The 286,994-nt window shown below is 46.8% G+C and overlaps 4 protein-coding genes and 1 long non-coding RNA gene across 17 annotated transcripts; 3 read left to right on the forward strand and 2 right to left on the reverse strand.

Annotated features, from left to right (window-relative positions):
* Positions 1-1,987: 1,987 nt before the first annotated feature.
* GPX2 (glutathione peroxidase 2) lies at positions 1,988-5,207 on the forward strand. The gene is made up of 2 exons (XM_047079508.1): positions 1,988-2,220; positions 4,521-5,207. The coding sequence occupies exons 1-2, from the start codon at positions 1,999-2,001 to the stop codon at positions 4,869-4,871; spliced, it is 573 nt and encodes a 190-aa protein (XP_046935464.1). The 5' UTR covers positions 1,988-1,998; the 3' UTR covers positions 4,872-5,207.
* A 3,871-nt stretch (positions 5,208-9,078) lies between these two features.
* On the reverse strand, positions 9,079-24,474 carry CHURC1 (churchill domain containing 1). The gene is made up of 4 exons (XM_047079509.1): positions 24,367-24,474; positions 19,227-19,362; positions 17,590-17,660; positions 9,079-11,510 (listed from the first exon to the last, which is right to left on the reverse strand). The coding sequence occupies exons 1-4, from the start codon at positions 24,403-24,405 to the stop codon at positions 11,418-11,420; spliced, it is 339 nt and encodes a 112-aa protein (XP_046935465.1). The 5' UTR covers positions 24,406-24,474; the 3' UTR covers positions 9,079-11,417.
* Positions 24,475-52,221: 27,747 nt separating this feature from the next.
* On the forward strand, positions 52,222-180,555 carry SPTB (spectrin beta, erythrocytic). Of its 2 annotated transcripts, none has more exons than XM_047079510.1 (36): positions 52,222-52,323; positions 111,362-111,560; positions 129,917-130,068; positions 131,306-131,479; positions 132,467-132,558; positions 132,954-133,034; positions 133,355-133,470; positions 133,918-134,030; positions 134,845-135,032; positions 136,669-136,786; positions 137,410-137,568; positions 138,305-138,607; positions 139,345-139,495; positions 140,097-140,967; positions 142,062-142,199; positions 147,642-148,398; positions 148,825-149,027; positions 149,140-149,230; positions 150,616-150,762; positions 151,990-152,253; positions 152,618-152,824; positions 153,448-153,537; positions 156,877-157,155; positions 157,620-157,750; positions 158,655-158,859; positions 159,115-159,489; positions 160,969-161,213; positions 162,280-162,418; positions 162,890-162,974; positions 163,810-164,006; positions 164,314-164,363; positions 164,852-164,930; positions 174,128-174,378; positions 176,930-177,103; positions 177,345-177,387; positions 177,501-180,555. In XM_047079510.1, exons 2-36 carry the CDS (start codon positions 111,413-111,415, stop codon positions 177,666-177,668), a joined length of 6,984 nt encoding a protein of 2,327 aa, XP_046935466.1. In that variant the 5' UTR covers positions 52,222-52,323; positions 111,362-111,412; the 3' UTR covers positions 177,669-180,555. The 2 variants fall into 2 exon arrangements, with proteins under 2 accessions (XP_046935466.1, XP_046935467.1); XM_047079511.1 differs by lacking the exon at positions 52,222-52,323 and adding an exon at positions 110,579-110,704.
* A 1,457-nt stretch (positions 180,556-182,012) lies between these two features.
* On the reverse strand, positions 182,013-224,371 carry PLEKHG3 (pleckstrin homology and RhoGEF domain containing G3). 11 transcript variants are annotated; one of them, XM_047079517.1, is made up of 19 exons: positions 223,970-224,371; positions 197,268-197,654; positions 196,094-196,191; positions 194,769-194,838; positions 194,412-194,458; positions 194,151-194,301; positions 193,931-194,062; positions 193,479-193,661; positions 192,799-192,891; positions 192,457-192,543; positions 192,174-192,207; positions 191,742-191,840; positions 188,949-189,038; positions 188,498-188,536; positions 188,035-188,057; positions 187,167-187,550; positions 186,555-186,668; positions 183,868-185,275; positions 182,013-183,393 (listed from the first exon to the last, which is right to left on the reverse strand). In XM_047079517.1, the coding sequence occupies exons 2-19, from the start codon at positions 197,613-197,615 to the stop codon at positions 182,660-182,662; spliced, it is 4,134 nt and encodes a 1,377-aa protein (XP_046935473.1). In that variant the 5' UTR covers positions 197,616-197,654; positions 223,970-224,371; the 3' UTR covers positions 182,013-182,659. The 11 variants fall into 11 exon arrangements, with proteins under 11 accessions (XP_046935473.1, XP_046935469.1, XP_046935470.1 ...); XM_047079513.1 differs by having other exon boundaries at positions 188,035-188,054; positions 223,970-224,046; XM_047079514.1 differs by having other exon boundaries at positions 187,254-187,550; positions 223,970-224,046.
* A 5,260-nt stretch (positions 224,372-229,631) lies between these two features.
* LOC124512122 (uncharacterized) lies at positions 229,632-242,732 on the forward strand. 2 transcript variants are annotated; one of them, XR_006962067.1, is made up of 4 exons: positions 229,632-229,740; positions 230,253-230,302; positions 231,807-232,229; positions 242,280-242,732. It is a non-coding gene; the product is annotated as an uncharacterized LOC124512122 (long non-coding RNA). The 2 variants fall into 2 exon arrangements; XR_006962068.1 differs by lacking the exon at positions 242,280-242,732 and adding an exon at positions 237,850-238,211.
* Positions 242,733-286,994: the final 44,262 nt, after the last annotated feature.

A 286,994-nucleotide genomic window follows, 5' to 3' on the forward strand; every position in this document is an offset into this window, starting at 1 on the left:
GGGAATCACACACTTGTTAGTGCATGTCCAAAGTAATAAGCTTCTTGAGTTTACCTCCAACTCAAGCCAGTTTGAGGTAAAGTTGGAAACTTTGAGGTAAAGTTGGAAAGTATTTTAGGAGAGTCTCATCAGTTTTATCCAATCATGAAAGGTGAGAGCCTGCATGACAAAGGGTCCTAAATTGTACTTGGAGAAAAGGGATTGCGTGTCCCTAAGGAAGAGGGAGCCCCCACTCAGCTCAGGAACTTCCATGGTCTTCCTGGACAGAGGACCAGAGGGGCAGCCAATAAGAGATGTCCACATGCCTAGAGAATACTGGGAAAGCTCCAGGCATGCAGATAAGCCTGGCAAGTTCATGTTGAAGTTCAGCCCACTGTCAAGGCCAAGTTCTTCTGACTCCGTGGCCTGGTAGGAACATTTATTGGGCTGTTTCTAGGAACTCTACCCAGTCTCGGGGCTGGGGCGGGGGGGGGGGGGGGTCGGGCGGGGAGAGACACACTTCACTCTGCATTTCCTGCCTCCTTTAATGGCCAAAGATTCCATTCCCACTCAAGTAATGGAGGCTTGTTTTTAGGGAGCAGCCAGTAGAGACACAGGTTCCCATGGGCTCTAAAGACCTATGGAACAGGCCACAAAAGCCAGAAAAGCTGGACACTCCCTGGTGACTAATTCCTCCATCTTCTCAGCAAATCAGATTCTCAATACCAGCTGCTCCCAAGCCTTGCTTATTTGTTCTCGAAGACAGTTCCCAATGGACATGTACCTGTGAAAACACTCTCTAGTAAACATTTGCATTGTTATTGAAATAACACTCTAAAAATCCCAAAGCCAGGTAGAGTCTAATTGCCAGTTTTACTGGTAGAGAAATCCAGACATTAAAAAAAAAAACAAAAACAAAACACGAATTTGTTGAGCTGGTAGGTGCTTGGAAGAATGAAGCACACTAGCTCTTCCCTTAGGTCCTCACATGTCCTGCAGTACACTGCATATCTGGGGCTGAAAACATCACAGGTGGCCCGACTCGGTCTAGAACCATGGAAGCTTTGGCTCCCTGCACACTTCCTTCCGTGGGGGAATGACCAGCACCAGCCTGCTGTGAGCAGTCTTTGGGACTGAGTGTCTGAGAGAAGGCAGGTGCAGCTCATGCCCTTGGAGCAACTGACCTGCTCTGCGACTCCTCACCATTACCCCGACCATGACTGATGTCAGCCGCATGACCCTGTGGAGGCAGAGTGGAAGGCAGAGGTATAGCAGGTAGTGCCATGCAGGGGGGCAAGGGCGCAGGCAGTCTCCAGCACCAGTAGTATCACTCACTGAAAGACTTTCCAAGACAAACTTCATCTCTTCTGCCTGGTGCAAGCTGAGCCACTGAAAGCCATTATTTCTAGAAAATCACACTGTCCTCCAAAGGGTCCCTTTGATTTTGTGCCCGTGGAAGGCAACAGCCAAAGAAAAACACATGCACAGTAATATATAGGTTTCAGTTGTAGTCTGAGTTGAGGGAACATGTATCCCAATTCTCTTCCTCATCTTTCAGATCTAGGCAGACCCTGACCTCTCAGTGGCACAGTTCAGAGCCTGGCCCTCCGCAGACAATAAACGTCTGTGCCAAGTGAGAACTTGCTGGGGCAGGTCGGAGTCAATCCTGCATCCCTCCCTCCCTTTTTTCCTCCCCATTTGACCTTTGGGGCTCTAGTTTCCTGCAAGTAGTGAATTATTCATGTTTGCACATAGATATCAAATTGGCCCTTCCCAGGTTGCCAGCAGGGTGGGGCAGGTAGGTGGCTTTGTTCAGAGTCTGTAAATAGGAGGAGCAACCTCCTTGTTGAAACAGCACTTACAGGTGGGTGACTGTTTTTGCTAAGTCATCCTGGGGATGCTCAAAGCCCCATTGTGAAATCCTTCCTGTCCGGCCAGGCTCCTCCTTCCTCCCCACCCCTTTAACAGACCCTTAAGCGGGCTCACACCATTCTGCAGGTCTCAGTCTGCACCTTCACCATGGCTTACATAGCCAAGTCTTTCTACGACCTCAGCGCTATCAGCCTGGATGGGGAGAAGGTAGATTTCAATACGTTCCGAGGCAGGGCAGTGCTGATTGAGAATGTGGCCTCGCTCTGAGGCACAACCACTCGGGACTTCACCCAGCTCAACGAGCTGCAATGCCGCTTTCCCAGGCGCCTGGTGGTTCTTGGCTTCCCTTGCAATCAATTTGGACATCAGGTGAGGGGTCCCTTGCATTGTACCCAAGGAGGTGGGATGGTGAAGCTTTGGTAGGCTAAGGGGAGGGGGAGGATGACCGTGTGTTGGAGTGTCTGGAATCACAGGTATGTTTTGTTAATCTAGGTCTTTAGGTACATGTGAATACCAAGGGGAAGTGTATGTGGTTCTAACTATGCTTAAACACTGTTTATTGTCTTTCCGTTACACTCCATGAGAGCTGGTACCAGGTCCGTTTTTCTCTCCACTGTAGAGAGGGCACTCATTAAATATCCGCTGAATGGATGAGTGGAGGACATAGATCAACAGTCAAACTAGGATTGGACTGACCCAGGGGACCTTAGTTCCAGCTAGACATGGTTTTGCTATTTAGTGGCTCTGTGCCCTACAAAGAGTCACTTGATTTTTCTGTTTTAGTTTCCTCATCTGTAAATGGGGGATAGTATCATTTATCTCACAGGATGCCTGGGAGGTTCAGAGGATAAGATACACAAAAATACCTTGAAAAATACAAGGTAATATGCAAGTGTAAGCAACTGTATTATTTAGATTAAAGGATTTTGTTTTAAATCGGCCAAGTGGAGGGTGATTTTGGTGGAAAGCTAAGGGTTTACAATATGCACGTGTTTCCTCTGGGCATCACATGCACCTCTCTGGCTCTGATTTGTGTGTGTGCGTGTGTGTGTGTGTCCCATTTGGATCGAATCTCTGTTTCTGATTACTGGGTCAAGTTATAGATCTTCAGCCCACACACTTCAAGTTCTTTTCTATTTTCACTTATTATTTTAACAGCAAAAGCAGGCAGAGTGTCCTCAAGTGAACCCTCTAATTATAACCCCCTTAGTTCGATTCACAGCGGCGTGAAGGCAAGGAAGAGATTAGCAGGGATACAAGCAGGAAGGCTGAAGTGTCTTTGGCTAGTGACAAATGTGAGCTCGAACCATCACAGCTTTCACTGTTCCTTCCCTGTCTCCATCTGTTTCTAGGCTTGGCCAGGGCAGGCGAGAGAAAGGGCAAAACCTCTTTAAGAGTATCTCTTTGGCCTGAGAGGTGCCTCCACCCTTTACACCATCACCTCAGGCTAGCCAGTGGCTGGAGGGAATCCATAACCTACCCTGTAGCCAGTCAGCCATTTGCACGAAGAGATAAGAAGTCTAATAGAGATCACCCCTGGGCTCAAGATGTCATGATGGCCTGGAACTGACTGTACTGATTGGTTCTAGCAGGTCAGAGGCAAGAACTTTCTCCCACAGGGAGATATCTGACTCCTAGACTCAGGGGGAGGGGTGGAAAATAAGGGTTTCTAAGGGCGTTTGGAGTTGTCAGGGGCGGGGAATGCCCAGTGGGAATAGGACAGGGATGGCCCTGGGGAGGGAAAGACGGGTAGCAGGTTCAGAGCTAAAGCATTCACAGCTGAGTACAGTGAGTGTGGGGGGCAGGAGTCTTGGGATAGCAGTCTAGAAGCAAAAGGAATGATAACTACACATTCACAACCTTTAGCCCTCAAGCACTTATTTCCTTAACTTCCCTTCCCCTGGCCTATTCAGAACCCTAAACACTCTATCCTATTTAATTCATCCCTGTTTGTCACTGAGCAATTCCATTTAGAGTATGTTCATTGTTATCTCTAACTCACTTCGCCTTTGTGGCACCTGAAAGCCAGATTTCCTCAGATGGCATCTTCACCAAAGCTTCCTCCTACTTACACTTCAGATCTAGGACAAAGCAAGATGAAAGCAAGAAGCTATAAATCCCATTTATATGAGCAGGATGGAGGCAGAGGCTATCACACTCACATATAACTAGAAGCCATGGAGGCAAATCAGGGCAGAGGGAAAGGGAAGGTGGTGGCAGGACGTGTGTGTGAGTGCCTGTGTGTAGGTAGTGGATGGGAGAGTTCTAGGTGGTAGGACTTGAGCCTTCTTTCCCTTTCTGTCTCCTGCTCTGAACTCAAGGTTCCTTGAAGTTTCAGACAGATACCCTAAAAACTGTCCAGGGTAGTTTGGAGAGAGAAAGAATCATTCAAAGTGCTAAATCATTGACTTTAAGAACAGCCAAGCTAGGAACCGCAAGGACTTTCAGGAATGGCCTAGCAAACCATCAAACAACAGCTGTGAGTGGGAAAACTCCAAGTCAAGAGTAGGACAAAGCCAGTTAAGAAGGAAAGAGGAAGAACAGAGGAAAAAAACGCTACATAGAAAAGAATAGTCCTGGGAACGGCGTATAGGAGGGTGAAAGATTTTTTGTGGATCCTTCATTTCCCCCTTCCCTCTTCCATGCTCTTTGTCTTTTTCCTCCCCCAGGAGAACTGTCAGAATGAGGAGATCCTGAACAGTCTCAAGTATGTGCGCCCTGGGGGTGGATTCCAGCCCACCTTTACCCTTGTCCAAAAGTGTGAGGTGAATGGTCAGAACGAGCATCCCGTCTTCGCCTACCTGAAGGACAAGCTCCCCTACCCGTATGATGACCCATTTTCCCTCATGACCGATCCCAAGTTCATCATTTGGAGCCCGGTACGCCGCTCAGATGTGGCCTGGAACTTTGAGAAGTTCCTTATTGGGCCGGAAGGGGAGCCCTTCCGCCGCTACAGTCGCACCTTCCCTACCATCAACATTGAGCCTGACATCAAGCGCCTCCTCAAAGTTGCCATATAGACACAAGCTTCTCAGCACACAGACCTATTCCATCCAGCCCTTAGGTATCTTTCCTTAGGATTCAGAATGCCCTCAGGAGATACTGCTGGACCAAAGCTTTCCCTTGGGATCAGCCCCTTTCATTGAAGAGCCTTGCCTTTCCGGTCTGCCTATCTCCCTTCCCTCCCCCCCAACCTTCTGGTTGGTGATTCTACTTGGAGCTCAAGACTTGGGTGGATCTGGGCCTTCACAGAATGATGGCATCTTCCTAAACTGTATGGGCGGTGTCTGAGGAGTGTGAAGGGCTCGGAGCCAACCTGCTAGATGAGTCCAATAAAGGGCAGGTGTGGAAATGGCCGGGCTCTCTGTGTCTTCTTCCCGGACAAAGGGTAGAGGGATGGTACAAAACCACAGGTGGGCCAGACAGCTGGCAGCACACAAAGGCTTGATAGAGGGAGGCTCTCCCATCAGGGGGACACCGTAATAACTGTCTGGTCAGGTCAGGGTCTGCGGTGGCAAGTGGAGTTGCAGGAAATCTGAATTATACTATTACTCTATGGCTCCTCCAGAACTGGGCAAAGGGTGGTGATGAGAGGTAAAGCAAAGGAAAAGTCAGTGGTCCTTCCGTGCGGTATACTGGGAGGTTCGTTAGAGGACTCCAATCAGGAAGCTGTTGCTATCAGTGTAGGTTCTGGGCCAACTATGCATGACCTGCACTTTGAGATGTTGCTGGGACATTAATTTGGTCAACTTTAACTGACAGCAAGGGTATGGAGGGTGCAGTTACTGGGAACACAAAGAACACCTACCCTTTTCCCCTGGCCTTGCTGAGTAACATTTGCTTTTGATCCTTTGCTCCTTAAAAAAAATTTTTTTTTAATCTTTTTTTTTTTGAGAGAGAGAGAGAGAGTGCGTGCAGGGGAGGAACAGAGACAGAGGGAGACACAGAATCGGAAGCAGGCTCTAGGCTCTGAGCTGTCAGCACAGAGTCCGACAAGGAGCTCGAACCCACGAACCACAAGATCATGACCTGAGCTGAAGTCGGACACTTAACTGACTGAGCCACCCAGGCACCCGATCCTTTGCTCCTTTTTAAAGTTCACAGTCCACCCTTGTCTTTCTCAAACTCACATGTTCACAAATTCAGGCATAAGACAAACTGGTTTAGATATGAATGATTTCATTCTGAATTCCATGAGGGTGGGAATGGAAGAGGGCCTCCCTTCAGACAGTCAGACTGTTCATAACCTGCCAACATGAGAGCTATTCTCTGTGAGAACAGGGGTCTGCCAAATGGCTTTGTAAGGATGGTGCCCCAGATTCCTCAGTTAGCACAGGCATACTCAAAAGGCACCAACACCTCCAAGGCCAGGTCCTATCATGTTCTAGAAAAGACACCTGCTGAAAGGCCACTGCCCTGTCACTTTGCCTTACAAACGTCTTCCTGGAAATTTCTCACGTTACCTTTCCTTCTTTGACCACTAGATGGAACATTTTACTTTTTTCACTGAAGCCCTGAAGGGACAGTTCTCCAAACTGGACACACTGCTTAAAAACCCCAATACTGAGGGGGAAACCCCTTTCCTGTTATGTTCCCTACACTATTTTCTAAGCATCTGCATCATCTGAGAAGTAAATGTGAAATACAGGCTAAAGATCCTCCCTGTCTGACCTTCAGTTAAAGCTATGTCATCTGCGGTGCTTTATTTCAAAAAGGGTAACCTGAGCATTACAGTGGGAATCCCCTGGCATGCTTTTCAGGGCCTTCTGCTAAATTAAGGCTACCCTTACACTGACTCTTGGAAACGCAAGCCTTTCAAGATTCCTGTTCTTAAAGCCAACAGCTGGGGTATGGGTTTTTTGAGGGCAGGACGAGGCACTGATTTTAGAGGAATAACTGCAGGGATACATCACTTCTCTGAAGAAGTACAGAATACATATTGGAGGCTAGCATGATTTGTGCATCATCTCGATAGTGCTATAGCTTATTGCTATGTCTAGTAACAGAGCAACTATCCTGGATGTTGGCATTATGCCACAGGCAATTTAGGGCCTGATATGCCTGATATGTGTTAGGTCTTTTCCTTGAGGCTCAAGTTGAAGGAATTATCTAAAGATTCCCAAAGGATTAGGAATTACAGAAATGATTTTGCAGAGAAAGTCAGTAAGGGCCATAATGCTAGGAAAAGGGCTCCTCATTTGGGCAGGGGAAATGCTCCCTGCTTCAGAAGGGACCTGACCAGTTTGGCCCAGGAGGGAACAGGGAGGGCTGGACTGGGGGAACTTGTCTTACAAGGACATTTCATTTTTACTAAATCTTTAGTTGTGCTGTTGTTAAAATGAATATAAGTGAGAAATTGTTTCCTTTATTCCTCATCTTGCTTGTCTCCTTTTACAGCCTCAGCAGTATCAGCTTATGGTCATAAACAGACATGGCAAAGCTTAATATAATCAACCACTTTCAATCTTTTAATCAAATTTCCCTAGAGGCACTCAGGAGGCAGGGAGGTGTGTCATAAACAAGCTTTCCCAAAGAGCTGAGGTAATGCCACTCCATTTAGAGGAGGGATAGAGACAATCGCTTCTCTGAGGACTTGAACAAAAAAATAAAGCTTGGAGTAAATGATTTTAGGGAACCAAGGGACAAAGACTAAAATTTATTATTTCTATGACTATGTTCCCACAGCTATGTCTCCTTAGTTTAAGAAACACTGAGCCAAACTCTAATTGGTGACATCAAATCTGATTTCTCATAATCACCATTACAACTGTCATCCAAACTATCATTTATTGAATATTTACTATATTCACACACTGCACTGAGTCCTTTGTATATCTTAGGTTACTTAATTCTCATACTGATTTTATGAGGAATTTTTGTCTCTATTTAAAGAGAAGGTAATTGAGCAAGACACCTGCCAAGGACAAAGGGCTCTAAGTAGAAGAGTTGAAAAGTTAAACCCAGGTCAGTCTGACTATAAAGGCTGTACCCTTTATTTCTGAGTGAGAGAGAGAGAGAGAGAGAAACAGAGTGCGAGTGGGGGAGGGGTAGAGACAGAGGGAGACACAGAATCCCAAGCAGGCTCTGAGCTATCAGCACAAAGCCTGATGCAGGGCTCAAACTCATGAACAGCTAATCATGACCTGAGCCAAAGTCAGACACTTAACCAACTGAGCCACCCAGGCGCCCCTAAAGCCTGTATTCTTAATCACAACATGATAGTGTTTCCCTCCATCTCAAAGTTCCTTCATAAAGACCACTGATAGTTGCCTATAACAGCATTGCACAACTTAAAATCATTTTCATCATTTTCACTTACATTATATCATTTGATTTAAAACTCTCTGGAGAGGGGCGCCTGGGTGGCGCAGTCGGTTAAGCGTCCGACTTCAGCCAGGTCACGATCTCACGGTCCGTGAGTTCGAGCCCCGCGTCGGGCTCTGGGCTGATGGCTCAGAGCCTGGAGCCTGTTTCCGATTCTGTGTCTCCCTCTCTCTCTGCCCGTCCCCCGTTCATGCTCTGTCTCTCTCTGTCCCAAAAATAAATAAACGTTGAAAAAAAAAAAATTAAAAAAAAAAAAACTCTCTGGAGAAAGCATGATTATTTCTATTTTTCCATCGAAGAAGCAATGTACACTCAGTGACTTGCCCAGTGTCCCAACGTGAGCAGGTGGCAAAGCTAATTTTAGACCTAAGTCTCCTGGTTTCCTTTGATCCAAACACACTGTATCTACCATAGAGACTGTACTACAGTCAAGAAACACACAGCCTAAAATTGAGAGGCTCAAATTCAGTGAAGTAACTTAACCTTGCTCACAAAAAAGAATAAAATGGAAAGAATTCTTGATACCTTGATAAAAAGCACTAAACATATAACTCTTAGTAATTACTTATAAGTAATGAATCATATCTGGTTGTGCCCAGAATATATCATATATGAATTAATTAGTATTGTCAGAGCCCAAGACCATTGGAGAAAGACTTGGCCAGCTAAAACAACACAACAAACATGTTGAGCTTTGAACTCCAAGAGCCTAAGTAGGCAGACTCCAGATCTAAACATCATGGAACAAGTAGACCAAGAACGAGGGGCCAGAACAAGCCCACTTTCCCAGTTACATCTATAGGTGATTTCTTTTCTTTCTTGTATCTCAGGAAGGAAAGTAAAGACTGATGTTTTTGCCTGGCTCCCCTTTATTTGAACAGAAAAATACAGATTCAGTGGAACTGGGTTGAAGAGGTCTTTATTTGATTAGACCCATAAAAGAATTCTAGAAGATAAAGAAAGTATCACAAAACACAGCACAAGGTTGGATTAATAATGACATATGTGGATAGGACCTTATGTTTTAAATTTTGTAGGATATAGTCCAAAACAGATAGGATAATTATACAGTCTGTAATAGACAAGGATATCAGTAGGGGCTTATAAAGTCATACCCTTGAACTCCAAATGACTAAGTTGGAAGCATTAGCAAACTCCAAGAAGGGACAATTCAGAGGCTATAATGGGCTTAGTGCTGCTATTTAAAGTAATGAAGCATTTTCTCTGCTTTCTGGATCCATTTCACCAAACGATTTCCTCAGCAGGTCAGATATAGATTTGCAGAAAAGTGGAAAACATCTTCCAGGAATAACACAACTGATTCCTGAGGAGCAGATGACTTAACTTTTCTGAATAACAAATCTTGGTCTGATGTGCCTAGATTCCGCAGAGTGCTGTCACTGACAGTCTCAACTTGTTCCTAACCTTGCCAGACCCTTAGACTTCATGTGTGCCGAGCAGAAGTGTTGACAGGGAGCCACTGTACTAGTTGTGTTACCTTAAGCTCCTTTAACTTCTTTGTGCTTTAGTTTCTTTGGCTCTAAAATTGGGATAACAATAGTACCTACTTCATGGAATTGTTAATGAGGATGAAGTAAGTGTTTAAAAAGGCCCTGGCATACAGTAAGTGCTCAATAAACCTCAGCATTAGCGTTCCTGTTATACAACAAAACTTCTCTGGTATCAACAATGAACACCTTGCTCACCTCACTTTAGCAAAGCTTTAGTTCAGAATTTCCAAATTTCTTGGATATGAAGAGGAAATAATTTTGTTTCTAATGCCTGACCCTTTAAGTTTTGGTCTCAGACTGAGAAGAATCAACCAAAGTCATCTCATTGCATCTAGTACTTGATATGCTTTCCAACACATTTTATATTCATTATTCATTTGGATCTTCTAACAATACTGTGAAGGAAGTAAAATATCAATTTTTATTAGCCTAATCTAATAGAAATGGGACAATAAAGACCAGAGTAACACTTTGCTTAATGGTTATACTGTTACCAATGGCAGAGAGGCCTAAATTCCAGGGTTTATAACACCCAAGCCAGTGTTCTTTCAACTACACAAGGTGAGATATTCTAAGATCTCTTTGGAGCAGCTGAAATCATTCTATTTACTTATGTTAATTAAAGTCTACACTTTATTCAGGTTTTGCTAGTTTTAACCAAATGCACTTTTTCTGCCCCAGGATCCCATCCAGGATACCTCATTACATTTAGTTGTCATGTCTCTTTAGTGAGAGTTTCCCAGACTTGTCTTTAACGGCCTTGACAATTTTGAGGAGTAAAGGTCAGGTATTTTGCAGAATGGCTCTCAAGTGGGATTTGTCTGATGTTTTTCCCATGAATAGACTGGAGTTATGGGTTTTTGGGAGGAAGACCACAAAGGCAAAGTGCCCTCCCATCATATCATATCAAGGGTACATGTTATTATCAACAGGATGATCACTGAGGATGTTAATCTTGGTCACTTGGCTGAGCTAGTGTTTGTCAGGTTTTCCCACTGTTACTTTTCTCGTTTTGCATGCTCAACTCTACCCAATTCTGCTCTACAGTCGGGAGTTGCTATTTATAACTCACACTTAAGGAGTAGGGAACATCTACGTAACATTATTTGAAATTCTTCTGCATGGGCAATTTGTCTACTCTTCCAATTCATGTATTTACTTATTCAATCATTCATTTATATCAGTAAGGACTCATAGATATTTATAGTTTGGATTATAATCCAATACTACTTTATTCTGTTGCTCAAACTGTTCCAACTTTGGTCACAGGGAGCTCCTTGAGTTGGCTTTTTTGCCCCTTTGACATACTCCCAATCATTGTGTTTTGTGAGGGTTTTTTTTGAGCACTTTCTTTGTGACACAAAATGCTCCAAGCTCGTCTTGTATATTTACTGCCCTCGTCCTAGAATCAATCACTTTTCCAAGGAGTCCTGGTTCCTTTTATTGGAACCAAGATGTGGGCATTAGGTATACTCCCATTCTAGTTATATCTTCCAGCCATATAACTTCTAACAGAGATTTTTCATTCTGGCTTCATTCTGATGTGAACTGGGAACTTTAGCAGAGGAGCTCAGCATAATCCCCTAAATTACTTTTTCTTTCTAAGGATAGTTAAGTCTAAGCAGAAAAAAATATGCAACTAATTTCCATTATAAACTAAGTAAGACAAACCATCAGGCTTGCTATATTGTAAACCAACACAACATAGTTACTGAAGAACTGCAGGGATCCTCAGAATAACAGAGTCATTTGTCGAGGGTCATCAGGGAGAATACTGATAGTATCTTCAGCTTTGCCACATAACAGACACAGCATGGTATACTCCTAGAACAAGATAAAGTGCATAATTACATTGAGGAACAGGGAGAAAGACACTCCATAACTTACTCTGGTAAAGCTATTCTCTACAAATTGGAGTGGATATTCCTTCTGTACATTATATCAGTTTCTTCAACCCCTACCAGGGATGTCTTAGGTTTATTCTGTGTATCCTGAAGTCTTTTGTTTATATAAATTGAATACAAGCTGATGCTCTATTTACTACATATACAGGAATGTCATCTTGGAAATGCATGGCTATATCTTGGATTTAAAACACATATTGGGCTTGGTTAGAAGTGCTGCTATTTAAAGTAGTAGTGAAGCAATTTGATTCCCTAAAGACAAATTCCTGTTTTTAGAGTTGTTCCTTTCTAGATTACTTAAGACTACTAAGCAACAAAAACAATTTTTAAAGTGAAAGAAAGGTCCCAAACTGAAAAAACTATTTTTATCAACTCTAAGAAAATAAATAATTATGTTATATCCACTAGTATGTCATGCCTCATATTTAGATTCCTGTCTGGAATTTGATCTATTTAAGAAGTTTATGTTTCTTGGGCTTAACAAATGTCCAGGCTGATAAAAAAGAATGAAATCTTGCCAACTGCAATGACATGGATGGAGCCAGAGAGTATAATGCCAAGTGAAATAAGTCAGTCACAGAAAGACAAATACCATATAGTTAATTTCACTCACATGTGAAATTTAAGAAACAAAGCAAATGAGCAAAGGAAAAAACAGAGAGAAATCAAGAAACAGACTCTTAACTACACAGAATAAACTGATGGGTTACCAGAGGGGAGGTGGTGGGGGATGGTGAAATAGGTGATGGGGATTAAGGAGGGCACTTGTTGCGATGAACAGTGGGTGATGTGTAGAAGTGTTGAATCACTATATTGTACACCTAAAACTAATGTAACACTGTATGTTAACTTATACTTGGATTAAAATTTTTAAAAATATCCAGCCTGGTGACAGAAGGGATTTTGTTTTAGGCAAAACTCTTAGGGCAAAGTCCTGTTTTTATAGTTATCTCTTTCTAGAATAAACTATATAAACATATTTCTTTTCAAACCTTTGCTTAAAAACCTCTTTATCTTCTTTAAGAAAACAAATATTAATGCTAAATCTATTAGTATTTCCACACTTCCAACTGAGATTGTTAAGCTGTCTGGGAATTGATCAGACAAGGCAGTTTGTGTTTCATGGGTCTAGACAGTCACTAGAGGGTCACAGAGATAAACAATGACGGTGGTTCAGACACTCAGACCTAGACAACTGGATTTCCATTTCCTATGAGTGAGTTCAGCAGGGAGCTTAGTTGTGGCAATGGAAAGATTGTTTCTTAAAGACCACACTTAATTTTGAGGTCTACTCCACACACACAATAGAGACAGAGGCCAGAGCTTAGAGAACAAATACAGGTCTCATAAATTAAAAAATGAAATAAAAATCCACCCTCTACAAGGTCTTTTACTGCTTTCAAATACTTCTGCTTTCACCTGCCAGACATTACTAGTAGTAGGATGTCAACCTATCACTGGAAACGAAGAAGAAAACAATAATAAAGTCAAAATGGGAAAATGGGCAAAGCTAGACAAACATCTGAATTTTCAACCAACGTATCCATTGACAAGTTTTTATTTAGTGCTTAAATGTTTTGCAATGTGTTAGGTGCACTGGCAGACATGAGAGAAAACAAGGACAAGATCTGACCTTGCAAAATTTACAATCTAACTTGGGAACAAGAAAAAACCTAGCACGTGGTATAATCTGGAAAGATTATTAAATAAGTAACACTGATTACACCTATAATCTTTAATTTATAGGTAGTCTGGAATCCAAATTTCACCATAGGTCAATTATTTGGAATTCAAAAGCAGTTTCCCATAGAAGTAAATGTTGTACATAGCAGTTAGGTTCCCAGGAAATTCCAAGGAGTCTTTTAAATTCGTATTGCACAAGACTACAGAATCTAACCATACAGAGCAGTGCTTCGGTGGGAAAATACGTCTAGAATTCTAGCTTGGAATGCCAGGAACACATCCCCCTGTGCTGCCAGGGTCAGGACACCTTTTATCAAAACTGGCCAAGTTGGGAGAGTAAGAATTCCTCCCAGTCATTCATGGAGACCCTCAAAGGCTCCACCTGGGCAAAGCATAGAGGTAGAGATTCGGAAAAAGGGTGGATTGTGGGGAATTACCTTTGGGTAAAATCAGATCCTTTGTTTTATTCTGAGGGTCCCATGGCTCTTTTTTTCTATTACTACCTGCTATTTCTGACCCCAAGTCCTCCCATTCCCTGGTCCAAAGAGGAACAGAAGGCAATCTCACAGGTGCCCTTTTGTTTCCTGAGGCAAACACACAGTCCTTTTAGTGGTTTTTAGGGTGATATAAAAAAACAAAGGATACCTGTAATCATTTACAATGTAGTTTCTGTTTTAAACTCTGTACTTCTGTCTCTACTTTCTCCTACTACTTGTGCCATCAGAAATCACTTTAACAATGATATTATGGTTATTTTAAAAACAGAATCCTTGGGGCGCCTGGGTGGCGCAGTCGGTTAAGCATCCGACTTCAGCCAGGTCACGATCTCGCGGTCCGTGAGTTCGAGCCCCGCGTCAGGGGGCTGATGGCTCGGAGCCTGGAGCCTGTTTCCGATTCTGTGTCTCCCTCTCTCTCTGCCCCTCCCCCGTTCATGCTCTGTCTCTCTCTGTCCCAAAAATAAATAAAAAACGTTGAAAAAAAAAAAAAATAAATAAATAAATAAATAAATAAAACCAGAATCCTTATCTTTTAGAGATATGTACTGAAATATTTAGGAAGTAGTGATATATTTGGGATTTGATTCAAAATAATCCTGTAGGGATGTGGGAATGGTGAGATACAAGCAAAGCAAACTGAAGCTGGGTAGTGGAGGTTAAAATACTATCCTACCTACTTTTGCCCATAAGACATTTAAAACAAAGCAAAACAAACAGAACATTACCAATGGTGGGAATCCCACCTTGAACCTGAACTATTGCTTGGGTAAAATGGGGGCTGGCGTAGGGTGGGGACAAGGAAGTAGGTTACTAAAGCAGAGAACAAAGAGTTCTTGTGCCAGGCAGGCTAAGAAGGAAGTTCCCAAGTGGCTATTCACATGAGTCAGTCCCCGTACAAGGAAAGGGAGAAAGCAGTATGGGCTGGACTATCATGAACAAGGAGGAGAGAGAATTTAAGTTCTGCTTGAAAGAGGTAAGATTTAGTTGATGTGAAGGTAGAGAAACGGACTAGTCAAATCAAGGAAAAAGCATGAATAAGGACAGTGATAGGGAAAGAGCAAGCATATCCCATACGGAGCAGCAGGAGTGACAAGACGGTATGTGTAAGCAAGATTAACTTGAGGGCAGTGTGTAGAACTACAGTTTGGGGGCTGCTGCAGTAACTTAGGTTTGAGCGGGTATGGTCCTTGACATGAGGTATGGCAGCAGGGCCAAAAGGCAAGAGAAACAAAGGAAGAAAGGAGGGTAGGCAGGGTGTTAGGGTTACAGAAGGACATTTGGGAGACAGCTGATGGGTTTCAAGTGAGCCTGAGTGTGCGTGTGCTCACTATTTGAGAAAGTAAAGAGAAGGTTCCAGATAAGAGACCAAAATTCAGGGGGAAATCAGGGAACAATAGGAAAGGAAACCAGGGGAAAAGCAAGAGGATTCAAAATTTTTTACATTTTTCTTTCTTTTTAAATCTTTTTTAAAAAATTTAAAAAGAAAAAAAAAATCTGGCACCATGAACCTGAAGGGAAGAAATCCTTCAAACACAACAATGGTTGACAAAACCAGACCCACAAGAGATGTCAAAAGAGCTAAGGACTGACGTAAGGTCACATGATTTGGCTACATGATAAGAGACCTCTGAGAGAACGGTTTTAGTGAAGTGAACATAAAAACCCATTTGTAGGTGATTACGAGGAACACAGGGAAATAAGGAAAACAGGTTAAAGACCTACTCTAGTAGGTCAAAGATGTAGGTATGGGAAATGAAAACATTTTAAATTTATTTTTAATAAGTGAAGAATCAAGTACATTTAGTGTAAGAAATGGTTTAAATCCCAGGAAGACAAAGATGATGCTAGACAAAGAGCAGATTGATGAAGACATGTGGGAAGGGTAGCGCTTAGAGAGGAGTAAATAAGAATCTTCCTCTCTAATGGGACAGAAGGAAGAGTGTGAATTAGGGCAATGATGTGTGTGGTAAGCCAGAGACCAGGGGAAATAAGGGAAGGGAGCATGGGCCAGCCCCATGAGAACCTTGAAACAAGGAGCTTAGATATTACACTGTAGCTAAAATGAACTATGGAAAGGCCAAAGAGGTGGTCTCAAGCATTGTTTTCAGAAAACTAATCTGTAGGACACAGAATACAGGTGGAAGGAAGCAGATGTTGAGAGAAGATGAGGTAGCCTAGTTTGAGTTGAGTTTTTTTATAAGAGAATTTCACCCTGTCCAGGCATTGTGAATACAAGCCATCTTCCTCTATCTTCTTCTTCCTACCCCAGAGTAATTTCTGGGGCAGCTTTGAAAATGGCTGTGTTCAGTCATAAAGGAAAATCAGGTAGAGCAAAGTCTAGCTATGATAGATAATATCTCAGTCAGGGCAATCTTCATATTCATTTAGGGCTCTAAAAAGCTCACAGGGACTCCAGGAGCCCTCTTTTCTTCTCATGAAAGACAGAGCTTCTCCTTTAAACCCAAGATATGCTCCTTCCCCTATTTGGCCACTATGCATTCATTGAGATCTTGATTTTGCCCTATGTTACATATACCATATAAATATTTTTTGAGGCATAATTTTTGGATGCTGAGGAGACGTGGTCAAGATGTTGTACAGATTAAGCAAACATATGAGACCAGATTCTGACAGGTGAATAAGTGAATTAAAAAAAAAAAAAAGAATGAGAGTGGTTATACTGTAAGATTCTATTATGGAAGATTATTATTTTTTTCTAATTAAAATACTACCCAAATTTGAAGCACTTAAAATTCCCTTGCCTGGGGCACCTGGGTGGCTCAGTTGGTTAAGCGTCCGACTTCAGCTCAGGTCACGATCTCGCGGTCCGCGAGTTCGAGCCCCGCGTCGGGCTCTGGGCTGATGGCTCAGAGCCTGGAGCCTGCTTCCGATTCTGTGTTTCCCTCTCTCTCTGCCCCTCCCCCGTTCATGCTGTGTCTCTCTCTGTCTCAAAAATAAATAAACGTTAAAAAAAAAAAATTCCCTTGCCTGTTAAAAGGTCTAACCTGATATTTATATCTGATAGATGAATATGTAGTTCACTTTAAATAAGTAACTCAACCTGAAGGCTTGAAAAAGGAGGCAGTAAGGGACAGACACAGGTTCGTGTGTCTTCATGATTTCCCATTTACCCTTGGTTTTTCCCCACTGTCTAGCTTTTCTTCCTGACCCTCAGATCTGTGAATCTTTAGCAGCTCAGGCATTCAGAAGCCTTCTGTACTATTCTTTGTGTGCTCTCACAACTGTACAAGGCATCATATTTATTATAAATACTTATTCTCTACCTTTATAGTGGTCCAGGTTCTTTCTTCCAACCTTGATACATCCATCCTATCATTTTACGATGAATAATATTAAAATGTCTTACCACAATTGAGAGTACAGAGTTGCTCAACTCTACATGCCTATTGGGGAAGACAAAGATAACCTCCTTATCAGAATTTCCATGCTCAGCAAGTATGGTGGCAATGGGCAGGCTAACACTCATAAAGCCAACAATTGTGCAATTACATAACTGGACAGAAAAAAACAGACACAATAGTAACCTCAAAAGAAGCCACAATGTGCTGTTCTTTATACACATAAATGACAGGCCTGAGATATCATTTGTAAGGCACGCATTTTGATTAGACTCTTGCGAAGACAGGTTTGAACAGATATACTCACATCTAAAGGGTCTCTCTTAACATACACAAGTAGAAGACAGGGATGGTCTCCTTTAATACCCGCTAATACTTCATTTATTAAAACTATCTAGATTTATAAAAGTGCTTTCATTATCCCCTCCCCCACAATAACACACTACATTTATACATTTACCTGAAATTCATCCATGATACTGAACGTGTACTCATGCCTGGCTACTACGTGATGACAATTCTTACACAGATCTGCCAAAACAGAGAGAGACTTAAATAATTAAGTCTTGGAAGATGTCTTAAGACAGTAAAATTTCTATTCTCTGCATGGTATTACTTTAAAATATAAGTGATATATTTAACAGAGCAGCTAGAAACCCATTATAATATCTACCTTGATAAGAAATCCAAAATCTGTCACATAGCAATACTACATAATGAAGGGCCTCAACTCAGAGGTTTAACAAGCATATATTAATTCCCATTCTCAGAACCTATAGAAACTGCTAGTAAAACCAATCATAAATAAAAAAGTCCATGCTAGACATTATAAAGTGAATTTAATGGCAACGAAAGACTCTACTAGAAACATGATAATAATAATAACCATGATTTTTTGAGTGCTTACTGTGTGCCAGAAACTGTTTTAAATACTTTTTATCTGTTTATTTAATCTTCTCAAAACCCAAAGAAGTAGATACTTGTTATCACCTTTTTAAGGATTAGGAAACAAAGACACACCGTGGTTAAGTAATTATTAGCAAGACTGCCGAGCTAGGAAGTATTGGCAATAGAATTCAAACCCATGCATTCTGGCTCCAGGGCCCTTGCTCTTACCTACTATGTCCTACTACCTGGTACAAAATAGAGTTTAAAGGGTTATGTCTAAAAGAAAGAAAAAGATTTTTCTACTTTAGAACACTTTTGATAGTCTGATTCAATTCTAAAGGCTTAGTGTCTTTCATAACCTGTTTTCAAAATATCATTATTTGTACATTTATTCCTCATATTCAGAACATACCAAAGCACCAAGAGAGAAGCAAAACGAGGATGTGAACAGTTTAAATTCTTGTCACTATACCCTAAAATGTATATGGGCTTCCTTTACTAAATTAAATGGCCCTAAAATGTATATGCACTTAATTTACTCATAGAAATTCTTAGTGCCAACCTCAGAATTGATTCACGTTCATTATACATAGTTGATTGATTTGGTTTCCCAGTATTGAGGATGTGGAGTGGCATATGAAGGTAGCACAGCAAAAGAAATAACCAACTGACAATGAGATGGGAGACAAAAAAAAAAAAAACAACAAAAAAAACCCCACGAGAAAGAAACAAGACAAAAAACCCCATTACATCCAGGGTCATTTAGTACAGCAGCAAATAGCCCTAAACACTTTAGTGGCTGTTGGAGGACATCACTGTATTAGACTACAGTAAAAAAAAAAAAAAAAAAAAAAAGAAAGAAAGAAAGAAAGAAAGAAAGAAAAAGAAAACACACCAATGACCCTAAGGTTAAAAAAAGTCTCTATATCTTGTTTCAGAAGGCATAAAGGCTTTAAAAACAAACAAACAAACAAACAAAAAATGGTACCTGAGTCATAGGCTTCATTTATCTGCAAAAATCACTCAGGCAGAGTATCTGATGATGCTATTATCATCTGTATTTTCCTCTTAAAAGACTAGCATCTCTATGTTACAATACAATATTGAAATAGGCCTCATAAAATAAAATATATCAATAGGCACAACGTATCAGCTTTTAAAAGCTGGTATCTCCTATCAGACTTGCATGAAAATAAAGAATCTACTTACGATCATAGGTAACTATTTCTTCTCCATCCTCCTCCTTCAAAGATTTGTTTGTGATCAGCATAAAATCCCGCTTATTGCACACTGCACAGCCTGTAAAGTTCAGCAAGAAAGATCCATTCTCCAGGCAGATGTTACCCTAAAATATTAAAAATAGGAATTTAATTTTCTTCTATTTCAAAACCCTTGGTGAAAATAATTAATAGACTAAAAATTTCTAAAGGCAAAAAAACATGGCTAGAATTTACTTGCTTGAAATCTGTACCAAGTAATTTTTGAAATTACTAGCTTTCCTCTAGAAGGGCTATTTATGGCAAATAAAACTGAAGCAGTGTTAAAGCTGTTAAGTCTCTGAGGACAGCAACTGTATCCGAGAGGACTAAATGCATATGGATTTTTAGAAACACACCGAAGCTTTAATAATATAAAATATGAAAAAGAAAAATTAGAAAAATCCAATAGCCAACAATATTTAAATGAGGCAGATCCTAAAACTAGAATTAAAATTGAATGATAAAAAATGATCTTATACAATGTGTTGCTCAGTTGATTGTTGAAATAACATTTTCTGATGCCTTAAAAATAACACAAAATAAGCAAACAAGAATAAACCCTCAGCTCTATAGATGTCAATCCTTAAGGGTATGTGTGATTCAGGCAGTGAAGATAAGCTCTCAACTCATCAGCCTGACACCATGGCATTCAAGGGAGAAAGGGTTTTGCTTCATCACTAAGAAACTGTTAACAACTTATGCTCCTGGCTCAAGGGAGTTCTTTTCTAGAGGCTTACCAGTAATTGTTCAGAAAGTCATTTTATAAATAATCTAATTCAACCTCATTCTGACCAATAGGGTATTTTTAACAGTTGATGTGACTAAAAACCAGTCAAATCAATATTTCTCCAATGCAGCTATGTGCCCGATACTGTGCAAAGCACAGGGAAGGATTAGAGGGTGAGTCATATCTTTCCACCTTTGAGGAGCTTATGAACTCTCAGGAAGACCAACTTTAAGCGATGCCACAAGTGAAGCCTTCCTGGATTCCCAGCACCACAGTTAACCTCTCCCTTTTGAGTGGCTCCTTGAGGCTATGTACTAAGAAAGAGATTTACTCTGTTGGGGCAAGGGGGGTGAAGAAGTGAGGAAATCAATCTAACTATGTAGTCGGGACACAGCAACTTAATTACTAAAGGTGGAAAAAAAGGCCTTGAGGTTAAAGTATAAATTTCCAGCTATTAAAAACAGGTGCTTTGCTTTTTTAAAAAATAAACTTCACTGAAGTATAATTTATATACAATAAAATCCACACATTGTAAGGGTATACGTGAACGACTTATATACCAATATATATAGGCATACATTTCAACGTAACCACTACCTCAATCAAGATATAAAAAGTTTTATCTTCCCAGGAAGTTCTTTTATGCTTTGCAGTCTATCTCCAACCCCTTCTCAGGTACCCCTTGATCCAATTTCTATCTCTAGTTATTAGTTTTGGTTGTTATAAAATTTTATATAAATAGAATCATGCAGTATACTCTTCTGCATCTAGTTTCTTTTGTTCAACATAAAGTCCATGTTAATCATTTATGTTGTTGTATGCATTGGTAATTTATTGCTTTTTATTGCCAAATCTATTGCATGGATTCATCTGTCAATAGACTTTCAGGTCCTTTTCAGTTTGGGGCTATTATGAATAAAGCAGCTACAAAGATTCATTAAGTCTTAGGTAGACATATGCCCTTCTCTTGAGTAAACATCTAGGAGTGGAATTGCTGAGTCATATGGTAAAAATATGGTCCATACAAACTTTAGAACTGCCGTTTAGTTTTCCAAAGTTTCTCATTTTCCATTCCCACCAGAATTGTGTGAGTTCCAGTTGCTCCATATCCTCACCAACCCTAGATACTGTGTCTTTTCTTATTTTAGCCATCCTAGTCATGTAGAGGTATCTCATAGTAGTTTTTATTTGGCATTTCCCTCATGACTAACAACGTTAAGTATGTTCTCAGGGTGCCTACACATGTGCCTTCTTTTGTGGAGTGTCTATTCAAGTCTTGTCCATTTTTGTTTATCTTATTATTTAGTTATAAGAATTATTGAGTTATAAAAGAGTTTTTTTTTTTTTTAAGTTCACTTATTTATTGTAAGAGAGAGCACAAGTGGGGATGGGGCAGAGAGAGAGAGGGAGAGAGAGAATCCCAAGCAGGCTCTGTGCTGTGAGTGCAGAGCCCAACACCAGGCTCGATATCATGACTTGAGCTGAAATCAAGAGGCAGATGCTCAATTGAGCCACCCAGTGCCCCATAAGAGTTCTTTATATATCTTAGATACAAATCCTCAGATCGGTATTACAAATATTTTGTTACCGATGTGCTGTTTTTTAAATAATGTCTTTTGAAGAACAGTTGATTTTTATGAAGTCTAATTTATCAAAGCTTTTCTTTCACTATTTGTATTTGTCTTCTAAGTCTAGTATTTTTCATCTGTGAAAAATATCTACAAGTCTCCAGAAAAATTTATGAAACCCAAATAAATAATTAAATATTTAGGGGTGCCTGGGTGGCTCCGTCGGTTAAGCGTCCAACTTAGAGCTTCTCAACATGCTAATCCATTATTTTTCTCTGCCACGGGTAGACTATTCTTGCTACCACTACCTTATTGTCCCTTTGCTAAGTTCAAAGTGACTTCTGTTCTTACTCCCCTCAGAAATATCTCATGACTTCGATAACCCCCAGAGTTGGAAGGACCTTTGAGATTTCAAATGGTCAAGTTAGCTTCTCTTGAACAACAGAAGAGAGTTCAATTCCTCTCAGGGTTGCCCATTCCATTTTGAAAATCTGTTAAAGTTCTTTATTCTGATTCAAAGCCTAAACCCAATAACATCCACCCACTATTTCTAAATCTGCCTTCTGAAATTCCAAAAAGTTTAATTCTTCCTCATGACAGCCCTTTAATTATTTTAGAACAGAATAAAGTCAGAAAAAAGTGCTTATGAAAGGCACCTTCCTGGTTTTCCAATCGCCTCATTCCTTTTCTCTACTCTTTTTCTTATACTTTATTTTCATTTTCTAAATTAATTTATTCCTTGAAGCCCAGTCTTTGATTCTACTTGATTCTCCAGTCTTCTTCTAAGAAAACAGATCATTTCTATTTTGACACTTTTATTTGGCTAACTCATCTGTTTGAACCTTGCACCTATACTGCAATCTTTTATTTTCACTTGACTCCTCGGGTGTTACATTCTCAATCTTGGATGAAACATGATAAAAACAATCTGACCATGTGCCCCCCAATGTTGGTTCTCTCTCACACATGCCACCAATTTCTGTAATGATACTTCCAATTTCCCAATTGCCTAGATTGAAAACCTAAGATCACCTGTAGGTCTTCCCTCCATTAAATTGGTTGAGTCCTATTAATTCTTTCTTCGAAATGAGGCTTTCATTATCTCATGCCTACCCTACTGTTTTCATGACTCCCCAAAAACTCTGTAGGGCTCTCCTTTTTACATTCCCCCCATCCCATAACCTCAACATACAGCCATAGACTCATTTCCCTAAATAACAGATTTCAGAATTATTTTCCTATTCACTTTTTTTGATGGGTGCTCAATGCCTAAAGTGTAAAACCTAAATTTCTTCATAGAATTTTAAAATCTTTTGATTAGCTCAATTCTTAAGAGCCCAACCTAATCTCTTTAATACTCTTCACTACAAACACCTCCTTCACATGGTCTCTGAAAAGTGCAGTGTTCATTACTGGATTCATAAAAATTTATTTTTAAACTTTAAAAAAAGTATGAAATAGAATGCAATACAGAAAAGCGTATGAAACAGCACAATGCCTCTAGCTAGTAGTCAGTAGTACCCCCAGTTGTGACAACTAAAACTGTCTACAGATAGTGCCAAACGTCCCCTGGGAGGCAAAAGTCACACCTAGTTGAGAACCACCGCTCTAATTCATTCCATTATTCATTCATGGTGTTCCATTCTATGGCTATATCCCACTTTTCCAGTCTACTCCTGCAAGTGATGCTCTTATGAACATTCTTACACAAGTTTCCAAGAACATATGTACATGCATTTATTTCTCTAGAATGAGAATTGCTGGGTCTTTCAGTATGCAAATCTTTGATAATACTAAACCTTTTTCCCAGGAGGCTGTACCATGACTGTTCATGTTACACCTCCTTCCCCAAAGCGTAAGTATTACTCAAAATATTAAGAGGCAGAAGCAGCTATAGATCTTCTGCCGCCCAACCATCACAAGAATCCTTGTTCTTATAGTCTCCAAGCCTCTGGCTCCTCCGTGCCTTCTTTTCTACCCTAGTCACAACTAGCCTCCAAGTCCCAAATGAAGTCTACCTTTCTTTTGGGAGAACAGCGCTATTGCTCTCCCCCTTCTCTAAAGTTGAATATCACTTATGAACTGTACTACTCATTTTTTGTTGTTAAATCACATACTCTAAACTGTAAGCTCTCAGGAGGCAATGAAGCTGCTTTTTATTTCATCTTTGGTATCTCTTTCTGGTCTAGCTACACGCATAAATGTTCAATAAGTATACCTTGAATAAATGAGAGTAAACAAGCTTCGGCAACCTCCGGAGATTGAGAGGAACAGGTATTTTTTTAAATACTCAGGAAATCTGATTTCTGGCCTTGACTCTCAGGTTAACAGAATATGAAATTTATTTCCCCTCTCTGGGCATTAGTTTCATCTGCAAAACCGTGTTAACGACAGATGACCTCAGAGGTCCCTTCCAGCGCTAGACTTCAGTAAGAAAAGTGAATTTCACCAAATCAAGCTTGACAATGTCATCAGCGGTGGCGGGAGGGTGTCCCTTTGTCGTCGACTGGATTGTTGGTGGTGTGGGGTTTCCTTTGTTGTACCCTGGAACTTAAGAGAAGTGGGGCGACGGCTGAGATCAGCCCCCAGGGCGTGGACCGGCGGGCAGAACCGACGGCCACCGGCCGCCCCCGCCGTCAAGTGCCTAAATACAGCTACCGGGTCACCGGAATGGGCAGAGCGGCAGGGTCGTCCCGCGCTCGGCCTCTCAGGGAAGGCCGGCCCGGGGTATGAGGAGCCTCGGGGGCTGGCCACCGGCCAACAGGGCGAGAAGTTCTCGGCGCCCACTCGCTCACCCGGTTGGGATACTCCTTCTCCACACAGCCCCCACACATCCCGACGCCGTTCACAAGGGCCGTCCTCCAGTGCTTCCGGAAAGACGAAGCCTCGCGAGAGCAAAGGCACGGTTGCCGCATGCGCCCCAAGTACTCTACCCTGGAGTGTTTGCTTTCGGGAATCTACTCGAAGTCTCCGCCCCTTAGCCCCTGTTGTGAGGGCAGGGCCTGGTCTCCCAGGCAACAACGGCCGGCCAAGAGTGGGACTTCGGAAACCTTCGGAGAAAGGGGGCGGGTCCGTGGACCCTGTGGCGGGAACCCGGAAAGGAACGCGGAAGAAACAAAGTTCTGATGTAGGCTCCCTCCTAAGCCTAGGCTAGGCTGACAGAAAGGCGAGTCACGATACACACGAAAGGGAATTGTTTCTCGCTGCCTCGGCTTACCCCATACAGAAAGCTGAAATTATAGTAATTTAAATACCTTTCCATACCAGTGAGACAGGTGAATAAGCAATAACCGAAGCTTTGGCCAAGAGGCACTTAGAGCTCTGCAGAGAATCTCCTAAAACTGCTAAAAAAAAAAAAAAAAAAAAAAAAAACCCCACAAACATTTGAAATGTTAATAATAAATGACCACTATTTATCCCATTAGCGATGGGAAACGCGTCGCCGAAGCACCTCAGAGGCTTGCACACACTGTGCAAATAGAAAATGGCGAGGTCCAGCCTATGGAGCTCAAAATGCTTGTGGTTGGTGTCCTGCCTTTTCCCTTTCCTCCGTATTGAAAGCATCTTACTTTTCATAGTGATGTAATTAACTTGAATACGAATATCCAAAAATCTGTCTTTGTGCTTCTGAACAACCTGTCATCCTACCCAACTACACCAATAGAGATATTTAATAGGAGCATCAGCCTCCTTCCTTAACCCTGCCTATCGCAGTCAAGTCAGTGAGGAAATCAGGGAGCATATGAGACTCTGGGATCCAGGTTCTTTTTTGTTTTTTTAAGTTTATTTATTTATTGGGGGGGGGTGGCACGGAGAGAAGCAGGCCTCGCAGCCAGAGCAGAGCCTGATGTGGGGCTCCATCCCACCAACCCCTAAGATCAACACCTGAGTTGAAATCAAGAGTCAGATGCTGAACTGACTGGGTCACCCAGGCGCTCTTGGGATCCAGGTTCTTTAAAGAAGAGATTAATAACCATTTCAAAGTTCACTCTATTCTTGGAATAATTGCAATGCCTTCCATTCTGTATGACATTTTCAACGTTTCAAAGTGTCATCATTTCAGTTTCTAATTTTATGCCTTTACAATCCTATAAGAATGGTAAAAAAAAAAATGTGTCTCCCCTTTTCAGATGAGGAAACAAGGAAATAAGTGGTTAAAGGTCTTATCTGTGGTAACAAAGCTGCTGGTAGTCGCCCAGGACTCGGACTCAGTTCCTACCCTGGACTCAACTTCTTTTTAATACAGTAGGTAGTAGCCACATGTGGCTATAAAGCACTTATACATGTGGCAAATTTGATTTGAGATGTATTGTAAGTACATTCTACAAACTAGACTTAGAAGACAGTATGAAAAAAAAGTAAAATATTTCATCAGTAATTTTTATATTGATTACATGTTAAAATAATTGCGCTAAGGGGCGCCTGGGTGGCGCAGTCGGTTAAGCGTCCGACTTCAGCCAGGTCACGATCTCGCGGCCCGTGAGTTCGAGCCCCGCGTCGGGCTCTGGGCTGATGGCTCAGAGCCTGGAGCCTGTTTCCGGTTCTGTGTCTCCCTCTCTCTCTCTGCCCCTCCCCCGTTCATGCTCTGTCTCTCTCTGTCCCAAAAATAAATAAACGTTGAAAAAAAAAAATTAAAAAAATAAAATAATTGCGCTAAATAAAAACATATTATTAAAGTTAATATCATCTGTGTTTTAAATCTGGCTACCAGAAAATTTTTAATTAACACTGGTAGCTTGTAATTATATTTCTGCTTGACAGGGCTGGTCTATACAATTCTCTCTCTTTTTAAAAGTTTTTTTTATAGACAGAGTGTATAAGCGGGGGAGAGAGGGAGAGAGAGAATTCTTTTTTTTAATGGAACACTTTGTTGCTTATTTTCATTTTTTTTAGAGATAGCAGGGTACAGGGACAGAGAGAGAGAGAGAGAGAGAGAGAGAGAGAGAGAGAAAGAATCTTAAGCAGACTCCATGCTCAGCACACAGCCCCATGGGGGTCTTGATCCCATGACTCTGGGATCATGACCTGAGCCAAATCAAGAGCCAGACGCTTAACCAACTGAGTCACCCAGGTGTCCCTCTTGAAACATTTTTAAATGTGTCCTCTGTTTTTAAAGCCTAATGCTGACTTTTAATCTTACTAACCACTGTATTTTATTCAATTCTATAGACATTTGTTGAGGACTTCGCCTTCAAGGAATTGTGTGGACAACAGGAAGATGAAAAAGACATTGTCCCTTCCTGTTCTCCAGAGACTCACGATAGAGTGGGAGAGATAAGATGAGCATAAATACCTACAGTTACTGGCAGATTGTGATTTAAGAGCACAAAATGAAGAGACTTCTTCTAGGTAGGGATTGGGAATGAGGAATTTGGGCCCTGAAGAATGTATAGGAGTTCAAAAAGCAGAGAATTTTAGTATAGGAATTTCAAGTGGACCATGCCAAGAAGTTTGGATTTTATCTCGCAGGTGATAGTGAGCCACTGGGCATTTGAACAGGAGAGTGATATCAGAGTCGTGGTTTTGGAAGATCATTTTAACAGTATTTTATTGGGAATGATTGGAACTGGAAGAGATTGGACAAGGAAAGGCATACACTAACAGAAACCACAAGGGGGAGATGTATAGCTTTCTGCCTCATCACTAATAGAGAACAATAATGATTTTAAAAATCAAATAAATAAAAAATTACACTGCAGTCAAAGATCTCAAACAGTTCTTTGGCATGGAAAACAATCTACATATTTACCAGTGTTTTTTTTTTTTTTTTAACTTCCCAGAGTGAGATGGTATCTTGTTATTAAAATGAGCAAGTGAATAAAAAGGTCATCTTCTTAGGTGTAAACTTTGAAGAGCTGATGGCTATCCACCCAATGAAGTCCTCTATTCAAATCTAACTGTATCCAGGGCAGAAAGGCAGCAAATGAGATGGGAAGAAGTCTGCAGCACCAGAAATTGAAGCATGATTATTCCTTAAAGGAATACTAAGTTTTCCAAGGTTGACAGGTAGAAGAAAGGAAAATAGAGGCTACAAAGAAGGATATTAGCACTGGAAAAGAATGACCAAGCAGTGGTGTAAAATAAGTAAAATAAGCAAAAAAAAAAAAATTACCAAAAAAGTCTATTTTCTTTTCTCTTATAGGTAATTATTTAAAACAAAGTTTGCAGGAATTGTTTAAAGATTACCTTCCAATAGAATTTTCTCTGGGACAGTACCCATAGGAACCATTAGTAAACATATGATGTCAATAACATATATTAAGTATGCCCATGTGTTACAGTTTATGCATGAGGTTATTTCTTGGTAAAAAGAATCCATTTAAGAAACTCTAGATGTTAAAAATCGTTCAATTACATATGCTAAACTACCTCCCTGGGGCAAGATTAAAGTTTTCCCTTAAAAGTGCAATTTGAATCTTCTTTAACACCCTCTTTCTAGTACCTTTTTTTCTTTTGCCTTTTATGATGCCTGAAGCCAAGAGGCCGGAAGGATGCAGTGCTGAGCATACCTATCATTTTCATCCTTTGTTTAAAGGAATAAGAAGCACCCCGGAGCCTTTATGGTACCGCTGCCAGCCCAATTTCACAGATGGAGAGAAGCTCATCTCTAAAGAGAAGTTCATCTGCTTGGTGAAGGTATATGTGATTCTTTCCATTATCTCAAGGGAAGTGTGAAATAGGGGTGGTTTGTCTTTACCTGGGGTCACCTGCCTGGGGTAAATGAATTAGCAGCAATTCTGGCTTACTACTGTGAACCCAGGTGAGTCTGTTCTGGCTGGGGTCAAGTATAACAAAGCTCCTAAAAGCTCAGAGCCGGTCTTTCTTTGCACTTTCTTTTATTTAGAGTTCTCATGATTATTCAGATTATAAACTCCAGTTTCCAAACACATTATACTTTAAGACAAGGGAATTGCTACTGTTGCCCTTGACTTTGTTTTCTCCAGTGCTCCCCACTCTCTTTTCATATACAGATGACTATTTCCACATACAGTTTTCCTAACATATGTCAAAATCTATGATTTTCTTTGGGGAAATATTATCCTTCAAATCTTACATGGATTGGGATAGATCTAATAATCAAAATATAACTGTGTTTTAGATATGCTTTAATTTTATTTTATTCCATTTCTAATGTGTGCCCTAAGGATATAGTAAAACTCAGAGCAGAATTTTGTTCTCTGTCACCTATATCAACTCCGAGAGGTGAAGGAGGTTGGAATTTTCAGAGAAGCCAGTGGAGTGAGGAAATGGAGTCAAAAAGCTCCTGTTTTGTCCTGGAGAATGGCCAGCAGAGGGAGGGTTTACTTCAAGGAAATTCAGGCACAAAATCCAGGAATCAAGAAGCTTGGGTGGTTTTGAAAAGAGTACTTTTGACTTAGAATGGAGAAAGGGTACATAGAAGCTGCAAGGAGTATTTAGGAAATAGTATGGTGATTTAAAGTCAAAATTTTTAATTTTTTTTTATTAAATTTTTTTTTCAACGTTTATTTATTTTTAGGACAGAGAGAGACAGAGCATGAACGGGGGAGGGGCAGAGAGAGAGGGAGACACAGAATCGGAAACAGGCTCCAGGCTCTGAGCCATCAGCCCAGAGCCCGACGCGGGGCTCGAACTCACGGACCGCGAGATCGTGACCTGGCTGAAGTCGGACGCTTAACCGACTGCGCCACCCAGGCGCCCCAAAATTTTTAATTTTTAAAAAAAAATTTAATGTTTATTATTGAGAGAGAAAGAGACAAGAGTCTCTTGAGCGGGGGAGGGGCAGAGAGCCGGAGAGGGAGACACAGAATGAGAAGCAGGCTCCAGGCTCTGAGCTGCCAGCGCAGAGCCTGGCACGGGGCTCGAACTCACAAACTGTGAGATCATGACGTGAAGTCAGATGCTTAACCGAATGAGCCACCCAGGCGCTCCCCCTAATTGTATCTTAATAACAGGAGGAGGACCATAAGCAAGTCACCTATTAGCTGTGCTTCAACTTTCTCCTCTGTAAAATAATGACAATAATAAATACACCTACCTCTCAGGGTTGGTTTAAAAAATAATACACAAATGTTTTAGATACAGGGGTATATGCATATAACTCAAGGATGCTAAGAAAAATAATTCTGGCTATAAGCATGAGGTGATAGAAGGGAGGGTAATAAATTAGGAAAAGGGGATTGGTAACAATGGCTAACAGCCTGCCTCAGGTGGGAAGCTGTGTCTAGCTGAATTGGATAATAGGAGACTGTGTTCCTTAATTTGTATAAGGTGGCTTTGTGCATTTGAAAAGACTGAGTGAGCATGCTGTGGTAGAGACAACGCTGTCAGGGAAGAGTTGTGTTAGGGAGGGAAACCATGAGGGAGAGAGAGAAGCCAGGTGCTTCTAGGAAGTAGACTTGGAAGTTCCCCAAAGGCACAAAGAGGCAGGAAGCCCTACTTTGGGCTCCTACCGAATTACAGGTTCCCAGTCCTTCTTCTGGTTCCTTGTACTTCTTTCTCTTGACAACATCTTCTTCGAGAACTAAGGAGAAAGTCCTCACCAAAGTTTGAGAAAACTGATGCATATTATAAAACAACTACAGAAGACAGTGCCAAGAATGCAACAGTTATAATACATCGCCTTATGTCACTGCTTTATTTTTTTTTTAATTTTTTTTTTTATTTTTGAGAGAGAGAGAGAGAGAGAGACAGAATGTGAGCAGGGGAGGGGCAGACAGAGAGGGACACACAGAATCGGAAGCAGGCTCCAGGCTCTGAGCTGCCAGCACAGAGCCCGATGTGGGGCTCAAATCCACAAAGGGCAAGATCATGACTTGAGCCAAAGTCAGATGCTTAACTGGCTGAGTCACCCAGGCACCTCTATGTCACTGCTTTAATAGCTCCATGATGGGGGCACTGGGGTGGCTCAGTCGGTTAGGCCTCTGACTCTCGGTTTCAGCTCAGGTAGGTCCTGATCTTGCAGTTTCATGGGTTTGAGCCCCTCATCAGGTTCTGCACTGGCAGTGAGGAGCCTGCTTGGGATTCTTTCTCTCTCTCTCTCTCTCTCTCTCTCTCTCTCTCTCTCTCTTTCTCCCCCACTCCTCGACTCAAACTGTCTCTGTGTCTCTCAAAATAAATAAACTTTAAAAAGAAAAAAAAAACCTCCATGTTTCCATATTGCCTTCAGGAAAAAAACCCAGCTCCTTACTACAGCATTCAAAGCCTTTTAAAATATGGCTCCAGTATACTTGTCTCACCTTGTGTCTTGCTGCTCCCATCTCTCCTTCTGCTACTTTTCCTTGTAATCACACATTATCTATTTGTAGCCTCACCAAACTACTCATGGCCCTAATCTCACCAAGTTCTTCCAAGTTTTCTTTCTAGCTTTTTGTGTGCTGTTCCATCTGCCCAGAATGACCCATTCTCTGCCTGTTGAGATCATATTCAGTCTCTCAGACATGGTTCCAATATCCCTGCTTCCATGAACACCAAATATTAGTTTCCTACTTGAACCTCCTGTAATAACACTGTATTCATTCCCCTATTGTGGAATGTAGTCACTATTTGAATGCAAACTCCTTTAACATGATGCTTGTTTCCCAGCTTCTAACATTATGTTCGACACATAGTGGCTGCTAGTAATGATTGTGATTGATTCCAAAAGCTGAACATGCAGTTTCACTCATCCCTCCACCCTACCCCTAATTCCATACACCATTTCCATGAACTATTCACCCCAGGTTGTTGCTTTCAAGGGTTTTAATATCTGAGAAGGAAAACAAAACAAAGAAAAAGTTTTTTAGGAGAAGAGTTTTGGTTTAAAAAATTGTTTTAAGCCAAGTATCTTCTTCTTTATGCATGAATAATTTATTGCTTAGTCATGTCTTCATGCTGTGCCCACCAAAAGGAAGATTCTACCTGAGGCGTGGATGACTCAGCAAGAACAAGTACCCTAATGTCATTCAATTTAACACCTCACTGCTCTCCAGGAAATGATCTGTAAACCTAAGAGTTCAGTTTATCACCTTATTCCTGGAAGTTTAGCAACAACTTCCTAACTTCAATTGGTTGTATACACTGCTTTGTCTTTTTCTTTCATAGATTAATTGAATCTATAATGATTTGTTAATTTGGATTCAAGTGGGATAGATGACTCTTCTACCAGTTTGGTTTTTTAGTCTGCTCCAACTCAGTTAACACTTGAGATGCCTTTCATTACAGAATTTAAAATAGTGCCCCAAATGTAAATATAGCTCAGGAATTCCATTTGATTCAATCCATACAATGTTTGGAGTACCCATCCATGCCTGCCTTCGAGTTGCTTACAATACAGGGGGAAAGAAAAACCAGTGATCACAACATAATATAATAATTATGTTTAGGGATGCTATTGGGACCCAGAGAAAGGGCAGGCCTCTAGCCTACAAAAGGTTGGAGAAAGGATGTTGGAGAGATCTCAGCAAAGGTTTTCCAAAAGAGTTGACATTTCAGCAGACTTTAAGAATTGATGGACATTAGAAAATATTTGGAAGGGTATTCCCTGAACAGGGATACAATGTGGGCAAAAGTACAAAGACACACGGAAACAAGTTTGGAAGGCTGGCGGGTAAAGTAGGTAGCATAGAGCTAAGTAATGTCCAGTCTTTTCATGAGAAGGATAAAGTTTTAACCCTTATGTCCAGGAGGCTGACTTCATAATTATACCCAGCCCTGGTAGCAGTTACCATGTAATGAACTAAAAAATTGCTCAGTCTTCTTCCTACTATATATCAGCATCACATTTTCCACCACAGTGGTTGTGTGGAGACCTATAGATATGGATTCACATCCCAGCTTTGTCACTTGTTAGCTGTGACATATTGGGCAAGTTGTTTAGCTTCTCTATGCCTTTTCCTTCATTTGCAAAGTGGGAATACACCTACCTCACTGAGTTGCTGTGAGAATTAAAGGAGATAATCCACTTAGCATAGGATCTGATATCTGTTAAATATGCCATAAATGTTAGCTATGTTAATGAAATTGAGTCCAGAGAATCTAATAAAAATATAAGCGTAAGTGTTTGATGATCAAGGTGTGGTAAATAACTGCAGCCCCAGAGGATCTCAGAAGTAGAAGAACTCTCAAGAAGTTATCTAATATACACCTATGCATCTAAGATCAGTGCTTAAATCAACAGCATTTGGCCCTGCCTGCCACCAAGGAGCCTAAATATATATGACAAAAGATGGAGTTGGGAGAGAGAACAAAATAAAATCACAAGCAGAAAGAAGGGAATGAGAGATAAAGGGAAAAGGAAGCAGAATGATGGGACAAAGAGGATAAAAAATATACTTCAGTGGGCACATCTACCATTAGTTGCCAATTCCTGGCTTACATTTCCAAAGCAGATGGTGACTTTAGTTAAGATATAAAGAACCAAATGAAAGGTTTGGGAACTCTAAGAGGTCATATATTCAACTATCCCAGGGGCATTTGGGTGGCTCAGTCAGTTAAGCACCCAAACTTTGGCTCAGGTCATGATCTCACAGTTTTTGAGTTCAAGCCCCGCATCAGGCTCTGTGCTGACAGCTAGGAGCCTGGAGCCTGCTTCTGATTCTGTGTCTCCCTCTCTCTCTCTGCCCCTCCCCTGCTTGTGCGCTCTCTCTCTCTCTCTCTTTCTCAAAAAATAAATAAACATTAAAAAAATTATCCCAGAGAGGCATAGGTATAAAAAGATCTCAAGCAGAAGGAAGAAGGGCATCTCTGGGAATGTTTGGAAGTCATTTTTTCTAAGGAGTTCTTTATCAAACTTGGGAGAATATTTAGAAAATCTCTAGATAGGTTTTTGTGTTTATTAAGACGGCTGATGTCATGAGGGGCTCACAGACTGCTGAGAGACTTGCTTAAGCAAAAACATCAGGCCAAAGGTTTATAGATGAACTCTGTCTGAGAGCCAAATTTTCGACAAGTAGTTCAAAGGCAAATTTCCCTATATCATTCCGTGTAAAAATAGATGACTGCTGCTTAACTCTAGTCACCAGCTTGGTAGAAGGAGTTTTAGGAAGGCCTACCCCATTAGCAGTTTGAACAAGCCAGTTTTCCTACCAGGAGCTTTCCCACATCCACTCATACCCCCATTTGATTTTGACTTGGTGCTCTTTGGTAGCATGGCTCTCTGTTAAGTATTTACTCCCGAGAGATGATTCTGTCCTAATTCTTTCTTTCCCACATGTCTTTCATTTTTTGGTTTGTGTTCTAGTTTATTTTTGGAGCCTAAGTTATCATGACTGTTTGCTGTCTTTTTCTGTTTTTAGGCTTTCTTCCTTCTCCTTTGGTTACTGGTAGTTTAGCAGGGATAATGCTAAGTTGGGGCCAGATGTTAATTAAGCAAAATAAGTCAAGCAAATCAAAACTTCCAAATATTTGGTTTCAGGTTACTTAGTCACAGCAGCATTTTTGAAGATGTAATTTTATTTTGATGTGAGTTACATAAACCCTCTGGTTGGGTTGTCAGCTTTCTTCTGTGTGGTGTCGTAGCAGAGCAATGCTATGCTGTCAAGATAGAGAGCGAGGACATTAATAAGTAACGAGGCAGAGCCATGTGCCAGAGACTATGACCCAGCCCTCACCAAAAACTTGAGGAGATTGTGTGATAACAATATCTCTTTCTAGGGACATAGAAAATGTTGTCTTCCGGCCACAATGACAATTGGGTGAGTTTACTGCTCTTGGAAGTTTACTCCTAACCTAAGTTTCATTCCTACATAACAGTAAAAATATCATCATGATGAATAAATAATTTTTAGTGTCTATTATGTGTAGGACACTGGCCAGGCACCTGGTGAACAAAGAGGGAGAAGGCATGATTTGTTCTCAGAGGATTTACTGTGTTGAGAAGATAAAGCATGTACATTTAAATACATTTAACAAACAAAAACTACCACATAACACATACTGGATGTCAAACGAGTAATATATAGGTAGCTGATTATACACTCCAGGTTGTCCTAGATAATACAAGTTTATACCTTGTTCCAATGTACTTATGCCCCCTGTAACTCTCAAACATCATAGTTTGGATGATAAATTATATGTTCAGCTTATATACACACTGTGGTCTAGGAATTAAGGGGAGAGAGTTTTTATCAATGGCTAGGATAGGTGGTAGGGAGTTCATGGAGCTGGTAGAACTTGAGCTGGGTCTTGAAGGAAGAGGTAGGACAGAGGCAAGAGAAGAGCATTCTACAGGAGAATATCAAGAACAAAAAGACCAAAATGGATGCGGGAAAAAAGACAGCCATAGCACAACTCCAGGGCACCCTGTCCATGTCATGTTCTCTGTGAATGGTGCCCTCTGGACTGTGTAACTGTTGGCTCTAAGTGTGTCATATTTGGGGAGCAATGGGAAGAACACTTTAGCCGGAGAAGAGAATTTGTGGAGAGGATTTATGTGAGAATCGAAGCAAGCATGGAATGGATATTGGAGGCTATCAAATACCAGAATAAGATGTTTAAACTTTATCCCATAGTGGATTTGAATGTAACTGAAGAGTTTTGAGCAGACAATGATACTTACAACAAAATGGTTTTGGAAAATTAATATTCCCAACTAAAGTATTCAATGTATGGAAAGGAGAAGAAAGAGGAAGGGAGAAGAGCTAGTTCTAAAAGTGTTGCAAATACCCAAGAGAGAGGTGATAAGAGTCTGCAGTAGTGGCAGTAGTAAGGGGTATGAAGAGACAGACTAGAGAGAGTTTGCAAAGCCAGGACTGATAGTGGGTAACTGGCTAACTATGTGAGGAGAGGGAACAATTAAGAATGACTTGAGATTTAGAAACTGAGTACCAAGAAAATGATGGTATCTTTGATAAATGTGGGGGAGTTGAGAGAAGTTAGCTTTGGGGGGGATAGATGAGCTCTCCTCCAGACATGATGGATTTGAGACATCATTTGGAAATGTTCAAAAGGAAAAATTAAATTGGAGCTGAGACAGGTGGTAATGGCTAGAGATGTAGATTTAGGAATTCTGTGTGGTACTAAATGATCATAAATACCATAAGATCACAAATAGCAGATAACCCACAATTATGGCTTAGGTTGCAATTGCATTTTGTAAAGTAGGAAGGAATACAATTTGCAAAGATAGCAAAAGAGAGATTCCAGAGGTGAAGGGAGATAGGACAGACAGTGTATACTCAAGAGAATCAAAGGAACAGAAAGTTTCAAGCTTGAGAAGTTGATCTGTGGAGCCAAATCTTGGAAAGCAGTCAAGGAGGACTAAAACTGAAAAAATTCATAGCTTTTGATGGTGACATCGGTTCTTTGGAAGGTACGATTTTATGTAGTTGTAGAGGTGGGCTCTATATTATAGGAGTTAAGGGATGAAAGATTGTGATTCAAGGGATATAATGAATGAAGATTGATCTTATAAGAATTTTGTCAGTAAAGGGAAGGGAAAAATATGATGAAAGTCAAGGAATATCCAGCATTAAGGAAGAATTTTTTTTTAAGGATATGATAAAGAATTTATATTCTGTGTTAGACTGTAGATAGATGGCACTTTATTTGCTTAAAATAAATCTTGATTTTTCAAATTGCTCATAGTACCTTTCTTCTTCTGAATTCCAAGCAAGAGGCTTACTAGAACAAAGGAGGAAGAAAATAAAGACAGGAAAATAACTGATAAAGGATTCAACAGTTAGTCATCAACAGGTGATTAAAATACACCTAATCTCTTCCACATAGATGGGGACCCTTTTGTTTCAGGCAGAAATTATATGCATTTATAGCTGGGACAGACATTTTGATTAGGAGAGGACATCTCTAAAATACTGAACTTTTTTTTTAGGGTTCTCTAATCTCCCTATTAACCCCCCAGTTAAAAAAAAACCTTTGGTGGCCTACAGATGTTCCAGCCTGACATCCATCCTGCTTTCCACTTCTTTGACCACCATTCTAGTTCAGGCCCCAATTACTTCTTATTCTGACTACAGTAATAGCCTGTCTCCCATCTCTCTCCACTCCAGCTATCCTACACACTGCCACCAGATTAATTTTCCCAAAGCACAGTTCTGATCCTATCTTGCCTTACTTAAAAGCCTTCGACAAATTCCCATTGTGAACTGAATTAGGTACAGGCTCCTCACTTTGGCTTTTGAAAGCTGGCCACAATATAGCTTTGGCTTACGCTTTCTGTCTTAATTCTCACAATTCCCTTATATTCAAACTGATTTACGGGCATGAAAAAGAGACCGTCACTTGGTCCTTCTATCTGGAGTGGCCACATGAAATTTCCCTGTGAAAACAACAAGGGATTCACATATAAAGGAAGGTAGAAGAAGGTATGGGAGTCATTTTCACATCCTATTAAATATGATCTTGCTGTCTGAACCCTTCCCCCAAATATTTTGTTTGTAATTTTTACATGGCATTTGCCAAATCCACTGTATTAGAGTCCTTTGTGTGCTATCTCTACCCTATTGGAGTGAAAACAGTTTGAAAACAAAGACCTTATGGTCCTCATTTATTATTTTCTTTAATGTTTATTTTTGAGACAGAGCATGAACAGGGGAGGGGCAGAGAGAGGGGACAGAAGATCTGAAGAGGGCTCTGCTCTGACAGCAGAGAGCGATAAGCTCGATGTGTGGCTTAGACTCATGAGCTGTGAGATCACAACCAGAGCTAAAGTCAAACCCTCAACCCACTGAGCCACCCAGGTGCCCCTTAGTCCTCATCTTTAATCCCCTTTGGGGCATAGTAGTATACCTTGTACTGAGAGCATTCAATACATTTTTAAAAATTCCCTGACAATATTGAAAAGAAATCATGGACTCTTAAGTAACTCTGCTTTTGCCTACCACCTCTCAACATGTCCTTACCCCTTCCTATGAAGATGCGAATGTTTTTATTTTTCAGTGTAGCAACTGCATGTCCTTTACACGGCTATGATGACATTATATGTTGGATTATAAGTAGCTAGAAGACAGGAACTTCTTGTTGTTTAACCTAACATGTATGTAATGCTTAAAGATTTTTGTACATAAGCTCTTAATAAATGTTTATAATAATTTATATATTATTAAATGTTTATAATAATGTATATAATAATTAGCTAATGCTTAATAAATGTTTATAATAATGTATATAATAATTAGCTAATGTGAATATAATAATTAGCATTAGCTAATCCATTTGCAGAAGGTTATTTTATAAGTCAAAGTTTTTTTTTAATTGGTATAATTGACATATAGCCTTATATTAGTTTCAGGTATACAACATGATTCAATATTTGTATATATTGTGAAATGATCACCCCATAAGTCTAGTTAACATCCATCACCACACATAGTTACATAATTTCTTTGTCTTACGATGAGAATATTTAAAATTTACTCTTTTAGCAACTTTCAAATATGCAATACAGTATTATTAGCTATAGTCACCATGCTGTGCATTACATTTCCATGACTTATTTATTTTATAAGTAGAAATTTGTATCTTTTAGTTCCCTTGGCCCATTTCACCCCCACCTTCCCGCCTCTGGCAACCACCAATCTGTTCTCTGTATCTATGAGCTTGTTTTTGTTTCTTTATTTGTTTGTTTTTAGGTTCTACATATAAGTGAGATCATATTGTATTTTTCTCTGACTTATTTCACTTAGCATAATACCCTGAAGGTCCACCTATGCTGTCATTTTTCTAATGACTGGATAATATTCTATTGTATATATATATACACATATATACATATATATACATATATACATATACATACATATATATACATATATACATATACATACATATATATACTACATTTTCTTTATGTATTCATTTAGGTTGTTTCCATATATTGGGTATTGTAAGTAATGCTGTAATGAACATAGGAGTGCATATCTTTTTGAATTCTTCCTTTCATTTTCTTTAGATAGACAGCCAGACATGGAATTACTGGATCATATGGTATTTCTATTTTTATTTTTTTGAGGAAACTCCATACTATATTCCAAAGTGATTGCACCAATTTATGTTCCCACCAACAATGCACAAGGATTCCTTTTTCCCCACATCCTCGCCAACACTTGTTATTTCTTGTCTTTTTGATAGTAGCCATTCAAACAGGTGTGAAGTAATACGTCTTTGTGGTTTTGATTTGCATTTCCCTGATGATTACTGATGTTGAGTCCCTTTTCATGTACTATTGGCCATCTGTATGTCTAGTGTTTTCAAACTAGGATGGAACTATATGAAAAGTTATGTATTAAAATATCAGTTTTTTTCTGGGGAGAGGGCCTATAGGCTTTATCAGATACTCACAGGGGTCTGCTGTCCAGGAAAGAGTAAGAACTAGCCTTATGAAATAATAAATTTGGAATTATTAACAATTCATATATACATATGGATAATACATATGGAATTATGAAATGGAAACATTTTTACTTTGTCTCTATTCATTTCTTTCAAAAGAATTTTTTAAAGTACCAGTAGATGTTCCATGGACAACAAAACCAGCACAGATAGAATCACTTAGAATAATTCCTGATGCCGCTTCCAGACCTCTACTTTGTCCCTACTTAAGCTAAGAGTATTGCCTTTGGCCGGGTTGAAGAACTGAATGATGCAATCCCAGATGTGGTGTATAAGGACATCACCATCTGTCACATGCATCTTCCTCTCCCCTCCTTTTATTATTTTTTTTTTAATTTTTTTTAACGTTTATTTATTTTTGAGACAGAGAGAGACAGAGCATGAATGGGGGAGGGGCAGAGAGAGAGGGAGACACAGAATCAGAAGCAGGCTCCAGGCTCCGAGCCATCAGCCCAGAGCCCGATGCGGGGCTCGAACTCACGGACCGCGAGATCGTGACCTGGCTGAAGTCGGACGCTCAACCGACTGAGCCACCCAGGCGCCCCTCTCCCCTCCTTTTAGTATTAGAAGGCCTCCACTGTTTTCACAGGGGATTTTTACCCTCATGTTCACTATCAAAATTCCCAAATGATCCCTTGTTTCTCATGCCAGCACTCTGGCTGATCCCACAGTTTTGGTTAAAAGGTTTTGTTTTGTTTTGTTTTGAAAGAGAGAGAAAGAGCATGCCCATGTGGGAGCTAGGGAAAGGGGCAGAGGTGGGGAGAAAGAGAGAGAATCTTAAGTAGGCTCCATGATAATCGTGGAGCCCAACATGGGGCTTGATCGCATGACTCTAGGATCATGACCTGAGCCAAAATCAAGAGTTGGACACTCAACCAACTGAGCCACCCAGGCATCCCAAATTTGTCTTAAGAAGAATAAAATCTCTTTTAACAGGACCAGTTTCAGACATGAGATCCATTATCTTTTCCTGGTAAACTTTAGAAAAGGGGAATGGGAAGTAAACTTTTCGCTTATTATTAAAACCTGCTACTTAGTTAATTTTCTGTAAATTCTTTCTCTTGCTGATTATTGATTTTTCTGTATCTTTTTTCCTTTCTCTGTTATTCCCTTTGGGATTCGCTCCCCCCCTCCACCCCCAGTGACTTAATTTAGTTAATGTTCTAATTAGTGCAGCTTCTATTCCAGCCGATTTCCTGGGCTTTCACATCAGTGCTTTTCCATATGATAAACTCCATTAACAAGTCTCTGAACATTCACAAAAAAGGAAGCAGTCTTTTAATGCAATGGGCTCTACCTCATTTGCCCCTATCTTCTGGTCCAACTTTCTTGGCTATCTTAGAGCTTCTTCAGCACATAATTCCATCAACAGAGAATTAGGGTTGAGCTGTGGCATCAAAACTGATGGCCTAACAGACTCATTTCTGAGTAAGTACTGTCCATGTCATCACTATAATTAAAAATATATTTTTATACCCAAGGAAGAGACCATCCATTAGAGTGGGGTTTTTTTTAATGCCATTTTTTCAGTAGTGATGTAGATTTGTCCTGATGCACTCTTCCTTTTCAATTCTAATTTCCAAGGCTTCTCCAGATATGATTAGAGTATAGTATAATCCAGGCTATGGAATAAAAAAACAAGTGAACCACAACAGACTGTTTGATCTGACATTCTAAGCAATGGTTTTCAACCTTTGCTATACATTGGTAGCGACTGGGGACATTAAAAAAAATGTCACTTGGGTATCATCCTCAGAGATTCTGACTTAGTTGATCAGGGGTACAACATAGGCAGTAGAGATTTTTAAAAGCTAATATAGAAGTTCAAGTTTGAGGACCAGTTTAAAATAATCAACAGGGAGGAGGGCACCTTTTGGGATGAGCACTGGGTGTTGTATGGAAACCAATTTGTCAATAAATTTCATATTAAAAAATAAAATAAAATAAAATAAAATAATCAACAGGACCAATACAGTCAGTTTCAATCAATGAAGGTGAAACATGTCATAATACTGTCATAAGACAGTAGAGGGCAGAGTTGACTTAAACTTATATAAACTGTCTTAGGAAATAGCAAGTAGTTAATAATGTAACCTTAACTTTGTACTTTGTGGTCGTCTTTTGCCACAAAGCTTTCATTTACTGCTAAAGCCAAATTACTTTTTGTATATTGGAATTTATTAGGAGGCCCCTTAGTGATGCCTCATCAATAGGATCGTTGTGTAATGTGCGCACTTTTGAGAGCACAAGGGAATTAATGATTCTGCCAGGATGACAGGTGTAAACCAGGATAGCCTGAGGTAAACTGTGACATATGGTCACCCTATGATCACCATGTCCTTTGTGGGATCCAGAAGAGCTAGAATCTGTAACATGGCTTTACTAATTAAACTAACCAGTAGTAACTATGTACTTCTGCTCATTGCCAAAGTCTTCGGTATTATTTTTGTGCATGCCCGTCTGTCATTGTTCAACATTATACCAGGCACCATGAACAATAGAACAGAAACTGAAGACATGCTGTTAAGTGCCAGGCATTATACAACCTAGTTGGGAAGAGAAAACTAATGCATGAAGCTGCTCTGGTAAATAAAATTCAAGAACCTCCTCCAAATCCTTTCAGGAAGCAGAATATAAAATAGGTGATAAATAAACTCATAAATAATACTAACCCTAATTATGTATAGGCCGTCCTTGACTTAAAGTGATTCCACTTACAGTTTCCCATTGTGGTCCTTAAACACCTCCAGGAGGCAGACCAGTTGACTTCCTGAGCTGCTGTGGGAGAGAACTTTAGAAATGCTCTTCCGTGTGAGCACAGCTCCTGTCCCAGGTGCCTAGCTCCTGAATAGTTAACCCATATAGCCATTGACACCCAAATTGAGAATTAAGGCATTTAACTTTAGCATATAAGGCATGACACAATTGGTGGCAAGCAAAGACTACAGAACCAGTAATTTCAGTTGGCAGCAGAAGGCTCCCTCAGGCAGAGCACATCCGAGGCTTAACTTGCTTGGACTCACAGATCTCTCATCACACGCCGAGATCTCTGCTGGCTCTTGTAGTCATGCCCCACGCTTTTTGAATGACAACAACTGCAGTGTTGGCCTGTATTTAATTTATGATCTCTTGCAACATTTTGTTTTCCTACCAATTTTCAACTTGGGTCAAAACTGTCATTTGCTGTTCTGTATTTAGAAACCTTATTCTTCCTCCTTTGCTGAATTATGTATGATCCCCTCTTTAGTGGTTTTTTAAAAAAAATTTTTTTAACATTTATTCACCCTTGAGGGACAGAGAGAGACAGAGCACGAGCAGGGGGAGGGGGAGCAGAGAGAGAGGGAGACAGAGAATCTGAAGCAGGCTCCAGACTCTGAGCTGTCAGCACAGAGCCTGATGTGGGGCTCAAACTCACAGACCATGAGATCATGACCTGAGCCGAAGTCGGATGTTTAACTGACTCAGCCACCCAGTCGGATGTTTAACTGACTGAGGCACCCAGGTGCCCCTTTACAATTTTTTTAAAGTAAGCTTCATGGCCAAGGTGGGGCTTGAAGTCATGACCCTAAGATCAAGATCACATGCTCGACCAACTAAGCCAGGCAGGTGTCCCTGATTCCCTATTTGGTTTGATTTAATCCATCTTCAAATACTTCTGCATTTTTTCAAATTTGAGTGATAAGTGATAATTATCAAGATTGATTAGGCAACATTAGGAAACTCAAATAGTTAAAGCACGGTAGTAAAGTACCCAAAGTTATGAGACTAATCCTGTCATAAGATGGTTAGCTTTGAATTAGATCCAATGGCCAGTCTGATGGCTTGACACATCTTCTCATTGCACATGGGATAAATTGGTGAGGGGGTGATCACAGGTCAGGCAAATCCACTTCCCAACACTGGTGATAACTGAGATGACTGAGAAAAACAGATGAGCTGGGCTCAATTCGTGTAACAGGAATAGTTCTTTACTTTCATGGCGCATATTTATTTCATTATCTGAGTGTTGATGAAAATATTTAGGCATTGTTTTTCTTTAGGTCATTGTTATTTTGTTCTTGTCTTGGCCCTCTCCTTTATCAAAACTGGCTCGCAGAGAAGAGTATAATATTTGCTATTTACATTTTACTGTATTTTTTGCAAATTGAAATATTATGAAAATATTTCCTAGTTACAGAGAGGGAAGGAGGCAAACCATAAGAGACTCTTAAATACTGAGAACAAACTGAGGGTTGATGTGGGGTGGGGGAGAGGCGAAAGTGGGTGATGGGCATCGAGGAGGGCACCTGTTGGGATGAGCACTTGGTGTTGTATGGAAACCAATCTGGTAATAAATTATATTTAGTATTAAAAAAAAGAAAATATTTCCTGCTTATAAAATATCCAAACATTATAGAAAAATAGAGAAGGAAGTAAGAATTACTCTTTTTTTTTAAAGGGCTTGATAAGCACCTGGAATTTTTTTAATGTTTATTTATTTAATTTTGAGAGAGCCAGGGAGCTGGGGAGTGGCAGAGAGAGCGGCGCAGAGACAGAGGAGGACAGAGGATCTGAAGCGGGCTCTGGGCTGACAGCAGAGAGCCTGATGTAGGGCTCAAACCCACAAACTGAGATCACGACCTGAGCTGAAGTCAGACACTTAACCGACTGAGCCACCCAGGTGCCCCAAGAATTACTCTTAATCCTACCATCTAGAAATAACATTTTTAGGAGTATCCTTTCTGATATAAAATACCATATTTCTTAGTCAAATAGAGATGATGTGATGCCTACGTTTATAAAAAGTTCAGCAGTATGTCATGACATCTTTCCCTATAAATATATAAAACCACATCATCACTTAACTGACTACATAGAGTGTGTGTATGTGTGTGTGTGTGTGTGTGTGTGGGTGTGCATGTATATACACCATACCTGGTTTAACCAATTCTGTTTTGATGGATATTGATTTCCAATTTTTCATTTTAATGAACATTATTATAGTGAACATCCAAAATGTTCTTACTATAAGTGTAAAATGTAGACAGCTCGAGCTGAAAGAGGCCTTAAAGACTAGTGAGTTCAATGCTGTCGTTTTAAAGAAGAAAAATTGAGATGTAGAGAAGATAAGGGGGGAGTAGAATCCAGGTCTTTTCACTATGTCTACTGATTTTTCCAGTCCACCCTGCTAGCTTCTTTTAAAAAAATTGATTAGCTATTTTTTTTTAAATTTTTAACGTTTATTTATTTTTGAGACAGAGAGACACAGAGCATGAACGGGGGAGGGTCAGAGAGAGGGAGACACAGAATCCGAAACAGGCTCCAGGCTCTGAGCTGTCAGCACAGAGCCCGACGTGGGGCTCGAACTCATGGACCACGAGATCATAACCTGAGCCGAAGTCGGCCGCTTAACCGACTGAGCCACCCAGGCGCCCCATTTTTTTAAAAAAATTTTTTTTAACGTTTATTTATTTTTGAGACAGAGAGAGTATTAGCTATTAAAATGCTACTAAACAGCATTGGCTTTTTCTTACTCCAGTAGTTGAAAGGCTGTCCCTTAAAAACCAACTCTTCCCAAGGTTATTTGCATTTTAACATTTGTTCTTAGTTGTGAAATAAGTTTGCAGGTTCCTATAATCTTTGGAATGAGGGCATTCAGTATGATTTCGAGTATGTGAAATCATATGGGGAAAGCTCCTATTTATCAATTTCTGGCAGTATTTGGTAGAGGTGAGGAGTGGAAATTGAGAAAGATTTAGCAGGGGTTGGGGTCAGATATGGGATACTGATGTTCATGCATAACTTTGGAACCCTTCCAAAAGAGGGCCTACAGCTTTCACTTCTTTCAGTTTCTGCTATGGAAGGTCCAGAGTATATGCTTCATTAAGCGTATTTTGATAATTAAGATGATGGTAGAATAGAATAAGCAACATGAGTTGTTGTTTGCACATGCTCAGCATAATTTGGGGCTAAATTCTTGACTTAGTTATTGATTTGAAATATCAGTCTATACTGTGGATAATCTACATTAAATATCATGGGAATGTGTTAATTCAAAAACCATGAGATAGTGCTTCCTGGATAAATAACTCTTTAATAAGTAAAGGATTTGGAGTTCTATGTGATTTTTTTGGAAAATTACTTGAACTCTGAGTATCTTTGTTTCTTTATCTAGCAATAAGGATAATGATAGCAATTTACTTCATGAAATTGAATAAAAATGATTATATGGCATTTGGTAAAAAGAAAATGATAAGTAATCCTTTAAAAATAGAATTTGCCTTACACAAAGGAAAATGAGGAAAAATGATGTTTTTGATAAGAAGTGGTTATTCTACAAAATAAATCATGTTTGAGTTGAATCATAGTTTCTTGTAGACTTTAAAGCATTGAAGAAATATCCAAACAGAAGTTAAGCAGCTGCAGAGATATCCCACAGAAGGGAAAATGAGATGAATTTGCAGAGGTAATGTAGTTTTTTATTGCAGTATCTTTCCAAACTTTATTGAAATTTTCCCAAGGGTCTTGGTTAATATTATGAAAAAATATTCTGAATTTGGAAACTGCTCACTAACAAATAAAAGCAATTAAGACCATTTATGCTGGTAATAATTATCACATAAATAAAAAATTGTTAATTGGTTGAACTATAACTGTTGCTATCATTCTTTATTAACAAACTCAAATTTTTTATTATTTATTTTTTCTTTTTTTAAGTTTATTTATTTTGAGAGAGAGAGAGAGAGCATGTGCATGCACATCAGCAAGCAGGAGAGGAGGAGAGAGAGAGAGAGGCAGAGAGAGAATCCCAAGCAGGCTCTGTGCTGTCAGCACAGAGCCTGAGATGGGACCTGATCTCATAAACCGCTAGATCATGACCTGAGCCGAAATCAAGAATCAGATGCTTAACCAACTGAGCCACCCAGGCACCCCAATAAACTCCATTTTTATATTGTATTTTCTCTTCTTGATTTGAGTTCTGGCTTGATAAATATCTATTAAGGAAGAGAACACATCTTTAGGTTTAGGTACTCGATTATCCACATACAGATTATATACTTTGTGGAGTACTCAAGATAGACTGTTAATGTCAAAATAACATCAACTCACTGCTTGTAATGCTTTTTGATCCACCTTCCTATGTTCTTAATCCCATGAGCTCAAGGCTTTGGCATATTGGAGGGTGGCCTTAATCCAAGGATGAGGTCTGAAAATGGCACTGAGAGGGTAGAGCCAACAAAGTCAAAATTCCATGCTGAACCATCACCATTATATTTGCTGTGCCTTATTATGAATGACACTGGAAGACAGCAGGCTACTTCCCCCTTAGGTGAACTTGGTGGTAGGTGTGAACATGAAACCTACTTAATTTAAGATTCCACTTGTCACCTATAGTCAGTAAGTTAGGTGTGAATGTGCCAAGGTGGCTGAGGAACTGGTGAAATTCAGGCACAAATATTGCCAATTATTTTTCAGTGAATTCACTTTAAAAACCTCACTCAAACACCAAAAGGAAAGTGGTTCTCCTGAAAAAAAATCACAAATATGTATTTTTAAGCCAAATAGAGATGATTTTGAATTACCTACTTCTTTGATCAATTTCCATAATTGCAACTCTCTTTTAGTTTCCATGATTTCTTTGCTAATTAATTCACCTATTTACTCATCAGGCCTTTATGAAGTATAAGTTGTAGTCAGGCACTGTGTTAGGTGCTAGGAAACTGAAAACAATATTCTGTAAGCAATGGGGAGCCCCTGGATGATTTAAAGTCATGGAGTGACATGATCAGATTTCCTTTTTTACAATGTGTACTTTGGCTACTCTGTGGAAGAAGAGTTGAAGGAGAATGATACTGGAGAATGGAGAGCAGTTAGGAGGCTAACAGAAGCAGTTCGTGTGAGAAAAGATGGGGCTGAATGGTGTGCCCCCCAAATTCATATGTTGCTATCCTGACCCCTGGTACCACAGAAAGTGGCCATATTTGGAGACAGAGCCTTTAAAGAGGTAATGAAGGTAAACTGAGGTCATACTAATCCAATATGATAGTGTTCTTATAAGAAGAGATTAGGACACAGGCACAGAGGAAAGACCATGTGAAGACAGGGAGAAGATGGCCATCTATAAGCCAAAGAGAGGAGCCTTAGAAGAAACAACCCTGCCAACACCTTGATCCCAGACTTCTAGCCTCCAGAATTGTGAGAAAATAAAATTCTGTTGTTTAAGCCACCCAGTGTGTGGTGATTGTTATGGAAGCCCTAGCAAACTCATACAGCCTAAACAATGCAACCGTAGAAGAACATTAAGCACCTCCTGGCACTACTAGTCCATCAGCACACCCCAATATAAGCCTGCTATTACATCTGCACAATCTGGCATCCCTTACGTAACAATCTGATCCTGAAAAGGGAGGAAGAGCTCAGGAGCAGTTATAGAAGGAAAGATGCTCATTTATTCCAAAGCCTGGCTAGTGCTTCCATGGACTAGTGGATGACAGTATGTAAGCCTTGTTCTTCTGCTCCTTTCCATTATTGGTGGAGGAAAATTTGAAATTGGTGGCACCTGCTCCTTCAGAGGATGGTCATGTTGGTATTTGCACACTTGCTGCAGGCTTTCAGGTTCCTTACAGTGACCATTTGATTGAGGCATCTAATGGGGAAGTTTGGTCTTTCATCTTCTATCTTGTAAATGTATTTTATGCCAAATAGAAATGATTTTGAATTACCTACTTCTTTGATTATTTCCACATTTGCAACTCTCTTTTAGTTTCCATGATTTGTTTGCTCATTAATTCACCTGTTTACTCATCAGAACTTTATGAAGTATATCTTGTAGTCAGGCACTGTGTTAGGTGCTGGGGAACTGGACACGATATTCTGTAAGCAATGGGGAGCCCCTGGATGATTTAAAGTCGTGGAGTGACATGATTAGAGTTCCTTTTTTACAATGTGTATTTTGGCTACTATGTGGAAGAAGAGTTGAAGGAGAATGATACTGGAGAATGGGAGAGCCCTGCCTCTGTTTTGTCTTTGGGAGTTGTGGAGGGCCTGGTTCCCCTAGATGTTTCCAGAAATGGAATGGAAATTTTAGCTTAGTGTCATGAAATACATCTCTTGGTGAAAGGATAAAGAAGGGAACTAATTTTTTTTCAGCTCTAGGCACTATTTTGAAGTTTACATTACCACAAACTCCCGATTCCTCTGTTGCTAGCAGGATTTGAATGAGTGGAACATCAGGTAGGTTCAGGTTTATTTGGTTTGGCAATTCCTTTTGTAAGTAACTTTCTGATGTTTATGTTCATTTTTAAGTCAAAGTAGTTTTAAGTTTCAAACAAATAACTTTGTTCTGTGATTCAGTAAAAGTAGCTTTAAGATGAATTCAAGACAGAGAAAGTTAGTCTAGTTTGTTACAGTTTGGGATTTTTAATTTTATTCCAGTTATTAGACTTTATAAATAAAATCATAAACTTTAAACTGTACATAAAACTGTAAACTATATTTTAAAATCTTCATCCTCCTCTAAATTTAGGATTTTATAATATGAAAATTCATATTTTCTTCAATTCTGAGAAATTTCATTCTACTTGGTCATTATAATTATCTCCTTTACTCTCTCTTCTCTTTCCTTTAATAACTTCTACTAGGCGGATATTGGACTTTAAGGATCTTGCCTCCATGGCTTTCAACCATTCTTTCAAACTTTCCGTCTCCTTGTTTTTGGCTCTGTGTTTGGGGAGAATTTCTGTAGAAATTCCTACTAATTCCAACTAGTTTAGTAGAATTCCTACTAATCTGACTTTCAGCTTGGTCACTTTTGCTCATCACCTAATGATTTTTCAATTTGAGAAACTACTTTTAAATTTCTTGTTGCTTATTTGTCATGGATGCAATATTCTTTCAAATCTTGCTGAGTAACATTTAAATTCATTTAAAATTTATCTCTATGTCCTTTATTAGCTTAGTTTCCTCTGATATTACTTCTGTTAGTTGAGTCTAGTACCTCTCTCTCATGGTATTGGTTCCTCTATCCTGATAAAAATCTTTGGTGATTTTGGTTGTCTGATGATCTTTTATCTGAGAATTCATTTGCCTGCCCATTCTGTTTACCACAGTCTCTCTTCAGGAGCTGTGAAGGAAAGGTACAACATGCTATCAGGAGAGAGTGAAGGTTTCCTGTCCTTTCTGGGGGTCAGTAGATACCTGGGCTATGTCCGTCTGGTTCCAGGATTTCCACTCACTTATTTGTCCCACAAACATCTGATATTTAATGCCAGCAGGGAGAGGAGGCTCTTCAATGAATTATTCTGTCCTGGGGCCCCCTCCTTTTCTTGTATCCTTTGACTCTTGCTTGGAACTTCTCTAAGCTATTCCTTATCCTGAACCTGTTTTGACTTTTTCTCATTTTATTTCTCTTTAGATCAGATCCTGTCAGGATTTCCTAAAAACACTTGGAAAATTGATCAGCCTTTGTCTTATTTCCCTGTGCTGTTACATTCTTATTCTAAGTGGTACCTTTTTATGAGATTTGGGATGAAAGAAAAGGTAAATGCATGTGCTTAATCCATCTTGATCTAATCTCTACCTATTATTTTATTATCTCTACTAATTATCAAATAATAATAAGCTCAAGGTGAAAAATTCGGAGAATATAAAGATAGAAAGCAGAAGTTCCCTCTGTGTCAGATGCCTCTAATGTCCAAATTTACATCCTTTTGGCCTCACCTATTGATATTAGCTGGAGGTGGGTAGGCCATTCTGAGTGCTTCCTCTCACTTTCTCGTTTACTGGCTGACTTTCCTTCTGGCTCAAGACCTTCAAATGCACACCTTCCCTTCTGGCCCAATTACTTGCAGATTGCTTATTGTGAGCTTGCTGGGCAGTTTGGAATTGGGAAGTGTCAACATGGATGGGGGTAAAAGGGGTGCAGCCCCTTGACCAAAGAGAATGAGGGCCGATCTCCCATCCTTTAGATAGACAATTCCAGCAGGCATTACATACTCTTCTCAGAAAATCCCTGCAGAATTAATCCCTGTTGCCCACAACAATGACCTTGATTATGAACCCTTATATTCAGCTTTTCCTTCTTCTCCCCAGTTTCTCATTCTCACTCCCCAGGATTTGCTATTTTTTCCCCTTCTTTGACAATGCCCTTTCTCTCTGTACTTCTAAACTTCCTCTCTCCCTCAGTTCTGATTTATCATTTCACTATAACTCTATTAGCTGTAAAGCATTTGGGGATGCTGTCAGAATAACAGGCTCTGTAGCAAATGAGGTTGTATTGAATTATTTAGCTTTCAGCTAAAGTGGAGATAACTAAAGCAGCTGAGCTGGTTTGTAAAATCCTAGGGTAATCTGTCCACCGATTTGGTACTTTTATCATATTAATTTTTCTTATGGCTGAAAATTATAAATTCTAAGGCTACAAAGAAATATGTGTTCAACTTTTCATTTCAGTGCCACAGACCTATAGCTAAGGAATTATCTGTTTCATGTAGTATACTATTATGTGGCTGCAATCCTCGGGAATCATGAATTTATTTAATAAGTTTATTCACACAAGGCTTCTAAAAAACATAAATAATTTCTCACCATTTTTTCTTTCAAAAATAGATGAAGGATTTCTACTTGAGATATAGCATATTCTCAGCTTTTGAAGTTGGCCTGTTTTTCTTGAGTTTCCCTTGCCAGAATTTGGTTCTTAAATAATTTTTTAAATGAAAAAGATCTGTTTCTAACTCAGTAATAAACAAACGGATGCTTAAATGTTATCAGAAGTGGGGGCATCACTACTAATTTAATGGATGACCATGAATATTCTATCATCTTTCCTATATTACTAGTGTCTCTGGAGAAACTGAGGTTAACAAGGGCCCGGGAGCGGGGGGGGGGGGTGGGGGGGGGAATTCTGCGGCTTTGTAATATCAGTGGTGTTTGCCCCACTTAGCATCTCGGTATCTAAATGCCCATTCTGAAGTGTGGCTACAGCAGGAAGTGAAATATCTTTGCATCTGTTCAACATATAAACTAAGCATGCACATCTGGCAATTAAACACCCTTTTCCTGGCGAATCCTGGAAAACAGCATAATTATACTCTCAAGCAAATAACTCAGGAGTAAGACTGTTCCGTTGTTAAGAAAAGCAGGCAGTATCAAAGTTACAACTCTTTTCTACATGTTCGTGTTTTTAATCTCCACTGCCATCCATAATATTTGGGAGTACCTGGGCTGCTACGAGTTACCCGAGTGAGAAACTGGTCTGGAAACAGCAGATGGAGAAAAGAGGTGAAAGCTACAGTTAGCTGTACACTAAGTGTTATTGAACAATAACCCCTTGTATCTTAAGAAAGTCAGGAAAACGGACAGCCTTACAAGCTGCCCATTTTCTCCTGTGAATCTCTCTCGAGGTGACTCGGAGGTGCCTTGTCTTTCCTCTTTGGCACCATTGGTTCTCGTGTTTTCTCTGGCCTACTGCATCCCACCCCATCCAGGCTTGCAGTGAGGAAGACCCTGCTCGCCTGGAAAGAGGGGCCGGACAGGAAGTGCTGGTGGGCTAGCGTGGCAGTTTGCCTGTTGATTTCAGTCCTTGCAATGTGGGATGGTCGGCTGCGCCCCGCCAGCATTGCCGGGTCTGCCCCGACCACACCAGGTTTGCAGACAGAAACAGACAGTAAGCCTGCGGGCTGGGGGCGGGGACCTCCGGACCAGTGCCCATCCCTACCTTCCCAGAGTCTGTTCGTACAGCCTGCCAAGTGAAGTGCGCCCCGGAGCGTGCTAACACCAGCCCTGGGGAACAATCTCTCCCAAACCCGCTGCAGCGGGGGCGCATGGTCGGGGCTACCGCCTCGCCCACCCTACGGTTTAAGCGTGTGTTTTAATATATTTTAAAAACCTGACACTACACAGTGGGGACGCAGGGCGGGAAAGGCTGGAGGGCTCATTTTCGTGGCCAGGCTTGCTGCTCCGGGCTCACGAATTAGGCCCGAGCTGCAGAGTCAAACCTTTTTCCCGCCGCAGGGAGCTCGGGGTAGCGGGCGGTTAGGGGAGGTGAACGACGATGGGGGCGCTGCGGGCGGCTGGAGCTTCTGGCGTCCCGGGCCCAGGCGGCCAGCCAGGAGGCGGAGGCCGGCCGCGAGAGCCGGGCGGAGGCCTGGCAGGTGCCCCTGGGCGCGGAGGCTGATTGGCAGGTGCGGGAGTGGGTGGGGAAGGCGGGGGCTGGGCCTGGCGCTGCGGGAGGCTGCGGCCCCGCCTCCCCGCCCCCGCCGCGGGACTATCTGGTCCCGGCAGCAGCGATGTCCCCCGGCAGGAATGTCCCTCCTCAGATAATGTTATTTATATCTCTGGGCGGGTCCGCGGCTCGGCAGCACCAGGCGCCCGGCGGCTGCTGTGCTAGGAGCCCCGTGCTGCCCTCTTCCCCCTGCGCCGCCGCCGCCCCTGGCCTCGGGGTGGCCGCTGCTACAGCCCCAGCGCAGGTGAGTCCCGGGAGGGCCCAGCGGCCGGCGGGGGCTGGGTGCGGGTGCGGATGCGCGAGGCTGGGGCGCTCGGCGCGAGCGCAGAGGAGGCGCTGGGCCCAGGGGGCGCGTGACGCGCGGGGCCCAGGGGACCGGGTAGGGGCTCAGCCCCAGGTGCGGGGCGTAGGGCCCGGGAGGCCCTGGCGGCTGCGGCAGCGAACACCCTGGGGCGCGGGAATCCGCGTGGGCTTTGGAGGCACTTGCCGAGCGGGGCGCTTTGCTTTGGAGAGCTGGATCCTGGAGCGTCGCCCTGGGGCTCCGGGAGGGCGGAGGTTGTTGGGGGGGGGGGGGCGGTGCGTGTTTAAGTCTCGGGCCGCATCCTCCCGGACTCCGGCGTGGGGGCAAAAGGTATTCTGTCTCTAGCTTGTCGGACCTTCGCGGTGCCCTCCACCTCCTGCTGCGGGGCTTCTCAGCCCAGGGCCGCTCAGATTCTCTTCTAGGGAACTTGTCCGCGCGCTCGCCAGGCAGCCCCGTGTCCAGGCAGGGAGGACAGGGAGGGTCAGCGGAGGCGGGGGGGGGGGGGGGTCCGACCGCTGGCCGCAGGGAACGACGCGGAGTGGCTGGGTGCAGACCCAAGGAGGAAAGAGCAGAATGCCCGAGGCATACTCCAAGGACCTCCTGACCTCCTCTCCCAAAGAGTTCTCCAAGCTGCTGCTGTCCACTATACTCTCACCCGCCTCACCAGTTCCTCTTTCTCCAACAACTTGGCCCTGAGAAATATAGCAGAAAGTGGGAGAAATAACAGGAGCTTTAAAACCATCCCCAACTCCCACTAACTCTTCCAGACTTCCGAGGGTGGGGAAGTTGCTGTGGGCTTGAGTACCGTTTCCGTGACAACAAGCTCCAGGTAGGGCCTTGATTTACAGCCTATTAATATCCAAACCACTGTTTTCACTGAGCAATTAGAGGCGTCAGGAGTTGATAATAACGCGCTAAACTGGCTGAAGGGAAATGAAAATCCACTTAAAAAAATTTTTTTTAGGTGCATCACATGGGGGGGGGTGTGTGGAGAGATAGTGACCGTATTTGTGTAACCATAACTCCTGTCTGTGGAGAGCCTAGGCTGTTACCTCCAGATAGGAGATAGCAATCCAAAACTCATAGCCTTGAGTTGTTCTGATCTATACTTCAGTTTCTAGGGAAAATGATTCAGGTGGCTCCTGAATGAGAGGAGTCTGCAAATCAGAAGTTTTAGGGACCTCTATATTGTCCACTAACCTATCTTCAGGTTCACAGATGGTTCTGAATTTGATTCTAGAATTCGCTCTTTGACCACCCTGTGATCTAGGGCAGATTATTTCCTATTTCAGGCCAGAGTCAGACTTTTACTCTTTTTCTAGGAGCCCTGGATTCCAGAATGTCTTTAAAGACTCTTTTTTGTAAGCACAAAATGTTTAAGTGTAGGACATGCCCAGCACCCAACACAGTAGGCTTGTACTTGCCCGGAGGTTTGGGGCTAATTAGGAGAAGGAATGTTAGGCTCACGCTGGAGAGCCTACCAGCCTTGAAACCAATGGACTTCTCAGAGGTGGATCATTTATACAGAACTTTATCAAATTCTAGAGTAAAACAGCTGAAAAACATAAACCCTACATTATGAAAAATGGTCTTTATACCCCTTAGCTGTGGCTCTTAGCTTTATCTGTGGCCCAGTCACAAAGATTGGGGATGAGCCAGACCTGTTAATCCTAAATTCTCGGAAGGCTCAGAGTCCACTGGTGGAATTGAAAGCACCTGAAATCTCCCAGGCATCCAGGACGGGTCTTGTAGCACAGGCATATCAAGTTTTCCTGACTGGCTTGCCCAGCTGAGAGCTGGGATACCAGGATACCACTTTTGCTCTGGTTGTGGCTTCTTCCAAATGTTCTGAGGGTGTCCTCTAGCTGAACACCTACTAGATGATTAGCTTTGAGGTACATAAAGGTATGGCAGTAGGTGCACTCCCATGAGGGATCGTATTTGACAAGCCAAAAATGACTATTTTAGTCATGAAAGTTTTGAACTCAAGTCAAAATCTGACGGTTCTGCCACAATTCTGAAAACAAACTGGGTAAATGAGAGTAATAATAGCTTTCATTTTTTTTCCATCTTTTCTACACTGGTGCCTGTCTGGTAGTGGACACTCAGTTCGTCTTTGTTGAATGAAGAAGAGAATGAACAAATGAATGCTCAGAGGTGTTTTTTTTGTTTTGTTTTTTATCCTATTGTCACAGTAACTCTGTGAGGTAGTTTATATCATCAGCATTTTACAAGTCATGAAACAGGCTTGGGACTAAATAATTTGTCTCATATCACACAGCTGATGAGAGGTGAGGCCAGGATTCAAACGCTGTTGTTCGGTACCTACTCTCTTTTTAAGGTTAGGCATTCAGCAGGGGATGTAGAAGTACAAGTCAGAAAGATTCGATTATAGGATGGCCTGTTAGCCTCACAGTCTTTCACTCTCAAAACTTCGGGTTATAATTCTGCATCTATCGGTGAAATAATGTTGCCTGAAGACGGTATTGAGTACTTATTTGCTCAGAGGTGTTTAACCTGGCCCATTATGTTCAGGTCATTGTTTCAAGGACGGAACTGAAATTTTGGCAGTAGTCAAAGCATGGATTTTTTTGAAAACAGATTTTCCTTTCAGTTGAGGAAGTGGCCAGGAGGGCTTGATGATGCATGGGGACAGTGTGATAGAACAGAGGATGACTATAAAAAATTCACGAGGCAAACGCTATTGGAGTGGGAAGGGACCTTAGAGGTCACTGAGTCCAGCCTTCTGTTTATGTGGCTGCTTGCCTGAAGGGGAGACCTAACTGCAGTTTACCTGGTCATCTCTGTAGGGCTATGATGTGCCTTCCATGTTTCTTACTCTTGCTTGCCCATTTCCTTCCTCCCTCTCTCCCAAGACCACTATTAGGTTTATTTCCTGAAGTTCTGCTTAACCAAACCACTGAAGTATTCTTTCCTTTGAGGGAGACTGTGAGAACATCCATTTTAATATCCAATTACTTTCATCTTAGTAAAATCTTAAAAAAAAAAAAAAAGTACTGGAGGTAAGCCGGTGAGAAGACATTAGTGAACATTAAACTCTAAACTGTTCCATAATCTCCCCATTGCTTGTTAGGTATACAGATGTATGCATTTTCGCATGATAGGTGTGTACATTACTATCTTGAGCTAGTACAAATCTTAAGATAAATATGTAACATTTCTGGGACAGTGGGGAAAGAAAGGACTTTGGGGGAATTATTGGGAGTGTCAGATACCTGTTTTAATCTAAACCAAATCACCAAGTTGCTCTTGAACTGCGTTATTGCAGATTGTAAAATCAAATGCAAAATTATACTCTCTATCCAAGACCTTAAAATGTAGGAAATCTGACCAACAGGAGGTTTAAAGTGATATAAAGCACATTTCTTCATTATCCATAATTTTTTCTTACAACCTCAGACCTGCAGATTAACATTTATCAATTGATTTTGGAGGATCAAGAATGAAAATAATTGTGTTGTGTGGGCTGATGAGAAATTTCATTTTATAATGAGGACAGGCAAGGAAGTTCATGGATATTGGGTTCTGAAACCATATGGATATCACTAGTCAGAAATTGCTGTGGAAAGAAGTATTTCACCTTAGAAGTAGTTTGTATTGACTCAGTTGATTATATAGATAGCTCTTTGGTTACTCCTCTACCCTAGGTAAGAAATCTGGGGGGGGGGGGTAGAATAAATGCAGTGGTCTATGTGCCCAAATCATCACGTAGCATTTGCTGGGTTATCACAAAGATGCTTCTTTTTTCTGCCAACCCCAAGGGGTGAAGGTCACCTGGTTTTGGAGATGGAGATGGTGATCAAGGGTGTAGGAGGCAGTCAGAATTCACTGTCAGATCTGGCTCCAGTCACTGAATTGTCAACTCCCCTTGGTAAATATTTAGAAAATGTCATAGCATGTTTCCCTTTGTTGCTGTGCTTATTTCTTAATTCACAGCCAAGCAATCCAAGTTCTGCCATTTTCAGCCATCCTTAGCTGAACATCAAACCACCAGGGGATCCCCAGCCTTACAGCTAACACAATTTTAGAGGCGGTCATAGACAGAAAATGCTTCCTCAGTGGAGATTGCTGGCTAGCTTATGACATTCCCAGACCACCTTTTGTTGTTCTGTTTCCTTCTCCTGGTGGCGGGAAGCATTACGAAGCTGTCGTCTTCCTACCGCAGTGAGGCCTTCTCAGGCTTTGCTGTGCTTAATTTCTATACTGTACCTGTGCAGATCTGGACAAGGGTATAATTACAAGGGCAATTAAAACCCATATATCATGTTCGCAATGGGGGCAAAAGTGGGGCTTCCTTTCTTCCATTCATTTGAATGCTATAAATTTAGCAAATGAAAAGGTACAGGGTTAGAAAAAAATAGACTTTGCATTGAAAGGGGCTCAGATCATCCAGGATAGTTATGAAAAGAATAACAGGGCACCTTGGCAGCTGAAGAACAATAATTGCTTTGTATTATAGTCAATTCAGGAGTTTCCACCATCATGAAAAGGAACAGAAAGTTGTATAATCCTGAAACTGAATAAGTTGAAAATCATTTCCATTTGTATTAGGGTGTGTCTCATTTGAGAATTCATAGCACTTCCAATAAAACGAAGCACACTTTAGAGATACAACTTACGAGGCCTGGAGAGAGACCCCTAGCTTCATTCTGTCCCTCTGCTTAGTTCCTGCCTGTTTCTGGAAGCCCCCTAGGAGTGGTCAGCAAGGTGCATCTCCCAGCATATTTCCTCAGGAGTAGAAAAGTAAAAGAAGCCCTTTCCTAATACTGCCTCCAAGCCATAAGTCAGAGAAAGAGCTGGAAAGGCCTGAGAGAGCCATTTGAGAAATATTCAGAGACAGCAAGCATTGTGTACCTACTGTGTGCATTACACCGTTCTATGCTGAGGACATGAAAAGGCATCAGATGGAGACCTGCTGGTCTGGTGGGGAAATATGCTTGCAAACAAGCAATGATTCAACAGGGCACCTGAGAGAAAGCCCATGGGAGAAAGAGTCTAATTCGTTATTATTATTACTATTATTATTATATAGTATTTTGACAGAGAGCAAGTGAGCAGGGGAGGGGCAGAGGGATAGGGAGGATCTGACGCAGGCTCCACACTGTCAGCACAGAGCCTGACACAGGGCTCGAACCCACGAACTGTGAGATCATGACCTGAGCCAATACCAAGAGTCAGAGGCTTAACCGACTAAGCCACCCAGGCACCCCAGAAAGGGTCTAATTCAGGTGGGAGAGTGCCTAGGATTTCTCTAAGGAAAGAAGGAGGAATGAGTAGGGGTGGGGGCTTAGGCACCTCACCCACATAGATGTGCAATAACGCATGAGTAAGTTAGGGGATGGGGAGTAGTCCCCTGTGGCTGGAATGTAGGGCACAGCCCAGGAAGCGGCCAAAATATGACTGGAAAGATGGTTTGGGTTCAGTTTGTGGAGAGGCTTGAACCATCAGAGGTTCAAGTTGAAATCGATAATGGCTTTTGAGCAGGGGAGGGACCAGATCAGATGCTTGTTTAAACAAATCTCACTAGTGGTGGGAAAGGGATTGTGAACTGGGGATTAGCTAGCACAAGTTGATGGTCACATAGATGATGTATAATCCACTCAGCTTCCAGGATGCCTTTGTATATGCATCATCTTATTTTATTTTACAATGACCATGTGAAGAAGCAGGGAAGACCTCATCGTTCATGCTTTACAATAGAGAAAATGGGGGTGCCTGGGTAGCTCAGTTGGTTAAGTGTCCGACTTCAGCTCATTTCATGATCTCACGGTTTAAGTTCGAGCCCCTTGTTGGGTTCTGCGCTGACAGCCTGGAGCCTGCTTCAGTTTCTCTCTCTCAAAAATAAATAAACATTAAAATATAAATATATAGATATAAATTATAATAGAGAAAACAGGATTAGAAACAAATAATGATTTGCCCAAGCACCTTGTTTATGTAGTTCATGAGGGAACCTGACTTTGACCCGATTTCCTAGTACCAAGGCTGGGGCTTTGTCCAGATCTTCTCTTCAGTGGAATAATTGAATACTCTGGGCCTTCTGGTTGAGACAGTGATTGCTTACTTTCTTCAGAACCTTCCATCTAAGTTTGTTGGAGAGAGGGAGGAGGAAACTTGTTACAGTATTTTCTCTTTAAGTACAAAACCTCAAGAGAAACCCTCTAGCCTGTACACAGGTGCTGTCCTAAATTATGAATTAATCTTGAGCATGTATGTGGATTCCCAACGTGCTGTAGGTAAATGATAGCTTTAAATACTATCAATTGAAGTTCTGTATTTTTCACTTCTTTACTCCGAATTTGCTGGGCATTAACTATGCTTATGCCTCATTTTGGAGTGATCTTAGTGTTTTGGTGTTTTGATCTTAGTGATCTTGGTGTTTTGATTTGTACTTTAAACTTCAATAAATATTTACAGAGCTTTCTTTTATTTGCCAGACATATTCTAGGTTTAGGGGATATAGCAGTGAAAACGGCAAAACAGACCCCAAATTTGATGTCATGGAGCATACGTAGCAGTTGGGTGAGATGGGAACTAAACAGCAACAACAAACAGATGAGTATATATTATAATTTGCTATAAAGGAAAAGCAGCGTGAAGAGAAAGAGAGGTAGTTCTATTTGAGGTAGGATGGTAGGGAAAGCCTTCTCTGATGAAGTTTAATTTGTGTGGAGAGCCAAACCAAGCGAGGGAGGGGAATGGGGGTGTTTGGGGGAAGAGATTGAGATTGAGGGCAAAGGCCCTAAGGTGGGGTCACTGCTATATACAAGGAGAGGGCAGAAAGCCAGTGTGACTGGAGAGGAGGGACAAGAGTGAGTGCAGGATGTACCGTTGGAGAGGAAATGGGGTCTGGATCATGCCGGCTTTGCAGCCGTCCTAGGACTTTGTGTTTTAGCCATGCGATAGGAAGCTACCAGAAGTTGCAGGCAGAGGAATGGTTTGTTCAGATTTGTCTATGAGGAAGATCTTTCTGGCTGTCCTGTGGAAGACCGACTGTAGGGGTCAGGAGGGGAAACAGGGAGTAAAATGAAAGCTACTGTAGTGGTCCACGTTAGAGATGACGGACCAGCATGACAGTGGTGGGGTGGCGAAATGCAGCTGGCTTCTGGATGGAATTGAAGGTAGAGCTCATGGGATTTGGAGATAGAGGATGAGAGAAAAAGAATAAGTCAAGGATGACTAAGTTGCTTTTGGCCTGAGCAACTTTAAGAATGAAAAAGCCATTTACTGAGATGGGATATATCCTGTCAAATGTCGTGTGGACTCTTACTTTTTATTTTTGTTGTAATTGAGTTGATTTGGAATGGACTCAGGCAGACTTTTCCTTTAAGTACACCCAAAAGAAGGTGTTTTATGGTGGGTGACTCATGACATCTGCTTATTTTGAATTAGAGCCTTAGATGTACAGTTAGTTCTGTGTACTTTATGCTGTTACTTTCAGGTCATTGTCACAACATCTTCACTATGTGATAGAGATTAAGATACAATGCAAACAAGATGGAAATATATTTCACTTTATAATTAGAAATGTTTTAAATGTGTTGTTTAGAGCCTCAACATCTTTTAACACTTTCTGGTTGTCATATTTTAAAAAACTTTTAAATGAATTCATGCCAATGATTAAGAAGTGTATCCACGTTGCACAAGGATATACGATGAAAAGTAAAAGACTCCCTTCCCTTACCTCCAATCCTACTTCTAAAAAGTTATCAATGTCAACAGTTTCCTGTGTATCCTTTGAGAAAAATTAATTGCATATATAAGCATATATATATAAATATGCTTAGTAACTTAGTAGTCCTCAGGCCTGGAGTCCAGCTTGCTTGCTTGCTTGCTTGCTTTTTTTTTTTTTTTTTTTAAGAGAGACAGCACATGCGTGCTCACATATGCCTGTACGAGTGGGGGAGGGGCAGAAGGAAAGGGATAGAGATTGAAAATCTTAAGCAGGTTTAAGTGCCCAGCATGGAGCCCAAGACAGGGCTCTGTCTCTCAACTGTGAGATCATGACCTAAGACAAAATCAAGAGTTGGATGCTTAACGGACTGAGCCACCTAGGCGCCCTCAGCTTTCTGTCAATTAGGGGTCTTCCTCTTCTAAGCCATCCTGCACTGACAAGCTGTGTTTGTCCTCTAATATCCCTTCTTAGAAACCTCTAGCAGTTCCCCTCTAGGTAGAGGTGGAAATCCAAATTTATACAGTTGACTTTTAAGAACCATAACCTGGCTCCAATCTCTTTTTCTACTTTTATCTCTTACCAATTCCCATCACAAACCCTTTCTTTGAACCAGGTTTGTCTGCTTCGACTCATTCAGACCTGAACCTTTCTCCCAGATTTGGAGTGGTTTCCATCAGTCTTTCTGGAACATGCCAGCCAGCCCCTAGTAATCTCTCCCTTCTACAAATTTGCTAGAGTTAGTTACATGTGCTACTTAATTGAACATGTTCATAGACTTCATTTATCATTATTATTATTATTATTATTATTAAACTTATGTCTATTATTTGCTTTGCTAGGCAGCTCTTGAAGGCAAGAACTGATTTATGAATTACAGTTGTAGGTCTTACATAAAACCCTGCATAATGCTTTTTCACATAGACGTTCAATTAGTAATTTTTGGAATGTGTGCTTTGACAGTCATCCCCTATTGGGGTGGTTCTGGTGCACAGGGATTATATTAATTAAAAATTCTCCGATAATGGCTGCAACAAAGGCACTTCTCAATGAGTTGCATAGGTGTCAGTTCCCAAGGAATGGTAAATGGACTCTACTCCTTTGGATATCGAACTTCTAAGAGGCATGGTCTCATGCTGTCATCCCCTCTTCAGATGGCCTTGTATCTAAATGTTAGAAACAAGGTATTTTCATTTGCTCCTAAATGACGAAATACAGTTACTTAGTGGGCATGGCTACCATGTGATTAAAAAAAATGTATTATATTTATGACAAAATTTACCACTTTAACTCTTTTTAAGTGTTTGGTTCAGTGGCATAAGTACATATACGTTGTACACATTGTTGTGTATCTCCAGAACTTTTTTCATCTTCTAAAACTCAAACTCTGTCCCCATTAAATACTAACTCCCCTCAACCCCCAGCACCTGGCAACCACCGTAGAGACTTTCTGTCTCTATGAATTTGACCAGTCTAGGTACCTCCTATAAATGGAACCCTACAGTTTTTGCCCTTTTGTGTCTGGCTTATTTCAGTTGACATAATGCTTTCAAGATTCATCCATGTTGTAGCATGTGTCAGAATTTCCATTTTAAGACTGAATAATATTCCACTGTATGTATTTCTCACATTTTGTCCATTCATCCATCTCTGGACACTTAGGTCACTTCCATCCTTTGACTATTATGAATAATGTTGCTATGAACATGGATATACAAATATCTCTTTGATACCCTGCTTTCACTTCTTTTGGGTATATACTTAGGAATCCACACTCCAGTTTATTGTTGGATCATTTGGTAATTCTATTTTTAATTTATTTCAGGATCCAAACCAAGCAATTTTAATATTTTTCCCTGGTCTCCAAAGGGAAGGGCAAAATTTATTAACATCCTCACCTTTGGAACCAAACTGAACTTGAGAATTGTTTATTTGAAAACACTGTATTTGGGGGATAGTTTGTTATCAAAACTCTTCCATTTGTCTGTATATTAGTGTGCCCGTTTTTAAATCCTAGACTTTTAGAGGGCAGGCAGGAGATGTTTAATTTGCTTTGTAAAACATGTAACCCAAACTTAGGTGGGGAAGGGTGTAAATAGTATGTGATGATGTATTTCAACCAAAATATCTCCTTGAGCTGGATGACAAGAGCCTGGGTTGTTTCCAGCTCCTTTTCTCTTGCTGTTTGCCCTTGGGCAAAGATCTTCTTCTTTCTCTTTTTTTTTTTTTTTAAGGGATTTTTTTGGTGCTTGTGATGGCACCTTAATATATATTATTATCCTTAAAAATGTATCTACAGACTTCCTTGTAATGCCTAAGTGTGCCTTCTCTTCATAGCCTTGCCTGACAGTCCCTCTCCCTCCCAGGTCCTGGCATAGCACAGGAATGCTTCCTCCCATGTGTTTTTGTAGGACCGTTCTCCTTCCCTTGTTATGGGATGGATCATCTTGTTTTGTAATGGTCAACTTGCCTCCCATATCATTAGACTGTGCTTCTTGTGATGGAGAACTGGGTTGTCTCTGTGGTCGTCTCCTCCCCCCCTCGCTCCGCCCCTCCCTCCTCCCTCTTCCTCCCCCCCACCTCCCTCCTCCCTCCTCCCCCCTCTTTCCCCCCTTCCTCCCTGGCACCATGCTTGGTACACAGAGGGGAGTTACTCAAAAATAGTTCTTGATTAGGGGCACCTGGGTGGCTCAGTCAGTTGAGTGTCTGGCTCTTGATCTTGGCTCAGGTTATGATCTCATGGTCATGGGATTGAGCCCTGTGTTGGGTTTTGCACTGACAGTGCAGAGCCTGCTTGGGATATTCTCTCCCTCCCTCTCTGCCCCTCCCCCACTTATGCATGTGTGCACTCTCTCTCTCAAGATAAATATACCTTAAAAGAAGTTATTGATTACAAATTAATGAATGTTTGAAATTATATATAATTGAGTTATATATACATATGTACTTGGAAATGAAGATTTTTATAATGATTATAAGTCAACATTTATAAGTGTCTCAGCATACTGTGATAGGCTGAGAACTTTGTGTGTGTTTGTCATTTCTCTTATTATCCTAATTTGACAGATGAAAAATATCTGGCTTAAAGAAGTTTATTAACCCAGAATTCTACACTGAGAAGATCAAAGCTGGACTTGAACCCTGAAGTATTTATTCTGGAGTGCTTGTTTAGAATCACTGTGCCCACCATATTTGGGTAGAGGTCAATAGTCCATGGCTCTTAATTCTAATGGTCTGAAATTAGAGAGGTAACTAGTTGTATACCTTTATATGTTGCTTTATATTTGCAATGATTTAACCTAATAGGCTTGAATCCCCTTATTAGCTTTTAATAAATAATTAATGTTCCGAATCCTACTTCCAACATAGTTCTTTGACATCTGAAGATGAAGATACTAATTAGTACTCTACAGTATGCCCGCTGTCATAAGGCAGCTCTCCATAGCTGTACTAAAACTGCTTTAGAAGAGATCTGATATTGTCAAATTAGATAGCCTTCTTCCAGACCCACATCCCACGTTCTCTGCAGTATTTGATTTGTTAACCACTCTTGGCTGGAAAGTAAACTCCCTCTTGGCTTCTGAGATCCAGGCTCTCCGTTTTCTCCTCCCATCTTGCTTACACCACAGCCTTGCTTTCTTTCTCTTTCTTTCCTCCTTCTCTTTTCTTTCTTTCTCTTTTGTTCCTTCTCTACCAGCTCTTTATTTTATTTTATTTTATTTTATTTTATTTTATTTTATTTTATTTTATTTTATTTTTGAGAGAGACCGAGACCGAGCACGAATGGGGGAGGGGCAGAGAGAGAGGGAGACACAGAATCTGAAGCCGGCTCCAGGCCCCGAGCTGTCAGCTCAGAGCCCAACATGGGGCTCGAACCCACAAACTGCGAGATCATGACCTGAGCCGAAGTCAGCCACCCAACCAACTGAGCCATCCAGGCGCCCCATCTACCAGCTCTTAAATGTTGGGGCTGCCAGTGCATCTAAATCCTTATATGTAGCCCCACAAAGGGCTGTTACTTTGTAGCAGTCTGCTAGCTGCCTTCATGTGGTTCAACAGGATGTCTCAAACTTACTATGTAGCAATAGGACCACTGGGCTCACCCCCAAACCTGCTCTTCTACCTGTTTTCATAGCTAGGTTTTCATTGTCACTATTGTCCCAAGTATGAATTTCAGCAACTTTTTTGGATTTTCTTCTCTTCACACTTCTGTATCCAGCTGGCTGCCTGTTCATTTTTCCTCCAAAATTTCCAAATTAGTTTCTTTGAATTTTCACTGTCTTATGTTTGAATAATTGGCCTTCAGACTCTTATCTTTCTGACCATCTTACACTTTGATCTAAGAATTATCTTTAAACATGAATGTGAGTCATTCAACTGCTTTAAAACCCTCAGTGGTTCGTTCTCATTGCCCCAGAATAAATTTTAAACAGGCAGGCAACCTGTCCCGGCATCCCTCCCAGCTTCATTCCCGTTCTATTTACTGTACATTGGATGCTTGTGACTGTGTCGTTTCAGGGTGCGTTTTCACCTCCATGACTTTGCTTCCACTATTTTCTAGGCCTGGAATGTCTTTCTCCCTTTTTTTAGCTGTGAACTCTCACACATATATCTTTCAAGGCCCTACTCAAACATAACCCCTCTGATACTTTCCCTGTTCCCTGAAGCAGGAAGACATCCACTCTCTCCTATGAGTTCTCAAGGTGTCACTTTTCACATTATACCCTGGTTGATTATGGACAGGTCTGACTCTCCTCTACATTATGGGTTCCTTGAAGAAGGGACATTTGTCTGGTGCCCATGTGGACACTGGTGCCTAGCAGCATCTGGCGCTTGTATGGAGCTCAAGAAATGTGGATTGATTGCGTGATAGGGGGAATTTCAAGAAGCACTGAAAATAATCCTCTAAATGGTGACCTGTGAAGATTATGAAGAAGGGTTAATGGGAGATAATCAGTGTTGATGGCGTAGGGGTAAGGAGTGAAGAGGAATGTTTGAGACCTGGGTGGAGGCTGTCTTCCCACCTCTGTATTCTCCAATTGTTTTCCATTTATTGGACACAAAAGTAACAGCTGATTTTTAACTTACATCATCAGAATATGTCTATTGCTAGGAAAATTTAGTTATTCATCCAGAATACAGTCACTCCCACCTCATTTTTCAGTGAATGTTTGAGGCTGACCCTTAGAAAGCAACTATGAAAGGCTCTTTGAGTGGGTGTTTCAGACTGATATACACAAGATTTGTTTTATAATGGTGAAGAATTAAGAAAAACATTTCAGAGAAAAGACCAAAAGTTCCTGCATAGAAGTTCTTTTTTGTTTGGTTGGTTTTCTTTTTCTTTCTTTTTTTTTTTTTTTCTGGATGCATGTAATCTTTTTTGTTTGTTGTCACGAAGGTTATGTCAACGTAGAAACTACCTTGTAAAATGTTACAGTACTATTAGTTGGTTTTTCTGCCCTCATTTTTGCCTTACCCAGACAAAAAGTGAGTTTCACCAAGACTCATGAGAATACTGCTTGCTCAGGCCTTTGAGAGCATTTTTGTTTCTTTTAACAAAACTCTCTGTCATGGACACACTCCCACCACGATCCAACAGCTCTCTTCTTTTACTGTGTTCTGTGCCCATTGATTGATAGGAAGTGGTTTTTAACTTCCAAAGGCAGTGAGTGGAGCTGCTAGGCTTTTATAAATATGTTGGGGCGGGGGGAGGGTCTGAGATGAACTGATGAATGGAAGGCCCTCCAAAGGTCTTGGGAAGATGTGTCCAAGATAAAGAAGGGCAAAGGACAAAGTTAGACCTTGTGCAGGGGACCCGACTGTAGAAAGACAAAGGAAGGGACTCAGCCAAGACAACTGAAGGCTCTAGTGAGTTCTAAGGTGCACAATGAAGCCAGTGGTAAGCAGACAACAGTCAGCAAACTTGACCCACAGGTGACGGTGAGAATGGGGTCTACTAATAGCAGCTTCTAGAAGCTCTATGATTCCACAGATGCCAGTGATTATTATCCTGTCTCACAGATTACTAGGTACCACAGCAAAGGTTACCGGCAGGCTGACGACTGGTTACTAGCCTGACTGCACACCTTTTGAGTGAATAATCCTTTCCATTTTGGCAGATGGTTTATTTTGTAGCATTTTAGCAATGCTATGGTCTTGGTTTTGCTCATTTCTAATCTAGGCTCATGCTTCTAGGGTCAGTGGATCAGCCTCTGCTTTTCTCTGCAAGGTGCTCTGTGCATTCTGTATGTGCTTTCTGCAGCTGCTGAGAAATCTTGTTGCCCAGACATCAGACAGAAGGGTCTCTCACAGTGTGAAGTTATCAGAATGAAAGGTGTTTACAGGCATAGAGAGTATGATGTGATGCGATGGTAGAACCAAAGGGGTAAGAAGTCAGTACCCTCTGCAAGGCGGAGACCCATACCTGTGAGGACAAATGAGGTTGTTTGCATTCAAAGCTGTGTGAAGTCACTTTGCCCAGGAGACTGGAAAAATACTCGACAGGCAGGCTGCTGGATGAGTTGGGTGGGTTCGTGGTAGAGCAGGTAACTCAGTACTTTGCCCTCAATGTAGCAACTCTGATGGCAGCCTCGGTTTAGCTGCTCTCACTGCTTCTGACCCAGAAAATGCTCAGAAAGTGACTGCAGTGAGATGCATCTTCAAGGTGACGCTTTCAGTCCAGGTGGGGGAAGGATGCGGTGTCAATCCCAGGGGTTCGATACTTACTTCCTAAATGTGCCGGGAGTGAGTTTTGTTTATGCTCTGACCTGGAGGAAGTCACTTTACATCTCACCCTGTTTCCACCAGCAGAGTGCCTTCTGGTTGTTTTGCATAAGCCTTGAGCCCGCTCTGCTCTGCAGAAGAGGCACAAATGAACTGGGAGCTATAAAACTCCAGGCATCATAATTCTTTGCAAACAGCAGAGTCTACTGAACAGTGTATTTGCTTGGCAAGTGATCATTACAGTATATACTTGGTTTCTCTGCCTGTAAAAGGGTGGGAGTGCTTTCTCATTGAAATGTGAAGGAGGTCAAAATGAAATAGGGTATGTATTTTCCCTTTTTAAAAACCTGATGCTTAAAGCATCAAAACATCTCAGAGAGAGATGGTCTATGGGTAAAAATGTACTCAGAGGACCTTGCAGACATCATCTAGTAACCTAGAAGTCTCCAAAGAATGTCTGGTTCAGCGCCTCTATTTTACCAATAAGGGAGATCTGCAGAAGGGAGGTGATTTGCCTGAGGTTGCAAAGTTAGTCTAACTGGAACCCAGGTCTCTCTCTCGGTTTGATCCTTAGCCCAGTCCCTCCCTGGCCCTACTCTTCTATTTCCCCCTGCTTCTCCTCCTCCTTTAACAGATTTTAAAAACTGGTTTTATGGATCTAATTCTGGAGTCTCTATTCTATTCCATTGGTCTAAGAAATTGTGGTTTATATACACAATGGAATACTACGTGGCAATGAGAAAGAATGAAATATGGCCTTTTGTAGCAACGTGGATGGAACTGGAGAGTGTTATGCTAAGTGAAATAAGTCATACAGAGAAAGACAGATACCATATGTTTTCACTCCTATGTGGATCCTGAGAAACTTAACAGAAGACCATGGGGGGGGGAGGAGAAAAAAAAAGGTTAGAGAGGGAGGGAGACAAACCATAAAAGACTCTTAAAAACTGAGAACAAGTTGAGGGTTGATGGGGGGTGGGAGGGAGGGGAAAGTGGGTGATGGGTATTAAGGGCACCTGTTGGAAGGAGCACCGGGTGTTGTATGGAAACCAATTTGACAAGAAATTTCATATTAAAAATAAGTAAAAAAAAAAAAAAAAACTGGTTTTAAATAATTTTAACATGAACACATAGTGGTAAAAAAAAATAATTTAGACAGTACAGAAGAGTGTAAATGGCATTCCTAGACCCGTTACCAGAGGTAACCACTGTTGACAACTTCTCATATATCCTTCTAGAGATTCTCTAGGCACATACAGACATATACACATAAATATAGGTATGCAAGTGCTTGTGTAGGTGTATGTATATATATATATGTGTGTGTGTGTGTGTGTGTGTGTGTATATATATATATGTAACACCTACACACACACACACACGTTGCTGTGGCTTATATTTCATACTGTGCTGCAATTTGCCCTTTTCACTTAACGATGAGCCACTTTGGGTGTCTTTCTGTGTCAGGCCATGGAGATTGATCTCTTTGAGTCTTAACAGCTGTGTAGTATCTCCTGCTACTGTTTCCGTGATGACTTTAAGATGTATAAGCATCAGATTCTAGGTCTTTCTCTCTTCCCCTCCCCCACTCGTGTGTGTGTGTGTGTGTGTGTGTGTGTGTGTGTGTGTGTGTCTCAAAACTAAATAAACATTAAAATGGGGGGGGGTGCTCCTTGGTAGCTCAGTAGGTTAAGCGTCTGAACTTGGCTCAGGTCATGATCTCACAGTTCTTGGGTTCAAGCCCTGAGTCTGGCTCTGTGCTGATAGCTCAGAGCCTGGAGCCTGCTTCAGATTCTGTGTCTCCTTCTCGCTGCCCCTCCCCAACTCATACTTGTCTCTGTCTCTCTCTCTCTCTGTCTCTCTCTCTCAAAAATAAACATTAAGATGTATAAGCAGCACCATGGAGTCTGGAGTCCTGAATTCATGATGCTGACACAAGAATCTCTATTTCATGTGAATATCCAAGAAGGGGAATGACTTCTGAGAACGTCACATGGTTTGTGACATCTGAGACCTTGCTTCTGTTTCCTGCTGCTCCTTACTTATGGGTGCCTGTCCTATGCCAGTTGCCATGCTTGGGACTTTAAACACTTTAACCCATTTAATTCTCACAACAGTTCATTGAATTAGACGTCATTCCCATTTTACTGGTAAGGAGGTTGAGGCTAGTCAAGCCACCTTTGCGTAAGGTCCATTAAATGCCTGACTTCAGATTTGAAGCCAAATCCCCTTGACCCCAAAGTCTTTTTCTCACTGTGTGAAATCAAGGACACTAGGAAGAATGGTTCTGGTGGGTTTGAAGCTAAGGGTTTTTCACAGTTTCCAAATGTTGCTGGTTTAGACCTTGCTAAGTGTCCCCTCCATACACAGCAATGACACAGAGGACCAAGTAATGGTGGAGCCAAAACAGAGTGATGTGGAGAAGAGGGACAAAAGGCGGCTGCTCTTCATTACGGTCTGTTCTGTGCTTGGCTGTGTGGGAAGTACAGAGGAGACTAAGACTCAGCTATCTGCTCTGGAGAGGTTTATGGTTTTGCGATGGGGACAGACACAGGAGACTGAGTGCAGTGCAAGGCAGAGTGAAGCAGGTGCCATCTTGGGGCTGCACACTGCTCCAGGGTCTCCAGGAAACTGAGACTGGTTTGGGCCAGGGATCCTGGGAAGGCAACCTTCACCGAAGGGCAGCTATGTGAACTGACCCTTGAGACAAGTATAAGTTTTCCACAGGCCGAGTAGAGGAGAGGGCATTTCATGGGGCAAATAGGGGCATGTGGGATATGATGAGTCTGGTGTGGCTGCAGCAGAGGATGAGTGGGAGTATGTAGTGATGGAAGGGACCAAGAGGTAGATTGGGAGTAGGTTGTAGCAGGCCTTGAATGCCATAGAAAGAGCTTGTACTTTACATGTCAGGTCCTGGGGGCACTATCAAAACTTAATAAGGGAATGATGTGCTGTCAGGTGTGTTTTAGGATATCCTGCTGAAATATAGTGAAAGGCTTAAGAGGATCTACACCAGGACAATTGGAATGTAAGGAGGAGATTAATGCAAGCACTTCAGAGAAGTCAAAGTATCTGGACTTTGTGTCTGAGATACCGACCCATTGTTGTTTTTTGTGGGCCCTATCACATAGAGGACCAGACATATGAAAATTACTCATATCCCATATTAAATGTAATGTTTTTACCATCAAAGATATTTGAAGGGATTTTGGAATTATCCTTAGTTTTGATTTTATAGTCTTAATTGGCACCAATCATTTCTTTTCAAGTCTTAAAGCATTTTGGAGGTTATTAAAATTCACTTGTGGGTGTGTTGTGCCCAGTGGCACTGAAGTAAGGGGCAGAAGGCTGTTGGATATGATTTACAGTTTTCCAGCTCAGGTATCTGGGAGGTTGGTGCTGCTAATTTACTGAGATTTAAGTCTTAAAAGAAGGAGCAACTCTGAGGGTGGGGAGGGGGCACAAAGAAGGAGATCTGTGCTGACCATGTTCAGTGGAGCTCCTGTAGCAACTGTGGAGCCCAGGAGTGGCTGTGCCTGGGGGTGTTGATCTGACAGCCTCAGCACAGAAAGGAGAGAGGATCGCATGAGGGAAGAGAACAAACATTGACTTTGGGTAATGCCTACATTCAGGGTATGGGTGGAGGTGGAGGATCTAGAGGATGATGGTCATGTAACAACATGTATAGGTGAAGAACCAAGGAAATCCAAAGCTATGGGAATCCAGCTTCAAGAAAAGGATGGTTAATAGCATCTAATGTGGGAGAAGGATGCAGGGAAAGGATCAGAAGAGACCGTTAGCCTTGTAAGAGATTCAAGTGACCCTCAAGAAAGCAGTTTTAGTGGAGGATCAAAACTCATTTATCAGGAATTAGAGCGAAGCCGTGGTGTGGAGGAGAAAGCAGTGAGTGCAGAGCTTGTCTGAGAACTGGGTGGGAAAAGGATGGTTTGAGACAGGTCAAGAGAAGTTTTAGGTGATGGAGAGCATGGGTTGGTGGCTGAGAGGATGAGGAGCCCTTGCAAGGGAGGTTGGCATGAGAAGGCAGCAAGGGATAAGAGAGGGTTGGTGGTTGATGGCAGTCTCTGAGAGGCTGGAAAGTATCAGGTGGCAGGGTAACCAATCAGCACAGTCATGCCTGTGCCCTGACACAAATGAATAGTCGTCACAACCTACCACCTAGGTGGCACAGTGGGGTCCTGCACTTCTGTGGGTCTGCAGGGTATCTCTGCGCTCCTTGAGGACAGGGATTTTACGTTAACTGTTAGTTTTCTATGCCCTGAATAGCACCTGGCACAGAGGATGACGCATCAGTGCCTATTTCTCAAGATCCCGTCAGACTTACCACATCCGTCCTGCAACAACATCCTGAGGCAGGCTCCATCCTTTCTCTTTTCTTTTTTAATGGGATATAGGAGGTATGTGACACACATGTAAGTTTGGAAGCATAGTTATAAAGCAAACATTCTTGTCTTCACACTTTCGCAGCCACCTGCATGCCCCTCCCCTTTTCTCAGGTCCTGTTTCTCTTGAAAATGTGGACAAGCTTGTACTAGGACTCCTCCTGTGCCTCTCAGGGCTGAATTCTGGGGCACTTGGACTTTCTGTGGAGGCAGGAAAAGAATATATGATGATCCTGTAGGGGAAACAAAGGGGCTCATTCAATGAGTTGGTGAAAGATGAGTCTCCTTGTTGATGGTGATAAGAGAGGATCTTGTTTCCTGAAAGCTCTCTGGGTGTGAATGCACTTTCTTTGCTTGGTTCATGTCACTGGGAGATTTCCTTCACGCCCAATGAACAGGAGGGCTCTTTGCTAGGAAGTTCAGCTCCTGTCATCCCAAACTCCATTTTGGGGAAAGGCAGAAGCCCAAGGATCAGACCATAGTGGCAATTATCTTAGATTCTCGCAGTATGAAGTATTTTATTAAGTGACAAGTATCTGACTTATGGTGTTGGCAATTTTACCTTTTGTCATCATGATGAGGTGGGAGACTTAACTTTTTACTCCTAAGTCTTTTCGGGAACACTTAAATTTTTCTCTTTTTCCTTTATATTTACAAATGTAATACAAAGCTTTCCTAATGTAAAGTTTTGCCAAAATACAGACCATAGAAAATGAAATCTCATCACCCACCTTCATTATTCCCTAGATAATCCTTTGCTATAATTTGATGCATATTCTTCCAGCTTTTATTTTTTTTTAATTTTTTTAACGTTTATTTATTAAAAAAAAAATTTTTTTTAACATTTATTTATTTTTGAGACAGAGAGAGACAGAGCATGAACGGGGAAGGGGCAGAGAGAGAGGGAGACACAGAATCGGAAGCAGCCTCCAGGCTCTGAGCCATCAGCCCAGAGCCTGACGCGGGGCTCGAACTCACGGACCGCAAGATCATGACCTGAGCTGAAGTCGGACGCTCAACCGACTGAGCCACCCAGGCACCCCTAATGTTTATTTATTTTTGAGACAGAGAGAGAGCATGAACGGGGGAGAGGCAGAGAGAGAGGGAGACACAGAATCGGAAGCAGGCTCCAGGCTCTGAGCACCAGCCCAGAGCCCGATGCGGGGCTCAAACTCACGGACCGCGAGATCGTGACCTGAGCTCAAGTCGGACGCTTAACCGACTGAGCCACCCAGGCGCCCCTCTTCCAGCTTTTAAAAAATACAAATATTAATGAAACACATGATTACTATTTTTCAAAAATTTATATTCTGAATACTATTTAATAGCTTACATTGTTTTACTTAGGAATACACAAGGTCATCTTTCCACAATACACACTTGTAGATTTTCCTCATTCAAAATTATTCCATTATATACTTTATTTAACCATTTGTTTTAAGTTATTTATTTTGAGAGACAGAGAGTGAGCAGGGGAGGGGCAGAGGGAGAGAGAGAATCCCAGGCTGTCAGTGTAGACCTGGACAAGGGCTTTGACCCCAGGAACCCTGAGATCATGACCTGAGCCGAAACCAAGAGTTGGTCAGTTAACTGACTGAGCCACCCAGGGTGCCCCGAGTAACTCAGTTTCCTTTTGAATGTTCAACCCTTTATTTATTTTGGGGGTGGGTAGGAAAATAGGAGTTCACAGGTGTTTTCTTTTAATGTTTATTTTTGAGAGAGACAGACAAAGTTGGGGAGGGGCAGAAAGTGAGGGAGACACAGAATCCGAAGCAGGCTCCAGGCTCTGAGCTGTTAGAGCCTGATGTGGGGCTTGAACTCACGAGCTGTGAGATCATGACCTGAGTTGAAGTCAGATGCCCAAACAACTGAGCCACCCAGGTGCCTTGTTTGTTTGTTTATTTATTTTGAGAGAGAAAGGTAGACAGCATGTGTGATTGAGGGACAGAGAGAGGGGGAGAGAGAATCCCAAGCAGGCTCAGTGGGGCTCGAACTCACAAACTGCAAGATCATGACCTGAGCTGAAATCAAGAGTTGGACACTTAAGCAACTGAGCCCCCCAGGTGCCCCCAATTTAACCAATTTTTAAATGATGCCAAATTAGATTGGTGTGTGTGTGTGTGTGTGTGTGTGTGTGTGTGTGTGAGTGTATTTTTGCTCTATCCAATAATATGGAGCTAGTTTTAAACTACCAGGGTAGATGGAGTGTTTGAGTTAAGGGGGCTAGTAAAATGAGGCCACGTTTGTTGGAAGATGGACAACTGATCTCCATGACTCCCTCCATTCTCTCCTGACAGGATAGGGAAAGACTTCTCCAGGGAAGTCTCCTGTGCCTTCTCCCAGGCAGGGCCCCTGTACCAACTTTTGTTATGAAGCATACTTAGACCAAATTACACTGCCATTTTGTTTTGCTTTTTGCCTTTCCTTCCTTCCTCTCCCTCCCTCCCTCTCTCCCTGCTTCCTCCCTTCCTTCCTCTCTCTTACTGAGGGTATCCAGTTGCAGCTTCCCCTCTAGTTCTCCCTTCCAGTCACCAGTGAGTGTCAGGCTCAGCAAGCCTTCCCCTCCCCCAGCAGGGCCTCCCACTGCTCCTGACTTTGATCTCATTTTATCCCCTGCTCGAGTTTCCAGTTTCTCTAGATGGTGCCCTTGTTAACATCTGCTGGCTTCCCCTGTAGTCTCATCTGCAAAATATATTAAATCTGCTTCCCCAAATCACTTACTCTATCCTTTAATGGATTTAAATACAAACCAAACTTAACACAGCTGCCCCTTTGCCTTATGTTACCTGGTACTTATCCTCACTCTTTGTTCACTGTGCTGTGAATAGTACATTTCCATTTCTTGCCAGGTGACTTCATTTCTAGTGGAAACTCCTGCCCTGTGGTGTGGCAGAGAGAGACCTGCTTTGGCCACGGCCTGACCTGGCTTCGAATTCAGGTTCTGACACTTGCTAGCTGTGTAGCCTCAGTAGGTAATTTCGTCTTTTAGGTCTTCATTTTCTTCCTTGGTAAAACCTGGAATAGTGATACCCACCTTGCAGATAGGATTGTGCTGTGGACTGGACACAAATGTGTGTCAGATGTCTGTAGGTAAGCAAAAATGACAGCTACTATTGTCATTATAGCTTGGTTTCTCTGTAGCTAATTTGTTCATTTTTACCTAATCTCATATGTTATAAGGGGTCAAAGAATCAATGCATCCAATGTCCCATTAGAAATGAATCAGGGGCGCCTGGGTGGCTCAGTCAGTTAAGCATCCGACTTTGGCTCGGGTCATGATCTCACGGTTTGTGGGTTCAAGCCCCTTGTCGAGCTCTGTGCTGACCGCTCAGAGCCTGGAGCCTGCTTCAGACTCTTTGTCTCTGTCTCTCTGCCCCTCCCCTGCTTGTGCTCTGTCTCTCAAAAAATTTAAAAAAATTTTTCAAAAAAGAAGTGAATCCTATAATAATGTGAAAATTTGAACATAATATTTTTCCCATTAACATTTCTTGTTCTTGGCAATAGTAAATTAAATAATAAAAATTTCGGACAAAAATTTAGATGTCTCCTTGGAGTCCCTTGTGCTAGAAATAATTTGTATTTTCCAGAGAAAAGCTGTTTTCATTTACACCGAATGGGTCTCAGAATCTGGATTCTTTTTCTCTCTGAAGTCTAGCAACTAAGTTGAGGGATGCTGTTTGTAGTTTGATCATTGCTGCAAGCGTGCAGCAAAGGGTCTCTAAGAACAGACTTTTCTCCATTCATTTGAGGGTTCGTCATAGATTGCAATGGTGGTGGTTTTCTGGTGCCCTCACTGTCAAATCTCTGTACCCTGGTTGCTTGCAGGAGGCACACTGCATTTTTGGGTTTCATACTCGGCATTCTGGAGTTGTTTGAAGTCTAGCCTTCGTTTACTGGTTTCTGGTGCTAATCCCTCAAAGCGATGCACTGGACCGTATGGACAAATGACAAAGAAATTAGAACACAGACTCAAATTTTCTTTGAGTCCCAAAGGAAAACTCAGAACCCTGTTCCCTGCACACACAGGTGGTGAACTTGTCCGAGGTCCTGCAGCATATCAACAACTGCTACCGCTTACTTTTTTATCTCTTATGCCATCATTCCTGTAGCCCCTCAACAGTGGCTCTCCCACACTTGGGGCCAAGTTTCCTTCCTCTGTGCCCAGAAGGGAACAAATTCTTGAGGATTCCTGCCCTTTAGGCGGAGCCCTCTCTTTTGAGGTGTTTTGAACTCCTGTATGAACAGGAATAAACTCTGGGAATCTTTTATCGCCCTGGATAGAGGGATTAGAAAACCAAAGGCATTCTCTTTGCAAAGTTTTCCGCTTGTAATTCTTTTGGGGAAGGTTGGGTAGTATAATCTCTTTTCAAATGAAAGAAGGTTTTATGAGTAAGAGAAATGACTTGCCCAGAGTGTCCAGTTAGCAGGACTAAATTTTCCCTTCTAAACCCAGCAACTCTTGCTCCCTTGCTGACCTTGGCTAAGCCTCTTGAGGGGTGTCCTGCTGAGCTTGCTTAGCAGATGGCTCAGAGGCAAGTAAGTGGTGTTGAGAAAGTCGGATGGTCTGATGCTGAGGGAAAGAACTCGGCGGTGCCTCTGCCCTCCCTCCCACCGGATCCTCCCTCTCAAGTGGCAACTGTGGAGAGTCCAGGTGAGGAGGTTCATGAAGGGCTCTTGGCTCAAACTTGTAACATGAGCATCAGGAACCTCCTCTCTCACTAGGAGAGCTGCCTTGCAAAACAACGGCAGTCCTGTCTGCTCCCAAAGCAGGATGCCTAGAGAGACCGCCTCCTGGACTTGACCGCATTTTGCCTGCTTAAGTTGGTGGCAGCTACAGACCCCAGCATTAGCGCATGGCTTCCTTTTCTTTCCTCCCCTGAACCAGGCAAGGTGGCTCTGAGGCCAGCTGGGCTGAGTGTGTCCTTGCCATCTGCCAGGCTCACTCCTTGGGCCGGAGCCTGGGCTTCGGCCAGTGCTTCCGCAGCTCCACCGGGCGCCCCAGGCCCGCGAGCCTCTCTCAGTGGCACTGCACAGGTGTCCTACCAGGGTCCTGCTCCAGCCCTGAAGGACAGTGTTGCCAGAGAAGGCAGGAAGGGGTAGGGTTCAAGTAGCTCTCTCTGAGGTGGCCATGGTGGCAAAGGAGCTGTTGAATCTCCCCCTCTACTGGGACGCACTCACCACAGTCCCCTGGTTTCTTGCCATGTTGTACGTGTGTGCTTGTATGTTCTATGGTCCTAGTGGCTGCAAGAGGAATTGTGTGGAAAATCCAAGTTGGAGGCCACTTATTAAGAAGAGCTCACATGTCTCTTCAGCTAATTATGACGTGTTAGAATACAAAGGATGATGATGTCTTGTGATAGAGATATTTTATCTACTAGAATCTCTTTTTTCATCTCAAGCCATGAAGAATAACTTTTTAGAATGTTATTTTCATATTTCATAAAGAATACTGTTTACAATGCGTTCCCCTTTGGTGATAGACAAGCGTCCATATGGTAGTGCACCCCAAAACTGCCCAGACTTTTCTTCTTCTCATAGGTACCTCATTGACTCTGTCTGTCTCTCTCTCTCTCACACATACCCACACACACACTCTTTCCCTCTCTCTTAGCTTTTTACAAGCTGCTGCTGCCTTTTGAGTTTATTCACTACTCCTCAAAGTGTTCTGCTGGTTGAGAAGCCCTCTGCCTGTTTAGTGGAGCATCAGGACTGCTCTTTTCTTCTACAGAGCCAACTGGTTCCAGGCGTCCCCGCTGTCATTTGACCACAGAGTGGTTGTGTGAGGTGCCTGCTTTCTGGCGAGTTGCCCCAAATTAAGGGCAAGGGCCCCAAGGATGACCTCAGTCAGGCGCCACTTCCTGAAAGGGGTGATCATGGAGCCGGGCCCATCTGAGGGGCATCAGCAGCCCTTCTCTGCCAGGCTCTCTGTGATCACAGAGAACTCATTTGTAGGAAAGTTTCTGGGCTGAGGTAGTGCTGTTTTGTTCATCAGGAAATAATACCGAGTTTCTCAGTTTTCTCATTAATGAGGGGCAAGGCCTTGGCCTGGAGCAGGGAGTGAGTCTCCCGGCATCCTGGAGGATGGGATGGGAATTTGAGGAGGTTTCCTCCCACCCATGTGGCTTTCCGGACCTGGTCAAGCTAGGGGAAATTCTGTAAGACCAGCAGAGGCACAACTGATCTAGGGAGTGCAGACTTGTACCCTCTGGGCGAGAGAGAAAGAGCTATATCCAGTCGAGGATCTGGAAAGCTGTTCAATGTTTTTGCCCAATGCTGTGTTAAATTCTGTTAGATTCCCACTGTGTGAGAGGTCTCAACCTCTTTTGAGTCTTCATCCCTTTTCTTTCTCGCTGTTTTCCTGGAGCCTATAGACAAACTCAGGCTTCTCCCATTAGATAAAACTGTCCTCTGGCCCCGCATCTCTGTCTACCTATTGTCAAAGCCCCATCAAAAATTTCAAAGGAACGCGCTACATATTATCTTTTCCTTATTTATTCCACGCCCCACTTCAGTTGGGCTTGTGGCCCCAGGACTTCACAGAAACTATTCTGTCAGTCGCCATTTGTGAATAACTAAAGTTCTCTGGGGTGTTAGAGGCTGTTGTTCACTCCTTGCTTCTGGAAGTTTTTTCCCCTGAGGCTTCCAGACATGGTTATCTCCTGACTTGCCTTGTTCTTTGTTGGCTACTTTTTCTTAGCATACCCCAAGGGTTTCTAAGAGTCCGTCCGCAGCCTCATTCTGGACACTCTATACCCCTTTTTTATTTTTTATATTTTTATGTTTAAAAAAAATTTTTTTTAAATGTTTATTCATTTTTGAGACAGAGAGAGACAGAGCATGAATGGGGGAAGGTCAGAGAGAGAGGGAGACACAGAATCTGAAACAGGCTCCAGGCTCTGAGCTGTCAGCACAGAGCCTGACGCGGGGTGAGATCATGACCTGAGCCGAAGTGGGACGCCCAACTGACTGAGCCACCCAGGCGCCCCTCTATACCCCTTTTTTTATTTTTATTTTTTTAGAAACAAATTTAAATTTATTTTATTTTATTTTTTTCAATATATGAAATTTATTGTCAAATTGGTTTCCATACAACACCCAGTGCTCATCCCAAAAGGTGCCCTCCTCAATACCCATCACCCACCCCCCCTCCCTCCCACCCCCCATCAACCCTCAGTTCTCAGTTTTTAAGAGTCTCTTATGCTTTGGCTCTCTCCCACTCTAACCTCTTTTTTTTTTTTTTTTTTCTTCGCCTCCCCCTGGGTTTCTGTTAAGTTTCTCAGGATCCACATAAGAGTGAAAACATATGGTATCTGTCTTTCTCTGTATGTCTTATTTCACTTAGCATCACACTCTCCAGTCCCATCCACGTTGCTACAAAGGGCCATATTTCGTTCTTTCTCATTGCCATGTAGTACTCCATTGTGTATATAAACCACAATTTCTTTATCCATTCGTCAGTTGATGGACATTTAGGCTCTTTCCATAATTTGGCTATTGTTGAGAGTGCTGCTGTAAACATTGGGGTACAAGTGCCCCTATGCATCAGTACTCCTGTATCCCTTGGGTAAATTCCTAGCAGTGCTATTGCTGGGTCATAGGGTAGGTCTATTTTTAATTTTTTGAGGAACCTCCACACTGTTTTCCAGAGTGGCTGCACCAATTTGCATTCCCACCAACAGTGCAAGAGGGTTCCCGTTTCTCCACATTCTCTCCAGCATCTATAGTCTCCTGATTTGTTCATTTTGGCCACTTTGACTGGTGTGAGGTGATATCTGAGTGTGGTTTTGATTTGGATTTCCCTCATGAGGAGCGATGTTGAGCATCTTTTCATGTGCCTGTTGGCCATCTGGATGTCCTCTTTAGAGAAGTGTCTATTCATGTTTTCTGTCCATTTCTTCACTGGGTTATTTGCTTTTCGGGTGTGGAGTTTGGTGAGCTCTTTATAGATTTTGGATGCTAGCCCTTTGTCCGATATGTCATTTGCAAATATCTTTTCCCATTCTGTTGGTTGCCTTTTAGTTCTGTTGGTTGTTTCCTTTGCTGTGCAGAAGCTTTTTATCTTCATAAGGTCCCAGTAGTTCATTTTTGCTTTCAATTCCCTTGCCTTTGGGGATGTGTCAAGTAAGAAATTGCTACGGCTGAGGTCAGAGAGGTCTTTTCCTGCTTTCTCCTCTAGGGTTTTGATGGTTTCCTGTTTCACATTCAGGTCCTTTATCCATTTTTACTTTATTTTTGTGAATGGTGTGAGAAAGTGGTCTGGTTTCAATCTTCTGCATGTTACTGTCCAGTTCTCCCAGCACCATTTGTTAAAGAGACTGTCTTTTTTCCATTGGATGTTCTTTCCTGCTTTGTCAAAGATTAGTTGGCCATACGTTTGTGGGTCTAGTTCTGGGGTTTCTATTCTATTCCATTGGTCTATGTGTCTGTTTTTGTGCCAGCACCATGCTGTCTTGATGATTACAGCTTTGTAGTAGAGGCTAAAGTCTGGGATTGTGATGCCTCCTGCTTTGGTCTTCTTCTTCAAAATTACTTTGGCTATTCAGGGCCTTTTGTGGTTCCATACGAATTTTAGGATTGCTTGTTCTAGTTTCGAGAAGAATGCTGGTGCAATTTTGATTGGGATTGCATTGAATGTGTAGATAGCTTTGGGTAGTATTGACATTTTGACAGTATTTATTCTTTCAATCCATGAGCACGGAATGTTTTTCCATTTCTTTATATCTTCTTCAATTTCCTTCATAAGCTTTCTATAGTTTTCAGCATACAGATCTTTTACATCTTTGGTTAGATTTATCCCTAGGTATTTTATGCTTCTTGGTGCAATTGTGAATGGGATCAGTTTCTTTATTTGTCTTTCTGTTGCTTCATTATTAGTGTATAAGAATGCAACTGATTTCTGTACATTGATTTTGTATCCTGCAACTTTGCTAAATTCATTATACCCCCCTTTTTAGAACCATCTTGCCTGCTTCTGGTGTTTTTGCTGCCACCTATTTATTGCTGATGACTCTAAATATCTCCAGACTGTTTCCCCAGGACTTAGCCTCAGGCTAAGTGTTTCCACCTGGATATCCCACAGGATGTCTGAGACTCCTACTGCTGTCCTTATGCATGCTCTTCCCCCATTCTTTGCCTGTCTAAATCTTAGTTGTCCCATAGGTATCAATTTAAAGGCCACTTTCTCTGGAGGACTTCCCATATCCCCCAGGGTAGGTAAGTTACCCTGTTACCCTTTGTCTACTACCCATACTTCTCTGAAACACTTTGCAATTTGTAAATTATAAATTATTTGTAATGATTCAGTGGCTATTTATGTTCCCCACTAACTGAAATCACCATGAAAGCAGAGAGCCTCTCCGTTTTGCTTCATGATTGCATACCCAACTTCTAACACTATGGCTGTCACAGCATGTGGACTTGATACATGTTTCTGACCCACTGAAATCATCATTCCTTCTTACAAACCTCCTGCTCTTGCAGTTGTCCTCCTGGTTGATAGAATCACCATCCACTTAGTCACCCAACATGGAGAAGTCACTCTGGACCCTTTTCTTCCTCTAACGTGCCATTTCCACTTGCCCACCAGTGTCCTAAATAGTTTTGTAACCTGATCACTCCTTACCAACTTGACTACCAAAACCCTAGTTCATACCCACATCATCTCTTGTCTCAGCTACTTTAATCACATCCTAATTGTTTTCCCTGCTTGTAATTGTGTTCCTTCCTCTTTAAATCGATTCCTTCATACACCTGCCAGAGGAAGCTTTCTGGAAGAAAAATCTAGCCATTCCGAACATTTAGAACCCTTCACTGACTTCCCGCTACTCAGCTCCTTTAGCACAACATATAAAGGCTGACTGGGATATGGTTCTTGGTCTGTTTCCCAAACCTCACCATGCTCCTAGAGGTTTCCCATGAACTTCAGGCTATCCCTTCCTTCCTTTCATGCCTTGTGTATGTTTTCCTCTTACTTGGAATACCCCTGCCTGTCATGCCTACCTCTTCTCCATCTTCCTCAACTATGCCTGGAAAATTCCTATTCTTCTTATAAGATTTAAATTCTGATTCCTACCTACCCACCTTGGCAGAAGGCCATCTCTGTTGTGCTTCTGGAAGGCCCTGGCTATTTATCTCTCTCCACATTAGGAGTTAGCCTGTTTTTAGACTGTCTCAAATACTTACCTGCCAGCTCCTGAGGGCAGGGATGAGGTTTAATCATCTTTGTTACCCCAATGTCTAGCAAAGTCCTTGGCACATATCATGCTTTTTAAAGAAAAGTGTGGATGAGCTCAAAACAATGGGATTGAGGGACAGGTTTCTACTACTACTACTGATATTAATAGGTATTTCCTGCTCTCTTTCTAACTGCTAAACATTGTCCTAGGTATTGTACATATATACATATGAAGTTTCATAGATGTAAATCTTCACAACCACCCTGTAAATTTGGTAATGTTAATATTCTCACTTTATAGACGAAGAAACCAAGGCCCAAGGTTGCACAGTTAGTTAGTGACAGAGCTGGGATTTGAACTTGAACAGTCTGCTCCAGAGCCCTGGCTCTTAATCCTGTCGCCGTATGGCCTTTCCACTAGCAAAGATAACATACATGGACTTTAAAAAGCTATGCATCTAGGGGCACCTGGGAGGCTCAGTCTGTTTTCTAATGTTTATTCTCAGCTCAAGTCTTGATCTCAAAGTCATGAATTCAAGCCCTGTGGTGGGCTTCATGCTGGGCAGGAAGCCCTACTTAAAAAAAAAAAAAACAATGAAAAAACCTAGGCATCTAACTCTTTGTGTTGCATGCTAAGTCTGAGAGAGTTCTCTGTCCTCAGAGAGGGAAAAAATCCAAAAGTGGTCAACAGGGCAAGCAGTGGGTTTCTCTGGACATATCTATGGGAAGTAGGTTATTACCAGATCAGTATGGTGGGTCAGGTTCATTAAGAGTATGACATGTAGGTAGACAGAAAGATGACCAGATCAGGGCCAGCTTTAGTCCCACATTTAATACTTCTATATCCAGTGTCTTAAAGACCACACTTAATCACCTGGTTCTCTGCCATGCTATTGAATGAGGGTGGAAACACATTAAACTCTGGTTGTCATTAGTCCCTCAGAACAGAGTTTGACAGGAGGAAAGGAAAGGTGTGGAGGGAGAGAAAGAATTATGGCATCATTGGGAAAGGAGGCCATTGGGGAAAAGGGAAGGCTAGGGGCTCCATTAAAAAAAAAAAAAAAAAGAAAAACCTTTGTTTACTTCACATTTTCATACAGACTGGTACCTAAAGAATGAGAAGAAAATACAAAGTGCTGGTGTTACACCTGTTTGGCTTCTCCCAACATTTGGAACCTTCACTTAGGGGAGATGGGGACACCAGTGCCTTTGCCCACGCTATGGTGACAGCTCAGGCCTGAGCTCTGAATGCAGCCTGGTTTGTGGGTGGGCCCTGGGTGAGGGGTCTGAAGCCTGAAGATGTTTGCTGGTATTGTCTGTGTTGGTGTGATGGGAGAAAATTATAAGAAAAAGGCTGTTTTGAAAATAAATCCGAGGTTGAATCAATTTGTTCTGAAATCCTGCTGGAGAGTTCCAAGGTGGGATTCTAAATAAATCATCCACAGGTATGTGTGGACAGGGTCTAGAGAGGCCCTTTCCTGCTGCCATATGCATTGACACATGGTATTGGACACTTAGTGGGCATTCAAACATTAAATCCTTCTTCCAGGTCACTTTGGGAGTGAGAAAGCAGGGGTCAGAAAACTTTTTCTGTACATATTTTTGATTTTGTGGGCCTGTACAGTCTGTCACATTCCTGTTTGTTTTACATTCCTTTAAAAAATGTAGGATCTTCTTCTTCCCAGGGGCGCCTGGGTGGCTCAGTCGGTTTAGCGTCTGACTGGCTCAGGTCATGATCTCATAGTTCATGGGTTTGAGCCCTGCGTAGGGCTCTGTGCTGATAGTTCAGAGCCTGGAGCCTGTTTCAGATTCTGTGTGTCTCTCTCTATCTGCCCCTCCCCCACTCATGCGCGTGCACACGCGCGCGCTCTCTCTCTCCCAAAAATAAACATTTAAAAAAATGTTTTTTAAATGTAGGATCTTCTCTTAGGTCATGTGCTGTACAAAAACAAAGTAGCAGCTATTGTTTGATTTCTCCTGGTCTAGTACAATAACCCAGCTGTGGCTTCAGGCTCTGCTGTGTGCAGAGTGAGTGCTCCAAGAGAGCCCAGGTTACGTTAAGCTTTGTCTCTGAGTAGTAGAGCTCTCATGGCATGAGCTGGGTTAATACTCTAGACCAGGAGTTTGCAAACAAGTCAAAACTGGAACTTGGGGGCTACTCCTTGCTGCTGAAGGTGAGCAGGAGGTTATTGACCACATAGACCCTCTTCCAGGCCTCCTGATTACAATGGCCACAAAGTGGAGGGGTGGTTAATGAAAACAGCAAAGGTCTCACTTAACTCTGAGGGTGACCCCATACTTGGAATGGCTCTAATCCTAGTGACTGAGATAGGAATCCCTGACCTTGGAGGGGAGAATGACTTGAAATAAGCACGGTTCCGTTCAACAGATGAAAAAGCAAACTTCTGCTTCTAAAGAGGAAATGCACAAATATTACTATGTCTGGACTGAGTTAGGTCCAAGTTTTAATAAAATGGGGCCCAAACTTCCAATTATATTGTTGCCACTGTCCCTAACTCTTTTCAAGGGACTAAGTTAATTTAGATATAACTGTGACACTCATTTGTCACTTAGAGTAGATTTTTTAGAGATACTGAGAGCTAAGAGAGTTATAGGCTAACCCATCTTATGCCTAATCCCTCACTCAATGGATGGAGTTAACGGGCTTGCATTGTTTCCTCTCTCATGTCAATTTTCAGGTCCATGGTCAGCTTATTTGAAGCCATTAGAGAAAATGTGTTCAAAATTCAGAATTTGTAGATCTAACATTACAGTGTTTGGGTGGCATCCTACAATCAAACATGCTATTGTTTTTTTACAGCAAAAACTGATATTTACATGAAGAAGGATAAGTGAAGACTATCAATTAGCCTCACCTCAGGATAATGCCACCAAATGAATTATGAAGATCTTAGGTGTTCAAAGCTTTTTGGATTTCATAACTGTTGCAGATAAGGGTTTATGATCCATATCATGTTTCTTAACTTAGACTAGAAGCTCTGTGAGTGTAGAGACTGTATCTTCCACAGTGCCTACCTAGCATGGTGCCTGTACATAGTAGGTGCTCATTAAAAATCAACTGACTTTTTCCTTGATTAACATGTACATGATGATATCAGTCAAGAGTGTTGTGTGGCTATTAAACAACTAGCCCTTTTCCATTTTTCTCTTTTCAAAATGTATTCTCAAAATGTTGGAATTCTCCTATAAGCTATAGTTAAACCAAAAGCTGCCTCAATGGATCATAGGTTGGAAAGTAGTAAATAAAGTAAAAGCAGTTAGACTGTGTGCATCTTGGTGGATAAGTGGATGATTTGTGGAGGTCTCTTGCAGTTTTGTAATTCAGTAACTATAATATGCACAATAATTAGCTTATTAACAATAGTGATAAAATTGGATATCAGAGGTTTATTGTGCCATAGTCTTAACTACTCATTTAAACCATGAACTAAAAATGACTAAGTGCTATACTAACAATATTGAAAACGTTGCCAGCAGTGAGGTCATCCTCTGCAAATATCTGGCCAGCTCTTTTACACAGGGCTGAGTCTCATTTGGGAGCTCCTAATTTGAGAGAAATAAGGGGAATTGGGCATAGGTGTTAACAAGAGCAAAGAAAAGGAACATGATTTTAAAATGGAATCCATAGGGGCGCCTGGGTGGCTCAATCGGTTAAGCGTCCAACTTCGGCTCAGGTCATGATCTCCTGGTTCGTGGGTTTGAGCCCTGCTTACAGCTCAGAGATTCTGTGTCTCCCTCTCTTTCTGCCCCTCCCCCTACTCATGCTCGCTCTCTCTCTCTCTCTCTCTCTCTCTCAAAATATGAATAAATGTTAAAAAAGAAAATTTTAAATGGAATCCATACGGGTGCTTGGGTGGCTCAGTAGGTTAAGCATCCAACTCTTGATCTCAGCTCTTCACTTGTATAAAAAAAGATAAAATGGAATCCACGATAAAAGGCTGTGAAGGTTTTGGTATTGGGGTATTATAAAACAATGGGGCACCTGGGTGGCTCAGTCATTTGGGTGTCCAGCTTCAGCTCAGGTCATGGTCTCACCGCTTGTGAGTTCAAGCCCTGCGTCGGGTTCGGTGCTGACAGCTCAGCCTGGAGCCTGCTTTGGATTCTATGTCTCCCTCTCTCTCTGCCCCTCTCCTGCTCACACTCTGTCTCTTTCTCTCAAAAATAAATAAATGTTAAAAAAATTTTTTTTAGACAAGAGGATGCATATGTGGAGACAGGGAGCATATAGGAAATTTCTGTACCTTCCTCTTAAAAATTTTTGGAAGAATAAAAGGCAAGAGCAGTGAGAGTGATTTTTTTTATAGCTCTATCTTTGCATTGAAGGTAATATTGGAGGAACCATCATTTAGTTATTTTTTAAGTAGATTTTAATGGCATTAAAGAACGAAAACAAAACATAAAACTTATAAATGAGATGCTGTGAGCCACCAGAAAAGATCATCAAAAAATGTCATGGAAACCTCTATTAAGAGTGGCTTTAAGGGGCGCCTGGGTGGCTCAGTCAGTTGAGCATCTGACTTCAGCTCAGGTCATGATCTCGTGGTTTGTGGGTTTGAGCCCCAGGTTGGGCTCTGTGCTGACAGCTCAGAGCCTGGAGCCTGCTTCAGATTCTGTGTCTCCCTCTCTCTCTGCCCCCGCCCCCCCAACTCACACTATGTCTCTGTCTCCTTCAAAAATAAATAAACATTAAAAAAAGAAAGTGGTTTTAAATATCTTCTCTTGATCAGTATAAATGAAACACATCTGAAACACAGATGAGAGGGATCAAAGCACTCTGCAGAGAAAGGATGTGTGTGATCACTGCTTAGACACTATGGACGAAGTGGAAGTGTGAGGGTGCTACGGAGTGGTTCCCTTTGTCTCAACCATGGAGAGGCTTGCAGTGAGGGAAATGAGATACACTTCTTTTCAAGAGCTAGTCTGTGCTTGTTGATACAACAGCAGAGGGTGAGATGCCCCCTTAGGCATGAACTCCGTAGTGAGTTTCAAGTGGTCTATTTTGAACCTAGCCTGTAAAGGAAGGGAATATAATAGGTCAGTGTTTCCCACCAGCTGGCCAGTTGCCTGATAGAAGTAAATGCTTTCATCATAGACTCTCTTCTTGCTGTTTGGGCTTAAGAATTTGGTGGTTCTTCCCAGCCCCAGATTTCCTCTTCTGAGTTGACATTCTGACTCAAAGCCAGTGTGGCTTGAAGGAGCTGTCGCCAACCTGGCAAGGTACCTGAAGGATAGACGAATAAGCTTTTCCTATTCATCTACCCAGTCCCCAGTGCCCTCTGGACACAGGTTGGAAAAGTCTGCTCTAGATGTTCACATTAGGGTCCTCTTAGCAAAACCTTATACTGGAGAAAGGGCTATCTGCAGATATGTTCTGCCCATCTCCCCTCATGCAGACAGAATATACCTCATGTGGCCAGGATTTTGGCCTTTGATGTTTTTTTAGGAGTGATGACCAGCAGCCAAGTTGGGCTCTCTTCACAGGTCTGTTGGACCACTGTTTCTAGTGAATTTCTGATTTAACTTTCTGAGGCTTTGAAGACTGGATACCTGTCCTAAAACTAACTAGGCTCAAGGCTGCAAAGCCTGTGAAAAACGAGGGAGATCATACCCTGAAGTGATTCTACATACAGACCAAGTATCTTTTATGGCTGTTAAGTAACATCAGGATAGACTAGTGGGTGATTGGTTCTTGGAAGCTTAGTAGGCTAGCTGCAGACCAGCCTGGACTTAGACATTCATGCTTTTGGCAAGTACTTCTCTCACCAAACACATGGGCTCCTCTGCTCTGAGCTATGGCTGGAGTGTTTGATGTCCCTTTCACCTTATCTGCTAGAGGAGATTGGAATCTGTTGAGTTGACTTCTTGCTGTCAGCATTCAAGCATGTGAAAGATCAGTGAGACAAAGGCCCTTTCTGACATGTTGAGAACCCAATTCAAATAAGCCATTCGTGTATATGGTTCATACATTACCTAAGCATGCTCAGTTATATCATCTCCCCGTCATTGCCTTATTGTAATGAGATCATGAATTTTTTGAAGGCAGAGGATACTTCCTTTTCCTACAGTACACTGCCATGAGCCCTGCAGGTGCTCAGTAAATATTAATTGAATTAATCAGCTGTCACAACACAGGTGCACACATTTATCTGCCTTGTGCTTTCATCCAGCTACGAATATAACCTGTGCATTCAGCTGCCCTTGCAGGAGCATAGGACCTACACCACCCCCCAGCCGCATACCTGCACAGGCTTTCTGCAGCTGTATATTGTCCAGACTGCTTTAGCCAAACATGCTCTGCAAAGCACGAGGCCCACTAACCCTTGTACACATAGCCTTTGTAGTACCTACAAAGTAGGTAGTACCTACAAAGCTGTAGTACCTAGCTTTGAGGGTCCTTAACAACTCCCTCTTTCTCTCCCACCCAGTGTTTTCTGATGTTTCCAAGGGTTTAAGGAGAATGAGGTTCACTCCCCACTCCACTTCTGGGGCAGGGTTTTTAATTACCATGTCGGCTTTGTTCTGTTGTTGAGATCAGGCTTCTCTGTGTAGGGAGAAGGGAATTCCAGTCATCCTGATGCATTATAATCAAGTTACTTACCACAAGTCAAGAGTAACAGTTCTCTGCTTTCATTCTGATCACAGCAGGTGATACGGGAACGTAGCATCTCGTATTTCACTAGGTGCTTTAGGCTGTGGTCGCAGCATTGCTTTACAGTGGTGGTGTTCAATATTTTAAGAACCGTGAAGCCATTAAAAATTTTATCTCAACCTCATGGTCTGCCTACTTTATACATAAAATGTAGAATGTATATTTTAGGAATCAATATTGGCCCAAAATACCTGACCACAAAATATATTTACCAAACAACATACACACATTAAAAACCAAAATGAGGGGCGCCTGTCTGGCACAGTTGGTGGAGCGTGCGCCTCTTGATCTTGAGGTTGTAAGTTCAAGCCCCATGTTGGGTGTAGAGATTACTTTAAGAAAATAAAAATCTTAAAAATACATACGTACATACATACATACATACCAAAATGATAAAATTTAAACGGACTAAGAAATAATTTGACTCAAAAATGAAGACCATTGATAAGCCTGTTGCAGATGTGATCATTTCACAATGTTAGATACACAGATGGGAAGCTCTGATCCCTAAAAAACTCATAATTTCATACTGTCAGGCTGTTACATCTTGGTAAGTCTGTAAGATGGGTGATCCTGCTGTCTCCTAAGACTAGTACCACAACCTTTCATCTCCAGAAACCTACAGTTTGGTAAAATTTTAAATTTAAGAACATAGCGCTGTACTCAGAAAATATCTAGGGAATGAATGAATGTGAATTATTCACAGAGAAGCAACTTTTGTTCATTTCAATTTCTAGTTGATAGGGAGGAGGGGAGTGGCAAGTGTTTTCGTTGACAAGCTCAGATTTACAGCTTGTAAATAAGTTGGCAGTTCCCAAAGACATATGTGACTTGTGCCCTGCAGTTAGTGTCTGTTCTGTGTTCATGAGCTTCATGTATGTGTTCGTAATATATATACCACTAAGCATACACAGAGTTACCGACATTTGGCGGGCTAACCATCTACTTCTGTTCAAAGGCAAACACTTGTTAAGTGGATATTTTCTGATAAGGGTGTCTACATGTAGTGGGTGTAGCAAACTGTGTAGGGCACAAAAAGAGATAAGGAAGGGGAGCGGGCCAGTGCTGTCATGCCCAGATAATGGGTGGGGACCGAGGGGTTCCTTTCATATGGCAGTCCTGGGCTGGCTTGGTTGTGGATTGCATTGGATCTTGCATTTTCGAGTGTTTTGCTTGTTTTCAATGTATGTCTATCCATCAGTCTCTCTTTTTAACATGGGAGTATTACTTCTTATCCATAGTGAGAACAACAGTTCAAGGACTTGGGACTTCTGGGTCTTATTTCTGGTTGGGTTAGTGACCTGAAATGCTCAGGCCTGTTAGGAATAGCAGTTTCTTCTCGATTTCTGAAGTAGCACGCTGTGGTCTCAAAGGCAACACAGGAGCCAGATGGCTTTCTAAATACTGAGGTCTTAGATTAGGTGGGATCCCCAAAACGCAGTTTGGATGTATTTTGGAAATGTTTGGCTATTTTTGGTAGAAATAGGATGGGGAATGGAAGAATAGTAAATCCGACTTTTATAAATGGGAGGTATTTATGGAAAACCCTAGCATCTTCATGTTTCTTTTCAATTGAAGTCCTGCTAAATGTTAATGTGAATTAGTGGACCGTTAACAAAGTTGAAAATGGTCGTGAGCAGCAATTCATCCAAAAGTTATGCTGTCAGATCGGGGGCAGGCACGTATAGGTCACGCTTCACCCCTTGCTGCTCATGGTTCTGTGACCTGGGACAAGTTCCTTAACTTCTATAAGCTTTAGTTTGTTCATTTATAAAATGAAGAAAATGAAAATCACTCGTAGGAGTGTATTGATAATGAAACAAGCTACGTGTACCAGGCGTTTAGCATAGAGCCTGCCATACATATACTAACTAAGTCCTCACAGACATGATTGTTGTTTTTGTTGTTGTTTTCTGTGATGGTATTCCACAAATGTCTGTTATTGAAGGTACAACAATGTCTGTTGTGTGTTGGGACCTGATCCCATCACAGATGAGTAGCCAGTGGTTTGGCCACCTGGAGTGCAGGGAGAGGATTTGGGTGGAAATAGCTGTGGACAGTTCATGACCGAGGGCATTCATGCTCTCGTGATCAAAGGTAACTGTAAAAATAAAGAAGATTGGGTTTCTAGCCAGTGCTTTTTACATTGGGATTCCTGCTGAGCGGCTCTTGGCAAGCACAGCCATCACATACTCACATAAGGATTCTCTGCTGAGCTTGGATGCACCATTTTGAGGATAGATATACTCTGCCGTTGTTGGATCTCAACTGCAACCTTTTTGGTTGTTGGTTGGGATCTTCTAAAGGCCTAGAAGATATCACTTTTATAATTAAAAGTAACCCAACAAAACATATTAGGTTAGCTGAAAGGAAATACACCTAATTAATAGTCCTGCCTAGGCTAAAACAGTTCTGTTCCGGGATGGGAGGCTAGTGGTGATGGTGGAACGGTTTGGGTCAGGGCACATGAGCATAAGTGAAGAAAAGAAGATCGATGCTGATACTCTCTGAGTCTGCAACTGGCTGTAGAGGGTAAGCTGCCAAGATGAGCCAGGCAGCATTCCCCTCCATGCCCAATCCACTCTTCTCTCAGAGCCCAGCTCCTTGGGTTGGCTTGACAGCTGGCTGCCTTCATCCACAGAAGGCAGCCCTTGGAACAAGCCTGAAACCCATGCTAACTCTTAGCAGAAGGTCACTCCCACCCCTTTTTTTCCTAGGATGAGAAGCTAGAGATTGTGACAAGGCTATGACCAAGTTAAAATGAGAAAGTAAGGAAGTTACTGCTTTGTTTGTTGTGGAAAAATTGTGGCAAACATTCAGACACTAATTTGTTGTCTCCCCCCAATGGAGTAAAGACATTTCTCCCTCCACTGGAGGGAAGATAGAGGAGGGGGTGGTGTCACACGACAAATCTTGAGCAGCAACAGCAGGACTGCTCTGCATCCTTCCCCCTGAGTATCTCTTGTATGCATGTGTCTGGGACATCATGGAAGATGGTTGCTCTCTCATGCCTGCTCCTGGCACCATAAAAGCCTTGAGAAGTGCAAAAGCACAGGCTGCTTGTTTTACTCAGAAATCTGTCATCTGACATTTAGAGGATCTACACAGATACCCCAAAAGGGTAAGATGGCCAGTACCCATGTAGATGCCATGTCAATACTGGATAACATTTCTGATCATTAAAAAATCCCTCAGTTTCTACACGTCCCCAGCTTTTAAGTGCCATGAGCAGAGCGGGGACTAACTGCTGTTTATTACTGGAGAAACTGGGAGAAACTGGATGCATAAAGAGGGGCTAACGATTCATTCTTCTGAGTTGTGGAAATAGCAAGAGACCTGGCACAGTGCTAGTGGCATACAAGTATTCAGGGCTGTGCTCCGTGCCAGGTGCTCTGGTAAGGACCCCAAATACGTTATCTCATTTGATCCAAACACCAATCTGTAAGGTGGTGGCTATTATTAACTCCACTTTATAGATAAAGCGCGGCTTAGAGTTGAAATAAATGGCGTAAGGCCATACGGCTAGTGAGCAGCTAAGTTTGGAGTCATCTCTGGCAGTCTAACCCCAGATGCCCCTAACCACTATGCCACACCACCCAGTGCACTTCCCCAGATCAAAGTCACCTTAGTCTATTTCTGGCACTAAATCCCTTGTGTGATACCCTCTGGTTCTTTCTGGAAGCTGGTTCAAGTCCTTGCTGAATGGAGGAGTATTGCCACCACAGACTAGGGAACGATGAGGTGTGGCAAGCTTTTTGGAGTTGTTTGCAGACTATTTTAGCAATGACCACTCACTTCTCTGTACCTTTCAGATGACCTACCCTGGCTTGTGTGTCCATCGCCCTGGCCACACACATGCCTCCCCAGGAATGGCCAGCACTTGGCAGCTCTTGCTGCCCCCTGGCCCTGGCCAAGCTATTTGGAGTCAGGCCTCTTTAAGAGAGGAATGTGGTAGCAGTTACCTTGTGAGCAGAGCAGCTCAGACTGATTACAGGGTGAGGCGCTGATGTGCTGTCATTGGAAGCTTGTGGGTAGCCCATTTACAGTGCTGGGAACTGGGGTATCCTTGCTCCAGGTGCTTTCAGATGATAACATTTGCCACGCTCTTTAACAGATATGAGAGAGTGTTATCAAACTGCAGCACTTTGGAAAACCTTCTTCAAGAAACCCTCTTCAGTTGTGCACATTGGAATTTCCCTTCTTCTGTAAATAGATGTGTGTTGTGTTAAGGAGGGACCCTAAAAATAGAGTGGGACTTAAGAGGGGAGCTGGGGAATTAGATATGAACAGTTTCCTTCACTTGTTTGTCCTGGGAAGGTTACCCTACCTTGCTTCCCTGTCTTCTCTGTGTGTCTGATGATTTGGGGGAAAAGGTGCTTGGAGATCCCCAGAGGAAATGTGTGATGTAGGCTAGAAACCTGGTGTATTCATGTTCTGAAATCTCAAGGTTAAATTAACTGTGACCCTACAGGGCCTCTTTGGCCTCCCAGCATAGATCATCTTTCCTTCCTGTTGCCTTTCTTGATGTTCTTGTTGCCTGGTGTTGAGCTGGATGTGGACGAATCTGTCTCAGATGATTTAAACACTGTTTATAAGTACCCTGCTCCTTTTATGTCCACATTCCTTCCTGCAGAGGGCTCTGGTCAAGCAGGGGCTCTGAGCCACACTGCCTGGGTTTGAATCCTGGTTCCCTCCTTTACTGGCTGAAGGACTGGGGGACTACTGATTCCTCAAATGCCTAGGTCTCCTCACCTATAAAATGGGGATAATGAGAGTGGCTGCGTCACAGCTTTGCTGTGAGCACTCAATGCAATGGTATTTGTGAATCCAGTGCCTGGCACCAGCGAAGCTCTCGATAAGTATTTGATGGCCACAGCTTTATAGCTGGAGAAATTCACTCCCTGTTAGCCAGGTGAGAAAGCTGGAGCACAGAAAAGAGAAAGTTTCTCCAGTTGTGCCCATGTGGAATGTTTACATTACCTGTAAGCTCCTTTAGGACAAGGACCATCTCAATACAAGCACTTACACAGTATCCATTCAGGAAATACTTGGTTAACTAGCTTGATATGCACAATGGCACTGTCTTGTTATTTTTTAAATTTGCAAAAAACAAAGTTGGAGATAGCAACAAAATGTCGAGGCCATCTCCCTGGTGATATGTTTCTTCCCTAGACAAAGATGATCTCTAGCCCAGTGGTTAGCATACAAAGCGAGGAGCTCAGAGGTGTATGCCGCATGAATTCCCAAATGCATGCGGGAATGATGAAGAAAGGGCTCTGTGGGTCATGGCTGTACCAGGTGAGGTTTATGAACAAGTATTCTCCTTCAAGTCATAAGGAGGCTTCTTAGAATAGCCTCCTTTTGAAGAACCGAGCCCCTCTAAGAGTGAGCACAGTGTACTTAATTTGCTCTAAAGGTCTGGGGTTGTATCTTAAACAATTTCAGGGTTATGTATATGACCATGCATTTGCAGCAGTCAATATTATCTTTGTAACTTTCAAGGCTTTTGCTTTTTTAGTATTTATAAAGGATATTTTGAGACCTTTAAACCATGAATTTAAACAAATGTCACAGAAGATCTCCTCTCTGTTGGCTCTCATTCCACATGCAGCAAAGACTGAAATAAGCATGTTAGCCTTGTAGGATATTCTCAATATTCAGAAAGGCTAGAAGTGGCCCACTCTCTTGGAGACATCCTAAGATGGAAATGGGCCATTAGCAGCCCCCCACCCCACCCCCCTCTCTCTCATGAGAAGGAAGAGCTTTTCTTCTGGATGGGTGTACCATGGAGCAGAGCATGAGCCAAACTCTCAGAAGACCTAAGTTCAAGCCTTGACTTTGCCACCCAAGTGTGAATAAGAAACTTGATCTCTAAGTTTTAGTTGAACTGAAACTAACATGATAGTGTCCCCCCTCCCCCCGCCCCTGTCTCAGAGTTGTTAGGATCAAAGAGAAATTGCATGAGAAGACTTTCTGATAAACATTGTTTACCCTGACAATAAAATCATCACTCCCTGTCATCAGCACCACACTAAATGCCATCTCTTCCTTGAAAACTTCTCTCATTTCTCCAGCATTCAGTATTCTGTCCTACCTCTGAAATCCCATGGCATTTTATTTATGTCTCCCTTTTGACACTTAGATAATTCTGTCTTATTGTATGATTATTTATATCCATATCTTAGGCAGCCTGAGGGTAGAATCCATGCCTACACCATACTTGCACCCTCCATTCTACTACCTCGCTTGAGAAAAACCTCTCATTTCAAAATAAATTATAATAATCATCTTACATCATTACTATCAGAGCAGTTCATAACAAAGATCTGTACATAGTAGGTACATACTCAATAAGTAATTGCTTTTAGTGTTTTTATTTGTTTATAATTTTAGTCTTAATGTTTTGTTTTTAGGTTTATTGAGGTATAATTTACATACAGTAAAATTCACTCTTTTCCGTGTCCATTTCTGTAAGTGTAACAAATGCATGCAGTATATAAGCACCACCACAGTCACCCCCGCCCCCCCAAGAATTCCCTGATGCCCTTTGTTGTCAGTCCCTTTCCCTGACCCTAACCCCTGGCAGCCACTGATTGGTTTTCTGTCCTTATAATTCTGCCCTTTCCAGAATGTCACATAAATTGAATAATGTAGTATGTAGCCTTTTGAGTCCAGCTTCTTTCACATAGCATAATGCATTTGTGATTCATTCGTGTTATATGTATGTCAATTCTTTTTTATCACTGAATATTGTGTGAATGTACCACAGTTGCTTTATCTGTTCGCCAGCTAATGAACATTTAGGTTGTTTCCAATTTGGGGACATTATGAATAAAGAAGTTTATTCTTCCTTCCTTCCTTCCTTTCTACAAATAGGATCACTGGGTCTTATGGTATATGTATATTTAATTTTATGAGAAACTGAAAAACTTTTTCAAAGTGTCTGTACTATTTTGCAATCCCACCAGCAATGTTTGAGAGATTAGTTGCTCTGCATACTGAACAGCACTTGTTATTGTCAGTTTTTATCTTTAAAAACCATTCTACTGGTACAGCCACTGTGGAAAACAGTATGAAGTTTCCTTCAAAAAGTTAAAAAGAGAAATACCATGTGATCCAGTAATTCCACTATAGGTATTTACCCAAAGAAAAGGAAAACACTAATTTGAAAGGACATATGTGCCCCTAAGTTTGTTATAGTATTATTTACATCACCCAAGATATGGAAGCAACCCAAGAACCCATCGATAGATGAATGGTATATGTAAACAATGGAATACCACTCAGCCATAAAGAAGAATGAGATTGTGCCATTTGCGACAACATGGATGGATGAGACAAAGACAAATACCATATGATCTCACTTATGTGTGAGATCTAAAAAAAAAAAAAGCAAAACAAATAAATAAAAACAGAAACAGACCCATAAATACAGAGAATAAACTGATGGCTACCAGAGGGAAGGTGGGTTGGGAGATTGGTAAAATGGGTGTAGGGGAATGTGAGGCACAGACTTCCAGTTATGGAATGGATAAGTCACAGGGATGAAAAGTACAGTACAGCATAGGGAATATAGTCAATGGTGTTTTAATAGCATTAAAAAACCACATTCTTTTTTTTTTAATTTTTTTAACATTTATTTATTTTTGAGACAGAGACAGAGCATGAACAGGGGAGGGGCAGAGAGAGAGGGAGACACAGAATCTGAAACAGGCTCCAGGCTCTGAGCTGTCAGCACAGAGCCTGACGCGGGGCTCGAACTCACGGACCGTGAGATCATGACCTAAGCCGAAGTCAGACGCCCAACCGACCAAGCCACCCAGGCGCCCCTAAAAAACCACATTCTAATAGGTATGTAGTAGTATCTTATTGTGGTTTTAATTTGAATTTTCCTAATGACAAATGAAGTTGAGCATCTTTTCGTGTGTTTATTTGCCATCCATATCTCTTTTTTTGATGAAACATTTGTATAAATCTTTTGGTCATTTGTAATCAAGGTCTTGTTTTGTTTTTTTTTTTAATTTTTTTGTTTATTTTTGAGAAAGAAGAGAAGAGAGGGAGACAGAGGATCTGAAGCAGGCTCTGCACTGACAGCAGAGAGTCCGATGCAGGGCTTGAACTCATGAGCCAAGAGATCATGACCTGAGCCAAAGTCAGATGCTCAACTGCCTGAGCCACCCAGGCACCCCTGAGGTCTTGTTTTTTAATTGAGAGTTCTTTATGTATTCTAGGTAAAAGTCCTTTATCAGATATGTGTTTCAAATAATTTCTCCCAGTCTGAAACTTGTGTTTTCATTCTCTTAACAATGTCTTTTGAAGAGCAGACATTTTTACTTTTGGTGACCAAATTTATCAGTTTTTTTTCTTTTAGAATACCTGATTCTTTATGGGTTATACTTTTGGCATTATACCTAAAATATTTTATGTAACTGAACATTACAAAGATTTCTCCTGTTTTTAAAAGTTTTTTTCTGGAAGTCCAGGTTTTCCACTTAGGTCTATAATCCATTTTGGGTTAATTTCTGTTTGTGCTATGAGGTATGGTTCATACCAAGGTTCATTCTCTTTGTCATATGATATCTAGTTCACCATTTGTTGAAAAGGCTATCTTTCTCCATTAAATGGTTTTTGTATCTTTGTCAAAAATCATTTTCCCCATATATATCAGTCTATTTCTAGACTTTATTCCATTGACCTATTGGCCTATCCTTTTGTCATACTATACTATCTTGATGACTGTAGTTTTGTGATAAATCTTAAAATCGGGTCATGTGAGTCCTCAAGTTTTGTCATTTTGTTCAAAGTGATTTTGCTGTTCTATTTTCTTTGTCTTGCCATGGAAATTTTAGAATCAGCTTGTTGATTTCCACACACAAAAAAATTCTATGGAGATTTTGCCTGGTATTGCATTGATATGTAGATCAGTTTGGGGAAAGTTGACATCTTAATCATTTTGAATCTTTCAATCAATGGGCATGGTATATCTCTCCGTTTATTTAGATCTTTAACTTCTTTCATCAGTGTTTTGAACTTTCAGCCTATAGATTTTGCACACATTTTATTTCTACCTAAGTATTTTATAGCTTTGTAGGGTGCTATTCAATAAAAAATTGTGGAATTAATGAATAATGTCAACCCATTTATGAATGCTTGCCTTAATGCTGTGTCAAATACAAGATACTAGAATAGGATTGGAAATTCATCAAAGTCCTTGGTTATGGCCAGGACAGCAGTGAGGCTAAGAGGTCTGAGTATAACTCTAGAAGGCAGGAAATACGGGCTTCATGCTGACCCCCTTCTCTCCACATTCCTTAACCTTGGACAGCTCCTTCTCTCAGCCCAGGGTCTGTCTCCTAGCACAAGTTTTATGTTGGGTTAAGTTTACACTTTTCAGGGACGCTATTGGCAGATCTGGCTCCTGTAGATACAGTACACAGTCGATTCTCTTGCATGATTTGGAAGTGCTGAGTAGTCTGTCTGACCAACTATTTAAAACCCACTGGCCTGGTTTGGCTCCTAAATTGTCTCTTTCATAGCCCTCCTTTGGGTAAGATATTACATTTCCATAAGGCCCTTACTAAGATGTGTTCCCTGGGAGGGCTAGTCTGGCACCTTGGGAAAGTAGATACATCTGTTTCACCCAATTAACATGTACTAAATGAGTACCTACCAAGTGCAAGGACCTCCAAGGTGAAAATGGCTTCCCTGTGAGGAATTTATAATGATAGGGAATTAAGTTAGATCATTTAACTCAGTGGAGGTACCTGACATCAAGGGAGGTTAAGAGAACATGGATGCTTAAGACAGGGGTGAAAGGGAAAGAGAGTTGCAGAAGGAGTAATAGGGTAATGACAATAGACTCCACCTACTATACACTTTCATTTTTGCTATGAGAGCATGCATATTGAGCAGACCCACAAACCTGATACAAGGAGATACTGTATATTACTTGTAAGTAATAATACCTTGGGGTATTATATAGTTGTAACATCATTTTCATGTAACTTCATTTATTTTTTTTCATTTTTAAAGTTTCTTTGGAGAAAGGGAGAATGCAAGCAGGGGAGGGGCAGAGAGAGAAGAAGGGAGAGAGAGAGAGAGACAGAGAGAGAGAGAATATATCCCAAGCAGGCTCTGCACTGCCAGCACAGAGCCCAATGTGGGGCTTGATCTCACCAACCATGAGATCATGACCTGAGCCAAAATCAAGAGTCAGACGCTTAACTGACTGAACCACCCAGGCACTCCTATGTAACTTCATTTAATGTGTACAACAGCTGTCTGTGATAAGTGGTGGGTATATTAATTAGGGTACCCTAACAGCTCTAGTAAAGAACTGTAAAATAAAATTTTATTTCTTGCTCACATCATATGTGAGTAAATGGTTATAAATTGAGGCAGAAGCTTTGCTTCCCCACAGTTGTTCAGGTAGACTCCTTCCATCTTGGCCTAGTAGTCTAGGTTCTAGGAATTTAGCAAAGAATAAGACAATTATGGGAAGATTTTTATGGCTAAGACCTTGAAGTGTTGCATGTCACTTCTGCTCATTTAATCACACAATCATACCCAGCCACAAGGTGACTGGAGGATGCCTCCAAGCTGTCTGTAGAAAGAGTAGAAATCAGACATTGGTAGACCCAAGCAGTCTCTGACACAGAAACACAGGGTCTTTTCCTCATTTTACAGATGGGGAAACAGGTACAGAGTAGTTCAGTGACTTACAGAAGAACACACAACTCAGGAGTTAGGATTTCAGCTCAGGTCTTCTGATAAAATAGAAACAATAATAATAGTAATTACAATAATATTTAACAGTTGTGAGTGGGGGTAGGTATTAAATGGAGCAATCTGCATGAAGATCTTTTTTTTTTAATTTTTTTTTAACATTTATTTATTTTTGAGACAGAGAGAGACAGAGCGTGAATGGGGGAGGGTCAGCGAGAGGGAGACACAGAATCCGAAACAGGCTCCAGGCTCTGAGCTGTCAGCACAGAGCCCAACGCGGGGCTTGAACTCACGGACCGTGAGATCATGACCTGAGCCAAAGTCAGCTGCTTAACCGACTGAGCCACCCAGGCGCCCCAATCTGCATGAAGATCTTAATAAATTACAGGTTCCCGTCCTAACCCTGGGCTTTGCTACACAGTCTGACCAAGGGTCAAGCATTTTTCCTGAGGATTGTGGGCAGCAGAATGACTACATGATGTAGCATCTGGTGCTTGTCTATCAGCAGAGCCCGGGGAAGGGGCTTAATAGATTATAGTGGCTGAGAGGTGCTCTCTCTGCAGGCCTAAGAGGTTATACACATTGAGAACTGGCTCTGCCTGGCCTGAAGAGGCTGCACTGTCTTTGCTGCAAGACTAGAGCTGCCCCTTGCAGGCAACTTCCCTTATGTCTCCAGAAGATGGTCTCATTGTGTCAGCCTTGTGTCCTGGCCAAGGGTGGGGCAATTCTCTGGCCAACATCCATTCCCTCAGGAGTCTTTGTGGGCCTGAGTACCTTTTAAAAGGTTAATTTTTATTTAATTATTTTAAAAGCTCCAACATGAATGAATAATTAAATTGGCACCCATATCTTATATATTATTTATAGGTTCAACTTTTAAAATAGCTCTTTTCATTTGTGTGGTGGAGATTATGGATAGAAACCATTCTGTGACTGACATTTCTGTGACTCCAGAAAGAATAAATAAAAGACTTCTCAGCTAAGTGGGGTAGGCCTTCTCTGTCTAGAGGAATTCTGGGTGAGAAGCTGCTGCTTTCATCAATGTTTTGTGTGAGGAAATTGAGGCATGGTTGAGTCAGAGCTACTCTGAAGAGTGTCAAGATTTGTAGACATTAGGAGGAGCTTGGGCCACTGTCCACCCCTTGTGCAACTACATTCCAGCCAAAAAGGAGGAGATGACAGGAATGTATGGTTGAGACAGGGGCAACAGTGACAACATCAGGGCATTGATGCCCGGCTTGAATCCATGCAACTGCTGCTACATGCCACATTCCCAGCCCCCTCTTTACCTTCACCTTCAAATGAGCCTCCAAATGGTGTGTCCTCAGCAGGAGCCATCCTTAACCTCTTAAGTAGCAGTGCTCTACATTTCTCAGTTTTCATCTATTTTTTTCAACATTCAGTAGCCTCATTTCACACATTTGGCTGTATGCTAGGCTATTGGGATAAAAAGAATGAATAGGGATTGTCTCTGACTTCAAGCAGCATACAGTCTACTGGGAAAGAAGAGAAATAGATTATCATCCTACAACGTAGTTAAGCACTTTGATGAACATGAGCCCTGAGTGTGATGGGAACCTAGAAGAATCACCCCTGCCTCCCACAGCTGCAGGGGATGGTGGTGGAGATGGGGGAAGTTTCTTGAAAGAAGTGATGACTAAGATAAGTTCTGAAAGACAAGAAATTATTCCAAAGAAGAGGGAGAGTTTTCTGGGCTTAGTATGTGCAAATAACATGGCCAGAGAGAACCAGGGATCCGAATAGAGTTCATTATGGTGGGGATGTAAGACTGGGGAAGTTGGGAAGAAGGTTTGGATGGAAATGGTGTTCAGTGAAGGGATTGATCATGAAGGGCTTTGACCTCAATTTTTTATGGGTTTTAAACTTTCTTCCAAGATAAAGAAGAGCTATTAAAGTATAGAAATGATATCATCATATTTGTCTTCTAAGATAATATTTCTAGCTATAGTATAGAGGGTAGATTGATACAATAGACAAAAGGGAAAATATAGATCCAAAGAAATCAAAAGGAAACCATTAGACCTAAGATGATGGTTGCCAGAAGTGAGGAGGAGAAGTAGAGACAGAGAATAGAGATTTGAGAGACATTGCGGGGAATGAGTTAGTGAGATACTGGGAAAGAAAGAGGGGTAGAACATGATCCCAGCATTTGGTTTGGACCATTGGGATATTGGCGAATGAGAAACATGACAGGAAAGACTGGGACAGGGATGGTCATATTTTCAGCTGGGGATCATGTTGAGTGTAAGGGGCCTGTGGGTCTTCCAGGTGAATGTTCGGAAGGCAATTGGATTGATGGATAGTAATTGAGGAGATAGATTCAGAAGCCATTAGCATGAGATGGTAATTCAGGTCATGATGTCATGAGAGTGAACGAAATAGCCTAAAAGAGTGTGTAGACAGAGGAAGAAGGAGAAGAGGACCCAGGGTTGAACTCTGGGGAACATCCCATCCAAGTGAGAGATACAGGAAGAATAGCCCACCGAGCAGACCAAGGAGAAAGGACAAGAAGGTTCAGAGAGGACAAGGAGTATGTCCTGGAAGATAAGGATGCAACTTCAGGAAATATTTTGAATGGCCAACAGAGCTTAATGCTGCTGAGAAGTCGAGATAAGACCTGAAAAGCATCTATGATTTTAATCAACAAGGAAGGGAGGTGTCAGTGACCTTTGGAGAGAATAGTTTCATGAAGTGAATGGGGGAAACCAGATTTCAGTGAATTGAAGAGTGAGTGTCGTATAGATGAGGAAGTTCTCATGAATGTAAATATACTATATCTATATTTACCTTAGGAGCAGAGGTTATTATACATCTCAGTTTATCATCTCATTTTCTAGGGAAAGGCCCCTCTCCTGGTTGGTTCATGGTTGATTGACTTTTCTTTTTTCTTTTATTTTTTTAACAAGTCTTTTTTTAATTTAAGTATAGTTGACACACAATGTTACATTAGCTTCGGGTGCACAACTCAGTGATTTGACAAGTTTATACATTATGCTATGTTCACCATAAGTATAGCTACCATCTGTCTCATTACTTTGCTGTCACAATATCACTGACTGCACTCCCCACGCTCTGCTCTTAATTCCTGTGACCTACTCCTTCTGTAACTGGAGGCCTACCTCCCTCTCCCCTTCATCCATCCTGCTCAAGCCCCCACCTCCCTCCCCTTTGGCAACCAGTTTATTCTCTGTATTGAGAGTTCTGATTCTGCTTTTTGCTTGTTTACTCATTTTTTTTAGATTCTATTTATGAGATGAATCAGATGATATTTGTCTTTTTCAGTCTTATTTCACTTAGCATAATACCTCTAGGTCCACCCATGTTGTCTCAAATGGTACAATCTCATCCTTTTTATGGCTGTTTCATAGTCGTGTGTGTGTGTGTGTGTGTGTGTGTGTGTGTGTGTGTGTGTGTGACATTTCTTTATCCATTTGTCTATTGATAGATACTTGGATTGCTTCCACATCTCGGCTCTTATAAATAATGCTGCAGTAAACATAGGGATGCATATACCTTTTTGAGTTAGTGTTTTTGTTTTCTTTGGGTAAATACCCAATAGTGGAATTACTGGATCATATGGCATTTCTATTTTTAATTTTTTTAGGAACCTCCATACTGTTTTCTGCAGTGGCTGCACCAGTGCCCAAGTTTACATTCCTAGCAACAGTGCCCAAGTTTCCTCCACATCCTTCACATCCTCATCAACACTTGTTTGTTGTCTTTCTTGATTTCAGCAATTCTAACAGGTGTGAGGTGGTTTCTCATTGTGGTTTTGATTTGCATTTCCCTGGTGATGAGTGATGCTGAGCATCTTTTCATATGTCTGTATGTCTTCTTTGGAAAAATGTCTACTCCGGTCCTCTGCCCATTTTTTAATCGGATTGTTTGGCAGTTTTTTGGTGTTGATTTCCTTTTATTTTCTTTTATCTTCTCCATTCCCCTCATTCCAATCTAGAGGTGGCCATTTTCATGTGTTTAAGAGTTTGCCTCTTGTTTGTAATATGCTCTTATATGTATTGTTTTGTATGTATTTAAAATTTTTTTCAGTGGTGTGTTATAGATCTTATTATGTTTCTTATTTATTATATCCATCACTGTGTTTTTAAGATTCTCCAGTGCTGCCATGTGTCTTCAATGTGTGCATTCACTACATTTTACTGTCCATCCCCCAGCAAGGGACACACAGGTTATTTCTACCTGCCCACTCACCCCCCATAATCGATATTGCAGTGAACATCCTTGCACATGACCCCTTTCAGACCTGCACGAGAATTTCTTTGGTCTATAAGGCCAGGAACAGAGTTGCAGATATGTAACCTGCCTCCTGAGAACTGGCAGAATGCCCTCTGGAATGGCTAGGCCAATTCACACTCCTACCAGCAGGGTACAAGGTTCCCACTCTGCATATCACCATCTACACTTCACATTATTCAGCTTGATAATGTTTGCCTATAGGATCTCTTTCTTGCTTTAATCTGTATTTTTGGGGTCAGTAATAACCTTGAGTATCTATTCATAGGCTTTTAGTCTTTCGTATTTCCTCTTTCGTAAGTCACCTGTTCATATCCTTGGCACATTTTTCAGGAAATTTGACTCTGAGAGGGAGAGAAAATATGGCAAGTAAGAGTTTTATTTAAGATGGGAAAGACTTGAGCATGTTAAAATGAAGATGGATGGGAGAAAAAACTAAAGATTCATCTTCCTCCCAAGATTGGAAGGATGGACAGAAGGTGAGACAATGAAGATCTGGCCTCACTTGAAAATAGCAATGAGATTCAGGAGGATGTGGCACTGAAAAGGGGAAGTCTGTGCACAGGTCACCATCAGCATTCCCTGAGCCCATCTCTGTTGCCCTCTCCACTTGGATGTACAGGCAGTGAATAATCCATGGGGTGACCTCACCTCAGATTCCAGGACGATGTTGTATATTGTGCTTCTAAATGTTTGAAAGTTGTTTTAAATTGCCAGGAGAGAGGAGAGATGCCTAAATTTCAGCATGTGGAGTGTGGCACAAATACAGTTGTAGAGGCATCTGACACAGTGGTGGGGGTTGGGAGATGTGTACCTTCCTGGTTGGAGCAGACTTAGCATAAGAGAAAGTATGAGCTCAGCACTGGACAGTGTGGGGCTTTGGTAGACTGTGTGATGGTCTTGTTACAGAGTAGAGGCATGTAGTCATGAAAAGGGCCATTCCAGATAGATTGAAGGGGTCAAGCCTCGACAGAGATGGACCATTACACAAGTCCAGGTGGGAAGTCATAAGGGCCTGAAGTGAAATAAAGGCTTTAGAACATAAAGGAATGACAAAAGGAAGACACTGTAAAGAGGCATAATGACTGGCTTTGGTGATGAATAAATAAGTGCCTAATAAGTAGTGCTTGGATCAGGGAATATGGTGGGACAGAGGGGTTTAAAGAGGTTCCAGAGCTTGAGCTTAGGTCCCTAAGAGGAGAATATTGATTCAATGACTGTGTGTCCCGAGCGCAAAGCTAAGCACCGGAATATAATCATGAGTAGGACTGACATGGCTGGTGCCTGTGAGGAACCTATAGTCTATGCAGGAGGAAGCAAAAACACAAACTGATAGATGTATGAGTAATTACTGTTACGATGAGTGCTAGGAAGGGGTCAAGCAGGATGCGCAGACTGAAGCTGACAAAGGATTTACCTGAGACAGGGTGCTCAGGAGGTCTCCCACAAGGGGATGATATCTAAGAGGAGACCTGAAGGGCCAAACATGCAAAGGTGGTCCAGAAAGTATCCCAGACCAAAGGCACAGCATGCACCAGAGCCTGAACTGGGGAAGAAATGGCAGGTTGGAAGAACTGAAAGGTTTGCGGGTTGCATCTAGTGAGTATGGGGAGATGAGCTTGGAGAGGGAGGCAGAAGCCAGACCACGCTGGGCATGGTAAAGGAGTTGACGTTTATTCTATGTTCCAGTTGTACTTAGGGCATATGACTGTTTTAAATAAAATTGACAAAATTTAATTTTAATAATAAATTAACATTTTTATTGTACAAATTTTCATACATATAACCAAAGTAGAGAGAATAGCGTCATGAACCCCCCATGTGTAAATCATCCAAAGTCAGCAGTTAGTAGGGGCTTCCTACTTCATCTCTTCCCCACTTTGCTAAAGCATATTTAAGTAAATCCCAGATGGCATGACCTGTCCCTCTGTACATTCTTCAGCATCTCTAAAGAACATTTATTTTCTTAGATAACCACAATGCCGTGATCACACCTAACATAATTAACTATAATTTCTGGTTATCATCCAATATTGAGTCTATAATTCAGATGTCCCTGTTTGTCCCCCAAATGTGTTTTGGTAGCACTTGAATCAAGATCCAAATGAGGTACACATTGTATTAGTTATTACATCTCTAAGTCTCTTTTGATCTACACAGTTCCTATTTTCACCTCCTTTTTTGTTTGTTTTAATGCCATTAACTTGTTGAGGAAGTGGAGGCAGTTGTCTGCAGAATGTCCCATCTTGTGGGTCTGTCTCTTGCTTCCTCATGTTGTCATTTAACCTGTGTTTTGGTTTCCTATAATTCCTGTAATGGGAACTTAACTCTAAGGATTGATCAGATTGAGGTTAACTTTTTTGACAAGAATGTCAATGGTCATGATTTATTTCCTTCATATTGTATCATCTCAGGAGACACCCAGTATCTAGCTGTCCTATTCTTAATGATACTAAGATTCATCAGTGAATTCAAGCGTTGGGAGCTTGATTGTATTGTATAGTTCTCCATTGACTTATATAATTATCTTATTTTTTTATATTTTTCTGAATCAATTGCTTCATTAGAAATATCTCAACGATTATTTCAAATCTATTATTTCAACTTACTTTTAACCACCTCCAAAATTGAGATCTTACTACCTCCCTGACAATTTTCACTGAAGAAGAGAAAGGTCATGCAGCACCTGGGTGGCTCAGTGGGTTAAGTGTTTGACTTCAGCTCAGGTCATGACCTCATGGTTCATGAGTTCGAGCTCCACCTCGGGCTCTGTGCTGACAGCTCAGAGCCTGGAGCGTGCTTCAGATTCTCTCCCTGTCTCTCTCTGTGCCCCTCCCCTGCTCACACTCTGTCTCTCTGTCTCTGTCTCTCTCAAAAATAACCATTAAAAAACAAGAGAGAGGCCACTGTGAGTATTCTGGAAAAGTCTTTGTGGAAGAAAATAAATTGGGCATTCAACTTTTCATTCAAATACCATAGAATATTACTTATTCTGGGAGAGGAAGCCAGTAGTTATCCTGAAAGAAGTGAGTTAGTAAAGATAAGAGGTAGGACTGGGTTGTAACAGTTTTCTGTAAATGTAGATAGATATTGAGCCCAAGATTCCCAGTAGAGGATAGTCTTTGAAAACTATGTATACTAAAAGTATCATTTCTCCTGTCTTCTTTAATCACTCCCAGTGGACATTTGCCTCTGTGTAGGACGTGAGGTGCTGATAGATGCTGTTAAGATGTAGGGATTGCCCTATCAGCCCTCTATCAGTGCTAAGCTGCACCTGTTCTCCAACCAAATCCCTATAAGAACTGTTGGGATCATGATCCCACCATACCCCCACTCCCATTCCAGCAGCTGCAGCATAACTGGAGCCAGTTCTTAGTAGGAGATTTTTCCATGATGAGAGTGGACAAGTTGTGACATGTGGGCCTAAAGTCCCTGCCTAGTGACAGAAACTGGAGCAGACGGGTCTGGGTAAGGCCTTACCAAACAGCTGTGGACTCAAATGGCCAGGGTATTGCAAGTACATGGGGATCCTTGAAGGTGGCAACCCTGGATAGGAATCTTGACCCTTTAAGAACACCTAACTATACTCTGCCACTGATGGACTGGTGGCCAGGGCAGATTGGGATGGGAACCGCAGAGTGTGGAAAAGCAGCATGTGCTCTGGAGAGGGGAAGCAGCTTGGTCCTGGCACTGCCGATGGTGTCCCCCTCTGCTGGAAAAGTCACCCACAGGTGGCATGCTTACCTCACTGGGCCTCACTGTCACCCCATGGTCCAGAAACTCCCCTGTTCTGTCCTGGGAGCCATGTTCTCAGACTTAGCCATATTGAGACTGAGCTATAATTTTTAGGTAGTGATATCTGGTAGACAGATGGAGGTGCTAGACTAGAGCTTGGGGGTAGGAGGAGATTAAGGTTTAAGATAGATTTAGTGTACTCTGTACTGGGCGTCTCATTGGTTCTCACGCTGTTTTAGTATGTATTTGCTCTTTAAGGTATCTGGGAATATGCAGTGAGATTATGATCAGATGGAGTAGGAGAGTGTTCTGTTTTAGTAAAGGCACTGGCAGGAAAGTTACCAGGGAGACTTCAGGATTTAATCTCCTGACCTGGATTGCCATAGTATCAAAATATGTTAAAAGCAGGTTTGGCGTAGCATCAAGGGGCAGGACAAAATAGGAAGCAAGTGAAAAGTCCAACCTTACAACTAGAGGGAAAGTTAAAGGTAGAATGGGTCCAAATTCTCTGTTTAAGGAAGACTCCATCTAAGCCTTTGCAACAGCCTGTGACTTGTGACCCTGTGAAGGAAGAACAGCATCACCCTGTGTTCCCCCCTCCCCCATTTCCCACTCCTGAAGTAGACCTTTGGGCTTTGTTGCTTCTCATCTAAGCAGCCCAGGGAAGAGGAGATGGGGTGGGGAAGAAGAGGGCAGTGCATCCAGCCTCCTGCTCAGTGCTGCAGGAAGCCTGAAGCGAGCTCTAGCTAGGGCTCCGGCAGCACCCTGCAGGCGGGGGAGAAGCAGCTGCTGCTGCTGTTGCCACTGCTGCCACTTGCTGGGGTCCCAGCTGCCCCAGGGATTACCTGGGCATAGCATGTGAGGCTGAGATTCTGAGACTAACACCCGATCTCGGAAGCGGATGAGGTCCTGGGCACAATGTGAAGGGTGGAGCTATGAGCTGTGGCGGTGATATTGTGAAATCCATTTACCAAGCAGGCACTCCTTCTGTGAGTGAGTGCCCTGTACGATCAGATGAGCTTTTCCGTTCTGAGCTGTGGGCAAGTCTTCTAGGAACCCATGCTGATCAAAATATAACCTGGCCTTAGTGGCAGAAGTTCAGCAGGTGAGGGCGAGCCTCTGGACTGCACATTGGGAGACAGGCCTGCCCCACTGCGATAGGCAAATGGACAGGGAAGGTGGGCTTTCCCAGGCAGAGTCACACAGGCCAGAGAAGCCCCACCTCTGCTTTGACAAGGGTCTGGTGGGTTGGGAGAAGCTTCTTAGGAACTTGAGGGTGAACTGGGGAGTGAAATGACAAGGAGCTACGTATGTCCTTTCTCCTGGGTTTGCTGGCAGTGGGGTGAGATGCAGCTTAAGGTCTAATGTTAGCCAGGTGCTTGCTGTCTTTCATACTTAATGGAGGCCCATTCTAGATGCATAGATGACTTATATCCTAAAAAATGTGACCAGATTACCTAACCCTCAGGTTCCCCTCAGATACCAACTTGTCATTTCCATGACCTTCCAGGCCTTGTTTGGGGTTTTGTTTCTGCTTTTGTGTTCCTGGAATAACCATCTGTAGCTTTCCCATTTTCAGATTTTCTTCTCTTCTGCCTCTCACACCTTCTCCCCTTGCTGAACCACCAAGCACACTACCCCCGCCTCCCTTGGCTCTGAAGGGACGCCATCTGGGCAGACCACCGGGGTGGGCACAGCTATGGGGCAAGAGGAAGAGGGCTTCCCTTTCATTTCTGCATCTTTTTTCCTTGGTGGTTGCCTTCAAGGACCTGACCTCCTAAAAACAAAACAACCTCCTCACCCCAAACCCTAGACTTGTGTATTTAGACATACATGTGAGTTTTATCACATTCCCTGCCAAGCCGCTGCCTGACCGCTCCCTTCTGTGAGCCACGGTGGCAGGAGGCATGGCGTTTTTAAGCAGGATGAATTGCTGTCTAGTGGCTGCTCTTCTGCACCCAGGGCCATCAATCTTGTCTTGAATGCTGGGCCTGCTGGTGTGCCTGCTCAGGCTCATCTTTCTGGGGCAGACTTATTTACGGAGCCATGGCAAAGGTAATCTCACTGACCAGCCCCCCCCCCCACCCTCCACCAGCCCATGGCCTGGGCCTCTCTCAGCCGCTCTTAAAAATAGCCTAAGACAAGAAGGAGAGCCAGGGTCCGGTTACCTCCTGCAAGCAGGATCTGATCTTACCTCACCTCCTGCGTCTGGCAGCTCGGCCCTTCTCAGGGGCCACTGGACAGGCTTGCAGGCCAGCAGGAGGTGGTCAGCCTGTCAGTCTCTGTCTTGCTTGGAGCTGGGAGCCAGCAGTCGCTCCCCTTCAGGGAAGCAGGGGTTGGGGGGAAGGCATGGGGGGGATGGAGTCCTTCCCAGCTCTCTTTGCCCAAGCAGTTGAGTGAGAAATCTCAGCCATGGAACTCGTGTGTCCATTTGTGGAAGATGACAGGCTGTGTAAGGGATGAGGGTCTTCCTGGGCACAGGCCTGGAATTGCAGGGCATGCTTTGTTTGGAGTCATGACTGGCTTCCCCACCTTATATCTCCCCTTCCCTGAGAAGCAAACACCTTTGTCAAGTCCTGGATGCTGGGGAATACCTTCTGTCCCCGTGTGCCATGTTCTTCTCTCACCTAAATCGAATCTGCTTCCCTAAAAATCTGCCTGGTAGAAGGGGATGAATCAGGCTACAGCCTGGCCGTTAGCCCTAGCCATAGCAGTAATTCCCTAGATGACCTTGGGGAGCCCTCATCCTGTGTTAGGCCTTCGTTTTCTTCCTTGTGCAATTAAGATGGATAATTCTGGCTCCTGTCTTACCTCGAAGGGATGTGGTGGGATTGATTAATTGGACTGGGGAAAAAGGAGTCTGGAGTGATTCTGTGTCTGAAAAATAAGGGCGTCAGCACTGCATTTACACTTGGATTGGTGAGCTTGCATCATTTCTTCATCAAGCTTGCATCTGTTTGTGTGTGTGTGGGGTATCAGTACCGGTGTGTGTCTGGGGTGTATGTATACGAATGTGTGAGTGTGCACACATTCATAGAGGAAGTGGCTTACTTCACAGCTCACTGGTTGTCCACACTTGTCATTTGTCTGCCTCATGGCCTCCCCATCCCATTTTGTTCTCTTGGATATGAAGGCTCTGGGCTCCCTGTCCTATCTTATAGACTTGATCTTGGAATCCCTTTAGTTCCCTGGGGAGATGCCTCAATGGCAGGTACTGGAGAGGAAATTAAGGCTGAATGAAAGATAGTCATTTTCCAAAAGCCCACAACATTCAGGCCCTAGCCTTGCACCTCTAGTCTCCCATCTCCCTTGTCTCCCTGACTCTGCCCTCACCCTCTAGTTACGTTGTAAGTTTCCTAAATTTTGCCATGGTCTTTCTCACCTTCAGAACCCTGCACCTGCTCTTTATACCGTTTGTTTGGACTTGCCCCTTTATCCCTTCACAGAATGCTTCTGAGCTTCCTTTGGGAACCAGCTTACGCTTCCCTTATCCTGACATCCAGCTCTGCCATGAGACCCCACAATTCCCCATTCTTTCCCAGCGGTGGCACACAGCACACCTTACTATAATTGCTTATTTCACTGGGTGCCTTACGGCCAGAATATAAACTCTATGAGGACAGGGCACCTCATGTCTTACTCAGAATTGCCTCGCATAGTGTCTGCCCTCTAGTTGGGCCTTGGTACATATTTTAGTCAATCATGAATGAATGAGCAAACATGATAAATGACAGGCAAGTAAGAACACAGTGCTCCTGATGCCCATGTGCCTTGCATAGATGAACACGCACAGCTCCGCTGTCTGTGGGAGCTCTTCGCCACCACCCCCACCATCATGCTGACAGCCTTGATAGGACAGCAGTCTCATCTGGGCGCCTTGGTCTGTCTTGGGATTCAACCTTGCCCACGCACCTGATTGCACTTCAGAGAAGGTAAAACCAAGAGCTCAGCTTTCTAAATATTTGTTGCTGGGAAAGCGCTGGGAGGGATCTTGGGCAGCCTCTGAGAGGAGTACACTTTCTCCAGCACAGCTGCTGGGGCTGGTGGCATCAGTGGCATCTCCTGTTCGTCTCTCTCCCCACTGATTCACGTTTGAGTGGGACTCAGCCAACTTCCAACTTTTCACCTCTCCTTCCTGTCCAGGTTTGTTCCTGGTCCAGTCCACAGGGTTGAGCTGCTCTTCTCCCCACCCCACCCCCATCCCCCACCCCGCCCATCCCCTGGCTCCCAGGAGAGCCTCCCCTTTTCCCGGCTCCCAAGCTTCCACAGCTGCCTCAGCCGCAGGTTTGGAGGAAGCGGGCTTGCTGCGACTGACGTCTCCACCTGCTGGCCGTCCTGACCCTTTCTGCCTGCAGCTCTCCATCCCTGCCGCCACTGTCGCCGTTACAGTGTGGCGGCGGCGGCGACTGCTGCTGCTGCAATATTCTATAACCCAGAGACCCCAGGTGGGAAGCATGACCCGGCAGATGGCACGGTGTGCTCCTCCTACAAGGACCTACCCCTGCTGGATGCTCCGAATAAGTTTCCCCTGAGAAAAAGTCCAAGGGGGAGGTAGCTAACCCTCTGACTGTGTTGCTGTTCCCCCCTAGGGACCCTTCCATGAAGACTGAGGCAGGCACAACTGCTGAGAGCCTGCTGACATGACATCGGCCACGGAGTTTGAAAACGTGGGCAACCAGCCACCGTACAGCCGGATCAATGCCCGCTGGGATGCCCCGGACGATGAGCTGGATAATGACAACAGCTCAGCCAGGCTCTTTGAGAGGTCCCGGATCAAGGCCTTGGCAGGTACCATTTGGGGCCATGGGGGTTAGAGGAGCCGGTCTCATAGTCCCAGGGTTCAGTCCCCTCCCTGCCTGTGGCCAGCCCTCTGCGTGCATTGGCGTGAGCCCTGGCAGGGAGGTGATGGAGACATGGCTGTGTGGCTCAGGGAGACTTGGCCCTGTTGGGAGGGAGCAGAGGCTCCCACGCATGCCCTAGTTCGTCCCAGGTGGGAGGTGGTGCCAGGTGGGCCCTGCCCTCTGCCTCTGTCCTGAGTGACCTGTGGCCAAAGTGAGAACTGAGAGAGAGTCTGGGCAAAGGAGTGTCTGAGGGGCTGGATGGCCAGGCAGAGGGGTGTGCAGCTTCATTATGCACCTCAATCTCCTGCCTGGTCCTGGATAGAGAAATTATCATCCTACTCTCTGTTGTCCTAAAAGAAAAGTGTGATTTGATAGGATATTGAGAACAGATAACATCCTCCCCACACTGGCTCAGGAGGCAGGATTTTCTAGACTAAACCTCTTATCCTTAAACTGGAATTAGATTTTTACTTAGATTCATAGTAGATTTCTGTGTGTGTGTGTGTGTGTGTGTGTGTGTGTGCATGTGTGTGTGAGTGACAGAGAGAGAGAGAGAGAGAGAGAGAGAGAGAGAGAGAGAGAGAGAGAGAAGGGGAGGGAGGGGGAGATCTTAAATCTCCAGCAGAAATAGTTTGTCCTCCCCCTGCTGGCTGGGATCTGATTCTTGGGATTTTTCTTTTTTTTTTCTTCTCCCGCCAACCCCTGTGACCACTGCTTCCCTGGAGCCTGGCCCAGGGTAGCTATATTCGGACAGTAAGTCCTTGACCAATAAAGAAAGTTTGAGTTCTGTGGGATAGTGTGTGGGTGGGAGGGCTGGGGGTAGATTCCATCATCTGCTCCACCAGTTATTAACCCAAATCAGACTTCTTTCCCCATCTTCACCTTGTAAGAAGAACCCAGACTCGCCCATAAGCACTTTCTGGAGCGATTCTCCCAGTGCACCATCATCACTTAGTGGCCCTATCTGAATTTTCTAGTAGTATTCTTCTACCTTCTCTCCCTCCACTCTGCTCTCAGATGCCTCCAACTTCAGCTAACCTTGAGTCATGAGCAGGGGAACCATAGTGACCTTTCACCTTAGGAGTAGCTGGGCTTACCTTACACTAAAAGGAATGGGGTATCTCATTCCCTTGTCATGATGGGGAATCCATTCACATCTCAGCCATCAGCTTTTGTGTTCTTGTTCTTGTGAGACACTCCCTTTCTTCTTCCTTCACCCCCTCCTCTGCATTCCCTACCCTTAAAAATTCCTTCCTTGGTTTCCCTTGAGGACAGATAATAGCACTAATTCATTCCTTGCTTTGCTTATGTAATCTTAACCTCTTTAAATAAGCAAACTAGGAACCCTTGTCTTGCCAGTCTGGTTTTACCTTTTTTCTATCTGTGTGCCAGCTGGGCCTGACTACATTGACCCTGGTGATAGAGGTGGAGGGAGAGGGGTTCCATTTTCCATATGTCTTGTCAAAGGACAGTATGAGGAGTGGGACTGTCTTTGTGCAGGGATCCTTTGATATGTTTTACAGATACCCTATTTTTTAAGAAACCGAGGAAAATTCCATTTTAATAGTTATTTATTGTACCCCTACTATGTATAAAGCTAACCCCATGACCAGACAGAGAAAACCACGGAGATGAATTCAACACAGTATCTGTCTGTAAGTCGTTTATGATCCACTAGGGAAATGAACAATGTTCATAATGAATTAGCACAAGTACAATTAGAGAAGAACTGTAGGAAATGCATACAATTAAATAGCAATGAGAGAGCAAAGGAGGAGACTCAGGAATTGGGGACTCATTTGTGGAGAAGGCCCTCAGGAATTGAAGGGTGCATGGGATCTTGACAAGCAGGTGGGGTACAACTTTATCCAGTTGGACTATACGAATGGCAGCCAGGTCTGATGATCAGGTTGGAAAACTGGTGAAAGTAAGTTGATCAGGTTACTGGAGAAAAAAGTTCCACAGCCATGCCTGTGTCTCACCAAGAGTTTGCATATCGTCTACCAGAGAATCTGAATACCCCCCAGGGGAGAGGGGGACCACCGAGCATAGACTTACATGCCTGGACCTTAACAATTTAGAACATCTGGCTAACAAGTAACCATGGAAGTTTAGGATCCATTCAGGGTTTTAAAAAACAAACAGAAACCTGTCAGTCTACTGACTTTACTGAGAGTCCACTCTGAGTGAGCTGTGGGATAAGCGAAAGCTGTGGGAGCGTCCAAAGTAGAGAGGTCAGATGGACCCGTTCTAGTGGGTAGACAGAGCAGAGAAAGGGGCTGTCTGTCTCCCTCAGTTTTAACTTCTGGATGTTTTTCTCTTCAGTATTGTCTTTGGGGCTGCCTTGGCAGCCTTTCCAAAGAGGCTGAGGAAGCAGAAGCACCTCTAGTTCCAATCATTTCTACTTTCTCCACAGCCACTCCCCCACACCTGAGCACATGATGGCAAGGAAGGCATTACTGTCCCCTCTAATGCTACTAGTATGGAGGATGGTTGACTCAATTTCCTGTTTTATAAAATGGGGACAGTAGTTCTTTCCCAAGGGTCTTGTGAAGATCAAGTAAGATAAAGTTTATGAAAGTTTTTTATTAGTAATAAAATACTAGGTGAATGTTAGTATTTACAGGAAATCTTAGTAATATCTTTCTGTCCCTTCTTTTAACTTCAGACATTCATGATCATCAGTCATAGTTCCAGTTATCCTGGCCTGTTCCAGGGCCAGTTTCTTCCTTCTTAACCCCACCCTCCTTTGTTTCTGAAGGCCAGGGTTGGAAGAAGGAGCCAGGGACCAGGGGAGACTCCACTAATGCTTGTGTTGCGGCTTTTGGCTCGGTCCCCAGAGACCCAGTGCCCACAGGGATGAAGCCCCATGCTGTGTAGATCTTTCTCTTTAAGGCTGCCCAGCCAAGATCCCAGCTGTGTCTCTGCCATCAGCTGGGTGACCTGGAAGGACCAAGAAACCAAAGGATGATGAGGCTGGTTAGATGTCCTTCCGGGTGTGGCTTCTCTGGGTCCTTCTCCACATAGTGACCTGTGGTTGGAAATCTTGCAGTTTGTTAACAGGACTCCATTTTTTTCTGCCCCTTAAGTCAACTTCCTCTCAGCTCCAGAGGAAATACTCCCTATTTTGCCTTTCAAATAATTCCCAGCTCTTCCTCCCTGGACTGAAATAAACAAACCATCTGGTTATTCCATGTGGAAACTGCCACATTGGTATACAAATACCTGACCTCTCTCCAAATGAATCACTGTGGATTTGACACTGTGGGTCAGCCTGACTGAAATGAAGGGGGAGGTGGGCAGGAAAGTGCTGCAGAAGGCTCCTGCAAATAGGGGATGGATTTGACCTCGGCAGTGCCCAGGGGAAGGGTGGGGGCCCAGCAGGAATATTTGCCCAGTAGGTCCCTGGCAGATGTTAGCTCTCAGTGTCAGGCTCTAAAGCTGGCAGCACTCGAGAAAGTTAAGTGATGGGTCACCCTGAGGCTTCTTCCTGAACAGGGGCCGTTCTCTGCTTTGATGACTGCCTTTGGTACCTTCCTACGTTTAGGACCTGCTTTGAAAGATTAGAGGAAGGGAAGCAGTTGAAAAGCTCACCTTCTAATCCCTCCAAGAAGTTCCAGCCTTCAGGTTTTGGTAGAAAGGCTTCCAGTGTCTCCTAGAGCCACCCTCATCTTCACTCACACCCCCTTTCCTGTCCTCCCCCCTTTTCATACTGGGAGCCATTTGGTAAACATTTGTGGCTGTCTGGATGAGGGATGAAGCACTGCAGGCTGCAGGGAATTTACCAGCCAGAATGCCTGCCCTTGGTGCTCTCTCTCCTCATCCCAGAAGGGTCCTCTGCCTGCATGTGTACCCTCTTTCACCTGGCTGTGTACCCCAGTGACTTGGGGCAGGTGTGGCCCAAGTGGCAGAGGAGGAATGCAACAGAAAGATGCCCCCAAAAGATAAAACCTTGTGCCCTGGCCTCCCCTGCCTTACCCATGAACTCACGTTGAAATCTGGGCATCCCAAGTGCCACCTACTGCATGACTTCCAGCTCCTCAGAGCACAGAGGCATCTGGAAGGTCATGGTACAGAGAGCAATGCAGGGACTCTTGAGACGATCTGTGAGGAGAGGGCTCAACGTGTCCTTTATCATCTTCTGTGGCCCATTTAACACAGAGCCATCCTTTGAACACTTTTTGTTGCTTTATTTTTTTATGTTTATTTTGAGAGAGAGCAAGAGAGTGTGCACACGTATGAGCAGGGGAGGGGCAGAGAGAGAGAAAGAGGGAGAATCCCAAGCAGTCTCCATACTATCAGCACAGAGCCCTACATGGGGCTCAATCTCATGACCTGAGCCAAAATCAAGAGTCCGATACTCAACCAACTGAGTCACCCAGGCACCCCCAGAGCCATTCTTTTAAAACAAAGTGCACAAAATTGTGTAGCCCACTCTGGCTTTGCCTTTAAGTCAGAATCCAAGTGATGCTTCAAACTAGAAATGCCTTTCCTTTCTGCATTCTGTCTTTGCCTTCTTACTAGATTGGAGATGAGGTCAAGTGGTGAGGTTGGTTGAAGACAATTCAGAGGACACAACAGGGCAGCAGGTGCATGGCAGGCTATGTCCCTGTGCTCTGAAACACAGAGTTGCTGCCATTTTGAACCTTGAACATCTTCCAGACCCACTTTGCCCAGGCCCCAAGGTTAAGTTCTGTGACTGGCAGATGTTCCTTCAGAGCCTTAGGACAGGTGCCTTCAGACCCTGCCGCTCCCTTCCCACCCATGTTGGCTCCTTGGAAACTTCACAGAGAAGGTAGTATCGGCTGCTTCCTGACTTTGGTGGCAAAAGGTCATGCTTGGCCTGTTTCTCCACCTGCACCAGGATAACACTGATTCCAGGTGTCCCAGTTTCCTGAGAAGGGCTTTGTGTCCAGAGGGTGAATGATTTCTTTCAGAGAGCAGGATTTCACCACAGTATGTGGTGGGCAGGATGGGGAAGGTACAGGAGTGGGGATTCAGCAGCTTCTTGGCAGCCTACTAAGTTGACAAGTTCAGATGTAGCTGCTGGAGACCAAGGCATCAGGTGTTAATGGTCTGAATATCTCTGTTAAGCTACGTGTGAGAACAAAGGTGGCATCATTAATGAGGGTTTTTTTTTTAATGTTTTCTTCTCCAATTTCAAAACACGAAATGGAGTTCTATGTAGAAACTATATATTGGGGAGACATACTATTCATGGAAATATGTATAATCAGCAACAATCATTTTAGTGTACTGTCAGAAGAAAAAATAATTGGCTCAGCAGCTTTTCCTCAGAGGTCAGCCATTATGAGCTCCACCCCCACCCACTTTCCTGAGACAGGCCACTGTTCAGATAAACCTGCTAGTTACCTGTGCAGACAGATCCACAGGAGAGGCAGTGTGCCATGGTCCAAGGCAGTTTCCCCAGCCCAGGACATAACACTTTCTCCCATTGTCCTCTCTTCCCTCTTGATAAAAGCTGTTCTTCCTCTTTGAAAACACTTTGCAGAACCAAGGCTGTTCCCATTCTCTGGGTGACTGCTATCTATCATCGTGAAGATGCTTTTCAAATATTAATACACTGAGGTTAATAATAAGACTCTCCCCTCCCCATGCAGTGCAGTCTGAGTGAGCCATGGTAATAGCCTCCTCCATCTTTGGGACATTCCTGTGGGCTGTTGGCTTCATTCCCAAGGGCAGGCTGTGACACCAGGCCTTACTGTGCTCATGGCTCCCAGAGCAGCCGGCATCCATTTTCCCCTTCTCCAACTGGGCGCTCTCTGCATGCTGCTTGACTGAAGAGGTGCCAGGAGTGTTGTTTCCAAGCATCTGTAGCAGTTGTTCATTTTCCTTTTTTATCGTGTCACTGAGAGAGAATGACAAGGAAGCTGGTAGCAGTTGAGTCTCTAGGAGCATTTTGCCTCCAAACCCTTTAGCCTTCAAACTCTGGAAACTAGATCAACAGGGGATCTCATTTTACAGTCTAGCGAGAAGGAAGTGGATCAAATACTTACACACGTGTCTCTGTACATATAGACATATGTGCATGTTGACAAATTATGATAAATTCCATGAGGATTTGTTGAGAATTAGGAGTTTCTACTATAACCTACAGCCTATAACTCATCCAAGGAGGAGTAGGGCTTGTTGGAGTGAGCACATGGGGGGAAGGGTGGGTGGAGATGGGAGGGGCAGGCAGCAGCCACATCACAGGGACTTCCAGGCCATTGGTATCTTCAGGGTCCTGGCAGGAAGCAGTAGGAAACTCAAAAGGGGTGGCTGAAGTTTTTTAAGGAGATTATTTGCAAAGGGGTGGCAGGGTTGAAGGGTCAAAGGGTGGGAGCTGTAGCAGGGAGAGCTGTAGGCTCTCAAGACAGGATCTGTGGCCTTCAGTAGAGGGCCAGAAGGATGGAGCGACTCCCACACCCATCACAGTGCTCTGACAGGGAAGTGGCATGGTTACATTTGGCTTTTTAAAAGTCACTCTGACTTCAGTGGGGGCAACAGGTTGTGGGGAGACTATGCAAAAGTCTGGGAGAGAGAAGACGGCAGTGTGAGCCAGCTTGGTGGCCATTGACAGAGAGAAGTGGTCCATCCTCACATTATCATTCTTTTGGCCTCTCCTGTTGCTATCGTGGGCTTTCCCAAGTTAGGTGACCTTGGCCAAGTCGCTTTTCTGCTCCTCACCTGTAAAACAAGAGGCTCAAACCAGATGATGCACACAAGGCCTTTCCACCTCTGGCAGCCTGGGAAGAAGCCTCCTGTTATGGTAGCGCTGACCACATACTTCTACCCTGAACCACGGAGCTTTGGTTCCTGTCTTAGGGAAAGGGAATCAATGCTTTTTAGCAAATCAGTAGATTCTCCAGAAATTCTCTCTCCTCAATAAAGGGTAGGTTAAAACTGAGTCCTGGACCATGTCAACTTCTGTGGCCTTGTGTTCTAAGTGAGTGTAATCTCTCCCTGCAACCACCACCTGCATGCATGACAGCAATACCTGGTGCTTTTTATCCAGATGATCTAACTGACCCTTAACCACTCTGAAGTAAGCAGGGGATAGGTATCACCATGCCACTTTACACAGATGAGGGGAGATGCACAGCAGAAAGTGCCAGGACAGAATCCCAGGGATTTGAAATCATCCTGCTGCTGGGGTGTCTGGGTGGCTCAGTTGGTTAAGCGTTCACCTCAGGTCATGATCTTACAGTTCGTGAGTTCAAGCCTTATGTTGAACTCTATACTGTCAGCATGGAGCCCGCTTCAGATCCTCTGTCTCCCTCTCTGCCTCTCCCCTGCTCACACTCTTTCTCTCTCTCAAAAATAAATAAACTTAGAAATAATAATAAAATCATAAAATCATCCCAGTGCCATTGGGGCTACAGCACTTGGGCTTTCTTGAAAGTCCTTCAGACCTGCATTGCCTCCTCCTCTGCATCCCACCCAAGACCTTTCTTCTCATTTTCCTTCCACCATCAGCCTCTTAAGCCTCTTTGATCAAAATCCTGAATTCCTTTTTACTTCTGTCTTACAGCCTCTGAATATTCTCACCTGCTGTGGGCCAGCAGACCCTTGTTCTGTGGTTGTCCAGATCAGCTCTGTTCATTTCACTTCCATGGTTCACATGTCAGCTGGGGCCATGTCACCTCAAGCAGAGACTTCTGCAGCTGCCTCCAAGCTGGTGCCTTGACCTCTCCTCATTGAATCCCATTTACACAGGGAAGTTAGAAGCATTGTCCTCTAGCAGATTTTAGTGAGGTGTTGCTTTATTTAAGAACCTCTAGGCTTTTCTTTACCTGAAGTGTAGAGTTCAGATTCCCCAGACTGTCCTTCAACTTCTTTACTCTGGGGAAGTTCATTGCTTTTCACCCTCACCCCCCAAACTTGCACACCTGTGTGCACACACATACAGATTTGCCAGTTTCCATCTCGAGGGCTTTGAGCAAGACCCCCCCCCCTTTCTTCTCTGTCATTCTAAAACCATGATCATCTTCAAACCTCAGATCAAAACTAGCCTTCTTCAAAAACATTTTTTTAAATTTAAACTGGTCTTGGGGCGCCTGGGTGGCGCAGTCGGTTAAGCGTCCGACTTCAGCCAGGTCACGATCTCGCGGTCCGGGAGTTCGAGCCCCGCGTCAGGCTCTGGGCTGATGGTTCAGAGCCTGGAGCCTGTTTCCGATTCTGTGTCTCCCTCTCTCTCTGCCCCTCCCCCGTTCATGCTCTGTCTCTCTCTGTCCCAAAAATAAATAAACGTTGAAAAAAAAAATTAAAAAAAAAATAAATTTAAACTGGTCTCTGATAACTTGTTTTATTTTCCTACTATATATAAAGACCCTATTTTATTTAAAAAACAATAAGGTGAGGGGCGCCTGGGTGGCTCAGTCAGTTAAGCATCCTACTTCTGCTCAGGTCAGGCTCTCATAGTCCGTGAGTTTGAGCCCTGCATCAGGCTCTGTGCTGACAGCTCAGAGCCTTGAGACTGCTTCACATCCTGTGTCTCCCTCTCTCTCTGCCCCTCCTCTGCTCATGCTCTCTCTCTCTCTAAAAAATAAATAAACATTAAAAAATATATCTTCAAATATTTTTGTTACACAAAATATATTTAGTATAGAGAAGATTAGAAAAATAGAGAAAAAAGAGAAAACTGGGGGCATTGTTAATGACCCATATAGATATTTTACAAGCCTATAAATATGACTGCGTGTATATATGTATAAATATTAAAATATTATCTATAATACTATAATCTTAGAATTTTTGTCACTGAGCACTATATTGTGAATGAATATCGTTTCATGCAAACATGTAGATTATCATCTTCATGGCTGTATAGTCTTCCTTTGTATTAACGTACCCTAGTCTAGTTAACCAGCATCTTAGTGTTCAACTCTGCCCACTTTTAAAGTCAGTCTTATGCACTTTGTGCTTGCCTTTGCAGACATGTAGTCAGCATCCTAAAGTTCTCGCTTAGAACCAACCCTAGCTAAGTTTTAAATCTTGTATGTGGGGGAATCCTGCTCTAGCTGTTCACAATGCTAGTGTGATGAAAGCTGGTTGGTTGAAAGAAAAAATTCCTCTCCAAGCTAAACTATAGGGTAGAATTTGTGCCACCAGCATCATTTATGATGTGTCTCTCAGGGTCTGCCCCTATGCTAGGCTTCATGGGATTAGCATCTGTATCTTCAATGTTGTCACAAATTCATGGGAGTTAAAGCATCACTCATTCAGGTTCCTTAAGCTCTTGGCTTCCTGACATGAGAAGTAAGAAATCCCAAGCTGTAAACCTACAAAGGATTAAATGATTGTTTTCAGACCCAGGCCAGTGGTCCATGGGCCTCCTATGGTGCCTTTTCTCCCTTTTGTCTTTCTGACCACCAGCTTTACCTATACCTTAGGGCTACATGCTGGTAAAAATGCAGGCTTCTGGAAAAAAAAAAAACACAACACATTTTTAAACATTTCATCAGTCATTTATTCCTCAGGATTTATGAGCTTCATATCTGATTTTTCTTCATGATATTTGCTGTTTCTTATTATCAAAGTAATACATGTTCATTGCAGAAATTTTGGAAACTACAGATAAGCAAAAAGAAAAGGCACCCACAGTCTTACCACTCAGCTATAACAATATCTAGCTTAAGATTTTGTTTTTAAATGGATATAGCTCTACAAGACTGGGGTCATATTATACGTGTTATTTTAAAATCTGTATTTTTCCTTAATATGTATTATAATATCCTTTCCTACCATTGAAAGGTCTTCTACAACCTTATTAGTATCTTCACAAATGTACCAAAATTATCATATAATCCCCTGTTTTGAATATTTAGGTTGCTGTTCTCTATTCTTTTTCATTTTTATTTTTTAAGATTTCTTTTATTTTTGAGAAATCTCTACACCCAATGTGGGGCTCAAACTCACAACCTCGAGATCCAGAGTCACATGCTCTACCGACCAAGCCAGCCAGGCACCCTGCTATTCTCTAGTCTTGATAGCAGATTTTTAACAGACAAAAGAGGGAGGGATATGAAGCACGCAAGGAATTTTATAGGAAACTAGGGCAGAAATAGATAAATGGGCCTAGAATTGGGTAATTGAGGTTCCAAGATAAACTATTTCAACTAAACCATGTGGCTTAAGAACAGCCAACGTGTAATAGGCTTTTATTTTTAAAACACTGGGGAATTTTGATAACAAACTTCCCGGATGCCCATGATGTCAGGAAGTGAAGCAGGTACCAGAGTAGGTGGGGCCAGTGGCAGGCGTGCTGTCGCCAAGGGAGGAGGGAAGCAGAAGGAAGAGCCAAGAAGAAGCCTAGAGAAGGTAGAACACAAGAAAGAAAGGGAAAGAACCTTGACTCCAGGGGAGAGGTCTGTGCTTTAAAACACCTGTGGGGGATATTCAGAGGGCAAGACCTGGGAGAGTAGCTACATGGTGGTCAGGGGGGCAGAGCTAAACCTGCCCACAGGACCCATGGACCTCCCTCCTGGGCTCTGTTCTCAAGGGATGTAGGAAGTGTTCCTCAACTCATAAACCTTCTCCCTCTCTCCCTTCCATCTTTCTTGTGGCTCAGGTGGTTAACCATGCTTGTGATTTTTGTCTCGTGAAAAGTCCCTGAAGCAGGACACACAGGGAACTGGGCCATCTTGGAGGAGGAGGAAAAAAAAGTTTAATATTTTCTTAAGAAAAAAATAGATTTCTATATTGAATAAATAACATATACATCCAGGGGATAAAACTCAAAAGATGTATAAAAGGGCAAAAAATGTTTTATTCCCACCTTGGTCCTTCAGATACCTAGTTCTTTTCCCATAATTAGTGTTCTCAATTTACCATGCATCTTTCCAGGCGTATTTTATGCATATATTAGCAAATGGTCTATTCTTCTTCCCAGCCTTTTTTTCTTTTTTTACTACACATTGCTGTATGTGTTTTCTTCCACCCAAGATATATTGAAGATTGTTTTGTATTAATACATAAACAGCCTCATTTTTTTTTTTACAACAATTAAGTTTTCTATTGTATGGACATACAATTTTAATTTAACCAGTCTCCTATTGGTGAACATTTTCATTGTTTCCAGTCTTTCACTATTTTTAAAAATGCAATGAATAACCTTATATATAGATTAATTCCCAAATATATGTTTGTCGGGAGGATATATTCCTAGAAGTGGATTTACTGGGTTCAAAAGTATGTGCATATATAATTCTGATCAGTCTTGCCAAATTGCCTCATAACTTTTCTAGCAACATATGAATGTTTTTTCCCCACACCCTTAGCCAAACACTGGATTTTATCAGACTTTTTGATCTGTGCCCACCCGACAAGTGAAGCAGTGTCTTGATGGACTTTCGTTGTACTTTTTGACTTTTAGTATGAAAAATTTCAAACATACAAAAAAATAGAGATAAAAGTATAATGAATCCTCACCTAGACTTAACAACTGTTATTATTTTTTTTACCATATTTGCTTGTCTATTTGAGGGGTTGACATATTTTTAAAGTGAATTGAAGATTGCCATGACATTTTACCCCAATACTTTAGTAGGTACCTCTGAAAAACAAGAACATTTCCCACCTAACTATAATACTACTATTACCCCTAGCTTTACCCCTAGCTTACAGCTATGTGCTGGCAAAAATGCAGACTTAATAAAATTAACATCAACTCTAATACAATCTAATAACCCACTTAATATTCAAATTTTCCCAGTTGTCTCAAAAATGTCTTTTATAATTAATCTGTCCAAACTAATTAAGGGCCATTTATTAAATTTCGTGTGTATCTTTATACTTTGAATTTGTACTTCTTTTTTTTTTTTTTTTTTTTTTTTAAATTTTTTTTTTTTTTTTCAACGTTTATTTATTTTTGGGACAGAGAGAGACAGAGCATGAACGGGGGAGGGGCAGAGAGAGAGGGAGACACAGAATCGGAAACAGGCTCCAGGCTCTGAGCCATCAGCCCAGAGCCTGACGCGGGGCTCGAACTCACGGACCGCGAGATCGTGACCTGGCTGAAGTCGGACGCTCAACCGACTGCGCCACCCAGGCGCCCCTGAATTTGTACTTCTATGAATAGCTTGGACAATTTTCTACACACTAAAGACGATTTTACAGTTTTTCTGTTAACTTTTTGTTCACATACATATGTCCATTTTGCTATTAGATTGTTGGTCTTTTTCCTCATTAATTTGTGTATGTTCTTTATATCCTAAGGGAATTGGCTCTTTGAAAGATGTGAGTTACAAATATCCTTTGTCATTTGTGTGACTTTGCTTGTGGTATTCTAACCCACACAAAATTTTTTTTTAATTTTAATTCATAGGAGCAGAAATTTTGACTGAAGTTTTTTTTTAATGTAGTTGAAATTTCAATCTTTTATTTTCTACCTTTTGAATTTTGTGTCCTATTTAGGAGGACTTTTTCTACACCAGCATCATTAGAAAACAAAAACAAAAGCATTCAACCATGATTGGTTTTGGTATTTTTAGGATTTAATTTTTACATTTTCAGTTTTTATCTGAATGAAATTATCATGGAATGTTAGGTATAAATATAAGTTAATTTTTCCTGGATGGCATCTAATTTTTTCCACACCGCTTACCCAATAATCCTTTTTTTCCCCTTTCTATTTGAAATAACTACCTTTATCAGTTATCAAGTGCCTCTCTGTGCTTGGGACTACTTCTGTTCCATCGATACGTCTTTTCATATGCTAGTAGCACACAGTTTTATCATTGTACCTTTATACTGTGCTTTATTATCTGATACAAAAAATGCCTGGGAAGGTCTGTTACTCTTCTTTTTGGGATTTTCCTAGCTATTTGTTTTTCCAATGCATTTTCTCATAGCTTCTCTAGTTTCCCCCCAAATTTAAGTTATATAATTTAAATATATTTAAAATAATATTCAATATGTAAATGAATTTAGAGTAAACTTGTTATGCCCAGAATTCGTGATCCCCAAAGACCACCAGGGAGCCGAGTCCGATGCAAAAGCAAAAGAGCCTTTATTCGAGCTAGCTCAAGCTTAGTCCCCTACCTGCACGGACGCAGCGGTGAGATACCAGGGAGAGAGAGAGAGTTTCAAAAGCACAAAGGTTTTATAGGGGTCTAGGGGCAGCTGATTGGCTGGGGAAGGGGCGTGGCCTCGGCCGATTGGCTGGGGAAGGGTCAGAGTCCCGCCATGCAGGTCGCTGGGCGTGTTTTGATCAGGAAGCTTGAATGGGTGAGCGGGAGGTCACTCAAAGGGAGGAGGCGTGGTCTAGGTGAAGGACACAGAACAAGATGGAGCCGGCCGGCGTAGGCCCGCCTTTCAAACTGACATCTTTATGATATTGAGTTTTCCTAGTCAAGACTTGGATGTGCCTTGCCACCTGTTCAAATCTTTTGTGCACCTCAGGAGACTTTTTTTTTTAATTTAAAAAAAAATTTTCTTTTAACGTTTTATTTATTTTTGAGACAGAGAGAGACAGAGCATGAACGGGGGAGGGGCAGAGAGAGAGGGAGACACAGAATCGGAAGCAGGCTCCAGGCTCTGAGCCATCGGCCCAGAGCCCGATGCGGGGCTCGAACTCACGGACCTCGAGATCGTGACGTGAGCTGAAATCAGACGCTTAACCGACTGAGCCACCCAGGCGCCCCCTCAGGAGACTTTTAAAAAGGTGTTCTTGGGGCACCTGGGTGGCTCAGTCAGTTAAATGTCTGACTTTGGCTCAGGTCACGATCTCACAGTTGGTGAGTTCAAGCCCCTCATCAGGCTCTGTGCTGACAGCAAGAAGCCTGCTTTGGATCCTCTGTCTCCCTCTCTCTTTGCCCCTCGTCTGCTTGTTCGTGTTCTCTTGCTCGCTCGCTCGCAAAAATAAATAAGCATTTTTTAAAATGGGGCACATATTGTGAATCCCTTTAAAAATATATAAAGGTGTTTCTTTATGTAAATTTTCACATTTCATTTTAAGCTGAAACACTTTTTTTATTATTATTATCATTGAGGGCCTTACAAACTAGTAATTCAGGAAATGAACCTCCTATACCTTCAGTGGTTTCTTTTGCTTTTAGGATTAAATCTAAACTTCTTGGCCTTTCTTTCAAGGCTTTCCATATTCGGTTTTAAAACCTATTTTCCACACATTTTCTTCTTTTTTTTAATGTTTATTTTTGAGAGAGAGAGAGCAGATGAGCATGAGCAGGAGAGAGGCAGGAGGGTGGGGAGCGGGGAGACAGAGGATCTGAAAGCGGGCTCTGTGCTGACAGCAGAGAGCCCAACACAGGGCTTGAACTCAGGAACTGTGAGCTCATGACCTGAGCCAAAGTCAGACACTTAACCAACTGAACCACCCAGGCACCCCTCACACATTTTCTTCTCACCTGTAGCTACTCAGCAGCCCCTGAACAAGCTCCATCCTTCCATGTCTCTCTGGGAATATCTCTCTTCCTCCTCTCTTCCTGGCTCCCCTCCTCCTCTACCTGTCCAAAGAGGTTTTCTTTATGAGAACCCCCCCTTGCCTACTCCAGTTAGAAATGACTTCTCTCCCCTTTGGCCCATGACCATTTACTGTATGTGCCATTTATCTGGTAACTAATCCAGTGTCACCTTGTGACAGCTTTTATATGTTCATTTTAAAATGAACTGTCCTTAGGTGCCTGGGTGGCTCAGTCAGTTAAGTGTCCAACTTGGCTCAGGTCATGATCTCACAGTTCGTGAGTTCAAGCTCCACATCGGGCTTTGTGCTGACAGCTTGGAGCCTGGAGCCTGCTTCGGATTCTGTGTCTCCCTCTCTGTTCCTCCCCCACTGGCACTCTGTCTCTCTGTCTCTTTCTCTCTCTCTTATAAATAAAGATTAAAAAACTTTTTTAACTAAAAAAATAGTAGTAGTAGTGACGATAAGAGTGATGGTAACATTTAGGCTAGCTTTCTGTGTGCCAGGTACTATAAACTCATTTATTAGTGGACAAATATTTGAGTCCGTGTTTTGTGGGTCTGTTTGACCTCAAACCAAACCTTGGAAAGGGAATGTAAATGAAAGATCACCCAGTCACAGTATCCAGACACTTGGTCTAGCCAGCTGGTCAGAGAAGGTGAGTTTTCTAGGAGAAGCCCTGACATGTAGGAAGGACTGAAGATGGTCCCATCCTGGGAGGGAAAGGGAGAGGAAGAACAGACAGGAATGGAGGGCCCTACCCTTGAGGGCAGCAAAGGCACAAGGGTTTTCTGAGGCTCTGGTGGCTTTGAGTCAGACCATGCTGGTAGACTTGTTCCCTTTCCTGCACTGGAAGGGTTAGGGATCTGGAAATGAGGTCTGGCCCCTAGCCAGCCCTTGCTGAGGACTCCTTTCCACAGAGGGTCCATGCAAGATGGCCCAGGCCCCCTGGGGACAGCAGGCCCAATACATGGCCACTGCCCCAGCCTGTCCACACCACCAGGGTTCCCAGCCCAGCTGGCCCTGGGCCACCCGCCTCTCCTGTACTTGGAAGGCTCCTGATGGGCGCCGGGGGCATGCTGGGAGTAAATTTGCTGAGCGTGCCGACGTGGAGCAGCCAGAGGAAAACAGCTAATGGAAATTAATCCCCACTCCTGGGCTTTCTCTCCTTATGATCATCATTAGCCTCTCAGAATCCTTCCCATGTCTCAACACTGCAGAGTGTTTCAGGGTGCTGGTGATTCTGGGCAATTTCACCCCAGTCTTCAAGTAAAAAGCAGCCAAGAAGCTGCCTGCCTGAGCTCTAAACCTGTGGCTCCAACATTTTGGGGTCTACGAGGCTTCATCTGTGTGTTGAAAACTGGGGAGACCTAAGGGTAATTTATGATATATCTGTTCCAATATATGTGCCAGCCCAGCAGCCGAGAATTAAATCCCATGTCCCCAGCTAAAAGCACTTCTTCACCCTTCGCCAACCACAAATAAATGGGTCTCGTTACCCATGTGATGAAATTTTGGGATTCTTAAAAACAGGAAAAGGAGAAATGAAGAAAGGACTTAAGTTTTTTGACACACTTCTCTCTAAGGGGGCTAAAAATTTTAGCCCTTGCTCAAAGCTCCGTCAGTTAGAAGAGCTAGCCCCTTAAAGAACAGCTCTGGTTTAGGGGCACCTGGGTGGCTTAGTTGGTTAAGCATCTGACTTCTGCTCAGGTCATGATCTCATGGGTTCGTGGGTCCAAGCCCTGTATCGGGCTCTGCTGATAGTTCAGAGCCTGGAGCCTGCTTCGGATTCTATGTCTCCTCCTCTCTCTGCCCCTCCCTTGCTCGTGCTCTCTCTCTTTCTGTCTCTCAAAAGTGAAGAAACATCAAAAAGTTGAAAACAGAACAGTTCTGGTTTCTAGGGAAGGCATCACGGGGTCATGGCGGGTTCTGTTGAGCCCAAACATGCCCCAGAATAAATGCAATTGCTTCTTGTCCAATATATCTTTGAAACTTTAGTTACATTTTACTGAACAGTCCTTGAAATCAGGAAAGTGGTTTAACTTGCCAGCAAAAGAGTAAGGAGGGTTTTTTCACCTGAAACTTTGCCCAGTGGCCTGGTATGAATGGATGCCATTTTAATTTTTTATTTATCTGAGACTCATAGAATCAGTAGTAGTATCTTTCTTCTTCATGGAAGTCTTATTTAGATGGCTGCCATTGAATTCTTCATATAGGACTCCAGAGCCCATCTTATTTATAGCAGAGTATGTCTGCTTCAAGGAAGGGGCTGTCTTTCCTGTCCTTGATTCCCCATCTCCCCCAGAGCCTGGCACCTAGTGGTTGTGCAGTAAACATTGGCTGGATGAATGAATAAGTGAATAATGTGTCTGAGTTCCTCACACTAAAATAGCAGTGCAATAGGAAGGAATTTGATGCTGTGAGCCTCCAGAACCGCCAAAATTATACCCTTGAGGCCGTGCTGGCGGGGCTTCTCTTTTTGTTGTTGTTAAATCAGGTATTTAATAATTTAAAAGGCCAACCTTTCCACGGTTTGGGCTCAGCAGAGCGGACATTGAGCCTGCCCCCAGGGGCTGACATCTCTCCTGGCTAGGCTACTCTGAGTTGCCTTGGCTGTGCCCAACCCCCACGCACCCTCCCCAGGCTTCCTCTGCAACTGTCAGACCAGCCAGCTCCTGCACCGAAACGCCCGAAGCCTGTGGTCACAAACTGTTCACTAGGGACAACAACAAGGGTACACCCTCCTTCCCTCTTCTCCCCCTTTCTCTTTTCTTCCACTCTTCTGTCTTCCGCTCCTCCCCCATTCTTTGTGCTATCCCAGCTTCTCTCTCTCCAGCATCTTGTTCAAGGCTCCCAGCCATAACTGTGCAGGTTACCAGAATCTGGTTTATAGAGGTGCCAAGAGGTACCTCTCCTGAACTGGTGCAGCGAGAAGCCTGGTTAGGGCTGATGCTGATTTCGAGTAGGGATGTCTGTCAGCTTCTCAGGTCTGAAGAGGGAGAACCTCTGCCTGGTATGCTGGGGGTGAGAGAGGCAGCATAATGCAATGGACGGCCCCCAACCCAAACCTCCTGTATGCCTAAACTTGTGCGGATCATACATTCCAACTTGCCTTGCTCACCATTCTTCTCTGCCTGCCAGGAGCTTCTTCAGGGCAGGCAGTTGGTTTTGCTTTTATGTATTATCAGGCCTAGCATGAGCCTCCACCAACGGGAGCTGAGTAAATGTGCACTCAATACAGTACAGCTCTGGAATATCTACTGTGTAGCAGGCGCTAGGCCTTCGGGTTATAGAAGTGAACCAGATAGACAGACAGACTTTGCTTGCAGGAGAGACAGGCTTTCAACTCCTATGAATGTGAAGCAAGACCTAAATGAGAAATGTATATGCAGGGGGTGGGGCACACAAGGGGAGGCCTAACCCCGGCAAGGGGTTGGCAAAAGCTTTCTGGACAAATAGGAGTTAGGTGGAGGGGGTGGGGTGGAGTGGAAGGGCCAGAGAGACCATTCCAGGCAGGGAATGTTTGTTGGATGGGTAGACAGGTGAACCTGGCGTTGAAATCTGAGTTTACTGGTACAAAGGGACAGAGCATTCTGCCAGGCACAGGAAAACAGGTGGCTGAATTAGGCATGCCTAGCCACTGGGCATAGAATGTGGTAGTAGAAGTAATCTCTTCATTGCCCCAGTCCATGGACCCATGTTGCCCAAAGGCTACACTCTGACCGCCAATGTTCCTAGGAAAGGGATGAAATAGGTACCTCAGCCTCCTCTACCAGGGATCAGGGGACCCTGGGATTAAGAAATCCCCTCAGCCCTATGTCACATTGCACACTGACACTGTCACCCCGGGCACCTCACCCAAGGCTCTTCTCCCCACTCAGATGAGCGGGAAGTGGTTCAGAAGAAGACCTTCACAAAATGGGTGAACTCAAACCTGGCTCGTGTGCCCTGTCGCATCACTGACCTCTACAAGGATCTGCGGGATGGACGGATGCTCATCAAGCTCCTGGAGGTGCTCTCTGGAGAGATACTGGTAAAGCCCCTTTCTGTGTCGTGGCCTCTTTCCCTGCACCATGTGGTTGTGCCGTGTCCCCTCTTCAGGAAAGGCATGGTCTGTGGGTATCTCCAATTCTCATGGCCTTCCAAGGTTTCTCCTTTCTTCTTTTGGGAGGTTTCATTGCTTACTGATATGAGATGTCCATGTGGCTTCCTGAGTTCTCTGACCTCTACTCAGAATTCATTGCCTAATGGCCACTCCTACCTCTTCATGCTTCTCCCAGAAGCCATGCAGAGCTCTTGACTTTGTCCACGTGGGGCCTGAGCATCTGTCGCTGGCCTGCAGTGGACCTACCATCTGTTGCCTCATGCAGGCTAAGATGGGTTATTACCCAGTTGGAGAAATTTGCATCCTTCTTGGAACCCAGAAGAAAGCATGGAAGATATTTTCCTGTGTGTTCTGTCACTCTTACAAGTGGAAATTTATTACATGTCCTCTCAGTTGTAACCCACCTGGCAGTAATGTTGTCTCTGAGGGAGAACCAGATGAAGGTTTGTGTTTTGTTCAGTGACTTCCATTATGACCTTGGGCCTATTAGTCAGGATCTTCTTTGCCTTGTTTCCCCCATGGATAAAATGATACCTGTGCCTGATGAAGCACTAAGATCCTTGGGGTTTGAACGAAAAGGTACCACATTCTTCTGTTGCCTTTTCAACTCCAGGCTGCTGCCTTTTACACTGTATTGAAAGCCCACTAGAAAGAGTTACCACTGGGAACCCTTCACATGATGTGGTTACTCCTCAGGGGTGGTCCCCTTAAGTTTTGGCTGGGGCCATTCAGGGATGGAGGAGGAGGCTGGATGCTGGAATAGACCCTGTTGTATCAATCACCAAACAGAAAGCCACTCTTATCACCAACCAACAGTAAATAGTTCTTAGAAATGTGCCTGGCACATAGTAAGTGCTCAATTAACTATCTGTTGTATTACTGCTCTTGAATGTCATTTATTACATACTCAGAAGGCTTTGTTCAGACCCTGGAACTGTACCGACACAGCCCAATTGCAGAGCTCTGGATGCTCAAGGAAGGGGGAGCCTCTGAACTTTGCTGAAAGGATGGGGTTGAAAAGTGGCAAGCAGTGAGCATGAGGGTTGGAGTTTGGCCAGGAGGGTGGAGGGTGGATGCTGATGGCAGGAACTGGTCTAGGCTGCAGCCACCTCCGGGGGTGACCGTGAGGTCCCTCCGTGCCCATGGGGCCAATGCTGTCCTTCAGCCAAAGCCCACGAAGGGGAAGATGCGCATCCACTGCCTGGAGAATGTGGACAAAGCCCTGCAGTTCCTCAAGGAGCAGCGTGTGCACCTGGAAAACATGGGCTCCCATGACATCGTGGATGGCAACCACCGCCTGGTCCTGGGCCTCATCTGGACCATCATCCTTCGCTTCCAGGTGGGTTCCAAGGAGGCAGAGGGAGTGGAGGGAGCCTTAAGGGGCCAGATAGGGCTTAGGAATCTTATAAAATGGTGAATGAAGTGCGAGTATGCACATTCTGGGAGGCTAGAAACCTGTCTTGTGGGACGTTTATAGGAAGAAGGGACCGTCCTCTACATTGCCTGGTCACTGAAGCTCAAGGTGAGCTGTTCAGTCAACAGTGTAGTCTTTTGAGGGAGAAGATGGAAACTAGTAGCTGGGCAGATATCTGACCACAAGATCTGCTTTTGTCCCCTTCCCCCCACATGTGTAACTTTTTGGTTTTTCTTAAATAGTTTGATTCACAAGTTGCGAAAACAATACAGAAGATCTATTTTATGTTTTTCAATCAGAAACTTTTCTCTTCCCACCCTGAAATTCAAGGTTCATTATCTGTAAGGAAGTTGAGAAAGTGCAAGGGAAGGAAAGCAGGGCCTTCCACATGCTGGCTTGGGGACAGAAAGAATCTAGTCCTGAGGCAGGGAAGGCAGGGAGGAAGAAGACAGCACACAATTCCCAGACTGAAGAGCTCATCCAAGGGGTCTTGGATATCCCACTTCACTCTCTGTCGGTGCTTATAGTTAAGCAGTAATAATGGCAGAATTGGGGAGAATGAAAGGTAAGAGGAGCTACTAATCAAACATACAGTCCCTTTCAATATTCATGTTGTTCCGTGCAGGGCACTGTTACTCAGAGGAGGATTTGGGGTATCTTGTTTATTCTCAGTACCCCATTAGTCATCAGGTTAGAGCTGTCTCCTCCAACATGAGGAAGCCATCTCCGTCCTGTGCAGCTGACTAAGGCAGAGAAACGGGCCACTGGGATGCAGGGCCTTAAGCTGTGGTGTTGCTGCAGGGCTGACAATGCAGATGGGTGGCTAAGAAGGAAGAAAGAGGGAGGGAGAGAAGGAAGGCACAGAGCCAGATGCAAATCTAATTCCTCCCTCTCTTGTTCCTGCACCCCTAGATTCAGGACATTGTTGTCCAAACAATGGAAGGTCGTGAGACACGCTCAGCCAAGGATGCATTGCTATTATGGTGTCAGATGAAGACAGCAGGGTATGTCCTGGGAATCAGTTCATTACTACATTCCCCACCACGCCCTTACTTCCCCCAAGTACTGCCATACCCAGGGAACATCACCCAGAACTGTAGCAGCATTGGGGTAACTGACGCAAAATTTATCCTGACCTGATTCTTAGAGGCCTGAAATTCAGCATTCCTTTCCAGAGTTGCCTGGGCCAGACTCTGTCTGGGGTCTGTTGGGTGTGTGTGTCTCTTGGGCCCCCCTTATGGAGGAGCCTCTTCTTGTGACTTAACCGCTGTCTGTTGTTGAAGGGGCTCAAGAAGGGATGGATACATTTCTCTCTTGTGTATTAGTTTGTCGGTGTAGACACTTTTTGAGACCCCCAAAGAATCAATTTCTTAGGTCTTATTGTTTCTTTTGGATGCAGCTACCCCCAGGTCAATGTGACCAACTTCACCTCCAGCTGGAAGGATGGCCTGGCCTTTAACGCTCTGATACACAAACACCGGTAAGGGAGAGGAGAGGGCTGTGGAAACGAAACCAAACACCTGGGCTGTTTGGATACATTTTACTCAACATGTAGGTTCCTGTTCAAGCTTCCCTGGAATGTTCTCTCCACTGGGCCTTCTCTCACCCTCAGCATCCCTGCCTCCCTGAAATTCAGTCATGCCCACTGCCCCCTCCCCTTGTACTAGTGTTCACAGCTGGCCCCCTCCTGCTCCTGTCTCCTTTGACTTCTGCCCAGCATCCTTGCTTTGTGCTGGGGCAGCTCTCTTGGTGGGGGATGCCATGGCCACTCCCCTTTTAACAGCCTGGCCTTGTCCCCAGGCCTGACCTGATCGACTTTGATAAGCTGAAGGACTCCAATGCACGACACAACCTTGAGCATGCGTTTGATGTGGCTGAGCGTCAGCTGGGCATCATCCCGCTCCTCGACCCTGAAGGTGAGCTACACCTGCTCCAGTCCTCTGCTGCAGTGATGGGCAGTGATGGGAGCCAGTGCTCAGGCTGGAGGGAGCCCCAAACTGGCAGGGCACCTGGAGGAGTCTAGGCCTGGTGCTGGGCCAGGCGTGGACACAGCGAGGGGACAGTGGCTGGACCAGGGCTCTGCTCCGGGCCTGCTCTTCAGATCCAAGGTGGTTCCCCACATTTGTCTGGCCCAACTGGGGGCCCACTTGTAGTCTTTGGATCCTTCTTTTTACTTCTTTCATCATTTGTGGTCCTAATATGGATTTGATCCTCTCGCTAAAATTGCAAACACTTATTCTTTCATTCTCACCCCTCTGTTTGTCACTTGGGTCCTGTAGTTGAATTTTATGCTATAGGAACAGGGAGATAAGCCCTCTGAGCCTGACATTTGGGTTCTGAGAGCACACCCTTTCCTCTTGCAGATGTCTTCACAGAAAACCCTGATGAAAAATCCATTATTACCTATGTGGTGGCATTTTACCACTATTTCTCCAAGATGAAGGTGCTGGCAGTGGAGGGCAAGCGTGTCGGCAAGGTACAAAGCCGTTTCATAACCAGAGTGTCCCCCGTTTCCCTGTTTGTCACACCGAGATGCTTCTTTTCTACTCTAAGAGCTTTGTGTATAGGCCCTGGCTGCAGTGGGGGGGTTATAGATCACTCCCCACCAACTTCCTCTGAAGCCAAACATTGCCAAGTTAATGGCTCCCAAGCTGAATTCCAAAGCAATTTGATGGTCTGTCCTGAAAGATGTCCTAGCCTGCAGCTCTGAGCCCATCTTCCACCGGCACACCCAGATCTCATGAACATTTCCACAGGAACACGATGGGCTTTTATTTATTAGTTTATTGTGGTTCTGGGCCTCTTAGCTCCTGTGGTATATCAGGATCCCATCACACTGTATGGACCCTCATGCCAGATTCCTTTCCCCTGCTGGTCCACAGCTCCCCAAGGGCAGAGACCATTTCTCATTCTTCTTGTGTGTCTGGCATTTAGTGAAGACAGTGCCTCTAGAAACCCTGGATTCCTAATAATGCATTTTAAAATAAACAAGACCTTGGTCTTTCTAGTAGCTGCTGTCCTGGCACAGCAAGCTTTACTAGTGTTTTACAGGGTCAGGGGTAGGGTGGAGCTGCCCCTGAGCCCTAGCACAGCTAGCTTCTTACTAATGTTTCCAGTCTACTCTCAGTCCATTCCTCCTGCCTTAGCAGTGCTGTTGGGCTCAGGGAACAAACCCAACATGGAACATTCCAGTTTTGGAGAAGAGGACCACCTTCATTGTGGTCCCCATTGGTGGCCTCATTGATGTCATTGTTCTTCTGATAAGGATAAGTAATAAAGTGGTTCCCTAGGTAATTGACCATGCCATTGAGACTGAGAAGATGATTGAAAAGTACAGTGGGCTGGCCTCTGACCTGCTCACCTGGATTGAGCAGACCATCACTGTCCTGAACAGCCGCAAGTTTGCTAACTCCCTGACAGGCGTCCAGCAACAACTCCAGGCCTTCAGCACCTACCGCACCGTGGAGAAGCCACCCAAGTAAGGGCCTTGGCACTTGGAGGGTGGGCATCAGTGCTAAGAAACTGCCAAGGTAGAGCCAGTCTCTGAGCCTTGAGAAGTGTATCCAGGAGGTATATCCTAGAAACTAGAGAGCTTCACATCTGTCATCTACTTCATCCCCACCCTGCCTCCCTGCTCCCAAGCCATCAGCCTGTAGGAAATGGGCACTGATGAGTAACCCTTAACTCATAGCCAAAGAAAGTACTTTCCCAGATCCCTGAAGGGGAGCAGGAGTGAAATCTCAGACTTCTGAGTCTCTTCAAAGAACCTGTGCTGGAATGTTCCTCTCCTCTGTGCACTGAGCCATGCTTTTGCTATCTGGTAATGACCTCTATATTCTCAGCCCCAGAGCTCTCTGTGTGGGGTCCTGTTGGTCGTCAGGTACATCCTGTTTCTCTCTCATCTGTCACTGCTCATCAACACAGCATTAGGCTGCCTCTTGAGACCCCTGCTTCACCCCAGTGTGTGCAGGGCCTGTGCACATGTGTGCGTACATAGGCACAAACAGAACCATACGTGCACATACAGACACACCCATAAAAACATGCATGCAGGTACGCACAGACACGGGGGCATTCCATCTCACCTGCTGTTAGCTGGTCCAGCTCTTCTGAAACAGATTTCTAGCTCACTGGTGGTGCCCTCCCCCTCACCTCCCACACTCTTCATTCATGACTCTCAAACAGAGAAAGATGAGACATGGAGTCTAGAATGTACTGTAAACAAGCATCTGGTTTCTGGCCTGACACTAACCCACTTTTAAAGTCCTAAATCCAGTACAGATAACATCCCCTGTGCATCTACCAGGCAGTGCACCACAGGGGTGAGCAGATGGTGCTCTGGGCTATAGCCCTCTTGAAGTGACTGAGTGGTCAGCTCTGTCAGGCTTGCCTCAGGGTAGGGACCTTGTTTATAGCCAGTCTTCGACTGCTACGTGGAGGATGCAGAAGTAGGTAGATACTTGTGTACATACGGAAATGTGAAAGTACCCAGTTACCTTGAGCTTAGACCTTTGGTTCCAGACATTCGCCCCGCTGTCAGTTCTCATCTCCTATACCTATTACCACCCTGGAGCCCAGTCTTTCCTCCCCACTCAGATGCATCTGGCCTTTAGGACTTGTCCAGAGGGCTGGTTCATTAGTACTCAAGTGAAAGTTGCTCTCAGTACAATATGTTCTTACATGGATAATGAGGCTTCTAAGGTTTATTTGGCTCACTCAGTAAAAAGCTGACTAAAGAGCTAGTCAGAAGCCTTCATCATTTCAGAACAGGGAAGAGTTTTTTTGTGTCAATTGGTAAAGCTTGGTATCTGCAGGAATTATTGGAATACTCCAGTTAGCCATTCCCCTGTGGAAGCAAATGATAAGCAAACACTGTGGTGGCTGTTGTGTTTTTTCTGGTTTGTGTTATAAAGACTTAACCCTGAGCAGATCACAGTTGGTGAGTATGATAGATTTCTTAACAGGTAAGTAAACCTACACATCCTCTTTACTTTTTGTTTTTAAGGAAAACATGCTTTGCTATCCCAGCTCCAAGATGCCAGTGTTCCATTTTGACTTCAGCAAAAAATATGGGGACCTCGACACTAATTTCCCTACCTCTGTTTTCTCAACAGGTTTCAGGAGAAGGGTAATCTGGAAGTCCTACTGTTTACCATCCAGTCCCGGATGAGAGCCAACAATCAGAAAGTGTATACACCTCACGATGGGAAACTAGTGTCTGACATCAACCGGGTATGGCGGTGTTTTTTGTTACACATTGCCAGTGGTTTGACTGAGTTTCTGATAAGGGCACAGGGAATGGTTACTGGGCAGGATTAAACCAAGCCACCTTCTGTAGTGTTATTAACTGCACATGCTGGCTGTTTGGGAATGCTCTCTGAACCTCGTTCTGAGAGGTCTGACTCCACTCACACTGTCCATTAATTCAGCCCCCTGTTCAGATGCCCAGAGTCCATTCTTGGAGCCAGTTTTATAGCTTAGTTTCTCTGACTATGGGATGAATATGAACTAATTAGAAGGGAAATGCTTTCTGGTACTTCAGAGGTTTGGAGGCTTAGCATCACTTGGACGTCCTAAATTGAAAGTAGCCATTTAGTCAGTGAGAATTTACTGAGCACCCACAGAGGCGAGTAACATTATATTAGGCCAAGAGTCTAAGGCAGGTTTAGTGGAGGAAGGAACTGGGAGGTCAGGACCAGTGCTCCCCAAGTCTTTGGTAGCCAAAAGATGGACTGAACTTTAATCTAGGCTCTGCTTAGATTCCTGAAATCACTCAGTGTCGGGTGAAAGAGACAGAACCCTCAAACTTAGGTGTTCCCCTATGCCCCAAGAGTTCTCCTGTGTCCCTCACACAGGCCTGGGAAAGCCTGGAGGAAGCTGAGTATCGGCGGGAGCTGGCCCTGAGGGAGGAGCTCATTCGGCAGGAGAAGCTGGAGCAGTTGGCCCGACGCTTTGACAGAAAGGCCGCCATGAGAGAGACGTGGCTCAATGAAAACCAGCGCCTCGTGGCTCAGGTAGTGGGGGACACACTGGGGATGGCAGGAGGCAGAAGCTTTCCAGAGCCCCAGCAGTGAGCTGGGCTGGAGCCCCAGCTGGCCTCTCAGTGGCAGTGGGATAAGCCTCTCCACAGGCCTTGCGGCCCTGCTCCCCATGACTGGGTAAATCAGCATTCACGTTTGAGGAAGAACTCTCCGTGGACTCTGACCTCTAGGATCACGTCATATTTCACTAGCCAAAAATTGACCCCAGGGCTGATTCTCCATAAGAGCATCTGTTCCTTTCCATTTAGAGCTTGGACTCAAATGTCCAGGAAGGGGAAAGCCAGCATTCTGAGAGAATTGGAGAGTGTGCGTGCATCCTAGATAGCATGGGAGTGAGCCATCTGTTTACAGCTGCATGGCTTCCAAGTGAGAAGCAGCCCCTTCCTGCCCAGAATCGGGCAGGTCCATTCAAGGCAGGGCAGTGAGTGCCAGCAGGCTGCAAAAGGGCTTGGTCAGTCACTTAGACACGGCATACCCACGTGTATGGCACAGTGAATAAAATTATGAGCTTCTTTTAAAGGCTCTTGTAAGACATTTAGTCTTTGGAACTTGGCTTTGATAAGCTAGGCTGAGAAAAACAGCAGAATGCACCCCTCGGACGGGCTTTCCCATCCAGCAGTTGTTCTGAAGGGACCCGCCATTTCTCTGTGCTTGGGGACTGGCCAAGGGGAGCCTGACTGAGCCACCTGCTTTCCTCCGCACGGGACAGGACAACTTTGGGTATGACCTGGCAGCCGTGGAGGCCGCCAAGAAGAAGCATGAAGCCATCGAGACCGACACAGCTGCTTACGAGGAGCGGGTGAGGGCCCTGGAGGACCTGGCCCAGGAGCTAGAGAAGGAGAATTACCATGACCAGAAGCGCATCACTGCCCGCAAGGACAACATCCTGCGCCTGTGGAACTATCTGCAGGAGCTGCTGAGGGCCCGGCGCCAGCGACTGGAGACAACCCTGGCCCTGCAGAAGCTCTTCCAGGACATGCTGCACAGCATTGACTGGATGGATGAGATCAAGGTGAGCCCCGGAGGCTGCCCATCCCCCACCGCCTCCCACCCCTCCCCACCAGCCCTACCTCAGCACTGGCCCTGCAGTTAGCTGTGCTTCCTTAGATGCCTCCCAGCCGAACATGCCTCTGGCCCAAAATGGAGAAACTGAGGCAGTATGGTGTCTGGCTGCATCCACCTATCAACTGCTTGTCTCCCTCTGCTCCAGACAAGTCACCAACCCAGGTCCACTGTATTTCGGGTGATCAAAACATCTTGGGTTTATGGTAGCACAGGTGCCAACCTACAGGACCTAGAAGTGATAGACATGAATCAGGAGCTTGGAGAATCCGGCCCCAACTAATCCCAGTTTGAGTCTGGTTAGAATCCAGACTTCCCAGCATAGGAGCAACCAAGAAGTCTGACTCTCCTCTCCCTCCACTGCAGTGGGTCTCGCTGAGGATGCACATCAGACCAACCATGGAGCTTTCTAAAAATACACATGCCCAGGCCCCAAACCTTGAGACAGATGCAGGAGATCGAGTGTGGGGCTTGAGCTTCTGAAAAACGTTCCATGCATGATTCTGAAAGGCACTCCCACTAGGAAGTCCTCTATAGCTTCCATGCTGAGCAGCAAGCATCTTCCAGCTGCATCTGACTCCCAGGCCCCCATACCATGGATGCTTCCTTTGGAGGGGTCTCTTCTCCTAGCAGGTATGTGACTTCACCTCTCCTTTTCCCCTCTACCCGGTCTGTCCTCTTTGCCAGGCTCACCTCTTGTCTGCTGAGTTTGGGAAGCATTTGTTGGAGGTCGAGGACTTGCTACAGAAGCACAAGTTGATGGAAGCTGACATCGCCATCCAAGGGGACAAAGTGAAGGCCATCACTGCGGCCACCCTGCAGTTCACTGAGGGGAAAGGTGAGGCCACGGATGTCTCCCTGTTGAGATCTCTGAAGCCAGAGCCCTATGCTCTGGCCCAGCGTTCTAGCACCTCAACTTGGATAAATCCTCCAGCTTTAGAATTCTGCTTCTTTCATCAACTAAGGTGCAAAAGAGAAGCTTGAAGGAGAGCAAAATTCTCCAGATAGCAGGCAACTGCTTCAGTAATCTAGAATCAGAAGGTGTTCCTAAGCACCAATAAGGCATCATCTGCCTTCCATTCACTCTGCTAGTTCAAGATACAGCAGAGACCATTTAGAATTATAGCTTTGGGTCTTAAAGATCCTGATGCCTCCTTGAAGAATCATCTTGAAATCTGTGCCTGGGCCTTTTAAAAAAGAATTTCGTGTTACGCGTTTCTACCAAGAGCCGACCCACCTTATTCCTGAATTGTTAATGGGAACTAATTATAAAGAACTTGGCCTGTCCTCTGAGCAACTGGGAACTCTGTGTCCACTTCCAAAGCCCCAGTGAGATGGCAGGTTCTAGATTGTGTGGTTCTAGCCTGGCAACTGATCCAAGGCTTGCCCACAAACAAAACCCTTACCTCTTTTGCCTTCCCTTCTTTCATTCCTCCCAGGATACCAGCCTTGCGACCCCCAGGTTATCCAGGACCGTATCAGTCACCTGGAGCAGTGCTTTGAGGAGCTGAGCAACATGGCAGCTGGACGGAAGGCCCAGTTGGAGCAGTCCAAACGGCTCTGGAAGTTCTTCTGGGAGATGGACGAGGCCGAGAGCTGGATCAAGGAGAAGGAGCAGATCTACTCTTCCCTGGACTATGGCAAAGACCTGACGAGTGTGCTCATCCTTCAGCGCAAGCACAAGGCCTTTGAGGATGAGCTCCGAGGGCTGGACACCCACCTGGAGCAGATCTTCCAGGAGGCAGAGGGCATGGTCGCACGTAAGCAATTTGGGCACCCACAGATTGAGGCCCGAATCAAGGAGGTGTCTGCACAGTGGGACCAGCTGAAGGAGCTGGCTGCATTTCGCAAGAAGAACCTCCAGGATGCTGAGAACTTCTTCCAGTTCCAGGGTGATGCTGACGACCTAAAGGCCTGGCTGCAAGATGCCCACCGGCTGCTCTCAGGTGAAGACGTGGGACAGGATGAGGGGGCCACACGGGCCCTGGGGAAGAAGCATAAGGACTTCCTGGAGGAGCTGGAGGAGAGCCGCGGGGTGATGGAACATCTGGAACAGCAGGCCCAGGACTTCCCCCAAGAGTTTCGGGATTCCCCAGATGTGACCAACCGGCTGCAGGCCCTTCGGGAGCTCTACCAGCAGGTGGTGGCCCAGGCAGACCTGCGTCGGCAGAGGCTGCAGGATGCTCTGGACCTGTATACGGTGTTTGGGGAGACAGATGCCTGTGAGCTGTGGATGGGTGAGAAGGAAAAGTGGCTGGCCCAGATGGAAATCCCAGACACACTGGAGGACCTGGAGGTCGCACAGCACAGGTCAGAGCCTGGCTTTCTCTCCCTCAGCTCCCCGCACTATGGCCCTGCACTGTAGGAACAACCTCTAGATCAGGAGAGCTCTCTCTGAGAGGGGACGGGATACCCTTAATTGCTCAGGCCATGCACCAGAGTCATGGGTTTTAATCAGGCTCTGTGGCTTTGGGTACTTTGCCCCCTGGGGCCTTCCTTAAAATAACACAGGGGATCTTTCTAGTCCAGTTATTCAATTACTTTTCGGCCACAGCAGTCTTTGTTCAAATGAATTGTATATAGAACCTCTGACATATAACACAGAGGAAAGTAGAACTGTTTGGTTAAGGGGGAGGTGAGAAGTCGGAGCCTCACCACCTCTAGCTCTCTATGGCAGTCACTAAGCCACAGAGCCCGAAATGGCCACAGGGACCAGTTTGCAAACTACTGGTCTGTAAGGCCACTCTCCTGTCCAGTATTCTGATTCTATCCGCACTCGGGCATGGGGGAGCATGCCCCCAGTCTGGACGGCACTCCAAGTGTCTTAAGTACAGAACTAGAGAGTTGAGGAGGAGAGGTCACTCCCTAGAGTGTGCTGGGGTGGGCCCAGGGTGCTGGAGAGACCTGGTCTCTTATCCCAGAAGGGTCAGCTTGCATAACTACACCCTGCCCCCAGAGGCTCCCCCTTCTCCTACCCGGGGACAGAGCACCTGGCTGGGGAGGGTATCCTTCAGGTGAAGGTATCAAGGCCAGTGGAATTAGGGCCAAAGAGTAGCAGCTGTGGCAGTGGAGACACGGCAGGTGTTCTTTGAGGTGATCAACCCCACCCCCACTCCAACATACACACCTCTTCTTTCCCCTCTGCCTCTCCATTGAGCCAATGGCCTATGTGGTAAGCAACCAGCTGTTTACTAGCCTGGTCCAAGAAATGCCAAACTATGAAATTGGACCCATGAATCAGAAAATAGAGTCTGTCAGCATTACTTTTTCCTTTCTGCCCCCTTACCCGGTCACATGTATTTAGGAGATGGAAGGAGAAAGGAGAGTTCCAGGTTCCAGAGACAGGGCAGTAGGCCAAGTGCCCAGGCTGCCTCCCCAGTCCTCATCTTCTCTGTCCCTATCAGGTTTGACATCCTGGACCAGGAGATGAAGACGTTGATGATACAGATTGACGGCGTGAACCTTGCTGCCAACAGCCTGGTAGACAGCAGCCACCCTCGCAGTGGGGAAGTGAAGCAGTACCAGGACCACCTGAACAGCAGGTGGGGTGTGGGTAGGGCTGGGGGCTGAGGGCATCTTCTCTGGGCCACTGACACACCCTTGGGGTATGGCCCCAAAGTCAGGATTCCTGCTAGGCACTGTTGGGTTTGTACCCTCAGAGCTCCTGTCTTTCTCAGTCACAGTCTTCTTCTGACCATGGACTGTAGCAACAAGGGGTGAACAGCGCTGCACTCACCACACAGGGTGGGCTGTATCCTGTGTGATGGAGGAAACGTTCTGAGCGCGCTTGTAGTTAGAATCAGGCCATAAGGCACTCATGCCACATTTCCCCAGACATTCGTAGGCAGGAAAAATTGCTTTCTGAGAGCTCTTAAGTACTGTCCATAAAAGAGAGCTCCTGCCTGTGCCAAAATGCAGCATCGATAATGAGGCTGGCTTGAATGAGCAGGAGAATTAGCAGGAAGCCTTGAGCTCGCTTTGTGGCTGGAACAAAAAACAGCCCCTAAGGAACCTTTAGAGAGGGGGTGCTTTCTGTCCAAGGCATAATTGCCATGAGTTCCTCAAGGATCTCTGAGGATAGCACATGCCTGTGTTCCCTTTGTTACCTTGGGCCCTGCAGACACAATACCACATGTTTACCACCTCCCTGTTGCCCCAGTTCCTTTCCCCACACTTATGTCGGGGCTTTGCTCTGCCTGAAGCAATCTGGGAGGTGGAGTTAGGTAAGACCCCGTTGTACTAAAAAAAAAAAAAAAAAAAAAAAAAAAGGCTCAGCCTAATAGAGACTCTGGTGGGGGCCCAGTGGGAGGCGGAGGGTGACAGGGATACTTCAGAGTCACTAGAACAGGACCGATTATGTCAGCATCTAATGACAGAGACTGAGGTCAGGAGATTCCTCTGTAATGTGAAGTTTGTGCAGAGGAGGAAGATGACTTTTTGATCTTCTTTAGGCTTGGACATAATGAGGGTGTGTGTGTGTGTGTGTGTGTGAGAGAGAGAGAGTGTACAAGTGTGTGTGTGTGTGTGTGCGTGCGTGCGTGCAAGACAGGAAGAACTTGTCAGTTATGTATCTGTTGCCTTCATGAGAATGATCTTCATAAATCCTGAAGCTGTGAACCATCCTAAGTGAAATACGTCAAGGCACTTGCCATCCTTAGGTGAGAGAAAACCTGAGGTGTGAAATGGTAAGATGGTTTTCTCGTTAAATCTGAGAGTTGAAACATACCTGCGAAGTCATCTAATCTGGCTGACTACTCCAGACCGCTGTTCTTGTACAGACACTTACAGGGGTGGGTAGCTCACCCCTTCACCATGCAGCCCACCCCATTTGGAGGCAACTCCCTTGGTTAGAAGGTCTGACCTCCTAGTGAATGGAAATCTCCTTCCTTGAAATTTGTAGACCTTGGTTCTGGCCCTGCCCTTTAGAGAAATAAAAACTTATTATGAGTCTTCTTTCACGTGATAGCTCTTCAAATATGTATTTTTTAAATAACTGTGATTCTTCGCCTCTGCCCACAGCCTACCCCCATGCCACTGCCATTCTCCCTACCAGAGAGCATTCTCGTCCAACTCTACATTCCAAATCAGGCCCATCCTTTAGACCAGTTCAGGTGCCTCTTTTTCCCAGTGTCCAAGATGAAAACCGTTCTTTCCCTCCTTTGTACTGGTTCAGAGCTTTATAGTCTACCTTCCATTATAATTACTTTTATCCTGAAGAACTTTCCTGCTAGACTAGAAGCAAATGAAGAGCAGTATCTTTACTGCCCACAGTGCTTTGAGCAACAAGCATATAGTTGAGCTTTCCTCTGTTTGGAATATTCTCTTTCCAAATATCCACTTGGCCACTACTAGGAGTTTATCCAAGGGATACAGGAGTGCTGATGCATAGGGGCACATGTACCCCAATGTTTATAACAGCACTGTCAATAATAGCCAAATTATGGAAAAAGCCCAAATATCCATCAACTGATGAATGGCTAAAGAAGATGTGGTTTATATATACAATGGAATGCTACTTGGCAATGAGAAAGAATGAAGTCATGCCATTTGTAACAACATGGATGGAACTGGAGGGTATTATGCTAAGTGAAATAAGTCAGAGAAAGATATCCTATGTTTTCACTCATATGTGGAGTTTGAGAAACTTAACAGAAGACCAGGGGGAAGGGAAAGGGGGAAAAATAGTTTCAAACAGAGAGTGAGGCAAACCATAAGAGACTCTTAAATACAGAGAATAAATTGAGGGTTGAAGGGGGTGGGGGGAGGGGAAAATAGGTGATGGGTATTGAGGAGGGCACTTGTTGGAATGAGCACTGGGTGTTGTATGCAAGTTATGAATCATGGGAATCTACTCCCAAAACCAAGAGCACATTGTATACTCTGTATGTTAGCTAACTTGACAATAAATTATATTTAGAAAAAAATAAGTAACAGGATGCCTGGGTGGCTCAGTTGAGTGTCCGACTTTGGCTCAGGTCATGATCTCACGGTTTGTGGGTTTGAGCTGTGCTTCGGGATCTGTGCTGAAAGCTCAGAGCTTGGAGCCTGCTTCAGATTCTGTGTCTCCCTCTCTCTCTGCCCCTCCCCCACTTGTACTCTGTCTCTGTCTCTCGAAAATAAATAACAAAAACATTAACAAAAAAATTATTTTAAGAAAATGAATAAATGTTAAAAAAATAAAAAAGTAAAGAATAAAATGACAAGAAATATGCAAAGTGAATGTGAAGGAAGCGGAACAAAACTTGAAAAGGAAGAGAAGTATGCCATATTCTTTGATAGAAGGACTTACCATGATAATGTCAAAACAAAGCCTTATGTATTTAAGGCCCGAAAATCCACATATGCGCGCGCGCGCGCAAACACACACATGGCTTACTCCCTTATATTATTCAGACTCAGCTTATTGGAACAGCCTTCACTGACCACCCAGTTGAAAACATCACTACCTACTTCCTACCCAGCCCCGCTGCCTCTATCTCATTATGTTGCTTTACTTTTTCATTGTACCTATCACCACTTGATGAATTATGGACTTACTTATCTGTCTCTGCTCATTCAAATGAGAGCAAGTACTTTGCTTTGTTCATTGCTACGTCCGTAGAGCCTAGAACAGTGCCTGGCAAAAGGCACATGACAGTTGCATGATAAATATTTAGTGAATGAGTGAACAGGGACACAACTGAAATCTCTTCTGCCAGGCTTGGCCCATATGAGTCATTCAAGCACTTACTGAATAAGTGATTACCTTCATACGCTGTATACGTTCCATTTTTTTTTAATGTTTATTTTTGAGATTGAAAGCGAGAGCGAGCTGGGGAGGGGCAGAGAGGAAGACACAGAATCTGAGGCAGACTCCAGGCTCTGAGCTGTCAGCACAGAGCATAGTGTGGGGCTCAAACCATGAACCACAAGATCATGACCTGAGCCAAAGTTGGAGGCTTAATGGACTGAGCCATCTACACACCCCAATTCCATTTTTTTTTTAATGATCTTGGCCCAGGACCAAACCTGAACTGACTGGCCTCACCAGGGCTGACTGGAGTGGTTCTGTCAGCTTCTTCCATCTTAGAGACAGTGCAGCAGGAGCAACTAGACTTAATTCCCAGCCCATCCTCTCTGTGGTCTCTGCTGGTGGCTGTGGTGAGGCCACACCAGGAAAGGCCTAGAAAATCACCACAGAGCTTCTTGCATGGAGGCACAGAATTTCCCAGGAATCAGGGACTTCTCTGTCTAGGAGAGAAACTGCAAAATCTTTGGGCTCTTGCTCTTCTCTGTCCTGGTATTCCCAGTTCCTCCTAGCCTATCTCCCACTTCTCTTTGCAGACCTCTCACCCCTCTTTAGCAGCTGTTGTCACACCTTGGGAGTACCCACCTTGCCCTCTCCCCAGGCCATTTGCCTAGTTGTTCAGCCTCCTTCCCCCAGGTTCTGAGGGTACAAAGAGGAGTAAGATACTCAGGACCCAATCCTTAGATCAGTACAGTGGTGGTGCTGGAGAGCTGCTCATTGAGATTCAACTCTGATGTCCACCACAAAACCTGCCCCCATCACCCTCACAGTGTCCTTAGTTCTCTCTGCCTGGTGTACATAGTACTTTATACCAGTTATTTTGTGAGCTTGTCTTAATTTCTCTCTAAATCATACACTCCATAAGGTGAATTCTGACTATGACTATGTTCTCCCAACAGCTAACATAATACTTATTATACCCTGTGGGTATTCAAGAAAGATGAGCTCAGCAAATGAGCACTCAGCACACTCTTAAGTGCTTCCATATTACTTACTTATTACATATTACTCAGAATGAGTAAACTTGGGTCCAAGGAAAGGGTCTCTGGTGGCCTCGGCCCATGCTGATGCCCAGCTCTTTAGAAGAAGCTTACTGGGGGCTGCAGACCAACCCCAGGTTCCAGAACATCTGCCAGACCTTTGCGTATTTCCCATTTTCATTCTGGCAGTGCATCTTAAGGTCAAGATTATATTATCCATTTCTCAATTATAATCCCAGTTTCTCCCTTCCTCTTCCTCCTCCTCCTCCATAAGGCCACTTTTATTTTCTTTTTAGAGAGAGAGAGAGAGAGAGAGAGAGAGAGAGAGAGAGAGAGTGTGTGTGTGTGTGTGTGTGTGTGTGTGTGTGTGTGTGTGTGTGTGTAGGAGAAGGGGAGAGGAAGAGGGGAGAGAGAATCTTAAGCATGCTCCATGCCCAGCATGGAGCCTGACTCAGCATGGACCCTGGGATCATGGCCTGAGCTGAAATCAAGAGTCAGATGTTCAACTGACCGAGCCACCCAAGCACCCCAGGCCTCTTTTCTTTTAGAAACAAGGTGACCTTTGGGGCACCTGGGTGGCTCAGTCGGTTAAGCAGCCGACTTCGGCTCAGGTCATGATCTCGCGGTCCGTGATTTCGAGCCCCGTGTCAGGCTCTGTGCTGACAGCTCAGAGCCTGGAGACTGTTTCAGATTCTGTGTCTCCCTCTCTCTGACCCTCCCCCGTTCATGCTCTGTCTCTCTCTGTCTCAAAAATAAATAAATGTTAAAAAAAAAAAAGTAACAAGGTGACCTTTTTAGGCCTTGGGCACTGTGAACATGGTCTTAGGCATCTGTATGGTTCCTTTAGGGCCACTGGCACCTTGTGTCCTGAAATTGCCTTTAAGTTGATGAATGTAAGGTTTCTAATTATTTTCAGCATTTCAAAAAATCTGGGCAGGTTATATGTTTGCCCAGAATTCAACTACATAACCAAACTAAGCGTCATGGTCGTTCCTTAACTTCTGGTTGGAATCTCGCCTCCTCCTGATGGAAATATCCGATTGGCAGTCTATATTATCTTGGGTAAAATTGGATAAATGAATTTTACTCATCACAGTTTGTTGGGTAGATGATTTTCTTTGGTGTGCAAGATCTATGGAGAGAGACTGCTGGGAATCTGGGTAGGGATGCCCTGTGGGAAGGGTTAAGGAAGTGGGTTTCTGTGTCCCCCTTGGCAGGTGGCTGGCATTCCAGACAGTAGTGTCAGAGCGGCGGGAGGCAGTAAACTCAGCTCTCCGGGTGCGTAACTATTGTGTGGACTGTGAAGAGACTAGCAAGTGGATTGAGGACAAGATGCACGTGGTACGGTCCACAAAGGACCTGGGCCAGGACCTGGCAGGCGTCATTGCCATCCAGCGGAAGCTGTCGGGGTTGGAGCGCGACGTGGCCGCCATCCAGGCCCGCATGGGTGCCCTGGAGCGTGAGTCGCAGCAGCTGATGGCATCTCACCCTGAGCAGAGAGAGGACATTGGCCAGCGGCAGGCATGTGTGGAGCAGCTGTGGAAGGACCTGCAGGAAGCCCTCCAGGAGCAGGAAGCCTCGCTGGGTGAAGCCAGCCAGCTGCAGGCCTTCCTGCAGAATCTAGATGACTTCCAGTCCTGGCTGTCCATGGCCCAGAAGGCCGTGGCCTCTGAGGACATGCCCGAGTCCCTCCCGGAGGCCGAGCAGCTCCTTCAGCAGCATGCGGCCATCAAGGACGAGATTGATGGGCACCAAGAGAGCTACCAGCATGTCAGGGTATCCGGAGAGAATGTGATCCGTGATCAGACGGACCCAGAGTATCTGCTTCTGGGCCAGAGGCTGGAGGGCCTGGATGCGGGCTGGGATGCCCTGTGCCGGATGTGGGAGAGCCGCAACCACTCGCTCGCCCAGTGCCTTGGCTTCCAGGAGTTCCAGAGAGATGCCAAGCAAGCTGAAGCCATCCTCAGCAATCAGGTAGAGGGAGGCATTCAGGATTGGGAAGTGGGGTTATCTCTCAGGGCAACAGCACTGGTGAGTCTGTGAATGTTCTCAGAGAACAAATTTTGGGGGACTCTCTCTGGCCAACTGGGGGGAAATCCTCTTTGTTCCTTATCATGTGCCTTTTCCAGCCCTGTGTCCTAAACTTTGCCTTCTTCTTGGGTCAGTTACAGGCTGGAGTTGTAAATTTTCCCCTGAGCCATTACCCTTCTATGTGGCTTTAGGCACACTGTTCCTCGGGTGCCGGGGGCCAAGCCTGGGGTTCCTCTTCCTTGCACAACTCCAGCAGGTCACCATTCGTGCTGTAGCCTATATGGCTGCACACGGTGCTACTGCTTGGCAAGTGTCCTCACTGCCCTCTCAGCTTGTCTTCATCCCTTATCTGGAAACTTGCTTCAACAGGAATATACTCTGGCTCACTTGGAGCCCCCAGACTCCCTAGAGGCTGCAGAGGCTGGGATCCGGAAGTTTGAGGATTTCTTGATGTCTATGGAGAACAACCAGGATAAGGTCTTGAGTCCTGTGGACTCTGGAAACAAGCTGGTAGCTGACAAAAACCTCTACTCAGACAAGATCCTAGAGAAGGTGCAGCTGATTGAGGACAGGTACTCTCCACCCCCAAGGTCATGAGGCCAGAGCCAGGTAGGGCTGGTGGTGTTGTGCATGATTCCCAGGCTTAGCCATGTTGTGAACCGCAGCATCCGGCTTCCCTTCCAGGCACAGGAAAAACAAGGAGAAGGCTCAGGAGGCCTCAGCAACTCTGAGAGACAACTTGGAGCTCCAGAACTTCCTCCAGAACTGCCAAGAGGTGAGGCTGCAGCAAGGCAGGTCACTTTGCAGGAGATTCCATTCTAGGATCAAAGTGCCCTAGGAAGTCCACAGGGAGTACACCAGGCTGGCTCAGTCAGAGGAGTGTGCTGCTCTTGATCTCAGAGTCATGGGTTTGAGCCCCACATTGGGTGTAGAGATTACTAAAAAATAAGTAAATAAACTTAAAAAAAAAAAAAAAAGTCCACAGGATTCCAAGTTGGGAGTCTGGAATTTCATGAGGGAAACTCTGGGTATTTGATAGCATAGGTCATCCTCTAGAATCTTTGGTTCTACAATTCTCTTTTTTCTTTCTTTTTTTTTTTTTTAACCCTGAATCTACAAAGTCATCTTTTAATTTGCACAGTCTAGGGCAGGGTTCCTCAAAGAATGGCCCTAGGGCTATCTATATTAAAGTCACCTAGGGCCCTAGTCAAGGCCAGCTTCAAGAACATGGAACCTGTGCATTCATACAGGACCTGTGCTTAGAAGGGCCCCATGCTTGATTTAATGGTCTGTGGTTGCCATCTTGAAATTCTTAATAATTTTGACTATTTCCATTTTGCAATGGGCCCTTAAAATGATGGAGCCAGTCCTGGCCCTCATTAAATGCAAAGTCCTGGGCCCCACTGAGGCCCAGATGAATCAGAACCTTAAGGGGTGAGAAAGAGAGAACAGCATTTTCAACAAACCTCCCAGTTGGAGAACTGACTCAGAGGTCCTTGCTCAGCCTGGTGTAAGCCACACTCCTGAGTCCCTCCATGAGCAGTACTTCTGTGTGGAATGGTGCTTTCTCTGACTTCTTTTTTGCTCCCATCCTCATACCCCTTTCCACCCTGCCCAAACAACTTTGTTTTCATCTACCTCTGCCCTTGGCACCAACCAGGCTTGGTATGCTGCCAGGACATCTTGGAAACATTGGATGCTTATCACGGTTCTTCCCTCATTGTTAAATATAGGATCTGCCCTTGACTTCTTCCTCAGATAACATTTTCTCTGTGTTTATTAATGATTTCTCACCCTACTGCCAAAGGATGGATTTATCTGTCCATCCAGTAAACACTCACTGAGTTCCTGTAATAGGCCAGGCCCTGTCCTAGGTCCTGGAAATATGGAGAGAAGCATAGATATCCCTGGAGTCATACTGCACACAGTCTACTAGGGAAGACACTCAGGTGCTTATGTTTTAACCCTGAGACAACACAGGTTAAGTTGCCTGTGCTGGGAGTTAGGAACCAAGAGCTTTGGAGAGTAGTACTCTGCTGTATTCCTACTTCCTCTCCTTGGCCTTCTTCTGCAGCCAGAGGTGGAGATCAGGACCTGCCCTGAGCCCCTGGCCAAAGAGGTACACTCAAAGATTGTTGGACTCCCGCTTTCTGTCCACAGCTCACTCTCTGGATCAATGACAAGCTGCTAACATCTCAGGATGTCTCCTATGATGAAGTGAGAAACCTTCAAAACAAGTGGCTGAAGCACCAGGCCTTTGTGGCAGACCTGGCTTCCCACCAAGGATGGTTAGATAGCATTGATGCAGTAAGTAAAGCAAATGGTGAGTGGTGGGGGGCTCTCTGCTCAGATGTGCTTACCTGAATAAGCTTCACTCAGGGCATAGACACTATCTGAAGCTTACTGGATGGTATAGACCCTGGAAGTGAAAAACTTCTCTAAATAGTAGCCAAACCTTCAGAGCTCCTGGTATACCCAGCCTTGTAGGGTCTGGTCAGAATTGGTGCCTCCTCTGGGTGGCCTGAGTCTAGAGACAGTCCAGGACAGTGAGAAAACCCGAGTTGGTGCCTCAGCATCTAGTGCCAGGACACCAGTTATCTCTGTTTGCCTTCCGTTATTCTCACCAGGACACCAGCACCGTCCCTCCCAAGGGCAAAGGAGTATATGAGATGAGTAGAGTGGCTCAGGGGACCATTGACCCTCATTATTTGGATGGGCAGGACAACCCCTCATAGATGGGGAGCCAGGGGTCCCCCCTATAACAAGCTTGCCCGAGGACCCAAGTGAAAATGTAGCTGGTGGTAGATCTGAGAATCAGTTGCATTTACTCCTCCCTACTGTGGCTGTCCAGGAAAAAGTAGGAAGAAGTCATTGTGGTTGAAGGTGCAGGCTCCAAGCCAGACTGTCCAACTCCTCAACCTCTCTGGGCCTCAGTTTCTTCATCTGAAAAATGAGGGTAATAACAATACCTAGCCAAGGGATGGTGAACATTAAAGCACTTAGAATAGCCCTTAGCACTTACTGGGCATACAGTAACTATTGGCTATTATTAGCAACATCTATTTCTAGGCCTACGTCATATTATACTATACTCACCTAAAAGGGTACATTTATTCAGGTGAAAACCAGGTAAGACACACTCAGTAACTAAAACATATCACAAAGGTTAGCAGTGCATAGCCTCTGGGAAAACCATCAAGAGAGAGTAGAGTCCTTTCCATGCTGCTTGTACCTGGATGGATCTTGAATCTTTTTTAATTAAAAAATAATTTAGCATCAGTTGATCCTGGTCTGCAACTCCCCATACTACAATCTCCCTGAGTCCTTTGCTCCAGACATACCCCTCCCTGTCACACCTTCTCCTGAAAATAACTCGGGTGGAGGGGGAGGTGCAGTCTTTGAGATGAGCCTCACCTGAGTTCCAGGCAGATTCTTTGCCTCCCTGACCTCAGTTAACCCCTGGCAACCACTTGGAGCAGGGCTGTTCCGAGGCTGCCTGGCCTCAAAGGGTGAGCCCTCCTGTTTCCCCCACAGGAAGGAAAGCAGCTGATGGAGGAGAAGCCTCATTATTTGGCCCTGGTGTCCCAGAGGCTGGAAGATTTGCACCGGCTCTGGGATGAACTTCAGGCCACCACACAGGAGAGGACCCAGCACCTCTCAGCTGCCAGGAACTCCTACCTGCGCTCACAGACCCACGCCGACCTCAACAAGTGGATCAGTGCTATGGAGGACCAGCTGCGGTCCGATGACCCTGGCAAGGACCTGACCAGTGTCAACCGGATGCTGGCTAAGCTGAAGGCACGTGAGTGGGTTGTAGACTGGGAGTGTTGGAATAGGAGATCTTAGGAAGCAAATGTGCAACCTGAAAGTAAGTACTCCTGTTCCTCTTAGGTCGGCTTGCCTTTATCAAGCAAAAATGTCTCCTGGTTCATAACCCATCTCCTACCCCTTTGTAGTGAAGACAGGGATCCGGGGTTAATAAAAGCATGCACCACAAGTATAGGACAGGCGCTTGTGAGGCAGGAAGGATGAGTGGGGGCACCCAGGGAGACTTCCTGGGGGAGGTGGGGCCTTTAAAGATGAATGGGATACGGATGATGATGAGGATGAGGGACTATCCAGGTGCCAAGGTTGGTACTGACACTGTCCCCTTATGCCCCAGCGTGTGGAGGACCAAGTGAATGTGCGGAAGGAGGAGCTGGGGGAGGTGCTTGCCCAGGTGCCCTCACTGGGAGATGAGGCAGAAGACACAGACGTGAGCATCGAGAAGCGGTTCCTGGACCTCCTGGAGCCCCTGGAGAGGAGGAAGAAGCAGCTGGAGTCATCCCGAGCCAAGCTGCAGATCAGCCGGGACTTAGAGGATGAGACGGTGAGTGGGTACAGACCCCCCCTAGAGGCAGGATGGCTGGCTGCAGCCCTAGGGAGTTTTTAAAGATTTCTGGTCCCCTCATCTCCTTATCTCAGAAAGCCAATGTGATTATTGCATTAAATATGATAGTAAAACCAGTGCTTTTTTTTTAAGGGTTTTTTTAAATGTTTATTTTTGAGAGAGAGAGCATGAGGGGAAGGGACAGAGAGAGAATCCCAAGCAGGCTCCATGCTGTCAGCACAGGGCCCAATGCAGGACTCGATCCCACAAGCTGTGAGATCATGACCTGAGCCGAGATCAAGAGTTGGATGCTTAACTGACTGAGCCACCCAGGCCTTCGACCAATGCTTTTTGAATGGTAACTCAGTTATGGGCTTTGGGGCAGACACACTTGGGTTCAAATCCAGCTATGTTACCTGCCCCGTGTGTGACCAGGAGCAAGTGATTTGGAACCTCATAATATCAAACTGTCCCCATCTATAAAATGGGGGCAAAATCCTCATGGGGTGTTGGGAATAACTGGGGAGACACAGCAGGAAAGAGCTCTGTCTGACCCAGGTGAGTGTGTGGGGAAAAGTTGACCATGACCATCATCAGCTGCCCCTGCCTTCTGGTCTCTACAGCTGTGGGTGGAAGAGAGGCTGCCTCTGGCCCAGTCAGCAGACTATGGCACGAATCTACAAACTGTACAGCTGTTCATGAAGAAGAATCAGGTGAGTCCTGCTTCACCTGGTTAGTGTTCCCCCCCCCCCCACCACCTCCTCCCTGCCCCTGCCCTTCCCAGGGAGGAGCTCCCAGCCTTGACATGCAGAAAGCCAGCAACAGCAGATTATTATTCTCATTGGTAGCAATGAGGCTCACAGACCCCATAGAAAGAGAAGCTTTGGTGATGGCAGAGAGAATTCTGGGAAGTCCATAGCAGAGCCGGGCTGGTCAGGGGATGTCCAGATGTTTAAGGATTTGGGGGCATTTAGACCCATCAGAGCATACGTGAGTGCAGGACCCAGAAGCCCTGGCCCAGGGTTTATTGTGCTTTACGGCTTCTGTATCCCATGGCCTCCCTGAAAGGAAGCCCATAGTTCCTGATTTCTTTCTCAATAATGACTTGCCCCTCTTCCAGGGCTGAGCCTGGCCCTCAGGGTAAGTAGGACCCATTTCTCCCAACACATGAGAATATTTGTGGGGCTCAAACCCCATTAGGAAGCCACTAAACTTGGTATCTGAACCTTTGGAACAACATCCACTTGCTGTTCTGCTCTTTCTTAAGCCTGATGACCCTAGTTACTTCTGTGGCCCTGGTGAGACTCCTGGAAGTGAGCAGATGCCATATTTCCTCCTATATCAGGAATACAAGTATGCTCTTGTATCTTCCAAGAAGATACAGCTGCATGGGCTCAGGGTGTCTCTGTGTCCAGATGGGCTGGCCACAGACCCTACTCTTGGGCAGAGAGTTGCCCCTGCTGCCCGGTCTCCTCTCTGGGTCGGGGAGTGGGGGCAGCCACAGCCAAGAGCAGTGAGAGCCTGGGAACTTATCCCAGAGAAGAGCAGTGTGTCCCAGAATGCCAGTCAGTATCGCAGCTCCTTGGGTATCTCCTGTCCAAGGTCAGGACAGATAGTACTTCCTCAAAACAATAGCAGCTGACATCTGCTCACAGAGCCCAGCTGCTGTGCAGGGGTCTGATTTACATTCAAAGAGGTGTCTGAAAACTCTCAGACCCTTTGCTTCCAGTTGACACAACCTAGTCATAAAGCCTCCAGTGGGCACAGGGAGGGACTTGGGCCAGAAAGTAGTAGGTGGGGATTCAATTAATGTCACAACCTCCATTTAAAAGAAGGACACTGGCAGAAGAGTGTATTCTTGGGGCCTCAGTTTCCTCAACTGTAAAATGAGCCAACATCACTCCCTGCAACACTAAAGATTTTGACTCTGTCTAACCTTGGTGTTATTGCCAAAAGACTCTGAACTCCCCTGGATGAAGGTTGCTATTTCAGGAAAAGAGCAAGACAAATACGGATGGGGTTCCCCTAAACAAGAAGGGAAAGGTAGTCTCCTGGGAGAGCATGGCTGCCCTAGTAAAGACGACTTTAGACTAGACTAGCTAAAGCTTAAATCTCCTTTCATCACTCCCTCTATTGCAGTGGTTCTCAAAGTTCAGTGTGCATCAGACTCCCCTAGAGGGCTTGTTAAAACACAGTTGACTGGGATCCACCTCAGGTCTACTGATTCAGACTCTGGGAGTAGAGCCTCATAATTTGCATATCTATCAAGATCCTGGGTGATAATGATGCCATGGGTCTGGGATCCCACTTTGAGAACCACTGCTCTAATGGCTGTCCATTGCAACTAGAACAAATCCTGCAAGGTATGAATGGTTCTCAACTTTGGCTGCACATGAGAATCACCTGAGGGAACTTTGAAACCTAAGAATGCCCAGTTCCTGTGTCAGATAAATTAATTAAGGTCTCTGGGGATAGGACCCTGACTCTGTATGTCTTCCCAGATTACTCAATGTGCAACCAGGGTTAAGAACCACTGTCCCACCTGATCTGGCCCCTGCCTTCCTCTAAAGTCACCTCTCATCACTTTGGCCCTCCTCATCACAGTATTGTAGCTTTCCTGGCCCTGTCTCTGGCCTACAGATAGTGCAGGCTTGCTTCCACCCCAGGGACTTCACACTCACTCTTCCGTCTTGCCGGCAACACTCACGCCCCAAGTCTTTGTGAGGTTGCCTCCTTCTCGTAACTCATGCCATCTCCTCAGGAAGGCCCTTTCTGACACCCCGAGCTCAGGTAGCCATCAGCACACATCAGTGGACATTCTTCATCTCATTGCAGTATTTTCCTCATGGTACCCATTATCCACATTTATTCACTTATTTGCATGCTCACCTTCTATTCCCTCTACAACAGCGTAAGCTTTATGAGGGCAGGGGTTTTATTTATCTTGTTCCCAGGCTGTCCCTAGAACCTGGAACAAGGCCTTGTACCCAGGAAATAATAAATACATGTTGGTCACGTGAGGTACGAAGAATACATCATAAGTGAGCACACTGCATGGGAGCCGATAAAGGAGTTGCTTAAAAAGAGGGAGCGAAATACTTTGTAGGATCCCTTGCAGAGGTCGTAAGATCTCAGGAATAGTAAAGAGGCACACGGAGCTGACACCATGGGTTGTTTGAATTCAATTAGACGGACCACAAAAAATTGTCAGAATTGAGATTTCGGGTCGAAAGGGTAAAAAGGCATTTCAGCAAGTTGGGTGACTTGTGGATAGTGCTGGGTCTGTAGATTTTAAATGCTGACAGTCACTGCACTACTTGTGTGTACAGCTCTTGCCCCCGCCCTCTGGGTGGTTTTAAAGGCCACAGGCAAATTGTACAAAGGGAGGAGAGGGGGTGTAAGGAGCCGAGAGCCCACACACAAGAAACAAGTAGGCTTGGGGCTCCAGGACCCAGAAAGTAAGTCCCACGTGGGTCATGGCCCCCTGAGGAAAAAGGTGACCTAGACACCAGAGTGAGAGGAGAATGCTATTTTGGTGGCTAAATGCTTAAACAGGAAATAATACAAAGTTCACAAAAGATTTGAGGCATGGAAATGGGGAGGCGGGGAGCCCAAATCCTAAAATCTGAACAAGGAATAACTGTCAACTGTTGTACATGGAGCCAGAGGTGCTAAAATAAGATATCAAGGCCATTTAAAAATTATTTTCCTTTCCTCCAACAAGTACAGCTAAGAAGCAAGCTCTGCTGAGACACAGGAAGCACAGGGCGCAGAGAGGGCCACGTTCAAATGCCGCGCTGCCACTCTTTGCCCACATGTTTCCTAGCGGCTCCTCACTGCCCTCCGTGCTCCTCTCTGACGGCGGGCAGAGGGTGCTGGGTGGTGCCTAGCGCCGCGCCTGGCACGTGGTCAGGGGCAGTTTTCACGGCCACCACCTGCTCGACACTAGCTTTGCCGTGCAGGAGCCTGCCCGCGAAGGTGCCAGAGTGCAAGCCTGGCCCGCCTTTGTGGCGGGAGAGCCCCGCCTCTGAGCCCTTCCCCTCCGCCCACAGACCCTGCAGAATGAGATCCTGGGCCATGCGCCACGGGTGGAGGATGTGCTGCAGAGAGGGCAGCGGCTGGTGGAGGTGGCGGAGGTCGACTGCCAGGACATCGAGGAGCGCTTGGGGCGCCTGCAGGGTTTGTGGGACACCCTGCGGGAGGCAGCGGCCGGGAGGCTGCAGCGCCTACGGGACGCCAGCGAGGCACAGCAGTACTACCTGGACGCAGGCGAGGCCGAGGCCTGGATCAGTGAGCAGGAGCTCTACATCATCTCCGACGAGACCCCGAAGGTCGGCCCGGGCTGGGGGGGGGGGTCAGGCTGGGGCAGTCGGGGGGCAGTCATACCTGGTACGTCTGGGTGTGTGAGGATACCCGCTATAGCATACACACTGCAGTCAGGTGCCCTGTCTGCCAACTTAGATTTGACCTAACCCAAGATTTCCTCACCTTTCTCATGCCATGGATTCTGTACTGATGGCCTGCCACAGGAGGGATGGGAGATGAGGTGTGCAGGATCTCTAAGGAAGTTCTCCTGGGGTCAGAAGGGTGGAGCTGGGCCTGGGAGGGTAGGAGTCAGAAAAGAACCAAGAGGAAGGTAGGATGTCGTGGGAAAGGAATCACAGGAAGGAATCATGCACAGTTTTCTTTGTGTGTTTGTGTGGGGGGGGGGGTCCCGTGAGCCTGGCTGCCCTCCCTCCCCCCCCAGTCTCGAGCACCTCCCTGAGCAGGTGCCCTGACAGCCGCTGCCTCCTAGGATGAAGAGGGCGCCATCGTGATGCTGAAGCGGCATCTGAGGCAGCAACACACGGTGGAGGAGTACGGGAGGAACATCAAGCAGCTGGCCTCCAGGGCCCAGAGCCTGCTGTCTGCAGGCCACCCTGAGGGGTGCGTGTGCACCAAGAGCGACTTGGCCGGGGCCCCACCAACCAGGATCCCTGTGGGTCCAAGTGGGAAAATAGCAACAGTTTTGGGGAAAATAGCAACAGTTTTCATGGAAACTGTGGGTTTGAGAAAACTGCTGATTGGCCCAATTCCATTTCATGTTTCGGTTTTGTGTGAGTAGCTTCAAACGGGGCCAACTAAAGCCTGATTTGCAAAAAGATCAGAAAATGCAATAGCAAAATTCCCCTCTTGGTGAACCAAGAGACCTAATCTTTCGTAGAGTTAGATTATGCTAAGAGACACTGAAGAGTAACTTCGCTTTTCTCTTTATGGTCCAGAGGATACTTCAGGATCTCACAGTGTCTCAGCAAAATCATTGTGTGGGCATGAAGGTAGAAAACCGACACCCATCTAGTTGGTTCTGCACAGATGGGGGCCCACTGGGTTGCACACCTCAGGCTGCACCTCCCACCCCGGGCTCAGCCCTGTCCTCGGCTGCCCACAGGGCATACACCACTGTGGGGTTTCAGCATCCACCACAGCGTCTCTCAGGGGAGCCCCAGGGGTTGAGCGCCTGGGACCACAGGCCCCTCCCTGCTGGTGCTGGAGCCCGCTCATAGTGCTGCTCCTTCAGCCTCCTTGGAGGAATATGGAGGGGCTTCTTTTTTGTCTCTCTGAGCTTCCCTGGGTGATGGATAATGGTGGGAGGCACCTTGAGGCATTCTGGTCTCAGGGATGGTTCTTTTTTTCTCCCAAGCACTTCCCCGGGGAAAGCTGCTGTCATTTCTCCTGCCTTCCCTCCCCATGTATCCCTGCCACAGGTGGGAGGAGTACATCAGCTCCCCTGCACTAGCTGCTCTGGGCTCTCTGCCTCCATCTCTGAGTGCCTTCTTATTTTGAATTCCAGGGAACAGATCATCCGGCTTCAGGGGCAGGTGGACAAGCAGTATGCAGGGCTGAAGGACATGGCGGAGGAGCGCAGGCGGAAGCTGGAGAACATGTACCACCTGTTCCAGCTGAAGAGGGAGGCGGATGACTTGGAGCAGTGGATTACGGAAAAGGAGCGGATGGCCTCTTCCCTTGAAATGGGGCAAGACTTCGACCATGTCACTGTGAGTACTCACAACTGCTTTCTCTGTCTTCCTCGAATGCCGTAGTTGCAGGAGCGGTCACTCCGGGCGCACACGCACGCGCACACACTGCTACCCGGAGATGCAGACACCACTGTGGACTCAGGCTGCCCTGGGCAGGTGTGGGACTGTGGCTCCAGGTGCTCTGGCTGCCACTCAAGAAAGTCTGCAGCTGGGGTGGTGACACCACCCCACCCCTGAGCCCCATAACCACGTTTCTGTTTACCCCGTGTCCAGCTGCTCCGGGACAAGTTCCGGGACTTTGCCCGGGAGACTGGGGCGATTGGGCAGGAACGGGTGGACAACGTGAACATCATCATCGAGCGGCTCATCGACGCAGGCCACAGTGAAGCGGCCACCATCGCCGAGTGGAAGGATGGGCTGAACGAGATGTGGGCGGACCTGCTAGAGCTCATCGACACGCGCATGCAGCTGCTGGCCGCCTCCCATGACCTGCACCGCTACTTCTACACGGGTGCCGAGATCCTGGGCCTCATCGATGAGAAGCACCGTGAGCTGCCCGAGGACGTGGGGCTGGACGCCAGCACTGCCGAGTCTTTCCACCGGGTGCACACTGCCTTTGAGCGGGAGCTGCAGATGCTGGGCTTGCAGGTGCCTTCTGTCCCTTGCTGCCCACCTGCAGGCTCCAGGGACCTGCCTTTCACATCTTCCCCATGACCAGGCCCCCGGGGGCGTCGAGGCCTCTCTGGCTTCTAGAGGTGAAACCTCTAGAATGGACACCAGGAAATTTCACCTCCTAAGAAAGGCAACAGCTCGGGGCAAAAAGGCAGGAAGCTGCGGCTTTCAGACATTCCTTAGCTTCAGAAATAGTTCTTCAAACTGAATCTTCAGAAAAGCCCAACGCAAAACATACCTTAAAATGTTCTTTCTCTGGTCGTATAACAGTGTTACGAGCGAACATATATGTATGTTCCTTTTCTAGCACCAGGTATGGGTATAAGCAATCTATTTAGGCACTGAATCCTCATTGCCACCCCCTGAAGTAGCTTCTAACATTATCTGCATTTTATAGATGAGGAAAGCAAGGCATAGAGAGAGTGAACAAGTTGGCTGGGAACACATAGATCAACAGTGGAGCCAAGATTCAGATCCTGGCAGTCTAGCTATACACACCATGCCCTCAGCCACCAGGCTGTTTGGTCTTTCTATATGGGAGCTGGAGGGACCCCAAGATCTGCTTAGACCCCCTCTTCCCATCACTGGAAGGCCTCCAAGACACCTCTGAAGGTCCATAGGGCTCCACAGAACTTGATGTGATCGAAAGGGTGAGAGCAAAGGATCTTAATGCCGGGGCCTCGGCGGCCTTCCAGAGAGACTGGGAGAGAGGCTAGCTATGGAATCCTGCACCCACCCATCAGGGTTCAGGGATGGGACGCCAAGGCAGGTTGGGCCTTGGTTCACCCAAGAGAGGACCTCCCAGGAATTTGTCCAGCTGGAGGTGGGGTCTGTCATGAGGCTCTTGTGCCTTGTGGTTGCCAGAGCCCCTGAGGTGGTGGGCACAGCCTGCTGAAGTCTCAGGAATAAGGCTTCATTGTGCTGGGACTGGCCTTAGACAGAGGGTCCGGTACAGCCCCTTCCTCAGAGAGGCAGCATGTTGAGTGGTTAAGAACAGGAACTCAGGAGCATACCCCCTGTCTGCACCCCTCTTCTAGTGTGAATGACCTCAGGCCAGTCACCAAGCCTCCCTGTGCCTCAGTTTCCTCGTCTTGAAACCAGGAATCACAATAGTACCTCTTTCATGGGATGGTTGTAAAGATTAAGAAAGTAATAAATAAGAAAATGTTTAGAACAGTGCCTGGCACATAGTTACTCCCATTAATTCTAGGGAGATCAAAGGGCATAGGGTCCCTTCCACTCCTGTATCCTCCTCAAAGCCCCAGGGATGGCATGGGTCCATAGAGGCCAAAACAAGGTGCCTTTTCCCCCAGTGTTGGTGGGAGGCTGAAGATCTTGCCTTCTAGAAGAGCCCTGGGGAGGGAGACCAGGAGGAGACAGATCCCTTGCCCTTGCCCATCAGAGGCCCAAGACACGTCTTTTTGGGGAACAACGTCCAATTTCGCCCGACCACAGGTACAGCAGTTCCAGGACGTGGCCACCCGCCTGCAGACAGCATACGCTGGGGAAAAAGCAGATGCCATCCAGAACAAGGAGCAGGAGGTGTCTGCTGCGTGGCAAGCACTGCTCGACGCCTGTGCGGGACGCCGTACCCAGCTGGTGGACACGGCAGACAAATTCCGCTTCTTGAGCATGGTCCGAGACCTCCTCTCCTGGATGGAGGGCATCATCCGGCAGATCGAGACCCAGGAGAGGCCCAGGTAAGGGGGACGTCCTCAAGGCAGCCCCTCTCCTCAGCCACTTGGTCCCAGAAGCTGGCGGACCAGTGTGCTGCCCTCGGGGCACTACTCCTCCTTGGAGAGACAGTCCTGGACTGTGGGGGCACCTGAGGCTGGGCCTGGGCAGAAACTGAGTGGCTCAGCTTCTAGTGGGGGGGGCCAAGCACTTCAGAGTGAAGGGAGCCCTGAGAGTGGCGAGAAAGACCTCTGCCATTCAGATCTGACGGCAGGGCGAGGACCACAGCTGTCAGTGAAAATAAGCACTTCGCGTACCCGAAGCTGGGCAGGTCCGAGACTGTGCGCTCTTCCCCCCAGTGCTGGGCTGGGGAGCTCAGGAAGGAGCTCATTGTCCATGAAAGGCAATGGTCACCAGCCCACCTCTGTCCCTGTGTCCTAGGGTGCCCATCCTGACGGCCAAGCCTTTATATTTAACATTGTTACCCTGAAGTAACTCACATACCGTATAATTCAGCCTTTTAAAGTGCCCCATCCAGGGGTTTTTTTTGCAACCATCACCGCAATCCAAGTTTAGAAGATTTTCATCACCCCTAAAAGAGACCCTGTACTCTTTAGTAGTCATCACCCCATGATTTCCTCCTCCCCCAGCCCCTGGCGACCACGAATCTGCTTTCTGTCTCTCTAGATTTGCCTATACTAGACTGCTCATAGAAAAGGAATTCTACATTATGTGGTCTTTCATGATTGGCTTCTTTCACCTGGCACAATCTTTCTAAGGTTCATCCATGTTGTAGGATGTGTCGGTACTTTATTCCTTTTTGTTGTCAAAGAATGTTCTCAGGCTTCTTTGGGTGTTCCCAGATCCCCCGCCTATCCCCTGCCAACTGACCAACGGCAGACACCAGGGCATCAGTGTTCCTGCTGGGGCTGGGCTGCCCAGAGAGAGAGGAGGAAGTGTGTGCAGACTCTCAGGCAGGCAGGGGGTGGCCCTCTCCAGTCAGGACTTGGCATCAGACAGGCCAGAGTCACCCAGAGTTTCCTTCTTCCCCCAAACTCCCTCCTCGATTCCTGACCCTCCCCCCTTCCCCAGGGATGTCTCCTCGGTGGAGCTGCTCATGAAGTATCACCAGGGCATCAAGGCAGAGATTGAAACCCGGAGCAAGAACTTTAGCGCCTGCCTGGAGCTGGGCGAGTCCCTGCTGCAGAGGCAGCACCAGGCCTCGGAGGAGGTGAGAGGGACAGTGGGGTGAAGATGAGCCCCTCCGTGTCCTTGCCCTCACTCTTGCTGGGCCAGACAGCTTCCTGGGGAAGGTGCTGGGGGCCATGGTTTCTCTGAGGAGACTCCTCTTTCTTTCACTCATGGAGCACCAGGGCTGTGTGCAGGCCCAGGGATTAGAGCCTCACCAAACCCATGCAAGGTTGGCAGCTTAGTAGTGGAGAGCAGTCTCACAACCCGCCTAACCAACCATGACATGCACACACGTGGGATTGGCAACACCCATTTCCTAGGGTGAGGCACATGTGCCTCAGAGAGGTTAAGTAACTTGCCCAGGGTTGCACAGCTGGCAAGTGGCAGGGCCAGACTTGAAGTCAGATCCATGTGACCAAACCCAGCATGCTTTGCAGGATCCATTTGCATACCATCCCAGACAGGGGAAAGGTTTCCCAAAGCCTGAGTGATTCTCCCTTCCTTCCCCCAGATCAGTGAGAAACTGAAGCAGGTGCTCTACAGGAGGAAGGAGATGAACGAGAGGTGGGAGGCCCGCTGGGAGCGGCTCCGCATGTGTGAGTACCTCTGGGACCCAGAACCTGGGGGGGGGGGGAGGGGGTGCAGATGCCTGCTGAGGTAGGGGCATGGAGGGGTGACTTTCACTGCCTGGAGATGAGCCCCCGCCCCCCGCAGCACCACTCATCTGCAAGGTTCTGGGGTCCATACAGACCTGTGTGGACAGGCTGCTGGAAGCCTACCTCTCACCCGCCAGCATGCTTTCTCCCTGCTCGCCCTCGGGCTCGCCCAGGTCTGGGCAGAACCTGAGCTGGGACGATGCTGCCGCCTCGTGCCAGGCTGGTGTCCCTGTATAGCTGTAATCTGGGGGTGGGGGGTGGTCACGGGGTAAGGCTCTAGAGCTTCCTGCATATTTGATCTGAGGCGTGTCAGGCACATAAAGAGCTCTGTCCTCCTCAGCTGGAGACAGGAGAGGTGGAAAACCCTGCCACTCAGGGAGGAGCCACGCACAAGCCAGGAAGGCCTACAGGGCCCATGGCTGCTTGTGCGTGATTATGTGAGATAGTCGCGGGCTGGGAAGAGAGGGTGTTCAGGGCAAAAGCTGCTCCTCAAGAGGAGACCTCTAAATTACATTTTGTTTTCAAATTTGAGTTCTGATTAACGTGTTTTTCAAATGTAACTCTGGGTAGAGATGAGGAAGGGGCCTGGTGTGGCGCGGGGATAGAGTGGTTTCTGGCGCAGGTCACCACGGAGCAGGGTGTCCGCGTAATTCACTGGCACCCGTGCGGGCCTCCTGCCTGACCGCTAGCTCCCTGTCTGCTGAGCAGCCCCCCATTGGGTGCTAACAGGCCCCTGGGCCCTGTGGGGGTATCTGTGGCTTGTTCCCCGTGGCAGTACTGGAAGTGTGCCAGTTCTCGAGGGACGCCTCTGTGGCCGAAGCGTGGTTGATCGCCCAGGAGCCCTACCTGGCCAGCCGGGACTTTGGACACACGGTGGATAGTGTGGAAAAGCTTATCAAGAGGCATGAAGCCTTTGAGAAATCCACAGCCAGCTGGGCAGAGCGCTTTGCGGCCCTGGAGAAGCCCACTACGGTGAGCTGGGAACGGGCGCTGGGAGGCTCTCAGCAGCCACGCCTGGGGGGGGGTGGTTATCTCAAGTCAAGAACTCTGAGCCCATTATTAGGCACCCATGGACAGTGTAAGAGGCTTGGCAAGGGGGAGAGTGGGAAGGAAATGGGAGAGGTAGAAAGTACTTTTGAATGTGAAAGGCAAAAGGGGTAAGTATTTTCAAAAGGAGCAAATACCAGCTGTATTGGGAGCCATCTGTAGAGAAAGTTGGTCTAACGGCAAGCTCTTCTCTGTGACTGCTCTGATACTCTGGGCCTTTTTCTTCCCCTAGCTTGAGCTAAAAGAACGCCAGACCCCAGAGAGACCTGAGGAGGAGCCTGGGTAAGTATGGCGAGGGCCAGGCGGTAGACCCAGCAGGAGCACTCTGCCAAGGAGGATGGGTGGGAAGGGAGAGGGAGGGTACTTTTTTAATCAGAAACAGGCCCCCTGATGTTTTAACAGTGCACATGTGACCTCTCACACCTGGGCCACTAGCCAGAGAAATCTGGAGTGTCTGTAGCTTAAAGGCAGAGAGGAGCTTTTGTTTCCCTCAAATCTAGGGGTACAGGCAGAAATGGGTAGAGAGCAGTGGCTGCTGAAGAATCACCTCCCCTGCTCTGGGCACCACCTGCACACGTGCCTGAGAGGCCATTTTGTGCACGACCATGTCCGTTTCTGAAGTATCTGCCATAACTCTTCAGATTAAGCAGCTCCTTGCTAAGTGCCTGTTGCCAGGAGGCCTGGACCAGGAGATAGCTGATATGTGTGCCTTGGGGGTAGGCATCGGCCTCAGGGAGGTGGTTTCTAAAGAGGGGCTGTGTCCTCTCTAGGCCTCAAGAGGAGGAAGGCGAGACAGCAGGGGAGGCTCCCCGAGGTCCGCATCGCGCAGCCACCGAGAGAACGTCCCCGGTCAGTTTCCTGTCTGGTTTGTCTGGTTCCTGGGAGTCATTGCTGCCAGAACCTGCTCATCCCTACTAGGCTCAGCCGAGGCAGAAGGCGAGGACAGGCGCACACCACCCAGCCTTCCAGACTCCTCCTTCAGATCAGTCTTCCTTTTTAACTTAGGTTTCCTTAATCTCTAGAATAATTGGCCTCCTTCCTTCAACCCAGAAGAAACTGACATGCCCGCCCACTCATATGACTCTATTAGTTTGGTATTATCTAGTCTAATAAATTTTATTGTATAAATACATCACCATCTACATTAGGAGAAACAGTTTATCCAGGGAAGGTTTATTTTTCCACATCATTCTTTTTCCCATTTTCCCTCTCAGTCCATCCTTCACACAGTAGGCCCTGAACACACACACACACACACACACACTCTCCCTCTCTCTCCCTCTCTCTCTCTCTCTCTTTCTCTCTCTCTCTCTCTCTCTCTCTCACATGCACAAATAGACCATCTGATCCCGCCTGCGCCAGCCACAGACATTTAGGGCAGTGGAGCGGGGACAGCCACCCTCTAGCAGATCCCTCCCTCCTACACAGAGCCTCCTTCCTTTTGCTGCTCCCAGGCCTGATGCCTGTGAGTCAGTGAGTTTGGATATGGAGCTGGCTCTGAAGCAGAAACAGACTTCAAGGAGCTGTGCAGGAGTGAAGGAGAGCACCAGGGCTTCTGGGTCACAGGGCCAGTCCCCCAAACTTGTAGGAAAGTAAGGTGCATCAGAGTCCTGGCTGGCAGAGGTGTTGGGAGGGTCCAAGACAAACCAGCTGCTGGAGGCTTGGGGCACATGTCTTCAGGAAGGAATAGGTCCATAAGCTAAAAAGACCCAGGGTGTCTGTACAGGGAGCCGGGTAAGGCTGTAACCTAGGTTTTGGAGAAATGCCCTGGGGAGCGGCTGAGAAGAAGACAAGACTTCGGCACGTGCCTTGCATGGCTCACCAATGCATGTACCCCACCTCTCTAGTTGCCCTGTTAAGCTTGCCTGAACCTTTAAGGGAAATTGGCATTATAGGTGGAAATTTCTGATACGTGCACCACCCCAGGAAAATGCACATACAGTGATTATTTCCTGTGCAAAATCCCTGTCAGGTCTGCCAACCCTTCTCACACCCCTGAGAGCCACACACACTCACACTCACACACTCTTCCACACTCTGAGCTCCCTCTGCTGCCTCCAGCCTGGCCGGAGTCCCTTTCTGAGCTGCACCAGCCCTTCATGTCCAGCAGAGGGCATTCCTGGGCTCCCAATGGAGGGTCCTTCCCAGAAGTGCTCTCTGAAGCTCCCATCACCGCATGTGGGATCTCTGGTGGACTTGGTCCCAGCCCCTTTTGCCTGAAACAGCCCCCGCCGGAAGGAGAGAGAACTTGAGGGCTGCCCGAACTGTGGACACTGGGGCTGGGACTGTCCGGCACCACCTGTGCTTCGGCTGTGCGTCCCTGTGTGTCTTTACGTGCAGTGGTGTCCCCGGTCTGCGGGCTCCTTTGTGGCCACCTGAGCAACTCCATTGTCCGTGTCATGTACGTCTGTGCAAATGTAATTACGTGTGCGTCAGAGCTGCCTCCATCCAACACCTGAATGTCCCTGGGTTTGGGGGAATAAAACCTGCTTGGACCTGAGTATCTCTGGAAGGTGGGAACGAACCCACATCTGAGACCCTTCCCAAGAGCCAGCCACTCCGTCAAATGGGAGGATGCCTGTGTTTGCTACAGGAAGAATCCAGATGGCAAATCAAGTGAATACCAGGCCTGAGGCCTCATGGAAACAAATTTCCTGCCGCTTCTCCTTTCTGAGCCCTTTGTTGGGTTTTATGAGGATCTACAAAACTCCAAGGGAGGGTGGGATACCCAGTCGGTCTTTGATATGAGGAGAGAGGAAAATGGGTCCCACGCAGGCTGGGACACCTTTTCAGAAACCACTGGCCTCTCCCAGGAAGGGCTGGCAGTGTGCTGAGCCTTCTCCCCGGCCGGGCCTGGGTTAGGGTGGCTCTCACGCTGTCCCATGTGTGTGGTCTGGTGTGGGTGCCCTGTAGAATCGATCCATGTGGTGCTGCTTTATGTGAAACCCATCACTAGTGCATGCTGGCTTCCTGCTTGGGGGAACAGATGGGAGTGGACCAGACACCTGCTACACACCACGGGTAGCCACCCTGCAGGCCCCAGCTCGGTACCCCCCCTTTCCAGGTAAACACCTGGAAAAGCACACGCAGACACACACACGGACTGGAGTGCATTCCACGTCCATCTTTTCCTCAAATACATCATTGTACAATTGATTGCCTCCCTCACCACCTTTCCACATCAGAGCACGTTCTGGTAAAAAAAACTGGTCCTTTCATACAGGTAAGTATGTGTGTGCGTGAGGCCAAGCAGAAAAAAATAAGGTATCACAAAAGCCAAAACTTCTGGAGTGGAAGTCAGGACATTGGGTTCTAGTCCTTAATGCTGCTAGAACCTTCCTGTATGATTTTATACAAACCACCTAATCGTCCTGGGTCTCCTCACCCTTATAAAGCCCTCTTTGGGATTGCAGAAAGTCCAGAACATTCCTGTATATCAACAGTATACTTAAATAAAGGGAGGGGCTGGGAGAGATGGGTTTCCCCACTTTCCTCTGGTCCCATCCTTAGTTCTAAGGAGCCTGTTAGCTTGTCAGGTGCTAGCTGGTATGAGGCTGGATGGGAAAGAAGAGGCAAAGGGCTGGGGTGTTTGCCTTTGTCCTTGGCTTGGGAAAGAGAGGCAGGGTTGGGCCTCAGCTCCTGCCAAAGTCTATGCCCTGAAGATGGCCCCAGGACACTGGATGGGGGCCTGGCAGCAGGCTGAGCGTTCCCCTTCCTCTCAGTGCCTGGCACTGTCACCCCAGTACCCCCTGCCTGTATGTGTCCCTTCATCCTGGGGGTGGCTGTGGGAAGGGCCTGGGGTTCTTGCTAAGCATTCTCATCTCCCAGGCCCTGGGTGCCTCAGAATCCCCAGTGCATCTGCAGGGAGGTGTTGATTGTTGAAAGGTTGTGATTGATTTCACGGGGGAAAATGGTACTGCAGAGGATCCAGGTCATTTCAGATCACTCCAGGCTTAAAGGTCCCAGCCAACAGTGCTGGGATGTCTTCTGTGCATGGCATCCAGTTCTTGGCTTTGGGGTGGGAATTGGGGCCTGCTTGAGGAATTCTCCCAACGGGACAGCTGTGACAATGTGAATGGCATCTCTGAGAGGTACTGGTGCTCTGAGGGGCTGTGACAACAAGAAAGAGGCAGTCTTCAGTGTTCACCACGTGGTCGTGCCCTGTCAGCCTCTGGAACTTGAGGCTACTCTGGAAAGCGACTGCTGGGTGCTGGTCATTATCAGGTCCCTTCATCAGGTTGTCAGGAAAGATTCTTACCCAAGTGCAGCTCACAGACGTCACTCTTACCATGACCTTCCAAGACTGCCTGCAGCTGGCTGCCTGGGAGAGGACAGGCATCTCATTAGGGGTAAATGTGGGGAGTCTAGGTCCCTCGCCTCTCCCTTCCAGAATTTCAGAGGTTGCCGCAGCTTGAGGGCAGTAACCAGCGCTTGGAAATGGGAGGGACGTGCCCCAGGAGCTGAGCGGGTATACCTTTCAGAAGGTGCCTGGCTGGCTCCAGCAGCTGTCGCCCCTACCCCCACCCCCCCACCCCAGGCTCTCCTCAGAACAGCCCTCCTGGCAGGCAGCCTGAAGCTGTAATCAGCAACCAGAGGCCAGGTTCCACGTCCTTGGATGGAAGGGATGTGGGGATGTGTGGAGCAGCTGTGTCTCTTCTTGCCCGAGCAAGTGTTCCAGTCCTTTCTCCCCGCCCCGTGAGGCCCAAAGGAACTTCTTGCTGCTTCAGGCATTTTTCAGCCTGTGCGAATCCTATTTGTTCCTAATGAGCAGAAGGGACCTGGAAAGGTCTCTGTTTTCCCCTAAACCTGGGCGTGGCCCTGTCTCCCCAGGATGCCTGAATCAGTGGGTGTGGGGGGCGGCGGGGAGGGGTCTGCCTACAGTCTGGCACTGCACCCTGATACTCCAGGCTCTTTCTGGACCTGTGTCCACCACTGGGTGTGCCCAGCTTTCCATGCTGTGGCCACATGTGATCTTCCTGGCCTGGCTGCTCCAAAGGCTGCCTCTGCATTCTTCCTTCCAAGCTGTGTTTCAGAGCATCCCAGATACTGATGGACTCAGGACGGAACTCCGTTAACATTGGAGGCATCTGAGAAAAGGGGTTTGAAGCTGCCAACTTGACCACTGGGCGTAAGATCTGGATGGGGGGGGCATCTTCTAACTCTTTTTAGTCTTTCCGAATCACAGCAGGATGGAGGAGCCACCAGCTTCTCCAGGGCAGGCCCGGAAGAGCCGGTGGTAGGAATGGTGAAGACCGCTCCCAAGGAAGCCTCCCATCCACGAGGGCGGTGGACCAGGTCCTCCCCTCCCTGTTTGAGGGGACCCTGCACACTCCCCTCTCCTTTCCCCTCACTTCACCTGGTGGCTCCTCCTGTCATCTTCCCTGGTTCCCCAGTTGTCATCTCAGATGGACTGATGGCTCATCCCATCTCTCCACCCCAGCTGCTCCTGCCTTCCCTCTGGAGGCATTTGTCTCTGCTCGCCCTGAGTTCCCATCTCTTGATTTCTTTGGCTGCTCTCAACTCAACAATCTTTTTCTTCTCTTGCAAACAGCTGTCTTCTGAACAGTCTTCCCAACCTGCCTGTCCACAGTCCTTCCCACCCCTTACCCAGAGGACCAGCATCCAGACATCAGACACTGGGGGAGAGTGCAATTCTCGGCTGCAGAAGTGGCCAGCTTCCCTCCACCCCAGTTGAAGCACGACTTGGTTGCCTAAGGCATCCAGCAGTAGGTGTCGTCCAGCACCAAGCCCCTCTTCTGGCCCGTTCAGGTGTTTTCTGACTCGTCTTACAAATGTAGAGCAGGAACCACATTGGTAGGTGCTCTCCTCTGGAGCAACAGTACCCCGCCCCTTCTACAGCAGGATTCCGTAGGAGGAAGCGACCAGACAGCTCTGCTTCAACTCCTCACTCACTAGATGTGTGGCTGAACAAGTTACTCCTCCCTGACCCCACTTTTCCGAACCTGTAAAATAGGGATAGGGATGATACCTGCCCCAGACTGTGAGGATCGGAAGAGAGAATGTAGGTAGAACATCTGGCACCTAGTAGATTATTTCCAGTCTTCATTTTTTGTCTGTTCCTCACTACAGTCCTTCATCTTCTTAAATGAAGCATCCTCCATGTGAATTCTAACACCCATTGCCAGAGCCCTCCCAAACCAGCCTTCCTGGAGCATCTCTCCCTAGATACCCCTACGTATACACTCTGGGCTGAGTCCCTGCCATGAGATCAGCAGGCAAGACGATCACACCACAAGGAGGAATGGCCTCTTCCTGGGTGCACCCTCACACCCTGGTTCTCGCTTATCAGTATCTCCTTTAGGGACAAGCCCCCTCACTTGCGTTTCCTTGCTTGTTAATACATCTGGGCTCACTGGGCATCTTCTAGAAACTCCAAAACACCCTGTGGTCACAGGCCAGGTTATTTTTCTCCCGGGGACTGGAGTGTTAGTTGTCTGTCTGCTGTCTTCTACACCCCCGTCCGGGCATGGAAGCACACCTCCATCTCCTTTAGTCCAGAGCAGAAATGCACCCATCTTGTCCCCCTTCTTCTCCTATTCTTGAGCCTCCTTTGTGGAGAAGACCCTCAAGGCTCTGCCTACTTCCCCTGCCCAAGCCAGCTTCCTAGGAAGGCAATATGCTAAAAAGTCAAGCTGAAAAGACCCTGAAAAGGTGGCCATTTCCTGCCCGTCAGGAACCGGGGCCTCTCCCTGTTTGACTGCAATCCTGAGAGATCCTAAAAGCCTCTCCTGCCTGTGCCTTTCCTCCCCTGATGTCCCCTACCAGCAGCCAACGCTGCCTGCCCCCTGCCCTCCTCTGACATCATGATCCCAGCAGCCGGCTCACACGCCCTCCTCTCAGATGCCCCTGCTTCACCCACCTTTTCCCCAAACCTCCATGCTACAGGCAGCACCCTCCTATATCCCAGCCCCCACCTTGGCCCATTCTCCTGCAGGCTGTCACCTCCACTTAAAGTCTAAACTCCCCAGCTGCTCCAGCCTGACATCTAGAATTTCCTCCAGTCCCCCTCTTTGAGTGTCCCCAGCTCCAGTGGGTGGTGTTTCCAGGCTAGGCACCCTCAGCACTGCAGCTATAATCTGTGCATCTTCCTTGTCATCTAAGGGCTGAAGCAGCAGGCCTTCCACCTTACAACACAGAGGACAGAATGGACTCTTAGACCATCTCTCCAGGGCCCTTCGGCAGAACCTGCCTCTCCCTACAGCCACACAAGTAGCCAGCTCTGGGCCACAGCCCCTCCCCTGTAGGGCAAGGCAGAGTCTCCATATGAAAGTATGGCACGGTTTGGGGGGCAGCAGCAGGACGACAGTCACCACCTCCCCTCCCTTCCCCAACTTTCTTTTAGAAGACAGCACGAAGATTTCCTCCTGGAGCCTGGGAAAGGAAGGTCCCTCTGGCCAAAACCACGCCCCATCATTCTCATCTGTGGCTCCTTCCTTAGCCCAGAAGAGCAGCGCTGCCAGCTCTGGGCCTGGGAGGCAGCCAGCAGCCACCAGACACTTCTACCCCTCACCCTCACCCTCAGCTCCTTCTCAGCCTTGGCCTTCAGGGCAGTCTATTCCACATGAATAGTCAAGGGCACAGAAGAAATGTTTGCATACATTGGAAACTCCCATTTTCTAAAACAAACCTGTAACCTGGCCATTTAACTTTTGATCACACAGGCCAGGTCCTCTGAATGTACGTACCTGCTAGGGGATGTGGGTCAGGCACTCATTAGGAGGAAGCAGAAGAAAGGTTGAGATTAAGTTGGGAGGCAGTCCTGGAAAAATCTGCCTTTTTTTTTTTTTTTTTTCAGAGGACAGTTCAGAAATGTTAAGAGAATGTAAGTATAGGAAGAATATGTGGACAGTGCCTAGTAAAACCAGTCCTAGGAGGGTAGAGGCTGAGTGAGAGGCAAACGTGGCAGAGGGTCTTCTCTGACACCCCATGGCAGGTGCAGGGAACACCCTGGCCCAGGATGAAGGGGAGCAGTGCAGCCAGATGGAGAGGTAGGGGGTGGAAAGAGGCTTTACCTTCTGCATTAATAATCCGCCTCCCAACCTTTATACCCAAATCAGAGGTTGGCTTGAGTCCAAAGAAAAAGCCCGCTCCCAGGCTCATCCCTGCCAACTTTGCCCTTCTACCCTGCTAGATGACCCAGGCAGTGCTTTGAGGCCTCTAAATCCCTGTGGCCAGTGCTAGCTCACTGCAGACACTTGAACATACAAGTACTGCAGATGTGTAAAGAGGAGTGTGAACCAGTCACAGCGCTCAAGGGGCTCTAAGGAAAAGATGAAAGACCTAACAATGTGATAAAAACTCAGGTTTTCTAATTCTGGAGTGCATGCTCTTTTGATACCTGTTAGCTGTGTGACCTTGGGTAAGTCACTTAACCTCTCTGAGAATAGATTTCCTTGTAGATTGAAGGCAGTAGACCAGGTTAGTGGTTTTCAAACTTTTCAGACATGTTATCCTTTCTTTAAATGAGATCTTACTGGATTGCCAACTTAAAACTGTTTATTGGACCATCCTAATTTGATGGAATACAAACATGACCAGCTTTACCCTTCCTGCAATCACTGCCTCAGACCTCTCCATTGAGCCTCTTCTTCCATTCCTTCGTACCATCTCAGGCAGTCCTTGGTCACTTCCATCTGCTGAAAAGCCTACCCAGTCTGTTTCAGTTTAAACCTTCAATCTGCTATCCAGGGTAGTGTCCACATTCTCTCATCCTCCATTTCTCTATTTCAGGTTTGATCCATGGTCTAAAGGACCCACAATGGGGAGCACAGGGTCTCTGCTCTTCTCTGGCTCCTCCAGGCCTCCACCTTCAGTTGTGGGGCAAGAAGTAGGGAGTAGAAAAGGAGGCAGTCTCTACTGCGTGGGGACGTTCTGATCCTCCTGGGTGATGTCCTTGGTCCTTCAGGCATCCAGACGTGGCATAGGACCCTTCCCACCTGGTGCTGTAAGGTCTCCAATAGTCAGGCCTTGGAGACAGGGTCCTAGCCAGATGGCTCAAGCTAGGCTGCCTGCATTGGTGCCCATTTGGCACACACTCCTCTGTGCCCTACCTGGCAGGGAGAGGCTGGCTGCCCCCCTGCTACCCTCATCCATCCTCCCCCTCTTCTGCAACAGGGCACAAAGGCAGATCACCAATGCCTCTGTGTTGGTATAGGTCAGCTGGGGTATAGGTCGGCTCCCCTTCTGGGCATGGAGGCCCCTCGTTGGGCTAGGTAGGGGCAGGAGCACCCCACCCTGCAAAGGGAAGTGCAGAGAGGTGAAAGCCACAGCTTTTCCCTGGAGTGATGGCTCCTAACCTGGGGATTCTCCACTTCAGCTGCTCATTAGAGAGCATGAAAAGCTTATTCAGAAATACCAATGTGCTGACCCCACTCCAGGGTGTATTTTGTTGAAGTTGGGGACCGTAGAAGGCAACCGGGGTTAGGAAGCACTGCCCTACTTGCAACAAATCCCTGTCCAGTGCTGGGAGCAGGGCCAGTTGGTCCTGCACCTTGACCCGGGAGGATCTAGGTTCTCCCTTTGTAAGGTGGTAGGGGGACTGAGGGCCTGACCCCTTAGCTCCGGGGCCTTAGCCAGAGCAGGTACCAGCAGAGTTCCCATTCAGCGCTCCAGTTGAATAGCACCTTTCTTATGCAATCTTGCCAGAGCCTATATATAACTCAGTTGGAGTTGGAGCACCTCTGCTGAAGCAGGGGTGGGGGGCCTGGAGCCAGCAGTGATCCAGGGCTTTGCCAGCTGCATTGGAAACCCCCAGCAGTGAAATCATCACCTAGGCCCCTCAGCTCATTCTAAGAACCTCTTGTCACTATGTTGAAAGGTGAGGGAGTGGGAATGGAACCAGAGGCATGGGCGGGGTCTAAGAGAAGCAGACCAGGTGGCTCAGCAAGTCAAGGGAAAACCAGGAGGCACACAGCAGTAAGGAAGCAAGGTCAGGAGGGGACCTCAGACTTCCCAATCCTGCCGAGTAGCCACCCCTGGGTCTGAACCCCCAGCAAGGTGTGCTCCTCCCATATGACCCTGAGCAGGGGGAAGAAGAGAGGCAATGGCCTCAGGACCTGCAGCCGCCACCCCCTCCAGGGCCACAGGAGGAGAAATCCAGTGGGGATGAGAGGCCCACCACCGAGCCTCTCTATAAAGTCCTGGACACGCCTCTGAGCGAGGGTGACGAACCTACAACGCTGCCAGCCCAGCGGGACCACGGGTACAGTGTGCAGATGGAGGGCTACCTGGGCCGAAAGCATGACCTGGAGGGGCCCAATAAGAAGGCATCCAACAGGTATGTGAGGCAGGGGCCACCTGCTGGTAGGGGGGGTGGCTCCCAAGGACTTCTCCACCAACAGAGCCTCAGCAGCACGGGTATGTGTTGGGAGAGAGGGTGCCCTTTGTCTCTGGTCTGAGCACCCCTTTGGGCCAGCCTAGGGGCTACTTGGCACGATGGGAAAAGCCTATCTTCAGTTCCAGTCCTGAGTTCAAATCCTACGCCCTCGTACAAGTTACTCAGCCTTCGTTTCCCCGTTTGCAAAACAGGGATAACGATGATGATAGCATGCCTCTTGGGTACAGATACTGAGCCTGACACAGAGTAGGTTCTCAATAATACTAGTTTTTCTTAATCCAGGGCTGGGTAACAGGTAGGTACGTCTTGGCAGTAACAACATATCCTTGACCAAGTCCCACTTTTTAACAAATCTGGGCCTCAGTTTCCCCCACTGTAAAATAGGAAGAATGGGGTTGGCATACATGCCTTCTGGAGGTCCCTCCCAGTGCTGTCATACAGCAATTCTGTGACCCTGAGGAACTCATTCGAAGGCTGTGCCCTTTCCTGGCCCTGAGGCAGTTATGTCCTTGAATTCGGTCTGTCCAGAGCTGCTTCTACCCAAAGTCCCTGGGGCCTCTGTTTTTTGGGGAGCTTTCCAGGGTCCCAGGGACACAGGACAGCTTTGAGAGGTGGAAGCAGCCACATTCCCAGGGCTCCAGGGCTGCATACAGAGCCCATACTGGGGAGACAGGCTAAAAAACTAATTCAAATTTCAAAAATGAATTTGGGGGACCAACCACCCTGAAGAAGTCTATTGTTTATACAGAGTCCACCAGAAAAGGAGAAACTAGCATTGACTGAGCACCTACCATGCTAAAATCTTCACAACTGCTCTGTGCTATTGAAGATTCTATTTTCCAGATAGAAAAACAGAATTTCAGAGAAGTTAAGTCATTTGTTTAAGGCAGGATAAGACCCAGCTCCTTCTCAGCAACTGCCTTACTTGGGCTACAAGCTCAAGGAAGGTGGTGAGGGCTAGAGGAAAGGTCCCTGACCCTTCCTGGAGGATCTCCCTCTGGGTGTCAGAAAGCTGGGCTCTGTAAAAATGGCTCTGCAGCCAGCTTGTACAGTACAGGTCAAGTTCTCTCTCTGAACTTGCAGTCCTTCTTCCCCATGTGCCCCAAAATTCTTCACCTTCCTGCTTTCCAAAGGGAGGGAGGAGAAAGAGAGCAATGGGGGTTGGGAGGCGGGGGGGGGGGGGGCGGGGGGGGGGCGAAGGAAGAGGAGGAGGAGTAAGAAAAGCTTAATGTTTCCCAGCATTCATTACTGTGAGAGGTAAAAGAGGCAACCTGTTTCCCATTGGCCAGTCAAGGAGCTCAGGTCAGCCCACACATTAGCTTATGAGCTCATCTCCCAAACATCAGCTGAGTCTTGATTTGCACAAGTATGTATCTTTAAAAAGTGCTGGTGCAGGGGCGCCTGGGTGGCGCAGTCGGTTAAGCTTCCGACTTCAGCCAGGTCACGATCTCGCGGTCCGTGAGTTCGAGCCCCGCGTCGGGCTCTGTGCTGACAGCTCAGAGCCTGGAGCCTGTTTCCGATTCTGTGTCTCCCTCTCTCTCTGCCCCTACCCCGTTCATGCTCTGTCTCTCTCTGTCCCAAAAAAAGAAATAAATAAACGTTGAAAAAAAAAATAAAAAAAAAAAAAGTGCTGGTGCAGTATACCGTGCATATTTCCATCGACAAAACCCTGCTCTGTTCACTTCACAGTTGTGTGTAAGGATCAAACATGCTAATGGATGCTCAAGTGCTTTGCAAGGTTAAGTTTACACTATTGGTCTTAGACTCAATAATTCTACTTTTAGAAATTTATCTCGAGGTAAGATCAGAGCTATAGCAAACATTTATGCATGAATGTTTATCCCATTGCTGTTTAAACTGCACTGTTTGAATTTCCAGTAATTACAAGGCCCACCAATAAAGGGATTATTTGTATATATGGTGGGATACCAGATAGCAATTCAAAATTATTTTGGGGAAAGATTTGAAGGATATGGGAAAACACTCATGATATAGTGATAATCTTAAAAGGATATAAATAAAAGTATATGAAATTAAATATTCAGTATAACCCAATTTTCATTATATATGTGAATAGAAGAAAATGTGAATGTGTGAATAGAAAAGACTAGAATATGTAAAATGTTAACAGTAGCTTTTGATGGTGGAATTACAGGCAGATGATTTTTATTTCCTTTCTTAACCATAAAATGTGTTACTATTTTTTTTGTAAGTTTGAGAGAGATTGAGACAGCAGGAGTGGGGGAGGAGTAGAGAGGGGGAGAGAGAGAATCCCAAGCAGTCTCTGCCGCCAGCACAGAGCCTGATGTGGGGCTCGAACCCATGAAACCGCGAGATCATGCCCTGAGCCAAAACCAAGAGTCAGATGCCCAACGAAATGAGCCACCCAGGCGCCCCTAGTATACTAATTTTTTACAAAATGGTAAAGCTAGAATTCATTACAGAGCTGTCATAACCGGACCGTGGGGGACCTGCCTGACTGTTTCCACAGGTCCTGGAACAACCTGTACTGTGTTCTCCGGAACAGCGAACTGACCTTCTACAAGGACGCCAAGAACCTGGCCCTGGGGGTGCCCTACCATGGGGAGGAACCCCTGGCCCTGAGACACGCCATCTGTGAGATTGCTGCCAACTATAAGAAGAAGAAGCATGTCTTCAAGCTGAGGTGAGGCCCTCCTGGCCCGTGCCCATTCCCTGCAGGCTTAGTTTGGCATCAGTGGCTGGACAGGGGCCCCTGTAGGAGACCAGCTCCAGGCCTAGCATTTTTCAAATCGAAGAGGCTGATGGTCCAGATTTTTACCTGCCTCTGAGGGTTGTGGTCAGGGGGAGGCTTGGGTCTGTGGGGTGAGCCAGCCCTCTGTCCAGGCAGAGGTGGCCACATGGCAGGAAACCTTTTTTTGTCCTAGGCTGAGCAATGGCAGCGAGTGGCTCTTCCATGGCAAGGATGAGGTAAGTACAGGGCAGCCTAGCCCAGACTCTTGCTGATAAAGCAGCAGGTGGCTCCCTCAGAAGTCCCAGGGGCACCCCCCTCCTTTGTGGCCCATGACCCTTCTGCGTTGCAGGAGGAGATGCTGTCCTGGCTGCAGGGCGTGAGCACCGCCATCAACGAATCCCAGAGCATCCGCGTGAAGGCCCAGAGCTTGCCCCTGCCCTCCATCACCGGCCCCGACGCCAGCCTTGGCAAGAAAGACAAGGAGAAGAGATTCAGCTTCTTCCCCAAAAAGAAGTAGCCTCTCTGGAGCCCCGCCAGCAGGACCGAGCTGTGCAGGGACTGGCGGGGCGCCTGGGGCCTCAGCCCGGGCCGGTCCTCCCCGCAGCCCACCGCCCGGGCCACCCGCTGCCTGCGCCTGCCTGCGCCTGCGATCCGGTGGCCTGGGCCCGCTGTGCCGCGATCCCTGCCTCTGCCCTCCGGCTGACGCCTGCCTCCGCCTTCGTGCAGTCCCGGTCCGGGGGGAAGGCCAGGGACCCCTGTGGCAGGAAATGGTTTCCCAGGCACAGGCCTTCCTCTCCCACACCCCTCCTCCAGTATGAGGGCCCTCCAACCCCCAAGCCCCACAAAAGCTGGAAAAGAGAGAAGAGGTTCCTCAGACGTTGCCCACTCCCAAAGCAGATCTTGCTTGGGGCCACCTCCCCTTTGGTCACAGCCAGGGAAAGAGAAGAGGACACTGGAAACGCCTGACCTGCCCCTTAGGGGCATAAGGAAGGAGCTTCAGGTAACCACACAGGGCTCTAGCTCTAGGCAAGGGGCCCCTGGGGACCCAGAGGACACAATGGGCCTCCTCCCCACTGGGCTTCCTCAGAACTGGGACTCTCACTTCAAGGGCCACCTGATCCCTTCCCTCTTCTTTCTCTCACCAAAACAAACAAAAAAACGGTGCAGTCCAAGGTTGGTGGGTCTTATATGCAAGGGCCTCAGGCTGCCTCCGGTGCCCTCTGCTACCACCACAGGTGGTAAAAGGGAGGTAAAAGCTCTCAAGCTGGTCTTCTTAAAACAACAGAGCAGCGTAAGGCTCAGAGGTGAAGGAGACAGACAGACCTGGACACTGCCCAGGGCTCTGCCTCTCCACTCTAGGACCCTCCCCACCTCCCCACCAAACCAGCACAGTACGATTCAGCCCCAGGGCCCCTCAGGGAGACAGTACAGATTCCTAGATACAAGAAAAATGCCCCAGCACCTACAGCAAAGCAGCCCAAAGCCCAATGCCCAGTGTGTCCTGTCTGCAGCTGGTACCATCTGAGGGTGCCGGCTGGACAGACAGCAAAGTTCATGACCTGTCACTCTGGGGTGGCAAAAGGAACCATACCTGGGTATTACCTCCCATTATAACACAACCCCTGGACAGCTGGGACAAATGCTGGGTTTGGGCCCTGAGGGTATGGCACCCCTTGCTCCGCTTCTCCTGAAGGTCCTGGCCTTGGGTCGTGGGAAAGTCACATGGGTGCAGAGGTCACCCAACGTCCAACACCCCTCCCCCCTTCCCAAAGCATAGCCTAAAGGAGGCCTGCAACAACCTATTTGCCCAGGGATAGCCTTCCCCATGCTGTTAAGGTCAGACTTCTGGAGGGAAGAGGGCACTCGTTCCAACAAGGATCTCCTCCAGCACCCTGAAAGCAATACAGTGCCAGCCCAGCGTCCGGACTGGGGTTAGGTCCAAAAGAGGGGTCATGCTGGGGACATCAGGTGTTACCCCTGAAGAGACCATAAAAGTCCCAGGGGCTGCTGTTCCATTACCTTCCCCATGAGGAGGCTCAGACACACCCAGATGATTCCTCTGGATGTGAGTGAGGCCCACGTAGCAACTCCAAGGGTAGGCATCCAGAGTCACTAGGCCTTCCCAGGAGCCCCTAGTGCAGGCACAGCTTAGAGATCAATACCACCCTGCCACGGGGAAGCTAACTTCAGCAGACAAGAACAGGAGGGAAGTTCTCCAATAGAGCCCAGCACCCCCAGATCAGGTGGCCCCACCTTTAGAGCCAGGGTCTTCACTTGGCCTCTCTGCATCTAATCCTGCATCCCTCTTTGCATCTACAGGAAAGCTAGTATATACCATTCACCAGCCTCTTTCTCCATCTGGGGAAACCAAGGCAGGAGGCAGTGAGGTGACCATACTCAACTGGTGATGAAGAAGGCCTCTAGTGCATCTGAGGGCATGTCCTGCTCCAAGGCAGATAGTGGCAAGAATCTTCCTCCTCTCCCTGGGCCAATCTTTAGGGAGACCAAGGACCACCCTGTCCCCTCCATGTGTGCCAAAGCTGCAACTGAGGTGAGACATTTCCAGCAAGTGACTCCATAGTCCAAAGAATGGAAGGATCCCAAAGGAAGAGGTAGGATTTCACCACCCCGGGTCCCCCAGACTGGCAGCCAGCTGCATGTGGCCCCTCTATTGCCAGCTCCCCACACATCCCTCTCCCATCACGCAAGCCCCGAGGCACTCAACCAACAGGACTGAGCCTACAGGAGCCCAGCTTTGGGAGACTGTGCCACCTGGGGCTAAGCTCCTGGTGCCCTGGCAAGGTTTCTTTTTCCCCTCCTTCCGTTTTCTACTTTGCAGTCTTTTAACGGTATTCCCAAACTAGGTTGACACAGCTCCCGTCCACACCAGCATAACAGGCTTCCTCCCCAGGGCAGCTTACACGAAGCTCCTTCTGGGCACGGTCAGGCAGTCCTCCTTCCCTCTCTCTTTCCCCTTCACCCCCTGCCTGAACTGATTGGCTGAGGGGGGTATGGAGGGTCCTCAGGCCTCCCCCCAGCCCCCACAACTAGCACCAGTAACAGGAAGCTTGTGGAAGGCCCAGCGTCCCCACCACACCATTTCTCTTTCCTGCCTATTGGAGGGCAACCAGGGTCCCCGAGGTTGGTCCTGGATCTCTCTCCCCTCCCTTTAGTGGGAGCAGACAGGGATCCAGGACCATATGACCTGGTCCTTTGGACAAGCAAGCTCAGGGAGGACACAAGGGAGGAGGAGGCAGCTACACACGACTGCAGCCCTGTTGGGCACAGACCACGCGATCTGGGGCTGGCCCTGGGGCCAGCGGGGCCTTGTCCTCCACCTGCTCAAATGTGCTTCCACCAACCAGAGAAAACCCATTTACTAGTTTTTCTAATAAATCAATAATGCTCCATCTTTCTCACTGATTTGACTGGTTTTGTTTCCCTCTGAACTGGACCAAGGAGGGGTAGTTGAGCAAGGGGGTATCACCATGGAGACAAAGGGACAGATTCTCTGGATGGTCCCTGGAAAATCCTAGGCCACCACCCAGGAGCTGTGCCTTGCCTGAGACCGAGAGCGCTTGCTCATTCATGCGTTCGGCAAGCCTTTCCCCCACAGAGCTCTGGACAGAGATCTTGGCCCTCACTTAGCCCTCACATGAGGGAGGAGATGTGGCCCTCACATCTCCAGAGGGGCGAAACAGGCATCGCCATTTTTCAAAAGGCTCCACTGACCATTCTCACTGGTAGTGAGAACCAGTGAGCTGGTTCAGGGCTCACCATCACGCCTAGATGCTTACGGATCACCTGGGGAAGGTGTTCACTGCAACTTCCCAGACCCTACCCCCTGAAAAGTCTGAGGGAGTTTGACAAGCTGTACATCATCCATTTCCTTCGATTTGTAGATAAGGAAAAAGCAAGAGTTTCAGGTGACCCGGCTAGTTAATGGCAAGAGGTTGGGACCAGAACCTGGGCGTCCTCTCACTCCAGTAAATTTATAGCTACTGAGCGTCATACCCCAACACACGCCTCTATCCTCAGCAACTGTGGAAACCGCATAACATTCAGGACAATGGGTAGAACACAGGCTAGCCCTGTCTGCTGCTGCTTCAGAGAGGCCTCCCCTGGCCTCCACTCTTCCCTTGGCCTCTTTAGACTCTGCACACCTGCCTTCAGGCCGAGTCTGTCCTCTGAGATCAGAAGCTCACGAAGCCCTGACCCACAAGACCTGTGGGAACACACGCCTGCAGGAACAGGGCCAAACAAGGCTGGTGCGCCACAGAGAAAGGGCAGAAAGAAAGCCCAATTAGAAACAGGCAGGCATTCCTAGCCCTTTCAAGAAAAGACCCTTTGAGAACGGGATGAAAACTGAGGTTCCATCCCAGAAAAAATGCACTTGCTCTCTTTACACAATATTGCAGGCCACCTCAAGACATGTCTAGGCTCCAAGTTTAGAATCCTTGCCTTTTAGGATGTCTCTTGGGAACTAGAGAGGGAGAGAAGAGTAAAGGGCACCAGACGTTGGAAACTTTCGCCTGTTAGAAAAACGTTCATTTCCCCCACCTTGTTTAGTCGAACTTTGGTCCTTGAGGAAGCTAAAACCTGGCCTGGTCCCTCCACCCCCAACTCCCGCCACCGACAGGATGCCAGGCTGGGGTAGACAGAAAACAAGTTCCCTCCTGCACATGCTGCTGCCCCAGCCTCCCCGGCGAGCACCCTGGTGCCTTATGCTTTGTGAGCACAGATGACGAATGAGTGACTGTGACAGCAACAACCCCCGCAGCCCGCCTCCCTAAGACATCCCTGGCCTTGATCAACCGTCCCCACCCCAGTGAGGCCCAGTGAGGAGCTACACACAGGCCAGTTGGTCAGCAGTGGTTATTGAACCATTGGCAAATAATGAAAAGTATATACATTAGTGACAACCACAGGATCAGCAAGACAACCTACAAAAGTACCTGAACTGAGCGCGTTACATTCTTCACGGGAGAGGAATCCACAACAAAAGAACACACACAAACTCTCACGTGCACACACAAATATACTGCGGAATGGGAAGCAATAAATTATGGGCCTGGTTCCTGCCTGGATCCTAAGAAAAGACACAAAGAGGAAAGCCTCCCCAGGCCACCTCCCCACGACTCCTCCGGGTGGGCGCCTCAGCCCGGCAGTGGTCAGCCCAACACTGGAGGCCTGAGCACGACTTGCTCTCCCTGGCAAGAGGAGAGCTTAAATATTCAGCTTCTCACCAAAGAACTATATACAAGGGAAGTGGTCACACTGGCCTCGGTGGGAAGAAAGGCTCAACTGGGCCTGTGGAAAGTCGCCCCGAGCCCAGGGGTGCGCCAGCCGGTTCCCAGTGAAGACACTTGCCGGGTACACCGGAGCATTCTTCCAGGGGCCCTCGTGAGCAGGGTGAGCCAGGCCTGAGGGCAAGCCTGCCTTGGTCCCTCCCCGTCCCTCCCCCCCCCCCCGCAGCTACACCGCTCCTCCCTCTCCTTGGACTCAGAATCACCCTACGGAGTTCAAGGCCTGGAATTTCTCCCTCAGGTTTCTCACTCTGCCCTGCTGGCCTGGGTCCACTGGGTCCCTGGGACCCTCTTCCTTTGGCCAATACTCTGGACTCCTGGAAATCCCAGACTCCTGGAAATCCAGGCCCTGTCCCACCGTGGCTGCTGGTGAGCTTGGTCTCTGCCCACTGCCCTCCTCCAGCCCCGCAGTGGGGCAGGGCAGAGGCCCCTTCTCCATGACGATCACCCGCCCGTTGTTCTCCAGGGTGAGGTCTGCGGTGACATACAGGGCTTCCTCTCCGACCGGCCTGCTTTGGGGCAATCCCCCAGGGGGCTGGGGCTGAGTGGCCTCTGGGTCTGCCCGGCCCCTCTTGGCGCCCACGCTGCAGCAGCGGCCCACCTTGCCCGCCAGAGGGGGCTCTACCATGTTCTCCGGCACCGAGCGGCTCCGGTTGACAGGCTGGCCACGGGGCCGGCCGCCCTCGGCCTGGAATGCCTCGTCGTGGGAGGTGTACTTGGAGCAGAGCTCTCGGACATCAGGCCAGTTGAAGGTCTCAGTGTCGAAAGGGCTGAGGGGGCTTCGAGAGGAGGGCCGGACCCCAGGCGAGGTGGTCCTCGGGCTGGCAGCAGTGGGGCTGAAGGAGCAATGCCGAGGAGAGCAGGGCTTGGGCGGGCTGTGCTCCGGGGCCACCGTCTGCTCATCGTTGAGGAGGGACAGCACCGGCTTTCTCTTACCTGTGGGGAGAGAGTGAGCTGACTGACCCACTGGGCAGGAGGGGAGAGGGCAAGTGAGGACTCAGAACTGCCTTCTGCTCCCACTCCAGGCAAGGCTGCTTACTGGGGTTTGGGTTGTGATGGCAGAGAAGTCACATTCACCATCCACGGCCCCTTTATCGGAGGACAATGGGAAGAATGAGGAAAAGGCAGTTGGACGTGGGGTCAGGAGTCACAGGAAAAGACGAGAGCTTCCTCCCCTGGAAGAGTGGGCCCATGGCCACGTTTCCCCCAGGTCTCTGCTCCACAGGAAGGGCCGGGGGAGGGTGGTGAGGGTGTTACAGCAGGGCCACGCACCGCCCTGCGTGTGGAGTCCAGCCCTCTCTTTGGTCATGGTTCTACAGGGTCACCTTCCTCCAGGAGCCAACCTGCTCCTCAGAAGCTCTTCCACCCCAGACTTTCGGGAAGGGCCCACTCCCCACCCCCTCACTGTACCTTTGCCGCCCGAGGGCGCTCCAGCCTCCTCCTGCAGGCAGGGAACGGTGGGAGCCGCCTTTCCCCATTGGAGCGGTGGCCTGGCTGGCACAGATTTGCTCTTGATCCGCAGGCTGTACTGGCGGGCCAGCTGGTAGACCTTGTTCTTGACTCGCTCGCTCACGCGGCCATCCATCACGTGGGAGAGCTGGACGATGCGCGGGTGCAGTGGAGCCACCAGCTCCCCCTGGACGTCGCCACTCAGCTCCTTCACGAGCTCCTTCAGCTCCCGGGCCAGGTGGGCCGGGCTGGGCCGCTCCGTGGGGGAGGCACTCTCAGGGGAGGCGGCGGCCGACTCCTCGGTGATGGCTCCCAGTTCGTGCTCCTCCAGGATGAAGAGCGGTTCGTGCAGGTCAAAACCATTGGCCTGGCCTTGGCCAGGCCCCTTGTGAGAGCTCTCCCCGGGAGACTCCATTCCCTCCCAGATCTTTACAATTTCTGAAGACGGCCTGAACTCAGCATCTGTGATAGGAGCTGGCTCCCCAGCGCTCGCCTGGCCGGGGCCTGGGAGGTCAAACATAGCCCACGAAGCCGGCCGGGAGCCCACCTGCCTCCTGTGCCCCAGCGGAGCCATGGGCTCTGGGTCCGGCCTGGGAAGGCTGTTGAATCTGGAAACGGAGTTCCTCACCAGCCCTTTGGGGATGTAGGAGAGGCTCTCTCGGCGCCGGATGCTAAAGCCCGCGTCATGGTGCTCCGCGTTCTCATAGTAGCTCTTGATCTTGTCCAGCAACAGCCGGTCTCGGGTGGAGAGTGCCGATTCCTTCTTCTTACAGGAAGACCTGTCGGGCTCTGCAGGGCAGCCTGGGCTCGGGGGCTCCGTCCCGTTGACCGAAGGGCTGCTCTCCGTGGCCACGCCCACACCGCTGTCCACCTCTGGGGGCGGCTGCGAGCCGAGGGCGTCGGTGGTGCTGCCACGCCGGGCCGAGCCCTTCTCGCTGCCCTCTAGGCTGAGCACGCTGCTGCTCCGGCTTGTCAGCCTCGGGCTCCCAAAGCCGCTGGCCTTGCCATCCTCCAGGGCCAGGCTGCTCCGCCGAGAGAAGCTGCTGACGAACCGCTCGGCAATGATGCTGGCCTGGTCCAGCACAGAGGGCGGCAGGAGGCTCTCAGGCTCCTGCGTGGCACCCACGTCCTCCTCCTCCTCCTCCTCCTCCTCCTCACTGCTCAGAGTCTTAAGGTCCTCGGTGCTCTCGGCCACCACAAAGTCCACCATGTCACCCGGGGGGGCCATCCCCAGCAGCTCCTGGTGGGCATCAAGCTGTGTTTCCAGGACTTCTGGAGACTCCATGTCTGAGGGCACCTCCTCGATGCTGGCACCTTCCACAGCAGCAAATACTTCCTGCTCTGTCTCAGGCTCAGGGTCTGGCTCAACCTGGGATAACAGAACTCATGTGAGCCAAGACCCTCCCTCATGAGATCCAAAGGATAAGCAGACAGCATGACCTGCTCTCTCGGTTCAGTGAGAGGGCATGCAGTTTAGGACCAAAGGCAATGAGAATGAGCACAACTCAAGAGTGGGGAAACAGGTCCTTAGAGAGAGGAATGTGGTGATGACCCCCAGCCATCATGCAGCGAGGGGGCTTGGGTCGTAAAACCCAAGGACAATTCTAAAAACACATATTGGGTGGTGTTGGCACCTCTCAGTGGCAGCCTGCCTGGGAGCCAGAGGGACAAGGTGGGAGCATACAACACAGGGTATGCCTGATGGAGAGGCAGCTCCCTAAGGCCCTAGAGGCCACATGGGGGTTGTTCTGGGTTCAGACCCACCTACCCTGAGGGGTAAGGACCTCCTGTGTGGATGAGGATCCACAGCGCAACAGGACCCCACGCTAGAATCCTGTCAGAGGGTGAAGACCGGCATCTGGCTCCTACCAGCCAGCCTCTGGCCCTATGCACAACTCTGCAGATGCCCAGCAGACAGGCAAGGAAGGAAGCGAATTCAAGAACTTCCTCCTGACCACCTTGAAGGTGATCTGAACCACGAAACCAGCCAGTACAGGCAGCCTTCCACGGGGACCTTCGGGAAAAAGAGCAAACATGCTACATTCTAAGGAATCAGACCCGATTCCAATGGTTCTAGTCCCAAGTCTGCAAAGCAGGACCCATGGTTTAGGCCTGTGTGCCAGGAAGTGGAAGGGGGGCTTCTGAGTCACAGGTTCTGACCTCAGCTCTGCCCCTCGGCAGCTGCCCGATGTCAGGCAAGTCACTCAACTTCTCTCAGCCTCTTTCTACCTGAGCTGTTGCAGGCAACAGAAGGAAGAAACAAAACATCGGACAAGCAGGAAGTGCCCAGTAGCTGTCAATACCCAGGTGGGCACAGGTGTGACTTAAATGTCTGGCACGCTGGTGGGGGCAGGGCCTTACGCCCTATACCAGGAGGCCTGGCTGAAGGGACCTAAAATCTGGTCACTTCCACGAATATGGCCCTTGACGAGAGTCTGCACCTGCCCAAAGAAAGGAGCTGCCCGCTCACACTATCACACGTTCACAGGCCAGACAGGCTTCCTAAAGGGGCAAAGAGTCCTGGGGCGTGGAGGAGGGAATCTGTCCCCATGGGCCCAACAGGAGAGCCCGTGCCTGGAAGCCCCACCTGCGGACCAGGCGCTCCGGGCACTCCCGCACCGTCCCCCTTCTGCCTGCCGGCCACTCACCTCTGGCAGCGAAGAGGTGGACTCAAAGCTCATGCGCTTCTCAGCACTAGTGGGAGACCGGCCGCCGGGCCTTCTGCGGCTCTTGGGGCCTTCGGACTCCCTACGCCCCTTCTCCTGCAGGAAGCAGAGGGCCATCATCAGCTCCCGGGACAGCTGGGAGCTCGTCCCTTCTGCAGCCCAACATGGGCAGAACCTTCTGAGCCCCCAAGGCGGCTGGGCTGTATTGAGAGCCAGCCTGGGACCTGAGCCCTTCCACAGTCAACCTGAACTGCAAGGTCTGGGGATGCAGAAATCCCTGCCAGGTGCGCAGCCTCAGGAAAGTCCAACCCACCTGCCCCTTCCAGCCCCGCTGTGTGCTGGCTTCTCCCCCTTCCCCACCGCCCCCATCCCATTAGTCATGCTCACTGGGGAGTAAGCTAGTTCACGCCCAGTACTGGAACAGCACATGCCAGGGGCTCACCGGGGCGTGACAGCAGGCGAGGGGTTAGGTGCTGATGGCAGGAATGAAGGAACAGGACGGAGGGGTGGGAGGGCAGGGGAGAGAACTCCCGGATGGGCATGCACTCGCCAGGGAACATGCAAGGAGGAGGGGAGATCAAAGAGACACCTCACCATAGCGCCCCGGGAGAAAAGTAAAGCGTTGGCCCGATAGTGCCAGCAGTGGAGGGCGGCCAGCAGGGAGCTGGCAAAGTCGGCTACCTGCTCCGCCACTGCCAGGCTCTCCTCCTCCTCCTCCTCCTCCGAGCCTTGGGGCTCCAGCCTGGCCCCCTTCTTGCTGCCTTCATGCCCTGCCAAGTCTTCCAGAGACACCTGAAAGGCCTGCTCCTCCTCCTCCTCCTCCTCCTCCTCCTCCTCCTCCACCACCTCCTCCTCCTCCTCCTCTTCCTCCTCCTCCTCCTCCTGTTCCTCCCGGGCAGCCCCTTCAGCCTCTGGCTGTATGCCCTGAGCACGAGGAGGCCGCCCAAAGTCCAGGAGAGCGCCGGCACTGCCTGCATGCTGTTCAGAGCACAAGACCCCCTCGTGACCAGCCTCTGGGCAAGCCCCCTCCTCCTGCCAGCAGCTGGGGGTGGGGAGGCTTTACCCAGAGAAAGCCACACTTAAACACCCAACCCCTGGTGTCCACCAGGGCCCAGTGAGGGTGGGGGTGGGGGTCCTCAAGGTGGAAGGCTGGGACCCGGAGCCTGGTCAGGAACTCAAGACCCAGCGAGGTCTGCCTGCCCCAGAGAGAGAAAATGGAGAAGATCCAGGCTGGGCCACCACCAGGGTACCATTCCAGGAAAAGGGTGCAGAAGGGTCCCCAGGGCAAGGACCATGGCTTATTCGTCTCTGTGACTCTCAAGACAGAGGCCAGCACACAGGAGGTGCTCGATAGGTATTTATGGAATGCATGAAGACAGTGAGAGCTGAAGGGGCGGGGGCGCTGACCCGGCAGCCCCACCCCCCCTCCGTCAGGCCAGTCCTCTCTGCCCATCGGCCTTACCTTCATTCCCGCTGTTCCGCCTGCTGCCACCACAGGGTCCCAGCACGCAGGCAAGGGGGAGGGGAGAAGAGATGGGTAAGCAGGAGGAAGAGCCTCTTTACAGAAGCCAGGAGCCCCCTGGGGAAGGGCTCCCACTCCCAGAACCCTCACCCGGTCTCCTGGGCTTTCAAAGGAATGACTGGCAGAGCAGAGGCCCTGGGAGATTCAGAGTGGCACAGGCCTGTGTGTGTCACTCTCTCCTGCTGTCCCCCGAGGACAGGGTGCAAGGAGTGTGTGAGGGGGGAGGACTCAAGCCCCCTCCCCAGACAGCAAGGGATGAGGCCCACCTCCAGGGAAGAAGGAGGAAGGGAGGCAGCGTCCCCTCTAAACTGTCCTCAGTACCCCCACCCAGAAGGCTACCTGTGTCACCTCCCTGCCCCTACCCTAGAGCTTGCCGGGAAGGCCCAGCCATGCTCACACTCACCTTTCTCACTGAGTTGCCTGAGCAGGTGTCTGGTGGGCTCTGAGAAGGGAAGCGAATGGACAGTCAGTGCAGGCCTGGAAACAGCGGTGCCTGGCCCTGGTCCCATGCTCACAGCGCCACCGACACCACCAGCTCAAAGTTCCCTCCAGCTTGGCTGCCATTCAGCTCTGGGGCTCCGTACCTACCGCACAGGGAAGCAGGGCCCGGGCCACCCCCAGCCAGCACCAGGAGCAGCTCTGCCCACAATCGCTGCATTAGTGCACCTCGCCCAGGGCCCTCAGTTCCGGAGCCAGAGCCCCATGCTGCCTCCTAGGACCAACCGGCCACGTCTCTGGAGATGCCTGGCTCTACCTCAAGCCCCACCCTCCCTGCAAGAAGCACATCAGCGCATTAGCGACACCCGAGGCCCGGCCCCCTCGCAGCACCCCTGGCTGGAAAGCAGAGGTCGCACCCGACTTCCTACGGCCCTTAAGGCCTGGCTCCGTGAAGCCTCGCTGCCCGCTGGGGAGTGATGCCCGGCTGAACGGGGGCTGACCGGGCTCTGGGAACAAGATACAAAACACACCCATTAGGCTGATGGTGTCAGCACCGTGTACCCCAGCCTTTCTGGAGACAGACCTGAGACAGACAGGCAGGGACAGGAGGACATGTGTCGAGGGACCTCTCCACGCAGTCTTGACCTTAGCCCATACTGTTCTTGCCCCACTGGTGTTAACTGGGCAGCCCACTATAAACTTGGGGGGCAGAAGGAAAATCTACCGAGGTCTCCGGGCTGTTCCCGAGCAGGGGAGCACGCTGAAGTTTTTTCCACTGAGGTGTGGGTGTGGGTACACAGACAACATAAGTAAATGTTAATCCGACTGTTTTTTTTAAGTGAGAAAAGTAGAATGCCCTACTCTTTCATCTTAAAGCTTGTAATCAAGAATATTTCGTAAGTGACAAGTAATGACAGCAGCACCTTCCGAATCCAGAGTATACTTCTCTGCCCAGCTCAGCAGTCTGGAAGGAGGAGGCCCGGAGGCAAGAGAGTAGGTGGCTCCATGCGTCACGGCAGTGCTAGCACTGGGCCTGTGTCGCCCTCTCAGCAACTTCCTGCCCCTCCCCTTTTTTTTTTAAACACTTTTTAAAAAGTAATCTCTACACCCAGGGTGCCTGGATGGCTCAGTCGGTTAAGCGACCGACCCTTGATTTAGGAGTTCGAGCCCTGCGTCAGACTCCGTGCTGACAGTGTGGAGCCTGCTTGGGATTCTCTGTCTCTCTGTCTCTCTCTCTCTCTGCCCCTGTCACGCACGCTTTCTTTCTCCCCCTCAAAATAAATAAACTAAAAAAAAAATTATTTTAGTAAAAAATAAAATACTCTCTACACCCAACATGGGGCTCAAACTCATGACCCCAAGATCAAGAGTCACATGCTCCACCGACTGAGACGGCCAGGGGCCCCTTGCCGGCCTGTCTTTACCCACACTTCTTACAAGTTCAGTCAGCTGATTTCAAACAACACAAGTGGGGAGAAGAGCTACAGGCGAGCACACTACCACAGACGAGAACCAACGCTCCAGGGTAAGGACGGACATCACACGACGAACGCCACTGCCCTAGCGGTTCACAGGCCGCAGCAGTCTCCAGAAAGGGGAAAGTTCAACTGTGGTCAGCATCCTCTACCCTGAAAGGCTCAAGAGCAGGCAGCATGTTTTAGAAAGATGTTTGTTTCGGGGTGCCTGGGTGGCTCAGTCAGTTACGTGTATGACTTCGGCTCCGGTCAGGATCCCAGTGTTTGAGCCTCACGTCGGGCTCTGTGCCGACAGCTCCGAGCCTGGAGCCCGCTTTGGATTCTGTGTCTCCCTCTCTCTCTGCCCCTCCCCTGCTTGCACACTGTCTCTCTCTCTCTCAAAAATAAATAAACATTAAAAAAAATTTAAAAAAAAAGATGTTTGTTTCATAATGGTTGAAACTAAAGTATGAACACAAGTAAACAGAACACGACTCTGTCCGTGTTCACGGGCTAAAGTCTCAGTCTTGTGGAAACTTAGCTCTAAAACAGCTCATTTCCCGAGTGCCTTGATAGCTGCAGTTTGGACACTGATGTTATGACAGGCGGTACTGCTGTTTCAACCACCACCACCATCATCACCTCCATGATCCAGAAGCTTCCAATGCAAAGCTATGGCAGGTTAAAGGGGAACGCTAAAAGGGTGGAAAGAACATTACAGAAAAAAAGGAAAACAGAAAGGGCCAGAAACGTACGAAGTAACACCCTCAGTCTGGGGCTTTTAACAATACGACATCGTAAAACTTTTGCAACCATAGCAAACTTGCCTAGGGTTTAAGGTCCATTGGGAGGAACACATAACAAAACAAAATCACAAAAGCTTTCCAGAGACCGCTTGGTTCCACCTTCCAGAAAACCAAAGCCCACGTGTCAATCCACATAGTTGTTCAGGGGACCCGTGGGTCACAGCCAGAGCCCAGTGCACCACGGAGATCTAAGCCAGGCCAGTGCTGCCCATACTGCCGAATCTTCTCTCCAGAGGTTTCTGAGACATTTCTCATTCCAACTCTCACCTCGTCTATGTCTGGTAGGTACCAGCTGAGGCTAAGTCTGTCCCTGGGCCTCTGACTGAAGAGTACAAACAGACGAACAGACGTAGAATACACACACTTATCACCCCCAGAGCTAAGAATAAACGCAAGGCTCTCTCTTTTTCAACAGACGATTCATTCCAGTAACTCCAAGTACATAGCAGCAAGCCCAGTCATGGAAGAAAACCCAGCAGAGGAAAACTGAACTTTTCCTGAGACCCAAAGTAAATATTTCCTGTCTGGATTTGGTGCCACTTGATGTCTAACTCGTTTTCCCCGCGTTCTGCCTCTGCTCTGCTCCAGAACTGGGCTGGGGATCACCCATGATGTCTGAGCGTCACTCCTGGCTGGGCTCCAGGATTCTGAGTGGCCAAGGAGCAAGGTTTCAGTCGCAGGAAAGCTAAGGGGCACCGAGCCCTGAGTAAACCAGCATTCCCAGGGTGTGGGAAAAGGTGGGCTGCCCAACCCTGGGGCACAAGAAGGGCCCGAAGCAGGAGCACTGGGAGGGGGTGCTCTACATGTGCCCAGCAACCCTCCTGGGACCTGCCCTTTCCCAAGATGTCCGGAGAGGTGGCAGCCAGCCCCAAATGCTGCTGCACACAGTCCCCCTCCTGGCCCAGAGTCCTCCGAGGAAGCATCTCTGCCCACACAGCCCTTCCCTTACCAGACTGCCGGCGCCCCTGCCGCACGTGGGTGGACACTTCGTCCTGGGAGGACCAAGCCTTCTTCAGGCGCTCAGGGCTGCAGCGGTACCGACTGGGATCTGCACACGAGATTCACAATCAGCCTTGGCCTAGACTCTGACTATACCTGACCACACCTCTGCTGCCCGCCCTAGCTCCAGGGGCCAGAAGCCTCCAGAGCTCCCTTCTCTTCCATCTTCCATCCAGGAATGTGAGGCACTAGGAGTCGCACCTGCCAACAGGACCATGCCCTTGACCTTGCAGCAGACCCCTAGCCTTTGACAAAAGGAGCTTCCCTTTCCCATCCTCCCTGCTCCCTGCAATATAAGCAGTAGGCAGAGTTTCCCCAGGATGCAACGTGACCTAGAGATGTGCACAACTAGGGGCAAAGCAGGCAGAAAGGGCACACTTACAGTAGGAGTCCATTTCCAAGATGGCTTCCTTGGCCTGGAAGGAAAGGAAACACACCCTGTTACCACCTCACTATGTGCCGTGCCTCCCTTGCTCCACCAGCTCGGCTCTTACTGCACCGGGACACCCGCAGTGCTATGCTGAGGTCAAGGGCATAGGCTGATCCCCACTGTCGAGTGGAGCCAACGTCCAGAGGGTGAGGCACTGGTGGGCCCCTGGCCCTGGCTGAGGATCGCCTCTCCCTGCAGCCCATCAGGGGCTAGGTGGGGTACCCCCGGCCCTCACCTTCTGGGGGATAGTGGTGTGGTGGTTCTCCAGGATGAGCCTCTTGATGTGGTGAGTCCAGCTCCGTTTCTCCTCCACTGTCTTGGCCTGGAAGGACCCGAGGGAGAGGGAGCCAAGTGTTATTATCACCAGACGGAAGCCATCCAACGTAGGCCACGCTTGTCAGGGAGGCAGCGGCAGAAAGATGGCCTGTGCTGGGGCCTCTGTGAGGTTATCTTAACTCCCCAACACAAGCCTGAGAGATGTCCACAATGATCTCTACCTTCCAGAGAGAGACACTGAGGCTCAGTAGAGCCAAGCGAGCTGAGAAGGCAGGTCTGTCCCCAGCCTCCCAACCCTCACCTGGATGTTGTACTGCTGCTTGCTGTGCTTGTAGTGGGTGACGGTGAAGCACAGGGAGTCTCTGGTGCTTTCAATCAGCATCAGGGAGGAGCACTGGGGCAGAGAGAGAGTGCAGTCAAGCACAAGAAGGGGCATTGGGGGGTGGGGGTGACCTGGGGCCCCAGCCCCTCGAGACCATCTGGGGAGGCAGGAAGAGTAATCTCAGAAGGATAGAGCTGTATCCACACCAACCCGGAGCCCATAAAGAGGTCAAGAAGTACAGCCTGGGGCCGTCTGGCTGACTCAGTCAGTAAAGCATGTGACTCTTGATCTTGGAGTTTTAGGTTCGAGTCCCACACTGGGTGGAGAGATTACTTCAAGATAAAATCTTTTTTTTTTTTAATTAATTAATTTTTATTTTAAGAGAGAGAGCAGAGGGAGAGGGAGAGAGAGAGAGAATCCCAAGCAGGCTCCACGCCCAGTGCGGAGCCTAACTCGGGGCTCCATCCCACGACCCCGGGATCATGACCTGAGTCAAAATCAAGAGTCCAACACTCAAATGACTGAGCCACCCAGGCGCCCCAAAAACAAAATCTTTAAAAAAAAAAAAAAAAAAAAAAAGGGTCTGGAGATTGGCCCACTAAAATGGGGGAAGTGGAGAATGAGTGGAGGGGCAGAGAACATGACAGCAGCCTGGTTACCGGGATATGACTCTTGTAGACAAAGTGATCGCCTCGCTTCTTGGTGATGAGCAGAGCTTTGTCAAAGAGGAAGAAGGTCCTCTCGTTGCGCACGCGGTGCACGCGGAACGTGCCCTCCAGGACGAGCTCCCCATAGATGGTCAGGTCTGGTCCCTTCCAATTGATGAGCAGTGACTGAATCTCCTGCAGCAGAGAAGCAGGGAGCCCCAGAGTCAGGCTGCTCATGACACTCTGGGGACTGCGCGGAGCCCCAGAAAACTCCTGCAGACACAGACACCACCTGCATCCGCCAGACACACGCTGCCCACAAGGGCTCCCCACAGAGAAGCCCACCCCACAGGGAAACGAGCCCTCAGCTCACTGCAGCAGGCGGCCACATGCGCTCTCCCAAGCGCCACCCCACCTCGCCCCACCGCCCCTGCGAGTCCCTCCAGCCGCCAGCCCTGCAGCACCTGGAGCCGGACTGCATGCTCGTGCCTCCTCTTCATGTCATTGATGTACCAGGCCACGCAGGTCATGGTGTCAATGGCATCCTCCACCACCTCGAAGCCGTCTTCTTCTTCATCAAAATGTTTGGCGATTTCCTGTGCGGGAGACAGGCGCTCAGGCGGCCCAGACTCAGGCCCTGCCCCTCCCCTGGGCCCCCCATCCTCAGGAAGACCTCTGGGTTACCTGGAGCAGCAGGTGGTACTTGAGGATGCGCTGGACGGGCTTCAGCAAGTAGGAGCCCAAGGGCAGAGAGTGCTGTAGCAGCTCCTGCCGGTCCCGAAAGAACTTGGCCTGTTGCTTGTCCCGCATGCACTCGGTCAGGGCGGCCACTGAGCTGGGAGCGGGGGAGGCGGCCGTCACTGCCTGGGAAGGCCTAGATGGGGGCGTGTGGTGCTCCAGGCCCACCAAATAACTCTACCTCCCCTCTCCACCCCAATTACTCACTTGGGGTAGTTGTTGCAATACTGGGTGTAGATATCAAACTCTTGGCTCTGAGAAGAGACCGAACAAAGATAGTGATTTCCGGGAGGCTGCAAACTTGGGAATACCAAAAACATGGCCCTGATCCCCAGAGTACACACTGCCCCCCTTTCCCTGAACACCTGCAGATCCATCCTTGTGCCCATCTCCCTGGGACACCCCATCCACCTAGCAGCCCCTGGCTCCACCCCAGAATGCCCCTCCCACCTGAGGCACCCCAGAACGCCCCTCCTTCCCCTGGCAGAAGCCTCTGCTGGGCGTTCCTGTGCCTCTGAGTCCCCAGCAAGGTGGGATAAGAGGCAAGAACCCAGCCCTTCTTACCCTTTCCACAAAGCAGCTGGCCACAGCCACAGGGTCACTATTGCAGCCGTCCAGGTCTCTGAGTAGCTGGCTGGGGGAGGGGGGAGTGGTCGTCAGAGCCCAGACAGCTCACGGCCTACCAACACCTACCAACAAGTCCCCTCCCCAACCTCCTGGTTCCCAGATACACAGCCAGCCCTGGTGACACGCCAAAGAGTCAGGGCTTCTCCCCCCTCAGAGTGAGCCCCATGCAGGCCAGCAACCACAGAGTATTCAGCACTGCTGCAAAGATGGGGAGCAAAGGAGCCCCACATGCTCAGCAAGCAAGAGAAAGGGGATGCGAGTACCCACCTTGGGAGGAGAGACAGCTCCTCTGCAAGCAGAAGGAGTCAAACACACACAGACTGAGATTAAAGGCGGGGGGGGGGGGGGGAGAGAAGAGGGCTGGGATTCCCAAAGTAAGCAAAGGCCCCCGACACACACACCCCGGTGCAAAAGGATGCAGGAAAGGGAGAGAGGGGGAGTCCCAGAGCCTGAACTTGGATTCAGGTTGGGATGCTATGGGAAACCCTAACCACAACACTCCCCTGTCACCTCCTCCCATGCATATGTCTTCCCAACCCCCACCAGCATCTGGCCCAAGTCACCCTGCCCTCCCGGCCTTCTGAAGCTTGCACTGCAGGAAGTCTCTCAGCCATCTCAGAGGGCCCTATATCCTATCAATGCTGTCCCCTTAAGCACACTCCCCCCGACCAGTGCCCTCGCCCTGGGGAATCTGTGGGCCCCGGCAGCACACGCCATATCCTCAAGGAGCCCCTTTGCCCTGAAGTAGCCTCCTGCCAGACCTCACTCAGCCTCCCCTTTCGCCTGATCTGTTCATTCACCTAATGGGTCAGATCACCTCCAGGGAGCCCTGGTTTCCCATGGGGTCAGTAGGAAGGTGATGAAGAAGTTAAGGGATGTGCAAGAAGGGGAGAAAGATGGAAGAGACAAAGGGCCACAAAGGGACAGAGAGAAGAGCATCACATGCCAGAGTCCAGCCATTCCCTGAGGGGGTGCTGGCCTGGCCCAGTCTGGCCCCAACATGCACATGACCTCAGATGGTCTCCCCCGCCTGACAGGAGGCACAGCAGCCCCAGGGCACATGACCCCACACCCCCTCTCTCTCCTACAGGGAGCTGACTGTAGCACCTTACAGGGGAGAGCACCACTACCCACCCACCCTCAGTGATCAGGCCCCTGGCCCACATGTCACAGCCCAGGAGACTAGGCCCATCCAGGGCCCTTCTAGGCCCTAAGATGGGCCTCATAGGCAGAACGCAGTATGTGTTAGTCCCACTCCATACCTGTTCAGTGCATAGATGTTTTCTATGTTCCCAAAGAGGGCGCTGACTTGTTCTGGCTTCAGCAGCCCAGGTGTGTCAATGATCTTCAAGAGGTAGTCCTGCGTGGAGGGAGGCATCAGAGCCCATCTTCCACCCCGCCCCCGGTACAGTCCGTCCCCCCACTTCCTCCAGCCACACCCCATTTCTGTACAACCACAGTGTGACTTCACAGACATGGCCTACCGTACTGGGCTGCATAGTTCCCCACCCCCCAACTGATATCCATTCAGAACCTCAGGAGGTGACCTCACTTGGAAATAGAGTCTTTGCAGATGTAATGAGTCAAGGATCTCAGGACGATATCCTACTAGATTTAGGGTGGGCCCTAACTCCAATGACTGGTGTCCTCACAAGAGGAAAGGACACAGAGAAGGCAGCGATAGGAAGGTGGAGGCAGAGGTCGGGATAATAGATCAACAGGCCAAGCAACGCAAAGGATAGGCAGCAACCACCTCGCAGAAGCCAGGAGAGAGGCGTGCAACGCATTCTGCCTCCTAAACGAAGACAGACTAAGTGTCTGCGTTTTACTCACGCAGCTTGAGGTTATCTATTACAGCAGCCCCGGAAACAAATACACGGTTCCCTCTGCAGCGAGCAGAGGGCATCCTCAGTGGCAGCCACACAGCCACCTTCCTGCGTGCCCGCAGTGTGAAATGCCTCACCAACATGGCCCTATGAAGTGGGTGCGTCTTCACGTCCCAGGTGAGGAACCCAAGGCTCAGGAGCTTACGCAGGGGCCTGAGACCCCGTAGCCAGGCAACCACGGAGCAGGGATCTGGGCACAGGTAGGCAACATCCAGGCCAGTGTCCTCACTGTGATCAGTTTCCATGAGCACAGCAGTCCCCGCCCCTCCCCACCAACCGTGCCTGCCCCCTAATGGCCTGCAGGAGGTTCTGTGGGCCCAGGCTACTGATGTGACCCAAAGTCGTAAGGCAGTGGGAGCAGTCAGAGGCTCCCCCAGAGCAGGCCGCATGAGACCTCCCCACTACTCCATGGGAAGCAGGTCTTCTGAAACCAACTATCAGGGAGAAGTTTCCTTCCAGGGGTGGAAGCAGGTTTACAACAGAGCTGGGCCACCAGGAGCCAGAGGCCGGGCCCCCTCCCAACCTCAGCCCCTTGGGTGGCGGGCCTCACCTCCACGATGCTGCGCAGGTCCTGCACATACATCCGCTCCGTCTCCACGATCTCCCGCACCACTCGGCCCAGGTAGCTGAGCTTATGTGTTGGGGCCGCCGGGGCCCGGCTGCTGAACGGAGACAGGGGCCCCCTCACGCTCAGCCAGCCGCTGGAGTTGGGGTTGCCGTTGGGGGGATGCCGGCCTCGCGGGGAGCCTGCCCCGTTCTCAGCAGAAGCCTCGGAGCCATTGGGATCCTCCATGGCACCGCGGCTGTCACGGGATGAACCCGACGAGGAGGTGGTGGAGGTCAGGCTCACCGGCCGCTCCTGGCTGCGCTCTTGGCGGAGAGAGGCAGAGACGGGCATCCTGGCATCGCTGCCTGGAGAAGGCACTCCGGAGAGATTCTGGGCGGGACAGACAAAGAATTGAACCTTGGAATCTTCACAGAAACAGAAGGGAAAAGGGTGGCTGCTGGGGGAGGAGGGAATGCGGAGTTAGTATTTAATGGGTACGGAGTTTCCATTTTGCGAGGTAATCAAGTCCGGGGGATGATGGTGGTGACAGGTGAGCAACATTGGGAATGTACTTAATGCCACTGAAACACCACACACTTAAAAATGGTTACAATGGAAATGTTATGTCTGTGTATTTCACCACAATGTTAAAAACAACAGCTCTGAATGTGGAGGGGGTCCTTTCCCTCGGAATCTGCCAACAGGCACAAGGAGGCCCAGGTAACATGCCTTCCTGGCTCCAAGCTTTCCCAGGGTGAGGATGGGCAAACCACATCCAAGGACAATAAAGGGCTCAGAAACCCGATCCCCAGAAAAGCAGAGAGGACATCTCCACCATAGCAGCAGTGAGGGTGCCTTCGGATGGAATCCCAAGCCCGGCCCCACTGCCCTGGCAAAGCTCCCAGCCTCTCAGAACCTCAGCATCTCAGCACCTACCCAAGGGCTGTGTCCACGAGGATGCAGGGACCTGCTACACGTACAGGTCTGAGCGCGGTGCCTGGCACGAAGCAAGGGCTCCATAACTAATCAGAACAGTGATGATAACAGCAATTGTCAAAAAGCACTTCCCAAGCACCCACTTGTCGGGACCTGTGCCGGGGTCACCAGCAAGGGCAGGTAAAGATCTTGCTCTTATAATCTAAGACAACACACACGCCAGAGAGTAAGAATCTCCTTGGGATTCCATCTCTGGGGCACCAGCGACTTCACCATGAATCTGAAACCTTCTGGATACTGACAGGGAAGACAGAGGAGATAGTACGAAGGCTCCCCAACCCCCAGCACCTGGCACAGGCCCTGACTCACCCCAGCTCCCAGCGCCCAGGAAATGCCCCAAGGCTGAGCCACCGATGAGTCTCCCTAAATTCCCTTTAGCACAGCTAAGTCAGGAAGGCCAGCAAGCAGGAAACTGCTCCCAGGTAAGGCAAATACAGCTCCGGGTGGACTTTATTCCTGAGCAGGTGGTACCGTTCACAGGTAGGCCAACCTGGAGCAGTAAGTCTGGGAGGGGCTATGGCCTCTGGGAAGGAGAGGAACATTCCACTCCAACCCCAGAAGACTGCAGCTCGCCAGCACCACTTCCCAGAACGTGTATTTCTGTTTCCACAGGAACAAAGTTCTAGAACATCACTCTCATTACCAATGACCCAAAGCCTTCACCCCTAGTTCTAGGGCTCAGAAATTACTAGACCACAGCCTAGAGCTCTTCACAGCTATGAGAAGGATCTAGAAGGTGGCCTCACTCCGGTAACCTTGAATTTCCCCCTGCTTTTCTGTGCCTCTGCCCCAACCTGGAACAAGTAGCCCTGAGCTCTTGCTTTTGCAAATGTTCTGTTTGCCTGGACATTATTTCCTCTCCATCTACCTCACGTCATACCACCCCCCAACCTGTGTCACTTATACCCAATCCTCAGGTTTCAGATTAGAAGCCAGCCCTCTTTCTAGAAACCTCCCCAGAATACAAACCTGGAGGCCCCCTTCTACCTACTCCTACAGCACCCCAGGATTACCCTTACACCCCCTGTGTGACTGTGACTAGTGTGAGATCCCATCCTCTAGACTGTAAGTGACCTAAGCTCAGGGGCCTTAAAGGTGATCTGGCAAATGGTAAATGATGAACAAACCAGTGCTTCTCCTGAGCTGAAAATCAAGAGCCCAGCAAGGACCCTCTCCAGCACAGCACTTTGCCACAGAAGGTCTCAGCTTGGGCAGGGGGAGGGGTGTCACCTCCTCTGCAATCTATAGGAAGGAGCCTCTCATTGTGCAGGTAAGGACACAGTGGCAGCGCTGAGGCCATTCCAGCCTTCTCCCTCCCTTCCAGGCACAACAAGGGAGGATTAATTAACAAGCTCATCTTGGTGAAACTCTGAGCATCGCAGAGGAAAGCCCCTTGGGAAATGCAACATTGCTCCTTTTTCCTCCCTCCTCAAAAGAGCCTTTAAAATTAACCAACTAGGCCTTTCTACAGAACCAGCCCGCAGGGTAACGCTGTGTCATTTCAGCACAAAGAAAGACACAGATCCAAACTCCGCCCCAGTCCTTAACCCTCAGTCCTGTGGGACTCTGGTGTCCTTCAAAGCCTGCTGCACTGTCAGGCACCCACCCACCCCACCCCCTTCCCCACTCCCGGCAGTCAGTAGCAGCTGGAATAATGGGGCAGAAACTCACGGCCTAAGACCTTTCCCAGATCAAACCTGGGGTCAGTCGGCCCCTAAGGGGATGCTAAATGGCAAAGGCCCAAGTCCCTGATGGATTTCACAGCCAGCCAGGTCAGTTTTAAAGTAGATTAGCCACAGCCCCCCTCCCCCCACAACACACTCTCTCAGGGAGATTCATCTCTAAGGGGTGCCTTCTGAGGGTCACTCTTTAGAGACCCCATTGCCCTGTGAACACAGAAACGAAAGCATCTCTTCTCCTTGGAGAAATTTCCTCTGGTTGAAGGTAGTCATCTGCCTGCAAACCAAGCTCCCATTCTCAAAGTCATGCCCATGCCCAGGAGTCCCCCTGGGGCTGAGACAAAGCATACCAACCAAGAGCTGAAGCGTTCTAAGTGCTACAGAAACAAGTCACTTCCATCTCCTAACAACTCTACAAGGTCAGCACCATTACTACCCCCATTTTACAGACACAGAAACTTGAGGCCACAAGGTAGCATGTGGTAGCTCCTGGATTTGAATTCAGGCACACAGGCTCCAGTGTTTAAGGACCCCTGCCCCAGCTGCTGCCTCCCTAATGGATTTTACACAAGCCAGGGCCACAATTAGTCACAGACCTGAATGCATTGGCTTTGCTTCACCATAAACCGTGGGTGGGGGGCTTATAAAGACTTGTTTTACCGCCATACTTCATTTATCCTAACAAAGGCCACAGAGGTAAAGGAATGAAAGTAAAAGATTCCTTCCGGCTATTTCTAGACCCGCTACTATGTGACCTCTGGCCCGTACCCTCCAGTTGGAACAATGTGGTAAAATACAGATTCCAAGTCAAAGGAGAGCAGGTCATGGAGAAGCGGAAAAGCTTGAGGTCACCAGAATCAGACTATAATTCCTTGCATGAGACAAGCTCCGCAGGGACCAGGAGCCCCAGGATCACAAGGCTGTCCAGGACAGGAAGCTTGCTGGAAAACAACTTAAAGACCCAAAAAGGGAGGATGACAAGCATGTGGGGCCGTGAGAGCAAACCAGGCAGAGTACAGGGGGGCTGTTAGTAGACTCTGAGTACACTCTGGTCCTAAAAGCCTGATCCCAACCAATACTGTGTGTGGTTCGGACTCCCAAAGAGACGGCAGAAGGACTGCCCACATGCCCCTGGGCAGAGGCAACCTCTCCTTCCTTCCTCTTCCCTGAGTATCGCCCCAAACTGTTAAGAGTCACCTCAAAGCCAAGATTAGACCCAGGTCTTCAAACTCATCTGGAAGACACAGTCTGCTGGGGAAGTGGGAGCCCAGAGAAGGAGGTGACAGAGAGCAGCCAAACCCCCAAGCCAGATGCCCACACCCACCGCCCCCTACCACGCCCAGTCTCCAGTTCCCCTAAGTGTCCCCCAGCCGTGACCTGTTCCATCCCTCAACATGAGTCAGTCTAATCATCAATCAATGAATCAGTCTTCTGGAAAACTCTGTCTCTCCAGTCCCACACCTGTGACGGTCCCCTAAGCTTTTCTTTTTGACGGACCCAAGAAGCGGCTCAGACATACATTTTGGGGAGGGGGGAGGCAGAGGCACGAGAGGAATGGAGATTCATTTTTCTTTCTTTTTTTTTTTAACGTTCTCTAAATTTAACAATCGGCACCCTTCCTCCACCTACACCTCTCCAGGTTATCAACTCCGCCTGTTGAGGACCTTCCCCAGGCAGGGAGGCAGGCTGCAGCAGGCCTCTAGGACTCCCAGCACAGCTGAACGGGGGTCAAGTCCCACACCTCCTCCTCCTCCTCACCAGGCTTCAGCACCAGGCCCCCAACCGAACCCACACCCCTGCCTCCAACAGAAAAAATGACAAAACCCACAATTAGCCCCCATGTTCTGTCCTCAGGCCTCTGGTCACTGAGGCAAAAGTGACATCACCTTGCCAACCCCCACCCCCCCCCACCCTGCCCCGCCAACTTCAGAAATGATGGTCCTACAGCGAGGCACTCACCGGGAACCTTCTGGAGAACCTCTCCTTTTCTGGTCCTGGGGAACCCCCAGGACTCAGCAACATCCCCTCTGGCCCTCCCTCCTTGGCCTGCGGGCTGAGAAGGCAGGAGAGGGAGAGGGGCACCCGCTGGACAGCCCTCTGCACGGGCCAGCTCTGGAGACGCCCCAGAAAACATTTTGCTTCAGTCAGGCTGGGCCCAGGTGCGGAGGAGGAGGCTGACGTCATCCTTTCACCTGCCGCCCTTCACCCCACGCCCAAGAAGCGGAAGCCCGACACACCTGCCCTAGAGGCGGGCAGGAAAGGAGCAGGGCGCTCTCCCAAAGGCAACCGCTCCCAAATCCCCGCACACCCACCTCCCCAGGGGCTTCCTACACACTCCAAAGGCTCTCAGAACCTGTCACTCTTGACCTTCCCCGGAACAATGCCCCAACTCCCCAGTCAGGAGCTCCTCAGAGAGGGTACCAGAAGGAAGCAACAGAGAGCAGCTAAGGCTTCTCCAGACAAACACGGCAGGAGCAAGGTGAACTTCCTCAGAGATCTCAAACAGGAGCTGAGCTCACTCAGCCGTGCTGTCGCCCACAGCCCCACGCCCGGCTCTTGCCTGTCTCTTCTTGCCGCTCCCCCTCGGCCACGCCAGAGGGAGGACACCTCTCAGCACAGCCCTAGAGGCTTTCCCGAGGACAGGAGGATCCCTGAGAGGGTCTGGCTCTTTGCCCCTTTCCAGAGCAGCTTCCTTACTCAGGCCCCGCCCAACCCTCCCCGGAGACTCAGGGGCCCAAAGCACCCTAAGAAAGGACAACGGGAGGCTCCCTGGGGAGTAACTGGGTTCGATGTGTTAATGTGAGCAACGTGACTGTCACAGAGGCCATGCAAACAGAGCGACCAGGGTTTCTGGGTCACAAACCTGGGCCAGCTGGCTCAAATTCATTTCCCCTCATGAATTTATTTTCCCTAGTGAATTCCTTTTCCCACCACCCCAGAACAGCAGGGGCCATCAAATGTGGCTGGGTCCTTAAAGCAGGACTTCAGCTGCTGGGAAGGAAAGGGAGAGCGGCTGCCAATGAAGCCCTCCCACCTGAATTCTGGGAGGAAATGCGGGCCTAACAGACTGAAATCCAGAAAACCTCCTCAGCCTGGCCGTGGAGGGGAAAGACAGCCCTTGGCATTTCATCTCAGTGGGAAGACCACACCTCACTCACTGTCCCCACCACCCCGCAACCCCAACGTTTGCTCCTGTTGTTTCTCATACCTGATATCGCATCCCGGACCCTCTCCCCCTACACAAACTCAGTCAAATCACCTCCTTCAGAAGGGCCTCCTCAACCACTTCCAGCCCCTTCAACACACACACAACTGCAGGATGTGCCTCCCTTCAAAGTATATCCACATCCTAATCATTGGCTATAAGGAACCTACTGATGTTGCTTTATACAGCAAAAGAGACTCTGAAACGTGATCAAGTCGAGGCTCCTGAGACGGGGAGACTACCCCAGGTTACCGGGGTGGGCCTGATGTGATCACAGGGATCCTTACCAGAGGGATGCAGGATTCAGACGCTGATGTGCCAAGAACAGCAGAGGGACAGACAGAAAGAGGCTGGAAGACTGCCAGGCTGCCAGCTTTGCAGAGAGAGGAAAGGATCCACAAGCCAAAGGATGTAGGCAGCCTCAGGAGGCCGGAAAGGGTGAGGAAACCAATCCTCCCCCCTGGAGCCTCCACAAGGAACACAGCCCCATTGACCCAGATTCAGTTCTGACCTCCAGAACTGTAAGATAATAAATACGTGCTGTTTCAAGCAACTAAGTTTGCGGGGTTTGTTAGAGCAGCCACAGGACACTAATACATACACACTCCTTTGAACTCTAATGACCCAGAGTATCACTTAAAGTGCTGGTCCTTGGGGTCCGTAAGTGCATGCTTTTCTTCTGGACTAGACGGTAAAACCCAGGGGGGCTGGGCCTTCTTTCCTGTGCCCTTCCTTCCCCCTCAGAGAGCAATGCACATACTAGGTGCTCAATAAACACCTACACTATTGTGCTAAAGCACCCCTCACCATTCCAACAGTAGGTGAAAGATAAACTGGTCAAAACCGAGGCCTGAGCCAGTTCCTCTTAGACTAATGAGTTTCCACATTAGTCACGGCCAGCAAGTTTCCAATCTGCCGAGAGGTACCAGGAGCAGTGACTGCTCATTCACCCCAGCAGTCCTGTCCCACTTGGCCCCAGACAAGGGCCTAGAGCAGGGGCACAGCTGCCCTGCCATCATGCCACATATCAAGTGACCAGTCACAAAAAAATTGAGAGGAAGGGAAAAGTGGCCAAGGAACCACTCTGGAATTTGAAGAAGGGAGTACAATAAGGTCCCCCTACAAATATTGCAGGAAAAGCTTCCTCCCAGGAAGTCTCATATACATATATATGAAAGGCAGATGAGAGCAATTACTGTTGATTAGAAACTGCATTCCTGGGGCGCCTGGGTGGCTCACTTGGTTAAGCATCCCTGACCCTTGATTTTGGCTCAAGTCATGAGATTCTCTCTCTCTCATCCTGTCTCTGCCCCTCCCTCACTCACATTCATTCTCTCTCTCCCTCTCCCGCTCTCTCACTCTCAAAATAAATAAATAATACTTTAAAAAAAATTGCTATTGCTTACAGCCAGGGTAGGTCAACTTGGCTCCCAGCACAGCCTGTCACTAAGGGAAATGACACAATGTCCCCAGAAGATGGAGCAGCTAAAGCTGGTGCTACAAATCATGGATAGATTCAGTGTCCCAAAGGCCCCACACTCTCCTCACTAGGCCAAAAAGGCTCACAGGACCTCCACTGCCTACTGGCAAAATTCAGGAACCCAGCCCGGCAAATTAGCCACCTTGCTGTCCCTACACTGGCCACCCCCCACCCACCACGCTGCAGGGACTGCTTGATTTCACAGGCCTCCAGGCTGGGGTGGGGGAGGGGAGGAAATAGGAGCCACGCCTTCAACAGTCACAGCATTTACTGTTGCATCAGGTTCAAAGGCATTGGAGAATCTCAGGAGGAACCAAGTGGGAACAGAGGGGGTCCCGTTAGGTCCCTCTGCGTCCCCAGCAGAGAAGAGAGAATATGCAAGTGTATGTGTGCATGGAAGTCCATGGAGCAGAGGTTACACGCGCTAAATGGATTCACAGGCTTTGGAGTCAGGCAGACCTGGTCTGAAAGCCAGCTGCTCCTTCACCGGCCCTGTGTGGCCTTGGGCAAGCCACCTGCCCTCCCCAAGGGCTTACAGCTTCAAGTTCCTCATCTGCAAAATGAGAACAATAGCACCAACCTCACTGGTCTCCAAGACTGAGATGATACAAATAAACCAATTTGTACATCTGACACACAGTAAGCCCACTATAAATGGCAGGATGACAAGGATGGATAAAGTTTGTCCCACAAGCACTGGGACAAGAGATTTTTTCCCATTTGTGCCTAAAATGTTTACCCACATCCCAAATTAATAATAAAGATGAAAGTGTTAAACTTGGTGAACTAGCATGACCTAATCCTCCCCCACCAACCATTCATCGTTTACAATCCCAACATCGATTTGAACCATGATCTTACATGAAAAAATAGAAAGCAATTCAGCTGGAAAGGAAAACAGTCTGATATCCATGCCCAACAGAAAGGACAAACCAGAAGATGAAGTGTAAGTGAGTCAGAGTCCTTTGCTCTAGCAGGCAGGGCACATTCCTCAGGGTTCTACAGGGAGAGACAGCATGTGCTACCAGGAGCTAAAGAGGAACAGAGCTATGGAGGGTAACAAGCCTGAGCAGGAACAGAATTTAAGGAAATGTAAGGTAGCAAAAACACAAGTAGATCAATAAAAATCATCCTTGACACTAGTCCCTGAGTTGGTTTTTTCTTTTTAAGTTTTTATTTATTTATTTTTGAGAGAGAGCACGAGAGCAGAGAGAGGATGGAGGGAGAGAGAGAGAGAGGGAGAGAGAGTAAAAATCCCAAGCAGGCTCTGACTATGAGAGCTGAGCCCAATGCGGGGCTCGAACCCACAAAACGTGGGATCATGACTTGAGCCAAAGTCGAGAGTCGGATGTCTGAGCCACCCAGGTGCCTCACTAGTCCTCGGGTTTAAAAAAAAACAATAAAATAAAATCCAGCACCAAGGTGGGCATGGGAAGGACATAAAACCATCAGGTAGTGGGAAGAGCCTTGCTATTAACCCATTTCCTAAATCACAGAGAATATCAAAGAGGGGCATAGCAGCAGAAAGTGTATGAGCCCAGGGACTCCAGCCAGCACTGCTCAAAACCAGCCCCAGTTCTGCCCCCAAAAAGCTGGATGACAGATAAGGAGTAAGGCAGTGAGCGATCTCTGCCACAGTGTCTACCCTCTCATTTAGAGATAACAGTCCTTGCCCTTCCTAAGTCGTGAGCTTCAGAATTCACTGGACAAGTATTTTCAAGCACTCACTTTGCACAAAGACATTGTGGCAGCCTTGTGGGAGACACAGAGATGAATCACACACAGAGCCTGCTCTCAAGAGCGGATACTCTATCAAGAGAAACAAGACAAGCCCATCAATAACAAAAGGAGGTAGAGAATGGGGTCATGAGCAGCATGGGAGTTCAAGACTGTCTCCAGTTTTGGGAATTCATTCCACACTTCTGAGCATGATGCTAGGCCCTAGGGATACTGAAACGAATAAGACCTTGTCCCTGTCTTTGAGGAACCAATTCTAGAAGGAAAAATTAAACAAATTATCCACAAAGCAATGCCTTGAGGGCTGGTACAGAAGTACAAATACATAAACTGTGCCCACAGGAAGAGGGAATAACTAGTGCGACCTGGGCAGCTTTAAAGGAGGTGATAGTTGAGCTGAGCCTTGAATGATGAATAAGCTTTTACTTGGCAGGTGAAAGGATGTGAGGGCCCTTGATGCAAAGGCAGCAGCATGGAAGAGCTGAGTCCCAAAAGGATATGGACGTCCCAAGGACCTGGGGTGGCTGGCAGCAAGAGGCCAGGCTGGCAGGAATGGGAGAGACTGTAGGCATCGGCAATGGCGGGAAAGGACACACCCGAGCCATGCCTGGAAGGAAGAACAACTACCGGGACAGTAAGGGAAGGGCTCTAGGAGATGAGGTGTGAGAATATGCCCCAAAAAGCGACAAACCCCACGTGGGGCTATGGGAGCAGGGGTCCATATAGCCAAAGAGCGTTCAGGAAGAATCCAGAGGCCCAAGAAGGTGCTGACTATTCGTAGAGAGCTTCAGGGAGGAGAAAAAGAGAAGGACCCAGGGAAGCATCTGCTAGAAAGAACAGGACCCATTCCAACCCTTGTGAAGGGGGCAGAAAGGAGGATCCCAGTAAAGGTGAAGACACAAAGCTTCGTGTAAATTAGAAGCTTCTGAAACCAAGAAAACTGAGAGATGGGGGCTTAACCAGAAGAGAATGTCCCATTGGGGTTCCAGGCCAAAGGCTCTCTCCTGGGCTGGGGACTGGTCAGAATACATCTCATCACCTGAGGACTTTTTCCCTTCCCCAAATTCTCACGTTCCCGCCCTAAGCAAATTAGAATCAGGGGCAACCTGCCAACAGGGTGGCTACCCCAAATGCAACTTCCTCTCTACTTTCGAGCATGACCATCCAGACCCAGAAAAGTGTGTAAATGTGAGCAGCAGTGCTCCCCACCACACCGCTTAGTGAACTGCTTCCATCCATCAAACCACTCTGGCCTTCCCCGACTCTCAGGCACTACAGCAAAAATGCTCCAATACCCCTCCTTCTTTGCCCAGGACGCTGATCTTGGGCCTGGTGCCTGACCCAGAGAAGTTAAGAAAGTGGATTTTCTTCTATAAGGCAGACTGTATAGGCTCTCACAACAAATGGCGACTCTCAAAGGCAGCCAAGCCCTTTAGACAGCAAGGCCTTATACATTTCCCTTCCCGGATCCCTCTCCCAGAGTCCAGGAGGGCCCCTCTCCACCCCACAGCACCTGTCTCCACCCCCCTGGCCCCTTCCCTTCTAAGAGGCCTCAACCAAGGAGGCCCAAGAAACTCATCCAACCAGTTCCCAGGTGGGAGGAAAGGAGCTGTCTCCCTTAGCTGAGAGGTTAGGAGACCAGAACGCAGACAGGAGGGGCGGCTGTCCCCTGGGGTGAGGGGATGCACGTGGCATGGTGCAACACAGGCCGGGCAGCACAATCCCGCTCCTGGAAAAGCAAGGCCTTGACTCAACATTTAAAAACATAGTCAAGTCAGGGTGGCAATCTGCCCCCTGAACTCCCTGCTCCTGTGGCCCGGAGATCCAAAAGTGGCGGGCACAGCCCCTGCCTGGCAGTGTCCATCCGGGAGGACACAGGGTGGGGGAGAACTTCCTTTCACTTGCTGACCTGCCACCACTTGATTTTATCCAAAATAACCACCCTCTGTGGATTCTGGGAAAAAGAAACTTCAGGAAGAAGTGGGAGATTAACTCTGCTTTTCCCAGCGCAGAAGCGCTTTTGTGCTGGGTCGCTCCAACACTGCGGCCCCTTCTCTAACCAGCCAACTCTGAATGTTCAGAAATCAGAAGGCCCTCTGAAACCCCCAGGAGAACCGTCTACAGTCACCTCTAAAACAGGAACACGGGACTGTCTTGCTCTTACCCAGCCACAGTTGACAAATCCACTAGAAGCCAGGGTAGGATAAAAGAAAACAACAACAAAAAAAAACCCAGCTCTCCGACATCTACATGGGGTTCCTTGGTTTCTGAACCTCCAAGGGAGAAACCTACCTTTTACCCCCAAACCTGAGGCTAGCCAGCTTTCACGGGGTAGTCTGTAAAGGCCTGGAGGCCCAGAGCTGAGAGTCAGGCCCCCTTGTACCCCCTGGCCTGGCCTCAGCCAGGTACCTACCGCCTTCCTCAAAAGGGCTCCCATCGGAGCACCGAGAGGGCCACCTGGGGCCCGGGAGCTGCGCCCTCCCAGCCCCGGCAGCCGAGCGGTTAACAGGCTTGGGGCGAGCAGCGAGCTGCCACCAACAGCCTCGGGAATTAAAGTGCCCGCCGCCTCCTGCAAAAGCTCTTCAATAAATGTCCTATTCAGAACCAGTTCTGCGTGTGGGTCATACTTTCTGCATTTCTTTCATTCCTGATGCCTGGGGGGCCCCCCGACGGAGGAAATGAGGCTTCTCACCCTAATTCAGCAGGCCCCAGCGGGGTGAGGACCCAGGCCACAGTCTGGCAGGTATGCACTGCCCGGCTGAGGACATGCAAATATCTAAGCAATTAAACACAAGGGGACACTAACTGCAGGAAGTCAAATACTGAAGACACTTGAACAAAGCCAGATCATTCACCAGCACAACAATACTCCATTTATGTGGCTCCTCCCCCACCCCAGGCCCTCAAAGCCTGAGGATATTAACCCTTGTCCTTACAACAGCCAGGGGCACAGGGAAGAGGCAGGTGGGCAGCAGGCATTATTAGCCATTTTACAGATCAGGAAACTGAGTGGCTCCCGAAATGCCAGATTGGAATACCAACTGGCACATTATTGGGGTGAACCAGGCATTGTGCTGAACAAAACCTCTGTGTAGTCTCCTCACAACAACCTCAAGGTCCAGAGCCATGGGCTCCTTTACCCAAGGCCCGACAGGGAGGGAAGAGGGGAAAGCCAGGCAGGGTTTCCTGGAATCCTGCTTCCAGAGCTCTTCACCATTCCACGAAGTGGCCTCAGGTGGGGCCTTAAGAGATGCAGATGGAACCCCTTGAGCCCACCTTGTGGGAACGCCCTCAGGCACTTTGCTCAGAACAAGTTCCTACACTGAGGGGCAACCGCAGAGAGAGGGCAGTCACCTGGGAATTCATAACTCCCTCCTAGAAGCTTCCAGGAACAGTTTCTGTGTCCGTTGAGGGATGGCCCAAGGACCAAGCGCACTGGCTGCCCTTCTCCACCCCGTCACAGTGAGGGGTACTCATCCGCACTGCAGCTCAGTGAGTGGCAAGTACCCTAAAGAGTCTTCTGTGAATGCTCTGTCCTCTTAACTCAGTTACAGCCTCCTGCAGTTACGGACCAGATCTTGGGGTGGGGGTGGGGGGGTACCCTCTTTCCCCCAGGTCTGCTGGCACTCAAATGCCTACTACTGATTTTGGCAGGTGTGCAAGCATATGCCAGAAAAAGGCCACAATGAAGCACACGGGTGGCTGGTATTTTCTGAGCTCGTACGGGAGAAAAAGACCTTCCCTAGAGGAGGACCATTAAAAGGTTGGGGAATGGAAAACCAAGCTGTTCACCTCGTCTCTGCTGCCTGGTCAGACCCAACCCAGCTGAAAGCTGCAGCGTCCAGGCTGAGAGGACTTCCTGTCTGAAAACAGGATTACTCAAACTCACTCACATTTAGTGGCAATATAAACTGCGTGCCAGGTCCTGAGAACATGGCAATACGTAAGGCAGAGCCTTGCTATCAAGGAGCTTACGTTCCCAGTGGGAAGGACACAAATGGTAGGCAAATGACTAATATATTTCTGGGTAGTGATAAATGTCATGAAGAAGATAAAGCAGGGAAAAGAGTGTGAGTGGGGGATGGGGGCGTTGTTTGGTCAAGAGGCCTGGGAAGGCTCGAAGGAGGGGACTCTGGGGCGGAGTCCTGTGTAAGAAGAAATCATACCGCAAAGTTCTGGGGGAAGAGCCTTCCAACAATCCTTTCCTCCACTCCACCTCAGCCACCGACCCACATATTTCATATGTCCCAGAGCTCATCATCACCAGTAAGTGCAGACTTCCCAAATATACTTTTAAGCATCCGACTCTTTGCAACCACTGAGGAGGAGCAGAGTATGAACATTACTAACCCTACAACAAAAAGCCATCACAAGGGAATAAAAAGATGGAACAAATTGGCACTCCAAGAGCTAAAATAAAAGAAAACTCTGAGCAAGACTTTGAAAAAGTACTAAACAGAAATGAAATATACGATATTGAAATTTAAAACCCAATACATATGGGCTGGCTCAGTCAGTAGAGCATGCGACTCTTGATTTCAGGGTTGTAAGTTCAAACCCCACATTGGCTGTAGAGATTACTTAAAATTGAAAGAAAAATCCTGGGGTGCCTGGGTTGGCTAGGTGGGTTTAGCATAGGACTCTTGGTTTCAACTCAGGTCATGATCTCACAGTTCATGGGACTGAGCCTCGTGCTGACAAGGCAGAGCTTGCTTGGGATTTTCTCCCTCCCTCTTTCTCTCAGACCCTCCCCACTGTCTCTGTCTCTGTCTCTCTCTCCCTCTTTCTCAAAATAAATAAATATTTAAAAAATAAAAATAAAAAATTTAAAAACACTTTAAAAAGCCTTTAAAAAATAAATAAAACCCAATAGGTAGGTTAAACAGAAAATTAAACACAGCTAGAGAATTAGTGACATGTAAAGAAAAAAAAAAAAAAGCCTGAGTAAGTCATCCTGATTTCAGTGCAAAAAGAGAAGATAGAAAATATGAACAGAGAGATCCAGAAAGTTCCAGAACAAAAAGGAAAATGGGAGAGAGGCAATTTTCAACGATGGAACATACATGAATTTTCCAGAACAGAAGGTAGACATTTGTCCTCTGATTGAAAGCACACACAAGTTAAATTTAAAAGAAGGCTACAGGGGCGCCTGGGTGGCTCAGTCGGTTGAGCGTCAGACTTCGGCTCAGGTCATGATCTCACAGCTCATAGTTCAAGCCCCACGTCGGGCTCTGTGCTGACAGCTCAGAGCCTGGAGCCTGCTTCTACTTCTGCATCTCCCTCTCTCTCTGCCCCTAACCCACTCGCATGCTGTCTCTGTCTCTCTCAAAAATAAATAAACATTAAAAGAAAAATTTTTTTAATAATAATAATAAAATAAAAGAAGGCTACATTTAGCTATATCGTGCATAGTATAAATGGAGAACACTGAAGACGGAAAATAAATATCTTCAAGGATTATAAGGAAATACCACAAACAACTATATGCCAATAAATTAGATAACTTAGACAAACGAATTCCTAAATGACACAAATCAATGACTGACTCAGGAAGAAATAGAAAATCTGACAAGAACTGTTCACAAGTAAAGAGACTGACTAGTAATTTTAAAATTCTCAATAAAGAAAAGCCCAGGACTAGAGGGCCCCACTGATGAATTCTACCAAACCTTAAAGAAGAATTAATACCAATTCTTTACAAACTCTTTCAGAAATAAAAGAGGAAGGAACACTTTCCAACTCATTCTAGAGGTCATATTACTCCAATATCAAGACCAGACATCACAAGGAAACTATAGTTTAAAATCCCTAATAAATAAAGATGCAAGAATCCTCAACAAAATACTAACAAATTGAATCCAGTAACACATAAAAGAGTATACACTATGACCATATGATTTATCCCAGAAATACAAGATTGGGTTAACATCCAAAAGTCAAGATAGTAATAAAGTACAAAAACCACCTGATAATCTCAGTAGACCCAGAAAAAATATTTGACAAAATCTAACACCTTTCCATAATAAAAACACTTTCACAAACTAGGAATAGAAGGGAACATTCCCATCCTTACAAAGAGCATCTACAAAAAACCTATAGGTACTTCGTACTTAATGGAGAAAAACTGACTGCTCTTCCCCTAAGATCAGAACAAGACAAGGATTTCCCCTCATGCCATTTCTATTCAACAGTGTACTAGAGTTGTAATCAGGGCAATTAAGCAGGAAAAAGAAATAAAAGACATTCAGACTAAAAAAAGGAAGAAGTAAAGCTATCTCTGTTCACAGATGACACAATCTTGTACATAGAAAACCCTAAGAAATCCACTGTAAAACCATTACTACTAATGAAAGAGTTCAGCAACATGGCAGAATATAAGATCAACACATAAAAATCAATTCTAGTCCTATACATTGGCAGTGAACAATCCAAAAATGAAATGAAGAAATGAAACAATACCATTTATAATAGCAAAAAGCATATAGTGGTTTGGAATACATGTAACAAGGAAAATGCAAGACTTGTGTACTGGAAACCACAAAACACTGTTGAAAGAATTAAAGAAGATCTGAATAAATGGAAAGACAACTCATGTTCTAATGCATCAGAACATTTAACATTGCTAAACTGGCAATACTCCCCAAATCTATGTACAGCTCAACACAATCTCTGTGACAATCTCAGCTGGATTTTTGCAGAAATTGACAAGCTGATCCTAAAATTCCTCTGGAAAAGCAAGAGACCCAGAATAACCAAAACAATCCTGAAAAAGACCAAAATTGGAAGACTCACAGTTCCTGATTTCAAAACTAACTACAAAGCTACACTTACTAAGACTGGCTATACTGGCATAAAGGCAGACATATAGATTAATAGAATTGAGAGTACAGAAATAAAACCTCACATTTAGAGCCAACTGATTTTCATCAAGGGTACTAAGACAATTCGACAGGAAGAGACTTTCAACAAGTAATACTAGGACAACTGGATATTCACATGCAAAAGAATGAATCTGGACATCTGGTTTACACCATACACAAAAACTAAGGCAAGACGTATCACAGATCTAAATGTAAGACCAGAAACTGTAAAATTTTAGAAGAAAACATAGGAAGAAATCTTGCTGAACTTGGGTGAGCAATGGTTTCTTAAGTATCAAAAGCACAAGCACCAAAACAAACAAACAAAACTGATATACTGGACTTAACAAAAATTAAAAACTATAGTGTTCCAAAGGGCACTCTCAAGAAAGTGAAAAAAAAAGAAAAGAGAAAAAACAAATTACAAAATGGGAAAAAATACAAAACAGTTGTAAATCATATATTGGACAACGGACTCATAACTAGAATATGTAAGGAACCCTAACAACAACAATAAAACTCAATTTATAAATGGGCAAAGATTTGAATAGACATTTCTCTAAAGAAGATATGCATAAGGCCAATAACCACATGAAAATATGCTCCACATCATAAAGCATTAAGGAAATGCAATCAAAACCATAGTTAATACCACTCCATAACCACTAGGATGGCTAAAATAAAAACAATGTTCAACAAGTATTAGCGATCATGTGGAGAAATTAGAACGCTTTGCACCCTCCTGGTAAGAATGGAAAAGAGTCCAGCTTATTTGGAAAACAATTAAGCTGTTTCTCAAAAAGCTAAAGAGTTACCATATGGCCCAGCAATTCTACTCCTAGGTATATACTAAAGAGAACTGAAAATATATGTCCATACAAAAGGTGAACATAACCATTCACAGGGTGTTATTCATAACAGCCAAAATACAGAAACAGCTCAAATGTCCATCAACCGATGAAACGATAAACAAAATGCAGTATATCCATACAATGGAATATTTGGCAATTAAAAAAAATGAAGATCTGATAACATTCCACAACATGGATGACTCTTGAAAACATCAAGCTAGTCATAATAAAATACATTTTTATGAACTCATTTATGTGAAATATCCAGAATAGGCAAATGCATAGAGAGAGAAAGGAGATTTGTGGTTGCCTGGGGATGAGGGATGGGAAAAAATGGAAACGACTGCTAATAGGTATAGGGTTTCTTTTTGAGGGGGCATAAACTGTTTTAGGACTGGACAGTGGTAATGGTTGTACAACTCTGTGAATATACTAAAAACCACTAACCACCTTACATAGATGAATTTTAAGATATGTGAAATGTCTCAATAAAGTTATAAATCAGTCAATAGAATCTTAAAAGTAACAAGTCAGTGGGAAAAGTATAGACTCTTCAATAACTCGTACTGGAAAATTTGGCTACTCCTCTGGAAAAAGAAAATCAGTTTGATCTTACAAGGTTGAATTGTTCTCTACCTTGCCTGGACATAAGTCACCTAGGGCATTTCATAACCATGCCTGGGCCCCACCCCAAGATATTTTTATTTTTGTTTTTTAATGTTTTTATTTATTTTTGAGACAGACAGAGCAAGCGGGGGAGGGGCAGACAGAGAGGGAGACCCAGAATCTGAAGCAGGCTCCAGGCTCCAAGCTCTCAGCACAGAACCCGAGGCAGGGCTCAAACTCACAGGCTGTGAGATTATGACCTGAGCCGAAGTCAAAAGCTCAACTGACTGAGCCACCCAGGTGCCCCAAGATATTATTTTATTGGTCTTATCTGAGGTGATACTCAGACATCAGTACTTTCTTTTTAAAGCTCCTCATAAGGCTTTAGTGTGGAGCCAGAGTTGAGGTCCAATTTCATATAAAATTTAAAATGAATTTAAAATGTAAGCATGGGAAGCAAAACTTAAATTGAAAATAATATATTTATAAAATCAGAGCAGGAGAGGATTTTTTGAACAAGAGACAGAAAGTATAAACAAAAGATTGGTAAATCTGACATTAAAATTAAAACTTCCTTATGAAAACTGACATTATTAATAAAGTTAAGACAACCCACAGCTCTATGTAACGAATATAATATACCAAAGATTAGTTATTTAACATATATATCTTTTAACTCCTAAAAGACAATGGCAATTAAAACTCTGGAAAAGTATACAAGAACCAATAGCACGTGGGAGAGGCGTGGGGGGTACGCATGGGAAACTCTTCACTATGTTCTCTTTTGCAGTTTGAATCATGCGGATATATTATCCAGTTAAATACAAAGGTTTTTTAACGTAAAGGGCAAAGACTCATACAATAACACGATTGGCCAATAAACAGGAAAAGTGTCCATCCCTACCTGTAATCAAAGTGTAAATTTTATTTCTTTTGAGAGAGCGAGTGTGTGCAAGAAGGATAGAGAGAAAGGGGGAGAGAAAATCCCAAGCAGGTTCCTCGCTGTCAGGATAGAGCCCAAATAGGGGTTTGATCCCATCAATCGTGAGATCATGACCTGAGCCAACATCAAGAGCCAGACGCTTAACCGACTGAGCCGCCCAGGCACCCCAAAGTGTTCATTTTAAAAGTTTTTTTTTTTTCCTTTTCCAATGTTTTTATTTATTTTTGGGACAGAGAGAGACAGAGCATGAACGGGGGGAGGGGCAGAGAGAGAGGGAGACACAGAATCGGAAACAGGCTCCAGGCTCTGAGCCATCAGCCCAGAGCCTGACGCGGGGCTCGAACTCCCGGACCGCGAGATCGTGACCTGGCTGAAGTCGGACGCTTAACCGACTGCGCCACCCAGGCGCCCCCCAAAGTGTTCATTTTAAAAACCCCTTTATTGGGGCACTTGGGTGGCTCAGTTGGTTGGACATCTGAATCGATATCAGTTCAGGTCACGATCTCCTGGTTCCTGGGATCCAGGCCCACGTTGGGCTCTGCACTGACAGCAAGGAACCTGCTTGGGACTCTCTTTCTCCCCCTCTCTCTGCCCCTCCCCCATATGCAATTGTGTGTGCCCACGCATGCTCTCTCTCTAAATAAATAAATAAACATGAAAAAAAAGAAGAAAAAAAAGAAAACACTTTTTAAAAAATAATTTTTTTTTTAACGTTTATTTATTTTTGAGACAGAGAGAGACAGAGCATGAACGGGGGAGGGGCAGAGAGAGAGGGAGACACAGAACCGGAAGCAGGCTCCAGGCTCTGGGCCATCAGCCCAGAGCCCGACGCAGGGCTGGAATTTACGGACCATGAGATCGTGACCTGAGCTGAAGTCAGATGCTTAACCGACTGAGCCACCCAGGTGCCCCTAAAAAATAATTTTAAAATACCATTTCATACCTACCAGATTGAAAGACAAAAAAAAAAAAAAAAAAAAAAAAAAGCGAAATAGGAGTTCTCCTATTTCTGGTAAGAATATAAGTTGTTTTTACAAATCATTTGGGGACAGTTTCACAGTATCTCGAAAAGCACAACTTATGACCCAGTAATCGCACTGCTGACGTACTTGGGAGAGAAGACTGACATGCATGTTCAACACGGTATTATTTGCAGTGGTGAAAAAAATGTCCATCAGTAAGTGCAAGGTGATACAGTTCTACAACAGATACCACACAAGCGATGAATGAATAAATGAGATTTAAATATACCAATACGGGAGCGCCTGGGTGGCTCAATCGGTTAAAGTCCAACTCTTGGTTTCCACTCAGGTCACGATTTCACGGTTTGTGAGACTGAGCCCCGCGTGGGGCTCTGCAATAACAGCGTTGAGCCTACTTGGGATTTCTCTCTCCCTCTCTCTCTGCCCATCCATGCTTGCTCTCTCATTAAGATAAACATTAATTAAAAAAAAAACACACATGGATAAATCTAGGTAACAATGTTGGATAAAAAATTCAAGTTCAAGGAGAACACATTGAACGTGATGCTATAGAGGTCAAAATTAAAACAACACAATACCATATGCTACTTATAGACAACAGTGTAAAGTATAAAAACATGCAAAGGAATAATAAACATCATAGTCGGGAGAATTTTATTTCTGGGGAAGGAGGGAAGAAAATTTCCCCAAGAGATTGCATCTGTAACATTCTATCTCCACAATAAATGAGACAGGTAAGGATGATACAATTACCACTTGCCGGGTCTGCACAGTGGGAACACAGCGGGGCTGGGTCAGGGTTCCTAGACAGAGGCGGGCCCGTCACCTGAAGACTGACTAGAACAACCGGCACCAAGGCCACACACGGAAGCACCTTTCGGCAGCATCCAGAACCAAAACAAAGGAACAAAGCTTCCCTGGGAAAGAGGCCTGGGATGTTTGAAACTGCAGCTCCTTCCTCCCTGTCATTTTCTGGCCTCTGAAAGTGCTGTGTGGCACCCAGGCGGATGCTTAAATTGTAACTGTACTGAAAGCATTCTTGTTTCTAAGACGAGTGCCCTTTGGGATACCTGGCAGGCCATCTGGGCGCAGCTGAATTAGGGCTGGACCTGCTTTACTTGACTAGCCGGATGGACCCCCCTGAAGAGAGGGCTGTCCAAAAAGCCAAAAAACTCAAGAGAGTTTTAAAAAAGTCTTGGATAAAGCGGTGCACCTGTGCCCCAGGGTCACTCAAAAATTCAAATCTCATCCCTGCCAAGTCTTGGCTGAGTGCTCCTGGACACATTTCCAACCTTGGGTGGACTGCGTTTCCTTATCTGTGGCAGTGGGTAACACCACTTATTCTGCCTTTGTCCAGAGGAGTAGTGATATTATTACTCAAGTATCAACACTTTTAAAAGTTGTAGTCAATCTGGTTGGGAATCTTTTAAAAATGTTACACGCTTCCTTGCATGCCTTCCTAAACAGTCAAGGGAACATCATTTAACCTTTTCTGGACGACTCTAGGTCACAATTACCAGCAGAGCATCACTTATCAAAATGATGACCACCTGCCTAAGGGTCATTCCTCCTAAAGAGATCCCAGCTCTTACGCAGGTACTTGCCCTTCCTGCCGTTCCGACCTCTGTCAACTCCCAGTTGCTCCGTGGGCATTTTTCCTCTCTATGCTGGTCTCTTTACAGCCTTTCCTTTGCTGCTTCCTTTCAGCTGTCGGCTTGGAAACGGGATGACACAACATATACATAAAAGTTAAACAGAGTCTGGGGGGCTGGTGTGAAGAAAAACGTAGGAACTGGAGTCCTGGCTGATTAGAGGTCTTGACTATATGCAGATAAGCAGGACCACAGGTAGGACAAGTCCTGAGGAGCACACAAGAGGGGACCCACTGCCTTCTGTGGGATATTATGGGACATATCATGGGATGAACTATATTCAAAACCACAAGCACCCCTTCTGTCCACTTTGCATGGGGGCAAATCCTGCCACGGGCCTGGCAGGACTGGTCCCAGGGACTCCAGTCAGCACCCTTCCACTTTTCCAGGCTGCAGGAATATAGAGCTGCCTGCCCCTCCGTCACAGCAGCTGACCACAGGTTAACTTCCCCAAATATCCTAGGCATTTTTAGACAGGAATAGAACATTTGTGAAGAATGTGAAAATTTCTTTTAATTCCTAAGGTTTCATTACACAGCAGCAAATATTTACTTATACAGCAAGTGTTTATTGGAATCCTACGATGCAGGAAGCAATGTGCAGGAATTGGGATGTAGCAATGTGCAGGACAGAGAGAGGCTACATGAATACTGGTTCCCTTTTCTTGTCAACACTTGCCAAATGTTGCTCAAGAACCTCCAATTTACGCACACGCGCACGCACACACACACACACACACACACACACACACACACACACACACAGAGTCTTGCAGCCTGGGGAGTAAAGGATATGAATTTTTGAGAGCTTCCAATACCTGTAGTTCCAGCTCTCCTCTTGAGATGCTGTTACACAGTAAGAACTAGACTTTACTCCTCTGGCATCCCTCCCTCTATTCTTAGCCGGACCCCAGCAATAATCAGCAACTTCAAGGACTCTCAAACTGTGTTTCCCAAAAGGTTGCATGGACGGCCACCGTTGCGCCCCCTGGAACCTTCGTCAGGACCTGTGTCCAGCCCCACAATCTGCTCAGCAGGAAGCAGAGTGAGAGTCCTTAAAAACCCATTTCCCGAGCTTAAACCAGGGCTCCCTCCCCAAAGGCCAGCAAGACAACCATAAAAAGTCCGGCTCTCCCTTTGCCTGTGTTCCCAGATGGCAACAGCCTACACAGGTGGGCCCTGACCCCCGCCGCTGCCTTCTTCTCCCAAATCCCATGGAACAAAACCAGGAGCAAACGAGACCACCAAGCCCAGATTATGCTCAGGACGGGACCTCAGCACAAGCTCATCACACCCTGTTGATTACACTTTATACGGTTCTGTTATACAGGAACAAAGATGAATCAAGCACTCTCTCCTCAGAGAGCTTCTAATCAAAATGAGGAGCAAAGAGCAGAGAGACCCAGTTCACAAGACAGGCCTTCATCCCGGGCAGCTAACCCCCAGAGCGGCTGCTAGCATCTCGATGCACCTCCTTCTGATCATGGGGTACAGGGCCCTGCCCGGTTTTCCTTCTCCTGACTTACGGCCACCCCAAATCACAAAAATGCCTGTTTGCAACTTTCTCTGAGGCCAGATTATAACCAGCCTTATGCAGCCTCTAGGCACCAATTGGCAGGCCCAGAAAACCCCGTCACCACAGGGCCTGCCTGCTGTCCTGCGTGTGCCACAGGGCCCTCAGGGGGTGTGGTCTGGCTGATGACCACTTCCCTGGGCCTCACCCCCCACAGCCCATCCCTGCTTCCTGAGCCAGGGCAGGGCCCCCAGGAAACCACTCACCACAGCTTTGACAGCAGTCTTAGATCAGGCCCCTCCCTTTGAGGTCCGTGGTTCCAGCTAAAAGAGACTCCTCAGACTAGCCGGGTGGATGCAGCACAGAGCTGAACAGTTAGAGTCCAGGCAGAACCCAAGATAAGCCCCCGTCACAGTCCTCTTGCCACCTACGCAATCTGCCCAGGCCTCCCCTCCCCTCCCCTCCCCTCCCCCTCCCTCATCTTCCCCACCCCTTTCACTCCCTCTTGGAACATAAGTTATCTATAGGACCCTGGGAGAGGGGCGGATAGCCTTCCCAGCTGTGAGGCAGGGCGGAGAGGCCAAGGACCACGGTGTGATTCATCAGGGCTGTTTAAAAGCAGGGGGATTTCCAGAGCAAGGGAGGGCCAGGGCTACCCCCAGCTCACCCGTCGCCTGGGAAAGAGGCACACACCTGGGAGTCCAGCATCCTCAACCCCACCATCGGGAACCTAGGATAGGGTAGAAAAGTCTCACTAACGAGAAAGCTTGCGCTAACCAAGGTTTCTGTTTTTACCTCCCTCCAATTCCCCACCCCTGCCTAACACTTGAAATGCAAAGCCTTTCATCCAGAGTCCTTGGCGATGGCATTTAATATCTTGGACTACCCCTGCACAATTTGTTTGGAGAAATAATAAGATTATCATGTATTGAACACCTCTGTAGGCTGTGCGAAGCACTGAACATTGGTTCTCATTGTTCATGGTCACACAATACCGTACGTGGTAGGAATGATGACTAACACCATTTTACAGGTGAGAAACATAGGCTTAGAGGTTAGCACCGCAGGGCTAGCAAGCTGGAAAGCTGGGATCCAAATCCAGGTGCACCCAATTCCAAACCCTGCCCCTCAGTTCTACAGTGGGTTGCTTAACTGGGTTTCAAGCAAAGAGACAAAGGGAAATACTTCCCTCAGGCATTATCTCAAATATCCCTTGTTCAGGAGGCTTCCCAGGCCACCCCATCTAAAAATGCCATCTCACCCCTTCCATGGTAATGTGCATCCACCTTCCCTATCCATGTTTCTGCTTATCGCTGACATGCTTTCTATTCACTTTCTACCTTGCTTTACTGTTGGCTTCCCCCACTAGAAGTCAGTGCCACGAGGTCAAGGATTTTTGTTATCCTTTGTTCGCTGCTGTGTCCCCTGCATCCATATTCATATACAGTAGGTGCCAAATAAATGTTGAATAAATGAATACTTTAAAATACACCTTAAGAAGCCTAACTGGAAGAAGAAAAAGAGGATGATCCATCCATTCAGGGGAAGAAGTGAGATGAGAAAAAGAGAGCAAGTTAGGAGCCCTAAGAGGAGTCCAATTAAGAGGAAATGAAGGTCTGCCAGGTCCCCTGTGGACTCCAGTAAAGCCTTTCCTGCTGGCAGTAGTGATTTCCAGCTGCCAAGGCCCCAGCCTGAGGGCTTCTGCTGGGGAGGGCAGGCAGGCAGCCCTGGAACAAAGGCCTATGGACACGCAGCTGGCCAGAGAGGCGGCACAGAGCAGAGGCCTGGGCCAGAAGGGCAGCCTGGGGTGGGGGGAGGGAGGCAAATGAGGAGCTGAAGAGGCCCCTCAGTGCAGCTGCAAAGGCAACACCCTCCCAAAGCCAAGAGTCCCCTCAACCCCCAACACAACAGAGAATAGCTAGATGGCGCCACAATTAACCCTCCAAAGTCAGCACCGGGGCCTGGGCTTGTGGCAACCCCTCCAGGCTTGGAGCCAGAGCCTTCACAAAGTTCTGGGGGGGGGGGGGGGGGCGGGGAGGTGAAGGGGCCAGCCACAAGTCTGGAACACAGTCCCTGTTCCCCTACAGCCCTGGTCATCACTCAGGCCATGGCCTTTGGCCTCCTCCTGTGTAAACACAGTGACCCTGGGTTAGCTGCGGATTTGGTAAGCCAAATGTTTACCCTGGAGCTGATATCACAGGCCACGGATGTAAACTTCCACCATAGGATCCTGGTATCTGCCATCTCCTATGGCACATATGGGACATATCCAGTAACTGTAAAGCTCTTGAGAGTTCCTCCCAGTCACAGGGAGCTCTTTATTTTGTATAGGAGCTCATAGAGCACTTTGCACGTCTCTGGCTTCATCTGATCCTTACCACAGCCTCTATAGGAAACGCAGGCAAGTACCCCACTTTACTCCAGTGGAAACGGGAGTCTGAAAGATGTGTGACATGCCCAGGTCATGTTGGAGAAAGCATGGATTAGCCAGAGAAGGAATCTGAGTTCTAGTCCCTATTTGGCCAACAGGGATAAGGCTCAAACCACCTCACATCTCTGGGCTCTGCTGCCTTCAGGTGTAGATAGAGCAGGCTAGTCAGAGGTGCCTTCCAGCTCAAGCGACTCTACCAATCTTTAATGCTATGCAGTAGAGCCAGGATTAAAACTCAAGCAAAATCCTGTGCTGGACTCCAAGGCCATCGCTTGTCGGCCTTGGCTAAGATCAAGTGGACTCCAAGGCTAGTGCTCTTTCCACTCTCCTTAATAGGCCACGTCTACTAAAAGGCAGTGGAAAAGCCCCGCAAAACAGCTTTTAAAGCACTCCCTCTGCTTCTAGGACTTGGTTTACCCAGAGCAGGATATCCAGGGAGCCAAGGGGTTGCCCTGCCCTCAGGGAAGGGAAAGGGTTCAGCAGCAGGAGTATTATTAACAGCAGGCTTAGAAGGACGAGATGAGGCACCCCAGGATCACGGGAAGGGATGAATAACAGAAGGGGTACATCTTCCTTTGATTCTTACTCTCTAGGTTTTCTGCTGGGGATGGTTGGAATGAAGTCATTCCCAGCTGAAGTCAATCAGGATTCCACTCTCAGTCCAGCAAGGAAGGTGCTAGAAAGGCACTTTCCAAAAAGGAAAACAAGCGATGTGCTCAAAGGGGAAGTCCTCCTGGGCTGTCATTACTCTCCCTACTTACTATTTCTTAAGCAAGGTCGATGTGATTGGGCTGCATGAAGAGGCAGGGCTGGGGAGACTCTGGGAACCCCCAGTCTAGGGTTCCATGTAGTATGATGCAGTCTGAGTCGCCTCCCGAGGGGCTCCGGAGCAGAAGACAGCCTCTTTCATCAGCCAACAGTTTAGCAAATGGCCTCAAGAATGAAACCCTTGCCGTGGCCACTGAGACCGCCTCCCCACCCCCACCCCGGGCCACACCTCTCCAGCCTCCTACCAGTACATTTCCCACTCCGTTCTTCCTTTTGTTTTCAAAAGCAGCGCCAAGGAGTAAAAGTAGCTACCGAAAAATGTCCCGAAATTTCAAGTTTGCACGTCTTATCCTAGCTTTCCAAACCAAAGAGCTGAGAAGAGAGGAAATTAACCAAACAGATTTCAGGAGTGGGTGAGGTCGAGGTAGACAGTGGCAGTCAGTGGCTTCTATGCCTTCGGCTCCCGACACCTCATTTCTGGCACCCCCTCTAATCCCTTCAGTACAGGAGGAGAGATTCCCAACAGCGAGCACCGTGTGGCACCAACCCGGAACAGGCTGCTGGCGCCCCTTGGGCTCCCTGGACCAAAGGTTGGGGTCATTCCGCAAAAGGGTCCACCCGGCCCGGGGCCCACAGTCCGAGGCAAGGGCCAGCCCTAGGGCGACCGAGCGCGCAGGGGGAGCCGGTGGGCGCAGCCTCGCGGGCTTCCCCACTTTCAAACGGGGCCTCCCGGAGCCACCTGGCGCGCTCGCTCCTTTTGTTTCCGGGGTGGGGGCTACAGGACAGAAAATGTCTCCGTGCACGAGCCTCCCGCGCTCCGGTCCTCTGCCGGGAGGTCGCCTTGGAAGGCGCCAACGCGGCCCCGGGCCCTCCTCAGCCGCCCCGAGTCCTCACCCCGCGGGGGGCTGGAGCGAGGGCCCGGGAGTGGGGAGAGGGGGGTCTCGGAGGGGCTCTAGGCGCTGCCACTGGCGGAGGGAGAGGGGAGAAGCGAGGGCCACTCACCGCACGGTCGCCGCCCCGCTGGGTCCGGCACGCTCGGCGCGAGAGGCTGCCCAGGTGCGGCCGAGACGCGGGCGCGAGTTTGAAAGTCGCTCTCGGCAGTGGCTGAGGCTGCCCGCCGCTCCCGCCCACTGCCCAGCCCCTCGGCTGTCCGGGACGCGGCCCGCTGCAGGCGCGGCCCCCGGGGACCCCAGCCCGCGCGCGCCTTCCCAGCGCCCGGCAGGAAGTCGGGGCCGGGCGAGCGCAGCCGGAGCTGCGGCGGGAGGGAGGAGAGAGGGAGGAGCGGGCCAGGAATTTTTCCAGTGGGTGGAGACTCGGGCCCGCCGCTGGAATCCAGCAATTGGCGGCTCCGCGGGGACCCGAGGAAACTTCGCGACGCGGCGAGCTGGAGCCCGGGGTAAAGGGGATCGTGCGCCGCTAATGATTAACCCCGCAGGTGGGGCGAGCGCGCCGCCCGGACGGTGACCGTCCCGCCCCACGCGAGCGGCTCCCGGGCCGCCTAGATGTTCGTAGATTCAATGACGCACGTGGTGGGGGTCACCCCGGTGTCATAGCCAAACATCCCTCATTGTGCGGACAGGAAAGGGGGCTTTCTAGTAGGACATTAGTTGTGATCGGCATGGGGGTCTCGATCCTGCTAGAGCAGGTCACCTCGGCCGTTTTGAGTCCGAAAGGCACGTCAAGAATGCCTCACCGCAGCTCGGTCCCTGTGACCCTTTACAAATGTAAATCCAAGCCTCTGAGAAGCTGACGAGACGAAGAAACTGGTAACTTGGCGGGAGTCCACCAAAACTCGGTGGATAAAACAAGATGCGGAAACCTGTGTAATAGAGAACCACGTTTTCGTGAAACGAAGACAGAGAACCCTTCTCCTTCCGTTTTTATGTCTTTATGTAACCTTATGGGTATGGAAAGGCACACACCTGGGGGGGGGCTCTCAATAAGGACAGGCTAGATTTTGAGCAAGATCATAAATTTTAAAATGCAAAATAATTCATCAAGAAAGATAGACAAAAGATGCTGTCCAGCACAAGGCAGGAGAGAAGCCCAGGGTGGGACCCCAGCAGAGGTCCCACTGGGTAGGCATTATCACCAATTCCTAGGGAGAAGGAATGGGACACTGATACAGAATCACTAGGTTCTGTGTAGACAAATGTGTATAGTAAACGGCAAGTAAAGTTCTCGTCAAAAAGAAAACAAGCTTAAAAAAAAAAAAAAGCTCCAGGCAAATGCAAACTCCAGGTGATTTACAGGGAGGGGAGGGGAGGGGAGTTGAGACGGCGGGCGCGGAAGGAAATGGCTTTCAGGTGACTTTGAAACAGGATCCTGGCAGAGGGTGGGGTATAGACTGCGGGGCTCCTGGCTCCAGACGGCCGGGAAAGGGGTAAGCGCTGGGCCTGACCGGCCCCGGAAGCCGGACCCACATGCCTCGGGGAGGGAGGGTCTGCTCCAAGCTTGCAGAGCCTTACATTCGCGGACTGGGAAGGTGAAAGCCGAGATTGCGGAAGGAGTTTGGGGGTAAACAGCCGCCGCGGCTCTACCAGATACAGCCGGCCAGGCTCCCGTGAGAAGCCCAAGTCCCGTCCTGCCTTCCAGGGGGCAGTCCTTCCTCATGCTTCTGCCTTTCTTTGATCCTTTCTTCTCTGATCACCTGAATCATACCAATCCCGTCCTGCCCACCTCAAATTCCAGCGTCCAAAGAAGGCCCTTGACTTCGCTAAGCCATTACTGAATGTACTCCTCACGCCTTAGCCAGGACAGCAAAGAGTGTCAATGACAGTAATAATGACTCATTTAGTGGAGGCTTACCATTTGCAGGGAGTGGTGCTATGCTGTTGACATTGCCTTCCTCTATCCTCACAGTTACCTTGTGAGCTAGTAAGTATCCTTATCCCCAGTTTACAGACAGGATAACTGAGGATCAGAGGTATCTAGCAACTTGACCAAGATTACATAACCAGCAAAAGCAGAGTCTGACAAGATCCCAGATAGGTCCAACATTTGAGTGCTTACTAACCCTAAGTCCTTTTTTTTTTTTTTAATTTTTTTTCAATGTTTATTTATTTATTTTTGGGACAGAGAGAGACAGAGCATGAATGGGGGAGGGGCAGAGAGAGAGGGAGACACAGAATCGGAAGCAGGCTCCAGGCTCTGAGCCATCAGCCCAGAGCCCGACGCGGGGCTCGAACTCACGGACCGCGAGATCGTGACCTGGCTGAAGTCGGACGCTTAACCGACTGCGCCACCCAGGCGCCCCCCTAAGTCCTTTATACAAACAACTGTAGTCACAGAAGAAGCTGAGGCAAGGTCGGCCACACAGCTAGTGTGCGACAGACCTGGGGAAAGCTGATCTTCCCCATCTTTTCTGCCTTCTTTTTGACACCTGTTATATTCAATTCAGAACTTCATTATAATGTCTTGCATTGCTTCTAATTGTTTTGATATACATAACTTATTTCCTAAAACAAAAACTGTAGTCTTTCCTCATGGCAGAAGTCATATAGGAAGTACTCTGTCATGCAGTGCTGAATTCAGATGAAATAACCCAGTTTGTGAGAAATCAGACAATCTCACCTCTAAGGATAAAGACCTGTGTATGGGCCCAGACTCCACCAATTAGAGCCTCCCTACTTCCTGCCCCTTCCGATTCTTGCTTTAGTAGCTGCACCCTCCCTACTATTAAATCATTTATTATTATAATAATACCTTGTGCTTCAGTAATGCCTTTAATCCAAGATCTCAAAGTGTTCTAACAAATACAGATTAATTCATCATCACAGTATCCCCACAGAGATGGGGAGATGGAGGTGTTCTCCCCCATTTTATGGGTGAGAAAACCAAGACAGCACAGACGATTGAAATGACTCACTATGGAGATCAGTGGATGGGTTACTTCTCCCGGGCCTTTCCCCCGCTCCTTCCTAACTCTTGGCTGCCAACATCAACATCAAAATTTCAAATCCCAGAGACAAAGACCATTGAGTTTTCACAATAAAGGACATTTCCAAACTGTCATTTCAGCTGCTCCATTGTGGTAGACCTCAGGAGAGGGAGGGGATGTAAACGCGGTGAAGGTCCCCTGAGGCTCTCTGCGTCCAGCTCAGAGGAGGAACCTGGGCGGCTGGGATGGGGGGAGGAAATCCCCTCCAAGGTGACCTAAAAAGCCCAGCCAAGCTTTGAGGTCTCTTCCAGAGTTTCAAGTTGCATTTTAGTAATGTTTCTCAAAGTGTGAGCCACAAGCAACAAAATAAAAGACAAATTAAACGTCATCAAAATCTAAAACTTCTATGCCTCAAGGGTCATCAAGAAAGTAAAAAGACAACCCAAAAAATGAGAGGAAATTGTTGCAAATCACTTGTCTGATAAGAGATTTACCTAGAATATATAAAGAATTCCTACAACTCAATAAAAAAAAACAAACAATTTAAAAATGGGCAAGGGGCACTTGGGTGGCTCAGTTGGTTAAGCATCTGTTGATTTCGGCTCATGTCATGATCTCATGTGTGAGATTGAGCCCCTAGTTGGTCTCTGCACTGACAGTGCAGAGCCTATTTGGGATTTGCTCTCTCTCCCTCTCTCTCGGCCCCTTCCCTGCTCGAGTGCACATGCATGCTCTCTCTCTCTCTCTCTCTCTCATTTAAGTAAAATAAAAATGGGCAAAAAATCAAATCGACATTTCTCCAAAAAAGATATAGAAATGGCCAATAAGTGCATGAAAAGCTACTCAACAACATTAACCACCATGGAAATGGAATAAAAAAAACAATGAGGGGTGCCTGGGTAGCTCAGTCCGTGAGCCAACTCTTGATCTCTCCGGTAGTGAGTCCAAGCCCCACATTGGGTGTAGACCTTGCTTAAAAAAATAAACATTAAAAAAATTTTAAGGGGCACCTGGCTGGTTCAGCCAGTGGAGCGTGCAACTCTTGATATTGGGGTCATGAGTTTGAGCCCCGAGTTGGGTACAGAGATCACATAAAAAAATAAAATCTTTAAAAGAAACTTTTTTTAAATGAAATTTCACTAAATACCCATTAGAATGGCTAAAATCAAAAACACATATAATAATTAGGGTTAATGAGGATATGGAGAAATTAGAACTCTCATACATAAAAGATCAAACAGTGAACCCATGACTCAGCAATTCCACTCCTAGGTATATACAAGTAAAACCTTGGTTTGCGAGCATAACTTGTTCCAGAAACCTACTTGTAATCAAAAGCACTTGTACGGGGCACCTGGGTGGCGCAGTCGGTTAAGCGTCCGACTTCAGCCAGGTCACGATCTCGCGGTCCGTGAGTTCGAGCCCCGTGTCAGGCTCTGGGCTGATGGCTTGGAGCCTGGAGCCTGTTTCCGATTCTGTGTCTCCCTCTCTCTCTGCCCCTCCCCCGTTCATGCTCTGTCTCTCTCTGTCCCAAAAATAAATAAATAAACGTTGAAAAAAAATTAAAAAAAAAAAAGCACTTGTATATCAAAGCGAATTTCAAGAACCATTGGCTCAGTTGTGATCATGTTGGGCGTCACGTACTGCTCATATTGCAAGACATGGCTTGTTTATCAAGTTAAAATCTATTAGAAATGTTTGCTCATCTTGCAGCACACTGGCAGAACAAGTTACTCGCAATCCAAGGTTTTACTGTATGTACCCAAGTGTGTCCATACAAAACCTTGCACACGAATGTTCATAGAAGCACTACTCAATAGCCAGAAGGTAGGCACAACCCAAATGTCCATCAGTTGATGATGAATGGATAAAATGTGTATCTGTACAATGGAATATTATTCAGTCATAAAAAGGAATGAGGTAGTGGTTGGTGCTACAACATGAACGAACTTTGAAATCATTACGCTAAGTGAAAGAAGCCAGCCACCAAAACCCATATACGTACAATTCCATTTATATGAACTGTCCAAAATAAGCAAATCTATACAGACAGAAAGTAGATTCGTGGCTGCCTTAGAGCTGGGGTAGGGGTGGAGGGAAGTTGGAAAAAGATGGGGAATAGTTGCTAACGGGTTTGGCGTTTCTTCTAGGAGTGCTATAGACACTAAAAATAGTGATTAGACCAAAAAAAAAAAAAAACCATTAAATTGTATACTTTAAGTGGGTGAACTGTGTGGTATGTGCAATATATCTCAACAAAACTTATTTTTATTTTAAAAAGTGTGAACTCCTACCACCTGTTCCAGAATTACCAGACTGCCTGTAATCAGAATCTATCAGAATCTATCAGAATTCTATCAGATTGCAAGAATCTTTGGTAGGCAGGACCCAGCTCTGTATTTTCTCGGAGAACGCTGAATGAAGTTCAACGTAACACAATGCCCTTACAAGACAGTGATTCAGAGCCTTGTGGCCCCCAGGCTTCCTGAAATGAATAAAATGGAAGGTCTGTAACTCACTCTGAGAGGGCAAAGGCCTGGGGGTTGGGTAGGGGGGGGGGGAGAACTGAAATCCCTGTCCTGAAGTTCTTTATTAATTGCTTCTTTCCCCAAGTCTAAACCCCGTATTGTCAGAAAAAAATCTGACATCAGAAAGGGGAAGAAGGTGTGGGGGAAGGGAGAGGAAGACTAACCCCCCCCCCCGCCCCTACCTTCAGGCTCCCAGCCACTGCTGTGAAGAGCTCTTGAAGGAAATGAGCTGTTTGTTTGAGTTTGTGTCTGCAACAGAAACATTTGCCAATCACTTGTGGTTTTTCAAGAACCTGGGAGCTGCTTGCGAACCATTTCTGGAGATCCACTTATGTTCACCTTCGTTATCGGCAGATAAAGGAGCTGTAAGTCAGCATTTACGACACCTGAGACCAGAGAACTGGCACTAAGATATCAGCCTTTAAGGGTCTAGGGGTTGATTTACACACTGTCCTTTCTTGGATTTTCCGCCTTTGTGCCAGACGTTTTTCTATTTGCACCATCACCTGTAAGATGGATGAGGTATAAACATGGAACAGTCAAGCTTTCCCCAGCTTAGTGCTAAAGTGAAAGATTTTCTGGGGTGGGTTCAGAAACTATTAGCTGAAATGGTGTTGTGAGTTGTCTGTGTACTTCTTTATCTGTGTTAATATCCCATAGGACTGTCTGCTTCTAGCTGAGATTTTCAGACCTGGGCATTTATAAGAATCATCTGGGAACTTTCTGACGCAGGACTGAAGCCACCCCTAGGAATCTGCATTTTAATAGCAAGTGATTCAGATGTATAGACCACATGTGGGAAAAGTGATCTGAATTCTACCTTTTGTCTTTTCCCCTCCTGGCCCTTCCTCTTCCTCCCCTCCTTCCCCAAACCCAGGACTTGAAATGGAAGAAACCCTGCAAATCCAATGCTCCAAAGATAAAAAGGTATGACTCTTAAGACCTCACGATGTTGGAACAAATCAGGCTATGACATGTAATCAGATGAAAGAGTTCCACCTTGATTCATGTGAAATGCTTCATCCTCAACACCTCGGTGACAAGTGGGGCGGGGTGCACCTACGAAGTACGATACTGTAATGCTCGGAAAACAAATTAATGAGAGCTTAATTAGGAGGTAATTGCCCAGTTACTTGCAGATGGAAGCAGTTCTTCCTAACTGTAATTTTGGTTGTTGATGTTTTCCTTCTAGACAGGGGCCTGTCGGTAGACTCAGCCCTGGCTTCTCCATCTTGCCCAAAGAGTACAGAGCAGTTGTTCCCAGAAACCAGTGGGGCCCAGGTCAGCATACTCTTTCTTTGGCTTCTGTGCCAGCCCCTGCAGGAAACATGGGTTGGTTATAACCAGATTAGGGCAACTGGGACCCAGTCCCCTCTATTTTCCTAAGTCACCAGCATCTCCCCCAGGAGAAATGAGGAACTGATCCAGGGGTGGAAGGAATAATCGTTCCTCCACACGAACAGTGACCAGGCTCACAGAGCCCACGCAGTCCTATCTTATTCGTGGCTGCCAGCCCCCCCCCCCCCCACCCCATGGAAACCTCGCCTACCTTCACAGGCGGTGCTTTGTGGAGACCACCCTGGCTCGCTGTCCTCTTCACCCTCCTGCTACATGACTGCACTCTTCTCAGCCCGAGAGGGTTGTCAGGGCTTCTTCCAGTCCTGAAAACCTTGGATTCTGTCATCCTAAGGAATCCCAAACTGGATCATTCAGCGACTAGCTCTCTTTCCTCTTCACCTCCAAGCTTGATTGACTAGGGAGAAAAATCTGGCTTCCTACCCCCTGACTCCATAATCCAAATACCCTTACCTGAGGCCTGTGGTTGTCCTCAGCCTGCTAGGAAGATTAGGGGGGTAGCATTGTGCCAGGAGCAGTGCCAAGTGCTCCGTGAGTATTCTCATTCCATCCTCCCAACCATCCTTTGAGGCAATAGTTCTCTCCCATTTTACAGGTGAGAACATTAAGCGTCAGGTCAAGTCACATGCCCCAGGTTATGTAGCTCTTAGCAGCAGACCCAGGACAAGTTCCCAGGCCCCTCTGCAGCCGAAACTTGTACAACCAAAATACCTTACCTGGCTCCCAAGGAGCAATCAGACTCCAACAGATGGGAGCAACTTGAGTAAATTAAACCCAAGGAAAGAAACGTCCCCTCCCTGCTCTTCTGAACCAAACTGCTATGAATTGCCTCGCAACTGACTGGAAAGCCTGCTAGGCTCACAAGTAAATTACAGACCTGTTCCAGGGGCTGGTGTATCGAGTGATTGGGAGAAAAGGAGGAATGTGTTCAAGGTCATAAGATGGTGGGGGTAGGGGGAGCAAAAGTCTCTAAATACTGGTGACCTCTCAAGCTAGCTGGCTCTGAAAGGTAAGGCAGGACCTGGCAAGCACAGACTCTGTAGTCCTAATCATGGCTCTGCCGCCTATCCCCCAGGAATAGAACTCAGAGAACACCCTGTCCTGCCTGCCCCTGGAGAGACAGGAAGCAAAGCTGCGGTTTACCAAGTCCTGCTGGAGGGAGTAGAGAGTCGGCTTCCTCCTGGGCTCAGAGACTCCTGCAGAATTATTTCCAGAACTTTCCTCAGCCCAGCTGCCTGCATGCTACCAGTCCTCACAGTGGAATTTGCTGTTCCTATGACAACACTCCTGCCGGCTCCCTCCCCCAGCTCACCTACATCCCTGTGACCTCATGGAAAGGCACATTCTCGGGCATCCAGACCAGATAAGGAGGGTTTTGCAGTCTCTCTGGAAGCATGGTGGTTAAGAGCACATGTTTTGGAGTCAACATACCTGAATACTGCTGTTTGGTCAAGCCATTTAATCTCTCATTGTCTCAGTTTCCTCATCTGAAAACGGGGTGAGTAGTAATACCTATCTCATAGGGTGTTTTCCAGGAATAAGTGAGAAAACATTTGTAAGGAATACATGGTTCCTAGTCCACAGAAAGAGGTTGCTTATAATGTTATTTGTATTTTTGCTTCTAAGTGTTAGGTTCCCAAGCCCCACCTCAGCATCCTAGTTTCCCTAATGCCATTTCAAGTCAAAGAATCTTACAACTGGAAGAGACCCTAGGGGTGCCTGCGTGACTCAGTCGGTTGAGCCTCTGACTCTTGATTTCAGCTCAGGTCATGACCCCAGGGTTATGGGATCAAGTCCCATGTCAGCTTCCATGCTCAACATGGAGCCTGCTTGGGATTCTCTCTCTTTCTTCCTCTGCCCCTCTCCCCCTTCCCCCCACTCACGCACTCTCTCTCTCTCTCTCTCTCTCTCAATCTCTCTCTAAAATAAAATTTTAAAAAAGAAAGAGACCCTAGAAGTCACCTAAGTATTTTTTCTTTATGCAATTTTCATATATATCTCTAAGAATGAAATAAAATCAGTAAAGAACTTAGCACCTGCCCGGGATATGTTTAATAAGTGTTAGGGTGTGTGATAGTTAAGGTTATAGGTCAACTTGACTGGATCATATGATGCCCAGACATCTGGTTAAACATTATTTCTGGGTGTGTCTATGATGAGAGTGTTTCCAGAAGAGACTAGCATTTGAATGGGTCAACTGAGTAGAGTGGATTGTGGATTAGGTGGGTATCCTTCAATTCATTGAGGGCTTGCACAGAACACAGAAATGAAGAAAGGTTGAATTTGCTCTCTGCCTGACTGTGTGAATTGGGACACTGATCTTCTCCTGACCGCGGCACTCCTGGTTCTCAGGGGCACCTGGGTGGCTCAGTTGGGTAAGCATCTCACTTCAACTCAGGTCATGATCTCACGGCTCGTGAGTTTGAGCCCCATGTCAGGCTCTGTGCTGACAGCTCAGAGCCTGGAGTCTGCTTCAGATTCTGTGTCTCCCTCTCTCTCTGCCCCTCCCCCACTCATGCTCTGTCTCTGTCTCTCTCAAAAATAAACAAACATTTTTTAAAAAATCTTTTTTAAAGAGAAGAGCCAGAAAACAATTAGAGAATAGTCGAGGGCCTAACTGTGTGGTATCTTCTGTGTTCTTAGATGGGACTATTACCACAGCTGAACAGAGGAAAGAGATTCTCTCCCTTTTTACAAATGACCCAGAAGAGACATATTCAAATAGTGTTGGCTTTTAAAGAATAAGGATATGTGCTTATGTTGAAGATCATCTCATCACTCAAAAAGACTTTAAATTACTTTAATGCCTTCAGTATTGGCAAATACTGGGCCTCAAATGTTGGGGTAGGATGTTTGGGAAATAGCCAAATGCCATTCAAACTCAAGTCTGGTGGAAAATGTAATCTCTAGTTGCATTAAAATGGAGCTATGACAGAATGAGGAATGACAGTGGGGTGAGGACACTAGTTTCTTCCATGTGGCCCCTGAGCCAATTCTGAAGGCATCTCCAGAGAGGACTCAATTCCGCATGTGCCCTTTCTCACCTGCACCCACCCTCTGGGTCTGCTCTCCTCCCCCAGGAGAGAGAAGTTGAGAGAAGTCTGAGGCACAGAGTCACTTCTATTCTCCACTAGCCCATATGTCCTAGGGACCCTTCCCTGGGAGGTCTCAGCCATTAAGCAAAGATCTACATTCTCACTTCCTCCTCCTTTCCCTCCATCCTCCCTCCCTGATGTGAGGAGACCGCAGAACTTACTACGGGGATGCACCCCCGACCCCCCGGCACACGAGTGGATGTTTATTTCCCACTGAGAAGAGCTGCACACAGACCTGACTCCTATAGCTCCCACACTTGTTCCCACAAGTTTCTAATCCACATTCATGGCAGTTCTGTTAATGTGCCAGGCATTATGTTGGCTCCTGTCAAGGACATAAAAGCATCAGACCCCGTCTCTGACCTCAACCAGGTGGGAGAGGGGATAAACTGCAGACGTTTAACAGTAAGATCTTTAAAATGCCATTGTAGACAATGGAAGCAGACACGGTATAAGTTCGCTATTTTTTTGATAATTCTACACGGCACTAAAAGCCAGAGAGCAGAGAACTTATGCATGCTAGAGGCTAGAATAATGAGGAAAGACTTCTTGGAGGAGGAGGCTTCTAACTAGAGTCTTGAGAGACAGAGAGGATTTCGCGGGGCTGAAGAGGAGAGGAAATATGAGGAGCAGAAGACAGTGCTGGGAAGACAAACCTATGGTCAGGATTGGTCTGTGTGTGACGCTGGCACATCTCGGGTGAGCCGTCTCGGGTGCACTGGTATTGCAGCCTGGTCATTCTTTTCAGGTGTCTTGGCCAAGACCTGAACTTGATCATCAGGCAGAGACTTCTTCCTCCCAGATATTCAGACCTAATGACTCTGTATTAGTAAGAATTCTTTTGGTTGCAAGTGACAGAGACTCAACACTAACTTAAGTAGAAGGGGCTTTGTCTCTTAGAACTAAAAAATCCAGGGATGGAAGTACGTTAGCTTGCAAGATCGTCAGGCCACAGCTGCCTCTAGGGGCTCTGATATTATTTTACGGCTCTGTTTTCTCTCCCTTTTTCTACTCTTACTAAGAACCACTTTATAGGCTGGCTCTCATGGCAAGGCAGGGAAATGGCTGTCCAGGGCCTGAGATTCACATTCTCTGAGGTTATCAACCCCAGTGGAAAGAGTAGAAGTTTCCCTCCTATTCCCTCTTGATACCCCCTTGTTGGGATACCTGACCAAAGAGGTAAAAGAGGTTCACTGACAGAGTCCCAAAGTTGGCTGTCCTGTGGGGAATACCTGTGCTGTTTGGGGTGCCCCCAAAAGGCTGAAAGGACAGTATGGGGGAGAAGGCAAGGCTGTGCTACATTGTTCTGGAAAACCCCGTTCCCTGTTATGGACTTCACAGGTAGAGACATGTCCCCACTTCTTCCCATCCATAACAGCTAGATTCTTTTCATAGGAAAACAAATGGTTAATTGCTGGGAAGGCTTGTGTAGGGACAACAGGTATCTATCACAGGACACTGCAGCAGGGTTAGTAACTGGATAAACATCCAAAGGGATGTAGGTGTTTCAGGAGCGGGGGCTAGCTCAGAAGACTGGGTTACGCTGGTATGCCCTTATACCATGGAAAATTCAAGAAACGGATTTGGTGATGAGCAGAACAGAATCCTTGCTGCAGGCCAGAACTCACTTAAAGGGCTTGGGTGGCAGCTTCAGGACCGTAGGACTGTAGAGCAAGGACACAGTAGGTGTCATACTCAGGAAGAGCAAAATCTCAGAGCCTAAGGCTGCCCTGGACTCAACATTGGGTGGGAATTGAAGGCATTTCTATACTGCTCATTCTCTGCTTTTGAATTCTCAGTAGGCAGCATGCTCTGGAGGCCCCAGGATAAGGGAGCAGCAGCTACCAGTCACTCCGGATCAGAATCATAGAGGAAGAAAGCGAGAGGAGACCTAGGGCAGTGCTGTCCAAAAGACCTTTCTGTATTCATGAAAGTGTTCTGTATCTGCAATTCCCATTATGGGAGCCACATAGGGCTACTGAGCACTTACGGTGTGGCTAGTGCAACTGAGAAATTGAATTTTTGATTTTATTTAATTGAAATGAGTTTACATTTCTATGGCCACCTCTGGCTAGTGGCTATGGGCTAGATACTAAGTCTTAGAGAACATCCTTCCTCCATGTACCTCCAGGGCTTGGAAGGGAAAAAGGCAGGATAACTTGGAATGGAACATCCCAGTGAACGATCTACGTCAGGAAAGGCAGATGGCGTAGAATTGGGAAATGAGGAAGACCCCTGGTGTCAGCCTCCTTCCTAGACACAGACATCAGTTGCCTGAACTCTGGCAACTGTCACCTAGCCTCTCCCCCTGAGAGCCACTGCCTCTGAAAAGAACCTCGTAAAAGGTCATCTGAGGCTACCAGGTGGCTCCAAAGCCACAATCCAGTGAGGAAGGAAATAACTTCCACACCTCGCAATAGACCCATAGGGAACACCCTCCCCCCATGATATGGGAGACCCCATATCCCACGACTCTTCCCCCACTATGGAAAGTATCTCATGCTATGCCTGAGGACCCCATTAATGGTCAGGTCCCTAAGGGTTTTCAGTTCCACATGTGTTGACTGAATACTTTGCAGATCATCAGAGGAAAAGCTGAACTTAAATAATTTCCTGTCCAAGAACAATCTGTCACCTAACACAGTAGGAAACCATCCAAGCTAGCCAGCAGAGTGACATGGCCCCACCCACAGCCTCCAGCCTAGAAAGGGATCTGGGCTAGCAGGACAGTCAGGGACTAGGTGAAAGAGTCCTGATAACCCAGAAGAGACCTAAATGAGCCCTGCAAATTAACAGCAAGGCACAGGCCCAAGACCAAAAGGAGAAAATGAGCTGGTGGGAAAGGCAGACAGTTAATCAGGTGGAGACTTGTCTTCCCACTGAACTCAGATCACAGCTTTGCCCAGCTACCAGAAGCCAGGCCAGGGCCCTGGGTAGATTCAGGCAGGGCTGCACGAGCACCAGCAGAGGTGGATGGATGGCAAAGTGGACTACATGCCAGGCTTATGCCAAGTTGGCTCCTTTCTGTGCACTTTCCATGCTATTCCATGACTCTGCTTCACACTTCCTCCAGCTTACAGACCATCCCCAGAAGTCAGACCTTGACCAACTCCCCAGCTGTCAGGAGGGTGAAGGCAGGAAGCCCTGGGCTTGCTCTGGCCCAGGAGGGACTTGAAACAAATTCTGGGCCTTTTCTGGCCATAGTTTCCGCATCTATTTGGGGTGTCCTTTTTTAAAATATAAATTAAGCTTGCATGCATATTCATTGCAACATTATTTGCAATACCCAAGAGGTGGAAACAACTCAACTGTTCATCCATAGAAAAATGGATAAAGAAAATGTGGTCTAAAAACAAAAAAAAACAAAAAACAAAAAAAAAGAAAGAAAAGAAAATGTGGTCTATATACACAATGGAGTATTATTCAACCTCTAAAGAAGGAAATCATGTTACATGATACAATGTGGATGGACCTTGAAGACATTATGCCAAGTGAAATGAGACAAATGTTGCATGCTTCCATTTATATGCGGTATCTAAAGTTAAGTGAAATTCATAGATACAGAAAGTAGCATGGTGGTTGCCAGGGGCTGTGGGGCGGGAGACATAAGGAGCGGTTCGATGATTATAGAGTTAGTTCTGCAAGACGAAAAAGCTCTAGGGATTTGTTGCACAAATCTAACCAATTCACAAATGTGAATATGGTTAACACTGCTGGACGGTACATTAACAGTAGTTAAGATGGTAAATTTAGTCACGTGTTTTTAAGCCGAAATCAAGGGTCAGACGCTCAACCAACGGAGCCACGCAGGCACCCCTATCGTTGTAACTTTAAACAGCGTGCTTAAAGCTCGCTTGGTTTTTGGCTGGGTCCATGTTCCGCAGTCTCCTTGCTCAGTGAAACGCGTTCATCACCTGGCTTTCCACAGAGATGTCCCCTTCGGACCCCAACTTCTGCCAGCTGTATTTCTACATTTATATTGTTGCGGTTGATAGCATTTAATTCCATCTTTCTCTTTCACAGTCGATTGATTCCAGAAGTTGAAAACTAACCCACCACGCTTACATAATTGTGACTCTGTGGGTATGGTTATCTCAGTGTGGCAACGCTACATTACGCACCCCATGGGTCCACAGTCACAACGGAGAGGACCTTCGAAAAGGCGCGGAGGACAGCTGGTTGGGAAGGTGTTTGGTGCATAGGAGGGCGCGGAACATGATGGGTTCCCACACTTGAGCAAATGTGTCATTTTTTGCGGGTTCCTCACAGTTAAAACAACAATCAAATAAGGGCAGAGATCATGGAGCCCACCATCCTAAAGGAACTAGACTGTTGCCAAAATGGGAAGGTCCCCTGTGATCCACCCAAATAAAATCTTCCCACCAGCCAGCCTGCACGACCTCTATAATTAGCAATTCGCTCCTTTGCATTAAGCAAAGCCCTCAACGTGGTGTCATCTAATATGCAAATATTTCTGGGAGGGCTGCCACACTAAGTGGCTGACAGCTAGGTGCCATCCAGTCTTATCAGATAGCCGCTTTCCTGTGTGTCCGGAAGGGCGAGCCCGAGTTGGCTCTGATAAGCAGGGCCCCAAGCAGATGCTGTGGCCTGAGCCCGCCCTCCCTAGAAACCGGAGTGGGTGACGGCTGAGCTCCCCTCACGTTATAGCTCCCACTCTCACCAGTGACCCAAGCAGCTCTCCCAGGCCTGGGAGGCTGGTGTCAGGTAGCAGTGGAGGAACCTGAGGTACCACCGTGTTCCACCTCCCAACCCAGGCCTGGGCCTCCACCTGCCCCGAGCCAGTGAGGGAAAGGAGGGGACAGATAGAAAGATAACCAGGGAAGAAGGCTGAGGCTCCCGGGTGGCTCCAGGGAAAACCTGAAGGGGCGTTGGAAAAGAAGTCAAGGGGAGGCCCTGCCCGTCTCAAAATTCTGGGGTTGGCCTAAACTGAGGAACGCTCTTTCCACCCCCCCGTTTTTCCGTCCTAGCTGGCGCAAGAATGATTTGCTTTGTGTCTGACTCCACCATATGCTGCAAGCTCCCTGAGGGCAGGGCCTGCCCCGTCTTGTCTCCACATGTCTTATCCCCAGCACAGTACGCAGCGGGTTGTGTGTGTGCCCAGCCAACGTGTGCTGACGGAATGGAGCATGAGCCCTATGCTCTTTGGTTTGCAAATGCCCTTCTCCCCAGCAGATCTAGAACTTATTTTTCACTGTCCTTGTGCATCCGGGCAGTGTTAGCTCGTTACATGTGGGTTGAATCCATTTGAAACGTTAAGAATTAAAAGGTAAGGATTGCCTCTTTGGCCAGTGCAAGGGTCTTCTGGGTTGCTTTATGGCGTGCATGTAGCATAGTTTATCAGACTTCTTACAGCCCAACGTTGCCTATTAAGAGAAGGAGTGACCCACCTGCCAGGAAAAGTGGCTTTTTGGTGTCCATTTGACAGTATTTACAATATTCTTAAAAAAAAAAAAATTTAGGGGTGGCTGGGTGGCTTGGTCGGTTGAGCGTCCGACTTCGGCTCAGGTCATGATCTCACTGTCCGTGAGTTTGAGCCCCGCGTCGGGCTCTGGGCTGACAGCTCGGAGCCTGGAGCCTGTTTCAGATTCTGTGTCTCCCTCTCTCTCTGCCCCTCCCCTGTTCATGCTCTGTCTCTCTCTGTCTCAAAAATAAAAATTAAAAAAAATTTTTTTTAAATTTTAATGTTTATTTATTTATTAATTTATTTTTGAGAGAGAGAAAGAGACAGAGAGACAGAGACAGAGCACAATTGGGGAAGGGCAGAGAGAGAGAGAGAGAGAGAGAGAGGGGGGAGAGAGAGAGAGAGAGGGAGACACAGAATCCAAAACAGGCTCCAGGCTCCGAGCTGTCAGCACAGAGCCTGACGTGGGGCTTGAACTCACAGGCCAGGAGTTGAAGCCGGACCCTCAACTGACCGAGCCACCCAGGTGCCCCAACAGTATTTACAGTACTAATGGATATCCCTCAGACCTGTGGGAAATGATGTCTATAGAAGATTTTTCACTGCAGCTTTGTTTGAAATAGCAAAAGACTGGAAACAACCTAAATGTCCCATCCATTGAGATGTAGTTAGGAGATGTTGGTACTTCCATATGGTGGAATCTGATGCAGCCATAAAACAGAGAGGAAGCCCTTTATGTACTGATATGAAACACTCTCCAAGATATATTGTCAAAACTGAGGGAAGTAAGACTCAGAACAGTGTTTGTGGAAGAAAGGAAGAAAAAATAATATGTGCATGCATGGTTACTCATTATATAAAAATGTTTCTGGAAAGAAACATAAGAACCTGGTAACATCGGTTGTGGGAAAGAAGGCGGGGGGGGGGGGGGGGTTGGGGACCCGGTAGAAGGGAAACATCACTGCGTACCCTTTTCTGCCTTTTGAATTTTAAATCATGTAACTGTAACTTATTTGTAAATGTAAATACAATTACACTTTTATTTTTTAAATTATTTATTTTCTTTATTTATTTGAGAGAGAGAAAGAGAGTACAAGTTGGGGAGGGCCAGAGAGAGAGGGCCGGGGGGGAATCCCAAGCAGGCTCCGCACCGTGCAGAGCTGGACTCAGGGCTTGAACCCATGAACAGCGAGATCATGACCTGAGCCGAAACCAAGACTTGAACCCTTAACCGAGTGAGCCACCCAGGCACTCCTACAAGTACATTTTTGAATAAATAGTAACAAATGCCTCTTGTATGTCAGGCTATATCTTTCAAATCCATTTTGTAGTTTTAGCACAACTCTGTGAAAGACATAACATCATCCCCATTTTCCAAGTGAGACAGTTGAGACTTGGAGAAATAAAGCACGTACCTCAGTTCCCACAGACATAAAATAGGGGAGCTGGGATTTAACAGGAAATTCAGGCCGGCTTCTAGCCCCTGTGCTTCCGTCTCGGGGCCCAACTGCTTCCTGTCTAGTTTTCCTTCTCCCAGCAATGGGTGCTTTATCCCAGGGGGGCCATTTGTAAGCCCACTAAAGAGCCGACTCAAGGAAGGCCCTCCTTAGGCACAGCAGAGTCCTAAACAGGGAGGTTCTGGGAGCTTGTATGAGGCTGTGTGTGTGTGTGTGTGTGTGTGTGTAAGAGACTATTATGGGTGTATGAGGGCATGTGTGAATGTGTGCACATCCGTGAGCGTGCAAGCCTTGTGTAAGTGTGTGAGCATGTAACTGTGTTGACTTGTAAAGTGTGTGTGTGAACGTGTGAACATGTGTGTGAGTGACTGTGGAAAGCGTGTGGTTGTGTGTGAGTGTGACTGTGTGAACAGTTATGAGTGTGTAAAGAGCGTGTGGTTGTATGTGAATGTGTGTACGTGAGACCGTGTAAAGTCACATGTGTATGAGTGATTGTACAGAGGCCCGGGAGGCGTGATGGGGGGGAAACCAGTCACTGAGGCGGGCGGAAAGCTGAGGGGACCGTTGAATGGGAGCCTCTGTGGGGAGCGGGAGGGGAAGGCAGGGCAGGGGCTGGGCCAGTCTGGATGGAGCTGAGGGGAGAGGCTGGGAGAGAAGGCCCCACGGCAGCCGGCCAGATGGCTACAGGAGCTACCACGCCCCGGGGGGCTGCAAGTCTCCACTGCACTCCTCAAGCCAGGGACCCAGGAAGCAACATCCCTACCCCAACATTCCATCTGGGCCCACCTAACCGGGTGAGACCCAGCAGGGACAGTCACTAAGCGGGTGGGATAACTTGGGTGCAGCTGGAGGTACAGCTGAGAGAGTCCATGCACGTCGCAGCTGGCAAGCTGCTTCCCTCTGCCCTCCATGCCCCGTAAGTTGTCACTCCCACGCCCAAAGCTAGAGCTGCAGAGACAGACAGGCCCCCTGCCTCCACCCTGGTCAGACTGCAGGGAGGGCAGGAGGCCGGGGAGGGGAGGAGAGGGGAGAGGGGGATGAGTCTGGGAAGGGTGGAGGGACTGGAGGGAAAGGGGGATGTTCTAAGAACAGGTTTGGTGTGGCTGTGTGCAAACTGCGGTGCCCTGAGGGCTGAGTGATTGCACTGCTGGCTGCTTCCTCCCCATCCCGCCGGAGCACCTGGCACCCTCCATGCCTCGGCTTGGCCAGATGTGCCAGACTGACTGCATTGGGTCCAGATGTTGATGTGGCAGTCCAGCCTCTATCCTGACCATTGCTGCCACTGTGTGTGTGTGTGTGTGTGTGTGTGTGTACACTATGTGAGCAAGTGAAAGGGGTCCTGACAAGAGATTTTCTTGCCCCTGGAGCTGAGGGAAACATCATCTCCTCTTGATGGTCTTAAAAAAGCCTGGGTCTCCAGGGAAGGGCACTGTTATGGGCTGAATTTTGCCCCCCAAAAGATGTTGAAGTCCTAACCCTCAGTACCTGTCAATGTGACTTTATTTGGAAATAAGATCTTGGCAGACGTAATCCAACACAACTGGTATGCTAACAACGGGGAAATTTGGTTACAGACACCGACACGCGCACAGGAGGACACCACGTGAAGATCTGGCAGAGACAGGATGATGCATCTACAAGCCAAGGAGCCCTAAAGATTGCCAGCAAACTACCAGAAACTAGGCAAGAGGCATGGAACAGACTCTCCCTCACAGCCCTCAAAAGGAACCAGCCCTATCAACATCTTGATCTCAGACTCCTAGCCTCCAGAAGCAGGAGACAATAAATGTCTGTTGTTCTGGGCCACCCAGTTTTGGGTGCTCTGTTACGGCAGGCCTGGGAAACTAAGACGGTCACAGGAACACGATGACCAAGCACGTGTACTTAACCTGAGACCCGAGTTTGACTTCCAGCTGTGGCGTTTACTAGTTTTGCCCCTTTGGTCAAGACAACTGAGGGGCACCTGGGTGGCTCAGTTGGTTAAGCAGTTGACTTCATCTCAGGTCAGGATCTCGAGGTTCATGAGTTTGAGCCCCACGTCAGGCTCTGTGCTGACAGCTCAGAGCCTGGAGCCCGCTTCAGATTCTGCGTCTCTCCCTCTCTCTCTGCCCCTCCCCCACTCATGCTCTGTCTCTCTCTCAAAAATAAGTAAACATTAAAAAAAAAAAAAAAAAGACAGTCGAGTCCTCTGAGCCTTCATTTCTTACACTTAACACGGGCCTGGCAGGAGCACAGCCCTCCTAGAGCTGTCATGAGGTTCGGGTTTGGCCCAGTGCTTGGCACCTGCCAGGGCTATTATTGCAATTAAGAACACACTTGTTTTTCAGGGTCTCTGTCAAAATTCCTGAGGACAAAATTTTCTCCAACCTGCACAGAAAGTCCAAACATGAGAAGCCAGAAAAGGAAAACAGTAGAGAAAGTCATATTTGGGGAGAGCCTATTGTACCAGGCACGGTGTCGTGTGCTTTCCAGAAAACTCTAACTTTGAGCACTCGAAGACTTGGAAGTGTGAGACGTGGGTCTGGGGAAGGGCCCACAGGAGGCGACGGAGGAGGACGGGACATATCTGACATGGAGGCAAGGCGGGAGCCTCAAGAGGAAGGAACTCTCAGGCCCTGAGCTCCCCTCACCCTCTCCCCACCCAGGCTCGGGTGACCCGCTGGAGTGGGGAGGCACAGGGTGGGGGACGTGCAGACCACAGACATCACTCCAGAAGAGCCCCAGTCACCCAACCGCAATAATGCGCCTTTCTGCCCTGCTGGAGACAGAGGGTATTGTGTGCACCGGCTGCAGCCTGAGATGCACCCTCAGAAAGGGGGGATTGTCTCGGGCAACCTCCATGGCCTGGGGCTGCCGCCCTGCACGTCACAACAAACCCAGAGCAGGCAAAGGGACGGCCACTCTCCCGGGACAGGGCGCCTTTGAGACTCCAAGCTTCAAGACCCCATGGAGCCAGGGCAGACAAGGAAAGCAAGAGGTCTGGGACAAACTGGATCATTCAGAGCTGAGGGACCATTTTGAAGGCTCCCAGGGGGAGCCTCACAAAACCTACATTCAGAACATGTGTTGGGAGGGGCGCCTGGGTGGCTCGGTCGGTTAAGCGTCCGACTTCGGCTCAGGTCATGATCTCACGGTCCGTGAGTTCGAGCCCCGCATCAGGCTCTGTGCTGACAGCTCAGAGACTGGAGCCTGTTTCAGATTCTGTGTGTCCATCTCTCTCTGACCCTCCCCTGTTCATGCTGTCTCTCCCTGTCTCAAAAATAAAATAAACGTTAAAAAAAAAAAAAAAGAACACGTGTTGGGAAAATCAACGGTTAAGAGCAGGGGATGTGGGGTCAGAGAGTCTGTGTTCAAATCCCGACTGGCACATTTCCTGGCTAAGTGACACAAGGCAAAGCAAAAGCAAAATTACGGATGAGACAGTAGCTCCCCTCACCCCCTAGACAGGGGGCTTGTGAGCATTCAGTAAATGGAAATCTGGTACTTTGATAGGCACTCAAGAATGATTAGCTATTATGAGGATTATTAATCTATATGGTCTCAAGTGAAATTAAAAATGCAAAATGCTTAGCACAAAGCCTAGTACCTAATAGTTGTTTAATAAATGTTCCATGCTCTGCGTCCCTGACTCCTGTCTGAGAAGTCCCAGCTTTCTGCAGCTAGCAAGGCGGCCTCTTGAGAGGTGTCCCTTCTCCAGGTGCGAAAGGTGATCAGTGAACCTGCCCAGAACCCCCGTAGGCAAATTACCCGGTTTGGGGGCCAGGCCCAGCCAGCCTGCAGGGAGCTTCTGTTTTGCAGGAGGGAGCTGGTAGCCAAGTCAGGCTTCTCCTTTGCCTGCCTCTGCTTTGCCTCCCCATGAATTTACATCCTGTGTTCTTCCTGAGCCTCAACCCGGCCCAGTTCTCGGGAGATTATCTTTCCTCTACCTCACATCCAGGCGTCTGGAAGAGCCAACACCCTCACCCCGGTCAGCGGCCAGATGAGCTTCCAAAGGTTCAGGCCAGCCAGGCACGGCCCTCCCTGCCTCACTGCTCAGGACCCTGCAGGAATCGGGAGGGAATGTGCCTCCTGGGCCCATGCCCAGTCCTGACTGAGGCCAGGCTGAGGGCCTCTCCTCATCCCTCCCCCACAGACACACAGGGCTTTATAGTCAGATTATGCCATGGAAACTATGTTCATGGCCTGCCCCGTTCACATGGCCTCCGCAGAAAAAATAACAGAGCCTTCTCTCTCTGCCAAGACCCACAGTACTAGCAGGCCTGAGCTACCCAAGCAGGCCTCTTACGTGAAATAGGTCCCTGCGAAGATCTCAGGAGGTCTTGTCTGGGGGTGCCCTCAGGCCACCCACCCTCCCTCGGCCCACAGCCATCTGCTTCTCTCTCCTCAGAGATCCAGAGAGCTCGGCTGGCCAGGAATAAGCAGCCTCATAAGGCAGTTTCCTTTTGAGAACAAATCTCATTTCCCTCTCTAGTATCTTCCTGAGCCCTGGGAGCCCCGCTCTGATCCTCCTCCAGGACCACCCCCCCACCCCCCCACCCCCACCCTCTGCCCATGGGATGAAGTCAACAGAGTCAACAGGACATGTCCATTCAGAGCCACCCCCACTCCACCGTTTTCTAGACCTCTGCTACCTAATATGGTAGCCACTAGCTGCATATGAAATTTAGATTTCAGGGTTACTTAACTAAACATTTTTAATTAAAAATTCAATTCCTCAGGTGCACTAGCCACATTTCAAGGGCTCAATTGCCACCTGAAGATAGTGACCACCATATCTGACAGTACAGATATGGAGCATTTCCAATACTTAGAATGTTCTATTGCAGAGCACTGCTCTGGACCATGCTCTTGAATTCCCTGGTCAAAAGGTCACTAGCCCACTTGGGCCTGTGATGATGTCTTCCTTGGATCTGACTTCCCAAGTCAGACCCTACCACCAAAGTGCACACCCCTACTCCTAAAGGTGGCCGAGGGGTGGGGGGCTGTGGATGGAGCTGGAACTCAAGAACTAGACTCCAATGGCATGCTTGAGCTCTCTGAGGGTACAGGACAGAGCTGGGTGTAGGAAGACGGAGACCAGACCAGCTCTCCCTGGGCTGCCATATTCCCGTGCAGAACTCTAAGGACTCTGACAACTCTTATCTTCAAATCTGGCTTTCTGGGTCATTATGAAGGAATACTTTCATGATAGGAAGATAGAATATATTTTAGTTAACTGTTAAACTTTTTAAAATCTTAAACAGTTTGATTAAGATGTAAATCACACTCTATACAATTCGCCCATTTGAGGTCGAGACTTCAATGTTTTGTGTATGTATGTATGTATGTATCTCTCTCTCTCGATAGATAGATAGATAGATAGATAGATAGATAGATCTAGAGAGAGAGAGAGAGTGTGTGTGTGTGTGCCCATGAGTGGGGCTAAGGAGCAGGGTGGGGGTGGGAGAGAGAGACAGAGAGAGAGAGAGAATCTCAAGCAGGGTCCATGCTCAGTAGAGCTCAACCATGAGATCATGAGCAGAAATCAAGAGTCGGATGTTCAACTAATTGTGCCACCCAGGTGCCCCTCAGTGGCTTTTGGTATGTTCACAGATACGCACAACCTTCACTGCAGTCATTTTTGACATCTCATCACCTCAAAATGAAACTTCATATCCTTTAGCTATCACCCCCCAACTGTTAGACTTTTTTTTTTTTTTTTTTTTTTTAAATTTTTTTTTTCAACGTTTATTTATTTTTTTTTTGGGACAGAGAGAGACAGAGCATGAACGGGGGAGGGGCAGAGAGAGAGGGAGACACAGAATCGGAAACAGGCTCCAGGCTCCGAGCCATCAGCCCAGAGCCTGACGCGGGGCTCGAACCCACGGACCGCAAGATCGTGACCTGGCTGAAGTCGGACGCCCAACCGACTGCGCCACCCAGGCGCCCCTTAGACTTTTAATATTAGGTATATGGCGGGTGGCCCCCCACTGGCCTGCAAACGTGAGGGCAAGCTGTCTCCTTCTCACCTCTATGGTCGGCTCCCTGAAGATCAGTGATACCTGTGTGCTCCCCCATGCCCCCCACCATACACACTGAACCTGCTGAGATGCCCACCACATAATAGGTCCCTAAATATTTGCTGGCTCTGCTGTTATTTTATTTTATTTTTTATGAGGGACAGTGAAAAAGAGTGTGAGGGGAAGGGGCAGAGAGAGATAGAGACACAGAATCCAGGCTGTGTCCAGGCTCCAAGCTATCAGCACAGGGCCCGACACAGGGCTCGAACCCACGCTCCGTGAGACCATGACCTGAGCCAAAACTGGGTGCTCAACCGACTGAGCCACCCAGGTGCCTCTTGCTGTTATTGTTACAGTTGCTTTTCTGTGGACATGAAAGAAGCCCAGTGAATGGGGAGGGTTCTGGAAACCATGTTACGTGAGCTATCATGAGGGTGTTCAGCCTGGAGAAGTGGAGGATGGTAGGGGGATGGAGTAGGATAATTGCTCAAATCGACTATCATACAGGAAAGGGACTAGGAACACTGGGTCAAAGTTCCGGAAGCCACATGCACTTCCAGCTGGTGCAGGGGCTCAGCAATAACATGGGCAGGGCGCAGAGGTAGTGAGTGCTCTATTACAGAGCACTTGCACACAGGGCCTAGAGGGCCACCTGTCTTGAAGGCCATAATGTGGCCTCTTGCTCCGGATGAGGCTAGAGTGGGCCTCAAGGAGCTGTAACATCTCTTCTATTTCTGGGATCCCGGGCCTGGAACTGCCACGAGACAAAGGCGCTTCCAGAAGCAGGACCTGTAGACCTTTACTGTCTTTGTTTTCAACTTCTCACCAGTGGTGGGATTCAGGCTCCTCCTCTTCCCAGTTCAGAGTCTGGCCCCACCCCCCCCCACCTCCCTCTGCCAGCTTCAGAGCTGCAGGGGGTGTGGGGGGTCGTGGGCGGAGAGGGCTGGCCTCCCCTCCCAGAGGCTGGGGTGTGTCCAAATGGAGAAGGTGACTGGGTCTGGCATGCAGAGTTGAGAGGCTAGCAAGTGAGCTGAGAATAATAAACACAAGAAAAAAACAGGTCCAAGCAGGCCTCAGAGAGGTTTCAGGAGCTAGAGTCCAGGCCACAGAACTGAACAAAGCACCCTGAGTCAAGCCAGACAGGAGACCACACTGTTCTAGACCTGGGAGTAGGGGCCAGACCTGGACTGGGCTTGTACTTGTTATCCCTGACATGCAAACCAGGGCGTGAGGGGAGAGCAGGCTCCATATACGGGGTCGGGTGGGTCAACCTGTGGTGATTCTAGGGACCAATAAAGAAAAAGTTTACATGTCTTAGGCGCAACTCAGAAGAATGCTTGGCTTCTCCAGATTTATCACAAGATGATACAGGGTGCGACAGGCCAGGGTCCTGTGCATCCGTCAGACGGATGCAGAAATGGCTCCCTCTGGGAGGGGAGGAGAAAAGAATGACCACCTATTATGTGCCCGGCACTGTGCTCAGCCATCTTCATTAACCGGGCACTGTCCGAGTGCCACAGGGACACTAACTATGAGGAGATGAAACTGAGTTTCAGAGAAGATAATTAACATGTCTGAGGTCACACGCCTTGCAAGGTGTGCAACCAAAATTCAAACCCAGGCACTCTGGCTCCAGGGCCAGGCTTTATCCACTCTGTGGGCTGCTTCTCTAGTGCCTTCTTCTCGTCCCCATGGCAACCATGCAGAGCACTAGCGTGACCTCCATCTTTACAAACATGAAAGCTGAGGTGCTGCTGAGCAGTTAAGTGACTGGCCCTAAAGCGTGCCATAAGAAAGCTGAAGATCAAAGGTTCCACCCTAGCCTGTGACCCCAAAGCCCCAGGAATAAACAAGGTGAGAGTTTAGTGCACATGGCTGCTTTTATAAAATCATAAAATCTAAGTTTTGTTTTTAAAGACATAAAGCGATCAAATCCCTGTGATGGTGGTGGTGTAATCAGGCCAGATACGCTGGCCGGGCCTCAAACAAATCAGTAGTGAACAAGCAAGGCTTCTATTTAAATTTCCTCCACAGCATTGTTATTGTGAGGCCAGCTGCTCATGGTGATATTGTGTACATCACTCCAGTCGCACAGGTGAGAGGGTTTTACAAAACCCCTTTGTGGGGTTGACCCATTTTCCTGCTTGAGAATAAGTTATGCCAGCTTGGAGTTATTTTGCTTCTGGTGTCTTCTCACTGACCCCTGCCTACACCCTGACCCCCACTACTCCCCTCTCCTGTGTCTAGAGGCCCTGTAGAGAGTAGAAAGAGCTCTGTACCTGGAGTCAAAGGACCAGGTTTGGTTGGGATTTTTTTTGTTTTGGGTTTTTTTTTAGGATTTTATTTTTGGGGCACTTGGCTGGCTCAGTTGGAGGAGCATGTGACTCTTGATCTTGGGGTCATGAGTTTGAGCCCCGCATTGGGTGTAAAGATTACTAAGAAAAATAAATGAACTTTAAAAACAAAAGATTTTATTTATTAAGCAATCTCTACACCCAACGTGGGGCTCAAACTGACAACCCCAAGATCAAGGGTAGCATACTCCATCGACTGAGCCAGCCAGATGCCCCAGACAAGGTTTAGTTACGTAATAATTACCTGTGTGAGGTCAACCTAGTGATTTAAGTTCTCTGGGACTCATCTGGAAAATGGAAACATTGAACCCAGTGACCTTCAAGGTCTTTTCCCACTCCATGGCTGATGCTGGTCATTATTCATTCATTCCACTGGCTTGGGCCAAGCAATGTGCTACATTCTGGGGAAACAGAAATTACTACAGCCCATCACTGGCCCCCAAAAGCTCACAGTCTGGTGCTACAATGCAATTCTTTGAGGTAAGTGTCCTAACAGAGGCAAGTTCGCATCGTGATGACTCAGACCATAGAGTCTTGCTTGGAGGGACAAGTAGAAGGAGGCTTCAAGGAGAAGGAGATCTTTGAGCTGAATGTTGCATGGTAAGAAGGTGAAGAGGGACACTCCCACCAGAGGGAGCAGCATGTGCAAAGGCACAGAGGTAGGGACGAACACAGCACAGCTAGTCCACCATACGTGGTTTGCTGGGAGTGGAGTAGAGATTTTGTTCACAAGAAAAGGAGGTGAATCTTGAGTGAAGAGCAGGGGCCAGGTCATAGAGGCATGGGGGCCCAACAGAAGGGTCCTAAGCAGAGGAACAACACAGTCTGATATGTGTTTGGAAAGATCATGCCAGTGGCAAGGATGGGTAGAGGAAAGCAGGTAACAAGTCTGGGGGTAAAAAGAAATCAATCAGAAAACTGTTCCTACAATCCAGGTGAGAAATACTAGGGCCTGAACTAAGGCAGCGGTGGGAATGGGAGAGAGGATGGAGATAAGACTTCTTCCGTTTAAGGAAAAGAACATACAGTGATAGCACTGGGTGTAATGGAAGTAGTCTAGGAGGAGTCTCAAAGGCAAAGAATATGCTGTGTACCCGAACGGATGAGAATTCCACCATTTTTAGAAAACCTGTATCATTTTAAAGACAGTTTCTCAACATGCCAGCAAAAGCACTCCCTTGGAAATGGCTGCTTCATTCCTAAGATCCTGTAGTAATGGAGGTACCATTTTTGAAACACTTTCCAAAGCATTTCCATTATCATTAAGCTACATTCTCTCCCTGCACCATGAGGCTTATGTTCTAGGGAAAGAGAAAGGTGGATACCATCTAGAATAAAATCCAAAGAGCAAGAAAGGAGAAAGATACGATAAAAAAGGAAGTCTCTGAAAAACATAAAGAGGAGGTACAGATCTTTTTGGTATCTGGAGGAGGGGTGATGGGGAGACCAGGAGTCCATGCTCTCCCACTCATGTCAAACCTTGATGGAAGCATGGGGAAGAGTGGAAAACCTCCCCAGAGGTTGAGAGCATGCCAGAAACAGAAACAGCTTGTGCCCCACTCCCTGAATGGAGCCTGGGACAGTCACCCTTGCCATGTATCCCTAAGTCTATCTGGGACGGCTGCAGCAAAGCAGAGACAACTATATGGTATGTTTAGTCTGGAAGAATCTTTAGATGTCCTCCCTGCCCCATCCTAATTCCCCTTGCCTGGAGTGTGGCCCAGGAGAAACCCAGAAGTTTCTGGAGCTGCTAGGGAATGAAGGGTGTGGAGAGTTGAGAGCCTGTGGACCGGCCTTGGGAAATGGAAAACATGCAGTGACATGGAGCAGGGGCAGGTTTGTATGGACAGAACCAGCAGAGCTGAGACAGGACCAATGAGCCCATTGCACCATGAGGCCCCAGCAGCCAGGGCCTCACCGTGGATGCCAGGAGACCAGGTGGGTGAAGGACAGCTCTGTAGAGGCCACTGAGGACACTACCAGGTCCAGCATCCAGACCAACAGACCAGCTACCCTCTGCCATTGCCCCAGATCCACACACAAGGTAGGGGGGCAGGGAGAGGAGAAGCAGGGGTACACCTGGAGAGCAGGTAACAGTGTGGGCAGGGACTGGACCACATATGTATCCGAAAGGGGCTGAACTACTTCAATGTAGCTATTTTATTTTACTTTTAATTTTTTTAATGTTTATTCATTTTTGAGAGACAGAAACCAAGCACAAGTGGGGGAGGGGCGGAGGGAGGAAGACACAGAATCGCAAGCAGGCTCCAGGCTGGGAGCTGTCAGCACAGACCCCGACGTGGGGCTCGAACCCACAAGCTGTGAGATCATGACCTGAACCAAAGTTGAACGCTTAACCAACTGAGCCACCCAGGCGCCCCCTCAGTGAAGCTATTTTAAAGTAGAAGAGGCTGGTTTTCCTTTAGTTGGCAAGTTTAAATTCTCCCATGGAATCTTAATGGGAAAGAGAATTTGCAAAGAAGTTTATATTGGTTCTAAAAAATGAAGACGCGGGGTGCCTGGGTGGCTCAGTCGGTTGGGCGTCCGACTTCGGCTCAGGTCACGATCTCGCGGTCCGTGAGTTCCAGCGTCGCATCGGGCTCTGTGCTGACAGCTCAGAGCCTGGACCCTGTTTCAGATTCTGTGTCTCTCTCTCTGACCTTCCCCTATTCATGCTCTGTCTTTCTCTGTCTCAAAAATGAATAAATGTTAAAAAAAAAAAATTAAAAAAAATGAAGACGCTAAATTTTTCTTTTTTTTAATGCAGTTGTAATATGTAATTCTGACACCTCCCCCAATTTGGGGCGCCTGGGTGGCTCAGTAGTCTGGGCGTCCCGTTGAGTGTCAGACTCTTGATTTCAGCTTAGGTCATGATCCCAGGGTTGTGGGATCGAACCCCTTGTCAAGCTCCACGCTGAACACGAAGCCTGCTTAAGATTCTTTCTCTCTCCCTCTGCCCCTCTCCCTGACTCATGCGCACTCTCTCTCTTTCTCTCTCAAATAAAAAATAAAATAAAATAAAGTGTACATTCTGTGAGTTTTGACAGATGTATACAGTTGTGTAGTCATCACCTCAATTAAGATCCAGAACAGTTCCATCACCCCCCAAAAGTCCCTCATAGCCCTTTGCACAATCACATCCTCTCACCCTTAGCCCCTGGCAACCGCCGATCTGTTTTCTGCCTCATAATTTTGCCTTTTCCAGAATGCTGTATAAATGGAACCACACACTATGTAGCCTTTTGTACTAAACTTTTAAACATATCTCCTTAACTACCTCGGCTTCCTCCTCTTCTCCCACGCTGCCTTCTCTGCAAATTGCTTTATATGGACAAATCCAGACCAGCAGCAATCTCTGCAGCTTCCCCACCCACCACTGGACCCTTCGTGCAACCACACCCCCTGTGCAAGCCCCCACCCCCCCAGGGTCAGCGGGTCTGCGTATTTAGCATGCTAGGCCTCTTGCTTCTCTGGAACGTTTGCTATTCTTTTAAAGGTGGTTTGGGTTTTTTGTTTTTTGGGTTTTTTTTTTTTTGCCTCTTGGGACACAGATCCCCATCTTCAGATGCCTCCTTCTAATTCTCTTCTCCCCTCCTCACCTCAGGTCCTACCTGCCCTGCAGCCTGGGTACCTGGGGAGTCCAGCCACACTGGCCTCACTCCTCTGACCCTCAAGCGCCCCTCTTCTCAGGCTTTCTCCTCTCTTTACCCTCTGTCCTTTGTCACTTCGCTTTCTGTGCCCGGGCTATCTCATGACCTTTGTTGCCACACCTGGGGCCCTGGTGCCCAGTAACCTCCCAGCACCATTTGGTTCATTCTTTGGGGTTTGTTGACAGTTGGGTTCTTCTCTCTCAGTGAGGAAGAAGCAAGAAACCTCAACACTGCAATTTCCTCCTCACCTCAGGGTGATGGCGACAGATTCTGAGTCTCCAGGGCGGGGACGGTGTCTTTACCTGCCCTGTGGAGCATTGCCTCCACAAGGGTGAAAAAATGAGGTGAAAGGTTAGGTGAGAGGGAACAGCATCCATGCTTAGGGGCTGGACTCAATTTGTCCGGCAAGAGAAGACCTCAGAGGTGGCCCTCTGCCCACCTGGGCTGGACATCTGCTAGCTGAGTGTGCCTCACACCCCTTCTTCACATGCCCAGAAAAGTGAGTGTCCCCTGTGTTTCGAGCAGGAAGGGCACTTGCTGTGGGAGAGGAGGGCGGAAGCAGGTGGGAAAGAGGAAATGTCGGAATAGAGGGTGCTGTGGGAGGCTGGCTCTCTCCCTGAGGAAAACTCTTCCCTGATGTCACTGACACCTTCACCTGACTCCGAGGTGGCCAGAGGGAGCCCAGGCTATAGTTGAGCCTTTAGCTGAAACTGGTACAATTAAAGATCGCAGGTTTTATCACTGCTCCAGGGGACAGGAGGGGTGGGAAGGCAGGTTCTATGTTCATTCAACTCCCTTCACTGCCATGTGATTTGGAATCCAGCTCTGGAGTCAGACTGTGGAGTTCTAGACCTAAGCTCCTTTTCTGATCACCCTTGAGGCTTTGAGCAAATCACCTAACTGCCCAGTGCCTCAGTTTCTCCATCTGCAGAACGAGGGCGGTCACCGGAACTAACCCACTGGGCTGCAGTGGAGATGGAATGAGAGAATCCATAGGCACTTGGTGCATAAGAATGGTTCAAAAAATGGTAGCCTCTGTGAGCGTTATTATTCTTTCCAGTTAGGAACTAAGGATCCTGAAATCGCAAGCTAGTTCAGGTGAAGCTAAAAAGAAGAGAATCGTCAAGTCTCGGGGTAAAGAAACTTACTGACACCCTCAGTGAAATCAAACCCAGGTCCTCCAAGGCTGACACTGGAGGTGAAATTCTCACAGGGTGGGGAAGGGTTGCAGCTTTCCTTACCTGTGGGGTCACCAGTGAGATTAGGGAGAAATCTCCAGGGGAAGGTGGATCTTGGGATACAGAGCCAAGAGATCCTGCCATCCTTCCCATGGGGAGATACTCCCGGCCACCGGAGCCAACCTCAGAGGAAGCGGATTTGATTTTATTAAGGAAGTCAACACACTTCCTTCCATCCAGTGTGGACTCTGTGTTGTTCATATTACGGGTTTCCAGGATGTGAAATGTCATCCTAGGACAGAGCCTGGAAAAGAATGGGCTGAATGCCTCTTTAGAGAGCTTTAGCCAACTGTTGAAGAAAGAGGAGCCTACCTTCCTGCTAGACTTAATCATCATATGCCATTCAGAGAGCAACAGTAACAGTTGAGGTAATAATAACAGCAAATATTTTTTTAGTAATTGCAATAAAAGGCTCGAAGCAATACTATTAAGCTGGTATTATTATTCCCATTTTACAGAACAGGAAACTGAGGTTTGACGAATTTAAATAGCCTGCTGGGATCACAAAGACGGATGATTGAATGAATATGAACTTGGGGCTGTTTTTTATTTATTTATTTTTTTCTAGCTTTATTGGGATATAACTGACAAATAATATTGTGGGCATTTAAGGTATGCAATGTGATGATTTGATATACATATTTATTGTGAAATGATTACCACAATATGGTTAGTTGATGCATTTATTATCTCACATATTTACCTTGTGGTGTGTGTGTGTGTGTGTGTGTGTGTGTGTGTGTGTGAGAACATTTAAGGTCTATGCTCTTAGCAAATTTCAAAAGTACAGTACTGTGAACTGCAGTCACCATGCTGTACATTTGATGCATGAATTTGGGTCTGTTTGAATTCAGAGCCTGAGTTCTTATTCTGTCTCTTAGAGGACATTTCAACCTAGTGAGAAAAGTATGTTGTAAGATCTGCCTCCTTTCAACCACCTTTGGGTATTTATTTTCTCCTTAAATTTCTGGGAATTTTGAAGGCTCAGCCCCAAAGAAAGAACAAGTGGCTCATTTCTGCCGCCTAGAGGACACAACCTGCCTCACTGAGAATAAAGGTAGGCAGGCAGTGTTTTAAGAAGTGTGCTCAAAATCCCAACAGGTCCGGGCCTGCAAGAAACAAATCTGAAAAGAACACCCTTTAGTTTATGAAAAGCTGGTGATAACAGGTTAGGGATTTTGTGAGAACAATATATCAAGGGTGGGACCCACAGTCAGACTGGAGCTTTCATTTTTAACACCTGCCCCCATATGATTCTTATGCTCAGGCAAGTTTTGGGGAACCGCAGATGCATATGATTCATTCATCTGACAAGGGTGGGAAGAATGCCTTCCTACCACAGCCCACTATGACTTCAGCATGTAGCAGACTCCAAGGGAGTTGAGTATGGGTCCCTGCCTTCGGTCAATTACATCACCTCTCAGAGCCTTGGCTTCCCAATTTGGCAAGCGGCCCATTTTGTAACTGGTGTGCAAGCCAGGAGACCCAGGTTATGCTTGCAGGCAGGAGCGATTTGCTTAATCTCCCAAACCTCAGTTTCCCTGCCTGTAACATGAGAGGGTGAATACTCATCAAGTTTCCTTCCTGCTTCAAAATGCCTGAGTCTCTTTCTGTCTCTGCCAGACCTCGGCCCCCTGTCAAGAGGCTACAGGGAAGCCTTGGGTGACCTGCTCAGGAGGTTGGTCTCCACAAGAGCAGAGGCCTGCGTCCTGCCCACCGCTCGCAGCTCTTTTAAGAGCAGCTGAGGTCCAGAGCTTTGCGTGTCTCTGTTGTTTGTACTCACAGCCACGCTGTAGGATCCTTCTTTTCACTGCTACCTGCAGTGCAAAGTTGGCTTCCTGTTCCCACAAAGGCCCTGAGGAAAGTAAAGTTGATTTGGAAAAGTAATGGGCTCTGAGATCCTGAACTCTGGGATCAGACGGACCAGTCTTCAAATCCTAGCTCTGCTACTCATCAGTGATGTGATTTGGGGCAAGTTACCCATTCTACTCTTCATTTACTCATCTGTAAAATGGGCATAAGAATAGGGCTTGTCTTGTAGGGTTGTGGTGAAGATGAAATGAGACGATACCATGAAAAGTGCTTATAGGAATATCTGGTACATGATGGGGATTCTGGAATGTTCCCTGACCGCCACCGTTGGGAAGTGGCAAGGTAATTCACAACCAGTACTCCACACAGACAGTTAGCATCCAAGGGAGTCCTTCAGGGAACTCCAGCTGACCTCTGTAATGATCTGCCATGTTACGTGTTCTCTCGTCCATGTTTAAGGGGCTTCCAGTGAAGCCAAACCTTCCTTTCCCACATTTCTCAAGGTGAGTCTTTACTGGGTCCCTGGGCCCACAGTGCCATTCCCGAGTCCCCACAGGGTAGCCCATCTGGGTTTGAGGCCGCCGGAAGAGAGATGCATGAGGGGCCCAGAGCAGGCCAAGGCCTCACCAATGTGTTTCACAGGAGCCAGCTCAACAAGCAACACCTAGGAGGGCCAGAGAGTGGCCCTGCTTAACACTTGCGTCGCTTACAGCTGAAGAGCGCATGATTATTGCCCTTGCCCTTGTAATAGGCTGCTGCTGCTGACCAAAATTAAACAAAAATTAAATCGACAAAAACATCCAAGCAGGGCAAGGTGGCAGCAAACAAGCATACGGGATTGGCCAGGAAGAGAACTAAGGTCTAAAGAGCAAATCGCTTATTGACTGAAGACAAAGGTCTTCATCATTTTATTTTTTTAAATATGTATTTATTTTTGAGAGACAGACAGAGCGTGAGTGGGGGAGGGGCAGAGAGAAGGAGACACAGAATCCGAAGCAGGCTCCAGGCTCTGAGCTGTCAGCCCAGAGCCTGACGCGGGGCTCGAACTCACGGACCGCGAGATCGTGACCTGGCTGAAGTCGGACGCTTAACCGACTGCGCCACCCAGGCGCCCCAAAGGTAAACATTTTAAATACAACACACTTCTCAATGAACTTTTTTTTTGGCGGGGGAGGGAGGTGCATTTCTTCACATTTTCATATACGTGGGGTTTTATTTTTTATTTATTTTTTAAGTAAGCTCTACACCCAACATGGGACTTGAAATCATGACCCTGAGATCAAGAGTCACATGCTCTGTGGGCTGAGCCAGCCAGGTGCCCCTAGACTAGGACCTTTAAAAAAATACATGTAGGGGCGCCTAGGTGGCTCAGTCGGTTGAGCGACCGACTTTGGCTCAGGTCATGATCTCACAGTTTGTGAGTTCGAGCCCTGCGTCGGGCTTTGTGCTGACAGCTCAGAGCCTGGAGCCTGCTTCCGATTCTGTGTCTCTGTCTCTCTCTGCCCCTCCCCTGCTCATGCTCTGTCTCTCTCTGTCTCAGAAATAAATAAACATTAAAAAATTATAAATGAATGAATGAATGAATGAATGAATGTAACCGTGGGTCTGTCTTGACCTCCAAGAGGCCCTGGCCAGGACCTGGTGATGAGGGTAATTGTAGGCCCAATAGTATGTGCCTCTCTCCTGCAAAAACAGTTTCTCTCTCTTCCAAATTGGTGTTTCTCAGGACTTCTGTGCTTCCCGATAAGGAGGACCTGGTGAAGGGTCAGTCCTCCATTCTCACTCAGAGGAGATACATCTGCAAGGACAAACCCCCAAAAGTCCTCTTGTACAGCCAAACTGCTGATGGCCCTTGAATATATTAACACAGGGAGTGTCTGTTCCCCTGTCTACACCCATTCCACCAGGGTTTGAATGGGAGACAATGCTCATTTTTCTGGGTTCATGACAGCACCAAAGCATGGCCCCAGGTAACACCAACTGGTTTTGTTTTTTTCACCTCTTTCATAAACTTCCAAATTTCCTACAGTATTTCCTACAGTACTGATGTATCTCCTATGGTAAAATACATCAAAATTCTAACTTGAGTATTCACCACCTGTCCCTCTCCCCATACGATTAAGACGATGTGCTTGGCCTCGACATCTAGGATGTTTTTGTGAATCTGACATGCCTCAGAAATCAGTTTCAAGAAAATAGGGTGATAGCCTGCCTCTCTAAACTTCCTCTCTTGAAGTTGATAAAAATGTCGGTGATGGACCACATCCAGTAAGAGTGCTGGCAGCCAAAGCACAGACGAATCACAGCCACGCCCTTTTCTCACGCAGAGTGCCAATAGCTCAACTTTTAGAGCCCAGCTTTTCTCACGCACCATGGCTAGCAGGAAAATCCAGAAAGGCCTAGAAGTGGACCAGCTCTGGTTCACCCTGAGTTTGCATCTTTCTCAGCAGTGAATCATTCTCTCTCTCCCTCTCTCTCTCTCTCTCTCTCTCTATATATATATATATGTATAGTTTTTTAATACAATCATATATATAGTTTTTTGGGGGTTTTTGTTTGTTTGCTTTGAGGGAGAGAGAGGGCACAAGTGAGCAAGGGGCAGAGAGAGAGAGAATCCCAAGAGGGGCATGGGGGTGGGGTGGGGGAGAGAAAAGCAGGGCTCATGCAAAGCGGGGCTTGTGCTCACCTGATGTGAGACTCGAATTCGCGAACCGTGAGATCATGACCTGAACCAAAGTCACTGAGCCATCTAGGCACCCAATACATAGTGTTCTTTTTACGACAATATTTTTAAAAATCGAGTTATAATTCACATAACATTAAATTCACGATTTAGTGTTATATAGTATACTTCCTATGTTATGCAACCATCACCATTAAAAAAAATTTTTTTTAATGTTTCTTTATTTTTGAGAGAGAGAGTGAGCAGGGGTGGGGCAGAGAGAGAGAGGGAGACACAGAATCTGAAGCAGGCTTCAGGCTTCCAGCTGTCGGCATAGAGCCCGACGTGGGGCTCGAACCCATGAACCAAGAGATCATGACCTGAGCCAAGTTGGACACTCGACCCACTGAGCGCCCCAGGCGCCCCAACCACTCTCTAGTTCCAAAGCATTTCCATCATAACAAAAACCCTCATACGGGTTTTTGTATCTTTACAAACCTTTTATATCTTTACAATTTACCTATTCTGGACATTTCGTAACTGAAATCACACACTATGCGGCCTTTTGTGTCTGGTTTCTCTCACTTAGCACAGTGTTTTCAAGGCCTTGTGTTGCACCCATGTTGCAGTGCCTATCAGTACTTCATTCTCTTTTATTGCATATTCCATTGTATGGATGTATGAATACATTTTATTCATCCACGCATGAGTTGATGGACATGTGGCTTGTTTCAATTTGGGGGCTGTTATGAATAATGCTGTCGTGAACATTCATGTACAAGTTACTGTATGGACATATGTTTTCAATTCTCTTGGGTATATACCTAGGAGTGGAATTGCCAGGTTATTCGGTAAGTCTATGTTTAACTGTTTGAGGAACTTCCAGGCTATTTCCCCACTCGACACGTATTCACTGAGCCCCACTATGCTGCTGTCCTAGGAACCAACAACGCCATGGTGAACAGACCTGGCCACCCGTCTGCGTGGAGCATACAGCTCAGCAAAAGAAAGAGGCATTAAACAAATAATTAGAAAATAGATTGTTTTTGGGGGGCGCCTGGGTGGCTCAGTTGCTTAAGTGTCCGACCTTGGCTCAGGTTATGATCGCGCAGTTGGTGAGTTTGAGCCCTGCATTGGGCTCTGTGCTGTCAGCTAGGAGCCTGCTTCAGAGCCTCTGTCCCCCTCTCTCTGCCCCTCCCCCACTTGCATTTTCTCTCTCTCTCTCTCTCTCTCAAAAATAAACATTAAAAAGTCAAAATAAATAAACAACCTTAAAAAAACAGATTGTTTTTTTTAACACACTTTTAGAAATGCCAAGAGGAAAGTTCAGGCTGCCAAGAGACTGTAACACAGGGATCCCTAACCTGAGGGTTGAGCGAGGTCACAGGACAAGATCACGGACCCTCTTGAAACATCAAATCCAGGGCCTGTGATACTAACACAAACAAACAAACAAAGCCAGAAAACAAGCAAAAACGAAACAAAAAACCCTCCCAATAAACTAAAATGAAGTTCTCGTAGTTCAGTAGATTTCTGAAAGTTCTTACCATGGTGGGGGGGGGGGGGGCGGGGGGGGGGGTCCGGTTAGTGAAACTACACACAGGTGCACCCCCCGTGTCTGAAATGATTCACAGAGATACTTAGACTTGGAAATGTGAGCAGGGAGCAGGTTACAAAGTCTGAGGATGATAATTCTTGACAGCTCCCTTCCAGAAGTTGAAGAGACTCACACTGGCTTCCTCCTCCTCGGAAGGGATTCGAGGCCACGCCTCCTTAAGGCCACGGCTGATGGATGCACTGCCTTCTTCACCTGCCCACTGCCTGCCTGACTCAGACCGTTGCAGCTTTCTCTTCCTGGAAGCTATTTCCAATATTCACTTAGGCAAAATCAATGCCCTATTGTCTAAAGTAGTGGCTAATTGTTCGGCTTCTCACAGGAAGAAGGGAAGTCCTGGAAATGTCAGCAATGAATTCCCAGTGAGGTGAAAGCTTGATTTGACCTCAGGAGGTAAAGTTGCCATATTTCAAGTGGGAGAATTTACAAAGTTTTATTCCTATCGAATTAATCCAAAATATTTATACTTTGATGGAGCCACTGGGCTAGGTGGTGTGCGGAGATACAAAGAAACATAAGCATCCGCATTAGTCACTGCCCTTAAGAAAGTAACTAGTGAGAGGAAAGAGCCTCATAAAAGATGCAGCACATGTGAGTCTGATGAGTGCCCAAGCCATAAGAGACAGAGTCATGCCAGGGAGGAAGAAGAAGAAAATTCTCCTTGGGCTCGGCTCAGAACTCCAGACTTCATGAAGGTAGTGGGACAGGTGATACACGGGCTTCCAGCTGGGGAAATGGCATTCCAACAAGGCAGACGGTGGGTGCAAAGGCCCAGGGGTAGAAGTTTAAAAGATACGTTAGGTGTGACATAGAGCTTCCTGAATGAAGCCTCATTTAAAAAAGAAATGAGGCCACTTTGAAGTTTCTAGTTTTTATCAGATAGTCCCAGTAAGGCCTAAGATTTTTCTTTCATCCTTAAACGAAGAGAGGCCCAACTATTGGGGTGTAGCGATCCAAAAGAGAACACCGTATGGCCCTTCAGCTCCTTTTCCCCACGCTTCACCTCCAGTGTGAATAATGTCCTACAAACTTAGGGGCCCTCGATGCAGATGATGGTGGACACCTGAAAAGGGGCCCTTCTCTGATCCCGGCTGATGGTGGAACCCTAAAGGAGCAGGGTGGGGCCTCCACTGGGGTCTCTGGGATGCGCTGAACAATCCCTCCGGTTACACGCACACACAGTGGTCCCACCCATCAGATGTTGCGTGGGGCTCTTTGCCTTCTATCTTCTGTTTTAACCCTGGTCGGTTCATTTCTGTACTCCCCACACTTTTTCCTTGTTTTCTCCATAGGAATCTTCGGAATTTCTCTGTTCTCTTCCTTTACAGCACTGGGTTCTCAATAGGGGTGTTACCACCTTCCAGGATGTGTCTTAGAAATCTGTGGAGGCTTTTTTGTTTTTCTGAGGGCTGGGAAGGGCACCATTAGTGGACCTTAGAAGGGAGAAATACTAGGACATTAGTAGGGAGAAATCAGGAAGACCCACAGTCTTCCGCCAATGTGCTGGAAAGCTCTGTGGGAACTATCCTATATCCCACACGATGTTTCAATGTTCCATGAGGCATTTCTATAGGTAAAACAATCTACTATGTGGTGCTTTGAGCCTTGAAACTTAACCCCACTTTACACATGAACACACTGGGTTTTGTTGTCTACTCTCACATGCTCAGCATAACTAGCCACCTCCTCCCGGGAAAGCAACTACTATGTAAACAGAGGGAAAACTGTACTTTCTTTTGTGTAGAATTTTACAGTCTTCACCGTTTTGGAAAATCATACTACCTACAGCAACTCCACTCGTGTTTTTTGAGTTTCCCAAACAACAGACCAATGGCAGTCTGCAACTTCGGTGGTGTCGCATACAGGTGCAGGGCATGTGACGCCTCCGCTATAACTTCTAGTTCAGCCACGCCCAAGAACTTACATTTTGAAAGACATATTTTAGGGGCACCTGGGTGGCTCGGTCGGTTAAGCGTCCGACTTCGGCTCAAGTCATGATCTCACAGCTCATGAGTTCGAGCCCCGCATCGGGCTCTGTGATGACAGCTCAGAGCCTGGAGCCTGCTGTGGATTCTGTCTCCCTCTCTGCCCCTCCCCTGCTCATTCTCTCTCTCTCTCTCTCTAAAGTAAAAAAAAAAAAAAAAAAAAAAAAAAAAAAATTTTAATTGAAAGACATATTTTAAGTTGGTTTCCTTTTCTGTCTTTTTAAAAATTTTTTAAATGTTTATTTTTGAGAGAGACAAAGCATAAGTGGGGGAGGGGCAGAGAGAGAGGGAGACACAGAATCCAAAGCAGGCTTCAACCCGTGAACCGTGAGATCATGACCTGAGCTGAAGTCAGACGCTTAACCGACTGAGCCACCCAGGCACCCCTGGTTTCCTTTTCTCTTACATTATAGTTAGATGTTGATGACATTTGTATTTTTCAGATGCCGCACCAATATATACCCCATTCCACATGCTCTTCTTATAACATGACCCTGATATTCCTCTGTTGAGCTTGGAGCAGGGTCAGGGGGCCGCAGCTGAGGGGGTGGAATGTTATGTTCCTTCCTGTTGTACTTGGGTGGACCTTTGTAACTGCCTTTGTAACTCAATAGACTGTGGTAGAAGTAATGCTGTGTGACTTTTGGAACTAGGTGGGATGGCTAATTTTGTGTGTCAACCTGGCTGGATCACAGTGCCCAGATATTTGGTCAAGCATTATTCTTGATATTTCTGTGATGAGGTTTTGGGATGAGATTAACATTTAAGACCGTAGACTTTGAGCAAAGCAGATTTCTCTCCATAAAGTAGGTGAGCCTCATCCAATCAGTTGAAGACTCAAATAGAACAAATTACCGATGTCCCCCAGGCAAGGGGGAGTTCTGCAACCAGTAGCCTTTGGGCTTGAACTACAGCATTGGCTCTTTGGGTCTCCGGCCTGCTGGCCACTTTGCAGATTTTGAACTTGCATTTTGGAATTACAGATTTGGTTCTTATTGGTTCTATTTCTCTCAAGAACTCTAATACACTAGGTCATAAAAGGCAACATGGCCTTCACCTCTCTCTCTCTTTTCCTCTGGGCACTTGGCTTGGAAAAAAAGCCACCATGTTGTGAGGAAGCCCGGGCCACATGGAGAAGCCATATACGGATGTTCCTGCCAAAAGGCCCCTAGCTGGCAACGAGCCTCAATCAGCGGACATGCAAGTAAAGGACCCTCTGAATGACTCCAGTCCCCAGCCTTCATCAACAACCATAATCTGAAGCCCTGGACATCATAGAGCAGAGAATAGCCGTATTGGTCATCACTGTCTTTGGTCTGAATTGCTAATCAGTAGAAATCTTGAGATAATAAATGATGAAGTAATTTTGCTTCAAGACTTAGCGCAAAAAAAATTTTTTAAGTTTATTTATTTATTTTGAGCGAGAGTGAGCAGGGCGGGCAGAGAGAGAATCTGAAGCAGGAGTGGTGCTCTCAGCTCAGAGCCAGACTCGGGGCTCATCTCACAAACCGCGAGATCATGACCTGAGCCAAAGCCAAGAGTCGGTTGCTTAACCAACTGAGCCACCCAGGTGTCCCCCCAAATTTTTTCTTGAAATGATTTGATACTTGAAAGGCAGAGTCCCTAAAGAGGGTGAAGATTAAAATGATAATGAAGCCTTTGCTGTCAAACCTACGAAAATTGAGCACACCCTACCTACTCTAGGGACACACCTGCCCTTGGTGATTTCCTGAACAGGTGCTTTAGGTGATAAGGCAGAGCAGGGCCCAAATCACACCCTCCGATATCTGCCCTGGAAAGATGCTACTTCCTGTCTCAGCTAGTACACACCCAGACCATCAGGGGTCTGGCCACCCTGTGCACCTCTAATCCGAGCCTGCCCACATTCAAGGGAAACTGATGGCCAACTAGCTGCTTTCCAGGTCTTCCGAAACAAGGACATTTAGATGGATCACCTCCGGATCCAGAGTCATGCCCTCTGGAGGTCCAGAGGAAATTCAATCAAGCCCCTGGCTGTTCAGGAAGAGACAGAAGCTGGCCCCAGCATGCCGCCGCAAGAACGGGAAGCCCAGATTGTGAAGCAAGGGCTCGGGGCCGGAGCTTTCCTTCAGACCTCAGCACTTAGCTTGGGAATCTGCATTTAGGCCAAAGAAAATACTTCTGACCAGTGGCTGGGCCCAAGGACAACAATAACGCCCATGGTGATGGTGACATGTTCTCAAAGCAGAGCAGCCAGGAGGGAACCAGGGAGGGGGCCCAGCCACAAAGCTGGAAAGCCAGCATTCACTACGATTGAAGTTGTTCATCCCCTTGAAACGCGTGCAGGCAATAAAGATAGCTAGAGTTGATGGAGCGCTTGCTGTGTGCCAGGCACGAGGCTACACTCTTTATGCACATGATCGCATCAAATTCTTTAACGTTTATTTATTTATTTATTTATTTATTTATTTATTTATAATTTTTTTTTCAACGTTTATTTTATTTTTGGGACAGAGAGAGACAGAGCATGAAGGGGGGAGGGGCAGAGAGAGAAGGAGACACAGAATCGGAAGCAGCCTCCAGGCTCTGAGCCATCAGCCCAGAGCCTGACGTGGGGCTCGAACTCACGGACCGCAAGATCGTGACCTGAGCTGAAGTCGGACGCTTAACCGACTGCGCCACCCAGGAGCCCCTCAAATTCTTAAAATACTCTGTGAAGTAGGTACGGTATTTGCTACACTTGGCAGGTGGGGGCACAGACCCAGCCTGCAATGTGAGTCAGATGGATTGTATTTCAAAGCCTGTCCTCTTACCCACTTTGTTATTATCCTGCATTCAAAGGCAGAGGGACTGTTCCCCCCACTTAATACCTGAGGGCGTGTTCCCCACATCCAAGACAGACTCCTACGCAAGTGCTGTGCATCCATGACATCAGGACATTGACACTGATTCAGTAATACCATCTAACCCACAGACCCCATTCAAATTTTGCCGGTTATCCTAATTATGTCACGTCTGGGTCCAGCATCCAAACTGGGATCCCAGTTGCATTCAGTGGTCATGTTCCTTTCGTCTATTCCGATCTAGAACAGTCCCTTAGACCTTCCTCATCTTTCTAGAGCTTGACATTTTTGAAGAGCACAGGCCATGCCCCTCAGTTTGAGTTTGTCTGATGCTTCCTCGAGGTTTACATGTTTGGGGCAGGAATCCCACAAAAAATAGTACTGTGCTCTTTTCAGGGCATCCTATTAGGAGGCATACGACATCAATTTGTCCCATTACTAATAAGCAGAGAGGGACTTTTAACCCTGGAGTTGGAGTCATATACTGGGAAGAAAGACCATAAGAGCCTGGAACTCCCCTCAGCTCAACAAATCCCATTTTGACCAGTGGGCCAGCCATTCTAGAAAGGGAACAACAATATTGCTGGAAGGTGTTGGGACGGAAGAGGTTGCGTTTGTCAGAACTCCTCCTAGAGAGCAGACTTGAGCGGTTGGAAGGAATTATTTCACAGCCATTTGGAGAGGAGGGTGAGGCCCCACAGGGGCTTTCTCAAATCGCTGGAAGAGCAGAGAGCTACATGCCAGATGAGGACAAAAGGAGAGGGAAGGAAAACATGAGGCGAGGAAAAAATGGGCAGAACGACAGGGGAATAACAGGAGACAATAGCATCGTCCCAAAGGCTCAAAGTATTTGTTTCATATACCTGCATGGCTGTTTAAAAAGTAAGCTAAAAACTAATACACATCAAGCCTGAGGATATAAAACTTATGACTTCTATATCTTAAATAAAAACCCACTTGAATGAAAATGAAACAATGGAAAAAAATAAAAGTACAATTTATTTTGATGTACCTGCTCGTCGGTGGACTTGTAGCCAAATAACCTGTGCGAAGAATCCCAGATCTTTGGGTAAATTCCTCAGGCTTGCTGAGACTCAGTTTTCTCATCTGTAAAATGAGGAGAAAAAGTACCTCACAGCCTTGTCCTGAGGACTAAGTGCGACAACCCCAAGTCATGGATTCAGGCAATACTGATTGTGTGCCTCCTGTGTGGCACGACTACTCCTGGGCTGGGAATTCAGCAGAGGACAAAACAGACCCCACAGAGCTGACATTCAGGGGGCACAGCCTACCAGAGTGTTCTCTCAGCTGTCAGGCACTGGGCACATTTAAGGAGTCACTGCTATTCAGGGGCGCCTGGGTGGCTCAGTCGGTTGAGTGTCCGACTTCAGCTCAGGTCATGATCTCACAGCTCATGAGTTCAAGCCCCGCATCGGGCTCTGTGATGACAGCTCAGAGCCTGGAGCCTGCTTGGGATTCTGTGTCTCCCTTGCTCTCTGTCCCTCCCCTGCTCGCACCCCTGCTTGAGCAATGGTGATGCTAAGCAGAGACACGAAGTCACTACCAATTCTCTTCAGAATCTAGTATCTGGGGAAGAAATATACCTATTTGAAGAGCTATCATGGATGAGAGGAGCAGAAAAACTCTGGAAGAATATGGACCAAGCTTCTCCGGGGGAAGGATTAGAGACACAGCTGCTGAGTCAGGAGCAAACTGGGTGTTGTGTAATCTGAGGAGTCTGGAGACCGTGACCTGCTGGGTGAGAAAGTTGCTCCCTCCACTAGGTCTTTGGTTTTCCCTTTGTCTTTCTGACTTTCTCTGCCCCTTTCTAAAATCCACGTCCTTACATCTTCCCAAACCCACACAAACAGTAGCACACACACGTTTCAGGTATTACGATTTCCAGTCAGATTTCATTTTTAAGCAGCTGCCTTTCTTTTTGTTTTCTCACTTTATGGAGAGCCCATTTATATACAAAAAATAAAATTTTTAACAGAAGCACAAAAAGCAACTCATTCCTTAAAAAATGTTTTTATCGGGGGGTGCCTGGGTGGCTCAGTCAGTTGAGTGCCTGACTTCGGCTCAGGTCACGGTCTCGTGGTTTGTGAGTTCGAACCCCACATCAGGCTCTGTGCTAACAGTGCAGAGTCTGCTTCGGATTCTCTGTCTCTCTCTCTCTCTCTCTCTCTGCCCCTCCCTGACTCGCACTCTCTCACAAAAATAAATAAACAGACATTTAAAAAATGTTTTTATTGGGGCACCTGGCTGGCTCAGTCAATAGAGCATGTGACTCTTGATCTCAGGGTCGTCAATCTGAGCGCCAGGTTGGGCATGGAGCCTACTGTAAAACATTAAAAAAGAAACAAAAAAATAAAGTTCTTATTGTGGTTGTACATACATAACACAATATCTATCATTTTTTTAGTTTATTTATTTATTTTGAGACAGAAAAAGAATGCAAGCAGGGTAGAGGTGGAGAGAGAGTGTGCGAGAGACAATTCCCAGCTAGGTTCCATCCGCACTGTCAGCACAGAGACTGACATGGGGCTCGACCTCACGAATGTGAGAGAGTGACCTGAGCTGAAATCAAGAGTCAGATGCTTAACTGACTGAGCCACCCAGGTGCCCCATAATATTTATCATTTTAACCACAGATGAATGTATGTTCAGTGGCACTAAATACTCCCCCTCCCACCCCAGTGCTATCTATACCCGAAATGTCTTCATCATTTTCCATAGAAACTCTACTCCTGCTAACCAATAACTCCCCCTTCTCCTTGCCCGTCAGCCCCTGGAAACCTCCCCTCCACTTTTTGTCTCTACGAATTGGCCTATTCTCAGTATCTCACATAAGTGGAATCAGACACTATTTGCCCTTCCTTGTCTGGCTTATTTCCTCGGACATCACGGTTTCAAGGTCTATACAAGTCTCAGCACGTATCAAAATCTCATTCTTGTTTTGTGGCTGAATACTATTCCATTATATATACTTTGTTGTCCATTCATCTGTTGACGGGCATCATTTGGGTGGTTTGCACCTTTTGGCTATTGTGAATAATACAGCTGTGAGCATGGGTGTGCAGGTTATCTGTTCAAGTCTCTGCTTTCAGCTCTTCTGGATAGATCCCCAGAGGTGCCATTGCCGGGTCATATGATACTGCCGTGATAGTTTGAAGCAACTCATTTTTGAAGATTGTTTTTAATGAATCTGTTTCTGCTCCCATTCTGTTCCGTAAAAGGATTTGAGATGTTCAGAAAAAAATACATATAATAAAGAGGGAGAAAGAGTTCAAAGAACCAGGGTGAAGGGAAGACTGGTTGGGGCTTGGGCATGGCGGAATCTGCCCCCTCAAGCACACGCTCAAGTCTTCTCCCTTCCTGGGATGCGCTGCCACGTTCGAAGCTGTTTCCTTTGCAGATGATTCGGCTGCCCCACGTGGGCAGAAACGTGGGTTTCACCATGTACATGAACTGTATGGAAGTTGGCCCCACTGCCTTAGCCACACCACATTTCCCCTGGCTTCAGACCTAGGGCTGGGTGGTTCCTTAAGGACCATCTAGGACAACCCTCTCAACTTCCAGAGGAGGAAAGCAACACTCAGAGAGGTTCAGTGCTCTGGGGAAAGGCCAAGTGTGTAAATAGCAGAACTGAAATTCAAAGCCATGTTTCCCGATGCCAGCCCAGATCCTCCCTGGTGCTACCCCGCCTCTTACTTCCAGAACTCTGCTTTCCTTTGCTTCAGCTCTGCAAATTCCTTACTTACATGGGAAATTATTATGTTCTCATTCTTCTCAAACTTCCCCAATAATTATGCAGTTTCAAAATTCTGAAGGCTAAAATTACTCTTATGTGGTACTAAACAAAGTGGACATTAACTGTGTACCATGGGGGAGACGCTGCAAATCCCAGCGCTGAAGCACAAGCCGTGTTACTTACTTTATAAAACTTTCCATTTGTTGGTTCCTCAATAGGAGTGTTGCTTCCTGGTTTCCGTGGTGATTTAAAAATTTTTTCACTCAAACAGTAATTTCCAGATGAAACTGAACATGAATCCAACACACCAGAGCTTTGTGATGACCAGAACAATACCTTGCGATGGACCCAGCATCAGCCAGATATTCACCCCGCTCTGTCCACAGCAGGGGGAAGGGGGTGATGGTGAAACTGGATTATTGATTTCATGGCTATTGATTTCTTTTGCCTGCTGATGTTTTTTTAACTTTTTTTGTCTGAGTTTATTTATTTGGAGAGAGAGCATAAGCAGGGGAGGGCAGAGACAGGAGAGAGAATCCCAAGCAGGCTCCATGCTGTCACCACAGAGCCCATCGTGGGGCTAGAACCCACGAATCTTGAGATCATAACCTCAGCCGAAATCAAGAGCTGGAGGCTTAACTGACTGAGCCACCCAGGCACCCCTAAACTTTCTTTTTAAGAACAACTTTTTTTTTTCAATATATGAAGTTTATTGTCAAATTGGTTTCCATACAACACCCAGTGCTCATCCCAAAAGGTGCCCTCCTCAATACCCATCACCCACCCTCCCCTCCTTCCCACCTTCCCACCCCCCATCAAACCTCAGTTTGTTCTCAGTTTTTCTTTTTTAATTTTTTTTAACGTTTATTTATTTTTGAGACAGAGAGAGACAGAGCATGAAGGGGGGAGGGGCAGAGAGAGAAGGAGACACAGAATCGGAAGCAGGCTCCAGGCTCTGAGCCATCAGCCCAGAGCCCGACGCGGGGCTCGAACTCGCGGACCGCGAGATCGTGACCTGAGCTGAAGTCGGACGCTCAACCGACTGCGCCACCCAGGTGCCCCTGTTCTCAGTTTTTAAGAGTCTCTTATGGGGGCGCCTGGGTGGCGCAGTCGGTTAAGCGTCCGACTTCAGCCAGGTCACGATCTCGCGGTCCGGGAGTTCGAGCCCCGCGTCGGGCTCTGGGCTGATGGCTCAGAGCCTGGAGCCTGCTTCCGATTCTGTGTCTCCCTCTCTCTCTGCCCCTCCCCCGTTCATGCTCTGTCTCTCTCTGTCCCAAAAATAAATAAACGTTGGAAAAAAAAAAAAAAAACTGTAAAAAAAAAAAAAAAGAGTCTCTTATGCTTTGGCTCTCTCCCACTCTAACCTCTTTTTTTTTTTTTTTTCCTTCCCCTCCCCCATGGGTTCCTGTTAAGTTTCTCAGGATCCACATAAGAGTGAAACCATATGGTATCTGTCTTTCTCTGTATGGCTTATTTCACTTAGCATCACACTCTCCAGTTCCATCCACGTTGCTACAAAGGGCCATATTTCGTTCTTTCTCATTGCCATGTAGTACTCCATTGTGTATATAAACCACAATTTCTTTATCCATTCGTCAGTTGATGGACATTTAGGCTCTTTCCACAATTTGGCTATTGTTGAGAGTGCTGCTATAAATATTGGGGTACAAGTGCCCCTATGCATCAGTACTCCTGTATCCCTTGGGTAAATTCCTAGCAGTGCTATTGCTGGGTCATAGGGTAGGTCTATTTTTAATTTTCTGAGGAACCTCCACACTGCTTTCCAGAGTGGCTGCACCAGTTTGCATTCCCACCAACAGTGCAAGAGGGTTCCCATTTCTCCACATCCTCACCAGCATCTATAGTTTCCTGATTTATTCATTTTGGCCACTCTGACTGGCATGAGGTGATATCTGAGTGTGGTTTTGATTTGTATTTCCCTGATGAAGAACGACGTTGAGCATCTTTTCATGTGCCTGTTGGCCTTCCGGATGTCTTCTTTAGAGAAGTGTTTATTCATGTTTTCTGCCCTTTTCTGCACTGGGTTATTTGTTTTTCGGGTGTGGAGTTTGGTGAGCTCTTTATAGATTTTGGATACTAGCCCTTTGTCCTATATGTCATTTGCAAATATTTTAAGAACAACTTTGAATTCACAACAAAATTAAGAGAAAAGTATAAAGATTTCCAGTTACCCCCTGGCGTCACACGGGCACAGCGTCCCACATCATCAATTACACATCCCTCACCAGAATTACACATTTGTTACGAGTGACGACCCTATCACCCAAAGCCCAAAGTTTACATGAGGTTTCAGTCTTGGTGCTGTACATTCTATGGGTTTGGACAAATGCATCATGACACGTATCCATCATTTTAGTATCATACAGAGCATTTTCACTGCCCTGTGCTTATTGATTTTTCAGACGTATTTCATCTTTCACTAAAACAACTACCTTCAGAAGCATTGCAACTTCCTCTCTTCTCTCCATGAGCCACCTTAAAGCACACTGGTGGTTTCAGGACTTCTGTGTTTTTCTAGATGTGTCTAATATAAATTTACAGGCTTTCCCTGGGAGAGGTCTAGCAGATCTCCTTATTCAACTTGAAGTCAATTCCACAAACCCTGTAGATGTCATAGAGAGGGTGGTCACAGACCGTAGAGCAAGATTGCCCTGGTCCAAACCCTAGCTCTTGATCTGTGCCCTCCAGCAAGCTACGTAACCTCCTTGTGCCTCATTTTCTCATATGAAAAATGGGGATGATAATACTATAACCTACCTCATTAGGTCACTATCAGAATTAAGTGAATTAATATATGTATTGGCCTTAGGAGAAGTGTCTTGCATACATTCTAAGTGTTAATAAACTCTTGCCTATGTAAGCCAGGCACTGCTAGGTTTTGGGGACACAGTGATAAACAAAACACAGATCCTACTTTCAAGAAGCTTATTCAGAGGAGAACACAAAAAAATGCATATACAGAAAAGCAACGCTACATGTTCTTATCATGAACATTTTTTAAAGCTTTTCTTGGGGCGCCTGGGTGGCTCAGTCGGTTGAGCATCCAACTTCGGCTCAGGTCATGATCTCACGGTCCGTGAGTTCAAGCCCCACGTCGGGCTCTGTGCTGACAGCTCAGAGCCTGGAGCCCATTTCGGATTCTGTGTCTCCCTCTCTCTCTGCCCCTCCCCTGTTCATACTCTGTCTCTCTCTATCTCAAAAATAAATAAACGTTAAAAAAAAGGAAGATTTTCTTTTTAAGTAATCTCTACACCCAATGTGGTGTTCAAAGTTAGAACCCTGAGGTCAAGAGTCGCATGCTCTGCTGACTGAGCCAACCAGGCATACCTCTCATGAACATTAAAAAAAATTTTTTTTAAGTTTATTTATTTTTGAGACAGAGAGAGACAGGGCATGAACGGGGGAGGGTCAGAGAGAGAGGGAGACACAGAATCTGAAACAGGCTCCAGTCTCTGAGCCGTCAGCACAGAGCCCGACGTGGGGCTCAAACTCACGGACCGCGAGATCTTGATCTGAGCCGAAGTTGGATGCTCAACCGACTGAGCCACCCATGAACATTTTTAAACAAGATAGTACCATATCACTTTTGTGTTCTTTTTTAAACATTTTGTTTATTTATTTATTTATTTATTTATTTATTTATTTATTTAGAGACAGAGAGAGTGAGCAGGGGAGGGGCGGAGAGAGAGGAAGAGAATTTCAAGCAGGCTCTGCACTGTCGGTGTGGAGCCCAGTGCAGGGCTTGAACTCATGAACCATGAGATCATGACCTGAGCCGAAACCAAGAGTCGGATGCTTAACCCACTGAGCCACCCAGGTGCCCCACTTTTGCGTTCTATGTGGAAACTTGTTGCTATAATATTACCACTAAATACTAGCATTTTCACTTAGAATTTGCACATTACCATCATCCGTTAATTCACCAACATTTATTGAGCACCTACCATGTTGTAGGCACTGTACTGGGCACTTAGGGCATCAATGTGATATAGACCTGAAATGTTAACATGTCCTTCTTCCCTGCCTTCCCTCTTCGACCACCTTCTGTGCCCCACCCAGGAGTATCTATGACTGCCTACCTGGTTCCTGAGCTTCAAGGTAGAGGGGAGACCTAAGAATTGAGAGAGGTTGGCTTGATCTATACAACTGAGGCAGGGTGGGGTGGGGCGGACAGAAGGGATACAAAGATTTGAGTAAGTTGGGAGAAGGGAGATCTTGGAGAGTAGCTGCTGTGATGAAGTGTGACTCTGGAGACAGAGACGCCTGAAGAGGAACTTTAGAACTTCCACTGGGCACTCTGCAATGTAATTCCTTCTCCCTTGCTGCTTCTAGAGACTTCAGTGAAGACCCCAGTGCTTTGGGAGGTGAACTTGGTGCTCCTTTTGAATATGGTTCCATGCTGAGACAGGCTGCAGTAGCCAGCTTCCAAGAAGCCCTGCCTGCTGGTATCCATGCCCTTGAGGGTTCCCCTCCCACACTGAGTAGGGGCAAGCTGTATCATGATAGGGTATTGCAGAAAGGAAGGAGGGGAACATCTGAGGCTATATCCTGAAAGACACCACAGCTTCTACCTGATTGTATTGGATCACTTGCTGTCAGGTAGGTCACCTATCATGTTGTGAGGATGCTCAAGCAATCCTATAATAAAGTCGGTGTGGGAAAACCACATCCCACCCAACCCCACCCCTGCTGCCAACAGCCAACATAATTTGCCAGCCACATGAGTGACCCTTCTAGAAGTGGATCCTCAAGCTTCAGGGAGGAAGTAGATCCTACAACCCTGGCCAACAGCTTGCTGCCACATCCTGAGAGATCCCCGAGCCAGAACCACTCAACTAAGCCACTCCTAACTACTTGACCTACGTGACATAACAAACACTTACTTATTTTTAAATCTCTGGGTGTCAGGGGCAAGTGGTGCAGCTAAACACTGGCTACAAGGTGGCCTGGCTTTTTGGGGGTACCCAAATGTGCCTGAGTTCCCCAGGCCACCCCAACCCATAAATACAAGAGAGAACACAGCAAGAGTATCAGTTGGACCTCACTGCTCTTGCCTCTTCTGGTGAAGCAAGACCTGGACCTGAGATCTTCTGTCAATTAACCATTCCCACTACCCCTAATAGGAAAACGAAAAGTATGTTTGTGAATTGGGAGAAGGGGGATAGGTCTCCCATGTGTTTATGAATCTCCCCCGGTGCTGTTTTGCTGTCTCTCGTGGGTATTGCTAATGGTTTCCGAGATACCACCGTGTCCTGCCAGGCACCATGTTGCCACCAGGGGTCAGTGCCCACGGCCAAGCACCAAAGTCTTCCAAGCACCAGACACTGCCCCTACTTTCCAAGTATTGCTTCTGAGGAACTCACTGGACCAAAGGGAGGAGCTGCTCTGTGATGACGTGGCAGAAAGATGCTTTTTCCTCCCCAATGTGCTGCCCTTCCCCTACAGTTGTATAGAGAGTTTATGGAAATAATTTGTTTTTACTCACAGCCCTCTTTCTCCTTAGGTCTCAGACTTATGTTGGCCATATGTCCCATACGTTGGCCAGGGACCATTTAGTGACCTGTATGTCGTTATCAGGGTTCTTACTGCCCTATAGTGCCCCAGACTTGGTTGCTGGGCCAAGCTCAACATGGCTGCAGGCAGCTCTAGGCTCACATCATGCCAGTTTGGCATCACTAAGGAAGAAAAGGACATCTGCTTTAGAAGACATAACTCCCAGGGGCGCCTGAGTGACTCAGTTGGTTAAGCGTCTGGCTTTTGCTCAGGTCATGATCTCACAGTCCGTGGGCTTGAGCGCCATATCAGGCTCTATGCTGACAGCTGAGAGCCTGAAGCCTGCTTCGGATTCTGGGTCTCCCTCTCTGTTCCTCCCCTGTTCATGCTGTGTCTCTCAAAAAATAAATAAATATTCAAAAAATTTTTTTTAAAAAGAAGAAGACGAAACTCCCAGGAAGGGCTCTGATTGGCTGGGCTTGGGTTTCATGCCCACCTCTTGGGCTGTAGAGAGGGGAAGGCAGGGGACTGTGCTAGGCAGCTCCCCCAGGATCATCTGGAGCTTGCCAAAAGGAGGCATGCCCCTATCTTCAAAGCAGTGGGGAGGTGGGTAAAGGGGTGATGGTGGCAGATCAAAACAACAAATTCTGGATGTCCTTGAGTTTCCAGACCTGCCTAGGCATCCTAGTCTGACCTCTAGCAGTGGACCCAGTAATCCCAGCCATTCAAGGTCATGGTCCCTGCCTCTGAGGAGCGTGCTGTCTCCAGAATGGGGTCCATCTGCACGACCTTCTTTGACTCGTTCAGTGTGCTCCTTCCTTAGACGCTAGTTCAGGGGTGAGAGGTCATGACTTTTGCACCTTCTTTACCATATTTCCTTCTAAACTTCTCTGAAGGTTTTCCTGTGAGTCGTCCTTCCCTGCATCCTGATGTCTGTCTTTATTTGCCAAAAGTCTCTCCCACATAAGCACACACACAAAAAAACACACACACAGATTCATAACCTCCTGCCTATTCTCCAGCTTTGTAAGTCAAGCTGTGAGAATTCTAGGACAAGACACTCTGGGGTCGAGTGTTCTAATTTTACATAACACAAGTCTGGCAGCCTCCCTCCTTCCTACCTCATCATCCGTTACAACTTCGAGGTGAGCAATCAGACAACTGCTCTTTTTGTGACCAGAGGAATCTTCTCTGCTGACAGCCCCATGAGTCCTTCTTGTCACCGCCAATAACCTTTGATGATGGGGTCTAGAAACTGACCCATCCTCACAGGATGTGGCACTTGGCCAGTGTCCCGGCAGAGTGCCCGACAGAGTTCTCTGCTTGTGAACTGCCTGCACATCTTCCTCAGGCTGCCAAGGAGGTGCCTCAGTCTCCAGCGGAAGGTCAGCTGGTTCTTCGAAGAGCAGGAAACCATGGGACGTGCAAAGGTCCTAACTATACAGTGCTGTCACTCCCTCACACAACACAGGGGAAAAGTGTTACTGGAGTAAGTAGTTTCCCGGAGCTATGACAACAAAGTACCACAGATGAGTGACTCAGAAGCACAGAAGTGTGTTGTGTCCCAGTTCTGGAGGCTAGAAGTCCAAAGTCAGGGTGTCCGCAGGGCCCTGCTCCCCTGAAGCCTGGAGGGAAGGATCTGTCCCAGGCCTCTGTCCCAGGTGCTTGGCTTGTGGCAGCAAAACTACAATTTCGCATCGTGTTCTCCTTATGTTCATGTCTCAAATCTCTCCATTTTATAAGGATTCCAGTCCTATTGGACTAGAACTCTCCTGAGGACCTTATATTAACTTGACTGCCTCTGTAAAGTCCCCCTCTCCAAATAAGGTCATATTCTGAGATGCTGGGGGTGAGGGACACAATTCAACCCATAATAACAGCTGCAGACCTAGGCCTTCAAAAGAAGGTTGTCCTGTGGTGCTGCTTTCTCTCAACTTCTTCTTTGTACTCCACATTCCCTTCTTTGCAGGCAACTTGCCTTTTCTATGTGTCCTACCCCAGGGCTCATTCTGCCTCCCACCGGGGGCTCTGCCCAGCCCACTCAATGAGGGTCATTCATCATTTCTCTTTCCTTTTTTTTTTTTTTTAATCAAAAAAATTTTTTAATGTTTCTTTATTTTTGAGATGGGGGGAAGGGACAGATAGAGAGAGACACACACACAGAATCCAAAGCAGGCTCCAGGCTCTGAGCTGTGAGCACAGAGCCCCACACTGGGCTTGAACTCACGAATCTCGAGATCATGACCCGAGCAAAAGTCAGACACTTAACAGACTGAGACACCCAGGCGCCCCCATTCACCACTTTTCAAAAACAACTGGCAGGTGACTCCAAAATGAGCATTGGCTTCTCTTGGCAACCACACAGTTGAATCTCCCATAAGGAAAAGAACCCCTCAGGGTTAGTTTGTTTGGTGCAGAGTTGAATTAATCATTCTCTCCAGTTCAGGGCAACCACCCCTAAGGGTCAGTACACTACCCACTCCTCTCTTGCTTGGTCTCTCCTCTTCCTTGTCACTGGTCTCTCCCTTTCCTGCCTCCTCCCTGTAGGCACCCACTCTAGGGTTCACTGTGGGTCCTTCAGGAGCCCCGGGTCCTTGTCAAGCAGGTAGAACTGTTTTGATTTCTTTTAGACTTTTAATTTTTATAAATGGTGCATTGCTGTAGATAGCATTGTGTTTCTTACTTTTATTACTCTACTGTTGTTCCTTGGGTTAATACAATTTTATTCTCACCACTTGGGCAACACAAGCTCCAACAGAGTGCAGTTAAGGAACATTCGATTCCTTCCTGGGTCTGGCTTACATTACAAGACCCCTAAATGTAACTATAACTGACACTCTCCTTTACATCCCAGATGGGAAGAACTGGATCTAATCAGACTGATTTCTCATTCCACATTTTTCCACACCCCAACAGTGGAAAGGCAATGGGAAGTTCTCCACGTCACCTCATCCTCAGACACAAAAACGCACTCTGATCATGTTCAATGATACAAGTGAGGATACCCCCAGCCATACTCAGAATGTGGGGATCCCATAGGACAAATGACCTGGTGCCTTCAACAAATAAATGTCATTAAAAGAAGGTGGAACAAGGGGTGGTAAGGGAGAAATGAAAGTGGATTAAGAGATACCTAAGAGACAGGGTGACTGAGTGGCTCGGTCATTAAGCATTGAACTTCAGCTTAGGTCATGTGTTTGAGTCCCACATTGGGTGATCTGAAGTCCTACTTCGGGTGAGCATGAGCACTGTTTTGGATGAGCCCCGCTTTTTTTTCTCTCTCTCTCTCTCTCTCCCTCTGCCCCCCCCACCCCGGCATTCTCTCTCTGTCCCTCGCTCGCTTGTGCCCTCTCTTTTTCTCTCTCTCTCAAAAAAAAGAGATACTTAAGAGACATATTAACCAAGTGCAATGTGTGAGCCTTATTTAGATTTGAAAAAGGCAATTGTAAAAACATGTTTTTAAGATAACAAAGAAACTTTATTTATTTTCTTATGTTTATTTATTTATTTTGAAAGAGAGAGAAAGCACGAGCAGGCTCCAGGGCTTGATCCCACGAACCATGAGATCATGACCTGGGCTGAAATCAAGAGTTGGACACTCAACCGACTGAGCCATCCGGGCACCCCAATAATAAAGGAATTTTAAATAGGAATCAGGTATTAGATGAAGCTGAGTGTTAATTTTTTTAGATATGATAATTCTATTACTGAGCTTTAATGAAGCTCTTATCTTTATTTTTTTTTTTAATGTTTATTTATTTTTGAGAGGGGACATAGAGAATCCCAGGCAGGCTCCACACTGTCGACGCAGAGCCTGATGTGGGACTCCAACTCAGGAACTGTGAAATCATGACCTGAGCCGAAATCAAGAGTCAGATGCTTAACCAACTGAGCCACCCAGGTGCCCCAAAGCTCTTATTTTTAGATATTCATATTGAAGCATTTACAGATGATATGATGTCTAGTATTTGCTTTGAAATACTCTAGTGTGGAGCTTGGCAAATTTTTTCTGCAATAGGTCAGATAGCAAATATTTAAAATAAAAAAAATTTTTTTTTACATTTTATTTATTTTTGAGAGAGAGAGAGAGACAGAGCACAAGCGGGGGAGGGGCAGAGAGAGAGGGGGAGACACAGAATCCGAAGCAGGCTCCAGGCTCTGAGCTGTCAGCACAGAGCCCCATGTGGGGCCCGAACCCCCAAACCATGAGATCGTGACCTGAGCTGGAGTCAGACGCTTAACCCACTGAGCCACCGATAGCAAATATTTTAGACGTCCTAGGCTGCATGATCTCAGTCACAACTACTCAGCCTTTCTGTGATGGGAAAACAGGTATAGATAATTCACACACATAAGGGTGGGGCTGTGTTCCAATAAAACTTTATTTATAAAAACAAGAGACAAGTTGGATGTGGCCCATGGGGTCATAGTTTGCCAATTCCAGCTGTAGTGCAAAAAAACAGGAGAAGAGCAGATAGGTGAAAAAGATTGACAAATGTTGACATTATTGAAATCAGAAGACAGGTACATAGCGGTTCATTACGCTATTTCTCTATATTTTTTTTGTTTGAATATTTCCATAATAAAATTAACATTAAGTGCACCGAAGAGGTCTTTTTGCGAGGAAAGAAAACTATTTGCCTTTGACCTCTCTCCTTATCTCCCCCACCTCCTTTACTTTTGCTGTCTTTTTCTCAGATCTGTTTCACACACCCACTCATACACACACTTTCACTTTGGTATATTTTTGAATCAAAATGAACTTCCTACACAGCTCCATACTGCTGAGGAATGCAGCGAAATCCTTATGGTGGGTTCTCATATTCTTTCCTGGGGGACTCACAGGCCCATCTCCTCTCAGAGCTTTACAACCGTGTGAACACTTTTCCTAAAATGGAGATCCAAGGCCTCACGGCTGAGGCATACTACCCTTTGGGGAGCATTGTTGTTTGCTTATCTCTCAGCAGGAAATAGGCATGTCCCAGGGAGGATTAGAAAATTACCAGACAACTCTGGTGAAGGGCTGGGAACGTTGACTGGAAGTTGGAATCTGGTCAGAACCTCTGGGAGTTCAAGGAAAGAAATGTTAAGCTATTCATCAGGCTCCCTAAATTCTCTTGAAAGTGGATGATTACAAAACAGAAGACAACGGAGCATGTGGTCAGAGGAAAGGAATTACATACATCTCGCTTGAAACTGCCCTGACCGTGTAGGTTGAATATGTCATTTCAAATGGTGGGCCGCAGATCTACCGAGGAAAGAACAGCTGTTGACCTTTCTCTTCCAAGATCCTTCAGTGGACGACAGGGGCACCTGCCAAAGCTGCCCCTGACCAACTTCCGCATGCAGGAACAGGATGCTCTCCATCTACCCTCCATCAGCATTAGCCCCCAAGCCTCTGCCCCTACCTGGAAGGATTTCTCCCTTGAGTTACCCAATCCCCACCCTCCATTTGTAAAAGGGGAGAGGCCTTTCCTGACACCACCCGACAACACCAGCTCCTGGTGGCCCCTTTATCTATGAGCTTCTCTAGCACATTCTGGTGGTATCACCTGTTACCGCTTAATTCTGTATTGCACTATGTGCCACCGAGGATAAGTCATGCTGGCTGCTGAAAAAGAGTAACCCCCAGTTCTCAGTGACTTAACACAAAAAGTTATTTTCACTCATGTCACAATACAAAATGGGTAGTCCTGGCCAGCCAAGCATTCACGTGATGATTCAGGGTTCCCTAAGCTCTATTTTGTGGTTCCACCCTCTTTTAAGGCCTTGGAGTCCTTGTTATTCAGTTGGCAGATGAGGAAAGGGAGCACAGACAAGGCACACCCACTTCTTTTGTATGTACAATAGCCTGTCTGTGAGAGTCATCCATATCGTGCCTTGAAACAATAGTTCATTCTCTTTTGTTGCTGTATAATATTCTATTATGTGAATATGCCACCATTTATCCACTCTGCTGATGGGCATTTGGATTATTTTCAGTTTTGGACTATTATCAACAAAGCTATTATGAATGTGTCTTCAGGTGCATATATCTACACGTTTCTGTTGGGTATGCACCTAGCAGTAGAATTGCTGAGTTGGAGAGCATGCGTATATAAAACTTCAGTGGATGTTGCCAAATACTTTTCCAAAGTGTCTATGCAAATGTACATGTCCACCACCATTGCAGGAGACATCCCGTGGTTCCATATCCCTGCAAATATTTGGTATTGTCCATCTGTCTCATTTAGCCACTCTGGATTGAGTGTAGTGGTATCTCCTTGTGGATTGATTGGTTGATTGATTTTTCTCCTTGTAGTCTTAATTTGCATGTTTCTAATGACTAATGTTATTGAGCACCTTTTAAAAGGCTCATTGGCCACTTCAAGATTCTCTTTTGAGAATTTTCCAGTCAAGTCTTTGGCTTATTTTTCTTCTCGGTAGTCCTTTTTATTATTCAGGATATGATTTTTTTTTGTCATTTTGTGAATTGCAATTATATTCTCACACTCTGTGGCTTGCAGTTTTGTTGCCTTGTGTTTTTTTAATAAATACAAGTTTTAAATGTGAATGAAATGTGGAGTATCGTTCTTTTCTTTAATGGTAAAGTAATCTTTGCCTATCCCAACGTCATGAATATATTCTTCTATGCTCCTTTGTTATCTTTTCGAAGTTTTATTGTTTTACCTTTCACATTTAGGTCCCTAATTTAGCCATGATTTACTTTTGTGTTTGGTATGATGTAGGGGTTCCCATTTGAATACCCCTTGAATCAGCACCATTTACTGAAAAGACCACCCTTTCCCTGCTGTACTGCAATGTACCTTTGTTGCAGATCGGGTGATTATATATGTGGGGGTCATTGGGGGACTCTATTTTATTATTTTGGTCAATTTTCTATCCTTTCATGATACTGCATAGTTTTGATTATGGTAGCTTAAAAATCAGTAATTTGCATCTTCATTCTTACTCAAGATTATCTTTGCTATTCTTGGCACTTGGCATTTCAGAATTTCCTTATTAGTTTTACATGCACACATTTAAGTCTGTGGGGATTTTGTCGGGAATTTAATTGGCTCTATATATAACATTGAGGAGAGTTAACAGCTGCACAAATTTTTTTTCAATCCATGAACATGGTATATAACTCCTTTATTTTATCCCTTAATTTCTTTTGGTAATGTTTTATAGTTTTCTGTACACAGGTTTTGCACATCTTTTGTTACATTTATTCCCAGGTGATGTTTTTTTGGTGTTATTGATAATGGAACTGTTTTTTGAAATTTCACTTTCAAATTGTTTGTTGCTAGTATAACGAAATGAAGCTGACTTTTGTATACTGACTCTCTATTCAGTGATGTTGACCTTAACTATTTTGGCCTCTCTCACTTACAGTTTATTGGCCAGAACTCAGTCATATGGCCACACCTAAATGCAAGGGAGTGCCCAGGGTGAAAACTAAAGAATTTTTAGGGGGGCGCCTGGGTGGCTCAGTCGGTTAAGCGTCCGACTTCAGCTCAGGTCATGATCTCACAGTTCATGGGTTTGAGCCCCACGTCGGGCTCTGTTCTGACAGCTCAGAGCCTGGAGCCCGTTTCAGATTCTGTGTCTCCTCTCTCTCTGCCCCTTCCCTGTTCATGCTCTGTCTCTGTCTCAAAAATAAAAAATAAACAGTAAAAAAAAAAAAAAAAATTAAAAAAAAAGAATTTTTAGGGAACACAGCAAACTCTTCCATTATACTACATTGAGATTTTAACATTCATGGATTTACCCTGCCACCTCACTATGCTACAAGGAATTCTGAAGTTCTCCATCATAAGACAGTGTTTAGCTAATTTATAAGTTAAGAGGTCTTTCAGCATGCTCTAGTTGGAAAAAAGACTGCATTAATAGTTACAGTCTGTTACTTTGGATAATCACATGGCCCCAAAGTGATCATAAAACACATATAAAATATTGCCTTGAAATTGCATGGTGGAATCCTGCCCCACAGTGTAACTATGCTAATGTTTCTATGATTTTAGATTGGAATAGAAATAAAGCACACACCACCTACCTCCTAAGAAACTTGCAGACAATATGCCCTACCCCATGCCTCATTTTTATTATAGCTACCCAAGGCTGAACTCAGCAAGTTGCTTCATCTTTGAATGATCTGGTTCAAAATTTTCACTCTCATAATGTTGTGAACTCATGCTTTGCTTAATTGCCATTACCAGACACAAATGATTTGCTTTCTCAATTAATTTAATTTGCTTATAAAATGGCAGTGGCTAAGCCGGTGATTCAGTCACTGAACTCTGATGGCTGGTGCTGGGCATGGCTGAGTCCTGATTGGTTAAATTTGAGGGGGGGGGGCGGGTCTTGAGGCTGTGCGCAATGAATGTAAGATACAGTTAACTGCTTTTGTGGTGATCAGATATGCTCTTGTTTTATATTTTACCCATCACACAATTCCATTTGTTCTGCGTACACCTCTGACAATGTTTAGGTTAATGGATTCTGAAGCCAGGATGCTCCAAAACTCTTGTCTCCCCCTAAACAGCATGCACATGTTTTGTGCAGATTACACTACTGTGACCAATGGAGAAACTTGAGCGGGAATGGGGTGCTGCCCTTTGTCACACGTGCCAGGAAGATGTTTGCTGAAGCCTCTGAAGGTCTGGGGCTCAGATACAATCCTGCAAGACTTTGAACCTCCGAGGAGCAGTCCCTGGCTCTGGGTAACCCTTCCAAGGAAGTCACATCTGGCTATTGCTTCCCGTTTCACCCCAAGTCTAGCACAGAGAAAGCATTTGTGGAAGGAAGAACGGTTCAAGAGGTCATTTCCCAGCTCCAGGGAACTTTATTCTCACTGTCTCCCCTCCTCTGCTCTTCTCTCCCTGGCTCCTTGGCAGATGTTTGGCTGAGAGTTTCCTAACAGAGGCTCTCTACACCTCTCATGGCCCCTGCTCCACTCTCACCCCAGCCCCTTGGCACAAGGGCTTTTCTCTAGACAGCCTTTCCATTTTCTGTTTTGTTTCAACATATTTCTTTCTTTTTAATGTTTTTATTTATTTATTTTGAGACGGAGAGAGAGAGTGAGCAGGGAGGGGCAGAGAGAGAGGGAGAGAGAATCCCAAGCAGGTTCTGCACTGTCAGCACAGAGCCCCATGTGGAGCTGGAACTCATGAACCTGAGGGGAAGCGAGATCATGACCCGAGGTGAAGTCACTCAACCAACTGAGCCACCCAGGTGCCCCTCAGTATATTTCTAAGGTTTTTTCCCCCCCATATGCTGGTAAATCCCATCTGAACCTCGATCAGTAGTTCAAATTAAAATTCAAAGGCCAGAAGCAGGGGCTAGAAGTGCCCAAGACAAAGTGGCCTCTGGGGGCCCAAGAAAAAAATCCTTGTAGCCTTTCTCCTCCACCGTGTCGACTGTAGTTCTTCTGGGCACATTCTAGCCAGAATTCCGGGTGTGCATGCGTGTTAAGGGTGTTTGTTTTGTTTTTCAGGAGAACCAGGATGGTGGATCACGGGCGGACACCCAGGGCACCCGGAAAGCCTGGGACTAGTTTTGACAGACAGGGTCAGCTGACATTCTCAAAAGGCCCAGCAGGTGGCAGTGTTTTCCACAGTGGCGGACCCGCCGGGGTCTGCACTGACAGCCTGGCAAGGGGCCTGCAGACAAATTTGTGGGGTCAGAAAAACCATTCCACCTGCCTGTGTCATCCTTTTTTTTTTTTTTTTTTTTTTGGATTGCCTTTTCCTACAGTTTATGTTTGCAACATTTTAGTAAAAATACGCAACGCAGGCTTTCGTGAACATGGTAGAAGTAAGAGGATGTGCCTCCCTTTCTCCTCACTGTGGTGCTCCCCAGGGATGTGTCCTTCCAGAAACACCCGTGGGGGTATTATTTCCAATCGTCCACTTCCCCCACCTGCCCCCCTCCACCCCCCGCGTGCTGCCCCATATCCATGACGACCTGCGCTGTGAAATGGGCAAGCCAGCTCTGCAAGCACCTCGGTCACTCTCAGCTGCCACTCTCCTGGGAGAAGCAGGCACACTTCCAAGGGGGGACCCTGAAGGATACCGTCAGAAAAACTAGTGCCCGAGGAAGCGACTACGGGAGGCGGCTGTTGGCCGTGAGGAAGACATTTCAGGGCTGACGGAGGGTTTGTGTTGCTTGTCCAGCTGGCAGCTACTACAAGTTCAACAGTAACAAGTGTCTCCTCTCCCGCCCACAGCCTTCATATAAATATTTCCTTTTACCATCTGTCACACAGCCTGAAGTCTCCGTGTTGGAAATCCACCTCTTTTGATTTTGAGAATGGTCAGGTTTCCAGAGCTTCCTACTACAAGTGTAAAGCAGGGGGGGGGGGCATCAAACTGGGGTAAAAACACTACAGAAGGGGGGGGGAGAGGGGCTGCTTCAGGGGAATGGATGGGACTGTATACATGCACACGTGAAGAAACTCTCTGGTGTTTCCTACTGATAATGTAAGACATTTGTAAAATACTGTGCAAAGTATGTTCATTGAAAAGTTAATCAGAGAACTGAATATTGGGGTGCCTGGCCAGCTGGGTTGGTAGAGCCTGTGACTCTTGATTTTGGGCTCATAGATTTTGAGCCCCATGTTGGGGGGTGGAGTGTGCCTATACACACACACACACACACACACACACACACATATATATATATATATATTTTTTTTTTTTAAATAAAGCTAAATATTTCTAGAAATTTTGTTTTTAGAAAAGGCCACTCTGGGGCGCCTGGGTGGCTCAGTTGGGTAAGTGTCCAACTTTAGCTCAGGTCATGATCTCACAGTTCGTGAGTTCGAGCCGCGCGTTGGGCTCTCTGTTCTCAGTGCAGAACCTGCTTCAGATCCTCTGTTTCCTCCTCTCTCTGCTTCTCTCCTGTGCACTCTCTCTTTCAAAAATAAAAAATAAGACATTAAAACAGGCCACTTTAACACCTCAGAGGTTTTGGTTGGAGGGACAAGCCTGAGGCAGGCTAGGAAATCTGGGAGGAAAACTTTTAATAAGTCTAGCCTTTACCTAACATCAGCTAACTTTTATTCCGTTTGTTAAAGGCCCCCTATGTGCTGTGTGGGCAACAGACACTTTGTATACGTCATGTTGTTTAGTATTGGGCTGTTTTATCAACAGGAAACCGCGGTTTCACAAAGTTTACTTGCCCACGGTCCCTAAACTCATAAGCACTAGCCAGGATTCAAACCAGAATGCAAGTCCAGATCGAGACTTCCCTGCCCCTTCTACCTGACCACAACGCAGTTATGCCAACATCACAAATCAGGGGGAGGTGACCAGCTACTGGAAGTCTCCAAAGTTCCCATAATATCAGTTGCAAGTCTTTATTTAAATAAAAGGACAGAAGTCTCACACAGGTATCTCCTGCTTTTGAAAAATCTGTGTTCTTCTACTTCGCGTTTACAAAAGACTGACATTAGTACCTGTTTTCACTAACTGAAAGAAATCCAAAGACGATTTTTGCTTTTGTGACAAAAAGCAAAAATAACATTCAGCATTTGTTTTGCAGCAACAGCCCCCCCCCCATACCCCCTCCACATCTCAGCATCAAGCTGCCAGAACTTTGAACTGGGTCTGTGAGCATCTGGGCTTTATGTCGATTTATTTTGTGCATCCATCAGCAAGATGTGTCCTACAGTATCAGAAAGGCCTAGCAAAGGTTATTTTTGGGGTCCAGAAATGCTCAAAATTTTTTCCATATAAATTTTGTTTTTAGAAAAGGCCACTCTGGGGCGCCTGGTTAATGGCAACCATTTCTTCACTTTAGGTCACTTCTGCCTCCAAGAGGTTTCAGAGAGCAGAGGAAACCTGTGAAGCATTCTCCTGACCTCCTGGATTTTCAGATGCTATACTGAGAAGGATTTTACCTTCCTCTCACTAGATCAGGACCGGTATTCGTTCTTAGCGACTTCTGCACAATGCAACGTACTACTCAAAAGGGAGATCTGGTTAGCCTCTGGGATGTGTGAGCAGCCCTGCTAAGCCCTGACTCAGATTCTGTGTCCTTTTGAATTCCCAGCACATAGAACTTTCCATTCCTTGCCTTCCTCCACATCCACTTCCTGGCAGCTCCCACCCCCTGTGTGCGTATACACACACACACACACACACATGCACACACATATACACACATGCTCCAGAGAGCACAGGGGACAACAGGCATGAACCCATCGGTCTTCCAGTGGTGACAAAGGGAATGTTGTGTGCCCCACAGAGGCAGCCTGTTTTGTTCTCAGACCTTGGGGATCAGGGCCAGCCTGTGGCATGGTTCCCATGTAATGGGGATGATACTTGTGAATATATATTAAACTGGTGTGTTTTCTTTCCGATTAAATCATGGTGTTCTGTGGCTCTCCACCCATTTAATCAACAGGTTTCCATGCTTCAGGGAAAGGGAGATGCCAAAGAGAACAACCAGGTCATTGCTCAGCTTTGGCCTGCCAAATTCTTTTTTTTTTTTAATCCCTTGCAAGACAACAGTAGTGAACAGTGGCCTCAAAAGTGGGGTGTGCCAACACATCGGGTGAAGGAAAAAATATTAACACTTCTATTTTCGTTTTTATCTTATCCTTTAGAATGCCTATGGTGGGGGGCACCTGGATGGCTCAGTCAGTTAAGCACCTGACTTCGGTTCAGGTCATGATCTTGTGGTTTGTGGGTTTGAGCCTCGCATCAGGCTCTGCGCTGACAGCTCTCCTGGAGCCTGCTTTGGATTCTGTGCTTTCCTCTCTCTCTTCCCCTCGCCCGGTCATGCTCTGTCTCTCTCCCTCTCTCAAAAAATGAATAAAACTAAAACAAATTTTTTTAGGGGCACTGGGTGGCTCCTGACTTCGGCTCAGGTCATGATCTCGCAGTTTGTGGGTTCGA

The sequence above is a fragment of the Lynx rufus genome, unplaced genomic scaffold, assembly GCF_022079265.1.
Source record: "Lynx rufus isolate CCGP_SWC_20201006 ecotype Redwood Valley unplaced genomic scaffold, mLynRuf1.p SCAF_17, whole genome shotgun sequence".
Lineage (NCBI taxonomy): Eukaryota > Metazoa > Chordata > Mammalia > Carnivora > Felidae > Lynx > Lynx rufus.

Excerpts from the sequence above, each read along its gene's own strand:
- PLEKHG3 (XM_047079517.1), bottom strand. The coding sequence starts at position 197,615 with ATGCCCGTCTCTGCCTCTCTCCGCCAAGAGCGCAGCCAGGAGCGGCCG. Across the intron at positions 194,839-196,093 it reads AACATCTATGCACTGAACAG|CCAGCTACTCAGAGACCTGG; the intron begins GTATGGAGTGGG and ends CCCCTCCCCCAG. Across the intron at positions 186,669-187,166 it reads TTTTCTCCCGGGGCGCTATG|GAGAAGGGGCGTAGGGAGTC; the intron begins GTGAGGTGTCTC and ends TGCTTCCTGCAG.
- SPTB (XM_047079510.1), top strand. The coding sequence starts at position 111,413 with ATGACATCGGCCACGGAGTTTGAAAACGTGGGCAACCAGCCACCGTAC. Across the intron at positions 157,156-157,619 it reads TCTCCGACGAGACCCCGAAG|GATGAAGAGGGCGCCATCGT; the intron begins GTCGGCCCGGGC and ends GCTGCCTCCTAG. Across the intron at positions 159,490-160,968 it reads TGCAGATGCTGGGCTTGCAG|GTACAGCAGTTCCAGGACGT; the intron begins GTGCCTTCTGTC and ends GCCCGACCACAG.
- CHURC1 (XM_047079509.1), bottom strand. The coding sequence starts at position 24,405 with ATGTGTGGGGGCTGTGTGGAGAAGGAGTATCCCAACCGG. Across the intron at positions 19,363-24,366 it reads AGAAGGAGTATCCCAACCGG|GGTAACATCTGCCTGGAGAA; the intron begins GTGAGCGAGTGG and ends TTAATATTTTAG. Across the intron at positions 17,661-19,226 it reads AGAAATAGTTACCTATGATC|ATCTGTGTAAGAATTGTCAT; the intron begins GTAAGTAGATTC and ends CTGTTTTGGCAG.